At 44.0% G+C, this 247,189-nt stretch overlaps 6 protein-coding genes and 2 pseudogenes across 10 annotated transcripts; 7 read left to right on the top strand and 1 right to left on the bottom strand.

Moving 5' to 3' along the window:
- Window positions 1–65,353: 65,353 nt before the first annotated feature.
- Window positions 65,354–83,556, top strand: GCM1 (glial cells missing transcription factor 1; the record flags this gene model as incomplete). The annotated part of the gene is made up of 5 exons (XM_082639544.1): window positions 65,354–65,428; window positions 78,209–78,461; window positions 79,484–79,596; window positions 81,197–81,325; window positions 82,735–83,556. 5 exons carry the CDS (start codon window positions 65,354–65,356, stop codon window positions 83,467–83,469), a joined length of 1,305 nt encoding a protein of 434 aa, XP_082495670.1. The 3' UTR covers window positions 83,470–83,556.
- A 14,160-nt stretch (window positions 83,557–97,716) lies between these two features.
- On the bottom strand, window positions 97,717–119,235 carry FBXO9 (F-box protein 9). Of its 2 annotated transcripts, none has more exons than XM_082639900.1 (13): window positions 118,880–119,235; window positions 115,590–115,676; window positions 113,280–113,433; window positions 111,001–111,060; window positions 109,504–109,603; window positions 107,353–107,483; window positions 106,447–106,573; window positions 103,590–103,708; window positions 103,302–103,392; window positions 102,622–102,717; window positions 102,083–102,176; window positions 100,142–100,293; window positions 97,717–98,304 (listed from the first exon to the last, which is right to left on the bottom strand). In XM_082639900.1, exons 1-13 carry the CDS (start codon window positions 118,880–118,882, stop codon window positions 98,196–98,198), a joined length of 1,323 nt encoding a protein of 440 aa, XP_082496026.1. In that variant the 5' UTR covers window positions 118,883–119,235; the 3' UTR covers window positions 97,717–98,195. The 2 variants fall into 2 exon arrangements, with proteins under 2 accessions (XP_082496026.1, XP_082496027.1); XM_082639901.1 differs by having other exon boundaries at window positions 106,447–106,561; window positions 118,880–119,232.
- Window positions 119,236–122,098: 2,863 nt separating this feature from the next.
- LOC309813635 (uncharacterized protein) lies at window positions 122,099–140,384 on the top strand (the record flags this gene model as incomplete). The annotated part of the gene is made up of 2 exons (XM_082638697.1): window positions 122,099–122,473; window positions 140,242–140,384. Exon 2 carries the CDS (start codon window positions 140,265–140,267, stop codon window positions 140,382–140,384), a length of 120 nt encoding a protein of 39 aa, XP_082494823.1. The 5' UTR covers window positions 122,099–122,473; window positions 140,242–140,264.
- A 29-nt stretch (window positions 140,385–140,413) lies between these two features.
- Window positions 140,414–175,009, top strand: CILK1 (ciliogenesis associated kinase 1; the record flags this gene model as incomplete). Its single annotated transcript, XM_082638696.1, has 13 exons — window positions 140,414–140,514; window positions 143,850–143,904; window positions 148,323–148,444; window positions 149,448–149,527; window positions 156,433–156,565; window positions 157,834–158,005; window positions 160,345–160,512; window positions 162,776–163,087; window positions 164,460–164,650; window positions 164,764–164,912; window positions 166,988–167,116; window positions 170,375–170,497; window positions 171,465–175,009. 13 exons carry the CDS (start codon window positions 140,414–140,416, stop codon window positions 171,617–171,619), a joined length of 1,890 nt encoding a protein of 629 aa, XP_082494822.1. The 3' UTR covers window positions 171,620–175,009.
- A 3,491-nt stretch (window positions 175,010–178,500) lies between these two features.
- GSTA4 (glutathione S-transferase alpha 4) lies at window positions 178,501–193,463 on the top strand. 2 transcript variants are annotated; one of them, XM_082639659.1, is made up of 7 exons: window positions 178,501–178,594; window positions 179,551–179,655; window positions 186,372–186,423; window positions 187,908–188,040; window positions 188,910–189,051; window positions 190,835–190,966; window positions 192,859–193,463. In XM_082639659.1, exons 2-7 carry the CDS (start codon window positions 179,566–179,568, stop codon window positions 192,979–192,981), a joined length of 672 nt encoding a protein of 223 aa, XP_082495785.1. In that variant the 5' UTR covers window positions 178,501–178,594; window positions 179,551–179,565; the 3' UTR covers window positions 192,982–193,463. The 2 variants fall into 2 exon arrangements, with proteins under 2 accessions (XP_082495785.1, XP_082495786.1); XM_082639660.1 differs by lacking the exon at window positions 178,501–178,594 and adding an exon at window positions 179,235–179,326.
- A 15,550-nt stretch (window positions 193,464–209,013) lies between these two features.
- On the top strand, window positions 209,014–215,718 carry LOC309813151 (glutathione S-transferase A2-like; annotated as a pseudogene). Its single transcript, XR_014296200.1, has 4 exons — window positions 209,014–209,094; window positions 211,771–211,822; window positions 213,032–213,164; window positions 215,575–215,718. The product of XR_014296200.1 is annotated as a glutathione S-transferase A2-like (transcript).
- Window positions 215,719–216,125: 407 nt separating this feature from the next.
- Window positions 216,126–224,589, top strand: LOC309813150 (max dimerization protein 1-like; annotated as a pseudogene). The gene is made up of 2 exons: window positions 216,126–216,155; window positions 223,228–224,589. The product of its transcript is annotated as a max dimerization protein 1-like (transcript).
- On the top strand, window positions 219,308–237,020 carry LOC309814176 (glutathione S-transferase A2). Its single transcript, XM_082639658.1, has 7 exons — window positions 219,308–219,408; window positions 228,460–228,573; window positions 230,639–230,690; window positions 231,917–232,049; window positions 233,712–233,853; window positions 235,652–235,783; window positions 236,642–237,020. Exons 2-7 carry the CDS (start codon window positions 228,487–228,489, stop codon window positions 236,765–236,767), a joined length of 672 nt encoding a protein of 223 aa, XP_082495784.1. The 5' UTR covers window positions 219,308–219,408; window positions 228,460–228,486; the 3' UTR covers window positions 236,768–237,020.
- Window positions 237,021–247,189: the final 10,169 nt, after the last annotated feature.

Raw genomic sequence — 247,189 nt, 5'->3', positions numbered from 1 at the left:
TTTTCCTTCCTCCCTCCCTGCCCCAGGCTATTAGAGTTACTTTCCTAGATCTAGACCAGAGGTCTGCACATTCTTTCTGTAAAGAGCCAGATAGTACATGTTTTAGGCTTTGCAGTCCACACTGTCTCTGTCTACACTGTTCAGCTGCCTTTCGTATAGAGCTCCAAAGCAGTCACAGGTAATATGTTAAGTGGGTGGGCGTGGCTGTGTTCCAGTAGAACTTTATTTGCAAAACTGAAGGCCTGTGGCCATAGTTCCCTGACCCCTACTGTAGAGTAATGAGGGCCCACCTGTGTCACATTCTTTGCCAAAGACCATTTCACGTCCCAGGCCCTGGCCCCCAAGCCTCCCCCATTCTGACTTACCAGGTCAGTCCACATCCACGATGGAAATGAGGACACGGACAGCCCCTCTTCCTTTTCCTCCACTTCATACCACAGAGTCCCCAGTGCAGGCATGACCCTGGCTTTGAGTGTGTTCTGGTTTGTCAATATCACCTTAAAAATATCAGAAACTGAATTTAGTATTAGGGATATCATCTGAAACATGCAGAGGACTTTGGGGTTTGATGGTGATGATTACTTATATCTTTGTCCTTCCCCTCTGGGTCCAGAACGAATTGAAAAGACGTCAAAAAAACCAGACTGGTGGAAATCAGAACAGCTCATCTGTCACTGAGAAGACTGGTTGGTGATACGAAGACCACAGTAGGGCTCTGTGAATACCCTGGTTGCTGACCCTGTTGACGTACCACGGTCGGCACTGGCACACCAGTGGTTTGTGGCTGCCCCCGGTCTGTTGGTCTGGTGATGAACTGATTATTAAAATATTTTGAATATCAGTCCTGGAATTTACCCACCTTCGACTACAAGCTCCCTTGCAGTGTCAGGTTCTGCCCTGATGACCTTACCTGCTCAGCAGTATCTCCCAGTCCTGGCAACCAAAAAGACACCCTCCTCCCCTCAGAGAAGTGAGTGGGTAAGAGGGCTGAGCAAGGCCCGACGTGTTCCCACCCTTTGCTCTCTCCTGTACGGAAGTGGAAGGGCAAGTTCACACACCCGTATGGAAAAGGGAGGATTCCCACTTCCCCTCTTGAGCAGCCTTGCCATTTATAGGAAAGGCAGTGTAGCCTAATGTGGGAAGTGCAGCTTGGGGGCCACACTGCCTGGTTAGAATCCTATCTGTATGATCTTTAGGCAAATTGCTTTAACTTCGCCTCAGTGTTCCCATCTGTCAACTTGCAATAATGTTAGTACCTACATTACAGGGTCATTATGAGGATTAAATAGATTAATGTATACAAAGCTCTTGGAACCACATCCAGCACAGAGTGAACTCGGTGTTACCTGCTACCTCAGTCCGCCTAGCTGGTCTCTTTAAAGGAGCAGCTGTTGTTTTACTGTTACTTCCTTGATTAGTTGCTCTAACAATCCTATCAAAAAGGAGAGGAAGTTACTTGGGTTAAATCAAGAGTTGAAAAGAAGGGGCTTCCCTGGTGGCGCAGTGGTTAGGAATCCGCCTGCCAATGCAGGGGACACAGGTTCGAGCCCCGGTCTGGGAAGATCCCACATGCTGCGGAGCAACTAACCCCGTGCGCCACAACTACTGAAGCCCGCGCGCCTAGAGCCCGTGCTCCGCAACGAGAGAAGCCACCGCAATGAGAAGCCCCCGCTCGCCGCAACTAGAGAAAGCCCGCACGCAGCAACGAAGACCCAACGCATACTAAATAAATGAATGCATGAGTTGAAAAGAAACCAGCAATTGTTGGGAGTCAAAACGTGTATAGCTATGTTATTCCAGATTTTGTCAGAATTCCTGGAATCTGCTTTATTTCCTCTTGGGAAAACAGGACAGGTTCATCAGTCTCTGGTCTGGTGCATTATTCCTCCAGATCCCTGACAGCAGTTCTGCGATCCCATCCGCAGACACAGTGTATTTCATGTGAACTGATTTTAAACAGGTGTCTCCCACTATCCCCACGTCAGTCGGAGATTTCAATACTAAGCAGCTTCTCCTCTTCAATATTAATTTGGAGAATCTTGTCTTCTATGGAGAAGGAAGATGGCAGCAAAAGAGTGGTTGCCTTAGTTTGCTTTCTGCTTTCATAGCATTGCATCACCAGCCTCTACATCTCATTCCAGACATAGATTTAAAACTCATCTTTGTCGTCCTTGACATTTTTGTAAGCTTCATTTTCTCTCCTTTCCAACATATTTATGGCACTCACCCAAAGCGAGAAAGTTCCCAGGCTGACGTTTGCTATAGTTTGCACCCAGCTTGTGGAAGACAGCTTGGGCTCCGGGGCAGAAGTTGTAGGAACAGGCAGAGTAGGACCCAGTAACTGGTGATGTAGTGGTGGCAGAGAGCCAGCCAATCATGGTGGTCAGTGGCTGTCCCCTTTCTCAGATCATTCAGACTCTCCTGAAGGGTGCTCACCATCCCATCTGTTGCCCGTGTATGTTTTTTGTGTTGACCGTCTGGTTCACTGGGAGAGCGCCTGGTGCAGAGGACTGAGTGAGGTGTATTGGGCAGACAGGGATCCATGAGAAAAGACTTCAGTCCCCAAAGGAGCCTTTGTTAGACTGGGATCAAACATACGCACAGGGGCTTCCCTGGTGGCGCAGTGGTTGAGAGTCCGCCTGCCAATGCAGGGGACACGGGTTCGTGCCCCAGTCCAGGAAGATCCCACATGCCGCAGAGCGGCTGGGCCCGTGAGCCATGGCCGCTGAGCCTGCGCGTCCGGAGCCTGTGCTCCGCAACGGGAGAGGCCACAACAGTGAGAGGCCTGCGTACCGCAAAAAAAAAAAACCATACACACAGATGACTCCCACACAGGGTGGTTTGTGGTGAGAGCATGAGATTGACACAAATCATAAAGAGGCCAGGGAGAGAGAATTCTTCTAGCAAGGTGATTAAGGAGAGCTCCTGCAATCTGAGCCTTCAAAGATGACTTGGATTTCTATAGGTGGTGGCTGAAGGTTGCCGGGGAGACAGCATTCCAAGTTCAGAAAACAAATACAGCAAACGAGTAGAAGGCTGGGACAGTGAGACACAACACATTTCACTGAACTATTGGATGTGTGGGAGAAACTGCTTATTTTTAAAATAAGAGGTAAAGTGGAAAGAGGATGTAATTTGGGTGTTCCTATTGATCAAGTGTGTAGAATGTTGCTCCGAGTTCCCAGGGCTCTTTCTCTGGAATTACGCCTGCCTTCCTTCCTTGCTTCCTAGTAATTAGCCTTGAAAGAATCATCTGTAGCTATGCCTCCTGCCCAGATGACCTCCTCCGCTTCTCCAAGGGTGACTGCAGCAAGAATTGGCACTCGTGTCTTAGTTATAAACTGGTGGGAGTCATTTATCAGATGGGGCAGACTCAAAGGGGCCTCAGCCCTTCTGAAAATTCCTCCGAACCCAACTTGGGGCACCCAAGGGTATGGATCGGGGGTAGGAGTCCATGTTGGCGTGTAAACAAAAAATTCTTAAGTGATTATATCAATACCTATTACTACTGGCATTCTTTATTCAAATAATGGGTGTAGATGTGGATTTCCCTTGATGGTTGAATTTCACAAAGTTTCAACCAAGCTAGCACTTTTTAGCAAGTTGTGTGCCTTCCCCTTGACCATCTTCCCGATGAAACAGCTACCTATTTGTAGCAAACCATCAACACCAGGCTCCAGCAACCTCGTGTCTCCTGTGCCCCCTCGTGAAGTGCCGAGGTGGTCCGTCCTTTGTAAGGCCACGTGACTTGGGGTGACCAAACCCCGCCTGCCTGCTCACCCTGCAGTGCCGCTCACGCAGAGCCAGCCCCCTGGTAAAATATATTTTAAGACCAAGGCCCAAAGTCGGGCCATGCCCACACAAGGGAGCAGAGAGGATCCAAGTCTAGCTTTCCTCAGGACTCCAGAAGAGGAAAGTGACGGCCCCAAGCTAGGTCCTGAACCCCATCCTTATTTTAGAACTGGGTGTGATGGGATACGGGCACAGTGTCTTAGGCCACAAGCAGTGCCCCTGTCTGCTGGAAGTGGTCCAGCACCGAGTACATGTTAGAATACAGGCTTTGCTGTTGACTGTGGGACCGCAAACAAGTCACCTCACTTTCCGGAACCTCAGTTTCCTCAACTGTGAAGAGCGCTGTGGGTGTGTGACAGATGGCTGAGGTTAAAGGCAGAGATGTGATTCGGAGTGTTTGGCACAGGGCTTTACAGTAACAGCCACCTATTTATTATCAAGGATGAAAGACCAAATAGGTAAGGAAATGTTGCACATTCATCAATTTTTCATCAGATTTTAAATGCTGTTGCTCAACACAAATCATTGCCACTAGGTTATCCTTGGTTGAAGCTCAGTTAATACTAGCTTTTGGTAAGGGAACTCAAATTTCTTTTTTTGATTTTTTATACAATTTTTAAAGGTAAATTTCCATTTACAGTTTTTACAGAATACTGGCTATATTCCCCGTGTTGTAGCTTATTTTATACCTAATAGTTTGTACCTCTTAGTCCCCCTACTCCTATATTGCCCCCCCCGCACTGAGAACAACTAGTTCTCTGTATCTGTGAATCTGCTTCTTTTTTCATTATATTCACTAGTTTGTTGTATTTTTTCCACTTTTTTTCCACTTTTTAAATCAAAGTATAGTTGATTTACTGTATTTTTTAATCAGATTTCAAAAGAAGTAAATTGGATGTCTTAAATTTAGTTGTCTCACCAAATGATTTTAAGTAGGAGAATTTGTCTAATCATAAGTGGTCACTCAAAAACAAAAATTATCCTTTATAGCACTAACTGCATGTAATTCTGGTAGGACACATAAGTCTCTGGGTCTCATCTATAAATGAGAGGGTTGTAGGAGTGTTCTAGGCCCTTCCATGGAACATTCTGTGATTCCAAAACAGAACTCAGACAGAGCCCCTTGCCTCTCCAGGACACTGACATGCTTCCTATGCATCTCTAAGGCGAGACTTTGAACACAGTGTACAATGCAGAGAATCCTGCACACAGTCAACTGCTCTGGCTCTGTGGGACCCTGGGCTGCTTGGAAAATACAGCCCTGAAGAGGAATAGTCAGTGTGAAATTGAGACCTTCTTGTCTGGATTTAATGTAGCATAATTTTATTTGGCCTGTTTTAGATTCATCCCTAATGTTTGGGGAATATATTTGAGAAAGAACTTTATGTTTTTTACAGTATGTTTTAAATGTATCTCAATACAGAAAAGAATAGGTGGGAGGTGATTGAAATAAGGCCCTTTATGAAAGGAGGTCAAGGGATTCAAGAACCTCTCAAGTGTCCACACTGGACCAAGATCCAAGCACACACGGCCTGTGTCCCAGGACCTGTGGTGGGATTTGTGATGAAGTTTCTGAAGAAGCAGGGGCAGGAAAAGAGGGAAGTACCACGTCCAGATAAAAGGAAGAAGACAGGAACACTGATGGAATAAAAGCACCAGAGAAGGAGCACTGTTCTAGAGGCTTCTCTTTTCCTTTCTATTTTACTGGAGTCTAGTTGATCTACAGTGTTGTGTTAGTTTCTGCTGTACAGCAAAGTGACTCAGTTATACAATTACATACATTTTTAAAGTATTCTTTTCCGTTATGGTTTAGAATAGGCTATTGAATATAGTTCTCTGTGCTATACAGCAGGATGTTGTTTATCCTTTCTATATATAATAGCTTACATCTGGCAGCAGCTTCTCTTATGATCTGAGCTGAACAGCTGCGGTGCCCTCACCAGCCTTACAAATCGCTAAAAGGACTCAGCTTGGTTCAGGTGTTCCAGAAGGGAGTCAGGTGTGGAGCGCTGCCGTGGTCTGCATGTTTGTGTCCCTGTTAAGTTCATCTGTTGATACGTAATGCCCAAGGCGATGGGATTTGGAGGTGGGGCCTTTGGGAGGTGATGAGATCATGAGGGTGGAGCCCTTGTGATTGAGATTAGCGCCTTTAATAAAGGAAAGAGGCCCCAGAGAGCTAGCCCATACCTTCTGCCAGGTGAGGTTATAGGGCGAAGATGACCGTCTGTGAGGAAGCCAGGACTCACCAGTCACCGAATCTGCACCTTGATTTTGGACCTGCCAGCTTCCAGAACTGTGAGCAATAAATGTTTGTTGTTTATAAGCCTCCTGGTCTGTGGTGTTCTATCACAGTAGCCCCAACTGACTGAGACGTGTGCCTTGTACCAAGCGCCCACTGAGCACAAGACACAGGTGCTTTCCTCCCCGTGTCAGGTGTTAGCGTCTGTCATCTCCACATTACAGATGAGGAAGCTGAGACCCAGAGAGCATCCGAGACCTGCCCAGGTGAGTGTGACACCACAGTTCAAATGGGCCCACCTGTTCCAATCTGATGAGCTCACCCTGCAGGGAGCTGCCCAGAAGGTGGTCCCTCAGACCAGCTCCTAAAGCACAGGATTACAGCTCCATTATTCCCATGCTGGCTGCTTCCCTTCCAACCAGGGTGATAATTTACCTCCACGCTTACATCAGTGTGATTTTAAATTATTTGGAAAGTACACATTATCTAATGAGGGGTTTCAGTTAATGGATTAGAGATGCTGGGAGAATTGTACAGAGATCCCCAAATATTAAATTATCTGATTTAATGCTTTGTCATATTTAAAGGACTTTCACACTTATGTACATATCTCTTCCTTCTGTGATGCCACTGAGTAAAAGAAACTGCCAAGTCATACAAGGTAACGCCAAATCATATCTGTAAATTTAATAAAAATTTTTGTCAGGGGACTTCCCTGGTGGTCCAGTGGTTAAGACTCCTCCCTTCCAATGCAGGAGGTACAGGTATGATCCCTGGTCAGGGAACTAAGTTCCCACATGCCGTGCGATGCAGCCAAAAAAAAAAAAAAATTGGTCAGAAAAATAATCACATTTTGCATTCATTATTCTGTTTTTAAGGAACTGACAATAGCATATATTTACTTAGATATCAATATAGCACTTACTGCATCTGCATTACAATAAAACTTTTGAGTCAGTTTCTCTCAGACACTGAAGACAGTTCCAAATTGCTTTGGTCACTGGTAAGTATACGGCGTCTCAGAAACGTGCTGTTTCCCCAACTCCTGATGATGCTCCTGCTCTGCTCTGGGCATTTTGCCAGTTGCTGGGGAAACAGCAATGAAAAGATAACCTCATTCTGGAAGAAAGACAAAAACAAGCAAACCAAATAATTACAAATTATGATAACTGTTCTGAAGGACATAAGCAGGATACTGACATTGAGAATAATCTCAGGCACTGTTATACTTGAGAGGGTTTTGAGGCATATGGAAGGATATTGGAGTGTCTGTGTATGTGTTTAAATCGGTACTTATTTTCTTGAGCCGAATAAGATATCACTGGAAGTTTCCCACCTTCTCTAGGAAGCCGTCAGGAAGGTCTTGATAGAGTTGTCTGTTCTCCACCTGAATGGTCGCCCTTCACCAAGCATGAGTGAGCCCCATGCTGGGCTCTGACAGTTCTGTGAGTATCTGGGATTCCTGCTGCTCTCCACGTGACGGGCAGGCTTGTACACTGATATCTTGTCATTTCAGCCCTGCACCATAGGGTGATCTCTTTGAAGATTTTTTTAAGCAACAATTAAGGATTCAAATATAAGCAAAATCCAACTGTGAACGGTAGTACCAATGTCATCCAAGGACACAATGGGTCAACCACTGCTTTTCATGCCTGGCCGTGGCTCATCCTGCCTGGCAGTTGCCAAGGTCCTTTAATGAGAAGAATAAGACAGATCTCCATTTCAGAAAGACTAAAACTGTGTGGGTGTGTGGGTGGTGGAGGCTGTGTGTTATAATGTCACTCCATTCTGGAAGATGCCAGTATGGATTATAAACAGCCCATTCGAATCTAAGACACTTGAGGGCAGGAACTGTCACTTATTTGTGTCTAATCCCTAGTGTGTGCCCAGCACAGAACCTGACACAGCAGATGTTCAGTAAATGTTTTGATGAATGAATGGAGTGATCAGGAAGGGCTGGACAACACGATGTACAGTAAGAAAAACAGGCTTTCCAGCCAATCAGAACCAAGTTTAAATCTCACCATGTGTCATGGACTGAATGTTTGTGCACCCGCAAAATTCATATACTGAAACCCTACCCCTCAGTGTCATGGTGTTAGGAGATGGGCTTTGGGAGGTGATTAGGATTAGATGAGGTCATGAGGGTGGAGTCCTCGTGAATGGGATTAGCGCCCTTCTAAGAGTGGCAGGAGAGCTTGCTTCTCTCTCTCCATCATATGAGGATGCAAGAAGTCGGCAGTCTGCAGCCCGAAGGAGGGTCTCACCAGAACCTGACCATGCTGGCATCTAATCTCAGACTTCCAGCTTCCAGAACTGTGAGAAATACATTTGTTTATAAGCCACCTAGTCTATGGTGCTGTTATAGCAGCCTGAACTAAGACACAATGTGACCTTGTCAAATTTCCCAACTTCCTATAACTCAGTGTGGCTGTCCAGGATTGGAGAAGACACACATAGATCACAGGGTCTGCAGGGGGGACTCTGATACAAATGCACTTCTTTACAAAACAGAAACAGACTCATAGACCTAGAAAACAAACTTATGGTTACCAGGGGGAAAGCGGGTAGGGGAAAGATAAATTAGGAGTTTGGGATTAGCAGATACACACTACTATATATAAAGGGGAACACCCACAAGGACCTACTGTATAGCACAGGGAACTACATTCAATACCTTGTAATAACCTATAATGGAAAAGAATCTGAAAAAGAATAGATATATACATGTATAACTGGATCACTTTGCTGTACACCAGAAACCAACACAACATTGTAAATCAACTATACCTCAACTGAAAAAAAAAAATCCCTAAATGTTCCCAGCTTGTTGGGACCCCCTAAGGTGGGAACCCCTGTGTTCAGGGACTCGAGACTCAGCTGTGAATTGGCATTTAGAATAGCGCATGGTAGAGCTGACCCAAGGTCCCCTCGGGGTCACCAGCTTCCCCCACCTCAGGGCCACCTCCAGACAATTGCTCAGCAGCAAATAAAATCCTAGATCTGTCCATGGCCTGCAGGCTCTTCCGGAGCTGTCCCAGCCCCCTCAGACCTCCCCGCCCACCCCCAGCTCATGGCTTCAGCCACAATCCTCTTCGCTGGTTCCCTGTAGCCGAGCCCTGCCCATCTTGAGGCCTCATCCGTGCGGCTCCTCCCCAGATAAGTTATTTCCGTGACTTGTTCTGCACTTAAATGCCACCTCCCTAAATTTAGAGGCCTCCCTAAGTAGCAGGTCTAAAATACCTCCCTACACCCTCCTCACACACTCCTTTCTCTTACTTGGCTTTATTTTCCTGTGTAACATTCTCTTATGTATTTATTTGTTTGTCTCCCGCCTAGAAGACAAGGGCCTTTTCTCTTGCCTGGCACATAGGAGAGTCTCAAATGTTTTTTTTGTTTTTGTTTTTTTTTTGCGGTACGCGGGCTTCTCACTGTTGTGGCCTCTCCCGTTGCGGAGCACAGGCTCCGGATGCGCAGGCTCAGTGGCCATGGCTCACGGGCCCAGCCGCTCCACGGCATGTGGGATCTTCCCGGACCGGGGCACGAACCCATGTCCCCTGCATCGGCAGAAGGACTCTCAACCACTGCGCCACCAGGGAAGCCCTCAAATGTTTGAAAAAATGAATTTGTGAATGAATGGACAGGAGATGATTATCGTGGAGGTCGCTCACACCCCCTGGTGGGGGGGGTGGGGGGGAGGAGAGCTGTGACCTTGTCTCTCATAAGAAGGGCACCCTGGTAGAAGAGAATGTAAAAAAAGAATGTGTATATTTATATTGATATGTATATGTATAACTGAATCACTTTACTGTATACCTGAAAGTAACACAACATTTTAAATCAACTATATTTCAATAAAAATTTTTTTAAAAAAGGAGGGCACCATGGTTATCAATAAGATATCTTAGTCATGTCAGCAAAGCGGGCCCAGATATATTTCGGAATCGAGCATATGATGGTGAAGAGTCATATCCCACCAATGTTAAGAATTAACGAGCTGTCTGTTCTCTTATGAACTTAATGTATAAATTCTGCTGCTCTGTGCCCTTCAGATTTAGAAATGAAGATGAAAATAATTGTGAAGGTGAGGGATGGGGCTGGGAACTATTTTTAGAAGCCTGCAACCAACGAGATTTTATTTAAAGGCGCCTCAGTTGGGCCTTATTTGATTTTACGACCTCTCTTCATCTGTTTTCTTGAATTACAGCTTGGAAATAATGATCATCCCAATTGTTCTACTTGTTATTAGAACTAACAAACTCATGGTGCCTGATGAGAAGACAATGGAAGGATGTTAGCCGGGTCCAGTGAGGGAACGAGAGAAACCCAGAGGTGGCCCCGTTGTTAATTACTCCTGAGCTTCCCGCCACTTGCCGGGGCAGCTCTAGCTGGCCGTGGGCTGCAACCACAGGAGAACCGTTCAGTGATTTGCCAAAGAGCTTTGTGGGCATGACTTGTGACAAGGATCCCTCAAGGACGTGCTGCCCTTAGAAATAACTTTTTGGGCACTGAGTCGAGACATAGAAAACATTCATCAACAGCCAGGGAGACCAGAGGGGCTGTGGGTGTGAGAGCACACCCACAAGGCGGGGACAGGAGGGGAGCAGAGGGTGACAGCTGAAAGCAGTGGCAGCTGCAGCGGAGGCCGAGATGATACATAGTGTGAAAGCCACGTTAGAGGAGCAGAATTGAGAGCACAGGGGAAGGAGGGGACCTTTATAGAGGAGACACCTTTATAGAGGAGAACCGGTGGCCTCACTTCTCTCCCTTCTCCAACTGACAAAAATCATAGCCTATTAACTATCTCTATGTCTGCCCTCATTTTAAATTTTTTGCAAGCCAACGCCCAGACAAGATCACTGGGTGACTTTACATCAGTAAATTTTTAAAAGACCAAAGATGCCCATTGTGGTGGTGTTTATAATTTAAAAAAAAAAAAAAAAAAAAAGTTTGTGGGGCTTCCCTGGCAGTCCAGTGGTTAAGACTCCATGTTTCCAATGCAGGGGGCAAGGGTTCAATCCTTGGTTGGGGAACTAAGATCCCACATGCCTTGCAGTGAGGCCAAAAAAAAAAAAGGTAACAACCTAAAAGTCCGCATGGGTTAAGTAAATTAGGTACATCATTCATAGGATAGTATGCAATGGATCAAACATGCTTTGAAGGGCATCCCTGGTGGCACAGTGGTTAAGAATCCACCTGTTAATTCAGGGGACACGGGTTCGAGCCCTGGTCTGGGAAAATCCCACATGCCGCGCAGCAACTAAGCCCGTGCACCACAACTACTGAGCCTGCGCTCTTGAGCCCACGTGCCACACTACTGAAGCCCGCGTGCCTAGAGCCTGTGCTCCGCAACAAGAGAAGCCACTGCAATGAGAAGCCCGCACACCACAACAAAGAGTAGCCCCGCTCTCAGCAGCTAGAGAAAACCTGTGTGCAGCAGCGAAGACCCAAAGCAGCCAAAAATTAAATAAATGAATAAATAAATAAATTTATATTTTAAAAAAACATGCTTTGAAAAACTTGAATCATGTGAGAAAAATGGTCATGGAAATATTAAATGAAAAAGTGAGTTATTAATCAGTTTATACCACATTTTTTCCAATTTGTTAAAATATGGTTCTATGTGTATGTAAAAAGACAGGAAGGATACATATCAAAATGTCAACAGTGATTGTATCTGAGTGGGAAGATTACAGGTGATTTTTATTTTCTCCTTTGTGTTTTTCTAAAATTTCCAAAGTTTCTGCAATAAATACTTATTATTTGTATAATGGGAGAGTCATTAAATTTTTTTTGAGAGAATCAGTCAGTCCATCACCCAGAGATTCAACCTATCTGAAATGAGTGCTTTGCAAAAAATTGAAGACACCCTCTTTCCCCTTTAGGATACTGCTCTTGATGTCTAAATCGTCGTTTAATAGAAAAATAACATTTTGTTTTAGAGGCAGCAAGAAGCTATGTGATCTTTTTTTTTTTTTTTTTGCAGTACACGGGCCTCTCACTGTTGTGGCCTCTCCCGCTCCGGATGCGCAGGCTCAGCGGCCACGGCTCACGGGCCCAGCCGCTCCACGGCACGTGGGATCCTCCCAGACCGGGACACGAACCCGTGTCCCCTGCATCGGCAGGTGGACTCTCAACCACTGCACCACCAGGGAAGCCCGAAGCTATGCGATCTTGCATGAGTCTTTAGATAATTTCCAGGTGAATTGACAGCCCCTACTGTGTTAGAAAAGACCCAAGTCCAAGGTCCAAGTTCCTGCTCGTCCCCTTGAAACCTGGGGCAAGACGGTCCGTTTGTAGTCAATTTCCCCATGTATAAATGGAGAGAACGCTTGCTTTTCTGTTCACCTCACAAGATTATTTTTGAGTCCTAAACCCCTACATTACATGGAAAGTAAGGCAGAGCCATTCTCACAGAAATGCTGTCAGGACTCCTTTCAACACAGGGCATCTTTTACTGGAAGGCCAGAGGGGAGGCTGGTTCAGATCGATAAATCCCTGCGGAGATGAGCCATGATTCACTCGGTGAGTCACGGAAGCCAATGGCAGAGGAGGCAGGAGACCGCCAAGGTCTGTGGCAGGAATGCAAGTTCAGCCTTTTCCCAAATAGTGTGGGCTTCACAGTAAATATTTTGACTGCTCTGCCATCTGGCAGTATCAGTTCATAGCCAGCCTCGTTCTTCCAAGAGATTCTTGGGCACCATAACAGAGATGGTGGGGGGCGAATTGCTTTCTGGTTCTACTCGGCTTCAGGGTCACAGCTAGGCGAACTTGTCAAGCCGCCGGTGCTTGACATCAGCACCCTCAAATTTCCCTTCTTTATTCTTTCCCCATCTTCCCTTGACCTACATGCTCTCTCCGTCCACACTTTCAAAACACTTTCTAGTAGTCATTTACACACTAGTAAGAATTTGAATCCCCAAATCTCTTCTCCCAATAACATTTTAAGCTCATTTCTTATGGTATAATAAAAGACTATCCAGTGCTAGGAAAACTGAAGACAGTAGTGAATGGGTGGAAGGAGATGGGGGAGGTCAAGTGAATTTAGGGGAGATATTGCTCACTTTCCCTCAGGCCAGGGTCACCTACATTACTGAACCCAACTTAAGTCCTCTTGCCTGATGTGCAGTAAAGCCAATCTACTGACACCGGGTTGTGATGAAGGAAAGTACCGCGTTTATTGCAAGGCACCCAATGTGGGACCAAGAAAGGAGGACTGGCAGCTCATGCTAAAAAGACCTGAACACCCACGTGGCTTTTGGAGGACTGGCAGCTCATGCTAAAAAGACCTGAACACCCACATGGCTTTTGGAGGACTGGCAACTCATGCTAGAAAGACCTGAACACCCACATGGCTTTTGGAGAAGGGTTTTTTTTTGGTTGTTGTTTTTTTAATTTTTTTATTTTTGGCCACACCACATGGCATGTGGGATCTTAGTTCTCTGACCAGGGATCGAACCCATGCCCCCTGCAGAAGAAGAGTGGAGTCCTAACCACTGGACTGCCAGGGAATTCCCTGAGGAAGAGTTTTTAAAGGTAACATTGGGGGTAAAGGTTGCCGGATCCCTATCAGCTCGTGGGCATCCTTCTGACTGGTTGGTGGTCAGGTAACAGTGGTATTTCAGGAGTTAACATTATCAACCTTCTGGTTCCAACTGGTCTGGGGTCTACATGCTGGTGGTCAGCAATTGATTTCTTCCACCTGGTGAGGGTTTTAGTATCTGTAAAACAACTCAAGGATATGGCTCAAGATATTATCTATAACCCTTGAGGAAGAACTAAATGTCCTTGACTTTATTTTATGACTCAACTATTTTTTTTTTATCTTGCTTCATCGTTTTCTTTTGTTTCTGTGTTTTCTCATTTCTCTGATTAAATTTGCTCTTTGGAACTCAGGGAAGGACAAGGAGGCTAAAGCTTTTCTACAAACAAGAGGCAGGGGACATGGCGGGGGTCTGTCCCCAAGAAGGCCCTGCAGAATCCTGCTCAGTTTCAACTACTCTCCAGTCCTAAAATCTGGTCTTAGAGCGAAGTGAGTGGCACCTGTTTTGGAAAACACAATACTAAATTGGAGTATTCATGAAAATGCATAATTGCAGTGCTGAGAGCTCTCCTCAAACTTCCACAGATCAGAATAAAATGCAAACTTTTCACACTGGCCTGGGGCCCACGTGATCTGGCCCCTGCTCCCCTGCGTGAGGTCATCTCTACCACTGTCCTCCCTGCTCCCTCAAATCTGACCACGGAGGGCTTCCTGAGCAAGCCAAGCTCATTCCTGCCTGGGAATCTTTGCACTCCTTGTTTTCTAACCTGGAACACTCCTCTATGGGGGTCCCAGAAGGGGAGAGGTATTACAGGATAAAATGCAGGATGCTCAGTTACAACTGAATTTCAGAATAATGACAAATACTTTTGTAGTACATGTATGCCCCCAAATATTGCATGGGACATACTTATACTGGAAAAGTTTTCATCATCTATCTGAAACTCAGACTTAGCTGTCTGTCTTGTATTTTTATTCGCTAAATCCGGCCACCCTAAATAGAAGTCTCTCCTTATCCCTCATCTAGATACCCCTCCCCCGGGCAACTACCCTTCAGCTCCAACACCCTTGCATCTCGTTACCTGTTTTATTTTGTTCAAAGCACTTACAACCACATGAAATTATGTTTATTGTTAACCTCACCCACTAGTCAGAGAGAATGTTCCTTGGTTCCATGTGTAGAGAGACCTCAAGTATCTTGTTTCTGGCTGACTCTGATACATGGAACATAGTAAATACAATTGCATTTGGATGAGTGAATGGATGAAAGAGTAAATGAGCTGAGTTTTACATACACACTTGCTTTTCTTGAATGTTTTATTTGAAGGGAAAAGCAGATAACTTCCAACATGAGTTTTCAGTTCAAGGTGTTTGAGGCTCACATCTCAGCTCCCATCACCTCTTTTATCTGCTGCTAGACCCCTTCTCCTGACTTCACCTTCCTTTCTGAAAATGATGTCCTGCTTTCCCACTCATTTTCCTGCCCACCTTCCCCTGCTGCACTGCCTGCCCCTAAGCAGGTCCCTCCCCTCTTACCTAATTTCTTTGACTCTGACATTGCACAGAGACCCATCACTTTTGCTTTAAGTCTTCACAATGCAAATGCACCCCAGAAGATAACATTTGTCCATTCTTCTTGATGCAAATGAATTTATCAAGTTGTTTTCCTGGAAGCAGGTTTTGGTTTAGAGAAATGAAAGAGGAGGGAAGCTCCCGGAGCCGGTGATTGTGTACAGGAGGCTCGAACAGAAAAAAGTGGTTCAGAAAGGTGAGATCAGGGGTAAGTTTTCATTTTATTAAACCAGAGCCCTCTGTCTGCACTAACGCTTCTCAGCTCCCGGCTGCCTTAAGGATTGTGGGCAGTCCCAGCTCTGTCCTTCCCTTTCCCTATCAGCCCCCCGAAGGGGTTAAGAGGACATTTTGGTACTGGTTTCAAACCTCTATCAGCTGCTGTTGGTAGACACAGGAGAGGTTAGAGGAGCATCTCTTTATGGCTCTGGGTATCTGGCAGAGATAATGACCCAGGGTCAGTCCCGGGGCCTGGCACTGGACTGGGGTCTCCTCTGCCCTGTCCCCCAGGCAGTACCCTAACTGGACGCCACGTGAATCCCAAGGGATGGAGCCTTGCAGAGGCTGAGACACAAGGCTCGCATTCCTGTAATCAACCAAACTGCTCCTGTGGGGCCTCCAGACTGATTGTAGTTTCCTTTGTGTGCAACTTAGAATCCGTGCTTCATATTTGGGTCAGAGCAACGGGAGGGGCACATGACTTGCTTTAAAATTAGCCTCAAAACTCATTGTATAACAGCTCCCGTTGTCACTAAATGGAAGGCTTCCTGGGAGGATAAGCCAGCATTTGTAATTAAGTCTGTCTGGAGGAGTTATCTCGGAGAAAACTCTTTCAGTGTACCAGGACTCAACGTTTCCACCTGTAAAATGGGGTAGCTTTGTGTGAAAGAAAAGAAAGGGCAACAAGAGTAACCACTTCATCCAGACCCCCTTCCCCCAACCACCACCACCACATACACACACACACATATATATACACACACACTCACACACAAACTCACACACATACACACTCACACACAAACTCACACTTACACACACTCACACACAAACTCACACTCACATACACACACATACCCTCACACACAAACTCACATATACACACACACACTCACACACACAAATTCACACATACACACTCACACATATACACACACATTCACACTCACACATACACTTACACACACATACACATATACACATACTCACACACAAACTCACATATACACTCACACACATACACACACACAAACTCACACATACATATACACTCACACAAACTCACACATATACACACACACACACACTCACATATACACTCACACACACATACACATATACACACATGGTTATTAGGGTCATCAGCAGATAGAGAAAAACATCCCATCTAGTCCCCAAAAGATAGGACAAAAGCAGAGCAGGAAAGAAATGCTTACTTCCTAGATCATGCCATCAGCAGAGTCCAGTGATGATGTTCTGATAGTTTAGTGAGCTTGGAGAATATAGTTTAAGTCCTAAGAAAATAAACTTTTCTAACTATTTCTCCCGGGACACAGAGATAGTCTTCACACAAATTCAAAATCAGCAAAAAGAAACTAACAAAAAAACATCCTGACGGCTCTCTTTCTCCAAGGACAGATAGTTTCCCCAGATCTCTGATTCATCTTGGCAACATCTGCAAATAAACCCCAATGACCTAGAGGCTAAAGAGGTACAAAGAACTGTGTGTGATTGTGTGTGCCTAAAATGTTTCTTTAAACAGGAAAGGGTGTTCCCATGATCCACTGAGTTAGAAGAATAGGCAGTTGTAATTTACACCTCACTTCTGAGGTGGTGATGAGGAGGGCTGGGGGAGAGGGCGCTGAAAGAATTGGGCCTCTTTTTAAGTATGAGGGCAAAGAGCACGTGACCCTCAGCCAGAAGCCACCCAGCTGGATGAATCAGGCAGGGAGGCTTCCATGAGTGCTTAAAGGAGGTCTTTGTAGTCAGAAAGACCTGGGTCCAACCCCAGCTTACAGGACATGCAAGCTACTTTGCCTGTTTTAACCTCACTTTGCTCATCTGTAATATGGGGATAATAAAAGCACATATCTTATGAGGCTGTTGTGAGGCTTAAATGAGATAATGCTGGAAAAAAAAGTGGGGGGAGCTTAGCAGAGTGCCTGGCACATAATCAGGCCTAATAAATGCTCAACATATTAGTAATCATTGTAATGAGCCCTAATTTCCTAGGGCTGCCATAACCAATTACCACAAATGTGGTGACTAAAGACAATGGAAATTATTCTCTCACAGTTCTGGGGGCCAGAAGTCTGAAATCAGATGTTGGCAGGGCAGTGCTGCCTCCGAAGGCTCCAGGGGAGACTCCTTTCTTTCTCCTCCAGCTCCGGATGGCTGCCAGCATTCCTTGGTTTGGGGCTGCATCACTCCAAACTCTGTCCCCTGGTCACATGGCCTCCCGCTCTCCTCCCTCTGTCTCTCCTCTGTTTGTCTTATAAAGACACTTATCCTCTCTCACCCCAGGCCCTGCAAGTGTCAGCAGCTTGCCTGACTGTGCTTCTGGGTCTCCATCTATAACACAGGGAGACCTCTGCACTTAATGAGAGTTTTCTTGATTTAGAATGTCTTTCTTGGGACCTCCTTGTTAGTGCAGTGGTTAAGACTCTGAGCTCACAAAGGAGGGAGTCTGGGTTCAATCCCTGGTCAGGGAACTAGGTCCCACGTGCATGCCACAACTAAGAGTTCGCATGCCACAACTAAGGAGCTCGCCTGCCGCAGCTAAGACCCAGCGCAAGCAAATAAATAAATCAAAATTTTTTTTAAGTTTATAGAATGTCTTTCTCTGTCCCTTTGGCAGGATGACACCTTGCCCATCCAGGAAGAGGATTAGCATGGTTGGTCTTCCAGGGTCATCGAAGGAAGTTCACAGAAATGCATGCAGCAGACCATGGGTAGCTTTGGGGAACAGTATCTCCTAAACTAGCAGCCTTGGGCCATGGGTGCTTGAAACTCAGGAGAGCCCTCAGAGGTCCGCCCTCACTCGTAAAAGCGCACAGCTTTTGTTCACCTCTGCGGCCCCCTCATCATCTAGGTCCTAAAGTTATAAAGAAACAGGCTCGTCCAGCAAGATGCACAGAGGCAGCTGGTACAGCCTCTTCTAACTGCCCATTTGACTCTTTCCTTTCCTCACTTAGAATATTTCTAAACTACCTTTCACTCATTCCTACAGAATCATTGCCTTTGTTTTAGACCATGTGTTGTATGAAATTCTGATTCTGCTGGTATACAGTTTAGGATCTCTTGGGACTCCCCTGGTGGTCCAGTGGCTAAGACTCCACGCTTCCAATGCAGGGGGCCCGGGTTTGATCCCTGGTCAGGGAACTAGATCCCACATGCCGCAATGAAGACCCTGCACACAGCAGCGAAGATCCTGCGTGCCTCAACTAAGACCTGGTGCAGTCAAATAAATAAATAAATATTTTTTTAAAAAATAAGAAAGTTTAGGATCTCTCATAGTTAGGGACTCCCCAGTGCCGCATCTGAGTCCCAGGGTTTTCACATGTGAACGTCTGTCTCCTGGAATACGTGGGATGCAGAGTGGGAGGTGGAGATTGGCCTCCCTGGGCTGGGCAGCTGCTTGCTGGGCTCCCTACTGAATGGGCCCAGGGCTGCAGATCACATGCCATCTGCTCTCCCAGCCCTGCCCCTGACCCGCCCAGAGGGACTCGCTATTCTAATTCACCCACCAAAGATGCACTCTTTCCGCTCTAAACAAACTAATCTGTGTCGGCTTGACGTGGCCCTGCTTGGGTCCCAGAATCTCCACCGTCCTCCTTTTCTCCCTCCTTTACAAACCAGGGGTCAGAAGAGCTGGCAGTTAACTTAGATGAAGTGAAATAAGATAATAGATCCTAAGCTGTTTATAATGCAAACAAGCCTGTCACCTGCCCAGGTGAATTGCCTTTTGAAGCCTGTGCTTGCAACCCCTGAACAAATGGACAATAGCCAGAGTACAACCCCTGAACAAATGTTCCTGAGCTCTCCTGACCTGGAGGCCAAGTTAGAGACCAACATGCAAACCAGCTGGACTCTCCTGGTGGCTCCTTGATAGCCCGAAAGCTCCAGCCAAAGGACCTGGCAAAGGCTCCCTCACTGAGGGTCCTGGCAGGCTGAGAAACTCTGCAGGTTCTTGGGCTTCACCTACTGGCTCGCTGCTTCTCCTCGCTGGTTTCCAGTCTACACCAGTGGTTCTCAAGTAGGGATGTTGCTCCTCAAGGGACATTTGGCAATGCCTGGGGACATTTTTGGTTGTGACAACTTGAGGAAGGGTGCTCCCAGCATCAGATGGGTAGAATGCAGGGATGCAGCTAATCTTCCTACAACACAAAGGACAGCCGCAGGATAACAAAGGGTTATCTGGTCCCAAACGCCAACAGTGCTGAGGCTGAGAGAGACTCCGTGTATACCTGCACTTGGATCTGTTTACTGGAATTTGGTGCTTCCTGTCTTATTGAAACCGAGCAGGACCCTGCTGGGCTCCTGGGCGAGGAAGCTTTTCTGTTCTCCATTTTCTTGTTTGCAGGGAACAGAATCCAGCCTCCACGACCTTCCCTGAGTTCCAAAGGGCAGATTCGAACAGTTGCTAATCAAGGCGGGGAGCAGCCAAGAAACCACCTGAGGCCAGGAACCAGAGAAGCTCATCAAGAAGATGACCTGTGACCAGATTAGAGGAGTGCAGGCCCTGCACACACCCTAATCTTGTCAGCAATCCCACCCTTGAACTATTGCTATAAAACTCATCAAATCTTCCCACAGGAGCCCGCTGTGGCCCCCTTTGCCTGGAAAAGCAGTAAAGCTATTCTTTTCTACTTCACCCAAAACTCTGTCTCTGAGATTCCATTCGGCACTGGCGCACAGAGGTCGAGTTTTCGGCATCATTACTGACCCTTGGACTTATACTTCGGCCACCCTTGGTCCCAAGTCCACTCTCACCTTGGATGTAAATACCAAGTACCTTTCCATTCCACAGCCCGAAACCACTAAACAAAGGCAAGGCTGCCCTCACCTCACCAGGTTCCTGTAAATTCTTCCAAACGCTGTCTGGGGCTCTGTGATGATTTCAGACCATCCTTGGGGCTCCGCCTACAGCCTTCCACCCCGGAAAGCCAAGCAAGGCCCTGCAGCACTGATGTAGTTCATGCTAATAGAGTCTTGCTTTTTAAATGATGTGAGTTTTAGATGTTTAGTTCTGTTTTGTGAAGGGATGATACATAACAGAAAAAAGCAATCCCACACTAAGCCTCCATTCTGCTCAGTGCTTCTAACACGGTTAACTAGTGTTGTCCTATTTTTGTTCATGTTGTCACTTATCTCCTTTCTTGGATTTTTTTTCATATCAACTCTCCCTACCTCTTTGTACCCCGCAAATTATTAAGCCTAATTTCAACTTTTCATAACATCCTTTAGTTTCTCAACCCCTGCACTTCTTTAAACAATAGATTTCATCCATATGGTAGGCAGATTACTGCCCACCCCGACTCCCAAAGATGTCCACACCCTAATCCCCAGAACTTGTGATGTGTTACCTTACATGGCAAAGCAGCAGATGTGGTTAAGTTAGGGACCTTGAGGGGGGCTAATCCTGGATTATCTGGGTGGGCCCAACCCAATCACATGGTTCCTTAAACAGGGAGACCTTCTCCCAGTTGTGATCAGAGAGGCAGATGTGACAGGGGAGGGTGGTCACTGAGATGCAGTGTTGCTGGTTTTGAAGATGGGCCGGTGGAGGGTGGGGGGAGCCATGAGCCAAGGAATGTGGGCAGCCCTTTAGAAACTGGAAGATGCATGGAAGTGGACTCTCTCCCAGGGCCTCCAGAAAGGGATACAGCCTTGCTGACAACTTGGTTGAGCCCAGTAAGACCCAAGTCGGAGCTCTGATCTCCAGGACTCAATCTGTTATTGTTTTAAGCCACCAAGTTTGTGGCAATTGTTAGGCAGCCATAGGAAACTAAGGCAATCCCACATTTTCCATCCTTCATATTCATTAAGGTATTCCTTTCCTCTTAAAACTATTCTTGACTTCTAAAAGACTTTTCTATCTTAAGCTTTTTTATTTCTTGTCTCCCATTAGCAAAGAGTTATCCAGACATTTCTTCCTGATGTTTCTAAGAGCTGTGAAGTTGCAGATTTTTAGTTTGTTGGGATGCAGCCTGGTGATAGCCTACAGATTTCATTTTGCAAATAAGAGCAGGAACTTCAGAGAGGGCAAGCCCTTGTCAAGTTCATTCTGTTATCAGACAGCAGATCAGAACCACACCCCATGTCCTGACTCACCAACTGCTCCTCTTGTCCTTTCCTTCCCCATAGAAAAAATTGGACTATCTCATTGATTCGAGAAGAGCATACTTACTTTTTCTGACTCTGGGGGCTCTGAAAATATACTCCTAATTGATACTGTATGGATCAGGGTTTCCTGGCAAAAGTCCCATGGAAATTAGTTCAGGGAGATACTCCAGGAAAATTGTTTTAAAGTTTCTGCTGTCAAATAACTTGGGAAACACAGCATGTTTAAACTTGTCTTGGAAAGTCATTATATACGTAAGCATAATAAAACTTCACAGAAGTCCCATAAAAAGAAACAAGTTCTGGGCCTTTCCTGGTGGCACAGTGGTTGAGAGTCCGCCTGCCGATGCAGGGGACACGGGTTTGTGCCCCGGTCCGGGAAGATCCCACATGCCATGGAGCGGCTGGGCCCGTGAACCATGGCCACTGAGCCTGCACGTCTGGAGCCTGTGCTCTGCAACGGGAGAGGCCCGTGTACCGCAAAAAAAAAAAGAAACAAGTTCTAACCCAGAGTTTACCCTTTTCATATCATACCCGTTTGCCTGCAACAAGAAACGCTGTTGTAGAAAGTCTCTCCATGTGCTTCCTTTGGCCCTTCAGCTATTGTGTAGTTGGTTTCGTTCAGGATGTGGACTTGGCCTGAGTACACAGTGTGGGATCTTTGGGAGTTGAGCAGGTGAATGCTGAGACAGACTGCTGGTTACCACCCATTCTTCCATTTTCCTTATTAACTGAACCCCATTTTATTTGGGTCAACAAGCGTTGAGCTAAAACTATGATTTCTCTCAGACTCCTTTGAAGTTAAGTGTGGCCATAGACATAGTTCTGGCCAATGAGATGGGAACAGAAGTCTATAGAGGAACTGCCAGAAAAGCTCCCACATGCATATCTTCTTCATCTTTCATCTTCTTCCTGCCTAGAGTACAGAGGCAATACCTGGAGGTGCAGCAACCATCTTGTGACTGTGAGGTCAATAGCCATTTACATAGGGTGGCAGAGAAGAAAGCTAGCAAGAGCCTGAGCCCCTGGTCGTGTGGAATCATCTCACCAGCTTTGGGCAGCTTCTGGTCTACTGGAGAATGTATGAAAATAATAAACTGCTATCGGGTTAAGCTTCTGTGGTCAAGTTTCTGTTCCGTGCAATCAAACATCTTTCTAACTGAATTGTGGTTCAATATTTACTTCTGAGTCTCATAGAATTTTGCTCTATGAATATAGTCTTGGCTTTCTTTTTTTTTTTTTTTTTTTTTTTGCAGTACGCGGGCCTCTCACTGTTGTGGCCTCTCCCGTTACGGAGCACAGGCTCCGGACGCGCAGGCTCAGCGGCCATGGCTCACGGGCCTAGCCGCTCCGCGGCCTGTGGGATCTTCCCAGACCTGGGCACGAGCCCGTGTCTCCTGCATCCGCAGGCGGACTCTCAACCACTGTGCCACCAGGGAAGCCCTTGGCTTTCTTTATGAAAGGCAATTACTGGGGAGAGTATAAGACGTTTGCAGAGCAGTCCAGCACCAGTGTCAAGTCACCCAAGTCAGTGGTTCTCTAAGTTTGGCCCCAGACTAGCAGCATCAGCCCAACTTGGCATCTTCCTAGAAATGCATATTCTTGGGACTTCCCTGGTGGTCCAGTGGTTAGGACTCCATGCTCCCAGTGCAGGGGGCTCGGGTTCAATCCCTGGTCAGGGAACTAGATCCCACGTACTGCAACTAGAGCCCACAAGTCTCAGCTAAATATCCCGCACGTGGCAACAAAGATCCCGTGTGCCACAACTAAGACCCAGTGCAGCCAAATAAATAAATAAATAATAAAAAGAAAAGAAAAGAAAGAAATTCACATTCTCAGGCCCCACCCCAGATCTGCTGAATCTGAGACTCTGGGGGTGGAGTCCCACAATCTGTGTTTTAACAAGCCATCTTGGTGATTCTCAGGTACACTGAAGTCTGAGAGTCACTGACAAGTTAAATATGTTACCTTCAGTGAGTTCAAACCCAAGGCAGGAAACACTTTGAACAAAACAATTGCGTCTGAACAGTAAGACCCATGCCAACAGCTAACAAATCACAGGCTCTCTGGGAAGAGGTGTCCTGCCGTGCCCTGACAGCTCAAACTGAGATAGAAGTAAAGGTAACGACACAAAGAAGCACCACCATTTGACAGCAACGTTAATCGTGGCTCATGTCAGGGTACAAAGGGGCCACGGTTGCAATTTTTTTTTTTCACGGTTGCAATTTTGACAGGAAACCTTCACTTTTCTTTTTTCTTAAATTTTTATTGGAGTATAGTTGATTTACAATGTTGTGTTAGTTTCAGGTGTACAGCAAAGTGATTCAGTTATACATATATATCTCCACTCTTTTTTTCTGTTTTAGGTTCTTTTCCTATATAGGTCATTACAGAGTATTGAGTAGAGTTCCCTGTGCTATACAGTAGGTTCTTATTAGTTATCTGTTTTATATACAGTAGTGTGTATATGTCAGTCCCAATCTCCCAATTTATCCCTCCCCCGTTCACTCTACTTTTCTTTGGTTACAGATTATTCTCTTACCTCCAACTCTGATTGCAACCAGATCAGAGTGGAGATAGGATTTACATAAAGCTCAGCAATTAAAAAAAAATTTTTTTTTTGGCCACACTGTGCTGCATGTGGGATCCTAGTTCCCCGACCAAGGATGGAACCCTCACGCCCTGCCGTGGAAGCATGGAGTCTTAACCACTGGACTGCCCGGGAGTTCCCTAAAATGTGTATATGCATTTAAGAGCAGTGTTGGGATGAGTGGGTGATTGGAAATGATCAGTGTGTCTGGAAATGTTATGAGGATGCTTCAGGGTCTAAGTGAGATCACTTTCAACTTGAGATCTCTAAACCCACTCTGTGCCATCCCAAGGTGCCTCATTTCCTCCCTCAGTTAAACAACCAACAATACTGATCACTCTCAGTTTTCCAAAGACTTATACTCTTGTTTAACAAGAGTCCCAGGAGGCTGGTCTTTGTAGTGGACATTTGTTGAATTCTTGGAAGCAGAAGGGACAGGAGGTCCCTGTGCTATGGAACTTTCAGGGCACAGAAGCAGTTGAGAGTTACTCAGAGCAACAGTGCGGTGCTGAGAATTCAGCTCTGGCAACAATACCCAGTGTCCAGTGGACGTGATGTCAATACCAGTCTCCCAAACAAACCCATCCTGAGGCTTCAACCTTGAGTGACCTTTCTTGCTCCCAGGCCTCCCTTGATTGCTGTGCATCTTATGAGCCTCAGTATATGGCCCTCCTTTCTATTATGTGAGTTGCCCCAAATTCATCCAATAAGTTCCCCTTTTGCCTAAGTAAGCCAGAGTCATTTTCTATTGCTTGCAACCAAGAAGTGTGACTAACGCAGTATTATTACCATCTTTTTCAGATGAAGAAACCAAGACCTGGAGGTAAAGCAACTTCTGAAACATGTGGTAACCAGCCTCCAAGATGGTCCCCGATGATCCTCTCCTCCTGGGTGTTCACGCCTTTGTGTAGTCTCCTCCCACACTGAATCAAGACTGGTGTGTAGAGTATGACACAGGTAAGCCTGCTCACCCCTCCTTCCTGTTCCTTCCTGTGGAAACCACAATAAAGGCTCTTGCCCACATGTTTCCCTTATAACCTCTGCCTCCTGACTGACCCAGTGCTTTCCCATGTAGTGGAAGTACCCCTCCTCAGAATCTGTAAGTATAACAAGCTATATTTTCATTGGCAGTCATCTCCTGATCTGTTGGCCTTGCCATACCTAAGTAATAATAAAACCTTTATTTAAAACCAAGGCCACTCAAGCAGCCCCGGGAAGTAGCTGAGGTGAGAGGGGCTGAGGGTTCCCTCCAGCCCCAGGTGATCCTTCAGATGAACAGCAGCCCTGGTCAATGCCTGTTTACAGTCTCATGAGAGGAAGAAATCTAAGCCAGAGCTGCCCATCCAAGCCAATCACAAATTTGCAGCCCACAGAAACTGAGAGATAATACATGCTTGGTGTTTTTAAGTCACTAAGTTTTTGGGCTTTGTTTTCTTAAATATCTTTATTTATTTATTTATTTTTGGCTGCATTGGGTCTTCACTGCTGCACGGCTTTCTCTAGTTGCAGTGAGCAGGGTCTACACTTCGTTGCAGTGCTTGGGCTTCTCATTGCAGTGGCTTCTCTTGTTGTAGAGCACAGTCTCTAGACGCATGGGCTTCAGTAGTTGTGGCACACAGGCTCAGTAGTTGTGGCTCACGGGCTCTAGAGCGCAAGCTCAGTGGTTGTGGTGCACGGGCTTAGTTGCTCCACAGCATGTGGGATCTTCCTGGATCAGGGCTCGAACCCGTGTTCCCTGCATTGGCAGGCAGATTCTTAACCACTGCTCCACCAGGGAAGCCCTAAGAAGCCACTAAGTTTTTTTTGTTTGTTGTTTTGTTTTGTTTTGTTTGTTTGTTTTTGCGGTGCACGGGCCTCTCACTGTTGTGGCCTCTCCCGTTGTGGAGCGCAGGCTCCGGACGCGCGGGCTCAGCGGCCATGGTTCACGGGCCCAGCCACTCCACGGCATGTGGGATCTTCCCGGACCGGGGCCCGAACCCGTGTCCCCTGCATTGGCAGGTGGACTCTCAACCACTGCGCCACCAGGGAAGCCCCCAGTCTCGAGGTAATTTATTCCTCAGCAACAACTTACAGATAAAGGAAGTAAGACTGGAAACCAGGTCCATGTGACTCTAAAGCCCTGGCTTTCCTCCTTGCCTCTCCAGTGGCCCGGCATGAGCTACAGTAAGATGCTTTTGGTTTCTGATTCAAACCATAAGGAAAAAGTTACTACTTCACACAGCAAGAATTCGAGAGGTAGAGGGGCTCCGAGGTTGATTAAGCAACTCAGCTATTAATACATCACCAAGGACCCAAGTGACTCTCTCTAGTTATCTACACAGCCACTCCACCCGTCAGTTTATCTTTCTCATCTTCGAAAGATGTCACGGTGGGACTTCCCTGGCAGTCCAGCGGTTGAGACTGCATGCTTCCACTGTAGAGGGCACAGTTTCGATCCCTGATCAGGGAACTAAGATCCCGCATGCCACGTTGTTCAGACAAAACAAACAAACAGTAAGCTGTGACAAAGCAAGAGAGAGGCATGGACATATATACAGTACCAAACATAAGGTAGATATATAGTGGGAAGCAGCCGCAGAGCACAGGGAGATCAGCTCGGTGCTTTGTGACCGCCTGGAGGGGTGGGATGGGGAGGATGGGAGGGAGGGAGATGCATGAGGGAAGGGATGTGGGAACAGATGTATATGTATGACTGATTCACTTTGTTATAAAGCAGAAACTAATAAAAAAAAGAAAGAAAGAAAATGGACTTGAGGACATGGGGAGGGGGAAGGGTAAGCTGAGACGAAGTGAGAGTGGCATGGACATATATACACTACCAAACGTAAAATAGTTAGCTAGTGGGAAGCAGCTGCATAGCACAGGGAGATCAGCTCTGTGCTTTGTGACCATCTAGAGGGGTGGGATAGGGAGGGTGGGAGGGAGATGCAAGACAGAGGGGATATGGGGGTATATGTATACGTATAGATGATTCACTTTGTTATACAGTAGCAAATAACACAACAATGTAAAGCAATTATACTCCAATAAAGATGTTAAAAACAAACAAACAAACAAACAAAAAACAGACCCAAAACAACAACAACAAAAAAGATACCACAGCATCCAGGGCACTGCATGCAGACATGACAGCACGTGCCTTCCCAGAAGTCCTTGGCAGACCACGTCCACTGGTCAGAGCTGCAGTACCTGCCTGCACCTGAACCAATCACCAGTGAGGATAGTAGCAGATGGGAGAAATGATTGGCTGTCACCAGTCAGCGTTTCCCCCTGGGGCTGAGGCTTTGGAGACCTGGGGCAGGGGACACCCTTGAACAAAATCAGGGTCCTGTCAACAAGAAAGACGTTGTAGAAAGGTTGAGGTGGTGGTGAATGACTTGGGGACATTATCTTCTATAACGAGCCAACGAGGAGCCAGCTGCACAGAGAGAGGGGAAATAAAGACCCCGAGAAGGTGTGTGGGAAGCAGAGGGAAGAGGTAGCTGGGCCGAGGCTAGTTGAAGGGCCCTGGGCTCTACACACAGAACAGACAACCTGAACGGAGGTTGCCCTGGAACCACGTGCACGTGCCCCGTTGTCCCTCCTGAAGATGGGTTACCTGACTGCTGGCACGTCTGACTGCTCTCCCACTTTGCCAGTTTGGCAAAGCTGGTGGCTGCTAACTGGGATTCGTCTGCATTCCTCAGGGTGAAAGGCAGCAAGGCATGTATATAACCTCCTCCTCCATTAAGATGAGAGAGGGTCATTTGTTTAAATGGTAGTTGGTATGACCAGAAACATTTGGCCTCCTCTATCCGTATGTGGACTATCCAACACAGATCGTCAGAGATGTAAGGAGACTAAAAGCCCAAGTTGAAGTGACTTGGCCAGGCAAAACTAAAACTAAAACTGAGTCTTAAGTCTCTTGGTTTAATGCTCTTTCTTATTATACCTTGTGGAAAAATTTTCTATGCCGAATTCTATGCCATATCTATAACCTCATTTTCTGAAACACAGAATTGTTGGCTAAAATGTTCTAATAGTCCTTTATGTCCATTTGGAAATATGAACTATACTTGATATTGAGACATTAATTAATTAATTAATTTATTTATTTATTTTTGCAGTACGCAGGCCTCTCACTGTTGTGGCCTCTCCCGTTGCGGAGCACAGGCTCCGGACACACAGGCTCAGCGGCCATGGCTCACGGGCCCAGCTGCTCCGCGACATGTGGGATCTTCCCGGACCGGGACGCGAACCCGTGTCCCCTGCATCGGCAGGCAGACTCTCAACCACTGCGCCACCAGGGAAGCCTGAGACATTTATTTTTAATGTTGTTTAATTAGGCTTTCAAGCTCTATCCTTAAAACGTTTTATCTGGTATTTAACCAAATAGGCCAAAAGTCCAGCTAATAAAATTGTCAGCCACTTTTGTTGCTCTCCAATAAATTACATAGAAAATTATGGAGAGTAATTCTCAATTTTCAAGTGACCAGAACTATTAGGGACTTCAAGTCTCCAGTTCAAGGGTTCATTGGACTCATTACTTCAAAGAGAGTAGAAATAAACTTCCTGGGATTATCTTTCTAAAATAACTCTTCTAACAGCTGACTTGCAGAACTGACTTTGTACTCAGATCCACATGACTGGGTGCTATGGACTTAATGGTCCTGGGAGAATATTCCAAGTTTTGCCTTCTTAGAGGATTTTTCATTCTTGGTTTCTCGGTTTGTTTGAAGGGGTCAAAGGGGAGCCTCATATGCCAACTGAATGGGTCTCTTTATCATCATTTTCTGTAGTTTTCCTTTACAAGATTCATTATGACTTTGGAAATGTGCTAACATCTGTCTTAAGGGACTCTATTTAATAAAGATGAAATCTGGTAAGGTGGCTCTAGGGGACTCTGTGTGTGTGTGTGTGTGTGTGTGTGTGTGTGTGTGTGGTGTGTTGGGGGTGGACAGGGTGGGGGAAGAAGATAAATTTTGGAGTTGCAATTGTAGCCCTTGGAACAATAAAGGATGTTTAGCATATACCCGTAATAAATGTGGTCTTCATTATTTTAAGTTATTATTATCCCAAGAAAAATAATTTAAAGCATTCAATTCACAGGTTAAATAAATGATCTACAGAAGATAAACAAAGGCAGTCTGTTCGGTAACTATCATTACTTCCCCCACTAATTTTCAGGTTGCCAAATGACTATCAGGAAAATATTTTTAAGGACTTCCCTGGCAGTCCAGTGGTTAAGACTCCGTGCTTCCACTGCAGGGGGCACGGGTTCAATCCCTGGTCAGGGAACTAAGATCTCACATGCCACGCAGAGTGAACAAAAAACATATATATATATATATATATATATATATATATATATATTTTTTAGTCAAGCAAACTATTTAAGATTTATTTGTCCTCACATTTAGGCACACGAGTAAGCTAAAGTGGGCTAGAAACAAGATGAACAACAAACTCTGATTAAACAATTCATTCATCAAATGCAGATACTTGCTATGGGACAGGAACTTGTGCTACTATAAAAGAAACAGGAAAAGGAAGAGTCTTGATTCAGTGTCACACTGTAGTAGAGCGTGCATGGGAAAACACCTGTGAGGTACCAATCCTGATTTGAGCAAGGAGATAGTCCAGGAATGTTCTCAGGAGGAGGTGACATTGAGCTAAAAGTGGAGGGACTGGTCAGTGTTAGGCAGACATGAAGGTGAAGGGAGCAGGAAGAATAAAGGTTTGGAGGTGCAGGGGTGGGGCAGGTTCCAGGACCTCAGAGTCAATATGAGGCATCAGGAGGGAGGGAGGAGATGGATGGATACAGGGGTCCAAGGGCCGGCTCCTGCGGGGCTGCACCTGCCTCGCCAGACCAGACTAAATCCCGAGAGAAGTGGGAGCTATTGAAGAAAGCATTTCAAGCAGATAAGATTTATTTTGGGTTTACTGGCAGAGTGGGGAGGTTGACGTTTGTGTGTGTGTGTGTGTGTATGAGAGAGATTAACCTTGCACAATCTTCTTAAGCTTAGTGAATACAAATACAATACAAGGTACTTAAGATGGAAAGCACCAACACACTGTGTCATACACTATTGCAACATTCTCTTCATTTACATAGCACATGAGGATGAATGTATTCTCACCAAGTATTTCCTTCTCTAACATGTGAGCAGAGTCATTGTTTGGTGGGAGAGAGAGAAAATAAAAGTGACGCCAAGCTTCAATGACCTTCTTTTTTTAAATTTCATTTTATTTTATATTTTAAGGTTTCACATTTTGCTTTTTTATTTTTTTAATTGAAGTCTAGTCAACATACAATATTATATTAGTTTCAGATGTACAACATAGTTTTTCGACATCTATATGCATTAGGAATTGGTCACCAGGATAAGTTTAGTAATCATCTGTCACCACACAAAGTTATTGCAATGTTACTATGTTCCGCATGCTGTGCATTACACCCCCGTGACTTATTTCTTTATTTTCCAAATGGAGGTTTGTACCTCTTCATCCTAGTTTGCTCCTCCCCCACCCACCTCCCCTCTGGCAACCACTAGTTTGTTCTCTGTATCTGAGTCTGTTTCTGTTTTGTTATGTTTGTTCTTTTGATTTTTCAGATTCCACATATAAGGGAAATCATACAGTATTTATCTTTCTCTGTTCAGTGACCTTTATTTGTCTCAAATGTGGTTTCAGCGCTGATGTTTCATCCCAGCATTTCACACTGGCCTCCTCAAACTTTTTTTTTATCAAAGTCTTAACAACCATCATGTCGAAGTGACCTTAAAAACTGTACAGAAGGCGCCTTTTAGGGACAATATATTCATGGGAAAAAAAATCTCTTTGTCCCCCTTCTCCCCACCCATCTGTGCTTCTGCCTAAAGGCATTTGTATTTCAGAGCTTAACACTCTGTTCTTTAGAGCTTAGGTGCCAATTTTCATTTTCAGAAGCCATACCAGAGAAACTGAGAAATCCCTTTTTTGACTTGACTCCTTGGAACTTTGTAAAGAATGAATGTCAGATTCGGGCTTTATTTAAACCCTGCTTTAGTTCATTAAAGGACAAATTCTGTCTATTAAAATTTTAATCATTACATGTCAAGAGCCACCATAACCAGACTCAGTACAACTTTAAAACACATCAGCTGATTTGGGCAGGGTCACCAAATGCATCCATTTTTCATTGCATTTAATCTCAAATATCTTTTAGATTTTGCATTTAATCTCAAACATCATTTTTGGCTCTCTTTTTTAAAAAATTTATTTATTTTATTTATTTATTTTTGGCTGCATTGGGTCTTCATTGTTGCACGCGAGCTTCCTCTGGTTGCAGCAGGCGGGGGCTACTCTTCGTTGCGGTGCGCGGGCTTCTCATTGCGGTGGCTTCTCTTGTTGCAGAGCACGGATTCCAGGCGCGTGGGCTTCAGTAGTTGTGGCACCTGGGCTCAGTAGTTGTGGCTCGCGGGCTCTAGAGTGCAGGCTCAGTAGTTGTGGCGCACGGGCTTAGTTGTTCCTCAGCATATGGGATCTTCCTGGACCAGGGCTCGAACCCATGTCCCCTGCATTGGCAGGCGGATTCTTAACCACTGCGCCACAAGGGAAGCCCCATTTCTGGCTTTCTTACTGGTCACCACAGTCGCATCTTTAAAAAAAAAAAGAGACAATACATTTAATCAGATAAGTCAATATTAGGAACTATTTACTACTCACATAGAGCATGTTTTTATGTTGTAGGCACAAATATTCCCCAAATGTAATTATCTGTGTGTAGTTTTCTCTTAAGAAAATTTACCTGAAAGATGATCATAGATTTTGAACTCCATGTAAGAAAATTCTAATTTTCCCTCTGAGATTTTTTTTTAAGATTAATAAAGAATGTTTAACAAAAATGAACCACAGAATGAAGTTAGATTTTTAAAGTATTGTTAAGATCTGTAAGTAAACAGTGGCTTCACCTGCCTACTCTATGAAAGACCGTGGAAGTTTTAAATGAACCCCCCAATGCTGAGCTGTGTGTCTCTTTATCCCTTTACCCCAGCCTCTGCATTTTAATGACATACATCAGGTAATGCTATCCTCTGTTTGAAGATCCAATGAAGTCACTTTTTCTAAACAAAGGACGAGTTAGACTGGACTTTAAACATTACTAAAGGTTTATCTCACAAGCTTCTCCCAACCTAATGGTTCTGGAGACCTAATGGAGCTGATTTTAATAGGAGGGGTGGAGGTGAGGGCAGAAGATGGAGAGTTGGGGTTTGGGGAAGGAGGCAGATTGAAAAGGATAAAAAAAAACACAAAGACATCTGGCCTCTGTCTGGGTTGAAAGTGCACTCGCTTCTTGCCTCCCCAGAAACAATTGGAGAGGAAACATGGGTTAATGTTAGGGAGACACTAGGAGTTAACCATTCGGGGTACAGAGGAAAGCAAGAAGGAATTCTAAAAATTGTGCCCTCCCTTTCAAAACTGAAGCCGTTTGCAAGAAGCAGAATGGGAGAGCTTATTAGCTTGACTCCTTTGCCCTCGGCAGCAGGTGCTCCCAGGTGAAATCCTGGCACTTCGTAAAATGAGAGTTCGCTCTGCAAAATCAGAATTGAGGGCACCAAAGAACAGCCATCAGGTGAGTTCGGCACAAAACTAAGTCGAAATTCCACGTTTGTGTCGGGGGCTCCTCGACCTCCCCACCCCCCCATTGCCTTCCACAGAGGTAACTGAAAAGAAGTCAGACAGACAGAGCAGCCACTGACGGAGCTGCCATCCTTATGGGCCACTGCTCTGTCATCCTGCAGCATCAGTAGCTTTGGGAGGAGCAAGGGAGGGTTGCCAAGGCATTCGACTGTATGTCCACTTCCATTCTATTTTCAGTGCCCTTTATGCAAAAGAGGCCCTGCTGCAGCCCCACTTCCTCTTAAGAAGCTTGCCACCCGGATCCACCCCGTGCCTTTCCACAAATCCTGAGAATTGTTTTACTCCCCATGGCCGACCGACCCCATGGCTGGTGCTATGAGGTGGATCCCTTCCTCCTTTCTTCTCCTCCTTCCTATGTCTTCCTGCCCTCAAACAATTTCAGCCCTGTACTTGATGCTAGAGATACAAGGAAGACCAGAATGTTCCCTGCCCTCGAATCCTTCTCAGTCCAGTGAAGGAGACATAAACTGAGGTCTGAAAACTCTGGCTAATAAAGCAGCATGTCGCAGAGTTCCAGCTCATATGGAAAGTAGAACTGACGTCTTCTGACTCATAGCAAAAGCTCCGTCACAGCGCCACATACGAAACAAGCTACTTATACATGGATGAGTTCCATTAACAAATAGATTTATCATTTCAGGAAAGGCCATTGGTGCCAGGATAGCAGCATTTCAACTACTACCTTATCTTCCTCCCACTCGCTACAGGAAGACTTTATCTGAAAGAATATGTTCCCCCACGGCTAAAGAGGATGCCCAAAGGACACAGGCTTTTCTTACCGACAGGTGTGCAGCACATGTGGGTAAGGCCCTTCCCTCAGCATAGGGACCACACCCCACACTGTCACTCATGAGCTCCTGAGGCAGATGGAGAGGCAAGGCCTGGCCAGCCAGTGCCGCCTTCTGGAGGGACGAGGGCCTTGCAGGTGTTGTGGTTGGTGGCGCAGTAGAGGCAGATGTCAGGCCTTCCAGGAAATTCTTACCTTTGTATACAACAGAGTGTCCTAATGCAGCTGGGCTTTTAGCGGTTGGGCACATTAGCAGCATCAGGAAATTCAAATCGGGGATGGATGCCAGAGACCAGGAGAGGTACCAGAAAGACTGAGAAGCTTACAAGTTTACAGATAGCCTGGTGACACAAAATCAGAGAAAACATTAGGGACCTTTATTTAGTCCCTTATGAGCAACTCTCAAATCTTTCTGATTTCAGATGTTACAAATTCATCCCACCAACATTGGACCTGTGAGTCTCAGAGAAAACAAGTCTCCATTGCTTGAGGAACGACTACTTCATTTACTGTCTTTCAACCCTACCCTGCTGCAAACTGTCAGGTCCCTACCCCTTTCTCTTCCTTACAGATCCAAAAATGGTTCTATAAAGCACAGTTTGAAAACCACTACCATGGTACATTACTGGGAAACTTGTTCATGTGTTAAAACTCAAACATCACTTCTATTTCAAAGATCACCTCCTCAATGTTTTGGTTAGCTATAGCTGTGTAACAAACTACCCAAAACATAGTGGTTCAAAACAACATGGATTTTATTTGCTCCCAGCACTGTCACTTATTAGCAATGTCAATGTGTATGATTCCATGAGGCAGGAATTCAGGACAGCTCAGTGGAATAGTTCTCCTCTATGTGGGGTCAGCTGGGGTCATCAGGTGGCTGGGCTGGGCTGGTTGGGCTGGGCTGGAAGGTCCAAGAAGTCTTCACTCTCATGGCTGGTGCCTGGGTGCTCCTCCAAGTGGCCTCTCTCTATCCGCATGCCTAATGAGCTTCCTTACAACATAGTGGTCTTTGGGTAGTCAGTCCTAAGTCCATGATGGCTGGCTTTCAGGGGAAACCATTCCAAGCAACAAAGGCAGGAACAGCAGATCCCCTGCCTCGGAAGTTACATGGGCTCACGTCTGCTGCACTCTGTTAGTCAAAACTAGTCACAAGGACTTCCCTGGTGGCGCAGTGGTTGAGAGTCCGCCTGCCGATGCAGGGGACATGGGTTCGTGCCCCGGTCCGGGAAGATCCCACATGCTGCGGAGCGGCTGGGCCCGTGAGCCATGGCCGCTGAGCCTGCGCGTCCGGAGCCTGTGCTCTGCAACGGGAGAGGCCACAGCAGTGAGAGGCCCCGCGTACCGCAAAAAAAAAAAAAAAAAAAAAAAACTAGTCGCAAGACCAGCCTAGATTCAGAGGGAAGGTAGGTAAACCTGCCTCTCCGTGGGGGAAGGGCAAAAGAATTTGCAGCGACCTTTAATCTACCACAGTGAGGGCAGCTTTTCCAGAACTCCAGTTGAAGCCTCAGACTCTATTATGGTCTCTCCTTGCCTCTTGAATTTCTGTTTCATGACATTTATCATAAGTTAGCTATGTGATGAACTGTCTTCCTCATCAGGAACCTTATGGCCAATAAGGGCAGGGAATGAGGTGACTCTGTTAGACTCACTATCACATACCCACTGCCTGGGGCAGTGCCGATGCATCGTAGGCTTTTGGAAAATGTTTGTTTAGAGAATAGGATAAACTGTTACCAGGAAAATAGAAAAACACACTTAGGGAAAGTCAGAACAACATAATGTAGTTCATGTGGTATAGTTATATTGGAGGAAAAAAGATAAAATAGTGCTCTGAGTCTTTGAAATCCATCTTTTTGGGTAACGAACTTCTCATTAACCACTAGAAATCTCATACTCCCTATCTTTTCCACCACGGAGGAAAAATCTGATATGTTCCATTTAAGCACATCTGTATATGAATTTTCCAGAGTATCTATATATTTAAAAAAATTTTTTTAATTGTGGAAAATTACACACACAGAAAGTTTACCATCTTAACCATTTCTAAGTGTATATTTCAGTGGTGTTAAGTATCTTCACATTGTTGTGTAACCATCACCACCATCCATCTCCAGAACGCTTTTAATCTTGCAAAACTGAAACTCTACCTATTAAACAACTCCCCATTTCCCCACCTCCCCAGCCCCCATTTTATTTTCTGTCCCTATACCTCTACTCTATAGATACTCCATGTAAGTGAACTCATACAGTATTTGTCTTTTTGTGTCTGGCTTATTTCACTGAGCATAATGTCCTCAAGTTTCATCCATTTTGCAGCACGTGTTAGAATTTCCTCCTTTTTGAAGGCTGAATAATATTCAGAATCACCTATATTTTTAAACCAGGTTTTTTCTTGTAATTGTGAAATTAATTATATCTATTCTGAGAAGGTGTAAGAGAACGGCAGTGCCTTGAAACACTAAGCTTACCTACCCATGCACACCGTATAGCCTTATTCTTTTTTTTTAGAGTTGCTTTACAATATTGTGTTAGTTTCTGGTGTACAGCAAAGTGATTCGGTTACATATATGTATTCTTTTTCGGATTCTTTTCCACTATAGGTTATTGCAAGATACTGAGTATATCAATAGATCCTATGCATTTTAGTTATTCCTCATCTTCTCCGGAAGATGTCGCTAGTCCTTGAAAGTGGAAGGTCACATCTGGCCATTAGGCAATTAGGTGATAGATTTTCCTTCAAATAAATTCTACTTGGCCACCCAGACAAAGCTGTGCTGAGCATACCCAGGGAATCGTGCCCCTGACATCCTCCCGTCTGCCTTTTCAATCTCTTTTCTTCTTGTTACAACCTCCCTACCCCATGCCCTCCCCCTCCTCCCATCTTTTAATACTGACCTTTTCCAGGAGTCTCTCTCCTGGGCAGTCACCTTGGAGTTTAGTAATCCCCTTCTCATCCTGCCAGACTCACCTGCCATGTCTCTTGTATCCCAGAGACCCTTCCCAGTAAACACCCAAGTGTGAATAAGATCACAGATGATATTTCTGAGTGAAAGGTTCATAGCTGGGTTTTTTTTTCCTTTATTTCCCAAGCTTTCTTTGAATTGGTTACACATTTTATAATTTAAAATTGATCTTAGGGACTTCCCTGGTGGCACAGTGGTTAAGAATCCGCCTGCCAATGCAGGGGACACAGGTTTGCGCCCCGGTCCAGGAAGATCCCACAGGCCATGGAGCAACTAAGCCCGTGCGCCACAACTACTGAGCCTGCGCTCTAGAGCCCGCGAGCCACAACTACTGAGCACACGCGCCACAACTACTGAAGCACACACGCCCTAGAGCCCTTGCTTCACAAAAAGAGAAGCCACCACACTGAGAAGTCGGTGCACCACAATGAAGAGTAGCCCCCGCTCGCAAGAGTAGCCCCCGCTTGCCACAGCTGGAGAAAGCCCACACACAGCAACAAAGACCCAACACAGCCATAAATAAATTAATTAATTAAATTAATTTTTAAAAGTTAAGTCAAGTTTTTACTAGGTCAGCAGTGGCATAATTCTACTCTGTCTTTTACACCCAATCTTCCCGATTTTTGCCATTACTGAGCACCATCTGTGTTATTATTTGCTTAATAACTTTAAAAAATTATTTTTATTTATTTTTTTGTTTTTCATTGACGTACAGTTGATTTACAATCTTGTGTTAGTTTCTGGTGTACAGCAAAATGACTATATATGTATATATGTATTCTTTTTCACATCCTTTTCCATTATAGATGTTATTACAACATATTGAATATAGTTCCTTGTGCTATACAATAGGACCTCTTGTTTATATATTTTATATATAGTGGTTTGTATCTGTTAATCCCAAACTCCTACTTTATCCCTCCCACACCCCCATCCCCTTTGGTAACCATAAAGTTTGTTTTCTGTGTCTGTTTCTGTTTTATAAATAAGTTCACTTGTGTCATATTTTAGATTCCACATATAAGTGATATCATATATTTGCCTTTGTCTGACTTACTTCACTCAGTATGATAATCTCTAAGTCCACCCATGTTGCTGTAAATGGCATTATTTCATTCTTTTTTATGGCTGAGTAATATTCCATTGTATATTTATAACACATCTCTTTATTCATTCATCTGTTAATACACACTTAGATTGTTTCCATGTCTTGGCTATCGTGAATAGTGCTGCTATGAACATAGGGGTGAGTGTATCTTTTCGAATTATAGTTTTGTCCGGATATATGCCCAGGAGTGGAATTGCTGGATCATGTGGCAACTCTATTTTTAGTTTTTTTAAGGAAACTCCATACTGTTTTCCATAGTTATTTGCCTAATAACTTTTATTAAACTTATTCACTTTTCTACAAAGTTAAATAAGTATATCTTAAAAGATAATTTTATGTGACATTTTAAAATGGAAAACGCATTTGCCACAAATATAAAGTAACCATAAAAATAAATACAACAGAAATAAAACAATATTCTCAAATCAACTTTAAACCATTGCCTGCAGGAAGCTGGGATCCTTCGTTAAAAGGGTGATTAGCAAGTGTTCGGGGTCTTCTCCCAGGGGTCATCAGATTGATTGCAGGAGCACTGAGTCATTGTTAATTAGTACAATGGGCCTCATATCTCTTTAGGGTTCATTTGCACTTTAATGAAGTAATCTTGAAGACTACACCTTGGCTGGAGGGAAAGACTTTCTCAAAGTTGTATTTCAGATGTAGGGGCTGGTGGGCGTGGAAGAGGTGTGTGTGCACCCATTAGGGTTAGGTGGCCTTGTCCCAAAGGTGATACCCCCTGGGGTGCACTAAATTGTTGGGCCTGCACCCAGGCCCCACAAGCAGGGATTAAGGTACGAAGATGATAGAGTCATCTACCAGGGCCTGACCATAGCTCCTGTACTCATACAGATATTCAAGCAGGCGAAAACATGCTTTTCTTGTTTTTTCGACCATGAGCATTAATCACAGACCGGCAGAAGGAAAAAAATGCAGCAAAGCTGAGAGCAAAGTGCTGCAGGAATAGACTTCCTGCAAAATTGTCTTTGCAGCTTTTTCCCTCTTCAATTTAGTCTTTGCTCATTGCTACAGTTATTGTCAAGTCACTAATTACAAGTGAAGTCCCAAACACTAGATAAACCTATGAATATTAGGCTGTAGTAGAAAGAGCTCTAGAGCTGGAAGTAGGAAACCTGAAATCCAGTCCTCTTCCAGCACTTCTTCGCTGTATCATCACCAAGACCCACTCATCCCATCGCTCATCACGTCTCATCTGCCATTAAATCTTCAATTCCCTCCCCCTTATTTGAATGAATTAGGATCTGAGGGCTCCAACAAGAACCTCTGTAAGATGAGAGCGACATCTTATCCACACCCTGGAAGGCTGGGGACTGGACCAGATAATCTCTTGTACCCACCAGTTTGGAGGTCATAGAATCCTATGAACTAGCAAAAATCAACTGTACACCTGTGCCTAATTCTTGAGCATGAAGCAAATACAAGATATACCAGTGTCTGAGATATCAACAGAGACAGTTATGTATAGATAACCAACGATGCACAGTAAGGATGATGAACATATGTAATTTTTATTGAATCCTCACAACAGCCCCATGAATTAGTTTCTATTACTATCCCCATGTTAAAGGGGTAGAAACCAAGGCACAGAGAGTCCAAGTCATTTGTCCATAGTGCACAGTCAATACGCAGGAGAGAGGCTTTCGAACAGAGGTGGTCTCCCTCGGGGCGGGAGTTGTGCTCTAAGTGCTAACATCACACCACTTAGGCAAATAGGAGGAAAAAGATATACAAACCACTGCCTCGCCCTCAAAGCCTTGCACCTTAAAGGGGGTGGGCACAAATGCAAGCACTAAGCCAGGTAGAATGCAGTCAGGGGCAAATACAGCTGTTAGGAGAAAGTGTTCCTTCTGGATGGGCGTGTAGGCAAGAGTGAGGGGCAGTGGGCCTGGTGATTCCCTGGGAGGGAACACAGAGGATCATGCAAATAGAATAGCACAATTTTCAAAAGATGGCCTGATGGTCCCCTTCACGCCTGGCCTGCCACCTGTGTTCTGACATCAATCAAACTTAACATCACTAATAGGGACAGCAGGCAAGGGTCCCTGATGGGATGGACAGGAAGCCCACTGCCCCTCTGAGGAAGGAGTCTTACTCCTGTTAAATCAGTTAAACAAGGAGGCTATAGACCCGAGGTGGCTTTAATGCCATGGCGACCTGAATAAGCAAAGCAAAACCTAAGCCTGTAAATGCCTCAAGGTTACGAAATTGAAACCTAAGGACAACCAATCACAAACAGACAACTAGGCTTTAAGCTACAGCCAATCAATAATTTCCATGCTCTGTTTCTGCCTTTTCTCTCTAAAAGTCTCTCCCAGTCCTGCTAGTGGAGGACTCCTAACCAGCCCTGGTTTGATGCTGCCCAATGTGGAATCAATTTTTGCTCAGATAGACTTAAAAATTTTAATATGCCTCAGTTTATCTTTTAATACTCCCAACAACCTAATGATGTCCTCAGAGCTAACTTACATGAAATGCAGGAAATAGAGGAGAAAGTTAAATGATACCACAAGGAAGCAAGGCAAAAAGTCCAGAATATGGAAACATTCTGTAGGAAAACAGACCTGTTTTCTGTAAGTCAATGACATGGGAGGTCGAAGGAGAGGGGACTAGTGTGGATGAAAACACTAAAGAGCAATAACAACGTCATGTAATATGGACCCTAACTCCAAGAAGCCAACTGTAAAAAGACATTTTTGAGATAATCAAGGAAGTCTGATTATGGGTGATGTAGTGGATAATACCAAGAAAAAGTCATTTAGTTAGGAGTAAATGTAGCATTGTGGTTGCATAAGAAAATGTCATGCTTTAGAGATCTGTCATGCTTTTAGGGATCTGATATAATTTCCAGCATCTCCTTTAAAATATTTTAGCAAGAAAGAAAAAAAGGGAGAGATATAGAAGACACGGCACAATTTTTATACTATTGAGTTTCACCAATGGGGGGGGTGGTCACTCCACTGATCTCTCTCCAATTTTATGTATGTTTGAATATTTGTAACAAACTACGAGTACACAGCCCCAAGCTGGAAACAAACCAACTGTCTGTCCATCAACAGGTGAATGGATAAACCAATAGCCATACAATGGAATACTACTCAGCAGTGAAAAGGAATAGACAGCTGATACACAAAACAACATGGATGAATCACGAAAGCCTTGTGCTGAGTGGAAGAAGCCAGATTCGAAAGGCTGTATGCTCTATGATTCCATTTATAAGACATTCTGAAAAAGACTAAAGGGACAGAAAATTGATCAGTGGTTGACAGGGCCTAAGGTAGGAGGATGGGATTGAGTTCAAAGAGGCAAGGGGAATTTGGGGGGTGGGGATGGAAATGTTCCATATCCTGGTAGAAATGGTCTATATCTTGGTGGTTATGTAACTGTATACATTTGTCAAAATTTATAGAACTATGCACCAAAAAAAGGTGAATTTTACTCTAAGTAATTATACTTTAATTACTTTAATATACTACTCTAAGTAGTATACTTTAATTAACCTGAGTTTAAAAACAAATAGAATGAGACCAAGAGCTAAGGAAGAAAGGGAGGGAGGAAGGGAGGAAAAGAGAGGACGGGGGATCCTCTGCATAGCAGGCTTGGAGCCTGGAGACGGAGCAAAACTCTTTGCAAACACTGCCCAGTGCAAGGTCAGAGACATCTTGAGAACCACTGCTTCCCTGTGACTGTTTCCACAGTCTCAGGGAGAAAAACAAAAATATATAAATTCTGCTTCTCTTTTCCCTTCGTGTTTGTTGGGCTGTGCTTCTTTTCCTCTGCTGTGGCCCCTGCTCCTTACCTTATTCATACTCTCTTAGGAAGACAGTCTCCGCATAGACTCAAGTGCTGGCTGATGAAAGCAGGACTGAAACATTTGATCTCACCTTGATTTAACTAGAACAGCCTGTTCCGGGGTTGGAACAAGCAGTGACCCAGAGGTTTTTGTTAAAGAATCTGACTGTATTGATCCAAGTAAATGAAAGATAAGTATTTTTACTGCAGCGTCTGGCTAAGAATTGATGGGAAAATATTCATGAAGAGTTAAATAGAAAACAATGGTGTTCTCTTGCCAGCATCCTTTTCAGGTAGTGGAGAATTCATTTCATTTTTTTAAATTTAAGTAATGAATTTATTTATTTATTTTTGGCTGTGCTGGGTCTTCAGTGCTGCACGCGGGCTTTCTCTGGTTGCAGCAAGTGGGGGCTACTCTTCGTTGGGGTGTGCAGGCTTCTCATTGTGGTGGCTTCTCTTGCTGTGGAGCACGGGCTCTAGGCACACGGGCTTCAGTAGTTGTGGCGCGTGTGCTCAGTAGTTGTGGCTCGCGGGCTCTAGAGCACAGGCTCAGTAGTTGTGCACAGGCTTAGTTGCTCCGCAGCAGGCATGTGGGATCTTCCTGGACCAGGGCTTGAACCCATGTCCCATGCATTGGCAGGCGGATTCTTAACCACTGCGCCACCAGGGAAGCCCTGAGAACTCATTTCAGATTTCCATTTTTAGCAAATATGTCCCATATCTCCCTAGGCTGGAGCCCCTGACCCTCCTCGGGACACCTCTCAGACAGAAGAGTTGCCTAATCACAACCTGTTTATTTCACCCTAAATTTTACAGTCCTAAGTCCTTTGCCGAGCTGTCATTTTCATGAGATCAAAGTACATTTGCTTTAAGAGGTACAAACTACTATGTAGAAAATAAATTAGCTACAAGGATAGGGAATATGGCCAACATTTTATAATAACTATAAATGGAGTATAACCCTTTTTTTTTTTTGCCTCTCCACACTGCTTGTGGGATCTTAGTTCCCCAACCAGGGATCGAACCCAGGGCCTTGGCAGTAAGAGCAAGGAGCCCTAACCACCGGACTGCCAGGGGAGTATAAGATTTAAAAATTGTGAATCACTATGTTGTACACCTGAAACTTATATAATATTGTAAATCAACTATACCTCAAGAAAAAATAATAAAAATAAATTCTACTGCTAAAAAAAAGTATGTTTTCGAAAGACTGAAAGTTGATTGATTAGCAAAATAATAAACTTGTTGATGAAGTATTGTCTATTGTAACAAGAATTTTGGTGACCATCAAGAAATCAAACTATTAGAATTTTTAAAAAGTGTTATTTTCATTTCATATCTTAACCTTTTATTTTTATTTTAAAGTTTATACTGTAAGTGTTAGAATGGGTAATCCATTCCAATGGTTGAAAAAATAAGGAAAAAGTAGAGTGGAATGTTTCCTTCCCTCAGTTGCCCCCATTTGCCCACTACTCCCCTCCCTAAAAGTTTCTTTTGTATTCTTCTAGGGATTTTAATGCATATGAATGTGAATATTTACTTACTTTTAAAACCTAAACTTTCTATTAAAGTATATATGTCTGGAGGAAAAAGTACACAAATCATAAGTGATCAGCTCAATATTTTTTCTCAAAGTGAACATACTCACGTCCTCCTAGATCAAGAAAGAAAACTTTCTCAGACTCTCATGGGCCATGATACCTAAAGAGCTTCCCTATTTTATTTCTTGAAAGCAGAATAGTATTCTAAAGAAGAATAAGCCATAAGTTATTTTATCAGCCCCTACTGATGGACAATTAGGTTGATTCCAATCTTTTTTTTATCATTCATATGTCTAATGAAGACATTAAGACTTTACACAAATTGTTTTCTTTGGGAGTCATAAGTAGAAGTTGTAAGACATTCGTAAGTTGTTCTTATTGTTCATATACTGGGAATATATAAAATATAACAATATAGCATATGATCAAAAAGTCATATAGAGGGATTAGGGAGACCTCTATATGGCTTTTGGCCAATATTGGCCATTTTAGCAATTATAGTAGCTGATACCAAAAATAACTAACATTTTTGCAGAGCTCTCGTATCATAGAGTCACTCAATAGTTATCGCACACACATTCATCTCACCAGTGAGGCAAGGATGTATTATCATTTTCACTTTACAGATGAAATGCCAAGAGGTTAAATGACTTGTCCAAGGTCTGTAAGGAGAAATGAGGTGGAGTAGCCAGTTGCCTGACTTGATGTCTAGCATAAAGGCAGCCAAGCAATTATTTCATTTAGCCCTAGGGTGAATTAGAGCTCACTCCACCGTGCAAGCTCCATGCCATAATCGTTTAGATTAATTGCTCAAAACTAAAGCCAAGCTTTCCAGTGGTAATGACTTAACTTGTTAAATATAACCATGACCCTCGGGAAAGTAATATTTTAGATCTAAATATCTTCTTAACTTGGATTAGGTAAGAAACTTTAAACAGGTTTGAAGCAAAAATATTCTATTGATCCACTGTGGGTCAATAAAAAGACATTTGCTAAGGATCTGATTCAACTGATTTCTTCCACATCAGGTACAGGATGGGCCAGAACCTAGTTCTTAGATTACCACCCACTCATTTTACTAAGTGAATGCTTAATTACATCTTTGAATATTTTGCTTAACTGTGTTTACTAGGTGGAGCCATTGGGGATGTGGCTCTAGCATCTGGAGATTTGTATTTAAAAAACAGATCAGGGACTTCCCTGGTGGTCCAGTGGTTAAGACTCTGCACTCCCAATGCAGGGGACCCAGGTTCAATCCCTGGTCAGGGAACTAGATCTCACATGCTGCAACTAAAGATCCCACATGTCTCAGCGAAGATCCCGCAAGCGGCCACGAAGATCCCACATGCCGCAACTAAGACCCGGTGCAGCCAAATAAATAAATATTAAAAAAAAAAAAAAAAAAAGATCGAACAGACCAGGACCCCAGCTCTTGGTGTTATGATGGAGCTTCACATTGGTAGAAAGAGTTGCACAGGCTTCTCCTCCACAGCCGATTCATGAGCTGGGACTAGTTTTGAGTTAAGGGTCGTCAGGAGTCGTCCCAGGCTCATTCCCTTGGATAAGGGAGCATGGAAAGCCAACCTGGGACCCACACTGGAAACCGGTTAACTTCTTTTTCAAAAATTGGAGCCCTTGAAGCGCAATCCTCTTGGGCAAGAAGGGTAGTTTAGGCTAAATGGCTCTGACCCCACATCCTCTGATTCCATTCAGTTTTGTGGCCGTCTGCCTATTGTTGTTTCTGTCTAAAACAAGTAAGCTTGGGAAGAAAGAGGAAGAAAGATGGCTAGGAAGAAAGATGGTTAGGGCTCTCCACTAAAGGGTCCTATCTCTTCTTTTTACATCGCATTATTAATGCAATGACAAGGCTTACTTAGTTATGGGCAGCATAAGGTTTTTTAAAATGAATAATACTAACATGGCTAGATGGACGCTTTTTGCGTTTAATTATTAACTGGTAGAGATTCTGCAGTTTTAATACTTATCTTAAGTGAGACTTCACGGTGACATAGAAAACTGTCTCCCTCCCGACTCCCTACAAATCTTAGGGCCAATTCCAGCCCTATCCACACGTTGGAGTGATGAGTGTACTCTTAGGCACAGCTGGTTGCCAGTTTCCCAGGTTTCCCAGCCTCCTCCTCCAAAACTTCTAATGCAAATCTGAGGGCTTCCCAGGGCGGAAGTGGGAGGAGCTTAAGTTTGGGGATGAGAAGGTAGTAGGTAGTAGCTTTTCTACTGGTTTTATCTTGGTTTTCTCTTCTAGGTAAAATAATCTTGATCTGGACTATAGCGGTTGGTTCTTCTGAGTACAAAAGACAGTGCATTCTAAATAGTCTTTAGATTTTTTAAAACAAAGACAAGTTCTCTGAGATCCTCATCCTCTAAAGGTCTAGGAAACATCACCTGTCCAAATTATTTAGGTAACATTTTTTTCTCTATTTTTTCCATCTTCCTTCACTCTTCTCATTCTCCATCACTTCCTCTTGTCCAAAACCTCCAGGCAGACGTCAGGTCAACTTGATTCTCTTCAACTGCAACTTCATCAAGGAAACCTTTAAATCCCATAAAAGTAAGTGATTTGTTACATGTTTACTTCTTCGCGTATTTTTAAAATATTCCTACCTATTTAAATAATTTAAGTTTATGTTATTTAAGTGTGTGAATTATTTTAGGAACAAATGGAATTATAATCACAAGCAAGTGTCCACTCCTAACTTTTCCTTTGCTGTTATTTTGGGAAGTTCTGCTTTGATTTACTGAAATTTGCTTTCCTTATGGTCTCCAAGACTGCATACATGACGCGAGTGCCCTTGTCATGCCTTGGATCCTCATGACAGGAACACAAGGTAGCCTTTAGCAAGCTGGAAACAACACTATTTGTGGAGTGAAAAAAGACTGAGGTCCTCAATTTCACTTTTCAAGCTAATAACTGTAATCTGTGCAAGTGACTTAAACTTTTTAAACATTGCTATCCTTATAGGTTACTAAAATAGAAACTGAGGCATATTAAAAATTTGAAGAGTTTATTTGAGCAAAAACTCATTCAAATCAGGTGGCACCAAACTGGACATGGTTAGGAGAGCTCTGCTGACAGAAAAGACATACAGAGGGAAAAGACATACAGAGAAGGTGCAAAGCACAGAAAGGAAATTGTGGGATTGGCTATAGCTTAAAGCCCCATTGGCTGTTTGTGATGGATTGCCTTTAGGTTTTGATTTTTCTACTTAGACATTTCAGCCTTAAGTTTTGGTTTGCTTATGTAGCCGCCAAAGCTTTCGGGCCACTTCACTCCACTGTCCTCCTTGTTTAATGAATTTTATGGGTAAAATGGAGATAACACATAACTCACAATGTCGTTGAAAAATTAAGTACAAAACAAAGGCAAAATCATCTAGCAAGTAGACATTCAGTTCATTCATTTGACAAATATTCATCAAGAGGATTTATTGTCAAGCACCTGGAACTAAATAATTGAAGTGGACAAAACAGACAAAAATATATTGCCTTGTGGAGTTAACATTGTAGGCATAATAAGTACGTGGTATAATATGTTAGACGTTACAGGGCAAGGTCCTACTGGAGAGCAGGGCTGAAGGATCAGGAGGTCAGGTAGGTCACACAGCAAAGGTGACATTCAAGCAGATTTGAAGGTGACAGAAGTTCCCCATGCTGCTGTCTAAGGAAGAGCATTCAAGGTAGAGGGAACAGCCAGTGCAAAGGCCCCAAGCCAGGAGCAGCCCTGTCTTGTTGCAGAAGCAGCAAGCAGATCATGCGTTGTGCTGAGTGGGTGAGCGGGGAGATGAACGGAGGTGGAGTCAGAGAGGTGAGGGATAAGGAGGCAAGGTCAATTGAGTTTTGTAGGCCGTTCAGGGACTCTGGCTTTTCCCTCTCTTTCTTCCTTCTGAAGTATACTTGATGGGTGATACTATGTGTTACAGGTGTACAATATGGTGATTCACAGTTCCTGAAGGTTATACTGCATCAATAGTTATTATAGGGCCTTCCCTGGTGGTGCAGTGGTTGAGAGTCCGCCTGCCGATGCAGGGGACACGGGTTCGTGCCCCGGTCTGGGAAGATCCCACATGACGCAGAGCGGCTGGGCCCGTGAGCCATGGCCGCTGAGCCTGCGCATCCGGAGCCTGTGCTCCGCAATGGGAGAGGCCACAGCAGTGAGAGTCCCGCGTACCACAAAAAAAAAAAATGTTTTTATAAAATCTCTGGTTTTTGCTCTGAGTGAAACGGGGAGTCAATGCAGGGGTTTGATATGACTTCCATTTAATAGGATTTTTCTGGAGACTGGGTGGAGACAATATCAGACAATAGTGGAAGCAGGGAGAACTGTTAGGAGGGTATTGCCATAATCTAGGTGAGATGATGAGGTGGTGATATCCGTGAGATGTGGTCAGAGATGCTGGATAAATTGTAAGTGGAGAGCCAGCAGAATCTCCTGACCGATTCTAGGTGGAGAGAAAGAGGGTGATCAAAAAGACGTCAGGGATTTGGGCCTGAAAGGAAGGATGGGGTGCCAGTAACTGAGGGAGGGTTGGGATGCTGGGGAAGGTGAGGGACCTGGAGTTCACTCTGGACTGATGCTTGGACTGGGATGTCGACTCTGTGGGGTCTCTTAGATGTTCCTGTGGCGATGCCAGGCCGGCAGTGGGTGACGAAGCACGGCAGGGGAGAGGCCTGGGTGGGGGTATTTATTTGGGAGTCATAAGCCTGAGAGATGGGCTTTAAAACTGTGAGTCAGGAGCAGCCTAGAAAGGTAAGGGCAGGCAGAGAGCGAGGAGGTCCTGGGGCCCCAGCGATAAGAAGGGAAAAGAGGAACCAGGGGAGGAGGCTATGAGGAAGCATCCAGTAGGCGGGAGAAAAATCCAGAGGGTGTGGTGTCTTGGAAGCCAAGTGAAAGGAGAGCTTTGAGGCCGAGAGCAATCCCGGTGTCACAGCTGCGCAGCGACCAGGTAAGATAAGCTGGGAACGGCCGCTGGCTTTAGCCTCACAGGGGCCGTTGGTTACTAATGCGAGCAGTTTCGGTGGAGTGATGGGGATGGTTTAAGAGAGATTTGGGGGGCTTCCCTGGTGGCGCAGTGGTTGAGAATCCGCCTGCCGATGCAGGGGACACAGGTTCGTGCCCCGGTCCGGGAAGATCCCACATGCTGCGGAGCGGCTGGGCCTGTGAGTCGTGGCCTCTGGGCCTGCGTGTCTGGAGCCTGTGCTCCGCATCGGGAGAGGCCAAAACAGTGAGAGACCCGCGTACCGCAAAAAAAATAAATAAATAAAATAAAATAAAAAAGAGAGATTTGGGGAAGAATCGTGGCCTTCAAGTGCAGATAATTCTTTGGGGATTTTGGCTGCGGAGGAGAGCGGTAGCTGGTGGGAGCAGAAGGAAGGCCGGGAAGAGGTTTTCTTTCTTTCTTTTTATTTTTTTAAGATTGGAAAAATTACAGCTTTTTGGTGTGCAAATAGGAGTGATTTAGTAGACAGAAAACCTGATAATGCAGAACTGGGTAAAATTAATGGGGCAAGCATCTTGAGTACAGGAGAAAGGATGGGATTAAGTGGCTTTGGATTGGAGCACAGAAGGTGGGGGGTCAGCAAACGTTTTCTAGAAAGGACAAGATAGTAAATATTTTAGTATTTGCAGGTCCCACGGTCTCTGTCACAACTGTTCTGCTGCGGCTCTAAAGCCGCCGTGGACGATACATAAATGAATGGGCATGGCCACGTTCCAATAAAACTTCGTTTCAGTTCATCGAAATTTTAATTTCATATAATTTTCACATGTTGCAACCTATATTCTTCTTTTGATTTCCCCTCCTTCGACCATTCCAAAAGTCAACAGCAGGCTGTACAGAAACGGGCAGTGAGCTGGATTTGGCCCCCAGGCCAAAGTCTGCCAACATCCAATCTATGTACCTGAAAAGAGTAACTCAGACAGGTACAAAGAAATTGGATAGAAGTGGTGAGGGGAATCTGAATTCTCCGGAGTGCTTCAATTTTCTCAGTGAAGTAGGACCCTGAGAATGAGGATGAGTGAGAAAGTATAGAAGATTTGAGGAGAGAAGCAAAGACATAAAATACAGAGCATGGATTGACCGGGAACATCTAAGTAGAACGAGTCTCCCTGCAGCCTTAAGTCCCCTTTTGAGGTCTGCGGTCTTGAGTTTGAAGTCAGATCTCTTTGGGGGAGGCTGTGTTTTTCTGCAGCCGCGATACAGAGTTGTCACAAAGTTGGGCTTGAGAAGCTGTGGTTCTGCCAAAGGAGTTTCAAGTAGGAGGAAGCGAAGTTAAGAGTTTTCATCTAAGAGATTATAGATGATTGTAGGCTTATGAGAGATTTAACAAAAAATAATACAGGACGCCCAGTTAGATCTGAATTTCAGATAAACAACAAATATGTTTTTAGTGTAAGCCTGTCCATGATTAGGAGGAAGAGAGAAGATAAAGCAGTCCGGGGAGATGTGCAAATTGGGACATCAATGGATTGGAGGTCTTGTCTGGGAACGGGTGTTGGGGAGGATCACCAGCAAGGACAAGGTAGAGTCGAACGCCTGACCTTGAGATGCTGAGCAGTGGCAGCTACCGGTCATGACAAATGTTAGGGTTCAGCCACTGGAGGAATGAGTGGCATTGGGTGGGGGAGGAGATCATTGGAGGTAAGGAATTCAAGGAACGGTTCGGGGGGATCCTATACATTGATAGGGTATGGATAGCGCCACGGATGACTAACAGTTCACACTCACCACCGTGTGTCCAGCTCTATGTGGGGACATGAAATAAAGATTAATCAGGATCCCAGTCCAGCGTGACCTAGAAAGGGCATTTAGAGCTAGATCTTGGGCCCTTGGATGTGATGCTAAGAACTTCAGACCACTGGTTTAACATCCCTCCCCTCCTGTGTGAAGGAAAGTAACAAATCAACGAAATCAGTACACCTCACCCGGTTTGACATACCTGAATATGAAAGTATTTAAAATACTTGCAACACACTATGTTATGATAAATATATATATGGGGGTTGGGTTAGCTGCAGTTAGGTTTTTGGTAAGCTTTCATAATCTTCTGATTACTTTTAAATGAAAGTGATTTAGAAAATACTTGAAGGACATTCTTTTTAATTTGCCCGGAACAAGTGAGTAAAATTAGACTGAATAAAAAGAGGAAGGTTGAACCCTAAAATATGCCTGTGGTTGATGCTGCAGGGTGGGCTTAAGGAGGACTTAGGGAGGAGCCAGCAAGGGTGTGTGTGACCCGAACCAGGTGTAAGTTCTGACCTTCCAGAAGAGGGAAGAGGCAGGCAAACATTTTCTGCTAACTCATGTCCCTGGTCCACTTCAGCGTGAGCTCACCACTCCCCTTCCCCTTCGCACACCCAGGCGGTCACTGGGATTTGGAAACAAAAGCTCCAAGGAGACACACGGGGGCTTTAGAGTTTTCAAAGTACAGTCCACTCGGCAAGATGTTGGCTAAGATGTGTGGCCACCTTTCCAGAAGGTGAGCTCTTGTTATCCAGTCAGAAATGAAAAATGATTTGGTTATTATGATTATGATAGAATAAGCTCAGGAAGAAAATACAAACTCAGTAGAGAAGTGGCAAACCCACAGCAGCTACAGAGATCCTCACTCGGCTCTGGAAGGGATGGAAGAACGGTACGGGAGAGGGACTGGGTGATGGTTAAAACCCCTCTAACCTACCTCTGGAGACTAAGTTTCCAGGGAGCAGAGAAGGGGTTTGTGCACAGCTGTGCCCTCAATTCCTAGAGCAGCTCCTTGACAGAGAGGAGTCGGATAATACTTGTCGAGTGAATAAATGAGTACAGAACAGTGAAAGAAAACCTGGGGAATCTCCTCGGCTACCTTTGGCCACTTAACCAGATGTGTGGCCTTGGGCGAGTTAATTAGCATCTCTGAGCCTCAGTTTCCTACACCTCCACACCTTTGCAAAGCAGAAATGAGATAGCGCTTAACTTTTAAGAATAGTGGTTGCTGTGGGTTACTGATAGGAAAAGAGATGGGGCGTGATCTTTGCGTGGTGGGAGCGTTTTTTTTAGAACTAGCTTGAGAATTTTAAAAGGGGGCGGTACTTTAAAATTTTGGGAAATCCTGGAACTTAGAAGAAAATTTTTCAAGTAAAGTTAAAAAATTATGTACTTTCTATTATATGTCAACTCATATGGAAGACAGTTATATACATTATCTGCAGAAAATCCTTGGGGATAGGCAACATCCTAGGAAAAAACATAACAAGTATGTAAATGGCTAAACAGCAGCATGTAAACAGGGGGGATAGGGCTTCAAACCAAAATTCAGGTTTAAGTATCTTGGAATGTTAAAAGAAAATTTAGAGGGTTAGTCCCATCTCCCACACAGAGCCCAAATCTTCTCTGCAATAGTGAAATCTAGATTTGGAGCCAGAGTTAGACCTCTTAAGACAGTCCGATTCATTTTGAATTAGTTGAAGGTTTTTCCTTCCAAAAAATTAAAGTTAGTCTCGAGCAATTTCCCCTCTCTGGCCCTGGCTCTGACCTCTGGAGCTGCCCGGAGGAAATACAGACCAGCCAGAAGGACAGGGGGTTGAGTCCTTCTCACCATCGTTACTGCTTCCCACAGCCGTGCACGCAGGGGACACTCAGGAAATGCTTGCTGCATCGAACCGGGCCTTGCCTTTTCTCGCAATGACGCCTAAGAGACGAAATAGCCCCAGTCTCCAGCCCTCCAAGAACAGTGCTGCTGTTGCCCTCCGAGATCCTGGCTCCAAGCCTTTACCTGAAAACCCCCTGGGAAGATAGGTTTATGCTCTCATTAACTCAGTCGGTCAAGAAGCATCCACTGAGTGCCTACTACGTACCAGGCGCTGTTGTACGTGCTGGGAACCTATCTTCTAACAAAACAGACAGATTACCCTTGTATCTTCTGTGTGAGAAAGTAGAGAATACACAACGAATATAAGATCTTCCAGAAAGTGATAAGTAGTAGGGGGGAAAAAATGGAAGCAGGTAAGAGGAATTGAGAGTGTCAGTCGTGCTTTCAATGTAGTGGGATGGCTGTGTCAGCCAAGAAGAGGAGGTGATGAAAAGGTATCCATGAGATCATTGTGAGGGGGAGTGGCAAGGGAACAGGCTGTGTAAAGTGCTGAAGTGCCAGCCTGCATGGTGGTGGGGAGCAGAGTGAGCTCGGGGCAGCAGGGGACCCATCACAGAGATGCTGTCAGGCAGACACGTGGGCTCGGGCTGCACTGTCCCCAGCAGGAGCCTCCAGCCACGTGGGGCTACCCAGCTCTTGAAATGTGGCTATGACCTACTACATTTCAAAGACTTTGAATGAAAACAAGCATGTGACATTTCTCAATTTTTACGTGGATTCCATGTTGAAACGGTAACAACTTAGAGATACTGTGTTAAATAAAATATACTATTACAATCATGTCACTCGTTTCTTTTTACTTTTTTATTATGGTTACCAGGAAATTTAAAACGCCACATGTGGCTCCTAATCTGTTTCTATTGGATGGTATTGGTCTAGGGTCTTGCACACCCTTCTGAGGACTTTGGCTTTTATTCCAATTGAAATGGGGATCCCTTGGAGAGCTTAGAGCAGAGGAGTGACAGGTCTGGCTTTTTACAAAAAGATCACTCTGGTTGCTGTACTGAGATTAAATTGCAGGAGGTCACTCATGGAAGCGGGAGCCCCTTCAGGAGGCCATGGCAGTGATGCAGGGGAGATAATGGTGGCTTAGTCTAGGGGGGTAGCGGTGGAGGCGGTGAGATGTTGTTGGAGTGAGATGTTGTTGGAATCGGATGTATTTTGAAGGTAGTGCCTACAGGAGCGCCTGCAGGATTAGACGTGGGATGTGAGAGAATGGAAGGAACCAAAGGTGCATGCAGTGATTTGGGCCTGAGGAGCTGGCCATTGCCTGAGGGAGGAAGACCGTGGGCAGAGCAGTGGACTGTCAGGATGTCAATTTGGGTGTCAATTACAGTCATGTGGAGATGCTGAGCCAACAGCTGGGTGTTAGAGGACAGTGCCCAGGGGAGAAATTTGGGAACTGTAATATCTGAGTGGTCTTTAAAGTCAGGAGACTGGAGGAGCTCACCACGGGAGTGAAATAATATTGAGAAGAAGGCTAAGGACTGAATTTAAGAATATGAGGTTGGGGAGAAAAGGTGGAATCAGCAAAGGACTATGAACGGAGGAGGCAGATGGTGGTGACCTGGAACCAAGGAAGAATGTGTTTCCAGGAGAAGCAAGAAGTCAGCATGTCCAGTGCTTCTATAGACAGAGTTAGGATGAGGATGGAGAGCTGACCATTGGGTTTAGATGATGTGGAGGTCAGGAGTTTTTTGGAATAGTCTGAGCAAAAGCCTGATAGCAGTGGGTTTGCCCGAGAATGGCAGGAAAGACTTTGAAGACAGCGAGCATGGAAAATTCCAGGAATTTTACTGGGAAAGGGAGGAGAGAGATGAGGCCATAGCTGACAGGTACTTGGGGCCAGAGAGGGATTCTAATTAATGATGGGGTAGATAACAGCAGGTTTGGGTGCTCGTGAGAATAACACAATAGAGAGAGGAAAACTGATGACGTGGGGTAAAGGTGGACCATTGCTGGAGTCAGGTTCCCATGGAGATGAGAGGGGATTCCATCCAGGGCACGGGCAGCCTTGCCTGTAGGAGCCACGGCAGTTCCCCTTCACTAACAAGTAGGAAAGCCAACTGTAAGGGTGTGGATGCAGGTGGGGACGTCACGGAGGGTTTCTTCCAGCTGCTTCATTTGCTCAGAGAAGTGGGAGGCAAACCCACCAGCTGGGAGAGGCTTTGGAGGTCTTGCAGAGTGAATTCAAAGTGTAAAATAGGTGTCCAGGAGAGAGAGAGAAAGCACTGGGGAAATAGGGGCTGATTAACGTCCCCCCCCCACCCCGACACCTTGGTACTTTTCGGAAGTGGGTTTAAAGTGAGAGCAGTGGGCATGGTGGTGTGTTTTCTCTAGCCACTTTTCACAGCAAAGGGCCAGGAGTACAGTAAGCCCGGGGCTGTGGCACCTGCCAAGGTGTGAGCGTGCCCTCAAGGGAGCGAGCCTAATGACTGACCACAGACTTGACTCGTTCAAACAAATATTTGCCGAATGGCCGCTGTCATCACATCAGTAAGGTAATAAAACTGCTTTTGCGCTCAGCTTACGTTGTGGTCCTGTTGCCATATCAACCGCCTCTCTGGTGACGCTGCGTGCTCTTGCACTGCGTCCCCGTGGCCGTGGCAGGAACTGCGGCTACTGAGGCACCAGATGAGACAGGGCTGCCGCCTCCTGGCCAGTTTCTGCTACTGCAGATACGCCAGGACCACATCTACAGCTAGCTTCTCACTGCCCTGGGCTGGTGAGCGGTAAAAACAAGGACCCGACCAAAGGCTGGGCACCCAGGACCTCTGCTTTTCCCCACCCCTCCGTCTTCCATTCTCATTCTCAGTAAGGAGCAACGAAATCCCTACTAAAGGACGCTCCTTTCCTGGGAAGGTTTCCACCTTAGCAGACAACTTTAAGTATCCCAAAGCCCTCAAGAACTATGGAAATGAAACAGTCATTGAATTTCAAGCATCTGTGGAAAATCAATGCAGGAAATATATGAGATGCAAAAGTCTGCCTTGTGGCTACTCGTCCACATACTACCATATAGATGGTATATTAGCATTTTTGTTCTCTTTGACTTTGGTTTCACTCTCTGGTTAGTAGGTTTTGCTGATTTCACTTTCCTACTTGTTATTAATTTTTCATTTCACTGTTATAGTTACAATTTCTCAACTATACTTCAATAAGAAATAAAATAAAAGAAAGATAAAAAAGAGTTCACTGTCATGGAAAACCATCACATAAAATATTAAGATTAGAAGGACCTTAAGATGTTGTCTAGCTTATATTTCGGTGCCTCACAGTGAAATTGTACTCAGGAAGTGACTTCTAATGCTCATCACAGCTATGGACAGGCAGTGTGGACAAAGGGACAGGGTTGAAGCTGGTGTTGTTAGACCGCTGGTGGGGTCCCTGGTACCCCACCTGATGATGAGCTAATGGCTGAAGTTCTCACCTTCTTCATCTATAAAATTGCACAAATAATCACCCTGCCCATCTTGTAAGATGGTTGTAAAATCACATGTTGTAATTCAGATCGAAATAGTTCATTAATGGCGTACTGCATTTGTATTCAAAGATAAGTTTATGGAATTTGCCAGGAATTTTGCTACACGTTATGTGGAATGTGCAGTACCTTCAGTCCTTCTCTAAATTCAGAACATTCCCTGATCTTATGAAACTTACAATTCAGTAATATCTCTTTAGAGAAGAGGGGAAAACAACAAAGACAAAAATCTTACTTTTTTTTTTTGAACACTGGAATTTGCTTCTCGAATTTGAAATAACTCAGTGCATACTTCTCTGATCCACGTCTACTGCCATTAGCTCTATTTTGCTTTTTTCTTGGCTGATGCATTTTCTCTACCCTTTAAATGAAGGCTTGAAAAGCTTAAATGCGGTGGAAACGTCCCAAATGTCCATCAGCGGATGGATAAGCAAAATGCGGTATTTACATACAATAGACTATTATTCAGCTTTAAAAAGAAATAAAATTCTGAAACATGCTACAACATAGATGAACCTTGAGGATTTTATTCTAAGTGAAATAAGCCAGAGAGAAAAAGACAAATACTGTATGATTTCACTCATATGAGGTACCCAGTCAAATTCATAGAGATGGAAGGTAGAATGGTGTTTGCCAGGACCTGGAGGGAAAGGGAAGTTATTATTTAATTGGTATAGACTGTCAGTTTTGCAAAATGAAAAGAGGTTTGGAGATGGATGGTGGCGATGGATGCGCAACAGTGTGAATGTACTTAATGCCACTGAACTGCACATTTAAAAATGGTTAAAATGGTAAATGTTATGCTGTGTATATTTTACAACAATTTTTTAATGGGAAAAATAAAGCAGCCTAAGTGCATTGTAACTGTGTAAATCCAGTAGCATGCCCAGAATTAAAAACAGCTGTGTATACTTTTCTAGTCTTACACGTCTGTCACAAACAATAAGCATTCCATACACCTGTGGGGCTTGTTGAATTGCCCTGGATTTCTGCATATCAACTTTCAAGTGACTTCAATGAATTTTTCTCAAGGTTGAGCTTTCTGGATGAAGTTCGAAGGCATTTTAAGAAAGATGACTGAAATAGCTTTCAATAAATACTAAGTTTCAAGTATTACATTAGAGAAAAAGGAAGAATTACAGGGAGTCACTTTCAAAATGAGTCCATTTCAGCCGAATAGTGTTTCCAGCCCTCTAAATGACTGGGATTGCTGGTAAATGTCAGCCCTTCCATTAGCAGGGACCTTGGGCAATCATCTGGTCCAGCCCGTGCCTTCCGGCAGGTAAGATATCATCATCCCATTTTGCAGATGTGGCAATCCTTGTGCCCAGAGAGGCAAAGAAACTTGTGTCAAGTCACACAGAAAGCGGAGGAGTGGTGTCCAGAACTCGGGGCTCTCACCTCCCAGAACCTGTGCTTATTTCTGCTGCATCATGCTCTGGTTTACGTAACTTCTCTGAGTCTCTGTTTTCCCACCACATTCTAGAGTGAAAATGTATCCGTTCTAATTATTGTGTAAAAATTCTTTGGGTGTCCCAGGCTGTTGCTTATCTGGGAAAAGGTGGGTGGTTATCTGGAATCAAGTTCTGGATTCAGAGTCTAAAGACAAGAATCTGAGCCTGTGATCTTGGTTGAATTGGTTAACCTCTATGAATCTGACTATCTGTTTAAAAATATGTCAATTCAAAGTGTTTTTGAAAGAGTCAAGTGAGGCTTGTTAGTGCATGTATTCTGTATAGTATAAAGAAAAGTTTTCAAAGAGTAGTCCATGAAGACTTGGGGGTTCCCCAGACCCTTTCAGAAGGGTTCCAAGAGCAAAACTATTTTCATGATAATACTAAGCTGTTACTTGCCTATCTTCACGGCAAATTTCTCACAGGTATGCAGTGGGGTTCCCAGAGGTTACATGGCAGGTGGTTTTGTAACAGATTGAATGCAGGAGCAGAAATGAGGTGTCCAGTGGTCTTCTATTAGGTTAGATAGTAAAAAAAATAGGCAGAAATGTTAAACAATGTGACTTCTCAATTTTTTGTTTTGAATATAGTTATTTTCATTAAAATGTTATTTATGTTAAAATGTAATGGGTTATTACTATTATTTTAGATGAATTAATAAACATTTCAAAATTTTTTCAGTTCTAATTTCTAATATGGTAATATTGACAGATATAACCACATACACAAAAGCTCTTTTAGGGTCTCAATTTTTCAGAGTGAAAACTGTCCTGAGAGCCAAAAGTCTGAGAACTCCTGCTAAAAAGTACTCTACAAATAGTAGATATTTTTACTTTATATCATTGACCTTTAAAGAAAAAAAGTATCACATGATTAAAAAAAAAAAAGGATGCATGCCTCTTATGGAAAAGTTAGAGAATTATAGATAAATAGAAAGAAGGAAATAAACAGTATCAATAATCCTATAACACAAAGAACAACTGTTACCATTTTTGTTGCACTTTTCTCACTATTCTCTCATTGTAAATATCTAGCCTGTGATCTTTACAGGCTTCGTCAGTCTTCAGAGTTTAAATTGGGGTGGCACGGGGAGTTTGGGGCGGTTATTCGCTGGCCCTCGGACCACCAGCAGGATCTCGGCTCCGCCCCAGTCATCTCTGGTTGTTTCATCGGGTGGTGTCTCGTGTTTGCTCATCACTGAGTCTTTGGTTACAACACGTCCATCTTTTCCTTCCTCTTCTGCTTTGCCGCTTCGGAGCTGGGACTGCTAAGGTCTGCACAGCCCGCCGCCTCCTGCGGGTCAAGCATCTCCATCTCCGCGGGGCGTATCCCCACTCCCCCATCCCCCCCATCCCCCCACCACCCCAGTGCAATGGGCGGGAGCTCCGGGGCTACGGAAGTGGTGGGTGCTGGGTCTGCTGGGATCGGTCCTGGGTGCCGAAAAGCCTGGCTGTGGGCAGGGCCTCCCTCCTTGAGCGGTATTTTGCCCGACGGGCGCTGATGTTGTGCAGTTTTACCGAAAGCATCTTCTTCCTCATCATCTCCCTTCGATTCTTGCCCACTTTCTAGTCCTGAGCTAGGAGCCCCGTGGAGGGCTAGACACGGGGCAGTTTGCACACTGAGCTCAGAAGAATATCGCCAGAAAGAGCCTCCCCCTGACGGCCAAGTTGCAGAACTTTAGGACTTGGTACTTTACAGCGGCAGTTCTCAAACTTTTGGGTCTCAGGACCAATTTTCACTCTTAAAAATTGAGACCCTCAAAGAGTTTATGTGTATGTGGTTATATTTGTCAATATTTACCATATTAGAAATTGGAGTTGAAAAATATTTTTAATATTTATTAATTAATCTAAAATAACAGTAACAACTTATTACATTTTAACAAATAATATTATTATGAAAAATAACCATAACACCATATTTTTATGAACTATAAAAAATTTTTATGAAAAAAATTGGGTACCTCCCTCTTTCATAGAAATGGTGGGATCATATTCCTGCTCCATTTGATCTGTGGTTCTTAAGTTTTTCTTTTAAAATGTTGGTGTTGATTTTCTAATTTGCAAAAATGTTTACGAAACAGCATAGTTTTCTCAGTCCTGCCAGTGCCCACATTGTTATCAACCTGTAGGACATCCCATTTCTTGCCTTTGAGCACAAAATAAAAGGACAGCAAAATATTTGCTAGAAATTGGAGACAATCTACCACTATGAATTTGAGAACTTGTTTTTGATTTTTTTCCATTTTTGGGGGGTTGACACTTGGGTTTGTGCTTGTGATTTTGATATTACATACACGTATGTTAGTCATCATTTCTATTGGCAAAACAGTTCTCAAGTTTTAATATTTTAAAATTTCACAATATTTTCCAAAAAGCACCATGACAGCCAGGGGCTTTCCCACCTGAACCACTGACAATGGATCTCAACAGCAGACCATGTTTGTCTTGTCTGCCCAGAGATTTGGAAAGAGAATGCTAAGTCAGCCTCTTCTTTCTCAGAACAGATACAGCTCAGAATCCACTTTAAAATGATGCAGGTTCTCTATAGAACTGAGATATTTAGACAAAACTTGGAGACGCTCCATGTGAGAATCACAAATGGCTTAAAATTTGAGAAACCCTAAAGGAAAAATCCAAAGTTCTCTTTTACATAGCACAGCAAAGCGATCTCTGAGAGGTCCCTTGGTTACTTGTTTTAAAGCTGCCTGTGCTACCTAAATGTCTCATTAGGTGAACGGTGGCTGTTCCCTGGGTCCTGCACATTGACTCAGGTGAGACATTAACAAGTATTTTCTGATTTTAAGGGGTATCAGACAAGTGCCTTAGGGTGCCCACCTTTAGAAGCATAAATAAAAGGGACAGTGCTTTATTTTGAAGTCTGGGCTAATTTCAGGCTTACTTAGACGGGAGATGTGTTAGTATATCTCTAACAGGTGCAAGCTGAAGCTGCTCACCTTTAAGGGGTGAGAGTGTAGATGGTCTTTGGGGATCACGTGATTGGGAAGGAGAGGTTAGGGCTGGCCTCGGGCTTGCCTGCATCCAGGTTTCTTTCCTTCCTCTCCCTTTGTCTGTCTCTCCCCTCTGCTTTTCGCTCCCTTGTTGGTTTCATCTCTCAGATCTGTCATGTGGCCGCAGAGGTGACCACAGCAGCTCTGAGGTCAGGCTTACAATTTGGCATCTGAAATGAAAGAGCAATACCTCCACCTCTGATTTGGAAAATTCCAGGGAAGAACTGTGTAGGTCAGACTGGGTCCCATGCCAGAAGGGACAAAAAATTCTGATAAACAGCCTTGGGGGAGGAAAGAAATATTCTGGAAAATGGTGAGGTAAGGAAGCAAGAGAATCTTGATGCCAGAAGGGACTGGTATGTCAGACAGACTTACTCTATCAGGAAGGGAATGCCTTTTAACGTCATTCTTCTCTCGTTGATATTTCTTCTTTGACCAAGGTCAGTTTGCTGATGCCAAGAGATTGGTTACTTCACAATCTTCTAAAGATCAAGTTACTTAACCTTCCTGTGCCTGTTTCCTCATACTAATATGGCTTAATAATACTATATCTCATGAGGTAGTTGTGAGGATTAGAGAATAGCATCTACCTCACAGGGATGCTCTAAGGACCAAGTGCTTAGCGTGGCACCTGACACATAGTAAGTGTTTGGTCAAGGAAAGCTTTCGTAATTACCATTGTTATTAATAACAATGGCAGAGATCCAATTAGGAGAATTTGGGCAAGAATGTAGGGCGTGGCCTTAAGAGAGCAGAAGTGCCATCACCTGTCTGGGACGTACGGTCAGAGCTCAACCAGAGTGTGAAGACGGAGCACCTTAGATCCCCCCGTGTCAGAGTGGGGTTTGTTCTTGGGACAAGGATGGATCTGCTGCTGAGGCTGGGATTCCAGCAGATTCTTCTGTAAAGAGAAGAAGAGTGGAAGATACCAACCTCACCTTGAAGGAAATAGCAGCTTAGCAGGGAACTAGGACTAACAGGCAGGCACAGTTAAAGCAACAGTACGTACAGTCGTATTACAATCATGCAAAGTAAGACCTGCATTTGGTGAGGTATATAGGAAAACAAGAGCCTGAAAGGAGTGACCGAAATGTTACCTGTGGGAATCTCTAGGAGATGGAAACATGCGTTCTTGTTGTTGTTGCTGTTGTTTAAGATTATGAACTTAGGGCTTCCCTGGTGGCGCAGTGGTTGAGAGTCCGCCTGCCGATGCAGGGGACACGGGTTCATGCCCCGGTCCGGGAAGATCCCACATGCCATGGAGCGGCTGGGCCCGTAAGCCATGGCCGCTGAGCCTGCGCGTCCGGAGCCTGTGCTCCGCAATGGGAGAGGCCACAACAGTGAGAGGTCCGCGTACTGCAAAAAAAAAAAAAAAAAAAAAAAAAAGTTATGAATTTATTTTGTAATTAAGAAAAAAAGTGCTAGTTTTAAGTGATGTAAGACAGCTTATAACTCAGAGTTCTGGAACACCACTGAAGTGAGAAATCCTGTGCTCTAGACTAACATGGGAAGACGTCATAAGGGGTGACATTTTGGGGACTCCTGAAGGATGGAGGGGGTATAAATGTATGGAGGGGAGAAGACAACTCTGGCGAGGAGCCCTGAGCAAGTGGATAATCATGGCAGGTTCAATTATCACCTTATTTCCTCACAGCTCCACGTCCACTCTTTGCCCTGCTTCCTGATTCTGGAGCTGGACCCTATGGACATTTCTCTTTGGCCAGCTGGCACAACGTCAGGCTCTGTCCTGCTACCATTGTTCAGGGTGTGGAGAAAGATCTGACCAAGGAGGGCCTACAAAGAGCAGACCGAGATTAGCCAGAAAAAGCACAAGAAAATCATTCAGGGTCTTCACCTCCAGATGGTGGAGTTCACTCGTGAACTGAAAGCCTAGTGGGACATCTTCCCAACATTGCCAAGGTCTCCCAGGGCCTAACACAGCCGGTGAGGCTTCCCCAGCATCTTGTCTCCCGGTGTGCTCATTCCTCCTTCTGATGGTCTGGACCTTCCTACAGGTACCGACTTCTCATCAGGCTGAGCACACACTTGTCATACCACTTTACCTTTGCCCATGGTGTTGCCACTACCTAGAGCAACCTCTTTTACTCCTTGATGCCTTGACTATTTGTCCTTCAAAAGGCTGATCAGGCATCCTATTGGTGTAAAAAGTTTCCCCTGAGTCTCTTCCCTCCAGCTTAAAACCTTCCCCCTGTACATCCTTCTAGACTACCTCTATGCCATGCATCATGTTATCTTAGGCTGATTCAGTGTCTGCTCATCTTTTCCACCACTGAACTTCTTCATGGCTTTAATGATCCCCTGTATCTCCAGAGACTAGCAGACTGCCTGGAACATGGCAGGTGAACTGTGCCCCGACTGCTGAGAATGTCTTTTGAAGGCAGGATTATATTATTCTGGGAGATTAGAACACTCAGAATTAGTGGGGCATCATTGTTAGGGGCAGGACAGCATTTTAGTGCTTCTGGTTTGGGAGATCTTGGTTAACCAATATCTATTCCAATAAATTCCATCACTGTCACGTTTCTCTCTGTCTGTCTTCTCTCTCTAGTACACATGCAGAGGTAGATGGTGGAGGAATTAGAATCTACCGTTAATCAGTCTGCCTTGGGCTCAAACTTTGAAATTACAAGAAGGAAAACATCTGGATTTCCTCATGAGAATCTTTGAAATGTCCATTTCTGTTAAAATGCCTTTTGACATAAACAAGGGGAAAGTTCATAGGCGTACTATAGAATATTCATCACATTGCTGGCATTCTGCAAAGAATTGGGCTGGTTAAGTGGCTCCCAGGTCACTCTTACCTATCCCAAGCTGAGAGCATCTAGATTTTGATTGGATTATTGCCAGAGCTCATTAGCATAGTGTACCTTGACCTGGATTAGGGAACAGCAGCTTCTGCATAGAAAATGACCAGAGCTTGCTGGGACCTGAACCAGAGATGAGATTTTTATGACACAGTTTTGTCTACATCTCCATAAGAAGTCAGAGGTAAGGAAACCATTACAAAGTTTCAGTTGTAAGATTAAAAAAAAAAATGGGGAAGTAATATACAGCATAGGGAATATAGTCAATAATATTGTAATAACTTCATATGGTGACAGATGGTAACTTATGATGATCACTTTGGGATGTCTACAAATATCGAATCACTACGTTGTACACCTGAAAGTAATATTGTAAATCAATTATACATCAATTAAAAAAAAAGGTAAAGAAGCCAGAAATCCTGAGGAGAGACAAATGTAAGGGATGTGATAATGGCCACCTCATTTCTACAGGGTTTCATTTGTTCTGGTCGGTTTTCTGTAGAGATAATGAAACTTGAACCAGTTTCAAGCTTGGCCCAAGTTGCTTTGAAAAAAGAAAGTCTTGACAAATGGAGTTTTTTAATCCTAGAGGAAAACTGAATTGGCTTGTTTATGTTTTAAAGGCTGCAAACCATCTTTCCTTCTCTCCTGTGTTTTGGTCTTAACTTTCAGAGAAATATTAAGTTCATGTTCATTCATTTGTCAAGAATTTATATCAGAAAAAATCGAAAAAGCAATGTAGTTTTTCTGCAGCAGGATTTTTGATTCCCCTTCCCTTAATTTAAAAACAAAAGAATTATATCTATTTACATTGCCTAGGCTTAAAACAACGTCTTTGATTTTTTGAAATGTGAATCTTGTTATTCAAGGTTTTGTAAAAATGTCAGCCTGTTCCAGTTAGCTGTAACAAAGTTTAGACCATCCAAGTTACTGTTGTTAATGTTAAAAAGTACATAAAACCATTGCTATCACATTTATCCTTGATATTTGTGTCTAATATACTTGTTTAAGTCTGAATTAAAGTCAGTCTATGGCATCATTTCTTCAGTAACTTGGTGTTTATTTGCCAAACATAGAATTTGATTTAAAACTCAATGGGGATTTAATCTTGCACATCAGTGTTTGAACTGGGGGGCAGGGGTTTCATCTTTTTGAGTCTTGGACCACTAAGTTGTAGGTGAGTGTGGGTAGGTGCATTAGGGAAGGAAGAGACTCCTATTAGATTGTTATTTAGTGGCCAAGAACTTCATTTACATGTTCAGGTCAACGGTCTTCTATATCCATACACTTGCCCTCAGTACATCTCAGTGAGTGACAAGTATTAATTAGGGTTACATAAAGCTAAGTAACTGAGGAACAGAGTGCATGGGACTTCCTAAGGTTGAGACTATTAAACTAACTTGTGGTTTGAGTGACTGTTAAGTAGTTCTATGTAACATCATTATGGCCCTTGTTTTTTACTACTTTATTTATTTATTTATTTATTTTTGCGGTACACGGGCCTCTCACTGTTGTGGCCTCTCCCGTTGTGGAGCGCAGGCTCTGGATGCACAGGCTCAGCGGCCATGGCTCACGGGCCCAGCCACTCCGCGGCATGTGGGATCTTCCCGGACCGGGGCACGAACCCGTGTCCCCTGCATCAGCAGGCGGACTCTCAACCACTGAGCCACCAGGGAAGCCCATGGCCCTTGTTTTTACTAGCGCACCAGCGAATGGAAATGTCACACATGTAAACGCGTTTTATTCATATTCTGCTAACAAGCACATTTCATCTCAAAATGATTGTCTTATTTTTCCTCAGAGTTGAACACTTTAAATTTCTTTCCTTCTTTTTTTCTTTTCTTTTCTTTTTTTTCTTTTTCTTTTCTTTCTTTCTTTCTTTCTTTCTTTCTTTTTCTTTTTTTTTTTGGTTGGGGGTATATCCCCTTTAACCAATTATAACTAGAAACTAATATTTCTCATGGGGGAAAAAAACACAGTTTGCACAAACATTTTTGAACATCTATTGTTTATACAATACAATTTAATCAGAGTAAAGTCAGACAGAATTTTCTTGTAGGGGGCAGGGAAGAGTGAGATTGCTAAAGATAAAGCCAGAAAGTCTTGAAGGGTGCTTTGTATTAAACAAAGTTGAGAAACACTATTTTAGAGCAATAGTTCTCAAACAGTTTTGACCCCCAGGGGACATTTGGCAATGTCTGGAGATATTTTTTAACAAGGAGGGGTGGGTTGCTACTGACACCTAATGGGCAGAGACCAAGGATGCTGCTGAATATCCTACAATGCACAAGGTAACCTCCACAACAGAGCGTTACCAGGTTTGAAATGTCAATATCACCAAGGTTTTAGAGGAGTCTAATTATCATTTGATAATATTTGAAGATATAAAATACATACTGGATTGTTCATCTCTATGGAAATTTAGATTTAAAAAAAGACTTCTAGACACATCTGGTTGTGATGTGCCCCTCTTGTAACACACCCCAGGTTAGCTAATTTATGAAGGTGTATCCATGGAAACAACTCTAAGCCAGCTATCCCTCCTGCCCCAACAAAGGTACATGGAGGATAAGGTTTTAACCATTGGCTACAGGTGACAACGGTCCTTACTAAGGCCTTCCTGCTTGGGGCTAGCAATGAGGAAGGAAGCCTAAATCTGAGAGTGAATGTGATGATCTTCTTTTGATCTCCCATGGTCAAGCTTTATTTCAGCAAGGTCACTAATGGCTCCTACATTTTGTTTTTGTTTGTATGTTGGTGCTTGCCAAAATATCAATGAAACAGGCTTTTCTGGCAGACGAGCACTGATTTTTGTCAATTTAATGGTCAGTGTTACTGTCATTTATTTTTTAGTGTCAGAAGACAGTCTACTAGTCTAAAAACTGCCTGGGTGGACTAATCCAACTGTGTTAAGAGCCTTTGAGAACAAAATTCTCAAGCACTCCTGAGGGCAGTTGGATAGACGGAAACCTGTGGGCGACCCGACTTTATCATGGAACTTGAGAACGTTGATTCTGAGGACAAAGAGACATTAAGCTGGGATATTAATGATATGAAACTGCCACAGGTATGTACTTGCTTTAACACCGCCTTCAGCATTTGGCTGTGAAGTCTTGACCGGTAACTTGCTAAGACCTGAAAGGAACTTGATGAGGGTCCCAGCTGGGTAAACACCTCTCCTCCAGAGCTTCAGCTGGACATCTGACTGAGGACTTTTAAGAGGAGGTGCTAAGATCTATGAATTGAGCAACACCTTACCAACCAGACTCACCCGGTTACAGACTGAAGCAAAGAAAATGTTACTTCCCTTCTCTTTCAAAGTTGGCTTGGGGGCTTCCCTGGTGGCGCGGTGGTTGAGAGTCCTCCTGCCAATGCAGGACACACGGGTTCAAGCCCTAGTCTGGGAGGATCCCACATGCCACGGAGCAGCTGGCCCCATGAGCCACAATTACTGAGCCTGTGCGTCTGGAGCCTGTGCTCTGCAACAAGAGAGGCCGCGATAGTGAGAGGCCCGCGTACCGCGATGAGGAGTGGCCCCCACTTGCCACAACTAGAGAAAGCCCTCGCACAGAAACAAAGACCCAACACAGCCATAATAAATAAAATTTTTTTTAAAAAGTTGGCTTGGCTCAGATGGCACCCGCCTGCCAGCTAGTAAAATAAAATCCACGCTAACGTGTTTGTCCATAGATCGACTCTCTGTAATGCACAAGCTCCCATACTACCTTATTTGCTATAGTCATGGGTTTAACCTAAATCTGTCACTGGAATGTCCCAGTGAGAGTGCTCTTCTAGAACTTTTGTAACTAGTACACAGTCCACAGACATGGGGCTCCTCTCCAACTACAGAGTGACTTTCATTTCATGTTTTCTTCGCTTTATCTTTGGCAATTGACTTTTTTTTTTTTGGCTGCCTCGGATCTTAGGTGCGGCGCATGGGCTTTTCGTTGTGGTGCGAGGGCTTCTCTCTAGTTGTGGCATGTGGGTTTTCTCTAAGTTGTGGTGTGAGGGCTCCAGAGCATGTGGGCTCTGTAGTTTGCGGTACGCAGGCTCTCTAGTTGAGGCTCGCGAGCTCAGTAGTTGTGGTGCGTGGGCTTAGTTGCCCCAAGACATGTGGGATCTTAGTTCCCTGACCAAGGATTGAACCCACAACCCCTGCATTGGAAGGCGGATTCCTTACCACTGGACCACCTGGGAAGTCCCAGCAATTGACATTTTAAACTCTTAATTTGGTGGAAAACATTAGTTGTTTTAATTTTTTTTTTTTTGCCACGCCACATGGTATGTGGGGTCTTAGTTCTCTGACCAGGGATTGAACCTGTGCCCCCTGCCATGGAAGCTCAGTCTTAACTGCTGGACCACCAGGGAAGTCCCCGAAGTGTTTCTTTTGTTTCTTTTTATGTTTACCCTTAAATCTCCTCCCGTATTATCTCTGGGTAGGTCTTAGAAAAGCTGGGAAGCACCAAGTATGCCCTACTTTCCATCCATTTAAGGATGGTTCAATACACCACAGCTAAATCATGCAAATATCTATTTTAAGGATTTATCTTTGTAGTTGCTTGTAATTGGTTTACAATAGTTGTAGCTGTTTTAGAGGAAACTTTAAGGTTAATTTTAATTACTCCTGGCTCAGGGACCCATATTCCTAATTCATGATTGCAGCTCTCAAATAGAGAAGATTGGCATCCTCAAAAACAAGAGTTGAAGGAAGCAGGTACATAGATGATTTTGCAAAGTCACATCGTAGAGCAGGAGCTTTAATGGGGTCTACGAATCCTCTGAACTGGCGGGCAACACTGTACTAACGTTTATTTTTTCTGGGACAGAGGATTCATATCATTCATCAAATCTGTAGACAAAAGGAAGAAACACTTCCCTGGAGGGGATCTCAGGGCTCATAAAAGTTCATGTTCCAACATGAATTTTCCAAAACTCAAGCATTCTCAGCTATCCAAGACATTAAAATGAGACATTTACAGTAAAAATACACATTCAATTTTGGAAGTGTATCATTTTTAGTTCGTAGAAAAAGTTTGATTGTTCGTGGAAATAGGTAAGTGCCCTTCAATTTGTTAAATATGCCCAGGAAATGATTAAAAGAGCAAAATAGGGGGCTGCCCTGGTGGCGCAGTGGTTGAGAGTCCGCCTACCGATGCAGGGGAGGCGGGTTCGTGCCCCGGTCCGGGAGGATCCCACATGCTGTGGAGCGGCTGGGCCCGTGAGCCATGGCCGCTGGGCCGGCGTGTCCGGAGCCTGTGCTCCGCAACGGGAGGGGCCACAGCAGTGGGAGGCCCGCGTAGTGCAAAAAAAAAAAAAAAAAAAGAGCAAAATATTCCTTAGTATTTTCTGAGCAGAGTCAACACCATCCTCGTCTGGGTTTATGCTGGCTTTGGAATCGTATCAAGACCTAGTTGAGGTGAAAAATAAAAGGTCTTGGAAGGATTTCCAAGCACAGTAGATTTTATACTTCAAGAGTGTTTCTGAAGGCAGAGTGGTGTATGGTGAGAAGAACAGGGCTAGGAGACCAAGTCCTGGCTTTGAATTCCAGTCTTGCCTCTTTTTATTTGTAGAATTTCACAGGGTGGTTTAGCTTTTCTGAGGCTCCCTTTCCTCGTCTGATGATGAAGTGCTTGCACTATATAGTCTCTTACGGACCCTTTTAGTTCTAAGAGTCTAGGATTCGGTGAACTGAGATTTGGACGACGGCCTGCACCCTAGAATGGGGGCCGGGTGCCAACCACAGGCCCTGGCACGTGTTAAACACAAACGACAAATACGAAATTCACGAATGATTGGCTCTATGGCTTATCTGTGTGACTCTAAACAAATCTATTTTCTTAAGTCTTCATTACTTCCTCTGTAAAATGAAAATAGTAATTCCTTAGATACCCTTCTTAAATGTCTAAGCTGTTTAGAACAAATGTGTTCCCAAAATGTGTTCTGTAGTGTGTAAGTTACAAGGAATTTTAATGGATGCTGTGAAGGAAGAAAAGGACTAAGTTCAATGAAGTTAAGCCAATTTTTTTTTTTTTTTTTTTGGCCACACCGTGCATCACGCAGGATCTTAGTTCTGACCAGGGATCGAACCCGTGCCCCCTGCAGTGGAAGCGCGGAGTCCTAATCACTGGACCGCCAGGGAAGTCCCTAAGCCAATTTCTCTACTGCAGGCATGGTGCCTGTCTTACTGCACTGGCGGCTCTCTCAAGAGGAAGCTGTTGGCATTGTTGCCCTAACACAGTCTTGACTACAGAGCCCTTTTTTCATGGAGCCCCTTGGGTGATGAGTGTGCCTCAGACCATCTGTTTGAGCATTAAAACATATGTTTTAAAGGATTACATCTATAATAACATGCACTGGCTTATTACTATTATACATTTCCCCAATTTCATTCTCTTTCCCACCCATACAAAGAATTTGCAGTTTATTGCTCATATTTTTATATTCTTGCCAGGATTCCTGCGAATTCCTGTAGCTTGTAGACAAATTCCTTTCTTACTAATCCACCCACCTGCTTCAAGTTTTGAGATGGTTACCCGAGTGCTCACTGCATCTTTTGGTCCTGGGAACTCCATAGCCCTTTATACATCCCAGATAGATCAAGATCTATGGGTTAATTTTTGGCAACAGTGAACAATGACATCCTTATCAGGATAGCAGGGGTTTTTGAGTGACAGGGATGTGCAAGACACCATAGCAGGCTCAGGGATACAGGGGCCGTTAAGCTATGTTAACTTTCACAGAAGGGCTCATGATCTTCTGGACCAGTGGAGCAAGATCAGTGTCCAAACAGAGAATCGATGCCGTGTAGAAAAATGCCAGAGGCGCTGAAAGAGGACGTACGTAATTCAGCATGACTCAGGCATGGGGAGCAAGGCAGAACATCTGGCCAAAGGCTCTCTGGACAAGTACATTGTAAAAGGTGAGAGGATTAGGGCAGGTGAAGATAAGAAAATCCAGGCAGAGTAGAGCATTTTGAAGACTGTTCAAAGGCTACATATGGGGAAGCTGTGCACAGGCATTCAGCAAGGGGATCTGGGAGGCTACCGGCGTGAAAGGTGGTTTGGACGCAGGCTATCCTAAGATGATTCAGTTATTTTATTTTTTTATTTTTATTTTTTTAATTTTTTTTTTTTTTTTTTGCTGTACGCAGGCCTCTCACTGCTGTGGCCTCTCCCGTTGAGGAGCACAGGCTCCGGACGCGCAGGCTCAGCGGCCATGGCTCACAGGCCCAGCCGCTCCGCGGCATGTGGGATCTTCCCGGACCGGGGCACGAACCCGTGTCCCCTGCATCGGCAGGCGGACTCTCAACCACTGCGCCACCAGGGAAGCCCTAAAGTAGTACATTTTTTTAAACTTAGCTATTGTTTTTTTTGTTTGTTTGTTTGTTTGTTTGTTTTTGCTGTACGTGGGCCTCTCACTGTTGTGGCCTCTCCCGTTGCGGAGCACGGGCTCCGGACGTGCAGGCTCAGCAGCCATGGCTCACGGGCCCAGCCGCTCCGCGGCATGTGGGATCTTCCCGGACCGGGGCACGAACCTGTGTCCCCCGCATCGGCAGGCAGACTCTCAACCACTGTGCCACCAGGGAAGCCCTATTTTATTTTTAAAAAAAATTTTTAAAGCGTTCTTTTAAAAAAAATTTTTTTTAATTTATTTAATTATTTGGCTGTCCCAGGTCTTAGTTGTGGTGCACAGGATCTTCAATCTTTCTTTGTTGCGGCATACAAACTCTTAGATGCCACATGTGGGATATAGTTCCCTGATCAGGGATCGAACCTGGGCCCCCTGCATTGGGAGCACGGAGCCTTAGCCACTGAACCACCGGGGAAGTCCCGATTCAGTTTTTTTGTTTGTTTGTTTGTTTGTTTTCGGTACACGGGCCTCTCACTGTTGTGGCCTCTCCCATTGCGGAGCACAGGCTCCGGACACGCAGGCTCAGCGGCCATGGCTCACGGGCCCAGCCGCTCCGCGGCATGTGGGATCTTCCCGGACTGGGGCACGAACCCGTGTCCCCTGCATCGGCAGGCGGACTCTCAACCACTGCGCCACCAGGGAAGCCCCAGTTATTTTTTTAAAGGCAGTGGGAAGCCGTTAGGCTTGTTGAGCTGGAAAGCATCATGATCAGATCGAGGGCTTGGACGGTCTCTTGCCCTCACTACATCATCCCTCCCTGGATTTGTTTCATGTGCTCTTCTCCCTTCTTTAAGCTGCATGTATGTCTTCATAAATCTTCATCCGCTCATTTCTGATCCCTTGTCTAGCTTCTGGTTATTTTGATACCACTTCTCCTTTATCCAGCCTCCACGGAGTCAGCCCAGAACTGCAGGCACTTAACTTACTCAAAACCATCATTGAGGGCTTCCCTGGTGGCGCAGTGGTTGAGAGTCCGCCTACCGATGCAGGGGACACAGGTTCGTGCCCCAGTCTGGGAAGATCCCACATGCTGCGGAGCGGCTGGGCCCGTGAGCCATGGCCGCTGAGCCTGCGCGTCCAGAGCCTGTGCTCCGCGACGGGAGAGGCCACAACAGTGAGAGGCCCGCGTACAGCCAAAAAAAAAAACCATCATTGATAAAAGCCTCTTTATTCCAGACCAATGTAATACACCAATTTTGCTTTCCCTTCCTATTCCATTAAACTACATTTGCATATTAAAAGTTCAAATATAATTGCTTTAGGGTTTGCTTGGTCCAAGCAGCAAATGTCTGGGGTTGGGTTAGTCTTACCTTTATTAAAAATGTTCACTACATGGTTCATTACACGGATACTTCTTACTAATACTGATTATTAATACTTGGGAGCCATGAACCCCTAAGAAATTTATTTTTTTTTTCCTGGTTGAAAATCAGGAAGAAAACCAATTCCTTTTTCTCCTAAATAGTACCCACTGAGCAGGGAGATGGAAGCAGCCACTCTTCTCCCAGCATCTGCCAGGTTCTCTGAGCAGAAGCACAAGGTGTTCCAATAGCCCCATAGCAGACAAACACCCCGAATCATTCTGTTCATGAACATGAGCAGTTTCCAGATGAAACCCATGACCAAAGCCACACCAAGCCATTAACTCACACAATTCCAAAGTTTAAGTGTACTTTTTGCAGAGAAAACCTAAAACTATACATAGGCTAAACATAAATACAGGGCCACCTGCAGCTTGGAGAATGAACCCCAAAGAGGCCACGTCTCTGATGAGTTCATTCCTGGACCGTGATTTTAACCAGTACAATTTCCTTTGCCTCAATCTTAGGAGCAAAGGTGAATCTTTGAGCTTGTACTGTGAACTTGTGTGGATAAATGTAATCAGAACAAGCTAGGTGTAATCAGATGTGTCTTGACACTAGGGAGCTAAGGGGTAAACCAGATTCTGGATTTCTGGTCAATTATTATCTGACTGCATGATTAGGTCACTTTGTTGTTGGTCTGACGGGGACACTCGTGACTTTGTCCTCTTTGTCCAGCATTGTTCTTGATCTCAAGGTCATTTGAACTCTCTGGGACAGTTCCATGTATATGGACCCCGTGGTCATTGGGTCCCCCCACTTTTGGGACCAGAATTCTTCTGCTACCCTGTGCTTCTGGGGTCATGAGGTTGGTAACAGAGACTCTCCCTGGGTGCCCAGGAGGTCTCTTGCTTAGCTGGGTGGAGTTGGAAAGGAAAGGGAGAAAAGAAAAGAGGAGGTAACAGAGTTTGAAAGCTGGGGCACTCTGTTCCACCTTAGTGTTGTCTGAACAAATAAGGAACTTTTTCTCCTGCATCTTGACCATTTAACAAAGGTAGGAAATTGTAAGATTAGTCAAAGGAGTAATGCTTAACTCAAAAGCATTTTGTTGATGAATTTCTCCCTTTGAAAACACTTAGAGTTGGGTTTCCAGTTGACTCGGAGAGATAAGTTCCTGAAAAGTTGAAGGTAAATCAAAATGCTGGAGGAATTTTTTTTTCTGTATTCCATAAGTAACGTCTAATTTTTTCCTCTCTCTGGTTTGCTTAAACGTGTATCTGTTTGCTAGCCCGGTTTTATTTGGAAACATTTATTTACAAGGAATTAATAAGCTATTCTTTTTTTTTTTTTTTTTTTTGCGGTACGCAGGCCTCTCACTGTTGTGGCCTCTCCCGTTGCGGAGCACAGGCTCCGGACGCGCAGGCTCAGCGGCCATGGCTCACGGGCCCAGCCGCTCCGCAGCATGTGGGATCTTCCCAGACTGGGGCACGAACCCGTGTTCCCTGCATTGGCAGGCGGACTCTCAACCACTGCGCCACCAGGGAAGCCCAATAAGCTATTCTTATTAAAGAAAACCTGGCAGATCATTGCTTTACATTAGAATAGATTATATTCCAAGGGAAAAATCAAATTTAATATAATAACATGATAATGTAAATATTTTTGATACCTTATTTCAGAATTTTGATTTTAATTCATTAGTTTTATGTAATAGTGTATATTTAATTCTTAAGTTACCCTATTAAAACTTCAAGTAGTTAAATAAATTAGAATGAAGGGAGGATGAAGGGTGCTCTGATTGCACAGGGCAGCGGTCCCCAACCCTTTTGGCACCAGGGGCCGGTTTTGTGGAAGACAATTTTTCCATGGACAGGGGTGGGGGATGGGGGGCAGGTGGGAGTGTGGGCATATGGTTCAGTTAGTAATGTAAGTGCTGGCGAGTGATGGGGAGTGGCAGATGAAGCTTTGCTCACTCGCCGGCCTCTCACCTCATCCTGTGCGGCCCGGTTCCTAACAGGCCAAGGACCAGTACCGGTTCACGGCCTGGGTGTTGGGGACCCCTAGCATCGAGTTTCAAAGATTTTGAGTGAGTTAGAGGATTAAGTCTCTTAGGGAAAGAAACTACATACATAAGGCCCAGAAATATTCATTAAACCCCCAATGACATTACCCATGAGATTATAAAATATAAATTTGTTATATTTACACGTTGGAGACCTTAAGAATATTCCCTTTAAATTATAAACTTCTTAACCAAGAGGAAAAACAAAGAGTTACTCATGAAAAGTTAGAAATTAAAATAAACAGAAGATCTGAAAAGAAAAAAATGTTTTGTGGGGATTTGCTAAACAAGATTAAGAAATAATTATTCTTCCTTTGAAAATTTTACTCTCTAGTGCCTTAAATTTGGGAGCTTTTCAGAGTTCCTTATCATTCATTGACACCTGGGTTCCTTTGCATCACTGGAATCTGGGTTTTCTCATAACTGCAATGTCAAAAAATGTCAAAAATCTCACTAAGCATCCAGGTCAAAAGACTGGTCATAAATAAATAGCCAAGAGAATATCTTGATGTAAATACACTTACTCCTAAGTAATTTTCTTGAGGTCATACTTTGTCAATCTTTACTGCATTATTTTTTTTTTTTTTTTTTTTTTTTTTTTTTTTTTTTTTTGCAGTACGCGGGCCTCTCACTGTTGTGGCCTCTCCCGTTGCGGAGCACAGGCTCCGGACGCGCAGGCTCAGCGGCCATGGCTCACGGGCCCAGCCGCTCCGCGGCATGTGGGATCTTCCCAGACCGGGGCACGAACCCGTGTCCCCTGCATCGGCAGGCAGACTCTCAACCACTGCGCCACCAGGGAAGCCCATTACTGCATTATTAATGGAACTGGAAAACTAAGGTACCAGTGGAGGAGCTGTTGAAAAAAAAAAAACTTAACAGACCTTGGAATGTAGAATGTTTTGTGGGCTTTAAAACAAACCTCAACAATGCTAAAATAATCAAAAACACAGAATGTGTTCTCCCACTACAATGGATGCAAACTAGAAATTAATAGCAAAAGGCAACAGGAAAATCTGTAGATACATGGAAACTAAACAATATATTTCTAAATAATCCATCAAAGAGGAAACCTCAGAGGGAGATCAAAATATACATTAACCTGAGAGAGAGAAAAAAGACAGTAGAGCTCATTTCTTCCTCCACAGGCAGGGAGTGCTTGCTTTAACTGGAGTGTTTGAGCCGCTCTCACAGACACTGTCGTTCCTCCTGGTTGGTGGAATTTATGCCACTGACCAGCCTGAAGGGACCCCTCACCTTTAAAACATGAAAATCTCAGCTTTCCTTCAAGTCCATCTCACCCTTTTCTCTGCTGCCCTGACAACTGTGCTTTGTATTTGAAGAATTCAAATCCTCAGTCCAAATTGCTAAAGGTCCATATTTTAACATTTTAACCGACATTTTTATTCTTTCAGAAGATAAAATATTATGTTTTCTGTGGCATTTCTGTGGCAGAAGACAAGAGAGCACTATTTAGAGCTTTAGGCCAGAAGGAAGAGAAGAGAAGGGGGTGGAGGAAGGAGACAGGGCTGCCTGCGGGGTTGCCTGAGGTCTTCTCCTCACCCCGGGCATTGAGTCTTGTCCAGCTCAGAATTACCAGGGAAGTCGGGGAGAGAGGGAAAGAACTGGAAAAAACAGCTCATTCAGCATCTTGGCCTGGCCAGGCCTCTTTCCTAGACACTCGACTGTAATTGCCCAATGGACCAGAGGGGACTCCTCCGGACGCCATCTCCCTTCTTCCTGCCCTTTTCGAGCAGCATTCCCTTCCCAAGCCACAGGGCAGCACCAGAGGGGCATTGTCACTGCTCTGAGAAAGAAGGTCACTAACAAGATCTGCACCAATTAAGCTTTTGTTTTATAGGGGCTTGGACTCCTGTCTTGCATTTGGCTTAACAAGGTTTAGAGCATGAAGTGACCTCTCTGGGGGTCATCTCTGTCCTAAAAGCTGGTGGCCCTCACAATCATACTGGCTGGTGTGTGTGGCCCCAGATCTGACAGAGTAACAGCTAACACTGATGTGGAACTTGCTGTGTGCCAGGCACTGGTTTTATTTTGTTTTTAAAAATTGAAGTATAGGGCTTCCCTGGTGGCGCAGTGGTTGAGAGTCCACCTGCCGATGCAGGGGACACGGGTTCGTGCCCCGATCCCGGAAGATCCCACATGCCGCGGAGCGGCTGGGCCCGCGAGCCATGGCCGCGGAGCCTGTGTGTCCGGAGCCTGTGCTCCGCAACGGGAGAGGCCACAACAGTGAGAGGCCCGCGTACAGCAAAAAAAAAAAAAAAAAATTGAAGTATAGTTGATTTACAATGTTGTGTCTGGTATGCAGCAAAGTGATTCATATATATACATATATATGTGTATATATATTCTTTTTCATGTTCTTTTCCATTATGGTTTATTACAGGATATTGAATACAGTTCCCTATGCCAGACACTGTTTTTTTTTAAATATTTATTTATTTTATTTATTTATTTTATTTATTTTTTTGGCTGTGTCGGGTCTTAGTTGTGGCACGTGGGATCTTCGTTGAGGCACGTGGGATCTTTCGTTACAGCGCGCGGGCTTCTCTCTAGTTGTAGCATGTGGGTTTTCTCTCTCTAGTTGTGGCATGCAGGCTCCAGGGTATGTGGGCTCTGTACTGCAGCACATGGGCTCTCTCACTGAGGCACACGAGCTCAGTAGTTGTGGCGCGTGGGCTTAGTTGCCCCGCGGCATGTGAGATCGTAATTCCCCGACCAGGGATCTAACCCACGTCCCCTACATTGGAAGATGGATTCTTTACCACTGGACCACCAGGGAAGTCCCTGTTTTTGTTTTTGTTTTCTTTTCCACTATAGTTTATTACAAGATATTGAATATAGTCCCCTGTGATATACAGTAGGATCTTGCTGTTTATTATATATATGGTAGTTTATACCTGCTAATCCCAAACTCCTAGTTTATCCACCCATCCCCCCTTTGGTAACCATAAGTTTGTTTTCTATGTCTGTAAGTCTATTTCTGTTTTGTAAATAAGTTCATTTGTATCTTTTTTTTTTTTTAGATTCCACATATAGGTGATATCATATGGTATTTGCCTTTCTCTCACTTTCTTCACTTAGTATGATAATCTCTAGGTCCATCCATCTTGCTGCAAATGACATTATTTCATTCCTTTTTATGGCTGAGTAATATTCCATTGTATAGATATACTACATCTTCTTCATCCATTCATCTGTCGATGGACACTTAGGTTGCTTCCACGTCTTGGCAGTTGTGAATAGCAGGCACTGTTTTGAATGCTCTGTGTGTGCTAACTCGTTCAGTCTTTCTTCACAACATCCCTGTCAGGCAGGTAATCCTGTGACCTCCATCTCACAGAGCAGGAAGTGGAGCCCTGAGAGGGAAGGAACTATTGTAAGGCCCTCACCCAAGGCCTTCACAGGCTGTGCTCTTACCAGGGGCTGGTAAGCTCTCTGTGAAGGGCCAGATAGGAAATATTTTAGGCTTTGTGGACCATACAGTCTTGGCTGCGACTACTGGACTCTGCCATGGTGTGTAAATGTATCCACAGACAACACTTGAATGAACATGGCTGGGTTCCAATAAAACTTGATTTATGAAAACAGGCATTGGGCTGGATTAGGCCCATGGCCCTAGTTTTCAGACCACAACTCTTTGCTATTAACTAGAACTACCTCTCGTGTACATAAAACCTCTCATTTTTATTTCCTCAGACCCACCTCAGTTCCCATGGAGTTCTGTACAAATGACAACTATCATTAATTATATAAAATTTACAGTTCACAACACATCTGCTCTCCACAGTACTTTTGTGAAGCATGTTTTATCAATGTCCCCATTTTAGAGAAGAGCAAAATTCGGCTTCAGAGACAGTCACCTGCCCTGAGTCTCATGTTACAAAGTTCTTTGGCATGTTCTAAACTTGAAATCTAACTGAAGAGACACCTGAGTTGCTTTTCCATCCTAATGATGTTTGCTTTTTTTCCTTCTCAAACGTCTTGTCTTTCCTTTCTCATATCCTATGCTGTGTCTTCTTGTTGGGGAAGCAAAGCAGAGGCACCCTGATCTCTCTTCCTGGAGCTTCTAGAATCTTCTACCATAACCTTCTATAATCTTCTTGCTGAAAATGTTCTTATACCAAGGCTCTGGAAGCTACGGGGGTGGGCACGGCCTAAGTTTGACTACTGAGACCCCTTAATGATTCTCACCCTAAGAATCTGTCAAACGCCACATCCTTTTGAGCCACAACTTCAGTGACTAACATTTATTCTGAGCTCCCTCCAGGCTAGGTGCTGTGCTAAGTAATTTTTATATATTATCCTATTTAATTCTCAGACCCACTTGAGGTAGGCAGGTCTAGTTAGTTAGCCCTATTATGCAGGTAAAGAAACTGAGACACAGAAAGCTAAATAACTTATGCTGTAAGGACTGACTATCCTGTGTCTCTGCCCACTCAAAGGAGAGTTTAGTTAGGTATTCATGGGCAGGGAATTGTGCCCGTCCTGGCAAGAACACAGACGTTTCCAGTCAAAGTAAACTCTTCCTCACCCCTCTGCCCTGTTTGAGGCGCATGAACATGAGTGCAGAGCAAAGGGGAGAAAATCTCCACGGGGGAGAAAGCGGCTCTCCAGCCTTCCACCGCGTATCTCAGGTGGCTTCGTATAAACCCTCTGCTTTCCCAACAAGGTAACCACCGCCCCGCGAGAGACATTATCTCACTGCCCCACCCCAGTGCCGTCCACTGTCATTGTGCAAGAACACAATCATGTTACTTCACCTCCAACATTCTCAGTGAGACGGTCCTCACTCTTATCACCAAAGGCTAGAGAAACATCAATCGGGGTAGAGGGGCGGCATCACAACTCACTCTGGTCCAGGGAGCAGCTGTTGGGTGGACCCAGGAATCACGTGCTCGCGGCTGCGCTGTGCGTGCTCAGACCCTCACGGCGGAGTGAAATCCAGCTTGGTCTTTGCTAGAGGTCTCGCGCCCAGCTCTCAAGCGCCAAAAGCAGCTTTAAGCACAGTGGTGTTTTCCAGCTGAAACTATAATAATAGTCTTTGTGTTTTCATCAGAATGTGAAAAAGACGGACTGGTTCCAGGAATGGCCAGATGCCTACGAGAAGCACATCTACAGCTCGGAGGACAGGAATGCGCAGCGGCACATGAGCAGCTGGGCCATGCGCAACACCAACAATCACAACTCCCGCATCCTCAAGAAGTCCTGCCTGGGCGTGGTGGTCTGCAGCCGCGACTGCCTCGTCGCTGAGGGCCGCAAGGTCTACCTGAGGCCTGCCATCTGCGACAAGGCCCGGCAGAAGCAGCAGAGTGAGTGGGGCTCCTGCCCCGAGGGGCCACGACATCCCCGCACCCCCCAAGGGCCCATCCTTCGCCCTGGAGGGTGGCGGAGACCAAGGCCGGTCCTTTAGGTTATCTTAAGAAGAGCCAGCCAGCTCCCTGGGCTCCGGTATCCGTCCCAAAGACCTGCCACGCCCAGGGCACCCAGCATTAACCTCCCTCGGGTTAAGACGCCTGACTCGGGCCTCTGTTAAAAGGAAGACACATCACTTAGGGAACTAACAGTAATTCACCAACACACCCACCTAACGTTTAAGAGAAAGTTGTGTATCACGCTTGCCACCTCACATCTTGGGGAATGGGGTCCCCAAAATGATCTCAGTGAGTGCTTTGATCTGGAGTGGGAGCCGGGACTGACTCTGAGGTTAGACTCAATTCCATGCCATTTAGGGTCATGCCATAATCACATGCTGAGATAATTCTTCATTTTGTTTTTTTATCATATTCATCAGATTGTGAAATAGATGCGTTTGGCATTCCCTGTGCCTTGCCCACTTCAGACCTCAAGTTACTTCATGTTCTTTCCTTGTAATTTGTTTTCAAAACTTGCTCTCAGGGCAGGATCTGGTATCAGTCATTTACACTTTAGTGAAACTTTAGTAGCTGCGTTCTCTCCGTCATGTGGCTTTGGTCCTTGACCCTTAGTTCTAATTGTGAAGTGAAAGAATTTTTTTCTGCTTCTCTACGAAGAATTTCAAGTATCAGTAAATAAGGAGGGAGGGATTTTTTTTTTTTTTTTTTTTTGCTCAAAGGAGCTCTCCCCTGTCCTGTAATATATCCCACCCTGTAGGCAACTGCTTCCTCTACCACGTGTGAGAGTGACCTGTGCTGCTTTGGTGGTCTGGCCTCCTAGGCTCAGGGGTCATGCCCAGTGTATGAAAGCCTATAAAACTGTGCCCAGGTGGAATATTTGCCACCCAGGAACCTGAAATCAGCAGGGCTGCACAGACGCAGGTCACCTTCCTGAGTCACCTTCCTCTGCTCCTTTGTAGGGAAACACTGTCCCAACTGCGATGGGCCCCTGAAGCTCATTCCCTGCCGAGGCCACGGGGGCTTTCCTGTCACTAACTTCTGGAGGCACGACGGACGCTTCATATTTTTCCAGGTTGGATTTGAGTTAGAGATTCCATTTCTCTTTAATTCAGGAACTCTTCACAGAGGCACAGAGGACCAGCAGGAGTTTCCTCCAGGAAATGCACAGGTGGAGGGGAGCCTGCACCCTCCCTGGGGGACCCTCTGGGCGAGCAAACGTCTATACCCCAAACCTTGAGAGAGAAGTCAGGGGCTGGAGCCCAGGACAGGGGCGGCTGCCCCTGCCTCAGGCTCCGAAGGGGATGCTGCGGTCAATAATCTGCTTAGGCAAGCACTGGCCTTCCACAGACCCAGCTCTGTAAACATGGACACATTGCTTTACTCCCCTAAGCCCCAGTTTTCTGTAAAACGTGGTGTTAAGAAGTCCTCATGGGGGAGGTGGTAGAAACAGTGGCCTCTGACAGTTGGACTGCCTGGGTTTGAGTCCGTGCTAAACCTGTCTCTGAAAAGAAAATGTTCTGATGTGTAGGGTTTTCCAGTTTCTGGGATATAACTATTCCCATCATGGCTGATATCAAGCCATTTTTTTTGTTTGTTTGTTTGAAAAAGCTAATTATTTTACTATATATTCTTTCTTACTACTTATACGATCATAAGATTGAACATGGAGTTTCATGGCAAAGCACATGGCAAAGCTTGAAAGAGGTTCTCTGGAAAGCTGTCTTTGGTAGAAGTGTGCAAGATGAGCTGAAGTTTTCTCTCCCTTCTTTCCTCTGTTAATTCGGTTTCTTCACCAAATATATTTTTTAATTTTAATTTTATTGGAGTATAGTTGATTTACAATGTTGCGTTAGTTTCAGGTGTACAGCAAAGTGTCAAGCTGTTTTTACAACCAGCTCACAAATTCCTGAATGGCCAACAGTTGGCTTTTGGCCTGGCTGGCTCTGGCACACTTTGAATCCTAGCTCCCGCACGGACTAGGGGAGGTTTCCCAGGTGGTATAACCCCTCCATGCCTCCTGGGAAGGATGATAATGGTATAGCCCTTACAGCCTTGTGCTGAAGGTTCAGGGAGAATTATGTAATCAGCATTACTTGTCATCACTGTGAATGTGACTTGGCCAGGCTGGGGAGAGACAGCACGCAAGGAAGGAGCATCGTCAGCAAAAGCAGATGGGCAAGCGGGAGAGTGCATGGGGGCCTTGGGAGGATCTTAAAAGGATGCTCCACCAAGGGGGAAAGGGTGGGGGGTGGGATGAATTGGGAGATATATATATCTCCATATACATATCTCCCATATATATTGACATATATACACTATTTTTTATACTATTGATACTATGTATAAAGTAGATAACTAATAAGAACCTATTGTATAGCACAGGGAACTCCACTCAATGCACTGTGGTGACCTAAATGGGAAGGAAATCCAGAAAAGTGGGGATATATATATACATATAGCTGATTCACTTTGCTGTACAGTAGAAACTAACACAACATTGTAAAGTTGCTATACTCCAATAAAAATTAATTAAAACCAAAAAAAAGGTTGCTCCAATCTTGTCTTAGTAGTGAACTGCAGTAATACCCAGTCCGATGGCAGGGCACAGGATAAAGCTTTACACACCGTGAAGTGCATCTAGTTATTTATTTCACTGCTTCATCTCCTCTAAGTCAAAGGGAGAGCATGACCATCCAAAGCCAGAAACCAAATTGGAAGCCGAGGCCAGAAGAGCAATGAAGAAAACGCACTCTGCATCTTCCTCTGTCTCCTCGAAGATGAAACAGGGCCCACAGATAAAGGTAACCTTGCCCCATGAAGCTTCAAAACGTACGACGACTTGCCATCCCTGTGGTGGCGGCAGTAGATTTCCCTGTCCCTTACCTACAAATGAAGCCGAAAATTACATACCTTCAGGCTCACCCGTGAGTCAGCCTCTGCCAAAGAAGCTGAATCTGTGGGTTTCCTCTTAATTTCTACCATCTTTGTAGCATGCCCTCAACTGTAAAGTCCATAGAATTTCAGAACCGTCTTCCCTACTACAATTAAAAAGAGACTCGAATCAGCACTTAACCTATGTCTGGCACTCTGTATTTCTGATAGAACCAAAATGAAATGATCTGCACAAAATATGAGCCTCGTGCTTTTTCATTCTTCCCTAAAGCAGATGATTTCCTTAGCGCACTCCACCAAGATGAAATAACCAGGCAGTTTCTGAGAACAGTGCTCATCCAGGGATGTGGGGATGGAGGCTTCTTCCCGCAGTCAAACTGTGATGTGAAGTTCATGGCTTTATGGGTGTCATACTGTAGGTTTGTGGGTTTGTCTGCTTAATAGTGTTACTAATTCCTCTACTTTTTCTACTGTCCAATGTTCCACATTTCAGGAGTACAGAAATGAAGCCAGTCCATCCCTGGAGGCTCTAAAGTACCTTAAGAAGAAAAATTGTAATTTGAGTCTCTTGTAGGGAAATAGGAACCCCTGAATCCCAATGACCAGTCTTATCCCATCTCCCAGCCCTGGGAGAAGTTGAAGGGTATTTCCTCCCACTCACCCTACCTGGTCACAGTCTCTCCAACCCCATCGGTCGATAGTTTTACCTAAATAAGAGGATAACTTAATTCTCAACCAGATTCTTTTCTTGCGATTAACTGGAGGGCAATATACTTTCTCCACTGATAAAAATAAATTGACCACCTCGTATTCCAGAGATCTACAATTTAACAAAATGAGTTCAAAGTCTCTTGAGAAAAAAAATAAGCCCTGGTCTCATGGAATCCACACAGCACTAAAAAATAGAAAAAAGTCAAGGAGGGAAATGAGGTTCCCCTGAGAGTTATACTGAGGATAAAGTAAAACTTTGAAGATAAAGTTTGATTTTTCTCAAATAGCCCCTTACAAGTTTCTCACAGAGTCAGTTAGGATATCAGACTTGGGTTTAAGGAGAAACATTTTAAACACACTCCTGTCTGAGTAAAGGGCAATTCGGCCCTTCCTGGTTGGTCAGATTTCAAACGGAAATGGCAGCAGCCTTTATTTAGTTCTTCCAGGCCTTGGGTGCTTGTGCAAAGTCCTGTGTGTGTTTGTGCTTCAGGTATGCAAGGAATGAAGAAAATCTGAAGAGCACTTATTTGTGCAGGGTCACTCGTGAGTGTCTGGGGTAGTTAGGTCAGTTTAACTTATTAACATGAGTTTTCTGTTTCCTTTCCAGCCTCTTCCAGGTGCAACACAAAGTTGGGAAAGTTTAACTTGGTCTTTCCAGGAAGGTGTCCAATTGCCTAGTAGTTACAGTGGACATTTAATAGGTAACGCTCCCCAGCAGAAGGCCCTGAATGATGGCTCATCCTTCTCTGAGAGTTATGCTTTGGGGAGAACCTCTGACCCCAGAGACTCCACTCCCACCTTGGGCCCCACTCAGCTCTACGAGAAACGCGATTTGTCCAATAGTCGGGTCTCCAGCAGCCAGGACCTGCTTCAGCCTCCTGTCTCTGGAGTCTTCTCTGATTACAGTGATCTGCAAACATGGAATAAGAATGTTGCTTTGGGGAGAAATCCTTCCAATGACAACAGTTGTCCCAGTTACCCTTTTCCTCTGACCAGCTGGCCTTACGACTTCTCCCCTTCCCAGAGCTCTTCAGAACCCTTTCTCCAGCAGATTCCTATGGAATCACCAGCAGCCAAAACTAGCTGTCACTCCTTCTGGCCAAATCAAGGGGGTGAACTTTATGAAGAGAAGGTGCATGTGGATTTTAACAGCTACCACCCTTCCACCACTTGCCTTTCACCTCAGGAAGACCCCTTACTCCTCACCTACACCTCTCAGCCCCATCATCAATATTCTCTGACTGGCAAGAGCAGCAAATGGGATTTTGATGAAGAAATGAGGTACATGGGTTTGGATCACTGCAACAACGAAATGCTTCTAAACCTCTGTCCTTTAAGATGATCCAAATCGGGAGACTTGTGCACTGCCGGTGGAAATGTCATTTCGTGCAGCCTCTGTGGAAAACAGTATGGAGGTTCCTCAAAAAATTAAAAGTAGAACTACCATATGATCCAGCAATCCCACTTCTAGGTATATATCTGAAGGAAATGAAATCACTATCCCGAAGAGTTATCTGCACCACCATGTTCATTGCAGCATTATTTACAATAGCCAAGACATGGAAACAACCTAAGACAGATGAATGGATAAAGACAATGTGGTGTGTATATATATATATACACAATGAAATACTATTGAGCCATAAAAAAACAGGAATCACATCATTTACAACAACACAGATAGACCTTGAGGGCATTATGCTAAGTGAAATAAATCAGAGAAGGAAAGACAAATACTGTATGAACTCGCTTACATGTGGATAATTTAAAAACCCGAACTCATAGAAATAGAGATCAGATTTGTGGTTGCCAGAGGCAGAGGGTGATGGGTGGGAGAACTAGGTGAAAGTGATCAAAAGGTAGAAACATCCAGTTTTAGATAAATAAGTTCTGGAGATGTAATGTACACCATGGTGACTATGGTTAACAACGCCATATTGTATATTTGAAAGTTAAGAAGAGAATGGATCTTAAAAGTTCTCATTACAAGGAAAAAAAATATAACTGTGTGGCGATGGATATTAACCACTCTTATTGTGGTAAACATTTTGCACTATATACATATATCAGGGCATTATGTTGTACACCTTAAACTTATACAAGGTTATATGTCAGTGATATCTCAATAAAATTATATCTCAGTAAAACTGGGGGAGAAAAAATGACTGAAATCTTTTATAGCCACTTAAAAAGCTGCTTTGGGAAATGGCTGAAAGAATTTCTTTAGGAAATGGTTTTCAGAAGGTAACCACAGATAAATCAGAATCATGACGACGAGCAGAAGGCAAGACTTCTCTCTTCACACAAGTGATCTGTTGGCCTGTCCTCCTCCTCTCTAGTACTATAGGGGTACTGGAAGTACTAGAGTACTCCTCAGGAGTACTAAAATATTGGAATACTCCTCAGGAGTACTAGAGTACTCCTCAGGAGTGCTAGAGTACTAGGACCGTTTTCAGGAGTGATAGAGTACTCCTCAGGGAGAATTGAAAACTTGTCCCATCTGTGGCAGGAAATGTCCTCTGCTATTTTTTTTCTCCACAATATTTGGGGTTCTCAGCACCTCAACTGCATTATCTGTTGCATTTTCCATGTCCTTGGAATCATCTCAAACAGAGCAGACATGAAAGGCCCAGGATCTCACCTACGCCTTCTTGGAAACAGAATGAAGGAAGGGAGAGAGTGAAAGAGTTTCAGAGGAGCAGAAAGACGAAGATGCTACCACTGAAGTAATAGTACTTTGTCTAGTATGAAACTTGTGGGGTTGGTTTATAAAACATGTGTCCTCTAGTTGATTTCTAAGACTCGTCAAGACAAGGGCTATGACCCAACCGCATTTCCTGAACACAAAGAGCAGCAGAATTGAAGAACTGCATGAAGAGACTTTTCAGTGGCACCAAATGGTCTCCTTTCCTTCTTCTTCCTCCTCACCGTCTTCCATGAGAGCTCCAGTTTTGTCCCATTTACCTTTATTTTTCAGTGCCTAACAGCACCAGGTTCAAAATATGTGCTTGAGAAATGTTTGCTTAGAAGAGTCCTTGTGTAATGAACATGGCCACGGTCAGGCAGCTGTATTTGAATGCCAGTACCTCTTTTTTGCTGAAGTACTTTACAAAAAGGTGAGCCTAGACACAAAATCTGGAAAGAACCATACAATCAGCAAACATTTTCAAAATAAATGCTCTTTTCTATTTGAATGGTGACAAATGCACATGATAAAAAATTGCTTCCTAGTCTCCTTCTTAAGGCATCATTGACTAGTTTCTTGTCTGTTTTCCAAAGATTAGAGATATTTTCTGCATACAGTAGTCCCCCACTTATCCGTTGGGGGGTTGCGTTCCAAGACCAGTGGATGCCTGAAACCATGGATAGTTTCAGGCTATGCTATGCTATGTTTTTTCCTATATGTACATACATACTGATGGCAAAGTTTAATTTGTAAATTACGTTCAGTAAGAATATCTGAATTGCCAGCATCATTACTCTTGAACTTTGGGACCATTATCAAGTAAAATAAGGGTTACTTGAACACAGGACTGTGATACTGCAACAGTTGATCTGATAACTGAGATGGCCATCAAGTGACTAACTGTTGGGGAGCATATACAGCGTTGAGGCCTTGGACAGAGGGATGATTCTTGTACTGGGTGGGAAGGAGCCAGACAGAGTGAGAGTTCATCTCACGACTCAGTGAGCAATTTAAAACTTATGAATTGCTTATTTCTGGAATTTTCCATTTAATATTTCAGACTGCAGTTGACCACAGGTAATTGAAAGCACAGAAAGCAAAACCATGGATAAGAGGGGGACTGCTATATATGTAAGTGGTATCATACTAGATTCATTTCTAACATGACTTTTGTCATTTTTGGACACAATTTGGACATCAGATCCTTATAAGGATAAAGGACCACAGCTACCTCATTTATAATGGTTCGTAATATATAAAATGACTATATTGTAATTAATTTAGTCCCCTACTCATAAAAATTTAGATTGGTTTGAATCTAGTAAATTATTTTGTCTCAGTATATAAATTTATATATTCAGTTTAGCAGAGTTATAAAGCAAATGCTTGTATAAGCACCATCCAGGCCAAGATATAGAACTTACTGGCATTTCAGAAGGTCCCCAGTATCACCTCACATGGGTCAGAATGTCCATCATGAAAAAGTCTACAAACAATAAATGCTGGAGAGGTTGTGGAGAAAAGGGAACCCTCCTACACTGTTGGTGGGAATGTAAACTGGTACAGTCACTGTGGAAAACAGTATGGAGGTTCCTCAGAAAACTAAAAATAGAATTACCATATGATCCAGCAATGCCACTCCTGGGAATATACCAGGACAAAACTGTAATTCAAAAAGATACATTCACCCCTATGTTCATTGCAGCACTGTTCACAATAGCCGAAACATGGAAACAACCTGAATGTCCATCAACAGATGAATGGATACAGAAGATGTGGTAAAGAAGGTCCCCTAACTGCAGCCCTCAATCCCACCCACTCCTGATCACAAGCCCCTTCCTGCATCCCGAAGGTGATTGCTAAGGTGGCTCTTTATATTTTTACTACCTTTATATGTATTACTCAACAATAGTTTGATTTTGGCTTTTTGGGGAGAACCTAACAAATAGAGTCACATGGTGTACTGTTAAAAACGTATTGAACTATAATGTACACACAAAAGAGTGCACGGTCATAGCCTAAGCTCAATAAATTGTCACAAGAACACAGCAGTCTGGCCACCACCAAGTGCAAATTCTCTCATATCTGCTTTTTCTGCTCAACATTGTGTCCAGAAGAATCATCATATTGTTGTGTATAGCTGTATTTGTTATTTTCATTGCTGCATTAAATTTATTTATTTGCACCTAAAATGCCTTTCCTCCATGCTCTAAGACAGGTGTCTCTGCTTGCTAAACATTTTGGCTTAAAATTCTAGGAATTTTGTCTGATAAAAAGTGTCTGATGTAATTCACCTCCCCTCAGAGAGCCCCAGGAGTTTGCATCTCCCCACCCTGCATGGTCCTTGAGTATAAACAACCAATCAGGGAGCTATAACCATTGGATCCAAGGGTTTGAACAAAGTTTAAAGGTCACTTGTGCAAATATCTGAACAGACATGAATCTCCTTTACAGCTTCCCAAACAAAAGCTTATCCAGCATGTGTTTGTATCTTTGCAGAGAAGAGAAATTCTTTCCTTCAGAACATAATCAGCATAGTAATTTCATCAAGTGCTTTGAATTCAGGTCATTTCAAGGATGCCTTACTGTTCCCTGAGGACAAGGAAAAAATATTAGGTCTTCAGTTGAAAAATATTAAAAGCCTTATATACACCCAGGCATCCAAGTCTGTGTGAGTCAGAAAGCCAAGCAAAGGACCCTGAAAATGCTAGTCCTTACTCTTAAGATGCAGTTGTCAAAACAACCTAACATTTGCACTGACCACAATACATGGAATTTCAAACTTTTGGACAGAACCCAAAGTACTTTTTAGATTAGGGACCGGCTGGCAGCCACAGCATTACAAAGAAAGGCCTTTAAATTAGGCTCTGTTGAATATTCAAAAGGCCAGAAAAGGAAAGGACAGGCTTAGGGTGGAGCAGGCTGTGGGATGAAGCCATGGGCGTGGAGCAGTCTCCTGGGTCTGGGAGGCTCCCCCTGCACCTCAAGAAAGTGTCAAGGAACAGCCACTGCGTGGGTGGGAACTTTAGTTTCTATTTGGTCCAAGGCTTTCTGGATATTTCAAACATTTCACATCTACTAAACTAGGCACTCTGCCCTCCCAAAGCTTTTTTCTAGAAAATGACAGTCATGATATTTTTCAAAGCAAGAACATTGTACATAGCTTGAAACATCAGATGGCACCACCAAACTTTTGACGAATAACAGCCATCTCTACCCATCCCTTCCCACTCCCAAGTCCTTTCCCCACAATCCACTTTTTAATTCTTTTAGCTGATGGCATTTTGTTTAGGTGTTGCCAGCCTCTAAGTGGCCTTGACTCCAGATGGTGCCTTAACAGCCATCGCTGTCTCTGGTCAACCAGCCCTACCAGTTAGGGGTCAAAGTTAAACTGGACCTGGACATTAGGGCTTGGTTGGAAGCTGACTGTCTTGGTGGCCAGCTGGGTGCCTCCAAGCTCACAGCATGAGTGAGATGGGGAGACTTCAGGAGTGGGTGAGGGAGACGTAGAGATGAGACTGGTGGTTGTCAAGGGGGATGGGGGCAGGGAGAGGAATTTGGGTGTGGTAGATGCAAACGATTACATTTAGAATGGATAAACAACAAGGTCTTACTGTATAGCACAGGGAACTACATCTAATCTCCTGGAATGAACCATAATGGAAAAGAATGTTTAAAAAAGAATATATATGTGTGTGTGGCTGTCACTTTGCTGTACAGCAGCGACTGATACAACATTGTAAGCCAACTATACTTCAATTTAAAAAAAAAAGAGTGAGTGAGGGGAGGGTTGGGGGAGATGGAATGGAGGATAAATAATTGCACATGGTGACTGAGGAAAAGAAGATGAAATGAATTTTAAAACCAGAACCAACTCCCAAATTCTCATTCTGTTGTTCAAAATAGAAAGAATCATTGTCCATTTTCTGACCAGAATCCCTCCCTTAAAATGGAAGTATTGTCCTATGAGAACAGGAGGCTTTTGGCCCAAGGTGATTTCAGTAATTTATCCTCTCATCCTGCAAATATCTGGAGGATTCCTCCAGAGCAGTTTTTTTTTTTTTTTTTTTTTTTTTTTTTTTTTTTCTTTTTGCGGTATGCGGGCCTCTCACTGTTGTGGCCTCCCCCGCTGCGGAGCACAGGCTCCCGATGCGCAGGCCCAGCGGCCATGGCTCACGGGCCCAGCCGCTCCGCGGCATATGGGATCCTCCCAGACCGGGGCACGAACCCGTATCCCCTGCATCGGCAGGCGGACTCTCAACCACTTGCGCCACCAGGGAGGCCCCAGAGCAGTTTTTTGTTTCTTCATCAGGAGAGAAGAAACATACCTGACTTGTTTCTTTTTCTAGCTTCCTTTGCCTTGCTAAGAAAAAAATTATTTGGGAAATCTAAGCATCCTCTGCTAAGCCTTGGGGTTGTTTATCTAACTGTCACAGAGAATTTGTGTTCCTTTTGGTACAAAATAAAATACAAGAATCGGCAGTAACCAGGAGACATAGGGTTCTTTGGGCTGATGCAGGCTGAGATGTACAGCCTGGGAATTGTCATTCCTTCAAGTTCCTTTTGTGTGACCTCATACCAGCAATTTTCTCCTTGTGCAAACAATGGAACAGATCACTGTCCTCTTTACCCTGAGAGAGTAAAGAGCTCGTGTCTAATTCCCTGTCTGTTCAGGCTCTTCATATGTCCTCAACAGACTTTCCATGGACTGGCCTTTTCCCACCTCTTGGAACCATTTGGTTTTGCTCTGGTTATAAGGCAAATGGAAAACATCCTTTGAGGAACTCAAGTCTATGAGCTGTTGAGACTCCATCCTGAGATGCTGAAAGCTTTCATGAAGGCTGGGACAGAAGGTTAAATAGTCTGAGACTTTAAAAAATAATTTTTATTTTTTTATACAATTTTAAATGTTACACTCCATTCATAGTTATTACAAAATATCGGCTGCATTCTCCATGTTGATACATCCTTCAGTCTGTCTTACACCCAATAGTTTGCACCTCCCACTCCCTCACCCCTGTGGTTCCCCTCCCCCTCCACTGGTAGCTACTAGTTTGTTCTCTAGATCTATGAGGCTGCTTCTTTTTTGTTGTATTCACTGGTTTGTTGTATTTTTTAGAGTCCACGTATAAGTGATGTCATACAGTATTTGTCTTCCTCTGACTTATTTCACTTAGCATAATGCCCTCCAACTCTATCCAGGTTGCTGCCAATGGCAAAATTTCCTTCTTTTTTATGGCTGAGTAGTATTCCATTGTGTGTGTGTGTGTGCGTGTGTGTGTGTGTGTGTTATCTCTCACATCATCTTTATCCATTCTTCTGTTGATGGAACTACCCTGAGACTTTCTATTGAGAGCATAGAATGTGCCAGAAGTTGTGCCAATCTATACACTACCTTATTTACTCCTCAAAACAATGATGTAGAAAGCGTGATTGTCTGCGTTCCACAAACAAGAAAACTGAACTCCGAGATGTTAAGTAACCCAGAAGGACACCCAGGAGACAGTGCACAGTAAGGGTTAGTTAAGAGAATGAGCCTTCAAGGGGGTGGGGAACTGGGAGATGTTGGTCAAAGTGTACAAATAAGTTCTGGGGATGTGGCACACAGCAGGCAAGGTAGACTTCAGGGCAAACTGCTAGTATGATTGACCGTCCCTGACACCCAAGCAGGTGAGCTTAAGTCACATCTGGGTTACACCTGTCACTCGGTGCTGAGAGGACTCAGGGCTGCAGCTGGGCACCCACAACGTCCAGTGACATTCACTGAGGTGCCACCATGAGGGCCTGGCAAAGCCACGCCACCTCCACAGTACTCCATGGCGTCCCCAAGGTTCCCACACAAACACACGCGCCTTTGTGCATCAGTTGCCACGCTATCTCCAGCAGCCCGCTTCATCAGAGTCACCGTGGCTTCTCCTGCTGCATTTTATTGGTGCTGTGGTAGCAAAAGCTGCCAGGGCTTAACCATAGGATGGAGACACAGCACTCTGGGCTAATGTGAAGAATTCTTGGCGGGGATGTGGAAACTTGCTTTGGATGAATAGAGATCAAAAGGCTGACTTTAATGATAGCTTCCTTAGAAATGCTCGGCATTTTGCAGAAGCCATCAAAGCCTGGCATAGTCTGCATGGCTAAGTAATTGTCCTATAAGCAAAAACCTGAAGCTGTCTCTCTCTTTGGCTTCCGGTTTCTTGGGCCAAGCCCATCATCAGGACATAGATAAGATGTGGGCTGGGCAGCTTGCTTTGGGCTTTTAGTGACCCTGCAAGATGCTGCTGAGAAACCCACGAAGCGCTGGCCATGGAGATCGAGATCTCCATCTTCCCTTATGGGAAGTATGTTTTAGGGAAGCAGTGGGGGTGATGACAAGATCAGATTTGGGCGAAAGCAGCCGATAAAAATTGAGGATTAAGTAACCAACCTGGGCAATCCCGTTCACCCGACTCAGGAGTGTGGTGTCAGTACCTTGGAGAAGTAGAAGGTGCTTGGGACTGGGTGTCAGAAGATTTTGTAGGGGAGGGAAACTTTCCTGTACCCTCTCAGGTCTTTGGCTGGGACCCTGGAGATTAAACTGCTGAAGACAGATTAACCGGATAAAGAGATTTATTTCAAATGCGTATTGAGGGCCTTACAGAATTCAAGGAAAACCCCAAAGAGGTGGTCAGAACCAGAGACTAATACAAAGGACAATACATTTGTGGAGAAGTGTCACAACAGAGGAGAAGGGCTCTGAGCATCTAGGGGCAGTGCACTGTGGGATGGTAGATGTACAGGGAAACTAACAGAAGATGAGGTTTGTTTTAGGAAGCTTTGGGATGTGGATTCCTCTCCCTGCCGTCTCTGGACTGATGAGAGTCTATGGTCCTCTCCAGTGAACAAGAGTCATTCTGCCCTTCCTGGTACTAGAGGGGAGGGAGGCACCTTCTCATGGGAAATTTATGCCCAGCTTTTAGGCAAACAGGGGGAAAGGCAGAGAGCTTTGCTTGCAGTCTACTGTTTCTCAGCTGCATTCAGCTCAAAGCAATCCTTATGCCAAAGTGGCATTATTTGGAGAGGCACAGTCTGCTTCCTTTCAGCTTCATATAACTTACCGACAATCTCTTTCCTGCGAGACTGGAAGCAATTTGAGGGCAGGACCTCGTCTGTTTGTTCACCATTGTATCTCCACCATTGTATCTCCAGAATGTAGCACAGTGCCTGGCCCATTTGTTTGACTGCAAATTAATGGGTTTTGAGCTGCTCTGAGCCTCTGTTTCCTTGTCTGTAAAGTGAAGATAATGGTCTTGTCTTAGCATCTGAAGATCCCTTTCTACATTGACTTACTCTGCAGTGGAGGTTGCCAGGTTGGTCATAAGAAGGAAACAGTCTAATCTTCCTTCTTGATTTAAATGGAAGCTCCTCCTTATTTGAATGTTCCCAGAGAAACATGGCAAGATGTGACGGAGAGCACAACAAGACTCGTTGCTGCAGATTACCTGTGAGCGTGTTCTTATTTTGTCCACTCCCGTGATGAAGGTTTGGCTCAGAGTTTGAAATATGTGGATGCAGACACGACCCACACATCTCCCTTCTGCCAAGGAAATGGCACCGAGGTGGGGATGGCTAGAGCAGCCAATGTTACCCTCCAAATGCTACATTCATAAAGGCTGAAAGGACAAGACCAATCAAGGCCCGTTCTTGCAGTTGCAAAATGGAGTCTTTGGAAAATGCAGCCTTGTGATAGCTCACTTGTGTTTTTATCAGAACATTTCAAACATTGGTGGCAAATCTCTGGCTTAATGGAAAACAGTCCTCAAAGTTAGAGTTAGCTGTCCTGGATCCTACCGAAGGCATTCTCTGCCTTGTCCTTGGGTGAGCCATATTTCTCGGGGCCTCAGTTTCCTCCGTTGATTTTAGCGTCTAAAAGGGACCCCTAGAGTCTAACGTTTTTTTTTGGGGGGGTTGTTTTTTGTTTCTGCGGTACGCGGGCCTCTCACTGTTGCGATCTCTCCCATTGCGGAGCACAGGCTCCGGACGCGCAGGCTCAGCGGCCATGGCTCACGGGCCCAGCCGCTCCGCGGCATGTGGGATCTTCCCGGACTGGGGCACGAACCCATGTCCCCTGCATCGGCAGGCGGACTCTCAACCACTGCGCCACCAGGGAAGCCCTGTGTGTGTCTTTTTAATTTGATCCAAATTTTAAAAATATGGACATTTCACACACAAACCAGCTTCTCTTTAAACATGGGAAGATCTGGCTTCAAGGAGACAGTCAACAGGAGACTAGTAGCTGATTCCCTTTCAGGCAAGCCACACAGGGACCCGCTAGCAACTGTCTACCTGCCTGGCCCACTGTGACTCATTCGTGGCCCCCCGCGGACCCTACCACAGAGAGGAGGGCCGTGCAGCGTTGCGTGATGCCAGCTGGTATAGTCATGGGCGCTAAACTTGTAATTTTCTCTTGACTCTCTCAGGTAATTTCTCAGGCTCTTCTGGCTACCCCTTTTGGGCTGCTCCTGGTTAGAATTAGGAAATCATTGAAATTTGTCCAACATACTATCAAGGATTTCCCATGATCTTCCACACCTTTCCTTTTGTATCAGCCTTTGGAGCATCACTGCCTTCCATTTATTTCCCCTGAGCTACCCAAAGCCTGACCGCTGCTCTTGACGTCCAGACCCTTGCCTGTGTTAAGAGCAGTCTTATGCATTGGTCAGTGAGGAACAGAGGGTAATTATGTGCCACCCCAGTCCTGCACCCAGGGCAGGCATCATTAATCAATCAATTCTGGCATGCTTCCCTGAGTTCAGACTCAGCATCAGAATCTTTCTCAACTGCACTTCAGGCAATCCCTACCAATCGATCAAGTCCAGTCATAGATTTGACATAATCTGACTTGCCCCAGGATTAGAGGATTTCTGATATAAACTGCCCAGTTGAGATAGGTCACAATGCATCAGGCTCTGTGTATAGTCTTAGGGCTTTTTTCTCTTTCAAGATTTATGATTTTAGGATCTTCTTTCTGGGGGCTCCCAGTCATAGAGCTATTTCCCCCACCTACCTGAGTGTTACTGTTCTTTTAGATAATCCTAGGCGATAATAGTTCCCATTTATAAAAGCCTATTTTGTGCCAGGGCTTAAGATGTGTAGTATTTTGCTGTCATGGCAACCCTGCAGCTAGTTACCATTATGCCTAGTTTACAAATAAGGCTCCAGGTGTTTAAGTGAATTGGACTACGATAATAAGTGCTGGTAAGGGTGGATGTTCAAACCCACAGCTATCCAGCTCCAAACTCCAGCGTGTTTCTACCATTTTACACAATTTCCTTACTTCTCCCTTCAAGTTCTGAGTTAGGGGAAAACCTTACCCCTTCACATCTGGAGGAATAAGATCGTTTCCTTCCTACTCAGATTCCAGGGACTCAAAGGAATCATGCTTAGGTCTGAAGGACGCTTAGCCAAAAGAGCCTTAATCTAGAGAAGCCCCAATGTTTGTAGCTACCACTTGCTCCGAACGGTACAAGCATCTATTACTGGAGGCTTGACTTGGGAGCCCCAGGCAAGGATTTCCTCCTCTGACACGTTGCTGGTCGAGAAGGCCACAGAGGCTGCCCCTCCACTGCTCCCCCGCCCTGCATTGATGAGGATGGTCTGACTGGGAGTTGGCTCACATTTACTGAGCACCTACGATGCATCAGGCTCTGTGCTAGGCGTTCTGAGTGCAGGTCCTTTGATCCAGTTGGTGGTCTTTGAACCACACCATGTCACAGTGCTCCAAATAAACCCGCTCCTCCAGATGATCACACAGAGTAGGTGTCCACAGATGAGAACAAAGAAGGAACAAGGCAGGAAACTTGGCTTCTAGCCAGACACTTGGAGGGAATGAAAGTCATAAGGCAAAAAGAAGACGTCTCTCGGCAACTGTCCTCAGTTACCTGGGATTCTGAACAGAACCCCAGCACAGATGTGAGAACGAATCAAGAACAGACATGAGAAAAGTAGAACCTAACAAAGAGTAGAAATCAGCACTTTTTCATGCTGTCGGTGATGCCTCACACCCAAGTCTCCATCAGCCAAGTGCAGACTTGGTGAAATTCTGAGGGAAATTAGCAGGGCCCAAAGCAGTCACTTCACACACTAGGAAACCAAAAGCATTTTTTTCTTTTCTGTCAAGAGGAAGAAAAATAGATCAGAACAAATAACCTCATTCAAGTGAAATCTGATGAAAAGCAGGTTGTAGGGCCTTGGCAATGCCTGGTATGTAGAGTGGCCATCCATCCCCACTTGCCCAGGACAGTCCCGTGTTATACTGGTTGTCTCAGTGTAATTACAAAACACACTCCTCTTTCCCCTAAAAAGTGTCCTGATTTTGACAATAACCTGACTATACAGTCACTTTGCTTCCACAGCAGGTTTCAACTTACTGCCCCTTTGGCCTGCGCACAGTATATCGGGTTGAATGTATTTCCAGTGTTCAAGGAAAAGTTAGTCTGCACAGAAATCCATGTTGTCAGAAAGAAGCCTGTGCTGCTGATGGAATTTCCACACTCTTCCCCCTCAATCTGCTGCACGCGCACACACACGCAGCATCTGCTGTCAGTCAAATCTTGGATCAGTCTTGCAAGCTTTTATGAATCTCAATTCCACGACTAAATGTCTATTGGAGTCACAGGCAGAAGGTGCAGATATAGAAGCTTCGAGTGGATTTAGGGGTGATGCAGCAAATATCTGCACTGGGCAGAAGACTGGGAAGTAGGGCTCGGGGCCTCCCAAAGTATGCAATAGTTATAATAAATCAGGCCGCGTGTGTGTCAAAAGGGGAAAGGCCGGTCTCTCTTGTGCCCCTTTCCATCTTGTCTACCTCCTAACCCGACCCCAGATGCCTCATCCCAGGAGCCCTTTTCTGTTCATTCCAAACAGGATATTCAGTTTCCTCCTGCAGCCAAGATAAGCCGGCCAGATAAACACTGGCCAAGAAGACCGGGCTTCCTTGGCAGGCTATTGAGGAGTTCAGCAGGCGGGTGTCAGGGCTCTGTGGTCAGGGTGGCATCTCATTTTGGATACACACCTTGTCTTAGTTCCTATCACGTGCAGCTTTGAAGGCCAATCGGAAGGCCGTGGGACGCCCCATTTTCCTGTGTGAAAACCAGCTCCCTCCCTCACACTGACGAGAAAAAGAAGCAAACTTTAAAGGAGTGGGACAAGAGCGTCACCTAGTGGCAAAAGCATAGTTCATTCATTTGAAAGAAGAAACGTAGTGTTGACTACTATATATAAAAGATAACTAATGAGAACCTACTGCATAGCACAGGAGCACTATTCCAGGAGCACTATTCGGTGCTCTGTGATGACCTATATGGGAATGGAGTCTAGAAGAGAGTGCATATATGTATATATATGGCCGATTCACTTTGCTGTATGGCAGAAACGAACAACATTGTAAATCAACTATACTCTAATTTTAAAAATAAAAAATAAATAAAAAATGAAAAAAGGCAGTGTTGAAAGCCCCGTGGAATGTCTGCTGCTTCCTAGGGGTTAATGTTCACAGCACAGAGGTGCTTTGGGATCAGTAATTTAAGAGAAAGAGCCCCTGTCCTAAAAGAACCCAGACTTTTATCAAGGGACACTGACATGTACAAAAATTAGAATAGTGTGATACCTGCTGGGATAGAGGGAATGTGGGGTATTTTGAAAACGCAGAACAGGGACACTTGCTGGTGGAATCAAGGAGTGTGTCACAGAGGCGCTGAGCCTAAGATGAAGTGGGAGTTAACTAGCTCCGGTCTCGGCTCACCCATCCCAGCGAGGTTGAGCATGGCACACAGCATCCACCAGCTTACACTTTCCTGTGACGTGCCCACATTTCTCACTTCTCAGACTGCTGCAAAAAGCCAAACTAAATGGAACTTTGTTTCCTAAACACACCGGATGGGGGGTTTTCATCTTTTTTGGCTGCACCACACATCATGTAGGATCTTAGTTCCCTGACCAGGGTTTGAACCTGCACCCCCTGCATTAGAAGCGTGAAGTCTTAACCACTGGACCGCCAGGGAAGTCCGGTTTTCATCTTTAACATAACATATATTAGCTTTTTAAAAGGCCTGACCCACATTGAATTGTGGGAAATTACAAAGCATCTTTTTTTTCTCGGCTGCGTCGGGTCTTCGGTGCTGCACGCGGGCTTTCTCTAGTTGTGGTGAGCGGGGGCTACTCTTCGTTGCAGTGTGTGTGCTTCTCACCACGGTGGCTTCTCGTTGCAGAGCACGGGCTCTAGGCACGCCAACTTCAGTAGTTGTGGCGCACGGGCTTAGTTGCTCCGGGGCATGTGGGAATCTTCCCGGACCAGGGATCAAACCTGTGTCCCCCGCACTGGCAGGCGGATTTTTAACCGCTGTGCCACCAGCTGAGTCCCCAAAGCATCTTTTAATGTCACTATGAACTTGAAAGCAATCCTGGCTGCAGCTGTTGACTTCTGAAAGTACACAGGTACTCGACTCTAGCTGTATTTGAATCACCAAAACCAAACCTGAATCTGGTAGAGATGTGCCAAACGCAAACTCTTAAATTACTCATAGCGTCGTTCCCAGGGCAGTAACGTACAGTTCACTTGGTGGCTGGTTCTCTCCCAACTTTAGTTCTGGAGAGAGTTAGGCCTGGGTTTATATGATCCGCTCCCGCTCTTTTAGGAACAAAGATGATTGGCTGAGCTTGTTGAAGAGTTCTGGCCCCGAGGGAGTCACCCTTTCTCACCTAATGTCACGTATCTGTAGGGGGCCTGGGTGGGGTCAGAGTACAGATACTATAGTCTGTGGCTGTGTATGAAGACCAAGACGAAAGAGGCGCTCATTCATTTGTAAGCCTTCACTGGCTACCTGAGGATTGTTTATCATTCTGACATTTTAAAAAGGCTGTCCAGATACATTTTCTTGAAAGAAACATTTATTTATGATCTTTATTGGTCAAAGTTTCAAACAAATCCAGAACAGGTGTTCACATTTTGAGCCTTTAGTGAAAGACACTATGTCACGGGTGAAATAAATGCTGATCCCGTGGGGTGCTCCCCTGATGCATTTAAATACTGGGTTGATCAGTCAGAAGACGACCTATGTGACAGAATCTGCTCAGAAATCTGCTCGAAAAAGGGCATGATTTAAATCTCATGTGGTTTTTCACAACATAAATGTACTGTAACTTATAATAATTTCAAAACAAACTCCCCAAGAATCAACTCTCTCTTTACATAAAAAAAATAATCAATTTATACTCTTCTTGAAAGAATGCCAACAATGTAAAATAAGTTCCAATTCCATATATATATAATATATGTACATTTATAACTTAGATGCTCTGTTTCTCTATATACTTTTACTCATGCATCATGGCAGGGGTGGACGTGAGGGCTACAGGGGCCTCTCGGAGAAGGCAGTGTAGCTCCTCACCCTGGCAAACAGCAGGGGCGTGTACATCTTGTCGATCTCGAAAGCTGTGACCGCAGTCTCCCCAGTTGATCTGGAAAGAAAGCACAGAATCCCTCGTTACCAGGAGATATCAACTCATTTGAAATCCTTGCCTATTTGGCGGGGGGGAGGAGTTTATTTTAGGCTTTAGCCTTTTTTAAATTTAATTCATCTCAGTCAATTCTAAATAATATAGTGTATTATAGAAAATTTGAAAAATTTAGAAAAATGTGAAGAAAAATCACTCATCATCCCATCACCTAGATACGGCCTCATGAAGCATTTCTTCCAGGCACTTCAACCTTGCTATCAAACTTTACTGCTGAGATCATACTCTACTTGTCATCCTGCTTTTTTAAACATTATGACATAAGCATTTCCTCATGTCATTAAATACTCTTCAGAAGCCATTTTTGTGGCTGCATAATATTTCACTGTCTGCTTATACCACATTTACTTAATTCTCCTTTTGCTGGAGATATAGGCTGTTTCAATGTTTGGCAATTAAAAATGATGTTGTGATATTTTTGAATATGAACAAAACAAAACAGATCCCTAAGAGTAGAACTTCTAAGTCAAAGACTATAGACTTTGTAAAGCTCTTGTTAAAATGTATTTTAGAAAGAATTATAATCCTAGAAGAGAATTTAATGAGTTCATATTTGCATGATCAACAGCACAATTTCAGGTTGGAGGGGAAGCAGGTGACGAGTTATACTACCACAGCTTTTAATTTTCTCCTAAAAACAAAAAAGGAGAAATAAACAAAAACATAAAATTCAAGTGACTTTATAGATATTATTATAAGGAAGTCAACATGATCATTAGCAGTTACAAATGACATCACTTTTTTCTCTTAAGATGTGATGCTTTTCATTTGCTTGGCCCTACTTCTGGGTTTGGTTTCTTTCTTTGAAAAGAAAAAAAAAAAAAAAAGATTCCACTTCACAAATTACTCAGAGAAGCAAAAAGAAGATAGGAGGACCAGTAGGTAAGGATGAGAAGAGAGAAAAATGCTCTTTCTCAGCTGTCAGGACCTCCCAGATGAGTGGGAAGAGTTATTCGTAAGATGGAAACGTGACAGAGGAAGTTTTCAACAACGTGGTCGAGGCTGTGAAGGAGGCTAATGGAAGCTGACCTCACAACCTGCCTCTCAGAATTCTGATTTCAACTGGCGTGGAGACCCTCAGGCACACACCGGTGTTCTTTCAAACCTAACATCAGCTAAGATCTGTATCCACACGAACTGACATTTCACTTTCCTAATTCCTTTTTTTTTACTTTACTCATTTCTGCACTGTTCCTTTCTCACACATTCTCATCTGCTCATTAATTATTTCATACAAGTATATCCTAACTCATAGGACAAAGAGCTTTAAATAGGAACCAGTAATAGATTTGGCTTTGGAACACACGGGATATTTCCAGCAGACTTACTTTCCTAACTACAACTTATTTTAAATTTGGGTATAATCCCTGGAGATAAACCAAATGGAAATAAGGTGAAAAATGATAAGACTGAAACATGGAAGAAGAAAAAAGGTCTTGGTGCTTTACAACTGCCTTGAGTAAGCCAATGAATGAAGTCACGCACAGACAGCTTAGTGACCAGGCACCATCCATGCACGGAAGCTGCTCTCAACCCCACAGGGTAGGTGCCCACTCGCATTACCATGGGCAATGGGCAGGAGCTCTGAATGCTCCACTTCCTGGTCCACTTTTAGGTTTTTCCGGTTGGCCGTTTCCTTGGTTTGAAGGATTATTATGCTGTGGTTTTGCTTTGTAATCGAACATTAACTCTGAGGACTCAAACCCTATCTGAGTCCCTCAGCTGAACAGGAAGGACACATCTAGTCTGTAACCTTGGGATTTTTACTGCATTTGCCTACTTGTAAGTAATATGACAAGAATGATGTATCCAGATGAGTTTGTTGAACCTCTGGTGGCCACTGGAACACAGCTGAAGCCCCACGTGAAAATTCTGATCGGCTTCTTGTACAGGGACACGGCGAAAATATCTGTATTTATAGTCAAGTGGTTTCTGCAAAAGAAGAGGTGCATGAGCAACAGTGAGGCCTCACTTCACTGACAGAGAGACAGAGAGATGGATGGTGCTACATCTATACATAAATACCTCAGAAACATGTTAAGTTACATACTATCTGCACATAGTAAACAGCTATTTTGGTTATCAACTGAGAATGTGTGTGAGTGCCTGGAAATACACAAAGGACTCTAAACGCAGAAGGCTCTTCCCTCCAACATCACCATCTCAGTCAGCCATCACAACAACCCCAGGTGTGACGTGCGACCGCATCGTTGCCGTGTGATGGCCAACAGGATGAGGACCCAGGGCGGGCAGCCCAGGGCCAGTGTCAGAGGTGCGAACTAAAGCTCCTGTCTCCCATCTCTAAGCCTAGTATTTCCTTCTACTCGAAAACACTTGGGAATTTTTTTTTTTTTTTTTTTTTTTGCGGTACACGGGCCTCTCACTGCTGTGGCCTCTCCCGTTGCGGAGCACAGGCTCCGGATGCGCAGGCCCAGAGGCCATGGCTCACGGGCCCAGCCGCTCCACAGCATGTGGGATCTTCCCGGACCAGGGCACGAACCTGTGTCCCCTGCATCGGCAGGCGGACTCTCAAGCACTGCGCCACCAGGGAAGCCCCACTTGGGAATTTTTAAAGAGGGCAAGTGATAAACTGGTGAAGGCTGCAGAAAAAGCAGAGTATAGCTGATCCTTTGCAAAAACAGTAAAATAGCCAACAGAGAAATAGATGTGACAAGGTCCACTGGAATCACACTTCTGTAAATACTGCTAAAAACACAAGAATGTCGCCACTACGCACGGCTTCACTGAGTCATATTCTGCAGAGAAAGCTGGCCATCAGCATGGGAGTCCCTAAACTCTCTTATTAGATAAAATCTAAACAACTAGGGCCTCACGACTCCCCACCTCTGACCTCAGGAAACTCACGGCCAAGGTCACAGTGATAGCAAGCAACTCTGCCCCTCAGACTGTTGCCCCCGATTCCAGGAGCCAGAGGGAGCTGGAGAAGCCACAGCCGAGGGCCACAGGACTCACAGATGAAACCCGCCCTAACTATTCCCATACATGGTGCTGGGGGTGGGAGGGAGGTGTTTAACACAAGAGAAACTTCATTCAAGAACTATATTAATTATAAAAGCACCAGGCAAGTATTTATTCTAACAACCTCACAACTGACTTCTTGAGCACACATTAGTGTTTTCAACCAGGACTGAAAAAAGGCACATGGAGAAAAGGTGTGGGAAAAATTAGCCCCTTAATCTGTTAAGAGAATTTAAAATACTCTGGAATGTAATAATTCAGCCACCGTATTTGCTCGGCATTTTTTTTTTCCTTTTGCAAGAAAAGGAAGAAGGAAATTATCTCACTTCAGCTTATTTCCAGTACAAACTGAAATTCTAAAAATATCCTTGTGAAAGAATTATCTCTATGAGTCCGTTTAGGAAGAAAATCTCCTAGGATTCAAAATGAGAAAAGCAAAAACATAGTCATATATAACTCTACTAGTCATTTCACAGGAATAACTAATAGTTACTTTGGCTTTACGTTTTCAGGCGTAAAAAACCTGGACCAGAAAAGGAAACTTGGAGAAGAATAAGTTGATCCAATAAAAAATAACTGTATTTTAGAAACCCTCCAGCTCTCCTCAGAGATATGCTATAAGTCAACACCCATTTTGTATAAATTATGAAACAGTATTTTTCAACATTTCTAATCAAGAATGCTTGAATGAGCAGGGTAAGGAAATTAAAAGGAAACTGCCAATTCCACCTTGCATACTCACTTCTTCTTTTTTCTTAGTTATCACAGCAAATACTTTCGTCTGATTGTCTATATCTTGTGACAAGCGATAATGACCCAGTAGAATTGCATCAGTTCTAAAAATTAAAAAAAACCAACACTTTAAATCTATTAATCAGTAATGTGTATTTATTTAAGTAATCGAGAAAGTAATGGGTTAGTTAGAAGTGTTTATTCAATTTGCCCGAGGACAATCAGCTAGGATGTGAGTAAACCTAGTTTCCAAGGCCCCAGACCTACTGAGGGACATCTCTGGGGAGAGGCCCAGGGATCAGTTTTTTTTTTCTTTTGGCCGTGCTGCACATAGCTTGTGGGATCCTAGTTCCCCAACCAGGGATTGAACCTGGGCCCTCAGCAGTGAAACTGCCAAGTCCTAACCAATGGACTGCCAGGGAATTCCCGGGATTGGTATTTTTCACAAGTGCCCCAGATGACTGCTTCTTTAATCCAGTATTAAGTTACATAATCTGCAAGTTACCACCTAAGATGTGGACTGGATAGAAAACTACAGAAAGACACTACCTGGTATTCCTGGTTCTCAAACGCGGAACAATGGACTGGGGCTCCTCAGGGGTGGTCAGCATCATCACATGGCCATCTGGGAAGAACCTTATGTACCTGTGGAAAAAGGAAAACACCGAAACACCACATGCAAATATAAAACACATCCTTATTTACTGGTACCGAAACCTATTTATTCATAGCTGTGAAACCAAAATGGAAATACCATGGACCAAAGAACTGGCAAAACATCATTGACACAAACATGACCTGTGAGGCCAGCAGAAGAGAACCAAAGTATTTGTGTGTTTTTCCCTAAAGCACTAACTAATGTCAAAAAAAAGTGAGGCCCAATGCTATTACAGAGCAGTTACCATAGCTTACGCGTTTCTCAGTGACACTAGTATCTGGTGAACAATAAGCCTGAGTAACAGCACAAGCTATCTGACAAGGCAGAAGACACGGAGGAGCTCTAAAATGACTTTATAGTAATTCTTAGGTTTAGAGCCCAGGAGGAATTAACTGATTTATCTTAACCTACTGGTTCTTTGAGTGCAGTTCCTGTTATAACACTGGATGAAAATACTGAGGGCCATTTTGTGTATAAATGCAAAAGCCACAAAGAACAGATGTCCAATAACTAACGAACCAATACTTGGAGAGAGAGAATTTTTCACTCACTCAGTTTACTACAGTTGTACCTGTAATATTCCACTTGGTGCCAGGCTCTATAGAAACCATCAAGAGACTGTTCCCCTTGACGAATATATGTGGTTTTACTGATATACACTCCTATAAAAAGAAACAGATGTTTTAAAAAGAAAATAATAAAAAACTTTTACAACCATGTAACATGTTTCCAGCTTTGTTTTTATTGTGGTTTCCTTTAAATATACTTAGAGTACTCAGCTCTGTTATAGAAAATTAAGACTGTGTATTTCTCAAAATCAGCACAACAGGTCACCATTGCTCTAAAGAGTTCAACTTACCATCAAACCGAACACGCGGCCTTTCTAAAAACATCTCTCTCCAGGATGTATATGCAACAAGTTTAATACAGCTTCTGCCCCAAACTTTCAAGCAGGCCAAACGCCATATTTCAGGATCTCTAGGTAATAAAAGCACAACATCAATACATATAACAGGTGAGTCCCTATCCGCACTCAGACATGAGAAGCATTCCTGCCACCAGCCATCTTCCATTCGGCAATATTGGTTGAGTGCCGGCCAGGCACTGTCCTGGGCACTGGGGACAGACTGATGGACAGGGCAAAGGCCCTGCTCTTTTACAGGGAAAGCTAACAAAAAAAGAAGAAAACGAGAGAAAAGTTTCAGGTAGTGTGCTCAGTACGAAAAGAAACAAAGCGGACTAAAAGGACAAGGACGATGGTGGTGGGGAAACAGAGACTATTTTTTTCTGGGCAGGTGTCTACGGTGACGAGGAAGGGTATCCTGGCAGAAGCCACAGCATGCAAGGCCCAAGGGCTGGAGCGTGGCCAGCATGTTCAACAAGGAGCGAGAAGGATCATGTGGCTGCAGCAAAGTGACTGGGTGAAGTGCAGTCTACGTGTGTGAAGAGGCGGTCAGGGCAGGTGACGTAGTGGTCTACAGGCGGGAGTGGCCCTTTGAGTGAAGTGGAGGCCACTGGAGGGTTCTGAGCATGACTGATGCTTTTAAAAGATGACTGGTGGCCTATGGAGAACGTGCTCCCGGTGTGTAAGAGCGGAAGCCCAGAGACCACACAGGATGCCAATGCCATAATCCAGACCAGGCCTAATGGTGGCTGAGCCAGAATGGTACTCGGAGAAACAGTGAAACGGTCAGACTGGAGATCAGTTTTGAAGACAGCACCAACCCTAACCCTAACAAGACTTTGTCATGGGATTACTGCAAAAAACGAAGCAACTGACATGGTTCTAATACAACTAAAAATAATTTTAACGCCATCTTTAACGCTATCTTTAACTGAAAACATTCAGTTTTAAAGACGTAGGAATTACTTATATTGAAGCCAGATTGCAAAAAGTGATAAACCCCCCAAATTTACATTGCAACGTATTTAAATTTTTTTCTTTTAACGAATACTTTTATAACCAAATTTTATCCTACCCCTGAAAATTTATTTTCTTAATTCCCTTTTTGTTTTCTCATATGTAATTAAAAGGAAAGTTAATGGAATAACAGTGCTAGAGACTGCAATTTCAAAAGGCTGGGTCAATCCACTAGGTGCTTGATAGGTACTTGTTAACCAGAAATGCACATAGAATCACCAAAAAAAACCCAAAGGCTTTAAAGTAATTCAAATGTTTTACCCAAAACACAAGACTCCAAATGAAATTAGGTTATTTAAAAACAGTGCATCTGGGGGCTTCCCTGGTGGCGCAGTGGTTGAGAGTCCGCCTGCCGATGCAGGAGACACGGGTTCGTGCCCCAGTCCGGGAGGATCCCACATGCCGTGGAGCGGCTGGGCCCGTGAGCCATGGCCGCTGAGCCTGCGCGTCCGGAGCCTGTTCTCCGCAACGGGAGAGGCCACAACAGTGAGAGGCCCGCGTACCGCAAAAAAAAAAAAAAAACCAGTGCATCTGAATTTTAAGAACTACATAGAGTTATTTAAAAAGTTCTAGATGCTAAGGATAAAGTATTTATTTTTATTTAAGACATTCATAAAGGACTACCTATCTTAAATAAAGTTACACTAAACTATGATTATTCTTCACATAACCAGATTTTAAAAGTATAACTCTTTTCCCAATTTTACTGAAAAATATTTGACACACATCACTGTAAAAATTTAAGGTGTACAGCACAATGGTCTGATTTACATCTATTGTGAAATAAGCCACAATAGGTTTAGTGAACATCCATCATCTCATACAGATACAATAAAAAGAAAAGGTCTCCTGTGATGAGAACTCCTAGGGTCTACTCTTAACAACTCTCTATCATATGGCGATGGTAACCATAGTCGTCATGGTGTACGTTACATCCCTAGTACTTATTTGTACCTTTTGACCACCTTCCTCCCTCCCCCACCTCTGGTAACCACAAGTCTATTCTCCTTTTCTATGTAGACGCCACATGTAAGTAAGATCATACAGCATTTGTCTTTCTCTGACTTATTTCACCTAACATAATGCCTTTAGAGTCCATCCATATTGTCAGAAATGGTAGGATTTCTGCATTTTTCATGGCTCAATAATATTCCATTGTTTATATATACCACATGTTCTTTATCCATTCATCCATCCACACTTAGGTTGCTTCCATGTCTTGGCTTTTGTAAATAATGCTTCTATGAACATGGGGTGCAGATATGTTTCAGAGTTAGTGTTTTTGTTTCCTTTGGATATATATTCAGAAGTGGAACTGCTGGATCATATGGTAGATCTATTTTTAATTTTTTGAAGAACCTCCATACTGTTTTCCATAGTAGCTGTACCAATTCATAATCCCACCAACGGTGCGAAAGGGTTCCCTTTTCTCTACATCCACATTTATCTCGTCTTTTTGATGATGGCCATTCAAACAGGCATGAGCTAATATCTCACTGTGGTTTTGATTTGCATTTCCCTAATGACTAATGATGTTGAGCAACTTTTCATGTACCTGTTAGCCATTTGTATATCTTCTTTGGGAAAACATCTATTCAGATCCTTTGCCCATTTTTTAATTACATTTGGGGTTTTTTGCAATTGAGTGGTATGAGTTCTTTATACATTTTGGATATCAACCTGCTATCAGATATATGGCTTGCAAATATATTTTCCCAGTCCATTGGTTGTCTTTTCACTTTGTTGATATGTTTTTCACCACTGCCAGAGTTGCTTAAAAAGAAACAGTAAGTACCTGGCACAGATATAGAATCCTCTGCACACCTGTGACAACTGCTCTAACGATCTGAGGTCCAGGTCGCTCGACACCACCCATCGGAAGATGTACATCAGGACCTCCATCGGCAGCGCTGCAAAGGAAACTGTCCTCTCAGTGACTCTCCTTCCTATACATCGCTCTGCTGTCACATTCTCCATGCAGATATCTTTATGTATTCCTTAAATTTTATAAACCACACCTTCAGTACTGCTCAGAGCTACAGCACAAGTATATTTAACTACCCAGAAGTAATAATGGTTCCTAACATCAAGACACAAAATATCTTTGTTTCTTCAGTATTGAACAGATCCGAAGGTATTTTTATAAAGTACCCCTTTCCCTTGGAAGATCATTTCATCATCAAGATACATAAAACTAGGTATGTTAGAAAAATAGTCTAGTATGTATGTGTGTGTATGCATTTATTAACATTAAAAAATTATTTCCATCTCCTTGGAAATTTTCAATTGTCCTCCTCTGGAAAGTCCCATAGCTAATTAAACAACATTTAACATATGAAAAGCAAAAAAACCCATCAATTTTTAAACATTCAGCCCATCTCAGGACTACCGTCCAACTTGGCTGAAGTGCCCGATGATGCCAGTGTCCCTCCAGTTTTCTGAGGGCTGCCCCAACTCACACATTCACCCTCACAGAGCGTCACTGAAAAAAGAATGGCACCCTTTCACAATTGTGCTACAAACTCCACTCTACTTCGGATCTTGAAAAGCTTATCAGTGCACAAATTAATTACAATTAGATCTCCCACCATACTTTGAACTACAGCAACTGTCTGACAAGCTATCTGACCTTGTAAGTTTGGAAAACGTAAATCTAAGGAAAAGTATTTCTCACTGAGTTATAACGACCATGAAGTCACACCTGATATGTGAGTCTGACTGCTCTCAAGTTCGGGCTGACACAGTTTGAGCACAGACTCCTGAAACGTGAGCTGCTGCTGGAAGTAGGACAGGAGGTCTGCCATCTTGCTGTCATCATCAGTATCTTCGATGCTGAGAAAAGAAGGGAGGTGAGTGAACGCAGTGCCACAGTCTACACAACACAGCTTAGAAAATGATTTTCCACAGTACTTTCAAAATCTGCTTTAGAAAAAGTCATCTAAAAGCAAACTTCTTACTACTTTTTTTTTTATATGATAAATGGTTACCCTGCCTTGCAAAGGAGTACCATACCAACTTTTTGAAGAAAAAAGCTTCAGCAATTTTAATTCCCACAAAGAATTAGAATTTTTGGATACAGGTGTTGAGATTTAATTAATTAGTTTTATGGTAAATAGAGATTTCATGAATTAGTAAAAAGATACTTTCAAATGATTTTTTAAAATCTTATGTAAATATATCCTATTAAGTAACCATAATCCATTGTAACTGGATAAAAATAAAATATACAAATGTTATCTGAGGTGCTTACTTACCAAGGATTTTCTAACGTATGTGCCTTATCACCCTACCTTTAGAGAGGAAAATACGTAATTTTAAAAAGCAGGGTCCACAAATAATTTAGCAGTATAAACAAATACATAGTTAGAGTTCTAGAAAAATATATAGCTTTCCATTTTTGCTAACAGTAACCTTAAAAGTGATCAAACTTACAAGAAGGTTGGGTGAGGATGAAGTTAGAAAACCAGGATGGGCTTAATTATAAGACAACAAAGGGCACACGCGGCTGAGGCGAGATGGACTGCAGGGCTATGCTACCAGCTTTTTACAGAAGGCAAAAAAAACCAGCAGAGGCTTTTAGGGCCTGTTAAGTCTGATAAGAAAATAAACTGTACCCTTAAAGAACTTTCATAGCATCTGGGTTTGTGTAACAGGACGGGAGAGAAAGAAATGTTTCTTTAATGTTTTCATACAACCTTTCTTAACAGCACTTGGTGTCTATTTATAAAACTGGCTAAGAGCTGGGTCTAAAGGACTCTACCCAAATTTAAAGAAGGTTTAGAAAAAGCCCAAATGAGTCCTTTTGAGTATGAACTACCTCACGTGATTAAATCTAATTTAGTGAACAATATTATTAGCCCCAAACAGACAACAAATGCTGACTTCATCAGGATTTTTTTAATGTGGCTTAGCCAAAGCTTAAGTGTTAATACTATAAGCAGTTAAATAGCACTGGCGATCAGCGTTAAGTTATCGATAAAGGTAACCTCTTAATTGTTTCACGGCAGAAGTAATATAATATCTCATCACCAAAATTCTATTTTTCTATGTACTGCTCATTTTAAACTTGACATCCTCTTGTGGGGACAGACTCCCTTCCCTTCTAATATGAGCTTTGGGAGAGAGAGGGGTTAAGCCAATACAATTTTATAATTGTTTTACACACAGCTTCAAAAGTATTGGCTGAAAAATATGTTCTCTTGGTCTCTGTCCATATAAACAGTCAATGCTTGACCAGTCACTCCATGACCATGATGCCAATGGCATCTGTATGATGAAACACGGTTTCTTTGGTTTCTTTTAGGAGCGCTTATGTCCGGCCTGTGTTTTTAAACAAATGTTACAGTCTTAACAGTGTTCTATCTACAACAAAGTCTGGTTAGAGTCCAGCATTTTCCTAATAAAAAGCCTTTTAAAAATTGTATTATTTCAAACGGATACAAAAGGAGAAAGACTAGTGTAATAAAACACTATGTACCCAATTTCAACCATTAACATTTTTCAGGCTTGTCCTGATCCCATTTTAATAGTTTTGACTTTATAGGTTTCAGAAAGTTGAAATGCGTCCTTTAATTTACTCCTTTCAGTAATCACTGCTTTTATTAAAAAAAAACAACTTTCATCACCTAATTTTTGTTACACCTGTTTAAAATATGCATTTCTATACTTTACTCTTAAAATTTCCCTAATTAAAAATTTTCTACAACTTTATAAACAAGTCTTTATACTAAAGACTATATAACAACAGAATTAGCACCGTCTTCTTATCATTATCATGTTAAGAGTCGACAGGGCAAAGATACTTAACTTTAACAAACTCTATATATTACTGTCTATCAAATTATGTACGCACTAGCTGTTTCCAACGCCATCACCATCTGGAGACCGGGTATAAGTAATCTTGAACTCTATATCAGGTACAAGTTGCATAGCCCTACGATAAAACTTGATGGCTAAAAGAAAAAATAAAGCTAAATTAGCTATGACCATACATTTTTGTCATTTCCTTTGATTACCCTAACTGTGGTTTAATTTGGTAACTTTCTTTATAAACAGCCAAATTCCCTTTTTCTACATGCAACAGTAGCAGTGAGCAAACTTATTTCCAAACCCTACTAGTCAGAAATAATCTCTTTCTAAAGCTCTCTCGTTACAGAAACTTAAGATGTTGCATTTTACTCTTATCTTTTAGCCCATCTTTTCCCTCTGCCTCTCACATATTGTCAGAAATGATCTTATATATGGCTGTCTTCCTCTGTGCTTTGAAAATGCCACTGCTGCAGCCCCAACAAAAACACCTTTAAGCAAACTTCTTCCTAGGATGCAGAGTTGAGGAAAATCAAATGTTTCCTCCTGAGTAGAATAAGGAGAAGGGTTTTTTGGAATTTATTGGAATTTATTCTTCAAATCCAACTTCCTTTAGTCTAGCTGCCTCTTATTTAGCTAAGTAACCTATACAACCTGTTTTTAAATCAATCTGCTGGCCAGGTGGTCTAGAACTAGAACACTGAGCAGTCTCTCCCACAGAGACGTCCCACAGAACTTGGGGCTGCAGAAGCCGACTAGTTCTTTCCCCACAGATGAAGTCCACTCTGCCATGTTCTGCTGCTCTGGGTGAGTGACTGTGAACTACGTGGAGACAGGAATCTCACAGGCTAATAAAGACTGGCGGGATATCACCATTTGGGCCCTTTTCATACCTCAGAGTGAAAAAACCCCTAGAAGAAACTTGCAAATAAATGCAGTAATTTTGAAAATGTTATTTGGGGGGCATTTTCAAACCACTGAAGTGTTAGCATTTCTTTCCATGTCCCAATTAACAGCTTTTCTATCAGGAAATGAAAGCCTAATTACAAACCTAATCTGGTAAACAGCCCCACCACTTGGTTTACTTACACATTTCTACTGGCCTAAGAAAAGAGACAATTAAGGCTGAAGAGTATTCCTTCTCTAAAATGTACATTAGCATTTAGAAAGCACGTACATGTTCCTCTGAAATAACGTTCACCTATAAAAGGAGTAGATCCTATTTTTTCAATAGCATATCCCACTATTTTTCGATAAGCAACAGTATTTTTAAGACTTTAATAATGAAGGATAAATACTAAACCCTAAATGTAGAAAAAGGTTATTTTACTAATCCTACCAATATGATGATGTTTCTCAGCAATATTTTTTGGAAAGAGACAGGTTATATAAAAATACAGTTTTTATTTTTAAAATATCAATATCAAATATAGAGACTGATGTTCTGTATAAATATATTCTATTTTTTAAAAACTTGGTGAATAGCAAAGAGTTCTTATTCAAAACTGTCAAGACAAGATGATCCTGGGACCTGAGTTTTTACCTTCATAGAGAGCTCCATTTTGTTCTTCTTCTACCGCTTTTAGGAAGAGTTCTCGAGCCTATAAAAATAAACAGTGAAAAACAATTTCTGAAAATCTGTACTAAAAATGAGTGTGGGTGGTAGACGGACAGCCTTTTCAACAAATGGTGCTACAACAGTTAGACATCCACAGGCAAAACAATGAATGTCAACCTCAACTTCACAGCTTACATAAAAAATGACTCGAAAATGGATCAAGGACTTAAAAGTGAAACTTTAAAAACTTTTAGAAAAAAAAGAAAGAAAGAAAATCTGGGAGACTTGGGCGAGGAGTTCTTATACTTGACACCAAAAGCACAATCTATAAAAGGAAAAACTGATAAATTAAACCTCATCAAAATTAAAACTTTTGCTCTGTGACATTCCCTGTTAAGAGGATGAAAAGACAAGCTACAGAGTGAAAGAATTTACAAGCCACATGTTCAACAAAGGACTTGTATTTGGAATACATAAAGAACTCTCAAAACTCAACAGTAAAAACATGAGCAATCCAATCAGAAAAGACAAGCAGGTATTTCACAGAGGGGCGTATAAAGATGGGAAACAGCACATGGAAAGATATTCAACATCATTAGCCATTAGGGAGATACAAATTAAAATCACAGGGAGGTATCACTACACACCTATCAGAATGGCTAAAATTAAAAAGTAGTGACAACTCTAAATGGTGACGGGGATGTGGAGACACTGGATCACTCATACACTGCTGGAGGGAAAATGGTGCAGACGCTCTGGAAAACAGTTTGCAGTTTCTTTTAATCAAACATGCACTTACCACACGACTTAGCAATTGCACTCTTAGGCCAGAGGGATGAAAACTCATGTTCATGCAAAAACCTGCATGTGAATATTCATAGCAGTTCTGGTAATAATAGCCCCAAACTAAATAATAGCCCCAAATGTTCCTCAACAGGTGAGTGGTCAAACAAAGTGGGGTGCGTGAACACCATGCAACACGACTGAGTGGTAAAAAGCAACAAACTACTGACACACACAACAACTGGGACGGACCTCAAAGGAATTAAACAACACTTTTTGAATATCCAAATTATAGAAATGCAGGCCAGAGTAGGGGCTGCCAGTGGTTAGGAATGGCTGGGGAGGAGGTGGAGAAGAGAGCGTATAACTATCAAGGTAGCAAGAGGGAGCCCTGTGGTGACAAAACAGTTCTGTATCTTGATTGTGGTGATGGTTACATGAAGCTACACGGCTAATTGCACAGAACTATTTATACACATACACACAGTGAAGTGCTTGGAAACCTGAATAAGCTCTGTGGACTGTACCAAGGTCTACTTCCTAGAAGTCTAGCTACGGGAGGTGTCACCATCAAGGGAGGACGGGAGGGGTGCACAGGACTCCCCTGTGCTATGAACCTGTGACTATTTCAAAATTAAAATGAAACAAAACAAATATGGAAGTTTTTAGTTATCATGGTAATGTCGATTATTAAATGGCCAATTTTTGTAAAGAAAAACTTGGGTCTGATGGTATGAAGATGACAACCCCTGTGGAGTAACAGGATACAGTCAGCCCTCCACATCCCTGCTCTCTGCATCCTCGGATTCAACCAACTGCAGATCAAAAATATTTGAAAAGAATTCCACAAAGTTCTGAAAAGCAAGACTTGAATTTGCTGCACACTGCTAACTATTTACTTAGCATTTACACTGTACTTACAACTACTTACAGAGCATTTATATTGTACTAGGTATTACAAGTAATCTAGAGATGATTTAAAGTATGCTGGAGGATGTGCGTGGTTATACGCAAATGCTACACCATTTCATACAAGGAAGGTGAGCATCCCCGGACACCGAGAGACAAATGTTGTGAAAACTGAAATGGTGGGCTGTGTGTACTTTGTGTGAACAGGCACTAGGAAAGAGGTGAACCATTAGAAAGCATTCAAAATTTTCCAGGATAAGGAAGTAATTACTGCATCACTATAAATCTGTTCAATTCAAAATATAACAAAATATTGCATTATGACCTTTGGGAAGGTGTTAACATTTGAACCAATGTTTTCCCCTTTCAGGCTTCTGTTAACAGATTCAGAGGCATCTGTCTTTTAGACCAGGTGAATCTCAGGGGTGTATATTACCAAAGAGTTCCGGCAAGACTATACCTGTAGGAAAGGAGTAATGTGTCATCCAAAGGCCTACAAAAAGTGGTGAGGGATGGACACCCTGGCACACTTGTCACCATCTTGCCAAGTACAACGCCCCTAACACTTAACTTTTCTTCTTTTGCCAGCTCCTGCTTTCCTCTGGCGTCCACCGCTCTCAGTGAAGAGCCTCTCGTTGCTCTCCAAGGTCGAGATTCTAAATTGCTCGAGCCTCCACCTGGGGCAAGTTCAAACATCCACTGAGCTCGGAACCTCTGGAGTTGTGCCTGAGGGGAGAAGAATGTTTCAGGACCCACCGAGGAAGAGGAGCTCAACTCTGGAACATTCTGTCAATAGGTCCAACTCTGATGTCCACACATATACATATGCTAAGATGAGAAAACACTGTCTTTAAATTATGAAATGACTGAATACTACCATTAAATACCTGTTATCTTCCACGATAATTTTTTGCTTACGACTTTGAAGAAATCGTGAAATTTTGCCTAAAATAAGATTCTCCATACAGGAGAAATCTAATAGTATGAGAAAATCAAGTTTTAATTGGAATCGAAAGTGTAAGCCATCACTTAGGGACTGAACTTAGATGCTTTCAAACATTTCTTCCCTTGGAATACATCACCTCAAAATCCTGTATGCGAGCCCCAAATCTTTCTTTTAATAACCTTTCTCGTTTTTAAAAGAAATTATTTTTTCTAATACATATCATTAAAAAGAATCTAAACATAGAAAAAGTGAAACCCCCTCTGTGGTGGGCTCTGCTGTGCTGCCCAGACACCCCCATTAGGAACAGCTGGGAGTGCCACAGAAGAACAGCCCTCAGCCCTCGCCCTGCGGTAGGGCCTCAGGGAGACCACACCCCTTCCCAGGTGCTCCCCACCCAACTGACTGATCAAAGGTCACTCTCTGAAAGGTCATTCTTCCCCCGCTCTGAGGAAGTCCTCAGAACTTCCGCAGGATTAACTGAGCTGGTCCACCGAGACTGCAGAGCAGTCCAGCTCCCCCAACCCACTCCGGCTTCCCTCCCTGCCTCCCTGGCACAGACTCCAACAGCATTGCTTAATAAACCTCTTACATCCACCTCAGAGTCTGCTTTCTGGGAACCCAACCTGGGATGCCCTTCCCCCCAAAGAAGGACATTGGTAATTGGATTGTATATATTAGTGCTGGCTTTTTTAAAAAAGAGTACAGATTTAAAACATGAAAGCTTTTAATAATTTTTCTCTACATTCTGCACACTGCTTTGACTCCCACCTTCCTATTACGAATGTAACACATATACCTCTGACTTAAACATGTGGGATCTTAGTTCCCTGACCAGGGATCGAACCCAAGCCCCCTGCATTGGAAGCGTGGAGTCTTAACCACTAGACCGCCAGGGAAGCCCTAGCAGCACTCTTAATGCCTACTAGATGGTGCACTCCAAATGCACAAGTATTATAAAGATTACAAATTCAGTAAGAAGCACTTAACTAACTACAATGAACATTTTTCTATTTCGATGCACAAAGCTTTACCCTATCCTTTCAAACGGCTGCAGAATATTTCACTGCATGGATGCATCATTACTTAACACAAGTGATGGATATTTAGGTTGTACTCCATTTTTCCATATAAACAATGCTACAGTAAACATTTTTGTATGTGTATATTTACTCACTTCCCCTATTATTTCCTTAGGATTAACTTCCTAGAAGTAGGATTGCTGGTTCAAACGGAATGTATGTTTTTCATTTTGATCCATATTGCTAATCTTCCCTCCAAAAAAGCTGTAGCAACTTACGCTTTCATGTATACTGCATGAGTGTTCTCAGAGCCTGGACAGCAATAGGCATTATTCACTAATTTGATCTTTTTTTAAAAAAAAATTCTTTGCTGATTTAATTTGTATTTTTAAAAAATTATTAGTGAGGCTGATTATCTCTTCTAATGTTTCATAAATATTTATATTAATTTTTTCCATTAGTTATCCATTCCTATCTTTCTATCCTCTGTTGTTACTACTTTTATAAGGATGTTACATCTGTATCAGAGATATTAATCCTCTTCCCCTAGATGGTAAATAGTTTTTCCAGTTAATTATTTCTCTTGATTTAGGAGGTCTTTTGCTATATATAGGTTTTAAACTTTTAGGTGGTCAAATCTGTCAATCTTTTTCTTTAAGGTGATGGGTTTTAGTCAGGCTTATGCCTTGGTTTGAACACTTTAAACCCACATATTGAATTACACAGCAGCAATTATTGATATTCCTTTTTACAGAAAAAGAAATCTGTAACATAGTTATAACTTAAGTATTCTAAAAACCGGTATGAAGATACAGCTACATTCAATGCAAATAAGAACCTATGAATCTTCATAATTATGACCAACTCCTGCTTATGTATGGAAAGCAACAGAGTAAGAAATAAATGAAGAAACATGCCTGCAAATCTGTCTCAGCAGGGCGTTCGTTTTCATCATCATCTCCTGCCCTGACAGCGTTGGAATGACAATCTTCCTCAGCTTCTGCCTGAGTGGGGGAAAGCAAACAATGCTCAGGAATAAGCAAACACGGGTTTCCCTCGGTAACCTACATCTCCTATTCAGCTACCTGCCCAGTGAAGCACATAGCTGCCTCTCTCTAAGTATCTTCTTCACAGGTAAGTTAAATGATTCCAGTCATAAAAGTCTGATACTTTAATTTTTTAATACTGTAGAATAAACAACTTCACTGGGCTCCAGCTTAAAATGTTTTGGTAGGTGGTTAAAAAGAACGACTTTGCTTCAGAAAGTAACAGTTGGTGGTATAGAGTTCAAATAGTTTTTGTTTCATGGATCTCTTAAGACCATATATAGTCCATATATGGTTGTCCCTTCTTTACACAAACTGGAATGTTATTAATGTGTGAATGACTTTAGTCTAATAATATTTTAAATGTACTAGAAAAGCTCATTCAAATCAAAGACATGTAAGAGTGAAGGTTTTTGTAAAGAAGCTCCTTCCATTTTATTTTTTTTATAAATCCAGATTTTCATATATTGGATTGACTTAAAGTGGAATAAAGCTGGGCTGGAACTACTGTGCACGGCTTGGGACTTAATAGAAGCCTCAGGTCAGTTTCCTTCCATTTTATCCTTTTATTCTCCATAAATGTTTGCTAAATAAAACTGGATCTTATGTTCCAGTGAAAACGAAATGTTGCCTAGGTGCGATCTATTACCTAACACACTTATTAGCAAATAAGACTTGCTCAACGCTTCAAGTGTTCAGTCCTATAAAGAAATGTGGCAATCAGGGAAGTGACTTTGAAGGTTAGTTAGAAATAAAAATAATAAAACCTATTTAACTTCACTCATTCCAAACATGGTAAGTTTTACAATTGCCAATTTGGGTTGTACTTTGTTCCCAGGACTGAAATGTCTGTATTAACACCTGTCTTTGAGCACAGCACCCAGATATACTTGCACTACTTCATAGCACAACATAAACAAGCCTGGCTCCCTATCTTATCTCTGGCAACCAGACTTACAACAGAGGTGCCTGTAAGACGTGAACTAGTTAGTACGTGGTAAAGTGCTTGGCACCCTGGAAAGGCTAAATCAGTGAAGAAATAAATGAGAAAGGCTGAGCTTCGGATGAATTTCCAGAAAACTGGAAAATCTGAGCATTAACGCACTGTCAAAGACATTTTTTTTTTTTTTGCGGTATGCGGGCCTCTCACTGTTGTGGCCTCCCCCGTTGCGGAGCACAGGCTCCGGATGCGCAGGCCCAGCGGCCATGGCTCACGGGCCCAGCCGCTCCGCGGCATATGGGATCCTCCCAGACCGGGGCACGAACCCGTATCCCCTGCATCGGCAGGCGGACTCTCAACCACTGCGCCACCAGGGAGGCCCCAAAGACATTTTTTTAAGTCTCTTTAAGCTGAGAGCTTTTCCCACTCAGATCATCAGTAATGGGAAATTACACAATAAAAGGGTTTGACTTTATAGATCTAACAAGTGTATTTCTCTCTCTTCTCAAATAAGGGTCTGCTTTATTACTATAAACTCTAAGGACAGCCAATGGAAGGGGACCTTGGCCCCTGGGGTATCTCAGTAATTCAGCCTCTACCTCTAGCCCAGCAGCCCCACCAAACTGACTTCAAGAGCTCCCCCTGACCTCTCCAGCCCCGCGCTTTGGCACATGCTGCTTGCTCTCTGCATCTGGAATGCCTGCATCCTCTTCCTCCTCACTTGGCTACTGCTACTCATCCTTCAAGATTCAGCTCAGGGATTATCCCAGTAGGAAACAAATTCTGATCCTTTCACTTGCCTCTTTGGTTTTCCCATTACAATTGTGCTGGTATCACAGCACTTAAGACTTGTATTGAGATTTCGTCTCTTTCGCTAGAAATTAGTGCATTGGCATCAAGATCTGAGGTCTGGCACTATGCCAGGCTGATAATAAGTGCTCAAAAAATGAATTAACAAATAAAATGCCATGAGGATATATAATGCGTATCTCAAGGATGAGGTAAGGAGACAGGAAGCCTATAATACAGACAGCATTTTCTCCCCTGAGCTGTGTTAACAGAGCTCTCATCCACTAAGACTTTGATTGTGACAGTATGATGACAATAACACGAACCATCAAATTTGGGGTTTTACTATGCTCTTCAACTCAAATACTACTTGAAATAAGTAGGTCTTTGGCTGTCATCCAGAAATTTTCATTTTGTTTTTCATAACTGAGTTTGACCTAACATCACCTTTCACTAGAGTAGCTCGTGTGTTCATCCTTTTACTGTTTTACACATGGGACTAATGAAATACAGAAAGTTAAGTGCTTAATCCTGGTCAGAGAACTATTTCTGAAAGTTTAAAAGCATAGTCAATTAGTGTTTTTCTATTCACCAAATTGACTTCACAAAATAAGTTCATTCAACCATTCGTGTGTTCAATAAACACTTCGGTGTCTACTATAAGCTAATGAGTTTGGTATCGTTTCACTCTCGAATCACTCAACTTTAGCCAGAGATTAGTTTCTCGGATGCACAATTTATTTGAAGCCAAAGCAAAGCAGCATGGGGCAGAGACTACATATGCCAGCACGCAATAGCCCCATGGAATCTACTTTGTCAATTTCTGGAGCTTTGCTCAGTTCCTCCATTTGGACCGCACTGACGCTGCTTGGGCCCTCACTGCCGTGAAATGAGACAAAATCCTTCCTACCCTAAGCCGCCAGGACCGCCAGCCAAAACCCTGCCCCAGGAACTGCCGCGTCCTGGGGCAGGTGCCTCCTAAATCCAGGACTCCTTAAGGGGTCAGAACGGCGGCTCCATGGGCAGGCTTTTTTGGGGGGGGCGGGGGCGGCGATCAACAAGTGTCTCCACTTGCCAAGGCTCCCTCCCGCTTTCAGATGTTGCGACGGCTCACCTCAATCTACGCTCGCTTTTATTAAAATTAAAGGGACGAGATTGGTTCAATGCCCTCAGCAGGCCGAGAGGCATTATTCTCGGCCGTCCAGCAAACCCGCTCTGCTCACCTGGAGACCCAGCTGGGGGGCTCGGCAGGAAGGAACCCCGGGAAGCGGGCAGGGCTAGCACTGTCCGCCACCCTCAGGCCAGGGCCCCAGGATGGTGGTAGCCGTGCAGCCCTCAACCCTCGCAGGTTTCCCCTCTCCACTTCCCCCGGGGCTCCCCGCAGGCCCGGGCCGTCCCGCCCGCCGCCCGCCCGAGCTCCTCGGCGCTTTACCATGCTGGCGGGCCAGCCGGCTGCGGCCGAGAGGCTCTGATCGCCCCCTCGGCACCGCCCCCGCGAGGAGGTGCCCCGGGAGTCCGGTGTTTACTCCTGCCGTCTGGTGCAGCGGGACTTAGCAGAGTTCTCGGTCGGAGAAGCGCACCAGGCAGCGGCAGTAACTGCGGGCCCGGCGTACGGCAGCCATCTTCGCAGGGTAGAGGGCCAGATCGCGGCGCGCTGGGGTGGCGGCCGGGGACTCGCGGAGCGCAGGGACGCCTGGGGCCCGCCGAAGCCGAGGACTGTGCGCGCACCGGAGCGTCGACCCTGCTGGAGACCCCGGACGCCGCAGCGCAGATGCACCCCTGCCGTGGAAACCTGCGCCGGCGCAGCGAGCATGCGCAGTGCTGACCCGCCGCCGCCCGCGTGGGCCGCCCTGCTCCGCTGCCCGCGCACTTCCCTGTGGAGGGCTAGGGGCGTGCGTTTGCTGTGTTCGCGACGGACAGCCCGGGTGAGGTCAGCCCGGGGTGCCGAAGGCCAAACTCAGCCTAGTATTCGGCTCAGTGAACTTATGCAAACTTGAACAGGACTTAACTCAAATTTAGAGTTGAGACCCTAAGGCAAGCGGCCCGAAGGCATCGAATTGGGTGCCCGGGACGGTCACTACACGATCCTCGGCGACTGTGGTTAGAGTCCCACTCCGGGATTGCAGGGAGACAGTTAAATTCCACTATCGTCACAGGCTGTTATAACGACTAAACTTTTTAAAGACACGGTCCTGGAGGTTGAGAAAAAGAGGCGCTCAGAAGAGTAGCGGTAGGAGAGAAAACAGCCCCCCGCAACGCCCGTCTCACTACAGATCCCATCATGCAACCCGGGAGGACGTTGCGGCTCTACGGCTCCGAACCTCGGAGTCCTGCGGAGACGGCTCCCGCGGCGCACTGGGATTTGTAGTCCGCCGTTCCCGGTAGAGCGCCAGCCCTCACTTGCCGTCCACGGGACACCGCTTCTTACAGCCCAAACACCTGATTTCATTTCCGCAGAAGACACTCTTGTTTGTCAGGTGGTGTATTATTTTCCCACACTTTACATTGTTTTAAATACTGAATTTTGCATGCTCTCTGCTCTGTGTAAACCTAGTCTTGGGGCTTCTTACCTTCATTCAGCAAACATTTATGTAGTTTCTAAAGTTTCTACTAGGTGTGGGGTACCAATAGTCATCAGGTTTCCAAGATCCTACTCGTGGTTCCACGGGTTCACAAGAGTTTAAATCTCTTATCCATTATTTTCTTTTATTCTATTTATTTAGATCTTAGTAATGCAGTACATTTTTCTTCAGAAAATAGAGGCAAAAAAAAAAAAAAAAAAGGGAGGGGTGCAGAATGGTGAGCTACAATAAGGAAGCCCCAACTGCTGTCTTTTAATATTAGAATCCACCCTTCCGATGGGTGTGTTTTCATTTGCATCCTAAGTTAGCTACCTATAAAAAGTACATTCTTGTTTAACAGGGACTAAAAATTTACTAGTTTTCAGTTTTTATAAGAGACTAGGGCTTAGGTCTTTTAAGGATGATTTTCCTCCCAATGACATCTTTCAAATTGTATTTTGAAATTTAAATCAGGGGAGAAAGATTAGATGTATGGATTTATAATAGAAGAAAATGTTATATGTGGCTCATGAATACAAAAGATCAGTTTTGCAAATGAGGAATGGGGTATTGAAATATTTTCAGAACGAGTCTATTTCATTAAACTTGTTGAATGCTTAGTCAGTTAGCACAGATGATTTCTATTATTCTAGTAAATAAACAAAATGGTTTAATAAAATAATAATTCATACTTTTAACAATAAATTGAGCACCTATTTTATTAAAACGCTATTATGTTTCATAGCTACTAATTTTCAATTTTAGGTCAGTATCCACTGTATCCACTAGGCTTCTTTACAGGGTTGTATTATCTCATCATATTATATAATACTTACATGGTTATAATTTTCCCGAGGCTAGGACTACTGACCTAAGCCACTTACTAGCCCAGTGGACCCTTGTTAAAGGTAGATCAAGACAGTCCATTTGCCAGTTGCTTGGACAACTGAATTTGACTAAAACTGATCATTTAAAATACTTTAAAAATCACTTTTTCTGGGAGTAGTATATGATTTTTTAGGCTGCCTCCTGTCTCCCTATCTTTTCATTGACAATGACGTTCAATTTTCATTTGCCATATGGTTTGGGTGTTATATATGTAAACATGAAGGTAGATAAATGTTATACGTTTGCCAAGTGGCCAGATGACCCTTTCCCATTTGAGACAGGAAGTCTAAGGAAGTTTGTCCTGTATCTTGTAGGTTTCTTCAACAGAAGCAAGAAGAAAGAGGGATTCGGGCCTTTTGCATAGATTCGTCTTAGAAAAAACAATCTTTTCGGTTCTTAGAATTCAAAAACAAAGATAGTGAGAGAAAATTGATATGAGCTGGGGAATTTAAACTCAGAGAAAGATCCACAATGTGTGAAAGGATTACTGCTTTATTAATTAAAACTGTTGCTTAGGGCCGTGTGGTTTCCCTGACCAGTAGCATCAGCACCAAAATTCTGGGGAGAGGGCCCAGTAGTATGTTTTCACAAGCTATCCCGGTGATTCTGATGCCTCCAACTAAAGCCCCCTTGGCTTGGGGCAGTTATGTGAATTTAAATTGAGGACCTCGAAGCAATTTCTTTTTTCAAAGCGGTTCAGGGCCAATCCTTATAGGATGATTTACCTCCGCAATATAACTAACGACACAAGTGACAGTGTTTAAAAAGTGTTAAGTGTTAGACTTCACATAACTAGTCAACACACAGAGGACGATTCTGTAGACCATTATCTAGTCTGTTCCCCACCTAACAATCCAGTTTTCCAAACTAAAGTTGCTCACAGTATAAAAACTCTTGAAGTTCAAATGGATGCTAACAGGCAGTCTGGTTTTTATTTTAAATATTTTTTTATTATGGTAAAATATATATGACGCAGTTTGCCATCTTCAACCACTTTCGGTGGCACTGCAGTTACGTTTTTTAAAGCCAGAAAAGTGTGTTCACCTCGATCACCTGTAATGAGATGTCCTCCGGACATGCATCCTCAGCCTTCTCCATCCTGATGCCCGAGGCAGCCGATCTGCAGTAAGGCGAGCGTGTGGAGCTGGAGGGCGCGTTGGCGGTCGGCGGGCCTCAGGGACCCTGGGCTCCAGCGGGCCCCGGGTGGAGAGCGGAGCGCGCGGCTCGGCGCCCCCGGCGGCCCGGCCGCGGTGCAGGGACGCGCGGGGCCAGCGAGGGGGAGCTGCAGGGTAACTTTTCCCAGGGAAAGAGGCCGGTCGTCCCCACCAGAAGCCTCCCTGCCTTTTGTTTGTTTTCCTGCCGGAGGCTGGAGAGCGGCCGGGTGCCCAGCCGCTCACCATGCGCGGCGCGGCCCGCGCCCCTCGGCGGCGCCCCCGGGCGTCCCTACGCGGACCCCTCGGCCCGTCCTAGCGGGGGTCGCCCTGCTCCCGCTCCCGCTCCCGGGCCGGTTCGGCGCCCGCCCTCCGAGAAGCCGCGCTCCCCTCAGGCGCGGGCCCCCGCCTGTGCTCGCGGCGCCGGTAAGTGGGGTGGGGATTAGGGGCTTCTGCCGGGTGACCTGTCACTCGGGGTGATGGACCGGAGCTGCGAGGGCCCCCAGTGCAGTGGCCCCGCGAAGGATCGGAGGGCGAGGGAGAGGCTCTAGGGCTGTAGTTTCTCTCCGCGGTCCTGTGGGTCTCTCCCTCTTGGCAGAAAAACTCCCGCTTCCTCGGAGTCTGGAAGATTTTGGTGGGTGTTTATCTTTTGGCGTTAAAGAAGGGAAAGATCCCGGCCCGATTTGAAGCCCCTTTGGTAGGATATGGAGGACCTGCTTTCGGAATTTTCCTGACTAGGCCTTTGGCTGTCCCGCAAGAGGTCTGAGCAAGAAATCCTCACACATTTATGTGCAACCATTTTTCACTGGGTTTCTTTCTGCTCTGATTTCTTTCTTACTAATCTGAGTAGATGTTATGAGAGGGATGCTGAAGGACTTTACAGAACCACCGTTTCTTTTATAATGCACCTTTTGAAGTTTGACTTTGACACTAGCATTGAGGGCTTTTACTTTTAAATAAAAAAGTAGTTGAATGCCTTATTCTGCAGAAAAGAGTATTCGTTTCCACTTATAACTAAATAAAGAGCTGCTTTGGCTAAAGCTGAATTATACTGAGAAAATATCACCCTGAATTTTGCATCCAGAGCTAGACTTCTCTAAGGTATTGGCACTTGCTTTCTATTTTTGCCTGGAGCACTCTTTGTAGCAGTTTGATAAGTACAGTTTTCGTTTCTCACATTTTCCAGTGAGTGGGCTTTCAGGATGTGCCCCCAAAGTGAATTGTACTATTGCTGAATATAAAATTAAAATGAACTTTAAATTTGTGTAGCTAACATATAAATTATTAAGAAGAATTTGTGCCTCAACCATATGTTAGCTGTGCTAAGAGTTAATGTATTCATAAATATGCACATTTGAAATAGTTTCTGAACAAAGCACTGCAATTTGGTAAAGAATTTGGCCTTCCTGTCTATTTGAGGACCAGTAATTGTGGGTGTAGAAATAAGAGCAGTGGTGTGATTCTTTATTTAAAATGATACCCTGTACCACTGCTTGCTTCCCTAAGGTCCAGCCCTTATAGTGACCCTGCCTGTCCACTTTACCTTGTCCCCTTCTCCAGAGTCAAAACTGGTGGCAGGGCAAGAGCGGGCAACCACATTTCTAAGTGAGACCAGTTTAGTTTCAGATGATGGAAGGATGGTTGGAGGGTTGATGGAGCTTGTTTGAGTGGGCAGAGGTCTGTCCTAGCCAAGGGAACTCAGCATTTAGTCACAAAGAAATGCTTTTTTCTCACTGAAGTTTCTTACCTACAGACTGTGTGTAAACAGGCTACCAGGATAAAGAAACCAGGCTTTGGGGGTTTTATGTGTTGACTGTTTCACATCATCAAAGCTCTTTTTCTACTTTCATTGTTTTCTTCTCATTGTTTTTTGAGGTTCCCAGTAATGGTGGAAATCCTGTCAGTCTTGAACCTTTTGGAATTCTCTTTAACAGTCTTTTCCTTCATTTCCTTCATCCTTGCTATCAATGAGTCATGAAGACCTTTGACATGTGATTTATACAGCACCCTCCCTCCATATTCTAATCCAGAGGCTCACCCTTCCGCTCCTGCAGACTGGGGCAGCCTCTGAGCTAGCCCCCCAAGCTGGCTCTTCTTAGTAAGTCTTCACTGAATGTTTGCTGAATGAGTGGATGGATGGATGGAATGGATGAATGAATGAATGAGACACACACCTTCTGGTTTCTTCATCTTCTTGTCCATCTAGTCTTTTAAAACTATCAGTTCCTCACGTCTCTCCTTGCCTTGCAGCTCTCAGGTCCTCTCCCTTCTCAACTATCTCAAGTCTAAAATAATTTGCCTGATTTTTAAGGCCTTTCATAATCAGGCCTCACGCCTCCTATCTAAATTCTATTTTCAGTTCAGCATACATCTTTGCACTCTATGGGTGTGGTCTTCTTTCGAGCCTGGTCTACTAAGGGGGCCAGGATGGTTCCTGCTCAGATCGCTGTCCTAGAAACCCTCACCCCTCTCCCCCAACTCCTGTGCACATCTTACCCTTCCTCAGAGGAGGAAGCTAAGTCCTCACTTCTTCTATAACATCTTCTGTAACTATTCATTTCTCTTCTCTCTCTTGCAAGTCTCCAGATACTTGTTTCTTTTGTAATACACCTTTTAAAGTTTGACTTTGACACTAGCATTGAGGGCTTGTATTTTTATTTATTTATTTATTTATTTTGGCTGCGTTGGGTCTTTGTTGCTGCGTGCGGCTTTCTCTAGTTGCGGACAAGCCGGGGCTACTCTTCGTTGTGGTGCGCGGGCTTCTCACTGCGGTGGCTTCTCTTGTTGTGGAGCACGGGCTCTAGGCGCACGGGCTTCAGTAGTTGTGGCTCGCGGGCTCTAGAGCACAGGCTCAGTAGTTGTGGCGCACAGACTTAGCTGTGCCACCACGGAAGCCCGAGGGCTTATATTGATCTCTCATTGGTTTAGGTTATTTTAAGCCTCTTTAGGGCAGGAGCCATATTTTCTACATGGTAATGTGGGGTTGTGGGCTTTGAAGTCAGGCAGAATTGAGGTCGGGACCTCACTCCTCAGTACTCATGTGGCCTTATGGATTCTCCAAGCATTAGTCCTTGCGTGTAAAATAGGGGAAATGCCTCCCCACCTGGCTGCAGTGTGGAGATGGTCTTGGTGCCTGAACAGCACCTGGAACACACCTGACAAAAATCTGCTCAACCCTCCAGTGACTGGGAGAGCCCTGAACATGTAGCAAATATTTGGTAGATGTTTGTCAGCTAACTTGGAGTCAAGTCATGGCTGGGTCTGGAGGCCCAGGGGATGGCAACCATGCAGAATCCTTAGTAAGTGTTATCCTGCCCTTACTTAAAACAGCTTGAGCTTAGGTTATTCCTGGTGACAGCTCTGCTTCTGGGATCTGTTGCTGTTTTTCCGTCTGAACCTTGCCAGGAACACGACTGCCTTTAAATTTTTTTTTCTCTGCTTCTTTGCGGCAAGCTCCTCCATTTCATTTTGCAGGATCTTGCTGAGTTGGAGTTGTACGTAGCACTTCTGTTTTTCTGCTTGTGAGGGTATGTGTGAGTGTATGTATTTATGGTAGGACGTGTTGCCTAGCGATTTCTTGGCAGAATTCTGGGTACAGTGACCTTTCTGTGTATGTTGATCTGTCAGCCTGTGAATAGTGTCTTAACTGTAAATTGTCTCATCAGCTCTCTTGCTTGACCATGGCCTTCTGAGAAAGGCCTGTAACTAGAGCATCAGAAACCTCCTATCTGTGGGCCTCAGTGTTTGTGGTTGCTGTAGGTGACCCGGAGAACGTGCAGAGGTGTGCGCCAGATGACTTACACACGTATCTGCAGTGTAACCATGTCCTAGGTTGTGGCTGTGCTTTCCTTGAAACAGTTTTAACTTCCTTATTGGTACACCTGTGTGTTCAAGAAAATTACCTGGTAAAAGCAATTTGCTGAAGTAAATCAATACCTGGGGCAGATTGCATTAAAATGCTAAGTTATGGAAGGAAGAAATCAGAGGCATCTTTACTTGTAGCCAAAGAAGTAGAAGCAGTGGAGGGTCCCCTCGAGATGGTAACCAAGGTTGATGTAGAATTCACACTCACTCTCTCTGCTTCTCGTGAGGTGCTGTCTGATGCTCGGAAAATTCTACTGCTCAACAGATCCTAGGGAAATACTCAATCCAAGCGGAGAGCTTCCTTTCTTGATTCCTTCCAAGGAAACGGAAGCATCCTTGCACTTTAAGTGCCTGGCTCACTGTGCTTTGAAAGTCGAAACCTTCGTAGAAAGAAGTGCCTGGGTTTGGACTCACCTGTGCAGCTGGCTTCAAATCCTGGGAGCGCTGACTTTTGAAGCTGTCTCAGAGTTTGAAGAAAGGACGTCTCTGGAGAGCTGCCACTTTTTTTTTCTATGTAGTTTCAGGATTAGCAATACCTTCATGTACTTTTTGCAGAAGGGGAAGTGGGAGCATTTGTTACCTCTTTCATCGACTATGAAAACATTTCTTATATTCACACATTTAAAACTCTGCTGCCCTGAAGGTAACAAGAATTCTGTCCGTTGGGTTGCAGCATCTCCGCTGTAAAGTGAGGGTGTGTAGGGCAGTGATCATTCAGGTCCCTTATAGGGAAAAAAGGTCTGATTCTATAGTCAGGTTTCCTCAATATTATACTATGCCTGTGTTCAACTTAGGTCCTATTAAACTGAGCATTCAATCTATGCTAATTAGCATTAAGTTATATATTACCTTACTTTCAAGTTTTCCTAGATTTTGTTTGTCATCCTCAGTTTTTTTTATTTAAAAAATACTGTTTTTAAAATAAAATAACACAACAGTGTTATTTCCACCATGCTCTTAGTAGCCACTTGATAAGTGTACAGTGATGGCTGAGGGCTTGTGAGAGCCACATATTTGTGAGGATAGATCAATGTGAGTCATTTTTTATCTTTCTGTAGGTGTAGTGTGGTCTGTGATAAAGTGCTGATAACATGTGACTGCTCTCAAGGTTAATATAAAAGATAATGGCCCAGAACCAAGAAGATAAAGGAGTAGCGGTGTAATGTCCAACTACATATTTCACAATACCATGAAAGTTAATCTGCATGAGTTTGTAGTTCCAAGAAGACAATAGTTAATGGTTCTGTCCTCTTGGACACTGCCTGTGCTTTGAAAATGAATGTACTGATGATTGATTTAACTCAGATGGAACCGAGTGAGAAAAAAGTAGGTTATATATGCCTGCCTGTCATCTTAGCTGTTAAAAAGCAAATGTTTTCCTAAATTGTTAGAAAAGCTTTTAGAAGGATTCATAATTTTTGTGCCCTAGTCTCCATAGAGCTGTTCAGTTTTGCAAAGAATCTATGAGGGATGGCAGTAGGAGTGGGGTTGATGGTATAGGAAAATTAACAAAGTGACCCTTTATAAACCCATAAGTTACTCATTCATTACTTTATTCATTCAACACATCTTTATTTTGAGCACCTATTTGGGCCACCCGGGTGCCAGGTACTTGTCTGGTTGCTGAGAATACAGTTGTGAACGTAACAAAATTTCTGCCCGCAGGAAGCTTATATTCTCGGGATACACACAGTCTGTATAGGTAACCCTGTGACCCACGGGTAAAGGAGGATTATGTGGAAAGGGCTAAAGTACTCTGCCTCCATGCAGGGTTTCCTGTGTTTCAGGGGTCCACACATCATGCCCTGCAGGCATGTCCTGCCGGCTGCCTGTGTTTGTAAATAGACTTGTACCGGGATGCAGCCGTGCCCATTTGTTTCCGTGTCATCTGTGGCTGCTTTTGTGCTACAGCAGAGGATTTGAATAGTTGTGCCAGAACCCTGCCACCCTCACAGCCTAACGTATTTACCGGCCCTTCACAGAAAACATTTGCTGACACCTGCTCTATTTTATTTTTATGTTAAGCCTTTACGTCCTCGATATGTTTTATTGATTTGTTTGTTGTTACACATGGTGGTGAAGCATCTTACGCTGCGTGAGATCAGCCCTGAGTTAAACGTGCTGTGATATTTGAGGAGCGCTTGAATGTGTCACATGTTCTGATTCACTCCCTCATCTTCACCTCGCCCTCCCTTGCCCACCCTTAGAACAGAGGGTGGCAACCAGGTGAGCAACTGGGGCTGGGACCACGGCCACCGCCTGCGTGAAGCTGGGGGACTGTCACCCCAACTCATCCACAGTCTCCCACAAGTCAGAGGAAAGTTATTCTTCCCCTGGGTCTTCAACATTTCCTTTCCCTTCGGTTCTTCACAGCCCACAGACCACAGAGAATGATGGGTCCTAGTTTAGAACTAATCTACAAGCAATGGAAGACTTTACTTTAGGTTCGGGGCACAGCGCCCATTGTGGGAGAAGTGACGGGAAGCGGTAGACCCTTCTCCTGGGATTTAGGACTTGGTGCATGAATTCTCCTTTCAGAAGCTGGAGTTGAAGGATGTGAGGGAGGTCAGGGCATGAAACAGTCTCTGGGGAATAGAAGAGGGCAGCCCAGGTAATGGATCTTCTTCTCCCATCCTTCCAGTTAAGTCAGGAGCCAGAAGCATCTTTAATGTGCTCCTTGTCACAGGAAAGGCAAAGCACGTTCCACAATAAAGGAGGCTCTTTTGGCATTGTAGCTGCTGTCCCCAGTGCAGAAAAAAGCACTGGTCCAAGAGGCAAAATATTTAAAGGACATTCTTGCTAAAATGAATGTGGGCAGAAGAATTAGGTCCCAGAGAGAAAAATTAGAAATACAGATGTACTATTTTTAGTACCTTTTTAAAAGAAATGTAACAATATTAACTTTACTCTTGTAAAGTTATGAAATGTTCAAACCTAGAATTCATGCCAGTTAAGGTAAAATGGAACTCAGAAGTGCCAGGAGAAGGGCCATTGAGTGATTTTGCACATGATCTAGTTTTCCGATGAGGACAGGTGGAAGCAATGGCATCTTTTCAGTGGAAAACGATCAAGGCTCAGGGAGAAAAGCTCTTCACACAGGTCTGAATGGTGGAAGTGGAGCTGGTAAACCACGACTCCCAGAGATGCCCACTTTTGCGTACAATTTTCTGTCTCCTATCTTAAAATATGAGTAATTGTGGCATTTATTCAATGACTCTTAAGTTTTCAAACTAAAGAGCGGACCACCCTGTGCCTGGTTGGTTTCCCAGGCTGGGAATGAGCAGGGCACCCGGTGTGAGATCCTGGCTGTGAGCAGACGATCTGCCCTACTGAAGACTGAGCCGAGGGGAGGGAACTGGGACAGACCGCAGGAAGGTTTCCCCAATGTCACCTAGCCAGAAGAACCATAGCATTCATTTCAAAGTTTGTCTGGAACCCTTTGAAAGCGAAATACAGCTGTGCTGCTCTGTGAGTTGGGTACAGCCTAACCCAGAAGCTGAAGGCCTGATCTGACGACACTGTGGGGACCTTTCTGTGATTCTTTGAGACCCAGTAATTCCAGCACCATGGCGGGAGGGCCCAGGCAGCCTGCCTGCTTTAGCCTTTCTGCAGTATTTACTATTCTCCCATTTCAGAACTTCAGAACATTTCTGCTCAGGGCAAACAATCTGAGTACCATGACTTTGCACATGAAGAAATAGAAGCGTTCTGTTTTGAGATACTTACCAAGGGTGGTACAGAAGATACATAGCAAAGACTAAAATTCATGTTTTGACCATTCAAACCATGAGTTCCTGCTAGTGTAGGCGGAGCATGAGGTATGAGAGCAGAGTTGAAAGAAGCATGGTGACTGTCCGGGACAGGCCTGCGTGTCATTGACCACTGGGGAGGTGGGGACAGGGCACTGTGGCCTCTTGGGGAGAGAGCCGTTGGCTGTGTCTGTGCAGGTTGGGGCAGGAGGCCCTGGAAAGGTGATGTTTGAGCTGGACTCGGAGGTAGGAAAAGGAGTAGATTCTGAGCTTTGGTGTCTGGCTGAGACAGTGAGACACTTATCCTGCTCTGGACGGGAGACGATGTATAGCACACAGGGTCCCTCTGGGGCACCGTCTGCTCTTTGCTAGCTTTTGTGCATGTGATGGGAAAGGTGGAAACGTTGATCTGTTTTTCTTCCTTAGACAAGTGCCAGCTTGATTCCTGACCCAGAGAGTCACAGAACCACAGAATAACGGAGCAGGAAACCACCTTGCTTCATTAAGTCCCGTGCCCTCACCTCACAGAAATTAACCCGAGGACCAAGAGATGCTCCGAGTCACAGGTGGTCTGTGCCAAGTGGAAACTGGGACTCAGTTCCTCTTTGTCTGCAATCACTTGCCTCCCCTGTAGGCAGTGACTGCTGGCAAGGTCCCCGCTCGGTCCACTGAAGTTCAGTTGTAGAATGAGGCCAACTAGAGCATGGCCACATCACCGGTTTCCATATTTGGACTTTGAGCTACAAAGTACTTCTTTTAATTCCTCTCGTTCTCAGATCCTCAAAAGATTTCATAACCTTTGGATCTTTTGCAATCTCTCCCTTAAGTTTGGTGCAGTCGGCCCAGGTTCCTATCTCACTGCCAACACTTATTAGTTACATAACCTTGAACAAGTAGCTGGTGTCTCAGATTTCTTATCTGTAAAATAGGGGTAATAATAATAGTACCTACCTGGTGCCGTTGTGAGGACTGAATGGATTAATATGCAAAGCACTTATAACAGTACGGTATACATAGTAACTTCTGAAATTATTATTACCTTTTTGGCTTATTTGATATATTAGTAAGCTACGTGTGGATTGGTTATCGTGAGTGATTATCCAAGTTCATTCCTGGAGTCTGAGTGGTATTTAGAAGTACTGCCCATTAACATGTTAGCTGATTCCCCAAGTTAATGGATGGGCTGTTACACCCCATTCCCTTCACAGGCAGTAGTGACCGTCTATACCAGGAACTGTGAATTCAGATGCTCTCAGGGGCAGAGGAGGAAATGTCAAAGGATCAAGGAAGCTGGATATGTGCTTGTTAAACAGTAAGGAGTTGTTCTTCTCTTTTAAAAAGAGAACAACAATTTTTCTTTCCCTCCAGTTTTTCTTCAAATGAGGTTTTTTCCAGACTTTTTCCTTTGTTACTTTTTTTTTTTTTTTTTTTGCGGTACGCGGACCTCTCACTGCTGTGGCCTCTCCCGTTGCGGAGCACAGGCTCCGGACGCGCAGGCTCAGCGGCCATGGCTCATGGGCCCAGCCGCTCCACGGCATTTGGGATCTTCCCGGACCGGGGCACGGACCCGTGTCCCCTGCATCGGCAGGCGGACTCTCAACCACTGCACCACCAGGGAAGCCCCTTTGTTACTTTTGATATAGGCAGAGGAATAGAGAAATATTTTTCTTCTTGTAAAACAAGTGGCCGTGAAGGTGCAAAAATAAATGGCAACTAAAAAAAAAAAAAATTAGCAACTGACACGACATTCATTTTAGGGACACAGGGAGGTTGGGGACAGTGGCGGGATAGAGGGCTCACGCTTGGCCTAAAAGGCCAGTGACCACCCTTGTCTAGCTTTTATTCCTACGGAGGACAAAGGACCTTGTGTTATCAGCTCTTCAGTTTTTCTAGAGCTACCCCAAATCTCGCTATTTATATGAAAGTTCCCATTTTAAAATATAAACTCAAAGCATATCTGTGAATTCCATCCTCAGGCTGCCTGTTTGCAACCCCTGGTCCACACAGGGTAGAATCTCCATATGCTAATGTCATCTACTGAGATTTCAGCCAGAATTGTGAAGTCTTGTCTGCTTTGTAGAGTTAAAGAGAAATACTCTCTATCGTTCAAAAAGGACTGCCTTTGTACAGTGGGTAACTAAGCATTAGATTCTTGATTTCATTCCTAAGACATTCAACTTTGTATGACTAGAAACCACGGCTGCCATAGCTCAGATGACTGTGGGAGTCTTTGGGAGGTTTCATTGGATGGTGGTATCTCTCCCCTGAAGATATCAGGTCCTAGTCCCTGGAACCTGTGAGTTTTTCCTTAGTTGGCAAAATAGACTTTGTAGATGTGATTAAATTAAGAAATCTGAGATGGGGAGATAAACCTACCAATCTCTAAATGGAGATAGGTTTAGTGGGCCCTAAATGGAAACACTAGTCCTCATAAGAGAGAAGCAGAGGGAGATTTGATACAGAGAGGAGTCAGTGTGACCACAGAGACAGAGACTGGAGTGATGTGGCCACAAGCCAAGGAACACCAGCAGCCACCAGACGCTGGAAGAGACAAGGAGGAAGTGAGCCAGTACCTCTGGAGGAGGTGCCAATACCTTGATCTCGACCTAGTGATACTGGTTCTGGACTCTGGCCTCCAGAAACGTGAGAGAATACATTTCTGCTGTTTTAAGCTACCAAGTTTATGGTAATTCGTGAACAGCAGCTGTGGAAAACTAATACTGTTAGTAAGGAAAAATTTTTTAAATTGGTTTTTGCCAGTGATGCATGCATGGATCAGTAAATGACATGTCCCTGACCAGAGAAATTAGCCATTATTTAGGGATCAGTGGCCCTAAGCCTTCCTTGAGATTTTTGGCTAGTGGTCCACATGGTGACTTCTTGCTTGTACAACTGTAGCACTCGGGTCATCTCTACCCTGCCAGAAACTTACCCCAAGGGCCATTCCCTGGTCACTGTGTGTGTTCCAGAGGAATGCTTTCAGTTGTCCTTGACAGAATATCTGATGGTGGCTTCAGCAACAAAGACTTTTGATTAGGTCATATAACAAGAAATCTAAAGCAGATATTTTCAGGGATCGTGCAGCAGCCCAGTGATGTCATCCAGGATTCAGCTTCTTTCTTTTAATCCATCCTCAGCAGTTGGGATTCTCATCTTTAGAGCTGATGTCTCATAATCACCAGAAGACTGTCTCAGCTCTGAATATTACAGCTTTATACAACCATGTTCAAGGCAGAAACACAGGGCAAACTCTTTGTCAGCTGTCTCTATCAAAGAGTAGATTCCCTCCCAGAAGGCCTTCTCTTCCCTCACCAGCTCACTTTCCTTTCCGTCTCGTTAAGTCAGAGCCATAGTCCCACTCCTAAACAGTATTCAGTGGGAAGGAAGTACAATAGAATTGTTTGGCTTGGCTTCAACTGATCATTGTTTGTGCCCTGGGGCTGTAGTAGGTGGCTGCCATCCCTGATTGTACTGAATCGTGAATAAAATCAGAGCTCTATAAGCTAAGCAGCAAGAGGAACGTTGCTATTGGGTAGATCAGCAATGGCATCAGTCATATCGCCCTTCTTTTTCCTAGTGCGTTGTCCGTCACCCTGCTGTTTACCCAGAGCAGCAGTGAGTTTTTGTCCTTTCCTTTCAGAGTATAACATGAGTCATCATATTCAAGCCACCACAAAAATGATGAACAACTGGACAATACTGATCTCAAAAGTCAGTAACCACTTCCTGCTAGGATATGCTCAGAGTTCACTATGGGTTGAATGCTACTTTTTGTCTAATGCTAATTTGAATAATACCACTTCATTGTTTTTAGTTTATGAAATAATTCAGTAGAGAACAGAAAGCTCAGATAGTTGTCATGGTTCTGTTCTCTGTATCTGTATATAGTGTAACTAATTCTCCTCTCTGATGATACTCCTTTGTACCCTTAAAACAATCACCACAGCTTCCTAAGTCCCTTTTTCTTCATGTATTCTCTGTTTCTTCAACTACTCTTCTCGTGCTTTCATTTAGGCCCCTTATTATGTTCTTGAATATCTTTCTGGAAGCTTGTCATCCAAAGTTGAACAGTAATTCAGGTGTATGTTGAGATTGTCATGTCCCTTGTTCTGGATCCGCAGCTGCCATGTTGGAGAACTCCAGTGGACACCATTCATGTAGTGTTCTATGAGTACCCCAGAGTTGTGCAAGGTATTAGCATTGTCTGAATGTTGTCCTCCTAATAAGAACTCCAATAATGCACTATCTTTGGGGGAAAAAAAATAAAGCAACCTTAGAGCATCTCCAGTGAGAGGTTTTGTACATATCTCAAATTCAACACCTTAGAAAACAGAACCCATTGTGTCTCCTACTCTCTATAACATTCATCCTGTCTGGTGCCTTTGTTCAGGCCTTCCACATATTTCACCTGACTATTGCAGTACCCTCCATCTAGTCTCTCTGCCTCTAGTCTCTCTATTCTAACATCAGTTTGAATAGTCCAGGGGGGTCTCCCTCATGTCATTTCCCTGCTTAAAAGCCCCAGAGAGCTCCCGTGTGGCAGGGTAAAGACCAAACTCCTGCGTGACAGATGTACGCCCTCACAGCTGGGTCCCACCCTAAGTTTCTAGCCATTCCCTGCATTTCCTTACTGCCTTCCGTGGCCTTTATGTCCTAGCCCCGTACTTCACAGTGGGGTTGCACATTACAGTCCCCTGGAGGGCTTTCTAAATTATCAAAACTCAGTCCCCAACCTCAACCTGACTCTTAGAGGTGGGGCCTGGGCATCAGTATTTGTTAAAAGTTCCCCAGGTGATTCTGTTGTTCACCCAGCGTAGGAACCGTAAGCTCTCGTGAACATGCCAAGCTCTTACACCCACCAACCTTTTGCAGAGTTTCCTCCATCTGTAATTCCTTTCTCTCCCTTTTCTGTGTAATAAAGCTTTGCTCATTCTTCAAACCTCAATATTACCTCTTCTCTGAAGGGGTGTCTGATCCCTCCCTCCTCCCAAGAGTTTGTTGCTCTCTCTACCATGGGCTTATAGCGTTTCCTACATTTTCCATGTACGTGTTGATCAGGAGTTAAAGGAAGGACCCTTCTCTTATCCATAATATGCCCCAGAAGCCTTGCATAGTGCTTGGCATCTTGGTAAAGTTTGAATAAAATTGTCACCCTGACTTCAGTGCCTGAAGAGACTCTAGTCTGATCCATTTTACAGTCGGTATGTAATTACCTGAAATAGAATTAAAAAGCAACCGCCACGTGTTGGTGAGGGTCAAATCTTGCCAGAGAAATGGAATTTTGTTCTATGATAATGTGACAGACAGTAACCAGGAGGAATCATAGGGTGACTGTATACTGAATGAATGACCCACTCTATCATGATTTCAGTAAAGTTCTTAATTTTTTCAAGATAACTTTTTCTCAGTGATAATCTAGGAGGACATTGTCCCAATTATGCAGTTTTAGTAGATGAGGAACTAACTATCAAAGAAAGGCTTCTATGATTAATAATTGATAGATATGAATTATTATTATTATATATAATGCCATTGCAAAAAAAAGTGGGGGAGAGCCCACAGGCTACTGGAATGTAGATCGTTATTAAGTTTTGGGTGCCACAGTTCATCAAAGACATGGAGAAATGTGTGAGGATTCAGAGATGAATGCCAAAGATAATTAAAGGAGTGGAAAACAGGTCCTATGAGGAAAGGTTGTATAATTACAGCAAGAGGAGGTTGAGAGATACACATTTGATTACTAATTTGATGTACATCACATTTTCGTGAGATAGTTTCTTTATATTCACACACAAAAAAACAAAGCGTGAGGAAATTAGCTTAAATTAGAATAGGCCGGTTTCGGTTGGACATTAAGAAAAATACTCTAGGGCCTCCCTGGTGGCGCAGTGGTTGAGAGTCCGCCTGCCGATGCAGGGGATACGGGTTCGTGCCCCGGTCTGGGAGGATCCCATATGCCGCGGAGCGGCTGGGCCCGTGAGCCATGGCCGCTGAGCCTGCGCATCCGGAGCCTGTGCTCCGCAACGGGAGAGGCCACAACAGTGAGAGGCCCGCGTACGGAAAAAAAAAAAAAAAAAAAAAAAAAAAAAGAAAAATACTCTAACTGGATTACAAAATGCAAATCTGATCATGTTATTTTCTTGTTAAAAAAAACCCCTGGTGACGCAGTGGTTGAGAATCTGCCTGCCAATGCAGGGGACACAGGTTCGAGCCCTGGTCTGGGAAGATCCCACATGCCGCGGAGCAACTGGGCCCGTGAGCCACACCTATTGAGCCTGTGCATCTGGAGCCTGTGCTCTGCAACAAGAGAGGCCACAACAGTGAGAGGCCTGTGCACCGCGATGAAGAGTGGCCCCCGCTCGCCACAACTAGAGAAAGCCCTCCCACAGAAATGAAGACCCAACACAGCCAAATAAATAAATAAATAAATTTATTAAAAAAAAAAACTTAATTGACTTCCCATTGTCTCTAGGTCAAAGCCTACTTTAAAAAAATAAATAAATAAAGCATGTAATTTATGAGTTAGCTGATTTTTGACAGATCAAAGTTCCAGTGATTTTTTTTTTAAGGAAGATGACATACAACAATGATTTGGGAATTTTAATTTGTTGGAAAATGAAATTATGAATGATGCAGAAATCATATGTCATATCAAAAATAGATGGAGATAGATATGAAAAGGAAAAAGAGAGGAAAACAAACACAGAGCCCAAAATTGCTTATGTTGTGGCCCAAATGCTCTTTCTATGTTATGCTGAGACACACCTTGAATCCAAAAGAGTCCACAATGCATAAATCGTGAAGTGGAGGAGCCATGATGTATGATGTGTTCTGTCTTATGAGCAAGTTCATATTAGGTTTTATTAGGTAAATCTACATTAAAATGTTTTAGGCTGAAAAAAATGCTTAAGATATGTATCATCTTTTTAAAGATTTCCTTCCTCTACCATTTTGAGAATTTTTTTAAACTTTTAGTCTAGAATAATTCAAACATACAGAGTTGCAAGAACAGTACAAAGAAGACCCATACACCTTTTCCCCAATTTACCTTGTGTTAACATTTTACCCCATTGTGTGTTTGTTCTCTCTCTCTCTCTCTCTCTCTCTCTCTCTCTCTCTCTCTCTCTCTCTCCCTCTCCACACACACACACACACAGAATTTTTGTTTTACCACTTGAGAATAAATTGCATATATTATGGCCCTTTGCTTACAAATCCTTCAGGGTGTATTTTCTTAGAATAAGACTATGCTGTTTCACAACCACAGGACAGACATCAACTTTAGTAAATTTAATACAGATACAATACTTTAATCTAGCATCCATATCCTAATTGTTTCCATTAATGACCTTTATAATGTTTTCTTCTCCTTTAGTATAGGATCCAGTCAAAGCCTTATGTTTTTTGAAATGTCATTTGAGGCTCTCAGCAAGCAAACTTCTGGGGTTAACTCTTTCCAGTTCCAAGCTCCCACCTTCCCCTCCACCCCAGATTCAAGCCTTCTTTTCTGCTCCTTGGAATGCTAGAATCCCCTACATTACAAAACACCTACTTTTCTTTTTCCTTCAAGACTCAGTCTTTTTTTTTTTTTTTTTTTTTTTTTTTTTTTTTTTTTGCGGTATGCGGGCCTCTCACTGTTGTGGCCTCCCCCGTTGCGGAGCACAGGCTCCGGATGCGCAGGCCCAGCGGCCATGGCTCACGGGCCCAGCCGCTCCGCGGCATATGGGATCCTCCCAGACCGGGGCACGAACCCGTATCCCCTGCATCGGCAGGCGGACTCTCAACCACTGCGCCACCAGGGAGGCCCAAGACTCAGTCTTTTATGAAGACTCTTCTTACTGCCCTCCTGAGCCCAAGTGGAATCAACCAAGTTAGAAGCCAGGGGGCTGTCTTCTTAACCCCTCCCCACATCCTGTACCCTCAGTGTACATGAAATATCTTAGTGCATATTCATGAGTATGCATCCACCCACTCTCATCCTCTGCCATGAGACTCTAAGATCTTTAAAAAAAAAAAAAAGGACCATATTTTATTGGTCTTTGTATCCCCAGATATTAACATAAGGTCTGTCACACAGGAAGTGCTTTATAAATATTTATTAATCAGCAATAGAATCTATCACTGTAAAGAGCTGCTGAAGGAAGTTGTAAATTGTCTGATCCTGTAGAGCTTCAAAAGAAGGAAAATGCTCTTCAAACCAGGGGCCTTAAAATGGTTCTATGGGGAAATGGGAATGAGTGGGAGAGGGGCAGGTAGGCTTGATCTCTAAAAGGTTTTCCAGTTATGTGGTAGAATATGGTGAAATCAGGAATAACCTTTACAGTTCTTAAGGTTTCTCAAGGTCATGCAAAGCCTTCACAAAAACATAGACTAGAATTACTTTTTAATTTTTAATTTTGAACTAATTTTAGACTTTCAGAAATGTTACAAAAATAGCACAGTCAGTTCTTAGCGATTCTTCACCCAGTTTACCCTAATATTAACATCTTCTATAACCATAGGACAATGATCAAACTCAGGAAGTTAGCATTGGCACAGTGCTGTTAACTAAACTATGACCTTATTCAAATTTCACCAACTTTTCCGCTAATGTCTTTTATCTGTTCTGGGATCTTATTCAGGTTCTCACATTGTGTTTAGTTGTCATGTCTCCTTCTTTGCCTCCAATCTGTGACAGTTCCTCAGTCTGTCCTTGCCTTTTATGATCTTGACACTTTTGAAGAGTATCGGTCAGTTTTTTGTAGCATGTCCCTCATTTTGAGTTTGACGTTTTCTCATGAGTGGATTGAGGTTCTGCATTTTTGACAGAACACCACAGAGGTGATGGTGTGCCCTCCTCAGAGCATCATATCCAGGGTACATGGTGTCGTATGTCTGAGTAATGTTGATGTTGAACTTGATCACTTGGGTAAGGAGGTTTCTGTTAGATTTCTGCCTGTGGAGTTACCATCTTTCCCTTTGACATTAATGAATGTCTTAAAGATATTTTGTTTTTTTGGCTGCTCCATTTGGCTTGTATCTTTGTTCCCCAACGAGAGATCGAAGAAACTGGGCCTGGTAAGTGAAAGGGTGGCCAGGGAATTCCCAAAGATACTTTGAAACTATGCGAATAGCCTGTTTCTCCTCAAACCTTCATCGACCAATATTTGCATCCATCGGCAAATCTTGTCTGCAACAAATTATGACGTTTGCCTAATAGCGAATTTCTTATTTCCCTCTTTCCTTCTACATTTATTGACTGGAATTCTTCTGGAAGGAGAAGCTGCATTGACTGGATTTAGATGCAGAATGTCACTTATTCTATCATTCTTTTCTGATCTTTTGATTTTTCAGATTATTAGTTTGACAGATGTATTTTTTTATGTCTTTAGTGTTCTTATTTAAGCATTTACATTTTATTAATGTTTGCCTAAAGGCATTGCAATCACTTAAGTTATGTACTGCATTTTCTTCATTATAGGCAGACTGAATGACACTCAATTTTATAAATGAGAAATCAATGACTTATCTTTTTCTTTATAAATTTATTTATTTTTGGCTGCATTGGGTCTTCGTTGGTGCGTGTGGGCTTTCTCTGGTTGCAGCAAGCAGGGGCTACTTTTCCTCACATATGTGGGCTTCTCATTGTGGTGACTTTTCTTGTTATGGAGCACAGGCTCTAGGCGCGTGGGCTTCAGCAGTTGTGGCACGTGGGCTTCAGTAGTTGTGACATATGGACTCTAGAGCACAGGCTCAGTAGTTGTGGCTCACGGGCTTAGTTGCTCCGCGGCATGTGGGATCTTCCCGGACCGGGGCTCGAATCTGTGTTCCCTGCATTGGCAGGCAGATTCTTAACCACTTCTCCACCAGGGAAGTCCCATGACTTATCTTTTTAAAGAACACAACTGAAGGACTTTAAAAGAGACACATCCTACATGCAGGCCTTAAAAAATTACTAGTTCTTTGTTTAGCTTCTGAATATATAGTAATAAAAATAATATTAATATAAAATACTGTTGTTGCCTAGCCACAAACAGTTCATGGAGCACATGTAAGTTCTATATCAGGAGAACCTTAATTTAAGCATTTCTTGGCCTTTGTATGTTTACATTGTTAATTGTAGCTGAATTACACAGAACACAGTATATTTAGCATGGATTCTTGTAGCTCAGCAATTTCCATCGACCATAGTTATCATGTCATGTTTGCCTACAGTGGTTAGTCAGCAGAAAGGCATCAAATTGCAGCTGATTCATTTCTGAGTCAGTGATAAAATTACTTTCCAAGAACGCTGTGTCTCATTTTATAAAAAATTGGAAAAGAGCATTATTTAGACCAGAGGTTAACAAACTTTTTTCTTGTAAAGGGTACAATAATAAATCCCTTAGGCTTTGTGGGCCATACAGTCTGTGTCACTCCTACTCTGCTGTGTAGTGTGAAAGCAGCTGCAGACAATATGCAAGTGAGTGGGCATGACTGTGTTCCAGTAAAACTTTATTTACAAAAAACAGGTGGCAGGCTGGGGGTTACAGCTGGCCCCTGATTTAGACAGACATAGAATGTACATTAACATTTATCCTTGTCTTTCATTTTTTTCTATAGGCAGAAGACTCATCTTTGAAAATATGTATTTGGGAGATAGTCACGTTCTATTGAATACCTTGTGCTGGTGCTGCCATAGAAAAATCTGGTTACACTCCGGGGAGGTCTGCTGCGGCTGCAGGACTGATCCGCCTCGGCCCTGAGATGAGTGTCCGGCCTGTGCGGGCACACCATGAATAGATACACAACCATCAAGCAACTCGGGGATGGAACCTATGGTTCCGTCCTGCTGGGAAGAAGCATCGAGTCTGGGGAACTGATTGCTATTAAAAAGTAAGTTTTATCCTTCATGCTCATGAATCCATCCTCAATAACACATTGTCAACATAGTTTTAACTCTATGCTCTCCATTCCTCATCTGTGAAAAGTTTCTACAGGGGAGGCATGGAAAAGAATCTCAGACATTGATTGCTGTGGGTTAGATGACTGTGAACTCTGGGATGCTCATGTTAGAGTCTTAAACACATCCCCATGTTAGATGCACTACTTTGCATACAGCTCTAGTACTTGTTCCAAGGATCTTCTCATATGGGGAGTTAGTAACAAGCAGATTAAGAAATATTTTATAGGAAAGGAAACTGAAACTGAGAAATGAAATGACTTATTTTGGATCCTTTACACGTGTGATAGTCTGGTGACTACGGTTTTGCTCCCCCCATCCCACTCGCCCTTTGCAATCTGAGTCCAGACCCATTGTATTAGTTATCTGTTGCTGCATAACAGTTTACCCCCCAAAATTGTGGTTTAAGACAACTATCTCACAGTTTCTGTGGGTCAGGAGTCTGGGCCTGGCTTAGCTGAGTTCTCTGCTTTGGGATCTCTCATGAGGTGGCAGTCAAGCTGCTAGCTGGTGCTGGGATCTCATCTGAAGGCTGGACTGGGGAAGGATCCACTTCCAAGCTCACTCACATGACTGTGGGCCGCATTCAGTGCCTTGGGGGTTGTTGGACTGAGGGCCTTAGTCCTCTGCTGGCTCTTGGCTGGAGGCTGCCCTCAGTCCCTTGCCATGTGGGCCTCTCCAAAGAGCAGCTCACAACATGGCAACTTGCTCCATCAAGACATGGAAATCAAGAAGGCAATGAGAGTCTTCAACCAAGATGGAGGTGACATCTTATTGCATTTGTAAACTAATCACAGAAGGGGTATCCTCTCAAACTGCTGTATTCTATTGGTTAGAAGCAAGTCATTAAAAGAAGGGGGGTTATGCCAGTTTGTGAATACCAGGAGGTGGGGGGCTTTGGGGACCATTTTACAGTCTGCCTGCCACACCCATCTATATCCAGTTGCCTTCTCAACATCTCCATTTGGATGCCCTAAAGACATTTCACACTCATCATACCCAAAACTGAACTTACATACAGCATATAATGCCTGTCTTGATAAATGACACATTTCCATCCCTGCAAAGTCGGGGAGTCCCCCGACACCCCTCCCTGTGCCCCAGCATTGGTCGTCTGGTCCTATAGACTCTAACTACCAGATATTTTCTGATCCACCTACTTCTCCAATTCCCCACTGCTAACCTCCCATTCAACTCATTATCATTTACCACCTCTGCCTCTAGAATACTTTCCTCTCTAGGGTTCCTGGCTTCCATTCTTACCCGTGTCCATTCCAGCCTGAAGGGATTATATTAAACACGGGAGTCTAATTGTCTAAAATCAATTGTACCAAACCTTCTTTGCTGCCCCATCATGTCCCCTGTCCCACCTGACTTCAGCATGCTGGGGTATGCAGTGATGTGCCCGCCACCAGTATCCCACCTCAGGTGCACGTGCTTGGTCCACAGAAGGTCCCCAGCAGGACTGTGCCCCCATTGCCCACTGCAGTGTCAGCTCTGTAATGTGTCCTTTCATGGGTTTCCCCCATCTCTGTTCTTAGGTTCCCTGCTCCTTGCCCTGGGTTCCTGGAACCACCTCCCAAATCAACTCCCTGCACCCAAGTCCTTGCCTCAGGCTCTACTTTCAAGGATCCCAAACGAAGGGCTTTTAATGTTTTCCTATCAGTTTTAGGGTCAAGCCCCCAATTTTACAACTTGCTGCTTCACTTGGCCCCTGCCTGTTTTCTTTGGCTGCATTTCCTCCCACTACTCCCTTGCCTGCTTTGTCCTGGCCACACTGGCCTTTCGGCTTCTTGAACTCACCAGATACCTTTCTGCCCTCTGTCTTCCCATGCTACTCACTACCCTGTGCCTCCGACCAGGCCAAATTCTCCTGGTCCTTCAGGTCTTGGTTGAAATACCACTTCACTGGAAGGCTGTTTCCTGATACTCTAGACAAAATTAGGTCACGTTGGGGTCCACTTTCATGGTGCCCTGTCCCTTCCCTTCATGGCACTCAGCACAGAAGTCGATTGATGACCTGCCTTCCTGCTCCGAGGTTGGTTCCATGAGCAACGTCTTGCCCATCATTGTGTCTCCAGTGCCTGGGCCTCTGCCATGTGTAGCAGGGGCTAAAATATATCTGGGGCATGAATAAAGGAAATGGTCACTCAGCTGGGAGACAGTGTGGGACAGACTCTCAGAGTGAGGGGGAGAGATGAGACTTGATCTGTTATTAGCCAGCAATGAGACCCTGGTGAAATGGCATAACTTCTCTGTTTCTTAGTTTTCACCCATCCCATCTGTCTCATGGGGCTGCTGTAAGATTCAAATGAGATGATGTGGTTGAAGGGCCATGAAAGAGAGAACCCTTAGATTTCTGGCCAGCTCACCAGACTGTCTGTCTCTCCCCTCAGGCTCTGGACCAGGGATTGGCACACTTTTCCTGCAAAGGGCCAGACAGTAAATGTTTTAGGCTTTGCAGGTCATGTGGTCTCTGTCATAACCCATCTCTGCTGTTGTAGTGGGAAAGCAGCCATGTATCATATGGAAGCAAATGAGTGTGATTGTGTTCCAACAAAACTTCATTTATGGAAACTGAAACTGGAATTTCAGATCATTTTCACATGTCACAAATCATTATTTTTCTTTTGCTTTGTTTTTCCCAACCATTTAAAAGTATAAATGCCATTCTTGTCTCATGGGCTGTATAAAATCAGATGGTCGGGTGGAATTGGCCCATGGGCCATAGTTTGCCAACCCCTGTACCGGAGTGTCCATCCCTGTGCCGTCCAACATGGTGGCAAGTAATCATATATCATTTAAATTTAAATTTTAAATTTAAATTAACAATTCAGTTTCTGTGTTGCCCTAGCCTCACGCCAGGTGCTCAGTAGTCACCTGTGTCTAGTGGCTACCATACTGGACAGTACAGAACATTTCCACCAATACAGAAAGTTCGATTGGACAGCTCTGGTCCAGATAAAATAAGCCTGGGAGTTTTTCCTCCAGGGCAGGGTTAGCTAATTAGTGACAGAGAAAGATAGCAGTCCAGGCCTCTTTGAAATGCCCTCATGCTAACTCTGCTGGGAAATTTTGTGCTGGAGGATTGATTGCACTGCCAGGTTTTTAAATAAAATGCTGTTTTGGATAGTACAGTATCTGGTAGAAATTGGAACCCACTTTAAGCACTGCTCTTTAAGTTCAGAACGAAAACATTTGTTTTTAAGATAAAGCATAGCCAGTTACTGGGAATAAACGTGCTATTTGTTTCTTTCTTCTCTTTTAGAATGAAAAGAAAGTTTTATTCCTGGGAGGAATGCATGAACCTTCGGGAGGTCAAGGTATTTATTAATACACAAAGGGATAATTTATGGTATGGTTGATTAAAATAGCTTTATACATGCATAGATTTATAGTTGATACAGTTTGAATTGTTTCACTGATGTTGAAAAAGGAGGCAGATGATAACGTAATGCAGCTGACAGCTGAGAGGAGAAGATTGCTGTGCTATTTATATGTGTGTACTTTTTTTTTTAGTTTTTTGATGTGTGTGCATGTACTTCTTTTTAAACCTTGGTAATAGTGCTGTTAACTAAACCACAGATTTATTCAACTTTCACTAGTTTCTCACTAGTGTCTCTTTTCTTTCAAATGGTGATGAAATATACATAGTACTTACCTTTTGACCATTTTTTTAAAGCTTTGCACAATTTTGTTTACATAGCAAACTGGACAACATTAGAAAATCTGTCATACCATCCAGAAGTTGAACATATGTATTAATCACATTTTGTAGCCATCTCTGGAGAAGGCTTCTTTGCACATTTTCTGCAAACAATGCCTATGCATTAAGGTTAACAACAACTCAAAGGAAAGTGGCAGGTTGCCAGGTAGATAATCAGAGAAATAGTCCATATTGTTAGAATAGCGATAAAGGTGTCCCGTGCTAGAACCCAAAGGACTCAAAATAGATACAGAATTGCATATTTGACCTAAAAATGGTACAGTTCAGTGGTATTAAGTACTTACATAACGTTGTACACCCATCAGAATGGCCCATCTCCAGGACTCTTTTCATCTTGCAAAACTGAAACTCTATGTCCATTAAACAATAACTCCCCATGAATCCCTCCTGCCAGCCCCTGGCCAGCACCATTCTACATTCTATCTGTCGACTACACTAGGTACCTCATATAAGTGCAATCATACAGTATTTGTCATTTTTGTGACTGGCTTATTTCACTTAGCAGAATGTCTTCTAAATTCATCCATGTGTCAGGATTTCCTTCCCTTTTAAGGCTGATTCACATTCCATTGTATGGATCTACTATATATTGTTTATCTATTCATCCATCGATGGACACTGGGACACCTTTGGCTATCATCAACCTCCCCATATCTTTAAACTCCTTTCCACTGGCTCCTTGTCTTCAGTCTATCAACGTGCCCACCGTTCTGTCTAACCAGGCTCAGCCCTCCCTCCCGTGGAGCTCCCACCCCTTCCCCTTCCTGACCTTACCTTCCAGAGCACCCCCTCCGCTGTCACTTCCCCCCACCACTGACTTCCCACTTAACTGAATCAGGCATTCACCTCTGCAACTCTACGGAAGTTGCTCTCCTAAAAGCCACCAGCTGTCAAGTCCAGGATCATTGGGACTTCCCTGGTGGTCCAGTGGTTAAGACTCTGCGCTGCCAACACAGGGGGCGCGGGTTCGATCCCTAGTTGGAGAAATAAGATCCCACATGCTGTGCGGCGTGGCCAAAAGATTAAAAGAAAAAGTCCAGGATCATTTTCTCAGACATTTTCTTGTCTGTGGACCACTTCCTCCTCTCCTCTCCCAGGTCTCTGTGACTCTGCTTTGACTCACCTCTTCTACCTCTTCTTGCCTTTCACCAGTGGTTCTATGATTTCAGCCTTTAAGTATGGATAATTCCTCACATTCTCTTCTCAGCAATTTTCTCCTTTGCTCTGGCTTCTCCTCCTGGGTGATTTTATTCATTTCCTCTTGCTTCAGCAGCCCCATCACATCTTTTTTCTTTCTTATGCATTTAGACCAGGGGTCAGTAAATAGCCCACTGCCTGTTTTTGTAAATTAAAAAAAAATTTTTTAAACAGTTGGAACGCAGCCATGTCCATTTGTTTATATATTATCTGTGGCTGATTTCACACTACACTGGCAAAGCTAAGTAGTTGCAGCAGGGACCATATGACCTAGAAAGCCCAAAATATTTACTCTCTGTCCCTTGACAGAAAAGTTTGCTGACCCCTGCTTCAGTCCCATATATCCAACTGCTTAGTGGACATCAGCGTCTGAATTTTCTAGAACGTCTGCCTCCCTTAGTGCTCATATTTTCTCCCTCTTGTGTTAATTATCATTTACCCCTGCACTCAGAAACCATAGCTCATAGCAGGGGCCTGTGCTCCCCTCTCTCCACACCTCTCATCTCCCCAGCACTCAGCTGTTCACTCACCCACCATCTACCATTTATTGAGCAGCTGTTATGGGCCAGGCAGCACCTTACGTGCTCTGTCTTATTTCATCCCCACAACCACCTGATGAGCAAAGTCTTAGTATCTTGAATTTCCCGATGAGCACAGCTGAGGCCCAGAGATTCCGTAATTTGCTGGAGGGAAACACAGCTCTAGGCAGCGAAGCTTGGTCTCAAGCCCAGGGTCTGTCAGAAGACTTCAGTGGGCATCCACCTGGCATCCAGGCAGTTCTCATCCCTCCGACGCTGGGTGGCCACTCGCTCCCACGCCCAATCTCTGAGCAGCTCCCTCCTGACGTGCCCTCCCACCGAGTTTGTCCAAGCCTGATTCTTCCTTCAAGTCTCGTGTATGAGACTCTCAGCGACCACTCAGAGCTTGCAGATTACTCCTCCTTGAAGCATCCCCCTGATGTGCTCCTTCTCTGCCTGATACGACTGTCCCGCCTCTGCATCTTTTTGGAAGCCTTTCCCAAGCCAAAACAAGATGCCTTCTTTCTGGAAATATACCTCTTGAAAATGAATCACATGAAGTCCTCCACAAAATTAATTCATGTTTTAAATGAATTCTTTTTCTATTAAACTGATATAGACTTTAACTTGCCCCTGAGCCTCACTGAGAAACAAGAGCTGGAGCCACTCTTAGACTTGGGCCAGTAATTCATGCTCAAAACACACTTGCGGCAGACGGTATCCTACTCCTTGCCTAGAATTCTCTTCTTGCAAAGCTTTGAAACCGACTTCATTTTCCTCTGAATGAATCTGCCCTGTTCATTCTGCTGCTCATCCACTGGACACCTCAGCCATTGCTGGTGGTGCATTTTAAGCAAACAAGCAGGAAAGATGCCTGCAGTCCACGAGAGTCTGGTGAATCCTTACAAGTTAGGCAATGCTTGCTACTCATGGAGAACCAGAAATCCAACCCAACTAGAAAAAGTCATCAGCCTGTTGGGTCATTCTGGAAGGATCTGGCCATTTGGCCAAAACAGCTGAGTATTTCCTGCCAGAGAGGCACTTGGCAAAAGCTTGTCTTTCAGGGAAGAGGTTCCAGAAGAGTCTTATTTTGTTCTCATTCACTGGCCGTATTTCCTCCCTCTTCCCAGCTGCTTGAAGTAACTCGGTCATATTGCACATTCCCCAGCTCTGATCCCTTGGGTGCGTTGTTACTGAGTGTCCTTCCAGATTTGGCCACTCATGTTAGCACTTTCATCTTCAGACATTCTGTTTGTTTTATAGAAGGAATGTTCCTTTGAAGGAAATTCAGAGATAAAGAGGGCTTTACAATTTATTATTATCGGACTCACGTCTCTATGAGGAAGAGGCTTTTTGAATGAAAGGGCTCAACCCCCTGCCACGGTGACCCCTTGAGGCATTCTTGAAGGAGACGGTCTATCAAATTCTGATCACCTGGTGAGCAAACCCACAGCTGGGTGTCCGGCTGTCACACATGAACTGGATTACTGCTCACCAATATGAAAGTGTATTTGTTCACTGTGGACAGAGCTAGTGATGCAAATGGAAAATAGCTTGCGCATGGCTGCACTCACGTGTATGTTCCAGGAATAGGAAAACCACACATGCGCATGGGGAATAATCACAAGGTCACTTACCATTTTCTGAGCCACCCTCTGTTCCTCATCCCCCGCTTGACTTTTTTGCCTTTGCTGTTCTTGGAAGCAGAGATGTCTCCCCCATCTCACCTCAGGGTCTTTCCAATGAGATTTCTCCTCCTTCTCCCCTCCTTCTTCTCCTTTAACACTCACCTTGTAAGGAGCACTATACGTCCCATGGACACACATGTGTCCGAAGAAAGTTGGGAAAATCAGGCCGCCAGCCTCTGTCTGAGCAATTTCCTGTTCAGAGTGTCTGCAGACTGCTGGCTGGTGATCTCAGCTCCCAGCAGCTGCCTCTTCAGTATCAGATCAATCAAAGCCTCAGTGGATTCCCCTCTGGCCACTTTCATGGCGTGAATTCCATCACCTGGAAGGAGTGCACCTAAAATAGCCCTGGCCCACTGCCTGGTCCTGGGGGCAGCCAGAAGTTCCAGTTATGGTCAAGTTCTTACCTCCTGGTCAGTTAATTGAAATAGTTTTTCTACATAAAGTTAATACCAACTTCAGAGAAATACCATTTATTAACATATTGTCAATAAAACATGAATTGTGGCACTCTGTGTTTCTAGAATTAGGTGTTTCTCCCTAAGTATATGTGGATTTACTTTTTTCAACAGCAGACTTGCTCTAATTTTTTGTTTTTCTTCTTCGCCTTTCAGTCTTTAAAGAAGCTCAACCATGCCAATGTAGTAAAATTGAAAGAAGTTATCAGGGAAAATGATCATCTTTATTTTATCTTTGAGTACATGAAGGAAAATCTTTACCAACTCATTAAAGAAAGGTACAGTGTGGTCATCATGATCTTAGAAATAAATGTTGCAAAGTGGATGTGTTTTCTTTCTGCTTTTGTTTATTGTGGTCATGCTGCTTGTCCTTGGCTGTTTAAAGCTGCCCATGAGATGAAGGGCCCCACCTGCATTCCTGCTTCGGAGGCCCTGTGATAACGGCAGAGAAGCTGCTTTCAGTGCAGCCGTCTTGAATGTCTTAATGGGTTATTCACCCTAACAGGCTCAGAGATTTAACAGGTACTCTGCAGCTCTCCTTCCCACAGGACTGTATGGGCAGAGTGACCACAAGTGAGGAGTGTAGCAGCTTCATTCATTCTGAGCCATCCATCGGAACTTCCAGGTTCCTTTCAGTGCCTTTCTTACTACAGTGCACAGGGCTCGCATGCTGGGAAGACAAAGAAACTAATAAAAAAACTTACCTGTGATGGTCATTTTGGACTTGAAAAGTAAACCATGTAGAACCTCTTGGGCACATTTTCCTGGTGGCAGGTGAATGCCATTCAGAGCATCCTTCTGAGTGATTTCAGTGAACAAATATCGTTTCCATTGTCAATAACAGCAGAGAAGCTGTGTGGTTTGCCCAACCAGAGGAAAATGTCACTATCCACTGCATCTCATAAGCCCTTCATCTGAAGGACCTCAGATTTCCCCCATCAAAAATTTTTAAGCTTTAATTATATTATGGAGAGAGGAGATTTTTATATGATACACTGGAGGGAATTTTTTTTTTTTGGTTTGTTATTAAATGTTTGATGGTTTCTTTTTTGTAACGTAACTGGATATATTTGGTGCTTATAAGGTACGCTTTCTTACATGGATAAGCAGTTGTTTTTCTTTGATCTTTATTATCAGAGGATCTAGTCAAATTAGCATGTCAGCAAGTGTTTTCTTAAATTCTTACTGTATAACCAAAAGAACATGAAAACAGGGGCTTTGTTTTCATTAACAAATTTCATAAATCTAGATTTATAACTTTTTTTCTTCTGCCCTATACAGAAATAAGTTGTTTCCTGAATCTGCTATAAGAAATATCATGTATCAGATATTGCAAGGACTTGCATTTATTCACAAACATGGTAGGTGATTTGGAGTATTGTGCTTTGGAATAGCAGTGAAATGCTGTCATCAGGTAGAAGATGTAGGAAGCATCAGTGTCTTTTGTAATTGACTCCCAGAAACAATTGAAGAGTTGAGAGGCTGACAATGGATTTTGGAATATATTATCTTCTGTAGCTTGATTTCTGAATTTCCCTCATTATTTATCATGTCTGTGTGTTCTTATTCTTTAGGCTTTAACATTAAGCTTGTTAGTTACAGGTCTAAGTGTTATTCCTGACCATTAACTGGTGTATTAATCAGGAACCTACGATTAGAATTCATAGAAGCTTCACATATGATGTTTAACCTACTAACTAACACTGCTTTGCTGTGACTTTTCATTTTTTTAACGTATTTCAATTTCAGCTTGTTCAGAAGGATGCAAAGTGGTCTAACAAGATCTATGCAACCCAGGAAAATAAAATACACTTAAAATAAGCAAAGAAAAAGGCAAAACAAGGCATGGACATAGCCAGGGTGAGGCTAATCGACAAAATACACGTCAGCAAGTTTTACTTAAGTAGGAGAAGCAGGCCACAGATGTGAGCCTGAGATTGCTGTCAGACAATGCAGAATGTGAAACACGACCAATTACAACCTACATGGTTCCTCTGAGGTAAAAACAGTTCAGTTGCCCAAGAGAAGCAGAACTATTCTTGGTACTGATACCAGAGAGGTTTCTGTCATGGATCCTTATGTAACATGACTTTATAGTAAACACAGTGACAAGTTACATGGGACAGTTTCAGGTCATATTCCTCAATATAGGCCAATTACATCACCTGATCAGAGAAAATGGTCCTACTGGGGCCCAGTATGATTCACTCTGGGGATGGTCTGGTGAGTCCAGGGAGAGATTTTTTTTTCTTTTTAAGATGTTGGGGATAGGAGTTTATTAATTTATTTATTTATTTTTGCTGTGTTGGGTCTTCGTTTCCGTGCGAGGGCTTTCTCTAGTTGTGGCAAGCAGGGGCCACTTTTCATCGCAGTGCGCGGGCCTCTCACTATCGTGGCCTCTCTTGTTGCAGAGCATGGGCTCCCGACGCGCAAGCTCAGTAGTTGTGGCTCACGGGCCCAGTTACTCCGCGACATGTGGGATCTTCCCGGACCGGGGCTCGAACCCGTGTCCCGTGCATCGGCAGGCAGATTATCAACCACTGCGCCACCAGGGAAGCCCCCAGGGAGACATTTAAGGCATCCAGAAGAATGGATGGTCATATATCCTTCAGGAAATCCTCCATCACTATTGTTCTTAGCTGAGCTTTTGAACAGTATTGAGTAGCAATGCATTTGAGGTTATATTTCCAGCAAGTCCTGAGGCATGACTAGTCTGAGTTACTAACTGGCCACAGACCCAACTTGTGTTGGGTCAATACATTCTCATGAACGCAGAGCCTCGGGATGGACGTGTCCACCAGGGGAGCCAGCAGTCCCTCAGAAGGCCATTTGAGGTTGCTTTGACATACAGACAGATGGCAAGCTGATCTTGCACAGGCAGAAATCTGTTCCCTCCCAGTCTAAGGGTATCATTGCCATTGCAAATATTGCACCAACAAATGAGTTTCATTACCCAATAAGAAAATTGGGCGGAGTCAGTTCAGATTTGCCGCAAATTGGCAGTGAGGGGAAAAGACACTGTGCTGCATGGTACGTCTGGGACCCTTCCCAGCCTGCTCTGTGACCCCTAAGCAGCCATCGCATTTAGAGGCCAAACGAAACACACACAGACAAACAGAGGCTGTCTGTACAAGTTCTTGGAAGCTGCGGGCATGTGCTGAATAATTGGAGAGTGATATGCAAGCCCGTGAACCAATTCTAGTAAAAAGTTTTCAGTAAAAGGTATCTCTGATTCCACTGACACAGGTAGAAGGGTCACTTTTGCCACAAGAATTTCCCAAGGGATGGTATGAGTTTGCAAAACGCTGAAAACTTCTGGTATGGTGTCTTTAGGGACAAATAGGAGGAGAAGGGGCACTTACTAGATTTGAGAGCCCAGGAAAAACAAATGATGAGAAATCAAAGGGATTCTCCAAAGAGAAAGGTCAACCAGAAGTTTTCACGTAGGGACCCGTCATAGTGTCTCAGTTACTGGGGCTTTTTGCTCAGTACTGGGAACTGCATGGTGGATCTATAAGAAAGTTGATACGTGTTGGCTTTCTCTTCCTTTCCTTTTTGTTGCTTTTTGTGAGACTCAGATAGCTGTTGCCAGAAACAACTTGTATCCTTTTATCCAGGTCTCTACCAAATCCCATCAAATCAACACAGATGCGCACACACACACACGCACCCATACTTGTGCATACACACGCACACATCTGCGTGTACACATGCACATGTGCACCTACACATACACTCTCCCCCCAATACCCACAAATGCACACGTATGCACACACACACGGTACATATTCGTATCCAGTAATTTAGCATCCCTAAGTTATTGTGTCAAAACACCTCTTTGAAACTCTGCACTGTCAGTCTTCTTTGCACACCTTACATACTCTGATTGTGTTCAGAAAGGGTGGAAGGGAAAGCTCAGTTAAGGACGGTCAGACCTCCTTTGCTTTTCTAACCCCAGCACCATGCTTCTCCCTAAGATTCTTGTGGAGACTGTCCCCCAGCTAAGTGCCAGTTCTAGTTTGAGCTTAATATCATTTCATCTGTTACCTTATTTGTTTCCTTGCCAGTTTCTCAGGTAGAGAGGACAGGTGGTATCTATTCCTTTCAAAGAAGAGGAAACTGGGCTTCCCTCGTGGCGCAGTGGTTGAGAGTCCACCTGCCGATGCAGGGGACATGGGTTCGTGCCCCAGTCCGGGAAGATCCCACATGCCATGGAGCGGCTGGGCCCGTGAGCCATGGCCGCTGAGCCTGCGCGTCCGGAGCCTGTGCTCCGCAGCGGGAGAGGCTACAGCAGTTAGAGGCCCGTGTACCGCAAAAAAAAAAAGAGGAAACTGAGGTTCAGAGAGGTTTAAAGACCTGCCAAAGGCCCCCCTGCATTAGAGCAGTAGAGCGGAGATTAGCTCCGATATCTGTGCCCATTTGCTACACTTCTCTAGAAAAACCTGTCTCTTCTCACAGAGAACAAGAAGTGAAGAAAGTGGTGGCAGTAATTGGAGGTGGGATGGATATTCATTTTGTAGGTTTTATCTCGTTTTCATTGATAAATGATTTTTGAAAACTTTTGAATGGTTTTCATGCGGTGTTGACTTAACTTTGGAGCTTTATGTTGTTCTTTTCCTCCAGTCGCAGAAAAAAAATAATCAAAAGCGCTTTGCAGATTTGTCTTGTGAGTTTCAGGCTCCTCCCTGTTGTCTGGTTCTCACTGTGAGAAGGTGCGTTCTGTCCCTGGGAGTGGACTCCTTTGGGAGCAGAGAACAGAGCTGCAGGTGGTTGCCATGGCCATGGCTCATGTCAGTGACTACTTCCCCTCACAGGGAATGAAAACTCAGCTCAACTGGGTGCTGATCGAGCAATGCCAAAGCATATATACTTTGCAGGAATTAAATAATTAATGCAAACCATGTTTCATCCTTGTCCTGCCCTTGCAGATATCCGTGCAGGAAAGCCAGAACGCCTTAGGTGGCTTAAAGGACAATGTTTGGCCCCAAGAGGTGGTTCTCTGCTACCATGTTTCACCAATGTCTTGCTGTGCATGACCTTGAGTCAGCCCTTCGCCTTTCTGTGTGTTGCTGTCCTCCTGGCCTTCTTGATAAAAGCACTGTGGGTTTAAATTCAGTAATATCTGTGAAATTACAACTTCCCTAGCAGGAAGGTGTGCTACAGAAATTCATAATGTTTAAGTATTCTCTGGTTATTTCCATATATTCCTATCAGATTCCTCATGAACAGAATGTGGAGTGGAGAAAGCCTTCTTTGTGGCTTGATGTTTTTCTTGCCCAAGGGTTGTTAATAAAAAAAGGAAGCTCAACGCATTTTCTGCCAGGATGAAAGAGAAAATCCCTCTGTTATTCGACTGGCATGGGGTACCCTGAAATTAAATTGGAGGCCTGTTCCTGTGTTCTGAAAGCCAAACAATTTCGAACAGGAAGATTCTGTGTTAACAGCACTTTGCTGTTGCATGATCTCTGAATAACCCAGCAATAAGGGTTTCCACTGTGAATCAGAAGCTCAGAGGGAGACGTGGGCTCATTGTTACAAGCCTGAGTGCACACATCAGCAGAACACGTACCCAGCCAGGAGTCAGATCAGAACTTAGTGCCACCTCCTCACAAGAGGGGTGGGGGGCACGTCACCGGCCTCGCGAGCCTTAATTCTTATCTGCAGCAAATGGAGCCATGTCTGCCTGTCCCCCTTGCCAGGTTGTGGGGAAGATAAAATGAGAGGATTCGTACTACTGACAGTGACAGGCTCTTGCAAGGTGCAGATGTGCCAAGCACTGCACTAAAAGGTCTACAAATATTGACACGTTGAATCCTACAAAACAACCCCATGAGGTAGATGCTGTTATTTCCCCATTTTGCAGAGGAGGAAAGTGAAGCACAGGGAGGTTAAGTGATTTTCCAGCCAGATTTGAAATCAGGCAACCTGATTGGTCTACACACTTAACCACTATGCAGCGTTCCCTCTCATAGTGATAAAATCGTGATGCTTTGTTAAAATAGAGATGAAAAGTAAACGCACATGACAGGAGAGTCTTATACCTTAAATTACCAAGGAATAGAACTCATGGGTATAAGGCTGATAATAGTTATTGCTATTATTCAGTAATGAAAAGAACAGAGGGCCAGATATTCTACAGACATATTCACAAATGCTTCCTAGTTATAAAGGCTTATCCTCGAATACAGTATAACAGATGACATATGTCAGCTGACAAATACAGTTTTCATCAGGCATTTTTAAAGAGTCTGTTTGCAGTTAAACTTTTTTCCTAGCCATTTTCCCTCTGATAGTTTATTTTGGGCCTGAAGTATGATCCATAGAAAGGAAAGCTGCTTAGAGGGATAAATGGGGAACCAGAATCTTCTCTCTCCTCATTTCATTAGTGCCCACGTTCTCTGTGGAAGTAGGATTAAAGATGAGTTAGCAGGGAAAGGATAAAGCTTGACCGATGGGAGGAGGTGGTCAGTGTGTACTGGAGCATGACCTGGGTGGAAGCAAGGTCCAAGGTCTGGAGTCCAAGAATGATGCTTGTATCTGAGTATAGTTGATGTGATAGGATGAACTGAACAGGGAGAAGATGCAGGTTTGCTGAGTGGGTGTTATATAGGTGGTGGCAGGGGCAGTTGCAGTGGGGCCTGGGGGTGGAGGACATTGCATTATCAGAGAAATGGCACTTAAGGTTTGGAAACAACAGTTTAGCCCAACTAGAGGAGAAAAAGGGAGTCTAAGAGGAGAGACAGGGTGAATCTGGACTTGAGAGGACCAGCACCACAAATCAAGATTGGCTGTCTGGATCGACAGGACAGAGCAGAGCCGGATAGTACAAGAGCTCTGACACATTTCTTGGTAGGATTGTGACTAATTCATCCCCCGCCACCCCCATGACTCACTTTTCCCATCTGTTCGGTAAGAAAATGATGTCTGCCGTCTCTTTTTTTTCATGCTTTTGATGCTCTGAGTGTTTAGGAAGAGAGACCATCGGTCTCACAGGTCATATGTTTTAGGGGCCACAGGAGGCTTGCTGGATGCACTGGCAAAAGATCCCTTTCTCATAACTGCTTGCGTATTTACACATTTTTAAGTCAGAGAAAGGGCAGAAAGGACAGATAGGAGGTATTTTGATGGAAAATGTGACACAGCTCCATGACTGTCTGGGGACAGATGGATCCAGCATAGCTACAAGCTACCTGGATATCATATCAAACGTTCAAGAAGGGGAGATAATTTGGGAGAGGAGAAGAGTGGTTTGGGACAGGTCAATGCAAGGGTGGCAGGGACATCAGCTGCTGTCCCATCAGAGACACAGGTCTGGAGAGGATTTAGCAAGCACGTTAGAGATGCAGACTTGAGCACATCAGCACAGAGGTGGTTGAGGAATAGCTGACATCTTCAGTGATAGCTCTTCCTTCCTCCCGTAAATGTGCTCCTTAGAATCCAACTTCACAACATTGGTAATGGTGGCAGGTAACCAATAACCCCATCAGCAGCATTGACACAGTTGTATTTCCGGTTTTGATGACCCATTGAGATTTAGACTCAGGTAGAATGATGTCTGTCAGTGATTCTCTCTGCAAGAGGAAGGTTTGGGGTCTTCAGAGGCATGTAATGCTGATCTGTGGGTGTTTGAGTCTCTCCTACATGTACCCCTAAAGCCCTGCGGTAGCTGAAACAGGCTTCCCATTCAATGAGTTATCTCTGCCTTTCACAATGTGAATTACAGATGTACCCCTGTGCTTCTTTACTGGGCAAAGTAATCAGTATTTGACATTTAAACATTTGTTTCAACACACACCAGAATCTCAGATACGAGTAGGTCATATTCATAAATCCCTTATTTCTTAAACAAAAAATGTGATTGTGTTTTTGCTGTGATGTAAACTCTCAGTAACCGTAAGACTTGTCTTTTGAAATGGTTTTAATCTCAAATTCTTTCTGGCTGACTGGGGCAAGGTAGGCATATTTTTTTCTTGGAGTGACAATTTCTTTTTGCCAAGTTATCTCAGCCCATAATGGAGTTTTGATATTTTAAAAGAAGTTTGCTCTCTTGGAAAAAAATTAGGAAGATCAACTTTTGAATGATTTGACATTTTTGAATTTGTCAGGGGGAAATGAATGGTCCAAAGGGCTCTGCATTAACATTGAGATGAATGTAGAGCCTTCAGTGTCATACCAGACTATCACTGTCATGAAAAGAGCAATACAGCTGCAAAGAGTAATGCAGACACGATCTTGCCTCTGAATTCCTTCTCCACCACCTCTGCAGGCTTCTTCCATCGGGACTTAAAGCCAGAGAACCTCCTCTGTATGGGACCCGAACTCGTGAAAATTGCAGACTTTGGATTGGCCCGAGAAATCCGATCAAGACCTCCATACACAGACTATGTATCTACCAGATGGTGAGTACCATCTTCCTCAAAGGATTTAATTGCACTTCTTAAAAAATATACCATTATACTGAGGATAATATTAATGTTTGCATTTCTTATTTTTAAAGACCATTTAAAGACCATGCGATTATACTGAGGATAATATTATTGTCACAAATACTAATTTTCCACTAAGAACACCATTTGAAACATATGTGTAGGAATGTTGGCATTGTACAAGCTTAAAAGCTTGTATTATAGGGGCTTCCCTGGTGGCGCAGCGGTTAAGAATCTGCCTGACAATGCAGGGGACACGGGTTTGAGCCCTGATCTGGGAAGATTCCACATGCTGTGGAGCAACTAAGCCCGTGTGCCACAACTACTGAGCCTGTGCTCTAGAGCCCTGAGCCACAACTACAGAAGCCCGCACGCCTAGAGCCCATGCTCCCCAACAAGAGAAGCCACCACAGTGAGAAGCCCACGCACCACAACAAAGAGTAGCCCCTGCTCACCGCAACTAGAGAAAACCCGTGCGTGGTAACAAAGACCCAACGCAACCAAAAATAAATAAAATAAAAATAAATAAATTTATTTTTTTTAAAAAAGCTTGTGTTGTAAACAATTTTAGAAGGAAGTCCAACAGAGAGCAGGGAACTATATTCAATATCTTGTAATAAACTATAATGGAAAAGAATCTGAAAAAGAATATATGTATCTGAATCACTTTGCTGTACAACAGAAACTAACACAACACTGTAAATCAACTATACTTCAATAAAAAAAAATTTTTTAATGGAAGTCCCTTGTGCTTTTCCATAATCTAAATAATATTCTGTATATAGAGCTTCCAGAAGACCTTTTCCTAAAAGAGTTGTGTAAAAGATTCTCCAAAGACCTGTCCGAAAATCAGCCAGTTGGTGTTATTAAAACTTTCAGGCCCTAAAAATTTGATTTAAGCAGTTGGCCATAACCAAGAAGAGCCTACAGACCACTAGTTCTATATTTTCTCGCGCTCCTTTTCCCTCCTCTCTCACTCATTCTTTTCCTGTTCTCTCTCACTGTCTGTATTTCTCGAAAATGCTATAGAGCAGAGGCCCATCAAGAAATGCTCCATAGAAAACCCTGTGTAGCAGAGCAGTCCGGCTTTACACTGCAGCTATGGCTGTTGCATGATGAGTCCATGCACCGCCCTGAGCTAGACAGAAAACAGAAATACAGAAACGCTCGGAGGAGCTGATTGTGTATTTAGTTTGCTTCTGACCGGCAGGTGTGGAACTAGCTTCTCCTTGGTCTTGCAGGTACCGGGCCCCAGAGGTGCTCCTGCGGTCCACAAACTACAGCTCCCCCATCGACATCTGGGCCGTGGGCTGCATCATGGCAGAGGTGTACACCCTCCGGCCACTCTTCCCCGGGGCCAGTGAGATCGACACAATCTTCAAAATCTGCCAAGTGCTGGGGACACCCAAAAAGGTAATGATGTGGGACAAAGGCCTGTGGAACAAAGCTGCAGCTTCCTGTGTTCCCTGCCCCCCGCCCTGGGCAGCCCCGGCTCGTTCTGGATCTTCCTCGCCCTGGGTAGTCCTCCACGCCCTCCTCCTCCCCTGCAGTGGAAGACTTCCTGGCTTCCTCTGCTTTTCTGCCCACGTCCTCTCCGCTCCCTTGCAGAGCTTCTGCGTTCTCGTGGCTACAACTCTTATCCGTGCAGAAGTCTCCTAATGTGATCTGTAGCCCTCCCCCTTTCCTTTATAACTCTGGTCACAGATTTACATCTTTCTCTGGGATTTTTCCGGGACACCCTCACCCTCACCTCCAACTCAGCACGTCTGACCCAGACTGCTTTTTGTTTCGCCCCCAACCAGCCTCCTTTGCTCATTCCCCACTTCTGCCTGTGGTCCCATCACATCCAGCCTTGAGGCTGAGTTTCAGTTTTACCTTGAGGCTGAGGCTGAGTTTCAGTTTTACCTTCTTCCTCTCTCCCTTGCTCCCCTTTTCCTTTATCCCAGCAGTTGGCCCATAGATCCTGCTATCTCCAGCCAGTATCTCAGACTGAAGCCCTGCCTGTGTCTGGGGAGGGGGGCACCTCCCCAGTCTTTCTGCCTTCAAGTCTTTTCCCTCCAGCGTTTCTTCCAGTCTGTGGCCAGATTTATTCCCCTAAAGAACAGCTCTGGTACTGTCCTCCCCTCCTAAAAATATCTACTGCCCAGCCCCCTAACTCTCATTCCTTATCTGCCACTTACACCCCTCCTGGCTCTGTGCTCTAGAATCTCCCGCTTCTGCCAAGTGCATGTCTTACGTGCCCCAATCCCACTCTTCTTCCAGGACCCTCGTAACCTTTCTCTCCCTATTCCTCTAATCTCTGCATGTTCAACTGTGTTCTGTGTTATTAATATATTATCTGTGTACATAATCTGTTTCCTGGACCATAAGCTCACTCAGGGAATGGATTTGTCTTGTGTTTCTTTGCATTTATTTTACACATCCTAGCACCGTTGCTGGTACAAACCAGACCCTCAAAAAATTTTTAAAAATTATCTGAAGGAATCATTAATGCCACCTCTTCAAGATTTCCAGGGCTTCCCTGGTGGCGCAGTGGTTGAGAGTCCACCTGCCAATGCAGGGGACACGGGTTCGTGCCCCGGTCCGGGAAGATCCCACATGCCGCGGAGCGGCTGGGCCCATGAGCCATGGTCACTGGGCCTGCGCGTTCCGAGCCTGTGCTCCGCAACGGGAGAGGCCACAACAGTGAGAGGCCCGTGTACCGCAAAAAAAAAAAAAAAAAAAAAAAAAGATTTCCAGACTCTCCTGCTGGAATCTCTCCCTCCTCTGGATGACTGTATCTCTACCTCTGTTGTGACCTTTGTAACTTTTTATTTTGTGTTACTGTGTTTTTAAAATAAATGTCTTATTTTCTCTTTCGGACCATAATATCTTTAAGGACAGGATTTATATTGGATTATTTTTTGGATACCCGACAACATTAAGTATATAGGAGGCCCTCAGTAACTATCTAAGTGAATGAATGATACAAGCTATATATTCTGCCACTTCACTTTAAAAAAATAAAAAGCAATTACATCAGAATGTGTCTTATAAAACAGGAGTTTGTTGGAACTAACAGGGATCTTAAACACTGATTGCTCAGCATCTTCCGTCATTCCCTCCAGCGCTGAGTGCCCCGTAGGTCTGATGCTTGAAAAAGTGGAGGACTTGAGACTAATAGCTCTCCTGACTGCTGGGTTTCTAAGCGTTTGTACTTTGACTCATCAAGATGGGGATATAGTAGTATGTAGCCTTTCACAAGTTTATTTGACCAAGAACAAGGTGTTTTGTTTTATTTTTTCCCAAAAAAAATCTCATTAGCAGTTTCTAAAACCTATGTCTCATGGAACGCAATTGGGAAAATACTAATTTGGTTCAACCCCCGAATCTCAAGAGGTGAACTGTCTTGTGTTAAAATTATAAAATAAGTTGGTGTGGGGCGTTCCCTGGTGGTCCAGTGGTTAGGACTTGGCGCTTTCACTGCCGTGACCCAAGTTCAATCCCTGGTCAGGGAACTAAGATCCTGCAAGCCGCACGATTCAGCCAAAAAAAAAAAAAAGTTGGTGGCAAATCCAGCGTCTTTCCCACTGTCCCCCAGCCTTCCTGTTCTTTGTGTCTCTCTGTTAGCATCCTCCTGCATTTCAGTACCCACAGTGCCACCGCCACCATAGTGAGTATGGACGTGGCAGTGACACGTCATACATGCCAGAATATAAAGTCCGATCACAGCGATTGGCTGAGCAAGATTTTCCACCTTTTCCTTCTTTCAGACTGACTGGCCTGAAGGCTACCAACTGTCCAGTGCTATGAACTTCCGCTGGCCCCACTGTGTGCCCAATAACTTGAAGACCCTGATTCCAAATGCCAGCAGCGAAGCAGTTCACCTCTTGAGAGACATGCTGCAGTGGGATCCCAAGAAACGGCCAACAGCTAGTCAGGTTTCCTTCCATTTTCTTCTGATGCGTTTCTCTCGAAGTTCATGTCTAACTGAATAATTCCTATAAATCTCATGGGAAGTATTTTATTAGGCATTATGTATGAAAACTAGTATTGAATACCAGTAATGGTGAACTATATAAGGTAGAAGAACTTAAACTAGTTTGAAACTGTCTGTGTCTAAAGTAGTTAAGGTTTAAACAATATAGTTGCTTTGCAAATTGCCATACAATTCACGTCATATATCACCGTATACGTGGAAATGAAAATAAACATATATCCACCTGTCTTTGGCAGATGTTTTCCAATATATTCTCTGTGAGTTAAGATGATGTAGCAGTTTGTTTATAAGGCAGTACTGATTGTTGAAAGGCAATTTCAAAGTGAAGATATCTTGTAAGATCCAGATCACTCATTTTACAGATGACAGAGAGAGAGAGCTAGGATAATAATTGTAATTAGCATTTTATAGCATTTTATAGTTTGCACATGCTTTAGTATGTTTTTATGTGATTTTAACGCCGTGAAGCCTCCATGAGATAGGTGTTAACTGTTTTTATTCTATACATGAGAAAACTGAATCTCAGGAAGTTTAAGTGATTTGCCAAAAAAAAAGAAAGAAAAGAAAGCTTAAGTGATTTGCCTTAATAACTCCACCAGTAACTAGTACAGATAGTGTACTCTCAATGGCAGTTCTGTCACGTAGATGACACACCTTCTGTTTTCCCAATTCCATACCTCCTGTTTTCCCAATCCGCCCTCCCCCAAAGCCACTTTGACTTAGATTATAAAGTGCACCCAAGAGACTTGTAGTGCCGTGGGCTTCAAACACCGCCAGGCCTCCTGCCAGCTTCTTTCTGTGGTAGTTGTACCTGGCCCCTTCTCAGCTTGTCTCATTGATAATCCCACTGCTCAGAGAATCAAAAAGGTGACCAGTTCTAATCAGAGTCAGTGATTTGGCTGAACGAAAGTGACAGAGGCACTTGAAGACAGGGCCGACATGACGTTAGAATTTGTGAGTGCTGAGAGCTGACGGCTGGGGGGATTAAGGAATGGGAGAAAAGCAGCTGTCCAGTGGCTCAAAGAAGAAACAGCCAAGACCCTGGATGGCTCAGGAAGGTTGGAGAGCGCTCAGAAATGCGCTTCTGGTGATGAAATTCACAAATGGTTTCAGGGCAGGAAGGAAGCTTTCTGATGAACCCAGTTTTTTACAGATGAAAAGTTTTTTAGAGATGAAAAGAAAAAGATTCTGTAAGGAACCCAGGAACCAAGAGAGGAATGTGTACTTTTAAGAATAGTATCAGAAAAGCTAAAAATACCCCCAAGTCAGTTGAGACTTGCAAAAATACCTGGGACTACAGAGAAGACTTTCCGAGTTAGATATCAGGGTCCAGGATCACTATGGGAGTATCCACGTTATTTGCCTCTGTATCTACACTTATTATCATTACAGGTGTTTATAGCTATGTCCCAGATTCATTGAGAAAGGTTATGTTGTATTCAATGACTTCCACTCAAAAAGACTAGGGGATATTTCAGAAAGAATTGCAAACCCAGCACTTTAAGATTTATCCCTCGGCGATCCAGAGAGCGTGATTATTTTGATGGGCAAGGTTTAACTGTAGCGTGCATTACACTCTTGGCGTTTCTGGTGTTAAAGCAGACGCACCTGCTTATTTTATTTTTTTTTAATTGAAGTATAGTTGATTCACAATATTGTGTTAATTTCAGGTGCACAGCAAAGTGATAGTTTTATATACATTTCTTTTCCATTACAGATTATTACAAGATCTTGGAGATAGTTCCCTGTGCTATACAGTAAATCCTTGTTGTTTATCTGTACCTGCTTATTTTATATTTGATTTTTCAGAGTCCTCCTGGATCGTTACACTTGGCTCTCTCCATTTTATTTTTTTTCTTTCTATGGACTGAAGAAATGGGCTTAGAATGATGAAATATCATATTTAAGACACACAGCAAATAAGTTACAAAGCCAGGATACTGGCAGAAGTAGCAAAGGGCATAGCAGTGAACCTGGGCGCTTTACCCAAGTAATTTAAGTGTGGCAACCAGTCCGTACATTTTACACTAGTTTAGATAAGGAAATTCACAAAGGGTGTTACAGATTCAGGGTGCTGTTTTATCATTGGTTTGGGCTAAGCAGCTGTAGTAAACCGGTTTCGTGAAATCTAGCCAGCAACCCTGAATGGTGTCAACCTTCCTGGCCAGATTCTTCTCCTAAAACAGCCTTATGTGTCATTCCAGGCGCTTCGATATCCTTACTTCCAGGTTGGGCACCCCCTGGGCGGCACCACACAGAGCCTTCACGATTCAGGAAAACCACAGAAGGACGGTCTGGAAAAGGCAGCCCCACCGCCTCACATAAAGCCGGTCCCTCCTGCCCAGCCCCCAGCCAAGCCACACACGCGCATTTCTTTGAGGCAGCGTCAAGCCAGCCAGCCCCCTCAGCATCTCATGTACCCCTACAAAGCCGAGGCTTCCAGGACGCATCACCTTCCAGAGGACAAGCCGAGCCCTTTGCTCTTGCCAGCCCTCCACACCAAGCATCCCCAGGCAGTAAGCAGGAAGATTCGCTTGAGAGCCCTGTGTCTGGCCTGTTCCTCTTCTGACCCTACTTACTGAGTGAAATATTTTCTTTTTTCAGCAGATAAGGTCTAATTATCATAGATCTGTCTTTGCCATATCATGGAATTGTGAAAAGAGCCTTGGCTTTGGAGTTAAAGGTCTAAATTCAAGTTCTGGCTCTGCCCGTGAATTACAATGCCATGCCTGGGGGGCCTGGCCGTGGGGTGGTGGCCGAAGGCTGCACGTGGCCCCAGATCACTAGGGTCTCACATCTCGGCTCTGCTGTTTCACAGCTTCGTGACCCTGTGCAGGGTACCTGGCCTCTCTGCTCCTCACTCCCTCATCTGTGAAATAGGGGTGGATGATGAGAGCGCTAGTCATTGTTATTATCAATCCCTGTGGACTCAGTGTCCTCACCTGGAAAAGGAGGATCCGAATGCCTGTCTTGCCCACCAGACAGGGCTGTTCATGGGGATCAAAGGTCCTGCTGCTTGTGAAGATGTTTTGAAAATCATCACATGCCCCGCTAATATTTGTAGATCATTATTCCTGTCAGTGCTATCAGTCGATGCTGGTAATGCCAGGCTGTTGATGGAGCCCAGCTCTTTCTTTTCCTCTTGCTGTTCAAAAGGAAACAGTGAGTGTTAGTCAATAAGATAATAATCTGACACGGGACTCTGGTTTCCATTAGCCTTACAGTGCTGTCTGAGAGTCTGATCTTCTAACACCTTTATGCAAAAGTAATACTTTATCTGTCGACGAGCATTCACTCAGTGAGTGCTGGCTCCCGACTAGGGCAGCGTGAGGTGACAGGGATGGTGTCTCCAGACTGTCCACTTTACCCCCGCCCCCCTGCAGCGGCAGTGGGTGTTTGGAAATTTCTTATTGTAGCTAATCCTGTAGTTAAATAGGATCCAGGTCTACTGAGAAGGCAAAGAAGGCATTAATTGCATTGTTTTCTATAAAAGAGCAGGTGACTGACACTTTAGCTATATTCTCTTACTTTCTATTTAGGACCGTGTCAATCACACTAACTCTTTCAGAGATGAGCCCTGTTTGAGCATCCAGCCACTTTCCTCATATGTTGAGAAGTACCTTAAATTTCTTTTTTTTAATCCTTATCTTACACAGCTTAGCGTCCCCATTGAATGAAAACTGATGTAATCTGTGCAGGATGAGTGACACAGGTCTGGGACTGTGTTTGCCACCGTTGTCCTTTCCAATAAACTGTGCATATTGGGGAAGGAAACGCCCCAGAACCCTCCTTTACATAACCGAGAAAGTTCAGAATGGGGATGACTTGTGGGTGAGCTCCGTTAATACCAAGTATTGCTTTTCCCCCCACCTCTCCTTGTATCCACAGAAAATTCTCACTGGCCTGGAGCACAAAAATGGTGAGATCAAGCCAAAGAGTAGGAGAAGGTGGGGTCTCGTTTCCAGGTCGGCAAAGGATTCTGATGGCTGGGCTGACTTAGATGACTCGGATTTCGGCCCATCGTTCACCAGGATTGACCTGAAAAACAAGAAGAGACAGAGTGATGAGACTCTGTGCAGGCAAGTGTGGGCTCCTGTCTGTGCACGGACCGCACCTGGGGTCTGTGAGGTCATCTTTACGTCAGAGGAGCGGCCCAGCTCGTGCTGACCGAAACCATCTTCTCCCCACTCAGATTTGAGAGTGTTCTGGACCTGAAGCCCTCAGAGCCCGTGGGCACCGGAAATAGCGCCCCAACCCAGACATCCTATCCCCGGTGCGACACGCCCACCTTGAGGTCAGCAGCCAAGCAGCACTACCTGAAGCATTCCCGGTACCTGCCTGGTAAGAAACATTCCCGCCTTTGCTCTGATCACTGATAAGAAATCGTGTCCCTGGAATCACGTGCTCACAAAGATCCTGTTTTGGATGGCAAGTGCTTGGGGCTTCTCTTCCGAACTGGTGGGACCACCATAGAAATATTAGCTGAAGCCCAGGCTTCACATTCTTTCTTTCTTTTCTTTTTTTTTTTTTTTTTTGGCCACATGGCATGCGGGATCTTAGTTCCCTGACCAGTGGAAGTGCAGAGTCCTAACCACTGGACCGTCAGGGAATTCCCAGGCTTCACATTCTTATCTTCTGTAGTTGCCTAAGATAAGAAATTTGGTAGAGGAAACCGGGTCCAGTCCCCAGGGAAGGAGTAACCAGGAAGAACCAGGCAGCTTGCCCGAGGTCTCTCCAGAAACTGCCAGCCCTGTGTGTTTTCTCAGGAAAGCAGATGGGAGCTTAGTCACCCCATGTGGCTGTACCACAGGGGTTAAGTGAAAACATTGTAGTTGGAGGGTGCCCAGACCTCTCTCCGCATTCTCTGTATTCTAAGCGTACAGTGTTAGCCAACCGTTCATTCACAAATTCATTCCATCAGTAAATCCGTATCGCACAGCATTCCATGCTGGGCACTGAGAATCTGGTGGACACAATAGCCGAGAGGGACCACTAGGCTGCCCACCTCTAGGGCCTCCATTCACATCACAGGCTATGTGGTGACTTTAGCCAGCAGCATGTAGACAGTATCCTCCCCCTCATATTTTCTAGTGGTGGGAGACAGACCGTAAATAAATGGACACACCATAGCCACAGACGGTGACAACTGGCGTTAAGGGTGATGAAATGGGGGCAGAGGCAGTACTTTAGACAGAGTGGTCGGGGAAGGCATCTCTGAGCAAGTGACTCCGAGCTGGGCCCCAGCGATTGGGAAGGAACTCCACGTGCACAGAGACATGCTGAGCAGAGGGAACAGCTGGTACAGAGGCCTGCAGGCAGGAAAGAGCTTGGCTTGTGAGAGGCCAACACATGGCCCGAGCCCCGTCAGAGAGGATGAGGTGTTAGACGCATGAGGCATCTTTGGGGGTCTTATAAGAAATTTGGATTTTATTTCATGAGCCACTGGAAGCTCTTGAAGGGTCGTAGCTGGTGGAGTGACATTCTTTTATTGACATCTATGTGCTGCATGGGTGAGGGGCCCACAAGCTGTCGCTGTTGTCCAGGTGGGGACAGTGGTGCTCAGACCCAGGGTGGAGACCTAGGGCGGGGAATGGAGGCCCTGCTGATGCACTGATTCCCCACTCTTGATTGGGAACAGGCCTCCTAAACACTACCAGACCTCATCAGTCTTGGCACTGTGGCCTTAGGAGATTGGCCTGACACTTCCCAGATGACAGGGTATGGGGCGGGGGGCAAAGACTCCAGCTGCAGTGAGCACAGGCAGAGAGAGTTATTTCTTTTGGGCTCTAAGGGTTGAAGAAGGGTAAAGGATGAATTGAGTTTTTCTGTTCTGAAAGCTACCTTCAAGGCCTGATAGGAGTGGGAAGTGGGTGGTCCGGGGGGCAGTGGTTTGTCTTGCCGTTGAGGTCAAGGCAGCCTTGGGCGTGAGGGAGTCAGTGAGGGTCATTGGTACAGACCAGAGTCACCTCTGATAGTCCGTGTCAGGTTGAGAGGATGGAACCTCAGAATTCAGAGAAAGGAGAGCAGAGGGCTGCAGAGCTGGGCTTGGGGGTGTGGAGGGACGAGAGAAGAACTCGGGCAGCTAAGGCAGTGGTCTGCAAAGGCGGACGAGTAGGAAGGCCAAGGGGCACAGAAGCCCAGGACTGCACCAGGTGGTCAGGACGTCAGACGTGGACAGATGTGTTGGTAGACGTTGAAGTCTGCCAGGCCGCCCACCAGGAGACAGCACACTCGCCCCGAAGATGGCATCTTCCCTCTGCCACCCATCTGCTGACAGCATCCTGGTCAGTTTCTGCTTTGATGGTTGAAACACAGGAAGTCTTTGACAAATTGGATTCTGCGTTCGTTTCATCTCTGACATGGGATGCAAGATTAAATATAAATTTTGCCTTTGAAAAACATTTCTTCCCTATTAGGAATAAATATAAGAAACGGCATACTCCCGAATCCAGGAAAGGATTTTATTCCATCTAATCCATGGTCTAGTTCTGGTTTGTCTGGAAAATCTTCAGGGATGGTATCGGTGATCAGCAAAATAAATTCAGGTGAGTAATGCTGATTAACCCCTAAATGATAAGAAACATGGATGTGGCAGGGTGACAAGCCGTGGAACCACAAGGGCCTCTGGCGTGAAAACCCTGGGCCTCTTTTCCAGGCCCGTGCTGCTCTCTCTCACCTGGCAGCAAGCCTTGGGGACTCCGCCAGTTCCCTCGGGCTCTGCCGTCAAGAGTAGCAGGGGACGAGAGCGGTCTTCCCTGGTGCAAGGGAAAAACAGTCTTACGAGTCTGGATTCTGAGGCCCTGCTCTGTGGTGGGCGACCTCCCGTGTCACACTTCACTGGGTCTGCCTTGCTCTGGCTTCTCCCTTCTGTCTGATGGCCCAGCCTTAGCCCGGGGCATCCGAACCCCTTCTGGTTGGAAGATGGACGGTTTGGAAGCCCCTGCCTACTCTTTAGATAATAGACGGATGTATTTCAGAAGTCCTCCAGGCAGACACACCCCGTGCCCAGTAGACAGCTTCCCCTGCTGTGGGCTGCTTCCCCTTCCACATGCCAAGTAAACATCTGGGCTTCTCTTCTCCCTGCCTTTGTCCATTGCGTGTTCATGTATTTTAAGGAATAGAAAAAGGAAAGAGAATATATCCACACCCACGTACCCACCACCCAGCTTATAAAAGACTCTGCAAACACACACGAAGCCCAGAGCCTTGCCTTTCCTCCCTTCCTCTTTTCCTCTCCCCCGCGAGCCCCACTCTGCCTGAGTTGGGTGTTTATTATTTCCATGCTTTGTTTTTAGTATACAAGAAATACCTAGTATGGTTTTGCATGTTTTAAAATTTATATGCATATAATCCTGGATCTCCACTCATTTTAATAATTATATTACGTATGCAGCAATTATACATCCATAGAATATATATCACATTTTGTATAGTATTACATATACAATATATATAAGTGTATGATACACGATTTATTATTTATACTAGAATATAACTTTTTAAGTTCAAGTATAGCTGCTGTTCAATATTATATAAGCTACAGGTGTGCTCTATAGTGATTCACAGTCTTGAAAGGTTATGCTCCACTTATAGTTATTATAAAATATTGGCTCTGTTACCCGTGCTGTGCAATATATCCTTTGTAGCTTATTTTATACCTAATAGCTTGTACCTCTTAATCTCCTACCCCTATACTGCCTCTCCTCCCTTCCCTCCCTCACTGGCAACCACTAGTTCTCTATATCTGTCTGCTTTTTTGTTGTTACATTCATTAGTTTGTTAATATTTTTTTAACATCTTTATTGGAGTATAATTGCTTTACAGTGGTGTGTTACTTTCTGCTTTATAACAAAGGGAATCAGCTATACATATACATATGTCCCTATATCCCCTCCCTCTTGCATCTCCCTCCCACCCTCCCTATCCCACCCCTCTAGGTGGTCACAAAGCGCGGAGCTGATCTCCCTGCGCTGTGCAGCTGCTTCCCACTAGCTAGCTATTTTACGTTTGGTAGTGTATATATGTCCATGCCACTCTCTCACTTCATCCCAGCTTACCCTTCCCCCTCCGCATGTCCTCAAGTCCATTCTCTAGTAGGTGTGCGTCTTTACTCCTGTCCTGCCCCAGGTTCTTCATAACCAGTTTTTTTTTTTAATTCCATATATATGTATTAGCATACGGTATTTGTTTTTCTCTTTCTGACTTACTTCACTCTGTATGACAGACTCTAAGTCCACCCACCTCACTACAAATAACTCAATTTTGTTTCTTTGTTAATGTTTTTTAGATTCCACATATAAGTTATATCATACAGTATTTGTCTTTATCTGACTTATTTCACTTAGTATAATGACCTCCAAGTCCATCCGTATTGCTGCAAATGGCAAAATTTTGTTCTTTCTTATGGCTGAGTAGTATTCCATTGTATATCTATACCACGTCTTCTTTATCCATTCATCTGTTGATGGACACTTAGAACATAATTTATTCATTCCTTCTCTTCTTGACCAACATGTAAGTTGTTGACAGTTTTCACAGTTAGAGCACCGGAGTCAACATTGATGCCCCCTATAGGTGGTGTGCACGTGTGAGGTTTCTGGGTATGACATAAACGCGTTAGCTTAAAGGCTGTGCTCATCTTGGACTTCACAGATTTTGCCCAGCTGCTGTCCAGCAGGGTGTGGGAGTTGTACCCTGCCCTTGATGCCTCTTGGTACTGTTGAGATCGTAAACGGGTGCTCATCTGAGGGTGTGCAATGGCATCTTACTGTGGCTTCAACCCGCATGCCCCATTGACTAATGAGGGTTGATCATCTTCTCTTGTGTTTACTGACTACGTTTTTTTCCTTCTGTGCTTTCCTTGTTCAAATTCTCTTCCCATTTTTCTTCTTATCTATCTAGTCACCAAAATTGCAAAATGTGTTCCAGCTGACCAACACGGCTCCTCACACAGGAGCTCCAGACCCTTTCTCCCACTCTGCCCTGAGTAGTTGCCAAGAATGCTCTGTGTTGTGAAGACAGAGAGCAACTCTCCCCCTCATGAACTCTTCCAAATTGATATAACTTCCTTTTGTATAACATTCTTCGTTATTCCGTGTGCACCTTGAAGCCTTAATAATAAGGCTCATTATAAATCCGCATTCACCCATCCGATACATATCGATTACTTGCTATATGTAAGGCTTTCCATGAACTGCCTGGAACACTAAGATGAATAGCACCCAGTTCCTGCCCTTAAAACTGTCTCAAGACAGAAATGACATAAAAAGTGAACGTATTTAATATATTTTAATAAGGATTAATTTTCTGGTTCTGGACAAGAATACTTAGCATAGAATTACTTATAATAGCTAAATAATTAACATAACCTGTATGCTGATCAATAAGAGAATGGTTAAATGAGTTATGGTTTAACCATATTCTGGAATTTGTATATACTGACATGGAAGGCTAACTGTTGTATATTATGGAGCAGAAAAAGAAAATTCCAGAACAGCTTTAACTTATTATTACAAACAGAAAATTCCAAATTTCCCCTTTTTTTAAGCAAACCAACCTACCAGCCTCCTTGTGGGTACAAGCTACAGGGTCAGCACTGTCTTTGCACACCCTCGCCCCATCCCCCAGTGTTTCCAGCAGTGTGGTGTGGTGGAATGCTCTGCTTGGAATTCACTGTATTTATCCTAATTCTTTTCCCCTGAAAGTCAAACCTGGTTCTCTATTGTCCTGCCCCACTGTCCTTTACCCCCATTGATGTCCTGTGCATGTCTTTGCAGTAACAAGCTTTTCCTTTTGCATATCAGTTGGTTCCACCTCAACAAGTTCTAGTGGACTGGCTGGAAACTATATCCCTTCCTTTCTGAAAAAAGAAATCGGTTCTACTGTGCAGAGGGTCCACGTGGCACCTATACCTGACCCTTCCCCTGGTGAGTTCTATTTCAGATTATTATTATTCATGAATTGATTCAACACACAGTTATCATACAACTGCTTTGTGCTGGCCCTTGTAGGCCTAGGGTCCACGAGTGAAGGAGACACAAAGCTCCCTGTCCTCCTGGGACTTGTACTCTACAGACAATAAGTAGACCAAATAAGATGCTCCAGAAGTGCTAAGGGGAAACTAAAGCAGGGAGTAGGGAGTGTGGGGTGCGGATGCATTTTACATAGGGCGGCCGAAGAAGACCTCACTGCAAAGGAGCCATCAGGTAAAGATCTACAGGAGGTGAGCGAGCAAGCCCTATAATGCAGGCTCTTGGTGCCTGGGCCTCCAGGTAGGATGGGCCTGGTAGATGCAAGGAACATCAGGGAGGCGGAGTGCAGGAATGGTGTGAACAAGGGGAGGGTAGCAGGAAGAGGAGGTCAGAGAGGTGATGGGGGGATGCCCCCCACAGGTCACTGTAAGCACGTCGTCATGACTCTGAGCCACATGGAAGCCCCCAGAGGGTTCTGAGCTGGGCACTGAGGGGATCTGACTTCTACCTCCAGGCTCACTCAAGCCCTGTTGTCACTAGACTGAAAGGGCGAGCAGGGTGGAAGTAGGGAAACCAACCAGGAGGCTGTCACGATTATCCAGGCGAGGAATGAGGCTGGTCTGGGCCAGTGGTGATGGTTGACCTGGGCCAGGTTTGGGGTAGGTTTGGAAGGTAGAGCCAATAGGATTTGCTGGAAATTACAAGTGGGATCTGAGAAAAAGAGAAGGGTCAGGGATGACACCAGTAATTCTGGCCTGACCACTATAGAATGGGGTTGTCCTTAGCTGGGAGGGAGGACTCTGAAGAGGCGGCTGCTCTGGAACTCTCCTTTGCTAATATTTTTGCCACCAAGATGCTCTTTGCTGCATTTTGTTTGCATGGGTCCCGTATCAGTCAGACCCACCTTTCTCTTTCATTGCAGGTTATTCTTCCCTGAAGGCTGTGAGACCTCATCCTGGGCGACCTTTTTTCCATACGCAACCTAGAAGCACTCCCGGGTCGCTGCCTCGGCCTCCGGCCGCCCAGCCCGTGCACGGCCGGACAGACTGGGCTGCTAAGTATGCATCTCGGCGATGACTGTCACGAAGCCCTTTGTAGGGGACGGCAGGACACTCTCCCTCAGCCAGCTGGTGTTCTACCTGCAAGAGACTTTCGGATGGTGGAAAAGCAAACACTTTATAGTTATTCTTCTGAACTGAGACATTTCAATATTCATTTTTAAAGTTTTTTTTTTAAATATTGATTTGAATGCAGTACCTTTTTTTGTACAAAGTTATTTTATTCTAAAACTGGGTCCCATTATTTTCTTAAACAGCAGCATTTTGTATATATGGATTATGTTTTAGCATTTTATACAGTCAACTTTGTAAGGAAGTTTTTAAAGATTAATTGATTTTCCTTTGGGGTTCCAGATAATATTTTATACAGATTTTTAAAAATAGAATAATAATGATGCAGTATTGCAACAGGGGTGCAATTTAAGGCTACACGATAAAGGGTTTTTTCCTCAATGTGTGCAGATATTTGTGAAGTGGTTAGATTTTAAATGTGGCATATTCGGTACTTTAGGCTTTTTTGGACTGACCCCAGCACCAGAAAACTGACCATCTGCCGTTCTCAATACCATGTTATTGGTTTGACTTTTTGATACCGCTGTGCTGTTCTAAAAGTACTATTACATAATTCACTTTGTTTTCTTTTTACTCCCCAGATGAAAGAACTCTAAGTAAATATTTTTAGAAATGTTTATAACACCCTTTTTGGTGGTTGGAGATATCCAGCTGAAACCAAGCTATGCCATGATATTCTATTTTCTTCCATTTTTGAAATCAACTTGTATAAGTACCCACAAAAAAGGAAGCTTTTCAAGCCAAAATGTTCTCCATGTAAAGGTTAACACGGTCACTTAAACTGTATCCCTGCCAAGATGCATGATCCAAAAGCTAAGTTTCAAATCAGCAGCAGATTTTTTATTATCCTAACCCTCAGAATGTTGCATTTAGCTCAGTTTTCATGGCAACTTGGGGAGCAGGAAAGATAGATGGCAGAGGTCCCACTGGTCTGGGAAGTCACAGCCACCATGATGTCAGTGTCTGTCACGTGCCACATTCAAAGAACTCTTAACCCTTGTGTAGTTTCTTTCAACAGTGAGAACTCTATATGGTGGGCAGAGGCTGTTCCATTGAGAGGAATGTTTACAGCAATTTTGAAAATGACAAAGCTAGTTTGGAGACAGAAAAAGACAAAAAGTCCACTCTGATCCACCTCTGTGGGCACACTCGCCTCCACTCATGGTCACCTGAAAGGCAAGAGAGAAGGTCACCGTCTGTAAACGCGACATAATCTCCTGAGTATATTGACTCACCTTCTCGCAGGGCTCAAGGCACTCTCATTTGGTTCCAGGATATAGCAAGTTGAGCCAATGAAATTGTCATTTTTGTAGGTTAAAATGAATATCGGCACTTTGATATGGTTCAACCTAATAAGTTGGTAAATTTTTGCTTTGACGTATTCATAATACGTTGCAGCTTGAACAAATCAGGATGGTTCCCAAGGGGCCCTCACCTAAAATCAGGGAGTAATTTGTGCTTTGGAGAGTCTGGCTCAAAAATATACTTGACCAAGCACCATGATCGCTGGGGGCATGAGAAAAGCACATGATGGATGTGGATTTGAGAGGTAATATTTTCCTGTTAACAAACTGGCAGCAAAGCTTCAGGAAATAAAGATGTATATGTAAGCACAACTTGAAGCTGAATTCATTTCTGTATTATATTCTCATTATCTCAAGCAACAGAAAATGTGTTTCCAGAGATGAGTCCTTTACCATGAGGTTAATATTTATTTCCCCTTTCTGTATTATGTATAAAAAGTAAGTTAATCTGAAAGCTTACCCAGCTTGCTGGAAAGCTGGTTTTAAATTGTAAATACCCCCTAGAGAACCAGATGGATTGTGAATACCATATTCTTGGCCCTCTAGCTTATGTTAAGGTCATTACATTTTTTTTTAATTGAAAAACCCAGTTACCTGGTTATTACACATTATAAAATTGTTTTTCTATTACTTGTGTAGGGCCCAAATTCAGAAAATATTTCACTTTTCTTCTTCTTCCTCTTTCATTTGTTTATCAGCAAACAACTTCCCTTGGGAAGCAAAACATGTTTATTCATTTGCAAGTCAAGTAGCTGACGCTGCATTGAGCAAACTAGAAGGCTGAAAAAACTATGTCAATTCTAAAGAACTAGCAAAATCCTATAAAGTTCTCTTTTCCCCCCGCCCTGAAATGGGTAAAGGATAAATTGAGCATACAAGCTGTTTACTATAGAAGCAAATAGTCACCATTATTTTGTTAAGTGAAAATGAAATGCTACCTGTTGCCTATTTTTTTAGTTACTATAGACTTACAAAATCTACTGCAAGACACCAAGAAGAATGATGAGTTTAACTGTACTTATCCACGTCTGTACCTCATTTCCAGGCAGAAAGCTTTCTGGGACGTCAGGAAATGGTACAGTGCCCAAAGGTTCAGTGACAGTGGTATGCCAAAGGGTATGTGTGTGAACTGCAGGGAAAGTTGCATGGGCATAAAAGCTACTCTTGGTGTGATTGTTAATTTGACAATAAGCTGCCATTAATTACTAAGCCCTCACCCAGCTCATGTATGATTTAAATAGGAAGAAAACTGATTTTTAAGCAATATTTTAGACATATCTCTTGCCTAAAGGACTATATACGTCTAATAAACTGACGCTATGTCATCATCTGGAGTTATCAAAAATTGAATACAGTCAAGGCAACCCATGTAACGCAAGAATCGTTTTGTTTTTAAGTACAAATTACCAGTACTGTTGGAGTTCATGGGCACCATGTTTTTTCATGAGGCGGCATCAAGCCATTGTTTTGTGCCATTTAGGAGAGAAAAAGAATGCAGGCTGTATGTTTCAGCTCAATGTATGATCCAAAGCAATATGTTTATAAGAAAATGTTTGACATACTAATTATTTTATATCATTTAAAGCATACTGTAGCAACTTGTTTGTTTAATATATGTGGTTAATTTTTAGAATTATTTTTTACAATTTCCAACCAAAGTACTGTATTTTATATAATTTATTGTGAGGACCTTCTCATGGAAACCCATAGAAGACAAACTGGGGGCATATATCACGTTAATCTGTATTATCAGTTTCTTATAGTCACTGTGCAAATGTGAATTTAAAATGACCTGAACAGTCTTCTGATGTGGATATTTCAGTGCTGACAGCAATTTAGTCTCCTGGTTTGATTACAGGGGAGTAACTACGAATATATTTAATTATAAAGCAAATAGTCATATGATGGGAAGGTAGGAGGACAGAAAACCACTTACTCAAGCCCCTTCTGAAATAAAATGTTCCTTTTTTGAATAGTTTGTCCTAAGGTGTTTAAAAACATTAACTTTACTTAAGGAAAATTCTACTCCAAATAAAGTTACAGCTTAAGAAAAATTGATTTGAGTGTTCTGTTTTTGTTTTTATGTTCTTCCATCAAACAATAACATTACTATTTCCTAATTTGGAATTTTGATATTTTATAACTTCTCCTTAACGCTTAATATAGTGTTACTGCCGTGAAATTGAAAGCATACACTTAGACTAGCAGTAGGAAGCGTTGTCTTGCAATGTGGAGGCTTTTTAAATCTAGCTTTTAGCAAGTTAGGTGACTAGGAATATTTGAAAAAAAAAAAAGCAGGTCAAAACAATTTCTTGTTGCTGATTTCATCACGATTAATATCTACCTTGCGTTTTTCTAGCTTTCATAGTACACTCATATGTACCATATAAACCTTCAAAAGAAGCTCCTAACTTCATGAATTCCATACAAAATTCCACAGGAAATTCTTCTCCCAAACATTCTTTGAAACCTTAAAAGAATTTTGAGGGAACATGATTTACCAATTAACCTTGTATTGGTGAATCCGTAGGTGATGTGCCCTTCCCCATCAGAACATCCCTGGACCTGGATGGGGGAAGGGTCAAAGACTGAGATGAGTTCCCAGGGCCTCTGAATATATTGATATATATCAGGTAGGTAGAAAGACACCATGAGTAAGACTGTCCGAGGCTGGGAGCAACTCCAAGGGTCTCCAAGAATAGAATGATTTCAGGCGCTTCCAAGGAGCAGAATGACCTAAGCATACCTGTTGTAGAGTAGCAGAATTATTATAACCGGAGTTTTTAATTTCTCCACAAGCTTGTTTAATGAGAGTCTTATGACACTGCCTTAGTTTCTCTTTCAGGTAAACAAGATCACTAGGATGATATGACCCCTAATTTATTAGGTTGGATGTATGAGGTGTCCATTTTTGTAAGTTAGAAAGAATTAGTAAAATACCAACAATTTGATATGGTTCAACCAATTAGAAATAAGAAAATGGAGATAAAGGTTTGGCTGATCAACAACGTTTATAATAATGCCTGTGCTACCTAGTTCAATGAAAGCGAATCTTTGTAGAAAGGTGGGTTGGAAAATATTGATAAAGTATGACCACCTTCAGCAGGTTTGGAAAATATGGCTTCTGCCTCTCTCACCTTCCAAGATGGCCCACACTGTCTGTGGAGTGTGTATTTCTATGAATAAACCTCCTTTCACTTAAAAAAAATATATATATATATATGGCTTCCTACCTATGTCAACTTGAGTAATCTCTGTGTTAGGTCAGAGTTAGAAAAATGAAATTGAACACATGTTGCTTTTCGTATTTGAAAGTGACTTTCCTGACTCTTGGTGTGCCCAGCTGTTCTTGTTTTTTCTTCTTACTTTACATATTTTCTCTGTCTGGATAAACTCACCCTTTTGCTGCCAAGTTAATCCATCTCAGTCCTCTCTTCTGAGTTGTCACTGGCCTCTTTTTAAATTTTATTTTTATTTTTTTATTGAAATATAGTTGATTCATAATGTGTTAATTTCTGCTATACAGCAAAGTTCTTCAGTTATACATATATATATAATTCTTTTTTTAGTATTCTTTTCCATTATGGTTTATCACATAACATTGAATATAGTTCTCTGTGCTACACAGTAGGACCTTGTTGTTTATCCATTATGAATATAACAGCTTACATCTGCTCACCCCAACCTCCCACCAGCCTCTTCAACTGTCTAGTGGACATTTCCAGTTGTACGGCTCACAGGAATGAAAGACAAACCTACTCATGATTATTTCCCCCAAACCTTTATGGAGCTAGAACCAAGGTATCGTCCTTTCAGTCATTCATTCATTCATTCTTTCAACAAGTGTTCTCTGAACGCCTTCTTTGTGCGAAGCATTATTCTAAGAGCAGGATATACAAAAGTATATTGTAAAAAATATGAAAATCCCTAACCTCTTGGAATATACATTCTATCAAAATTTCAGACAGATAACAAAATAAATAAAATATATAGTATGTTAGATGACAATAAATGTTATGAAAAATAAACAAGGAAGGTGGAAAAGGAACTGTGTGTCTGTGTATATGTGTGTGTGTTTGGAGGGGGGGCATCATTCTAGACGTTTTCTCTTTCTCCTTTCCACCTCATTAATATTTCACCTTTTCTTACCCATCTTCTTCAAATTTATGATGCTACTATAATTCACACGGACATTTAACAGGTCTCTCTTTCCCCACCCCACACAGTCCCAATTCATCCTCCATGTTTCTGCCAGAGAAATCTATGGAAAATAAAATCTGATCTTGTTAGTTGCTGTAATTGATCAGCAGCACAGGCTTCTCAAGCCAGGTACTCTCAAAAACCCCTCCTGGATGAAAACAATAATCAACAACATCTATAGCATGAGAAATAGCAGAAGCTGCCTCTAGAAGCAAGAGATAGTTCTGAAGGCCTTTTGGAGGCATATATTTTTAACTTTAAAATTCATGAGAATTTTTGTATACTAACCTTGACGGTTTTAAAATATTTTAAAGTTCTAACTTATTTACCAGCCAAGTTACTTTTTTAACCCCATTGATACCTCTATCCCAAGGCCCCCACTTCCTTCCATCCAAGAAGGTGCTATGTTTAACCTGTGGCTTAAAGCAGTTTTGTCGAACATGTACAAAACGAAGGAGAAGCTCAAGACGATTCACTGGATCAAGGAAGAAAGAAGGAGGGAGAGGAGAAAAAAGTATAGTATATATAAATATATATATATAATATATAAAATATATATTATATATTATATAGAAATATATAGATATATGTGTATATATTATATATAAATGAATATATATTATATATATATAAATTATATAATCACACATTTAATAATGAGTTGTGCTACATATTTATGAAATTACTTGATTTTTTTTTTTTTTTTTAAGGACATTGTCAAAAGAAAGGCAGACTGCCACATGCAGCGCCTCATTTGGATGTGTCTGGAGTCTTGGAAGCTTGACTACCCTACGTTCTCCTACAAATGGACCTTGAGAGCTTGTTTGGAGGTTCTAGCAGGGGAGCGCAGCTACTCGTATACCCTTGACCGAAGAACGGTCCTCCTCTATCGGGGAAGGTCGTCCTCTTCGACCGAGCGCGCAGCTTCGGGAGGGACGCACATGGAGCGGTGAGGGAGGAAGGGGACACCCGCCTAGCCAGCCAGATCAGCCGAATCAACCCTGGCGATCAATGGGGTGACAGATGTCGCAGCCAGATCGCCCTCACATCCGAACTTACACTGCAGAGCAGGTAGTATATAAACCTGAAGAGATTTTTAACTTTTTGCATAGGTTGACTTGTTTTGTAGTCGGATCTCTAAAAGTCACTTTAAAGTCTTAAACCAACTAACACTTAAATGATCATTTAATCCCTAAAATTGCTAAAATTGGTGCTAAAACGGGCTCAATTTGGGGTTGTTTTCATATTACCCAGCATACCGTGCAGGTGGGAGGGACATGCTAAATAGTGCCGTGTCTGTTGGTGAAATCCTCCGGAGCCTCGCCCACCGAGAGCGCCTCGGGCCGCCCACGGGTCCCCAGGCTGCAGACCGCTTGCTGGGCGCTTTGTGCGGTTCTGGTCACTGCGAGCGGACCCAGGTCTGTCTCCCTTCTGCCGCCCCCACCTGCCCTTTCCCCTCGTCTTGTTTCTCCTGGCTCCGAGCTTCTCAGTCTCCCTCCATCCCGGAACCACCCCCGCATTCATCCTATTCCTGTCTTCCTGCCCCGGTCCTTTGCGCCCCCGCCCCCATCGGGGCAGACGGGGGCCCCTAGGCTGGGGTGGGGGTCTTGTTTGGCTGCTCGGTGTGCGTATCATGATTAACCCGCTCTGTGGAGTCGGCAACCCTGGGTGGAAGGCAGGGTCGGATTGTCCCCGGGGCGGGCCGCGCGGGCTGAGCGGCCACGCGGAGCGCCGGGAGCCTATCTCGGACGCCGATCGGTGGCCTGGGCGCACCCGGGGCTGGGGGCCCGTGTCCGGGCGGGGCGGGGCCGTGCAGGATCCGGGGCCGCCACCGCGGGCCTGCCCACCGACGCAAGCCTTGCGGACAGTAGTAATCCTCGGCCTCCCCACCTCCCTGTTGCTGTGAGGCTCAAATCTGATGCGTGTGAAAGTGAATTTTTGCAGAGGTTCCATGGGTGTGTATGTCTCCTCCGCGGCCCTTGGCGTCTGGACTGTAAAGGCCGAATTTGGGAAATCTCAGATTTTCAAGGTCAAAGTATATGATGTTCTGATTCTGTAAGTCCCGTGCTGCTAGTACAGATAGATGTCTTTACAGCAAATGGCCCCAGCTTCCCAAGATCCAGAGTAATAAATCGTAACGATATGAAACGGTATGAAAGCCAAGTGTTTTGTTTTGTTTGTTTTTTAAGTTTTAAAATGGTGGTCTGTTTTTACTGAGTGAGGGAAAACGCAGTTAAAAAAACGAAAACAAAATCCCTTCCCTACCAACCACCACAAAACCCCCCAAACAGTTTTCTGTGCCAAAATCCTGAATATTCATTTAGCGCCTGAGCTCTGGGTTCTTTTGCGAGGAGCTGCTGCGTTTGTTTTTCAGAAAACCTGAAAGGCCATGATGGCTACGAAGCCCAAACTCCACTATCCAAATGGACGAGGCCGGATGGAATCCGTGCGATGGGTTTTAGCTGCTGCTGGAGTCGAGGTACTCTACCTATATGCTGTTTCTACACAGATTTGTCCTACAAGGTTGAGACTTGAGGGAAACGTCAATGGCGGAGCCCTGTCCTCTCCCACTAATATTACAGACCTGCTTCACTGAGTCAGAAGAGTCCTTCCCCTCAAGACTTTTTCTTTTTGTAAATGGAATGTAGTTGATGAAATTGTATTTAACTTTCAGCTTTAATCATTGTCTTCTGATCTACCACCAGTAAATATTTATTAATGCGGAGAAAAGGAACGAACCTGCAATTTGCCAGTTAACAGCCAGAACTTTGAATATAGAATCTCTAGGTGAATTTCATATTTATTTCAGTGGCTTCAGACTGGCAGCCTTCCTATCTTGTCTGCATTCCTTCCTGTATGCTTTGGCCCACAATGGTTTTGGCCTTGTTTTTGTTCTGTTCTTGTAGCTTCTTCTTTATGGAAATTTTCAAGTATGAGCAAAGATAGGACATTGCCATGAGTTCCATGTACCTGTCACTCAGCTTCAACAACCATCAGCTTTATGCTAATCTTGTTTCATCTATCTCCTCCCCTCTGCTTGCTTTGTTGGGAATATTTTACGTTTCATCTGTGAGTACTTCAGTTTTGCTCTCTAAAAGATGAGCATTTAAAAACATAACCACAATACCATTATCACACCCGACAAAATTAACAGCTGTTCCTTATTATCACCTAACAATCTGATTGTCTCAAACAGGCCTTGTTTCAGTCTGGATCTAAATCAGGTCTACACATTGCATTTGATTACGTTTCTTTCAGTATTTAAAAAAATCTGTAACATTTCCTCTGCATTTAAAAAATAAATAAACTTTGCATTTGGAAATAATTTCAGATTAATAGAAAAGTTCTAAAGACAGTGCAGGGTGTTCCCATGTAACTTGCCTCTGTCTCCCTTAATGAAAACATCTTACCTAACCACATCAAAACCAAGAAATTAACATTGGTGCATAACTAAACTACAGATTTTATTCAAATCTGATTAGTTTTTCCACTAATGTCCTTTTACTGTTCCGGGATCCAACATTGTATTTAGTCATTATGTTTCCTTAGCTTTCCTCCATCTGTGACAGTTTCTTTTTGTTTGTTTTTGTTTTTGTTTTTTTGCGGTATGCGGGCCCCTCACTGCTGTGGCCTCCCCCGCCGCGGAGCACAGGCTCCGGATGCGCAGGCCCAGCGGCCACGGCTCACGGGCCCAGCCGCTCCGCGGCATATGGGACCCTCCCAGACCGGGGCACGAACCCGCATCCCCTGCATCGGCAGGCGGACTCTCAACCACTGCGCCACCAGGGAGGCCCTGTGACAGTTTCTTAGTCTTTCCTTTATTTCACCACCTTGACAGCCTTGAAAAGTATTGGTCAGGTTTTTTGTAGAACCCTCCACATTTGGGGCTTGTCTGATGTTTTTCTCATGATTAGACCGGGTTTGAGGGAAGAAGACCACGGAGTGAAGTGTCCTTCTTATTACATCATATGAGGGGTTACGGGACATCATGAGTCGTCACTGGTGCAGTTAAGCCGGGTCACTTGGCTCCTTCGTTCATCAACTAATTTTCCCTCTGTTCTTTGGAAGAGAATCATTAAATTCAGCCCACACTCCCCAAGGATGGGAATTAAGCTCTACCTCCTGGTATCTGCATTTAGAATTCTTACGTAAGGAAGATTTGTCTCCCCCCCCCCCATTTATTTATTTATTCCATCATTTATTTATATCAGCATGAATTTAAGTATATTTATTTTATCCTTTCGATTAAAATTCAATAATACTTTCTTTTGTTGCTCAAATAGCTCCAGCTTTGGCCACTGGGGCTCTTTCAGGTTGGCTCTTGTGTCCTTTCCATGTAGCCCTTTTTACTTTTTTTTTTTTTTTTTTTTTTTTTTTTTTTTTCCTTCGGCATTTTCTCACTTTCTGACACTCCAAGATGCTCCAGGCTCATCTTGTATTTTCCTTGCCCTAGCCCTAATACTTCTCCAAAGAGCCCTGGTCCATTTTATTAGAAAATGGTATTAGCAACCAAGATCTGGGTGCTAAGTGTCTGCATTTGTTTCTAGTGCCATTTGTGGAAGAAACTGCGTTTAGAATGCCCCCCATTCTGGATTTGGTGGCTTTACTCTCATTTTAACATGTTCTATTCTCTATATTTCCTGTAAACTACTAGTTGGATCCAGAAGTCTGATCAACTCCAGGCTCCTTTTTTTCTTTCTATCTCTATTTTTTTTTTCCTGCCAGACTGCGGCAGAGATGATACTGCGATCATATTTCTCTTGTGCGACATCCGGGGTACATGATGTCTGCCTGTCTCATTTTCAGCGTTGCTGAGTTTGATCAGTGTGTTCCTGTGACCTTAGCCCGTTCCACACAGTATGAAGTTTCCTCCATCACCCTTTCAAGTGTCGTTTGCAGCCTTGATCATCACCATTGTTAGAGGTTACAAAATGGTGATTTTTCTATTTCTATCATTTCACCTAAATTTATTAACTGTGATAATGTCATAAAGAGTAATTGTTCTCTGATGAACTACTTAATTACCTTGAAGTACAGTTCAAATAAGAAAAGCAGGATAAATGCTTGATTCTGCCACTTTATCAATTTTCAGAATAATGAATCGTTACCCTAGCAACCGCCAGAGGTGACAGATGAGGGTGGATGGGTTTGGGGTTTTGTTTCTTATTGTTGGTTTGCTTATTGTTGGTTTGCTTTCATTATAACTCACCACACAGTGTTTTTACAGTTTTCTAAATTAGTCGATATCATTTTTATATACAAATTCTGATTTCTGACTTCTCTTGAGAAGTTGGAAGATCTGATGATCCTTGGCATCTGATGATTCCATAGGGCAACAATTGCTGCTTCTGAGTAGGGACGGTCCCTAGACATGGACCTTTCTAGTCTGCACAGTCCCCATCATTCCCTATTGTCTCAGGATATATTTTCTAATTTTGTTAAGAGGAAAGCGAAACAATTCTTGATCCTTTGACTTGAACCTAGTCAGCTTATTTATGTCACCTGTCTAACCCCTGTATGCTTCTGAGTTTGCAATTATTTAATAGGTTTTGGAGAGGGTGTCTTATATGTGTATGTACTAGAATCCCTTGTCAAAGCTCCTCTTCCCTAGCTTCATTCTGCCCCTCCTACTCTGCTGTGAGTCAGCATTCTTGGTCAACCATAGAAACCCAACCCTAAGTAAGAAAAACAAAAAGGAACATGGGTCATGTGATCTACCTGCCCTCAACCAGAGGCAGGCAGGTGGGGTACAGTAATTAGCCCAGCGTGGGTCTCAAGCCCACTCCTCTGACCAGGGTGGAGGGAGCTAGACTGGCCTCCCTCACGAGGGCTGACCACGTGGTTTGCAGGAACAATTCCCAAAAGGTGGTACCAGAGGTCCCTCTCCTTTCTGTGCCCAGTGACATTTTCAGCTACATTTGTGCTCATACAGATCTGAAACAGGAGGGCCAGGCTGGCAGCCGCTGGGTGAGTTCATGATTCCCAGGGTCACGGTGTCGGTTAGAGCCTGATGTGTAAAGTATACGCATCCCAGTAACTAGGTACCTCACACCTGCTGAGAGACAGCCTGGCCTAATTCAGGGAGTCCTCCATCTCACGCTTGGTTTGAGCCCTCAGACCTTGCTCTGTGCTGGATGCTGCTTCTTGGCTGCTTGGAGCTTCATGTGCCCAAAGACCACCCCCACCCCAAACCTGGTCAGATCCTCCTTGTGGAGAGGGGGATGAACAGTGTAAAAGAGAAGATGTGAAGGCCACAAACTCCTCATTCAGGACTTCTGGGCAGTTCACTTAGAAGAAGGGGGCGTGTGAAGAGGGAGCGCGTGGTGTGGACGCAGGGGCACTTCTCCAAGGATCCCAGCGGGAACAGCACCCCATCAGGGCACAGAGACGGCTGATTGTGTGGATGGAAGCCGCATGCTGTCTGTCCTTACAGCCCGGAGCAGCAGCCAGACAGTCGCCAGCTTCTCCAAGCTCTGCCTGGTGACTTTTTCCCTTCCTCCCTCTCCTACCCTCTAATCTCCTGTTCTGGTGCTAGATTCTTCTTACAGACCAAGTTTTATAAAGTTTGACTGAAGAGAGTTTCTCTAGTGAGAGAGAGCATGCATTTTGCTACGTGTTCCCAGAAGTCAAAAACCAGAATCGGAACAATTTGGAAGGAATTAAAAAAACGTTTTTTTAAATTAAAGTATAGTTGATTTTGGGTGTACAGCAAGGTGCTCCAGTTATATATATCTTGCACATTATTTTCCATTATAGCTTATAACAAGATATTGAATATAGTTCCCTGTGCTGTACAGTAGGTCCTTTTGTTTATGTATTTTATATATAGTAGTGTGTATCTGCTAATCCCAAACTCCTAATTTATCCCTCCCCCACCCCCTTTCCCCCCTGGTAACCATAAGTTTGTTTTCTATGTGTATGAGTCCGTTTCTGTTTTGTAAATAAGTTCATTGGTGTCATTTTTTTTTAGATTCCACATATAAGTGAAATCATATGATACTTGTCTTTCTCTGTCTGACTGACTTCGCTTAGTGTTTTAATCTCTAGGTCCATCCACGTTGCTTGGAAGGACTCATTTTTAAAACATGTCCATTTCTGGTCTCTCCCAACTACTGGATGTGAATCTCTGAGGGATGAGCCTAGACACACACACACACACACACACTTCCCCATGTGCTTTATAAATGATCGTGGTCATAAAAGTGTGAGAGCCGTGGTGCAGAGGTGCACCAACATCACACCTGACCAGCTGGGCATTTGGACAAATGCCCAGAACATTCTTGCCCTGAAGTTACTGCTTCCTGGGCCACAGATGGAGTGCCTCTAGGGGCACTGAGGCCCCCTCCTCACACGGGAGGACCCTGGGAGTAGGAGAAGCCATGCCTACACATCCTGATGCCCGCTGAGGCGGAAGAGAGAAAGGCCATGTCTATGCTGTCAGCTCTGCCCCTCCTGGGATGATGGGGCAGCGCAGGGAGAGATGCTGGTGGGGAACCATCTGGGGACTCCGTGGGCATGTGAAGGGCCTCAGTACATTAGCACGAGTTTTATGTATCACAAGGAAAGAAACTTTTCAGTGTTTTTCCCTGCCCCACCCAGCCTTTTAGTTTGAAAACTTGAAAACCTACAGAAAAGTTGTAATAGTACAATGGACACCTTCTAACTAAACTGACCAGTTGTTTAACATTTTGCCACGTTTGCTTCCTTCCCTCTTCTCTCTCTGCTTTCTTTATTCTTTGTCACTTGAAAGTAAGTTACAGACATCAGCGTGTATCTCCCTGTTAAGAAAGAAAGAAAGAATTGTTCTAATAACCGCAATATCATTGTCACAACTAAGAAAGTTAACACTAACTTTACAACATCTAATATACAATTCAGATTCAGAAGTTCCCTCTCGTCCCCCAAAAGTCTATGAAACTGTTATTTAACTATTTAGCAGTTATAACTGCCCCTCCCCCCCATCCAGGATCTAATCAAGATTCAGATATTTGGTGGTTATTTCTCTAGTCTTTTCATCTATCAATAGAACAGAGCCTGCATTTTGTTCGTTTCTTCCCTACCCTTCACTTAACAGAAAAGGAATGTGTGAAGGAGGAATTGACTCTCTTGCATGAATTTCTGCCAACAGAAGTAAGGAATCAGTTATGTGACTTGGAGGCCAGATGACATAAAGAATTATCAGAAGAGGGCTACCAGGCTAAAGTCGATTCCCTTTTAAATAAAGATTTGCCCCTGAGAGCAGAATTCATGCTTTTGGTCGGGAAGAGGATAGATGGCTAGGAAATGGGAGCCAGACAAGTGGTGAGGACCACAGAGTGCGAACAACAGAGGCAAAAAGTCCCCCAGACCATTTTCCAAACCTTGCACATCCTGGAGGAGCTTAAAAACAAAACAGGCCATTTATGTTACAGAGTGTCCCACATCCTGGATATGCCCCATTTTCACCTTGCAGTTTGATCCAAGGTAAATCGGTTGGCGAGCTCTTTCTGCAGTGGTGCAGCGTCCTCACTGTGTCACAGCAGGGAGCACGTGATGTCTCAGGGTGTCCCCCAGTGGGGAGCTGAGTTTGACCACTTGGTTAGGTGGATGGTGGGATCTCCAGATCTGCAGAGATGTTTTTTCTTTGTCATAATAAGGAACTCGTGGGGTGACACTTTGAGATTGTGTGAATATTCTGTGTCCCATGACCCAATGATTTCAGCATCCATTATGATCCTTATCAGAATCAGTTATTACATTATAGGGTGAAAATTGGTGATTTTCTAATTTTATCATTAATTAGGAATAATTCTACATTAAGTAGTGCTAATTCTGTAAAAGAGAGCTTTTCTTCTCCTTTTTTTTTTAGAATCATCATTTATGGACACAGGGATTTTTTTGTTGTGTTCTAATCCATAACTGATATCACTCTTTTCGATATTTAAATTGTCCCAGATGTGGCTAGAGAATCCCTCGGGTAGGGTCCTGCATGCCTTTGCTTTTGACATATCCATTAGTCTTTGAGTACGTCCTCACTTTCTGACATAACAGAGTCAACTTTTTCTTCTGGGAGTCCAGTTACATTTAGAAACAAGATGTGGGTACTGAGTATGCTCTTTCTCTCGCTTTTGAGGCAGTTTAACTTGGTATTTTCAGTCCTGAACCTGTAATGACATTTCGCTTCTTTTTGGGGGGGGGCTGTCTTTTTTAATTTAGTTTGATGAAGAATTTTTAGAAACAAAAGAACAGCTGCAGAAGTTGCAGGATGGTGAGTATCAAAATGTATTCCTGTCGGTAATGCTCATTTTCTTTTCTAAGAACCCATATTTACATGGAAGGGCAAAGATACTGCTGACACTAAGCATCCAGACCAGGATCCTAAAACCAGACAAGCAAGAGGAAACAGTAGCCGAAATTGCCAGGAAGTCTCTTCGTATTCAGTAGTTCTATAAAAGCTGGCGAAAGGGAAGGAGCCGTTCCTCCCTCCGTCCCAGTGGGCCGCCCTTCTCCATCTCTCTCTCCTCCCCCGCCCTCCTCTACCTTTCCCCCCTTTCTTCCTCTCCCTCATCCCTTGCCTCCTCATTTTCCACCTCCTCCGAATTACCTGAGGCATCTGCACCTGCTTGAAGTACGCAGGTAAAAGTCACCATTTACACTGGGCTGCTTTCTGAAATAAGTACCAAACAGGTGTGACATCAGTGAAAGGCCCCCTTTTAACTCCTGGTCAAACCCTCCCTCCACACCCAGGCCCCTGTAAGCATCCTCCCTCCCGGCCATCAGCAGGGTCCTGAGGCCCAACTCAAGGCTCCTCGGAGAGGGACCAGCTCTGCAGGGCTGTGATGCCCCTGTCATGAGTGACACTGCCTGGCGTCACTAGGCCTGTGCTGAGTACACATCTCCCCTCGACCCGCATGTGCCCCCAAGCCTTGAGCCCCCCCAGGGCTGGGCTGTATGCTATACTTGCAACTTTCCCTGACGTTTGGTGTGGGGAAAGTGTTTGAGACAGGCTTCTTGAAGAAAGTAGTGGGTTACTTTTTGACCAGTGACAGCGTACTTGGTGGTAGGTGGACTGTGGCAGTGGACGCCTGTACGTGAGTATCAGCTGGTGACTTAGGTTTCATGATCAGATTGTCAAAGCAGTGCAGTCATAGAACATTCTAGAATGATGGGAATGTTCTGTTCTACAATGGCCAGCGCAGGAGCCACCAGCCACCTGTGGCTTTTGAGCACTTGTAATGTGTCCAGGGCGACTAACGAAGTGAGTTTTAAATTTTTCAAAAGTTTGATTAATTTAGAGTTCCCTGGTGGCCTAGTGGTTAGGATTCTGGGCTTTCACCGTTGTGGGCCCAGGTTCAATCCCTGGTCAGGGAACTAAGATCCTGTAAGCTGTGCATTGCAGCCACACACAAAAAAAATTGATTAACTTAAATTTAGGTTTAACTATACACACGCCGTTTGCTGGCTACTGTATTGGACAGCGCACCTCTAAAACAAGGTCTTCACTATGTCTCCCCTACCCTTTGTCACTGAAGCTAGGTGTTTTTCCTGGGGTGAAAATCAAAAGGGAAGATTTGGATCAATGCTAGTTTTCAGGCTTGCTTTATGGCTAAATCTGCACCCCTCAATGTAGCTGGGGGAGCTTTACACTGTTTCCTAAGGCTGTGATCCCACTGTCCCTTTTCATTCAGCAGAGCATGTTTTGATGGGGGTGCAGGGAAGAGATCACTTCTAACTCTGGGCTTCCATTCCCAGGTAACCACCTGCTGTTCCAACAAGTGCCAATGGTTGAAATTGATGGGATGAAGCTAGTGCAGACCCGGAGCATCCTCCACTATATAGCGGACAAGCACCATCTCTTCGGCAAAGATCTCAAGGAGAGAACCCTGTACTGTGGCCCCTCGCGTGTTCTCACTTACCAATGCTTAACTGATTAGTTGTCCTCTACAGCACACCCGTCCACTTCATGTCCTGTATTGTTAGTGGGAACAGGGAGCAAACCCCCAGAAAGGTCAAGACCAGTTGGAAAATCAGTACAGAGAGTCTGAGTAAAACAAGAGAAAGGAATTGAATTCAGATATTAGAGCCTGTGTCTGGGGTGTGGTGCAGGTTTCAACATGTTTAAATGCTTTGATACAGTTTTTTTTTACCTTTCTTGCAAATGTATTATCGCTGAGTATTAGGAATAGGAAGCTGCTGTGATATTCAAGGCCCAGGATACTGTGCACTGGATTATAATTTGAACTCAGAGCCTGGTCCTTGTACCTCCTGGATCATGACCCAGGGCAAAGTGTTATGCTCCAGTGTCCTGATGAGTTTCCAGTATCATGGGGCTAATAACAGCACATTCCTCATAATGCCATAGGATTCAATGAAATACCGGATATAGAGTGTTTAACACCATGCCTGGTACACACCAAGCATCCTATAAATGATACCCACTATTTTTACAAATGTGAAGCTCCACCCGCACCAAGCCTGGGTGCTGGAGTAAGGGTGGCGGAGTAGGGGCCAGGAGAAAGGACATTCGTGGCTCTTGTGCTTTGAGATGTGTGACAGGTGTTTCTGAAAGATTTTTCTGAATCACAGCTAGAATTGACTTTGCATCTTTGCTCTAAAGGCACAGGTGGAGATGAATGCTTCTTGGTGCTTAAGTTGCCAGAGCCTTAAGAGAAAAACACTCTGGATACTTAGTTGTGGAAGCCAATGAGTTCAAAGAGAGGGGTGACTGAGAAAACACTTGTTTGTGTTTTGAAGGATTGACATGTATGTGGAGGGGACCCTGGATCTTCTGGAACTAATTATCATGCATCCTTTCCTCAAACCAGACGATCAGCAAAAGGAAGTGGTGAACATGGCCCAGAAGGCTATAATTAGATACTTCCCTGTGTTCGAAAAGGTAGGTGGCAGTGAAGCCTGTGAACACGGCATCACCAGACCACAAACGCCCCTTTCTGCTCAGGCAGAGTAAAGCTGAGCCCTGCTAGACCAACCTCCTGGACTCCTGAGGGCTCACACGTGCCATCAGCACAAAGCCAGGATGTCTTGGAACCTCCCAGACTCTTCCAGAGTCTTCCATGTTTTCTGGGAAAAATATGGGCTCACCCATGTGTGCATTGTCATTGCTGACATTCGCCAGGTGCCACCTTGTGCAGGATACAGAAGAGAAGAAACCACCTACTTCATTCATTCTTTCATCATCCTACCTGATAGTTTGGTATAAAGAGAAGAACCATTGCTGTTTTATTTCTCTTCCCTGTGCTCTTTTTGTTTTCTCTTTTGTTATTTCTTGTCTCATTACCGTATCTGTTTTTCTGAGCTTCAAACTCCTCCTCTCTTTTCCTCAACTGAGAGGGACTATTTTAAATGCTTCACTTAAAAAACAAGAGAATGTGAAAATCTGGAATTGGCAGACTTCCTCTGGCCATTGATGTGGAATTAGATGTAAGAAGGAAGAGAGATATTTTCTGAGTGTTTCTGTCCTTGGTTTCGTGGCCTCTTTTTTTTTTGCGGTATGCGGGCCTCTCACTGCTGTGGCCTCTCCCGTTGCGGAGCACAGGCTCCGGACACGCAGCCTCAGCGGCCATGGCTCACGGGCCCAGCCGCTCTGCCGCACGTGGGATCTTCCTGGACCGGGGCACAAACCAGCTTCCCCTGCATCGGCAGGCGGACTCTCAACCACCGCGCCATCAGGGAAGCCCGGTTTCTTGGCCTCTTGCCCACAGGCAGTTTGTGAATGTGAAATACGATGATGCAGAAATGTGCTGGGACGAGGGAGGAACAGGTGCCTTGGAGAAGGGTCACTGCCGGTTCCTCTGTCCCTGTGGCCCAGACTGTGTCAGGGCTCCACCGAACATATGAGCTAAATAATTGTCACCTTCTTTTTACCCGTAATGAAATAGAATCACAGAGAGACTGGGTGACATGCCTAAGTCAGGAGCCAGGACTGCAACTCTGGACCCTTCGTCCTCTCCCTGTCCGGCTCCAGTAGCTCTGTTTGATTTGGAGTCATATTAGAGTCCTTGCCACACACACGTAAACACACACTCACACTCATGGGCATCCACAAAGGGCATCTTCCCTGTTCTACCACTGTTCCTTGCCCCTTCCCGATCACCATCTATTCCTATGAATCTCTGCACCTGTGTTACTCTCAAAATGGGAGTCAGGATGAACTCTCATTCTTTTAATTTTCCCTGTCTTAGAAGATGTGAAAGGAAGCCTGCTTTTTTACTGTCATGTCTAGTTTATGACTGTGAGTCCTGACACACAGAAACACAGAACAGGCAAATGATATTAGACTCCTTGGACAGGACCAGTGGCTTACGTCTTACATCACTTCCCCTGAATGCATCAGGGCTAGTTCTCTTCTGTAGATACATTTATGGAACAGAGGTATCCTTTTAAAGCCCTGGATGCTAAATCTAGAATTAATATTTCCTTCCCCTTTTTAGGGTCTCATTCTGATGTAAAGCAGATACTTAAGGATGCTTTCATTTCTACACCTTTTTCGCTCTCTCCCTCTCATATAGGGAACTTCTTCTTAGCTGATGTTATTCGTAAAAGGATAAAAGGACAAGGTTGTAGTTTCAGCCCTTCTCAGGTACTGCACTGATTCCACAGCTTCATCATTTTCTCCATCTCAAGTATTATAACCAACGTAAAATGTTTATACCCTGCAGGTTTTACGGAGTCATGGACAAAGGTTTCTTGTTGGTAATCAGCTGAGCCTTGCAGACATCATTCTACTCCAGACCATTTTGGCTCTAGAAGAGAAAATTCCTAATATCCTGTCTGCCTTTCCTCACCTCCAGGTACATAAAACAACGTTTGAGAAGATTGGCCCAGAACTCTTAGGCCTTCCTTCGATATCTGTTGTTTGGTAGGCTGTGTATGTGTGCGTGTGCACGTGTGTGTGTGTAATTCTTTTAGGTTCTAGTTAGTAAAATGAAATGAAGATGCAGACTTGAAACTGGTTTTCTGGTTCCCAGACCCTTAGAGCTGAAAGATCGTTTACATGTGAAAGAAGTTGTCCCTCGGTATTGTTGCATGACTACACTCTTGCAACAAACTCCTTACACAGTTTGCCAGTAGGGACCTGCTGTAGACGTAGTTGTAGGAACCAGGGGCTGCTCATCTGCTTGTGCTGTGTGTGTGCTGACGGGAGGACCCGAGAGTCACCCTCAAAAACAGCCTCGTCATCAGGGTGTGGCTCCCTTTCTCAGAAATAACATGGTCTCAAATTGGAAATTTTGGAGCCTGAATTCTGAGAGCTAAGAAGAGGCACCCGAAACATCACCCCAGAGAATTCTCACCATTCTTCTTCCTCAGATTCCAAGGACAGACTTTTGTGTGTGACTCAGTTTATGTTTCAGTGTTATTCTTGCAGGATCGATCATAGAATTTAGAAGCAGAAAAGGGCTTAAAAAGCAAGTTTCATCCAGTGCCTTCAATATATTGAATACATATGAAGAAATAAGAGACCCAGGGTAAAGACGTCAGCAGCCTGATGGCCTCGTTAGTGGGTATCTCAACTTTGTCTAGATTCTTAGCCGAAGATTGTCGTATTTACATAGAATTAATTGACATAATTATTAGAGTTTTTGTTAATGTTAGTGATATATGTATGAATGTTTCTGTATGTTTGTATGCCTGCTTAATTAAGGCTGTGCTTTGTACATAGTAGACATTTAATAAATAGTAGCTTTTTAAATAAATGACCTCTTTATTTTGAAAGATTTTGTTAGAATAATTATATATGATGCATATACAGTTCTTCGTATAGTTCAGAATTTTCACCAGATCAAATGGATTTTTCTTCTTAATTACTGAAAATTGGTAAGATTTGACTCTATGAATGAAAAATAAGATTTTTTTTCTTCCATTACAGTTTACGTGAATATCTGGTATCTGATAACTTAGCCCTAGGCTACAAAAAATGCAACTGGCCATCTTTCACACATAGCCAGAAAGAGGATTTATTTGTTAATAGGAGTAAAAATGTCAAGGCAGCTGAATCTTAAAATGTAACTTGTACTGTCTGATGAATTTTTAAAACAATTTTATTTAAGTGATTTTTATTTAAATGCATTTTTTCTGAGATCAGTACATTTGAGGTACTTCCTATGTCTTTTTCGTCCTTCCTTTTTTCATTTAAGCAAGTATACTCCTATCCTAAGTATCTTTTTTATTTTTCTGTCTCTGAAAAGAGTTCACATCTCAGTATGAACCGTGAGATTTGTTTAGAGCCTGCCCTAGATTCCAGCCACTGTTGGCAGAGATTATAAATGATCATACCAAGAGATCAGACCCTAAACAGGTGCTGGATGACAGTTCTATTTGGATCTCTATAGCAAATATTTATTGAACGTATTCTGATGGACCATTTTGGGGGTTTTTTTTAAATTTTTTTATTGAAGCATAGTTGATTTACAGTGTTGTGTTAATTTCTGCTGTACAGCAAAGTGACTCAGTTATACACATATTTATATACATTCTTTTTTATATTCTTTTCTATTGTGGTTTATCCCAGGGTATTGAATATAGTTCCCTGTGCTGTACAGTTGGAACTTGTCGTTTATCCATTCTATACGTAATAGTTTGCATCTACTAACCCCAAACTGATGGGCCATTTTGCACCGCCCTATTTTCTTAGAAATGAATACCTTTGCTTTTAGCCTTGAACTTCTGCATTTTCCCTTTTCAGGAGTTCACAGTGAAAATAAGTAATATCCCTACAATTAAGAAATTCCTTGAACCTGGCAGCAAGAGGAAGCCTCCCCCGGATGACATCTACGTGAGAACCGTGTACAACATCTTCATGCCGTAGGACAGCAGCATGGCTGTGAGTGAGCGCTGTCCCCCAGAAATCGCTGTGTCCACAGTTGTGTCTTAATTGAAGCCAGGCTGCCGTGATCCAGCTCTGTCATGGTGCTGTGTATATTGTTCCTAAGTTGGTCTTTCATGTCAAGGAGATCTCTTCTAGAAACATCAACCTTTTTTGTCCAGTGAGTGATCGTTACGGGACCTCTTCTGAACACCTTTTTGGAGGGGCCGGCATTTAAGTTAGATCTGTTCTGTCTACTCATTTCCTGGTAACGAGGATGGGTAGGACTTCATGTTGTCCCCTGAGCTTCTTTTCTCCTCTCCTTATCCCATTCTCAACCCCTCCAGTCTCTTCCTGTTTTTAGTGTCTAATAACAATGGAATTCACTAGATAGTGAGTAACTCTCCTCTGAGCTATAATAATAATTGATCCATGGTAGTAACGAATGCCATTGATATTTGCCAAAATAAAGGATTTACAATTCATTGCCCTGCTGCTAGAATTTTTAAATTAAATCGTTTGGAATACATTCACATGGTTCAAATATCAAAAAAGTATAAAAGGCTATACAGTTGAAAGTGTTCTTTTCAGCCCTGTCCCCCCAGTTTTCTTTGGTTCTGCTCCCTACAGGCAAACATCATTATCATTTGTATAATCCTTCCAGTTATATTTGACACAAGTATAAGAAAATATAAATATATTTAACTTTTGTCCTCTTACTACCCAAGTGGTTATTTGGAGGCTTCTAATTTTTTGCATTTCAGAACTAAAAGTATGGCTTATTAATACTGCTTTCAACATGCGTTGACTTACATCTCGAATATTAATTGAGCACCTGTTATGTGCCAAGCATGGTGCCAGAAGACAAAACCCTAGATCAGAGGTCTAGATCAGAATTTTTTGCTTTAGAAAAAATTCACCACGCAGTAGGCAAGATAGATGTGTCAACAGCAGAAGTAATTTTAGAAAAGAAAGAATTGCCGCTTTGAGAGTATCTAATAATTAGGAATTTAAAAACTGGAAAAAGGCAAGTGTTTGATCCGCATCTCATAAAGTGGACACACTCATTCCTACCTACAGGAGGGATTTTTGCCCAGATGTGAAAAACAGACAGTTGTGAGGTGATCCTTAACGCCTGTCACAGTCAATGCAAGCCCCTCAGGGTTTTATTAGAGGAAAACGCAACGCAGACATGAAGATTGTTCTCTGTCTTCACATTTTCACAATGCAAGCACTGTGTCGTCGCTCTAATATTTAGAACTACTGAAGGAGCAAAGGCAGGGCAGCAGGTGCACCACCGGGCAGGCCCGAGGAGCATTGGTGGTCCCGGCTAATGTTTCCGCCAGCCTCCTGGGAGCAAGAGAACAAAAAGAAGAAAATGGGGATGGGGATGCAGTAAAGAGTCTCACCTTCCCCAGAGATCACCTTGGCTTCTGGGAGGTGATCTCTAAGCCTTGGAATCTCTCCTACCATTTTGGTGGGATTTTACTATCCAGAGACATGCCTGATAGGAGTATCTGTTTGCCGGGGACCCTGGTCCAGCCAGATAACAACTGTATGATTTCCGGCGTAGGCTTTGAGCCGCACCACCAATGTGATGTTGGGCAGGGGCTCCGGGTCATGTGGTGTCAGCTCCACTCTGGGGGGGGGGGCTGGAGACAGATCAGCCACGTGGGCGGTCAGTCATGCCCACGCGATGGCACTCCTGTAAAATTCTGGACTCAGACGCGGGTGGGCTTCCCCAGTGACAGAATTCTGTTGTCACACGTGCTTGTCAGGAGGAGTTAGCGCTGTCCGTGGCTCTGCAGGATGAAGACCTCTGGGAGCTCCGAGCCTGGAACACTCCTGGACTCTGCCCCGTGCATCTCTTCCCTGGGCCGATTTGTGTGTGTGTGTGTGGTACGCGGGCCTCTCACTGTTGTGGCCTCTCCCGTTGCGGAGCACAGGCTCTGGACGCGCAGGCTCAGCGGCCATGGCTCACGTGCCCAGCCGCTCCGCGGCACGTGGGATCTTCCCAGACCGGGGCACGAACCTGTGTCCCCTGCATCGGCAGGCGGACTCTCAACACTGTGCCACCAGGGAAGCCCCCTGGGCCGATTTTTATCTGTATCCTCTCCATGTAATGAACCGAAGCCGTGAGTATGACCGTTTTCTGTGAGTTCTTTGAGTACTTCCAGCAGATTATCAGACCTGAGGGTGTTTGGGGGACACTCCCTGAACCTGCAGTTGGTTTCTGAGCGAGGGTGGTCTTTTGGATTACTCCTTCCAACTCTTCACGGAGGGGAAATGCTTTACACTCATTTGGAGATTAATTTACACGTGGGAACCAGACATTGGCTTGATAACACCGAGGGGTCTCTATCATTGAATTTTATGGGATGGCAGGAAATTTGAGCTGTTATAAGACCATTTGGCTGGGATTTTACTACCCAGGGCCACTGCCTGATACTATTACTCAAGGACCTGCTGTGTAGACTGTAAGCCATAGCGCAAACAGTGCTTTGGGAGTTTTAATTCTCTTAGACACAAGAGGGCCCTCAAGGCTGGCTCTTTGAGAAAACAACCAGGGAGGAAGTTGGCTTCTGCACTGAATTGGAGGATTAGAGAAAATAAATATGACAGGCCAAGCTGCTTCCTCTGAAGACAGGTTCCCACGTCTTTCTGCTCACGGTCACGTGACCTTCAATTGTGCAGTTCACTTCCCACGTTGGAAACAAGCTCCCCTTCCCCATCCTGCACAGGTGTAGTCCCCCAGCTTTTGGGTCCAGACCCAACACCCTCCACCCTCCCATCTTCACGAGCCACTGGACTCCGGTAAAAGAGCAGGCGGTCAGGCAGCGGATCGTTGTCCTCAAAGACGTCGGTGTTTTGAGCGTTCAGGAATGAACTAGGTAGGACCCGTGAGGCCAGGAGCCGGAGCAGAGGGGACCCACAAGGCTCACCGGCTTACAGCAGCTGAGCCAACGGGGTAAAAGTGCACACCTTCGTGGGTCCTCCAGTGTCTGGGACAAAAGGGGGAGCTGGACGGGTGTGGGGCTCTGGTGTCTGACAGAGGAGGAGCTGCAGCGCCTAATGAGCCTGGGACCCAGCCTAAGCCACTCAGAGGGGCTTTGGCAGACTGGGTGCCCGAAGGAACACCTGACACTCTGGACCAGCTGCCTGGGGGGCGGGGCGATGCATGGAGGTGCCAGGCTCCTGGGGACGGGTCAGCAGAAGGTGAATTCTAGGGGGCAGGGTCTGGTTTTATATTGCATTTAATTGGCATTTGCTGCAGATGGCAATATGGTTTTGTTCTTTTCAGACACTTTACTCCTAGAATCTACACTTTACTCCTAGAATATACGCTTTACTCCTAGAATCTACAGTTGCTTGGCGACATAAGCCGATGCTGCAATTGGTTTATTAATTTGCCATTGTAAGCCTGCTGCCTTTAGAACTGCAAAATGTTCCTGACAACTTCAACATAGTGGCTATCCGGGGGGCAGCTTCCTCTGGCTCCCAGGCTGCAGGAACTTCTTAATTGTAGGGATGTTGCTGACTCTTGTTTTAAATGCCTGAAATGTGAAACAGTAAAATCAGGGTCTCAAGAGTAGTCACAACCTTTAAGAAAAACTGAAACTTTGTCATGAGAGGGAGAAGCTGAGATTGTCAGCTTGTGAGGCCCAGAGTGTTGACTCCAAGTTAATCCTCAATACACATTTCCTGGGTATTCCTGAGAAGGGTAATACAATTGCTGACCTGTTTCTCATTAGTGAAATTTTCTTATTGAAGAATCATTGAGGTGCAGTGGTGGTGCAGTGGTTAAGAATCCGCCTGCCAGCACAGGGGACATGGGTTCGATCCCTGGCCCGGGAAGATCCCACGTGCCGCGGAGCAGCTAAGCCTGTGCGCCACAACTCCTGAGCCTGCGCTCTAGAGCCCGTGAGCCTAGAGCCCGGGCTCTGCAACAAGAGAAGCCACTGCAGTGAGAAGCCCGTGCACCGCAACCAAGGGTAGACCCTGCTCAGCACAACTAGAGAAAGCCCGCACGCAGCAACAAAGACCCAATGCAGCCAAATATAAATAAATAAATTTATTAAAGAAAAATATTCTGATGTATGAAAATTTTTTTAAGCTCGTCAACTGTGGTTGATGGTTTCAGTGATTACGAAATCACTGTTCTGTGTAAATAGAGGAGGCTGATGTATTTCCAGCAGTGGCCTGCAGAGGGCACTGTTCTTGCTGTCTGCATCAAGACCAGGACCATCGAGGGAAGAGTGAGGAGAGATTTCAGGCCGCAGGATCTCTCCGACACCCACAGGGATGCTGAGTATTTGGGATAGAAAAAAAGTGGCAATGACAAATCAGGAGTAAGATAATGGCTGACACCAGTAAATCCTAAGAGGAAGCAGGGGAGATAGAGAGCGTCCGGGAAACATCATTTTGCAGCCCTGAAAAAAACTTGGACAATTAAGACAACCCTATTCCACTTAACAGAGACACCTGAGGCTAGGTTTTGCTTTGGTCGAACAATTCCAAGTAACACTGTGATTAGATATAACTGAAGAATATTTACACAAATTGACCCAAAGATTCCCTAGCCTTTGATATACACTCTTTAAGGGTAAATATTATGTTCTAAAGCTGTGAAATTTGGAACTCGGCCCCCGTCAGGGGTCTGTTTGGTGAGGGATGGAGAGCTATTCAGGGTGATGTTCCAGACCCAGCTGTGGCTCCTCCTGGAGGGGGGTTCTCTGGTCTGGAGCAGGGCCCCTGCCAATGGCTTGGGGTCCACAACTTTACCACTCTAAGCTGCTGCTGGTACGTCCCGCCCAGGCTACGCACTGGATCAGTTTCTGAGCATATATCCAGGTTCATGGCCTTACTTGTGAAATGACTTAATGACCCACCAGACTTCATGCTGCTTCTTCAGGACCACCGTGGGGCATGGCCTTCCTTATGCTATACCCTGTCCCATCAATTCCTCCTCCCCATTCAGAGGACGGATGGACTGATCATCAGTTATGACAACCCAGGCCAGTCAGCACCCCTTGCCCAGTAAGGCCTGAGCTCCAGTCAGTCAAAGCCCAGCCTGGGGATTGCATTTAGCAAACAGCCCCATCTCATCCCCCACCTGCACAGCCATGGGGATGGTGTCTCAGAGGAAACCCGGCCCACTCGGTGTGGGATGACTTTTTCCTCTGACTTTCACCAAAGCCAAGAATCTGACCTGATAGAAATTAAGTCGAAAAAGAAAAAAATTGTTTGGAGATGATTCAAAACTATAAACCAGTTTCTTTTCAGTATCATTGCATAGTCTTGATAAACAATTCAAACAGTTTGGAAGGCTTTTACAGTGAAAGATAAAATCCTTTCCTCCTTGGATTGTTTTCAAAACCAACCACTTCCTGAGTCCTCCCTCACTCCTTGCCCCAGCGCCTCCCTTGAGAAGCCGAGCACCTCGTGGTTGAGTTCCCAAAGCTCTAAGCCATATTTGCCTTGTTCTGCTTCATGGGTTTTGAACACAAGCCCTAGGTCTGACCCCAGCCTGGCACGCACCCCAAAGGCACTGGCAAAGGCACAGCTCCCTAAAGCCCCAGCAGTTTTCTTTGCCCGATAATCCCATTAAGTGCAACTTGCTGTCTTTACTATAAGAGTCCTAATTGCTTCGTCCTTCCCTATAGGGTTCTCTTTGGGCCCAGGACCTGCTACACAAGCTAGTAGGGTAACTCTGGGTGCCCAAGGAAGTGAGCCTCAGAGATCCCAATGGCCCCCAGCAACATTCAAGGTCCCACTTTTCCTCTTCCAACACCGGGGAGTCAGCTTTGGACAGAAAGAGAAGGGCAAGTGAAGGCTGTCAGCTCAAACTGCCCACTGAGATGGAGGGCGGGGCCTTGTGGGTCCTGGTCCTCTCTTCCAGGAGATGCTGGGATGGAGCTCCTGGTACCAGCCTTGCTCTCCCATTTCGGGAGTTTGGAACTCTTGACAAATGAGAATTTTTCTTCCAGGTGACTATGAATCTCCCCTATTTCAGTTAAAGCCTATTTTTGTTTGTTTGTTTTGGGCCTCAGCATACAAAGAATTAAAACCTAGGCAGGGGCCCCGTAATGGCCCCTCCTAACCTGATGTTGATATTTAATCATCCCTTTGAACTCTACCCTGGACATCAAATCACGTGTTTGCTGTATGAGCTTCTCAACACAGGGCCAGAGAGAGGAAAGTTAAGAACAGGTCAGAGATGGTCGCTCCCACTTGGTCACCAGCCTGAAGCAAAATTGGGAGAGAGGGGTTGGCTTTTGGTTTCCGTTTTTTATTTTTTGGGTGGGGGAGTGGAGGGTGGTTTGCAAGTTGTGGTTATTGCTTTTAAAGAAGGAAGGGGTTTGTTTGCACATATGTTTGAAAGAGCAAGTGTGAATTCAGGGACTTCAAGTCATCGGGACCGCCCACATCTCATTGCATGTTGGCCTCAGTCTCTTCCTTGTTCTGTGGTTGGCTTATCCTTCACCAGGGTGGTCCTGGGGCACAGCTACAGCCACAGCGGAACCAGGTGGAGGGGGCAAGAGAGTTTCCTCAGAGGAGTGGAGCTGGTGTTACCCAGAGAAAAAGGAGAGGTGCTGGGCAGACAGAACCCCACAGGCCCACAGCTCCCCAGTTTACAGAGAGGGAAAGTGAGGCTCAGCAGGCCCCTTACCCCACAGGCTAAGCTCCCACTGTGGTGTGCGGCCAGCATGGATTACATTCTGGTTTTAGGGATGGGACAAACTAGAGAGAGGAGCCACATTTGTCTAAGATCACAGGCTAACGAGTGGCCCAACCAGAACTTGGATCCCGAAGTTGGGACCCATGGTCTTCTCAATATATTTGTCAGGGGCCTGGTGTTCAGTTTGGGAGACTGAAGATAGGTAAGAAATAGTGTTACTGAATCAAGTCCGCTGCTCGCCACTCAAAAATCATTACTTGAGAGAGGCAAATGTTGGTAGAAAGGAAAGTTGCTTTAATCAGAATGCCAGGGACTTTCCTGGTGGTCCAGTGGGTAAGACTCTGTGCTCCCAATGCAGGGGGCCCGGGTTCCACCCCTGGTCAGGGATCTGGATCCCACATGCATGCCACAACTAGGAGTTCACGTGCTGCAACTAAGAAGCCTGTGTGCTGCAACTGAAAGACCCCGCATGCCACAACTGAGACCTGGCGCAGCCTAGATAAATAAATAAATAAATAAATATATGTTTAAACAAAAAATCAGAATGCCAGCAACCTGGGGAGATGGTAGACTCAATGTCCCCCCAAAACCACCTCCAAATATTCTGCTTGGCCATGAAAGTCTTTAAAGGGAAAAAGGGAAGTAATCTCAGTTAATCACTGAGATGGGGGGTCGGAGTCGTCGCCATCCCCCACTGTGTGGAGGCTTGTGTGCAGCCTTGTCGACTTCTCAAGATTTTTCTTTAGATGTTTTCTTGTTCACACAGTTTGTTCAAAAGACTACTGAAGAGGAAGCTAGGGAAGAGATCTGGTCATCTGTTAATTACTCTTTCTTCATTTCTACTTCCTTAATCTATGGAAAGAACCAACAGGTTAGGCAAGGTATTGTGTGATCAAAAATTTGAAAGGTGTGCAAGGGCAGGAGATGAGTAAAACATGAGGGTGCCTAGGGTAAGGTTACTGTCAGGACAAAAGGGGCCTACTGCAAAGAGCTTTTTCCCGCAAAGAGCTCTTTCCTGCCAAAAGCTGCTTACAATAGATCTTTCGCAGCGAACTTGGACCTGGTGTTTCTATTCATAGCCCTCAGCAGCCATTATAATGCTGTGATTAGTGTATTTCATTTTTTGCCCCAAGCCCATTCCCATCCAATATCTATTGGATCCTCCCCAAATCTTGTAAGGGTGGACTTTTTTCTTTCGGATTATTACACTATTGGAACTTGATGCATTGTTTTTTGGATAAAACTATTTACTGAAGTAAAACAATAATAAAGGGGACAAATCTTACCTTTACAACTCAATATTTTTTTGGTTTTGTTTATACAAATGCCACGTTGCTATGCTTGAAGCAGCATCACTGAGGGATAATTGATATATTATAAAGTGTTCAATAATGTTTAGTAAATTTAGATAGTTGTGCAAGCAGCATCTCACTCAAGCTTTAGAACACTACCTTCACCCCCCAATTTTCCCTGTTCAGGTTGATTGCTGTTCCTGCTGGGGAAATCTCAGAAGACCCTAAATCAGTTAAGGACTTTGAGGTATGAGCTCAAGAAAATAGGATTTCATGCAAAAGTAAGCTGTAATTCAACTGGCAGTTTTCCCAAAGGGCAGGAATTTGCAGACTGTTCTAGTACTTGAACATGAATATTCCGGGCCCCCTAACGCAGAGCTTTCCCACCTGTGTGTCCTGGAGGGGTTGCAGCTGGAGCAGTCTGGTAGATTGCCCCTGGGGCTTACAAGTATTACCAATTCTTCTCTCTGCCAGTTTGTGAAAGGTTGGGAAGTTGCCCTGGGGGCACTGATGGTGGATCCTGAGTTAATAGTCTCATGAGTCAAGTCAGCTTTCAACATCACCTCACTTTCCTAGCAACGGTTCTGTGTTCATCACAGCCTCTCTCTTTTTTTTTTTTTTACTTTTTAAATTTTATATTGGAGTATAGCCAATTAACAATGCTGTGCACTTGCAAAGCGACTCAGCCATACATATACACGTATCCATTCTCCCCATAACTCCCCTCCCATCCGGGCTGCCAACATAGCATTGAGCAGAGTTCCTACAGCAGGTCCTTGCTGGTTATCCGTTTTTAATAGCAGTGTGTACATGTCAATCCCAAACTCCCTAACTATCCCTTCCCTCCACCCTTCCCCTCCTGGTAACCATAAGTTCATTCTCTAAGTCCATCACAGCTTCCCCTGTAGATTTTTCTCCAGGATTAAGGGTGTGTTGGCAGGTTAAGGGTGTGTTGGTGTGTCAGGAGCATTCTGGTCCTCCTGGAAATTATTTTCTTCTTGTAAAATAACAGATATCTCTGGTTTGTATATATGTCTCTTATGTGTGTTTTATTGTGGTAAAATATGCATGACTTAAAATGTACTGTTTTAACCATTTTTAAGTGTACATTTCAGTGGCACAAAACACATTTACACTGTAGTGCAACCATCACCATTATCCATCTCCAGAAATTTTTAATCATCCCAAACTGAAACTGTGTACCCATTAAATAATAACTCCCCATCTCCCTTACCCCAGCCCCTCGTGACCTCTATTCTGTTTTCTATCTCCATGAATTTGCCTATTCTAGGTACATCATTGTAGTGTGTAACTGCGCGGAACTCTATGGGGACTTCCAGGGACAGGCCCCTTCCCCCAGGTCCTCTGCTTTAGTTCCTCTCTGAAATACCTAGCTAACAGTTTCTGATGCATTTTTCCTGAGTTGTTTTACAGATGCTAAAGCCCCCACCAAATGGAAGAAGTTAACTCCCTGATGACCATGAGCACTTAACACCCAGACCTACTGGAGCCTCAGGATTGATAATGTTAATTAACCCCTGTGACACCATTACCTTGCCATCAACCAATCAGAGAATTGTACACGAGTTGATCACATACCTTGGGACACCCCTCCCTCATCTGGCCTTTAAAAATGCCTCCCTGGGGCTTCCCTGGTGGCGCAGTGGTTGAGAGTCCGCCTGCTGATGCAGGGGACATGGGTTCGTGTCCCTGTCCGGGAAGATCCCACATGCCACGGAGCAGCTGGGCCCGTGAGCCATGGCCGCTGAGCCTGAACATCCGGAGCCTGTGCTCCGCTATGGGAGGGGCCACAACAGTGAGAGGCCCGCATACCGGGGGGAAAAAAAAAAAGCCTCCCTGAAACCCATCACGGAGTAGGGCTCCTTGTCTGGCGCCTTATAATAAACGCTGCACTTTCCTTCACCACAACCCAGCATCAGTAGGTTGGCTTTGCCGCGAGCAGGCAAGTGGACCCAAGTTTGGTTTGGTAAAAATTGGAATCATACAATGTTTGTCCTTTTGCATCTGGTGTATTTCACTTAGCATAATGTTCCCTAGGTTCATCCACGTTGCAACATGTGACACAATTTCACACGCTGTCTCGTTTGTTTTTAACGAAGTAAGCTCCCTCCTGTTGTGTTACCTCCAAAGGCACTTTACACAGAGGTGTTTCAGGACCTGCAGAGCTGACAGACCCTGGGCTGGAGGACCCTGTACATACCGTCCTTGCCCAAGAAGCCGACTGGGATCCTGTTCTTTCCGGATTCTCTAACCACAGCCCTCTTCCCCTTCACAATTAGTTCTCGGATTTATGCAACCTCTCTCTACGGTTTGTCCTTTATGTCTCATATTTAACTGTAGGGAAAGCTTTGTCCCTTCAAAAAGGAATTTCAGGTATCAGGAAATAGGTATGGATATATCAGGGATCAAGGGTCCCTCATGCTGTAACTACACAACATTGAGATTAGAGATTGCTTTAGACAAAGGTCATGAGAAAAAAGTGACATTTACCAGGCATATTCTATGGACCAGGCTCTCTTCCAGGTACTCTATATCTATTATATGATTTAATCCTTTCAACAACATTCCAAGAGACATATGATCATTTGAGTTTGCACAGGTGAGGAAATTGAGGCCCTGAGAAGCCTGAGGACTGAGATTCCCAGAGCCAGGACCCAGATGAGGGGAAGAAGTTAGGCTTGCCTGCCAGGGCCAAGGCACCTTCTTCTTCCAAAGTTAATAAAAAATGATTATAAAACACAAGGCTTTAAAAAGATCCAGAAATGGTTGGGGAGAGAGTATTCCATCTCATTTCCCAGCATGACCTCTGATGGCATTGAGTCCAGCCCTGCAGGGACCTCCTTGCTTGGCCTAGCCTCTGGTGAGGGCCTTCTAATAAGCAGGTCCTCTAGACCGGTGGCCCAGGGTGGGAAGAGAGGGGTGGGTGATTCACTTTCACTTCCCTGGAAGTGGTGGTGGTGTTACCGTTACTGAGTCCAAGCTCATATTGCTCACTACACAACAGGCCAATAAATCGAGAGATGAGGTGTTGGGACAAGGAATAGAGACTTTATTCAGAAAGCCAGCAGACCAGAAGATGGTGGACTAGTGTCCCAAAGAACCATCTTACCTGAGTTAGAATTCAGGCTTCTTTTATACCGAAAGGGGAGAGGTGTGGCTGGTGGCTGCAGACTTCTTGGTGCTGGCCAGTCCCCAGCAGGGATGCAAAGCCTTTGTTCTTGCAGCTGTCCATGTAGGTCTGTTCACAGTGTTCTTATACATCTCCAACAAGACAAATATTGTTCTCTGTTCTGTAACTTTTTATCTCTGTATGTATGGAAAAGTGCCATACTTTCAAAGGTCAGAGTCTTGAGAACGGGCTCTTCTGTGTATTTCAGCCTACAGGCAACAGTCTTTTACAAAAGGTGCAGAGCCAGCATGACTAAGCACAGGAAAAGGACCAGATCTAATATGGAGTCAGATTTGTTCTTCCTTATTACAAGACAGTACTGCCTCTTTCCTGCTGTGTTGCCCATCTTCAGACCTCTCTCTATGATCCGCCAAAAGGGAGGGGCAGCCCTAGTCTCTCGTGGGGAATGGAATTACAAAGCCTTTTTCATGTGAAGGATTATCCCCTACCTGAACAATTTCCAAAATCATCTTCTGTTTAATCAGGGAATCCACATCAAGAAAAGCAAAATATACCCTTGCAGTGTCCAGTTTGTCTATAAACACTAAAGACAGATGTGTATTCACACACATGAAATGAATTGAACAAAAATTAAAAATCAGGCGAGTTTGTGAATCCAGTGGTGGATTTAGGCTCAATGCTTGGTGCATAGCAGACCCTCCTCCGTAAATCTCAGTTTTTCTCTCCTTCCAAACCTGCAACGGGGAGTAGAGGTTTGTGCTGATGACCCTGAAGATGACATCTGCCTCCAAGTCAGCCAAATATGAGCTAGGAGGCCTAGAAATCCACAACAGAGATACATCTGGTGGCAGCATGGTGGCTGGTCCAGGGCAGGGATGCCTGTCTCCTCTCAAATGCCTGCCTGGCCCTCCTGCAGTTGGGGTTTGCCCCTTAGGAGTCTCTCTAGGTCTGGGCCCACAGTTCAGTCCTGCTCTCTGTAATTCAACAAGAATTAAGCATTGAAAAGTGGGATTGTGGGGAAGGGGGTACTTTACTCTAGTGACAGAAAGATGAAATGAGATCTCTGCATCCTTTAACACGGGTATCCGCTGGAAAATAAATGTTCTGCCCCATGTGTCAGAACACTGCAGACATCGCTGATAGAAAAGAGATAACACCACCAGGTCAACAATTCTGGCTGAACAGTGCCTTGTGTGTCTTTTGCCCAAAGCAAAAGATTAAGACCAACAGCCTGGGCTTCCCTGGTGGCGCAGTGGTTGAGAGTCCGCCTGCCGATGCAGGGGACACGGGTTCGTGCCCTGGTCCGCGAAGATCCCACATGCCGTGGAGTGGCTGGGCCCATGAGCCATGGCCGCTGAGCTGGCGTGTCCGGAGCCTGTGCTCTGCCATGGGAGAGGCCACAACAGTGAGAGGCCCACGTATCACAAAAAAAAAAAAAAAAAAAAAAAAGACCAACAGCCTGACTGTAATCAAGGCAGAACGCTGTGTCTGAAACCCCGATTCTTGAGACTTCAGCTGCGGGCCCCAGTGTCTCCTACCCATCGTGGCGTGGATGGTTCCATCTGGAGACCACTCAGGTCTGAACTACTCACATGGTACACGCTTATCCCTCAAGTGCGGCCCCAGACCAGCAGCGTGGGGAGCCCCTAGGAGCTGAAAGGCAGAGTCTCAGGCCTGGCCCCAGACCTGCTGAATCAGAATCTGCATCTTAACAAGATCTCATGTATCTACGTGCCCACTGACGTTTTAGACACGGCCTTGTATTCTTACTCATCTTTCCAAACAAACACAGTCTTGGCACCCCACGTAGAATATGACCCTCACCAGGTGTGAGAATGTTCTATCTTCTTTCATCCCCTGTTTGCTGTCTATACCATAGGCATCATCAAGCATTTGCGTATTAAGGACAATTCCAAGACCCTGCCTCCGACTCAAACTAACCAGACACAAAAGGTACCCAGGAGTAGGGTTGTAGATTTAGCCAATAAAAGTCCAAGATGCCAGTTAAATTTGCATTTCAGTTAAGCAACCAATAGTTTTTTGGTACAAGTATGTCCGAAATGTTGCCTGTGTCCTGTATTTTATCTACTCAGGAGTCAAAGTCCTGGGCTGCCCTGTCCACCTCCCGGCTCTATCTCTGCCTGCTTTATATTTGAGACCCTCACATGGTCCTGGTGGCGGTGGCTTTGGTACATGTTTCAAACCCCAGTTCATGGTTTGCTTCCTTTCTTCCACTGAGGGTGAGAGGCATATGGTGAAACTGGCATCAGAAAGACCTGGCGTCTGGCTCTGGCAGCTCGGTGACGAAGCAAGTTTTATCTTTCTGAGCCTCTGTCTCCTTCCCTGTAGAATGAGGGTATTGGTCCTCGCAACGCCATATAGATAGTGCCTGGAACAAAATGCATCACCACTCCACCTCCCTGGCGGCCTTGATTACCTCTTCATAACTGTTGTCCTTGGATCCATACCCTTATCCAGTAACAACTCCAGAGAACGGGATGTGAACCGCACTTACGATATAAACCAGGGCTGCTTCCATGTAACATCTGTTACTGGTCTGCCCTGAATTCAGCTCTGATTTAGGCAGTTCCTGGGTTGCAAATTTAGGTTGAGATTCTTTACTCTAGTTGCTTTCCAGGTAAAATGTGGTAATGACATGGTTGTTATTTTTGCACCTATGGCAACTTTTTGTTTGAGAGGAAACGGTATTTAACCACCAGCAATCAATGAGTTTACATGTCAGTGGTCTAAATTGCAGTTCTAACTAAAACGTGTTTGGGATTTCCATGCATTCCACAAGGAGCGTGTCCTTTTTTTCCCCTTCCATTTCCACCTGCATTTTCTGTTCTTTTTAACCACAATTGCTGACACCACTAGAGGTTAGCAGAGGCAAGAAGACCCATTCTATCCCTGTTGGCAATTCAGTGAGAAAGGAAATTGAATTTTTCAGCGGTATTTTTTCCCAAATGGGAAAAAAAGCTGAAATTGATGTATATATTTAATCTTTATTTTTATTAAGTATTTATACAAGCCATATATATATATATATTTGATAATATCTGAATAATCAAAAAGTTAAAGAAGTACCAGTTTTATGAAGTGTGTTGCTTCTACAGTTTAATTTGATTTTAAGGTAAAATCAGTAGAGAGTCCCAGCACCAGCCCTTAACGTTGCAGATGAAGATTAGGGGTCTGGGTTACAGTTAAGGAAACAATATTTCAAAATAATGAGAGGAGCTTGGATTAAAATATTACGTCTGCTTGCTTTCCTCAGTCAAGACTTTGTTTTGTTTCTTTTTTAAATATATTTTTTTAATGTGGACCATTTTTAAAGCCTTTATTGAATTTGTTACAATATTGCTTCTGTTTTATGTTTTGGTTTTTTGGCCGGCAGGCATGTGGGATCTTAGCTCCCCAACCAGGGATAGAACCTGCACCCCCTGCATTGGAAGGTGAAGCCTTAACCACTGGACAGCCAGGGAAGTCCCTGGTTTGGGGTTTTGGTTTCTGTAAACCCATCTAACATTGTTCACAATAGAGTAGTGCCCGTCAAGGGCCACTATAAATCTCTTCCAGACACCCAAGAACTGGGAAATTACTGAAGACTGCAAGTCTATTCTCCAAAAAACCACATCCTGTAGAGACTCAGCCAGCCTGGGTACTGCTGTGGGCCAGAATAGACATAAACCCACCCCCTTTTCCAGCACCTTGCCCTCTGAAGCCCAATAAAAGACTCAAACTCCCACCCTTCGGTGCCGATGCCACTCTATGTGTCTGGCCCCTTTCCTCCCTTGGAAAGTAAATAAAAACTCTCTTTTCTCTCGTTGCTAATATTTCTGTGAATTCTTTCACAATCTATGTTGGCTCACCAAACAGTTTCCAGCTTGCCCAATTTTTGTTAACACGGATATTTTGACCCATGGGTTTGCATTCCGAGCCTGGGCCAGGCTTGGTCTTCTCTGTTACAGACACTCACACACAACATAACTATAACTGAAATGAAAGTTTTAGCAAAAAGTACTTAGCCTTACTATGTATGATACACCCTGGTATTTACTATTATATTGCAATTGAAAAATGGTAATTAGAACCCGCTGTGTTGATTTCACAGTCCACAATGGGCCAGAACCCATAGTTGGCAAACACTGGTATGGAGAAGTTCCAAGACATTGGTGTCAAATAAAAGTGCATTTGAATAGGTTCCCCACTTGTTTTAGGCTAGTCGCTTAATCTCTAGAGACATCAAAATCCTCAACTGTAAACTTAGAATAATAACAGAATTTACCTCAAGTAATTTTTATGAACATGAAATGAGGATAAAAATGAGAAATGCCCGCTATGTGGTAGACACTAAACATATGTTAGTTCCTTTCCATATACTATAAAGGTAATGTACTAACATCTCTTTCTCTAGATGGTAAAATAAAATTCACCCAGCAGTGAAAAAATACAGAATTCCAATAGAAAAAAAGGAATGAGCTGCCTCTTCTGTGGAGAGAATTTAGAAAGGTTTGGAGACAGTCAAACCAGGATTCAGCCCCAGTTAATGTTTTTGAACAAGTGTATAATGGCAGCCAAAGACTGACACTGCTCCCTGCCCCTCTCTGTAAGTGAAGTTTTCTGGTTTCAAAGCCCCTCACAGGCCCAAGGTGACAGCTATGTAAGAACAAAGCTGCTCTGTTTATGTCCTCAGAGTGAGGACAGATGCAATCTGAGGCTTGGTTTGGTGCAATTTCACAATGATGCCCACTGATAGGTGAGAATTTGGTCCAAGGAAGGACCACATGGGACCCCTCCAATGCCGCCATGAAGAAGGCAGACACTAACCCTTCCATTCGAACATACATTATAAAGTGCAGTTTGCTTCTGTGGTCTGATTCATCCAGCTTCACGGTAACTGAGGGACTGCTATCATGGCAGGAAAGCCCAAGGTTCACTATGTCAACGCATGAGGCAGGATGGTGGCCATCCGGTGGCTCCTGGCTGCAGCTGGAGTGGAGATAGGTCCTCTTAACTTGGATCTAAATTGACTCTCAAAGTGCTTTTCTCGTATAAGGTAGGAGGCTTCCACACTTGAGGAGCTGGGGATGATTTTTCATTACATAAAAGTAGCTGCACATTAAAAAAGAAATGGACTGATTTGACCAAATGAATATGTAAATGATCCTGCCCATGGAAGAGCAGGAAAACAATTTTTTTTTTCAATTTTAAAGGAAACAAAATGGGGAGGGTGGGAGGGAGGGAGATGCATGAGGGAAGGGATGTGGGAACAGATGTATATGTATGACTGATTCACTTTGTTATAAAGCAGAAACTAATAAAAAAAATAAAATAAAATAAAAAAAGGAAACAAAAGAAACATCAACTAATCCAGTTGCGTGAAGCTTATTTGGATTTCATTTCAACAAACTGTAAATATTATTTGTGACACATACAACAAGTGGAAACTTGATTGTTGATTGAGCATAAGTTATTAAAGAACTATTGTTAATATTTTAGGTGTGATTTTAGGTTTATTATTGTGTTTATGTTCAAAATAGTTCTTACGTTTTAGAAATATGCATCAAGTATATAAGGATGAAATGATATGCTATCTAGGATCTTCTTCCATTTTTACAAGAAGGGGAGGGTGGATGGTCATATAGATGACACAAGATTGGCTTGAGCTGATAATTATTAAAGAGGTATGAAGGGTATGAGAACCACTGTACTTTTATTTTTGTACCTGCTAGAAATTTCCACAATAAAAGGATAAATGTATATAATATTAGAAAATAAATGTAGTTAAAGTTGATATAATCACAAATATGGGAATGAGCCAACTGTAACAAACCATCTGTTAAAGATTTAATATATTGGGCTTCCCTGGTGGCACAGTGGTTGAGAGTCCGCCTGCTGATGCAGGGGACACTGGTTTGTGCCCCGGTCCGGGAAGATCCCACATGCCGTGGAGCGGCTGGGCCTGTGAGCCATGGCAGCTGGGCCTGTGCGTCCGGAGCCTGTGCTCCGCAATGGGAGAGGCCGCAACAGTGAGAGGCCCGTGTACCGCAAAAAAAAAAAAAAAAAAAAAGATTTAATATATTCACTCAGCAATGACTTGGGTGGGGGGACACCTTTAGTACCTGGCTCTGTACTAAGTTCTGGGGATACAGAAATGAATGAGACAGACACAGTCCCTGCCCTCAGGCAGCTTACACTCTAGTGAGGATGCAGACAAGTAAGTGGGTGATTAAAAGAGGGGTGGGAGCATCTAGGAGGACACCCAAGCATTTTACAGTGTTAAAATGCCATATTCCCAGGAGCACATGTGGGACTCTGTTGAGTGCTTCTCTCTAGAGGTGTCACTGAGAAAAGCACATCTTAACTCAGGTCAGAAGGACACAGCAACTCTGTGCGGGTTTCCTGGGGAGGGGGTCATGGACAGACTCCAGAGATCTGGTCCCTCAGGGGAGAGCAAGCAGTAAAGGAGGGTTTCAGGTGAGGTGTTGTCCTGCAAAGGGAACCTCTAGTGTGCTCTCTTAGCCTCCTAATAGCATGTTTACCTAAGCCTCGGGATTGCACTTTCTCGATTGCTTCATGAATGCACAGGACGTTAGCCTTGTCCGTTATCAAGTTCATGAAGAAACAAGTACATAAAAATTCAAACAGTGCCAGTTTAGGTTGTTTAGTTTCTATAAATCAGCAACCCACAGTTTTCGCTGTGGTCCAGCTTTGGGGCTCAAGGATGTGTTCAGAGCCCCCAGGCAGGATGAGTTCAGCACAGGAGGCTGAAGTAGGGGGGAGATCTTGAGAGGATCCCAGGCCTCCTCTTCTTCAGCTCAGCTTGACTGAGGAGGGTGTGGGGCAAGGCTTACCAGAGGCTCTTGGTCAGGACTTCTGGGTTCTCTGGGCCCAGAGGCTGATCCTCACAACCCCATCTCCATCAGTCTCACAAGCAACATCACACCAGCAAGTCCTATCCTACCTCGGCCACCCTCCCACACTGACCACCCACCATCCCTTATGTTGTTTTGAACTGGGTGCTTTATAAATTGTTTCCCACACACCTCACTGTCTGTATAGTCTGACCCTATAGGATCATGTAGAGGCACAATAAACTGTTCCACTGAGCAAGTTAGAAACCCCCAATTCTCAAACTTTTCACCATCAAGACCCCTTTTCAAAATATAAAATTGAATGGAGGGAGGTAATATACAGCAGAGGTCCCTGGTGGCAGCATCTTGGGGGTCAGTGGCCCCATGGATACCCCATGCTGGGGGACACCCAATACCCTGTCCTGATTCCACAAGGAGAGAAGGGCTTTCCAGAGATATTAAAACTCCATAACTAAGGAACTTCCCAGTCTCTTCCCACCAGTGATATCCCCCTCCCAAATCACTACCTAATCACTGACAGAGGTGGAGACGGTGTGGAGGTGAATTGAAGCTGCCAAATAAGCAGTTATGTGCTGCAACCCATGCTTTTATCTTGGTGGCTCTAATCTAAATTTCCAGGTGGCCATGATCACTGTCCTCTGTGTACCCTGCCAAACTCAGAAATCCTAGTCTCCATAGTCTGCACCAGACAGAGGCCATGCTGTGGAATGAAATAACAAAAATGCTGTGGAATGCATGCTCAGTAATGCTGTGGAATGAAATAATAAAAATTCACTGACTATTTCTGCTTTCCAGTTTGAAGAGATATTTATGGAAACTTCAGAAGACTTGGATAAGTTAAGAAATGGTAAGACCAAGAAATTAAATTCCTCTGATGGGAGGATCTAGTAGAAGTCATAAGTTGAGGTTTGAACCCCAGCAATGCCATGTGTGTGCACGGTGGGAGTGGGGTCAGTGGAGAGGGAGAAGCATGGTTAAAGGTAAGGGGTGGGGCTTCTTGAGCAGGTCTTGCAGCTCACTCAGGACTAGGAAGGGCTGGAACTCTGAGTATTTGCTAAAGGAACCAGCCCTGGTGCCCTGTGAATGCCCTCTCTGTGCACTCCCTGCCTTTCTGCACCGTGAGTGACTGTATCAGTTCAGGATGCCACACAGCCCTCCCGCCCAAGGAAAACAAATGCATTAGAAAGAAGAGGGGAGAAACAGGCCCAGCAGTTGCCTTGAATTCTTTTCTCTGGCAAGTTTGACAAGGTAACATCCTAGCAATATTGCAGACTTGGTGAGCAGGGAAAGGGACCTCCACATACAAATCTCTCAAAACCTGCCTTATATGATGTGAGACTTACTTGAGAACTTCCCACTTGAAATGGCAACCTATTGCAGCTTCTTCCAACTTCTTTCTAAAATATCCGTGAAGATAAATTGACACAGAATTAAAAGGGACCTCCCATGTATCTGAATGGGAAATAAAAAGAGAAATGAAATAATAAGTTCAAAAGTAAAAGGCAGATTGATAGGAAAAAGAAGGACTATAGGAAGCTAAAACCAAAATGCCACCCTGCTTAAATGTACCAGATCATTTTAGCCTTTCATTTTATATCTGCAGTTATTTCAACATTTTTTCATCCTAGAAGGGTGTAATTCATCGAATACTTCACTCTATTTCTTTTCTTCTTTCAAAAGAAGGGAGTTTGGGCTTCCCTGGTGGCGCAGTGGTTAAGAATCCGCCTGCCAATGCAGGAGACACGGGTTCGAGCCCTGGTCCGGGAAGATCCCGCATGCCGCGGAGCAACTAAGCCCGTGAACCACAACTACTGAGCCTGTCCTCTAGAGCCTGTGAGCCACAACTACTGAACCTATGCGCCGCAACTACTGAAGCCCACACGCCCTAGAGCCTGTGCTCCTCAACAAGAGAAGCCACCACAATGAGAAGCCCATGCACTGCAACGAAGAGTAGCCCCCGCTGCCCACAGCTAGGGGAAGCCCACGTGCGGCAACGAAGACCCTACGCAGCCATAAATAAAAATAAATAAATAAATAAATAAAAATAAATCAAAAGAAGGGAGTTTGATGTTCCAGCAAGTGCCCATGGTTGAAATTGATGGGATGAAGCTGGTGCAGACCAGAGCCATCCTCAACTACATTGCCACCAAATACAACCTCTATGGGAAAGACATGAAAGAGAGAGACCTGTACAGTATTTTTTCTCCTCTTTCATTAATGATTAATAGGAACGATCTAGGTCCTTCCCTGAGTGAGCAGGATGTGCTCACAGGGGTCATGACCGACAGCAGTATAGACCTTAGTGGGTATAACTGAGTAGAGTAGAGACCTATGAGGATGAGGGAAGAGTGGAACTTGGAGTGGAATCAAGAGCTTATGAAAGAGGATGTGGTCCATGGATATAGTACAGTGACAGAGGTTTCCAAACACGGATGAACTATAAAGCCAGGAGGATGCTGGAACCATGACTCCAGGAGCTCAGGCTGGACACCCACCAACAGCTAGAGACAAGGGACAAAGTGTCTGAGTGTCTAGAGGATAAAGACTGGAAAGGGAAGGATCTAAAGGAATTGATTCTTACGTTTCAGAAATTTTAGAATGATGACCAGGAACCTAATTTATCAGTCCTTTATATGGACTGGCCACTTGACAGAGTAAACAAAGGCTGGTCCTCAAGATGCCAGGATTATCTGGAACATTTTACTGTAAGTCTGAAGCAACCAGATTTTTTTTTTTTACAACTTTATTGGAGTATAATTGTTTCACAATGGTGTGTTAGTTTCTGCTTTATAACAAAGTGAATGAGTTATACATATACATCTGTTCCCATACCCCTTCCCTCTTGCGTCTCCCTCCCTCCCACCCTCCCTATCCCACCCCTCCAGGCTGTCACAAAGCACTGATTTGATCTTCCTGTGCTATGCGGCGAAGCAGCCAGATTTATTCAATACAAGCGTGTTTGAGGGAAATTTGTTCTCTGTTGTGATGGGGCCACATGACTGATATTAAAATCATGTAATGAACTGTGAGCAGTTACTCAAAAAGTTAAACATATAGTTACCATATGACTCAGCAATTCCACTTCTAAGTATATACCCAGGAGAGTCAAAAATACATCCATACTAAAACTTGTACACAAAAGTGCATAGCAATGTTGTTCATAATATTCAAAAACTGGAAGCAAACAAAATGTCCAGCAACTGATGAATTGATGAACAAAGGGTGGTACATCCATACAATGGAAGATTTTTAGCCATGAACAAGAGTCAAGTACTGATGCATGTGACAACATGAATGAACTTTGAAAAATACTAAATGAAAAACTCCAGACACAAAAGGCCACATACTCTATGATTCCAAATGTATGAAATGTCCAGATGTTCAAATCCATAGAAATAGAAAGTAGTTGAGTGGTTACCTGGGGCTGGAATGTGGAAGAATTGGAGAGTGACTGTCAAGGGTACTGGATTTCCTTTTGGATAAAATGATAAAAATAATGTTCTGGAATTAGAATGTGGGGATGGTTTCAGAATGATAGTATAATTTAAAGGATGAAAATGATGCCATGTGAAAATATTTCAATAAAGGTTTACTTTAAAAAACTCCTGTAGGAAGCCCTGTTTGGAACAAAAACAAAAAATCACCCAGAATATACATTGTTGAAACTGTGTGAAGAATTGAACTATTTCACGATATATTTGGGGTTTTTTTTAAGATTTATTTATTACTTATTTATTTATTTTATTTTATTTTTGGCTGCATCAGGTCTTAGTTGTGGCACACAGAATCTTTCGTTGTGACATGCAGGTTTTCTCTCTCTAGTTGTGGTGCACAGGTTCCAGAGCGGTGAGCTCTGTAGTTTGCGGCATGCAGGCTCTCTAGTTGTGGCGCTCGGGCTTAGTTGCCCCTCCACATGTGGGATCTTAGTGCCCTGACCACGGATCAAACCGCACCCTCTGCATTGTAAGGCGGATTCTTTACCACTGAACCACCAGGGAAGTCCCCTCACGATATATTTTGGGTGGAGTCTTGAGAAATGCAAACAAGGCCAGAGCCAGGCAACCGTATGTGGAGAGGGTTGTGGAGCCACGTTCTGTGGGAAATAGTTGGAGGAACTACTGATATTGGGCATCTAAATGGTCCTGGTGGTGTAACAGGATGGGACAGGGAGAGGGATGTGACTGGGACCGTAGTGCCAGGACTCTCTCTGGACGTGACTGAGGTGGTACTAATGCATCACACTGTACACAGAACACACCACAACAGACATGGCAAACCCTATGTGTGGTTTCAGTGGTTACCTGTAGTGATTCACCCATTTCTCTCTTGCCTCTGACTCTGGATGAGTCACCGGTGTGCTTTGTCCCTATATTTGATTTGTGTATAACCAAAATATTAGACATATATCTACCTTAATGGCTTGTTCTAGAATGAAATGTTACAATTAATAAAACTCATAACTGAATGACTGGCATAGAAAAATGCACCCAGTGGAGGAGAATTACTTTCATCACCTCCTGATGCCCCACTCTTATCCATTCTTAAACTATAAAATCTAAGGCAGGAGACATTTGACAATTTGGTCATTTTGTCTTTCAGGATTGATATGTATTCAGAAGGTGTGACAGATTTGGGTGAGATGATCATGCTTTTACCAGTGAACCCACCTGATCAAAAGGATGTCAAGGTGACCCTGATCTGAGAAAGAACAACAAACCGTTACCTCCCTGCATTTGAAAAAGTAAGTGGACTGTTTAGTATTTTTGGCACTGAGATCAGAGGACCAAGAAAAATAGTGCCTGGCATTGCAGGGGCATTGACCTTCACCTCTGTGAGTATTCCTGAATACTAATGTAACATCCTGATTCTCAAGGTATTTTATAAAAATCGACTATGAAGAAGAATTGTACCAGTTTTACCCAAGTTGTAATGTTTCAGCAAAATTTTGATTTACTTAGACCCAGTCTGGAATTCTCTACTTGATTACATTTCGTGGTTGTACTTAGAGCTTGGGCTGTAGAAGCTCTGAGAGCCACACTGGAGCCTGGAGTAGATGGATCCTGCAGAACACAGGGCAGGGGCTTTGATCCAAGAGGAGCACGATGACAGCAATGCATCAGAAAACATTCTGGTAGCATGTGTAGGGGGACATGAGACCAGATGCCCTTCGGGAGAATGTGGTACTGTTTCGGGGATGAATGAGATGTTTCTAAACAGAGATGGGGGCAGTGGGGTGGGGAGGAAGAGACAGAGGAAAAGCTGTTCAGGAAAAAATAATCTACAAATTTTGAGGACATGGCTCTCAGAATTTTGAAGAAAGTCATACAAAACCAGGGAAATGATGTTCCATCATTATACCTAGTATATATCTCAGTTAATGTTTCTCTTTGAAGGTAAGAGGAGAACATTTCAAGGTCAAAACTACGTGAAATCATGGGAAACAAAAATCATGAACCAAAAAAAAAAAAAGACTTAAAGAGATTCAGGAGGCTTACATATAAATAAAAAGATTAACACCAACACCCACATTTTTATAAAGCATAGGGTCATTCTTTCATTTATTCAGCAAATGCTAATTCATTGCTTGCATGTCCAGCCATGATATTTAAGGAGTGAAGAATTTAACAGTAATCACAAAGCACACCCTCCTGGCCCTTGTGGTGCTGAGTGTTTATGGAACTTTCACATGATGATAAGCTCTTCAGTGATTGCAGTTTGAGTACAACTATACTTTGAAAACAAAGGGCCCCATGACAACATAAGTAAAAATTATATATTACAAAATACATTTATTGTTTGTTTGTTTGGCTGTACTGCGCAGCTTGCAGGATCTTAGTTCCCCAACCAGGGATCAAACCCGTGCCCCCTGCAGTGGAAGCATGGAGTCCTAACCACTGAACTACCAGGGAATTCCCTATTACAGAATACGTTTTGATGTTATTATATTCTTTTCCAAATAGTTATCCGTCTGCCCATACGTCTATATGTATACATCAGCTGAAAGTGTATTTGCTAAAATGTTATTATCTTTAGTTGGTGGTGCTGGGGGTGTTTTTTCTCTTTGTACTTTATGATTTCCAGATTGGTGGAATATTTTAATAAATATCACATATTTCCCTAACATATTATTATAAAACGTTTCATACATTCAGAAAAGTTTAAAGATGTATAAAATGAACTCATATGAACCCACCACGTGGATACCAAAAAGCTTTGTTTTCCATTATCATATGTCATTACCTCTCCATTCTTGTTCTGTCAATCAAACGTATTATTTTGGATAGATTACAAAGTGACCTTAAGTCATCAGGGAAGGTCATTCCCAGACATTACAGCATGTGGATCGTACATGCTGCAAATTAGGAGTGCAAGCGTGGAGTGCAAGTTAGAGGAGTCAGGGAGATGGGAGTTCAAGTTGATCCAGGTTTATTTCAGGTCCCAGAGAGAGAGACCGGGAAATCAGGAAGCAGAAAAGAGGAGAAATGTAGACTCTGAAATGGTTTTCTCAGGGTTGAAGAAGACTGTCAAGAAGTTGGAGTCACCGCCCAAGGGAGAAAGATGAGAGAGATATGAAGGCCATGTCATGAAGCCCAGGGCTGCACACTTTAGGGTGTGGGGCAACAGAAACACGGTGCAGACAGTGCTAAGCCCTCGGCCCAGGGGAAGAAGCAAGTAAGGTAGCCAGAGTGAGGTGGGCCCAGGACAAGGAAATGGTGGCCGGGCTTCCACTGAGGATGAGGAGGGAACACCAGGGACCCACTTGGCCCATCTTACTGATTCAGGGGGAGCAGAAGTCTTCTTTATTGAGAAGCCTCCTCAATGAAAAGCCCAAGTAGCCCCCACTCACCACAACTAGAGAAAGCCCACCCGCAGCAACGAAGACCCAACACAGAAAAAAAAAAAAAAGTCATGTTTATGGCAACACTATTTAAAATAGCGAAGACATGGTAGCAACCTAAATGTCCATCAACAGATGAATGGATAAAGAAGATGTGGTACATATACGCAACAGAATATTACTCAGCCATAAAAATGAACAAGATGGGGCCATTTGTAGAGACATGGATGGACCTATAGACTGTCATACAGAGTGAAGTAGGTCAGAAAGAGAAAAACAAACATCATGTATTAACACATATATGTGGAATCTAGAAAAATGGTATAGATGAACCTGTTTGCAAGGCAGAAATAGAGAGACACAGATGTAGAGAACAAACTTATGGACACCAAAGCGGGGAAAGGGAGGGTGGGATGAATTGGGAGATTGGAACTGACATATATACACTAATATGTATAAAATAGGTAACTAATGAGAACCTGCTGCAGAGTACAGGGAACTCCACTTCGCTGCACAGTAGAAACTAACACAATATTGTAAAACATCTATACTCCAATAAAAAAAAAATAATAAAATAAAATAAAATTTATTATGTAAAAAAAAATGAAATAATGCCATTTGCAGCAACATGGGTGGACCCAGAGATTATCGTATTAAGTGAAGTAAGTCAGACAAAGACAAATGTCATATGATAATATATTGCTTATATGTGGAATCTAAAAAAAAAAATGATACAAATGAACTTATTTACAAAACAGAAATAGACCCACAGACCTAGGGAAAAAAAAAAACTTATGGTTACCAAAGGGGAAATGTTGGGGAGGGATAAATTAGGAGTTTGGGAGTAACATATACACACTACTATATATAAAATAGATAACCAACAAGGATGTACTGTACAGCACAGGGAACTCTTCTCAATATTTTGTAGTAACTTATAAGGGAAAAGAATCTGAGAAAGAATATATATATGTATATATATGTAAATGTGTATAACTGAATCACTTTGCTGTACACCTGAAACCAATACAACATTGTAAATTAACTTCAATTTAAAAAGATGGGCCTCCCTGGTGGCGCAGTGGTTGAGAATCCGCCTGCCGATGCAGGGGATACGGGTTCGTGCCCCGGTCTGGGAGGATCCCATATGCCGCGGAGCGGCTGGGCCCGTGAGCCATGGCCGCTGGGCCTGCGCATCCGGAGCCCGTGAGAGGCCCGCGTACCGCAAAAAAAAAAAAAAAAAAAAAGAAAAAAAAGGTTTAAAAAAAAAACTGAAGGAAAAAAAGCCATACTTCAATACTTCACTCACTGGCAGAAAGGGTCCAATCAACCTGAAATTTTGTATTTAATTTTTAATTGCCGACCTTGAAAAGACATTAACCAGTTGTATCACGATAAGGGAATGACTCATCATTTTTCTTTTTTTAAATCTAGCATGGAACCAGCGGCCCTGAATGCTGTGGGAGGGGCTTTTCCCTAACCCGACTCTCCCTGCTTCAGAGAGGAGGAGTTCAGTCGACTGCAACAACAGCTTATAAACACATGTGGACTTGGCATTGAGGTGCTGAGCCAAGTGGGAGACAGACTTTCATAAGGTACGTACTGATTTTATACATCTGTATAGTGTGCTCATAGCACAAGAAAAACTGTTTTATACTCACATTGTGCCTTCTTGCTGTGCTTAGGGGACAATTTTAGTCCATTGTTGTTGGATACCTCATTACAGAAATGTAAAAATGAAGAATTTAGAAACCTAGGCATGAGAATTTAGATCTGAGAAAAATTAATGATATGAGGAGAAAAAAGAATGGTAGCATTTTAGACAGTTGGAGAATATGACCAGTGTGTGAGGGAGTGTAGGCGTTTATGCTGGGGTAACTTTCTCTGTAGAAGTCGTCAGTTCACAACAAGTGCAAATTGTGATACTGTAATACTGTGTGGGCTGGGAAAAATCAAAATTAAGATTCATTAAAATGGGAATAAGTCTGAATGTCAACAGAAAATCAGAGTGGGCTGTGGCAATTCCCCTTCTCTCTCTGGGATTCAAGCAACGCATGGCAAACCTCCAAAGGAAGTCTTGATGGGAAAACTACATAACACGGGAGCAGAGAATTAGCTTTTAAAAAGTATAGAAATCCACCTGGCTAGAAGGTACAAGTCATTCAGATTGGAATGTAGGCGTGAACAATGCACTGTTATAAGTATTAATGTTGGGGGGGGAAAACAAAGGCCTTAGACAGGAGAGGTTCAGTGAGATCCCTTGAAAGTCCTAGAGCTGTCCGGGGCAGGATGAATTCACGGGAGAATTATAGCACCTGAGACTGAAAAGAGAAGATATGGATACAGCAACGAGGAGAAGCACTTTGCAAGATGCTACAGACAGCAGCATTTGGATCCCATAACACGTTGGGGAGAGTCATTAACTTGGAGGTTGAGATGCAGTGGAGCTGGGGCCACCTGGGCAGGTGGGCAGCAAGCTCTGCTTTCTCAGCCTGCAGCCATTCCCCTTGCTTTGCCCTCCTTGGCTAAGAGAATCATGGTTCTTGGGTAGAACCAATAAAGTGAAGTCACTGATGGGCCCTTTATGCACCGTCAGCTGTCTACAAACCTGTTTTTCTGACTAGATTTAAACCCCTTTAGGGCAGCCACCACATCAGGCTCTTATCATGTTCCCCAGCAGCCATCATTTCTTAGCATAGGAAACTGCCCAATGAGTCTTAGTTGAGGAAGTTTGAAGGAAACTTGTTAAGAGAAGGAAATACATTTACACGTCAACCAGAAACAAGGTGCTCAAGAAGGATCAGTGAAACGTCTGCATTTCCAGGGAAGAAACAGGAGGTAGGAGACAAGGGATCTTTTCCATCAAGTGTTGACAGTGAGACCCTGAGCTCCTGCTCTAAAAAGCAGTGGGTGGAACCCACTGCCATGGCTGGAACCCATGCAAAGGGGCTGGGGGACCAGAAGATTCCGGAGTTGTCCAGATCAGGGAGTGAGTGGGGCTGGGGCCAGGCCTGAGGGGAAAGGCAGGTAAGGTGCATGGTTCAGGGGCAGAACCAGGGGTTAGCTGCCGTCCTGGGGTTTCGAAAGGCTGTGTTCAGTGCTGTGCCAGACTGCACTGAATCTTCGCCAAAAACTTCCTGCATTCCAGGTTAACTAATCAGTGAACATCACTCATCTTTCACACAAGTCAAATAAAAAGGGAGCCATTATATGACTTGGCTGAAAAAAAGTCTGGATATGTATAAAATCTCATTCCTACTGGAGCTATAGGTCAAGAGGTAGATAGGTAGATAGATAGATAGATGTAGATAGACAGACAGATACAGACATAAGAAAGAAGACATGTGGGCTATCCTGTGTGCTCAGAGACTTGCCTGTCTCTCAGGAACTGAGAGCAGGAGGGAAATTGGATTGCCTGGTCCCTATTATGAATTTTTTATACCTTATCTAGTTTTCTCAACCATCCTCACTAATAGATATAACTATAACTATGTATATATGTATATATGTATATATATATATATATATATATATTTTTTTTTTTTTTTTTTTTTTTTTTGCAGTACGCGGGCCTCTCACTGTTGTGGCCTCTCCTGTTGCGGAGCACAGGCTCCGGACGCGCAGGCTCAGCGGCCATGGTTCACCGGCCCAGCTGCTCTGTGGCATGTGGGATCTTCCCGGACCGGGGCACGAACCCGTGTCCCCTGCATCGGCAGGCGGACTCTCAACCACTGCGCCACCAGGGAAGCCTGATATAACTATATTTTAAAAGAGAACATTGAGGTACAGAGATAAGACAACCCCCCCGGGTTTATGTACCTTATAAAGGAAAGGAGTTGGGCTTTGTCTCTAAGCCTCCCTTCTTTCTGCTAAGAAACGCTGTCCTTAGGAGCACCCCCAGAGACACAGATCCTTTAGTTCACAATGGAATTATCCCAGGATACATTCCTTTTAGGGAATATAAGCCTACTTCTTTATGAAGGTCAAATATAGTTTTCCTAGTGCTCAATTTACTCACAGTAAATTTTTAGGATGTCAGAGTAAAACAAGGCACACTTTTGTCCATTTTTCCTCATATCAAGCCCTTAAGAATCAGCTAACAAAAAGGAACTCGTGAATTTGATGTTTCCTTCTCTTCTTCCCATTTAACTGTTAGTTGGCTAACGGATTCCGAATGGGGAAAAAATTAATAAACGAGGGTCTCAGAGAGCAGCAGAGAGACTGCCTAAGCATTACTTGGTTGGGCGGTGGCAGCCCGGGACCAGAAGTCAGAAGATGCCTTCAAACGACCCTAATGCTCACAAAACGTGTGAGCTAGGAAAGTAGCTTTATCTCTTTGAATTTCAGTTTCCTTCTCTTGATAATAGGATATTAGAAGCTGTTTCCCAGGGTTGTCCTGAGGGTGGACACAGTTGCTAGATATTGAGTGTGAATCAGGAACACACGTGTGTGACTGATGGCAAATCATCGAATCTCTCTCGTTCCTCATTTTCTGGGGACCAGGAAGTTTACGTCACCTTTGCCCCAGCCTTGAACAGGCCTTTGGAAACCTCTTATTTGAAAGGTGAAGAAAGTTGCTTACAAGGAACATACGATAAAATATTACATAAGTGAAAAATTCATTTCCTTTTGTAAGGTGATCCTCAGTCACTGGATAAGGGAGCTTAGTGTGAAGGGGACCTGTGACCTCTGGTTCACAGCAGCACCCTTCAAAGAATTCTGCTGAATCACAGCACCTCCGTTTCCCATGACAAGAAAGTACACAATCTCCAATTACAAGACAGATGAGTTAAGTACGTTTCCAAAGGATTCTTTACTTTCTAAAGGTTAGACCATTGAGTCCTTACTTTAAAAAGGTGGATGTTGGGACTTCCCTGGTGGCGCAGTGGTTAAGAATCTGCCTGCCAACGCAGAGGACATGGGTTTGAGCCCTAGTCCCGGAAGATCCCACATGCTGTGGAGCAACTAAGCCCGTGTGCTCTAGAGCCTGCGAGCCACAACTGCTGAGCCCACGTGCCACAACAACTGAAGTCCGGGCGACTAGAGCCCGTGCTCCACAACAAGAGAAGCAATAAGAAGGCAGCGCACCACAACGAAGAGCAGCTCCTGCTCGCCGCAACTAGAGAAAGCCCGTGTGCAATAACGAAGACCCAATGCAGCCAAAAATAAATAAAATAAATTTATTTTTTTAAATGTGGATATTGAAAACTTTTATATCTAAAATCAAGTCATAACGTACTTTTCAGGGAGATCTTTATTGGGTAAAGAGAAGTCTATTTTTGTCCCAAACGCCACAATCACGAAATTTTGCAAGAGAATCTTAATGTTTTTCAAACGGAGCTTGAGAAACTGTCCGCGGCCGTGGCAGCGGCTGCTCTTCTCTGGGTTCTGTCACGGTGGCCGGTGGTGCCCAGCTCTCCGGTCCCCTCCCCCTTCCGGCGCGAGGGGTCGCCAGGGAGGCTCTCTCAGCCCTGCTCTGTGGGGTCCACAGGGGGGCGTGGGTGCTGGGCGGCGGCGAGCCGGTGGGCTGTGGGGCTTGTTCCCGGGGCCCCGGCGCCCGGTGCAGAACGGTGGCGGCGGTTCGCGTGAGCATCCAGGTGCTGCTGGAGGCGGCCGACCGCCTGGAGCGGCGGGAGAGAGAAGCTGAACGCCGTATGCCTCCATGTTACCGTGCAGTAACAAGGACAGAGATGCCTTAAAACGGAGGAACAAATCCCACAAGAATAACAGCAGTAGCAGATCTGCTCACAGTGAAATGGAGACGAATAGACGGGCCCACCCTGGCTTGTGCCTGGAAAAGTTGAAGGGCCTGGTGCCCCTTGGTCCGGAATCAGATGGACACACTACGCTGAGTTTATTAACAAAAGCCAAAGTGCACATAAAGACACTTGAAGGTTGTGACAGAAAAGCCGTTCACCAAATACACCAGCTTCAGCGAGAGCGCGATACCGGAAGAGGCAGCTGGAGAAGGTGGGAATCGAGAGGATACGGGTGGACAGCACAGGCTCCACCGTCTCCTCGGAGCCTGCGACTCCGGCAGGGAAGAGATCGATGTGGATGCCGAAAGCACAGACTGCCTCACCGGCGACCTGGCCTGGGGCAGCAGCAGCGTGAGCGACTCGGAGGAGCGGGGAAGCATGCAGCGCCTGGGCAGTGTGGAGGGCTGCTCCAGGTCCAGCATCAAGAGAAGAAAGCTCCAGGACGGTCACAAGACGCGTCTGGGTCTCTAGGAGAGCGTGGTCGCTTCGGCTGCTTCCTACCCGTCGGTTCTGATTAGGTAGCTTATCGGACCTGCTCACAATTCCCTCGCATGTCGGCTTCCGTGTACCACCGTCACCAAAAGCAGCTGTGTGAAAGTTGTCAAGGAAGTGCTTAGGATTGTGGGTTTCTTTTCTTTTCTTTTCTTTTTCTTTTTTTTATTTAAGTCCCCATCCCCATCTTGAATGGGGTTGAGCGGGCCCCCGCACCTGCTGGCGTAGGGTAGGCACAGCCGAGCCAGTCAGTGCAGCCAGGGCACCTAAGGGCATCACAGACCCGTTATTGCTCAGTCTGGGGTGGCTGAATGCCACTCGTCCCTCTAAGAAGTTGGAGGACGCAGACCAGGATTGTGGGTTTCTGATTGCATCCTCTAGCTTCTCTCTTTCTCTCCGTAAAAATTCGTCTCTGAGAGACTGTACATTCCAATCAATTTGAAGCACCCAAGAATTCTTAGACCGAATAAGCACTTCTCACGTCTCGGCCATTTCCCCCCTCTTATTTACTGTCCCGGTGTAGTCTACCAGACCTTCCTTAAAGTTTTCTGGCTTCCTATGTGACTTGCTTAGCAGAAATGTCCGAATGTGTCTTGTGCTTAGGAAACTGAAGGAAACAGACTTTTAAAGTTGAGATCCTGATCTCAGAACTTCAAAGTAAGCTTTGAAAGTGGGATTTAAGAGCGCTTAACCATGGCCCTCACCGCCCGTGAGCAGGCAGGAATACCTCCAGAAAACACCCTTCACACACACCCCGCGCCAACGCCCCCGACCCGCGTGTGGATGGGAGCAGTATTTCTCACTCTCAAATGGACCCCTTGCGAGCACGTCTTTGGGGTAGCACAGCTAATAAAAGTTCCAACGTCGTTTGTTCTCCCGAACAGAACGGTACAATCCATTTTTGTGTGCTGTTCTTGGGATCGTGCTGTGTCCCGCTCTCCCAAGACACATTTCCCCTCCAAGGTGGTTTTATTCTCCTTGTCTCTGGAACATTTTTTTTTTCCTACCTCAGAGATAAATGAGATCTCCATTTCCCACTTAACACAAACTGATTATGCCTCTTTTTTTTGTTTTTTTTTTCTGAATAAGTGACATTTTGTCCAATTCTAATCTATTTTCCTATTTAACTTTCAGCAATAACTGAGCTTTGGCGCTAGCTGAGCTAGTGTGCAACATCAGTGAAAGGAAAAGTCCACATTTCTACTCTCTGTTGCAGGTGAACAGGAGGGGATGGTACAGTGTTACTAGAATTCCTCTCCTTATTGATTATTTTTGGACACACCCAGAAACTTCTTTAAGGAGGCTTTTGGATTAATAGTTTAAAAGGCTGATTTTTCTTTTTGGTTATGATTTCTCCCTTAAGTGGTCTCCCACTTTGTAGCATTTTTGTTTAAGCTGAAACAGAGCACATGTATATGTACATGACACATTAAATCTATAAATACTATTTATTCATTTTATATAAACTAATGTAATGGAAAATAAATTCTTATGACTGTGCTTTTATAGATGTTCTAGAAACTTTGTATGTAGGTATCTACAGACTTGGTTCACTTCCCCTTACTATTTTTGCATTCATATTTTTGAGGTCTCGATGTTTTCAGCCTCTGGTGAATCTTTTTCATTGAATTTGAACCATTTGTAAAACCTGTGACGCTGAAACAGAGCGTGCGTCACAAAGTGATGAGAACATTCTTAATCCACAGCCGCACTGCAACTTCAGGGCTCCCTGGCTGAACCAGTAGTGGCGGTGCCTGTGTCCCCGGCTGGCCTGTGGTCTCCCCGGCCCCAGCCTCACGTCCTGCCCCAGCCTCACGTCCTCAGCGCCTCTTCCTTGCCCACGACTAAAAGTTCAAGCACGCTCCTCACGGAAGCTCATTCTAGATGTGAAGAGCAGTCGAAACAAAGATTACTTTCGTGCTTATTTTGTCTTTTTATTGATTTCTTAATGTATTAAATTTTTTAAATTGGAAGTAATGATTCCTAAATGATTCCAAAGTCATCTGTAATTCTTCTATTTTTGTTTTGTTCTCTTTTTCTCTTCCTTTCATCTCTGGGTGCGGGGAGGGGCAGGTGACACAAAGGACTTTTTCTTTTTTATTGTTGGAATCTTTTCCAGTTACCAGCTGAAGATTTGCACTGAAATACAACTTATATGCCTTTTGCATTTTTAAAGCCTGCTTCCTGAATTTAAGCAGTGTGATAGTGTTCAAAGAGCCAGTTCAGCCTGTAACATGTTTGAAAAAGATAGATCTGCACTTTGAGGTCCCTTTCAAATGCCATTCACTAGACCTCACAAGCATTTTAATTGCTACATTCAAGCGCCTCACAAGTCCACGATGCTGGGTGCTGTACAGCATCGAAAACTCAAGACTTTGGGAAAAGCTTGTGGGCTTGCGCTGGGGGAGTGAAGGGAACAAAACTTGTGTATTTGTTTGTTTAATTTAGAAATAAGGCACCTGCGAGATGCCATTATTTTCTGTATTTTAATTGTTGTGCCTTTGAGTTGAACTGCATTTTTGTCTTTTGGTTGAAATATGAAGTGTACTGTCCCAATATTAAATAGTAATTATTTGAAAGAAAAAACAGATTTGGATAGAAAATGCAACTGTTTCTCCCTAAGTCCTGGCTTTGGGACTCCTGCTTTTAATAAGTCCTGTGTGTTTCCCATTCACACCCATGATGGAACTAGTTCTATCTATTGTCGAAGCCTTTGAGTTTCATTCTCTGGTTCCCTGCTATGTCCACTCCTCATGCAGGCTGCTGTAGACCAAGGGCTTTCAAACTGCACTCACCCGACAAGACCCAAGTATCTCTTACCATTACAGTGAACAAATGAGTGTGTACACGTGCTTTCTTTCGCCCATACACGCAACAAAACTAAAAACTCATAGAACGATGCTTACCTCTTCAACATGTAAGGCACTCTGGTATTTTCTATTTTCTTCTACTTTATTTTAAAAATTGGTGGATTTCACAATCCACTGAAGGATTGTCATGCATATTTTGAAAAACATGAATATGGAAAAATGAAGCCTAGACTTGGGTTCATATAGAAGTAGATTTGAATCCCAGGTCCGCCACCTACTTTGAGCAAGTTACCCTAGACACCTCAGTACCCCCAACTGTAAAATGAGAGCAATGACAAACTTCACTGCAGTTGATTTTTGTAGGGATAAATGAAAATAAATTTGTGAGAATGCCCAGTGTATGACAGACATTGAACAAATCTTAGTTCCATCCCATGCTGTAAAATTAATGCAGCAACATCCCTTGTTCTAGGTATAAGATGTACCAAGAGAGGTAATGTAGAATTCCAAAAAAAAAAAAAAGGAAGGAATTAGCATCCTGTGTTTGTAGAAAGAACTAGGAACTTCTGAGCGACAGTTAAGCAAATCTGAGCCCCGTCTCAGCTTTTGAACAAATGCAGCATAACAGCCAAGGAGCTGAAGACAGACTCTGCAGCTTCCTTCTCACTGTCAGCGAAGTCCTCTGGCTCCAAGGCCCCTCCCTCCCAGGCTCCCAGGGCCTGCATCTGTGTGGGTTCCAGCCCTGCCCTCTTTTTAATCCTGGGCGTGGATTTCCATGAATGTCATTTAAGCTCTGAGTGTCTGCTTCATTAATGAAAAAATGGAGATAATAACTATTTCATGAGACTGTTGTGAGGATTAAAGATATAATGCATCCAAAGGGGTTAGTGTTGGGTCAGGACCATTAGGAGGTTTTTTTTTTTTTTTTTTTTTTTTTTTTATGTTGGCGGTAGGAGTTTATTAATTTATTTATTTATTTTTGCTGTGTTGGGTCTTCGTTTCTGTGTGAGGGCTTTCTCTAGTTGTGGCAAGTGGGGGCCACTCTTCATCACGGTGCACAGGCCTCTCACTGTCATGGCCTCTCTTGTTGCAGAGCACAGGCTCCAGACGCGCAGGCTCAGTAGTTGTGGCTCACGGGCCTAGTTGCTCCGCGGCATGTGGGATCCTCCCAGACCAGGGCTTGAACCCGTGTCCCCTGCATTAGCAGGCAGATTCTCAACCACTGCACCACCAGGGAAGCCCCATTAGGAGGTTTTTAATAAATACTAGTTCTCTAGTCGTTCTGCTCCCTAACCCCCAGTCATGCATCCTCACCACAGACTCACCTCTTAGCCTGCCAAGACAATCAGATTTTACCCAATGGAGACTGGACAATGGTTTGGTGCAATTTCCCATGGTTGGCTGTTGGGGATGGGAATTTGGGCCAAGGCAGATATTCCAGGGACTCTTCCAACTCTGCGACAAAGGAGGCCAATACTTCTTCAGCATTGTTGGTGCTGTTCAGTCATATATCATAAAGTACATTTTGCTTCTGTGGTTTATTCTTTGTTCATTCATTTACTCATTCATTCATTCATCCATTAAGGTTTAGAGAAACCAGGAGACTGCCATCATGGCAGGGAAACCCAAGCTTCACTACTTCAATGGACGGGGCAGAATGGAGGCCATCCGGTGGCTCCTGGCTGCAGCTGGAGTAGAGGTAGGTCCTGAGTTTGTTCATCTGAAGTTGAATCTAAATTAACTGTATCAAAGTACTTTTCTCACATAAGCTAGGGGACTTTTCTTACTAAATGACCTGTTAAGAGTTTTGCATTAAAACAAAGTTGTCAGTTATTTAAGAGATAAACAGATTTGTCCTAATATGTTATTAAAATGTCCTCTTATTAGAGAGAATAAACAGAGTAAATTTAAGAAACTAATCACATCGTGTGGGCCTAATTTGGATTTTGATTTTTAGAATTATAAAATATTATTTATGACATTTATACAGTTGTTAAAAACATGAACATTAAATATCAGTTTATATTTAGTAAACTTTGTTAATGTGTTAGGTGTTATAATGTATTGTGGTTATTTTTAATAGTTTTAATGTTTTAGAAATATACACTGAACTATTTAAAGATGAAATACAAGATATCTGGGATTTCTTTCAAATTATTACGAAGGGGAGAGGGGGTAGGCATATAGATAACTCACAGCTGGGTTGAGCTGATAATTATTGAAGCTGGTTGATGGATACAAGGAGGATTATCATAATTGCTGTTCACTTTTCTGTACGCTACAAATGTCCATAATAAAAAGACAAAAATATACATATTAGAAAATAAATGTAATTAAAGTTAAAACATAAACCAGAAATACAGAGAGGGGCGGATTGTAACAAACTGCCTGTTAGCTTTAATGCATTCACTCAGCAATGAACTTGTTGGGCACCTTGAAGTGCTAGGTTCCCTGCCACGTCCTGGAGATACAGGGGTGAACTAGACAGACACAGTCCCTGCCCTCAGGCAGCTTACACTCTAGTGAGGATGCAGACACGTAAATATGCGATTAAAAGAGGAGTGGGAGCCCCTAGGAGGACACCCAAGCACTTTAAAGTGTTAAAATGACATATTCTCAGGAGCAAGTGTGGGACTCTGTTGAGTGCTTCCCTCTAGAGGTGTCTCTGAGAAAAGCACTTCTCAGCCCAGGTCAGAGGGACACAGCAGCTCTGTGCGGGTTTCCTGGGGAGGGAGTCATGGACAGACTCTGGAGACTTGGTCCCCCAAGGGAGAGCAAGCAGTAAAGGAGGGTTTCAGGTGAGGTGGCATCCTGCAAAGGGAACCTCTAGTGTGCTCTCTTATCCTCCTAACGGCATGTTTACCTAGCCCCTGGGCAGGATGAGTTCACCTCCAGAAGGTAAAGTAGGGGGAGATGCTGAGAGCATCCCAGGCCTCCTCTTGTCCAGCCCAGCCTGACTGAGGAAGGTGTGGGACAAGGCTTACCAGAGGCTCTTGGTCAGGACTTCTGGGTTCTCTGGGTCCAAAGGCCGATCCTCACAACCCCACCTCCGTCAGCCTCACAAGCAACAGCCCACCAGCAAGTCCCATCCTACCTCGGCCACCCTCACACCCTGACCACCCACCACCCCCTATGTTGTCTAGAACTGGGTGCTTTATAAATTGTTTCCCACACACCTCACTATCTGTATAGTCTGACCCTATGGGATCATGTAGAGCCACAATAAACTGTTTAGCAAGTTAGAAACCCCCAATTCCCAAACTTTTCACCATCAAGACCCCTTTTTAAAATATAAAGTTGAATGGAGGGAGGTAATATACAGCAGAGGCCCCCGGTGGCAGCATCTTGGGGGTCAGTGGCCCCATGGGTACCCCATGCTGGGGGACACCCAATACCCTGTCCTGATTCCACAAGGAGAGAAGGGCTTTCCAGAGATATTAAAACCCCGTAACTAGAAGAACTTCCCAGTCCCTTTCCACCAGTGATATCCCCCTCCCAAATCACTACCTAATGACTGACAGAGGTGGAGACGGTGTGGAGGTGAATTGAAGCTGCCAAATAAGCAGTTATGTGCTGCAACCCATGCTTTTATCTTGGTGGCTCTAATCTAAATTTCCAAATGACCGTGATCATTGTCCTCTGTGTAGCCTGCCAAACTCGGAAATCTTAGTTTCTCCATAGTATGCACCAGACATTGGTCATTCAAGTTCAATAAAGTTATAGAATGAAATAACAAAAACTCATTGACTGTTTCTGCTTTCCAGTTTGAAGAGATATTTATAAAAACTCCAGAAGACCTGGATAAGTTAAGAAATGGTAAGTCCAAGAAACTAAATTCCTCTGATGAGAGGATCTAGTACAAATCTTAAGTTGAGACCTCAACCTCAGCAATGCCATGTGTGTGCATGGTGGGAGTGGGGTCAGTGGAGAGGGAGAAACATGGTTAAAGGTAAGGGATGGGGCTTCTTGAGCAGGTCTTGCAGCTCACTCAGGACTAGGAAGGGCTGGAACTCTGAGTATTTGCTAAAGGAACCAGCCCCGGTGCCCTGTGAATGCCCTCTCTGTGCACTCCCTGCCTTTCTGCACCGTGAGTGACTGTATCAGTTCAGGATGCCACACAGCCCTCCCGCCCAAGGAAAACAAATGCATTAGAAAGAAGAGGGGAGAAACAGGCCCAGCAGTTGCCTTGAATTCTTTTCTCTGACAGGTTTGACGTGGTAATATCATAGCAATATTGCAGACTCAAATAACCAGGTGGTGTTGAATTAGTTCGAAGTCCAGGTGAGCGTGTGAGGAGGGAGATAAAGAGCAAGGGGCAGCATCAGTGGAGTTGGGAAAACAGGCCTGCCCTGCACACCATCCAGTGGTGGGATTTGAAGAGCATACAAAACACTCTATGGGGCTTCCCTGGTGGTGCAGTGGTTGAGAGTCCGCCTGCCGATGCAGGGGACACAGGTTCGTGCCCCGGTCCGGGAAGATCCCACATGCCGCGGAGCGGCTAGGCCCGTGAGCCATGGCCGCTGAGCCTGCGCGTCTGGAGCCTGTGCTCCGCAACGGGAGAAGCCACAACAGTGAGAGGCCTGCGTACCGCAAAAAACAAACAAACAAACAAACAAAAAAACACTCTATGTAGGAGTCTCTCTTAGAACTGACCTTAATGCCATGAACCCCATGAGACTTACTCTGAGAATTTCCCTTTTGACTTGGCAACTGCCTGGTGGAACTTCTCCTATATTCTTCTTAAAAATCCATGAAGACAAATCAAACACATAAAATAAAGGGACATACCATGCTCTGAATGGGAAATAAAAAGTTAACTGAAATAATAGACTGAAAAGTAAAAGGCAAATTGATAAGCAAAAGGATTACAGGAAGCTAAAAGCAAAATGGCATTTCCATTGAAATTTTACCAGGTAAAAGTTTTGTTTCCTTTTATGTCTTCAGTCATTTCAACAAAAATTGTGATACATAAAATGTTTCAGTTCACCTTAACAGTATGATTCATCCAACATTTCAATCTATTTATTTTCTTCTTTCAAAAGAAGGGAGTTTGATGTTCCAGCAAGTGCCCATGGTTGAAATTGATGGGATGAAGCTGGTGCAGACCAGAGCCATTCTCAACTACATTGCCACCAAATACAACCTCTATGGGAAAGACATGAAAGAGAGAGCCCTGTACGGTATTTTTTCTGTTCTTTCATTAATGATTAATAAGAACAGTCTAGGTCCTTCCCTGAGTGAGCAGGATGCGCTCACAGGGATCGAGACAAGGGACAAACTGTCTGAGTGTCTAGAGGATAAAACCTCAGAACGTAAGTATCTAGACAAGTTGATTCTCCAGTTTCAGAAATTATAAGAATGATAACCAGGAACCTAATTTAACAGCCCTTTATATGGACTGGCCACTTGACAAGGGTTTGCAGAGACTGAGCCCACGATGCCAGGCTTATCTGGAACATTTTAATATCGGTTTGTAGCAGGCAGATTTATTCAATACAGCCATATTTGGGGGATCTCCTCTGTGTTGTGATGGGACCACGTGATTGAATCATGGAATGTGGCAGTTACTCAAAAAGTTAAACATAGAGTTACCATACAACTCAGCAATCCACTACTAGGAATATACTCAAGAGAATTAAAAATATTAAAAATACAACCACACTAAAAGTTGTACACAAAAGTTCATAGCACTATTGTTCATAATATTCAAAAAGTGGAAACAACATGTCCATAAATGCATGAACAAAGGCAGGCACATCCATACAGTGGAATGCTGTTTGGCCATGAAAAGGAATGAAGTCCTGATCTGTGTTACAACATGGATGAACCTTGAAAACATTCTCTTACAGAAAGAAACCAGACACAAATGATGCATATTGTATGATTCCATTTGTTTGGCATGTGCAGAACATTGCTATCCGTAAAACCAAAAGTAGTTTAGTGTTTGCCAGAAGCTGGAGGGAGGGAAGAATATTGAATGCCTGAAAAAACACTCAGTATCTCTTTTGCAAGTGATGAAAATATTTTGGAATTAGAGTATGATGATGGTACAGGATTCTGTGATTTTACAAAGAAAAATCACACAATTTTACACTTGAAAAGGGTGACATTCTGGTATGTGAATTATATTTCAATAAAGCTTTTATTTAAAAAGACTATTGTAGGAAACCATGTTTGGAAGAAAAACAGCAAAATTACCTGGAATTTGCACTGTAGGAACGAAATGAAGAAACGCACTATTTCAGGGGATATTTTGGGTGGAGTCTTGAGAAATGCAAACAAGGCCAGAGTTGGGCAACAATATGTGGAGAGGGTTGTGGAACCATATTCTATGGGAAATAACTGGAGGAAGTGCTGGTTGGGCATCTAAAGGGTCCTGGTCGTGTAACAGGATGGGACAGGGAGAGGGACATGGCTAGGTCCGTGGTGCCAGGACTCTCTCTGGACATGACTGAGGTGTTACTAATTCATCACACTAACTGTGTACAGAACACACTACAGCAGAGATGGCAAACCCTAGGCGTGGTCTCAGTGGTTACCTGCAGTGATTCCAGCCGTTTCTCTCATGCCTGTGACTCTGGACAGGTCACTGATATGCTCTGTCCCTACATTTGGTCACGTATATAACAAAAACATTAGACATATATCTTCCTCGATGGCTTGCTCTAGAATGAAATGTTAAAATTAAGAAAAATCATAACTAAATGACTGACATAGAAAAATGCACCCAATGGGGGTGACTTACTCTGCCACCTCTTGATGCCCCATTCTTACCCGTTCTAAACTGTAAAACCTAACGCAGGAGACATTTGACAACTTGGTCATTTTGTCTTTCAGGATTGATATGTATGCAGAGGGTGTGGCAGATCTGGGTGAAATGATCATGCATTTACCACTGTGCCCACCTGATCAAAAAGATGCCAAGACGACCCAGATCAAAGAAAGTATAAAAAACCGTTATCTTCCTGCATTTGAAAAAGTGAGTGGACTGTTCAGTATTTTTGGCACTGAGATCAAAGAACAAAGAAAAATAGTGCTTGGCATTGACCTTCACCTCTGTGAGCCTTTCTGAATACTAATGTAGCACCCTGACTCTAGGACATTTTATAAAAATTGACTATGAGGAAGAATGGTACCCAAGTTTTACCCAAGTTATAATTTTTCAGCAATTTTTTTTTTTTTTTTTTTTTGTGGTACGTGGGCCTCTCACTGCTGTGGCCTCTCCCATTGCGGAGCACAGGCTCTGGACACGCAGGCTCAGCGGCCATGGCTCACGGGCCTGGCCGCTCTGCGGCATGTGGGATCTTCCCAGACCAGGGCACGAACCTGTGTCCCCTGCATTGGCAGGCGGACTCTCAACCACTGCACCACCAGGGAAGCCCCTGTAGTATATATCTTAGTTAATGTTTCTCTTTGAAGGTAAGAGGAGAACACCTCAAGATCCAAACTACCTGATATCATGCTAAACAAGAATCATGAACTGAAAAAAATAATGATCGTAAGAGATGCAGAAGGCTAACATAAAAATAAAAAGCTTAACCAACACCCTCATCTTTATAAAGTTTAAAACACTTTCATTTCACGAGTATTAATTCATTGCTTATGTGTCAGGTCCTAGTCAAGGAGTGAATAATAGTAACCAGAAACTACATCCTTCTGGCTTTATGGAGCTCATAGTTTAGGCACATTCACATGGTGGAAACCGCTATAGTCATTGCAGTTTAAGTACATCTGTGTTTTGAAATCAAAGACCCCCATGATAATATCAATGAAAAACGTATATTACAAAATAGCATTTGATGTCTTACTATGTTCTTTAATTTTTAGCTATACTTCTATGTTCATACATAGTCTGGTAGGATATTTGCCAAAATGTTATTATCTTTACTTGGTGGTGATATGTGTGTTTTTGCCTCTATGATTTTCATATTGTTGCAATATTTTAAGTAAGCATCATATATTTTTTCCAATATTTTATTATGAAAAATTCAACACATAGAAAAGTTGAAAGAGATGTACAATCAACTCATACATACCCACCACCTAGAATCAAAAATTAGTATTTTGTTATTATGTTTGCTTCATCTTGTATCTCCCCATCCTTTTCTCCTCTGATCAAGCATATTATTTTTGGGGGTGTTTCAAAGTAAGTTGCAAACATTAAGTGCAATCACCCCTAGACAGTTCAGCATGCAAATTATAACATATTCCACAGTGTTATTGACAGACACAGGTGGAATAGGAGTCAGAGTCAATGTTGTCAGGGAGATGGGAATTCAGGTTGACCCAGGTTTATTTCAGGTCCCAGAGGGAGAGACCAGGAAATGAGGAGAGCGGACAAGAGGAGAGAAGAAATACAGACTCTGCAATAATTTGCTTAGGGTGGTAGAAGGCTGTCACGAAGGTGGAATCACTGCCCAAGGTGGGGGAGGGGAGAGAGAGAGATGGATGAAGGGCCACATCATGAAGTTCAGAGCTGCACGCTTTAGGGTGTGAGGTCAACAGAAACACGGTGTATATAGTGGAAGCAAGTAAGGCAGCCACAGCGAGGTGGGAACAGGAAAAGAAAATGGTGGCCTGGCTTCCACTGAGGATGAGGAGGGAACAGCAGGGACCCACCTGGCCCGCCTCACTGATCCGGGGGCAGCAGAAGGTCTGAAGGTCCACACCCACCCAGTGAGACGCAGAGGGGGAAGTGGAGCAGGGGAGACAGAGGAAGAGCATTGGGCCCAGCCTGCCCGGGCCTGTGTTCCTGATCTGACCCCTCCATTCACCAGGTGTTGAAGGGCCATGGACAAGACTATCTTGTGGGCAACAAGCTGAGCAGGGCTGACATCCACCTGGTTGAACTTCTCTACTATGTGGAAGAGCTGGACCCCAGCCTTTTGGCCAACTTCCCTCTGCTGAAGGTGAGCTCTCTCACAGCCTTTGGGGGCCTCCCACATCTCCCACCTCGGCATCTGCTCTCTGGACCCTGGGACTGTGATGCTAGTGTCCCCGACACTGTCCAGGCCTCACTGCCCCCAGGTCTCCACAGTTCACTCCAAGGCCTTGGTCTGGGGCATGGAAAGAATCTGGTCACGCCAAAGACATTGGAGATGGTCGCTGCCCCAAGGAGAATGACTCGCCTTTTTCCAGGAGACCCAGGACTTAGCGCCTCTCTCTGCCCCTGTTCCATTTCAGTCTCTTTCCTCATTTCCTTTTTGCTTCCCTCTCTCCCAGGTGTGTCTTCCTCTTTCTTTACGTGAGTCTGTCTGCGCAGGTCTGCCACCATCTCATTTCTTCCCCTCAGCTCCTGTTCCTTCTCTTACAGGTTCATTTCTCTCTCCCCATTTCTCCCTCTCTCTGAGGGCAGATTGGTTCTGACTGGCCTCATTGTCTACCTTTCATGTTTTCTGTCTTCAGTTCCAGCCCAATTCCCCTATACCTTCCTGTCTTGATATCTTGGAGCCTTTATCTGTGTTGTCGTGTGAGACACATTACTCATCCTCGTATTGCACGACAGGGTGAATCTGCAGAATTTATGTGTAGGAAGAATATGAGGAAGACTTGAGCTGAGTGAAGTCTTAAACTAAGACATCTCTGGGTAAAACGTTATTATGCTTTTATCTTCCTGACTCATTAGGTGTCTGTGTCCAGCCTCATCCTGGTGCTGATGGAGGGGCCTTGGCTGGTCCTTTTCTGGGAGGGTCTCAGAGTCCCTGGTTTGTGCTCATGACAGGGCTGGTCTTTGGCTGCACTCTGAGCTGTGCTATTGTGCATTGCAGGCCCTGAAAACCAGAGTCAGCAATCTCCCTGCCGTGAAGAAGTTTTTGCAGCCTGGCAGCCAGAGGAAGCCTCCCATGGATGAGAAAAATTTGGAAGAAGCAAAGAAGATTTTCAGGATGCAATAATGCGGACATGGCTGCCCAGAACACAGGGAAAACTTCAGGAGATTGAAGTTTTCCAACAGTGAAGTGCTTTACCTATATGTAACAGATCCTGGCTACTGTGAAGCTAATAAATTTTCCAAAGTATAAGGGCTAATTTAATTAGAATGCTGATTTAGTTGCAGAACAATCCATTTTGTTTTGATCACATACGAAATCATGATCTCCTCCTAGAATGTGCCTGGGACTTAAACATAAATAAAGGGAGAGAAAGTGTCATGGACTCTGATCTGTTCAAAAAATTGTCATATACCAACTATCATAGTCAAAAAGGGTTAAGTAGAAATTGTCATCTGATATTCTTGGTGACACAAAGATAGTCTTTTTTGCATTTTGCTGCCTTTCTGACCCACAACCTAAAAACTTTTCTTCTCTTTTTTTTTTTCAGAGGACCTTTTTCCTTCAGGTAATCAAACTTTTTTCCTATTCAGTTATGGAACTAATATTTATTTTATATCTAATATGGAACATTCTGTGTTCCAGGAGCTCAGTAACTAAGGATAAACAAGCCAGATATAGTCCCTGTCCTCAAGGAGGTTACGCTAGTGAGAAAAACAACAAAATGGGTAATTCTAATCCAGAATCATGCTGGCCTTGTGTATCATGCTCCTACAGATGCTGTAACAAATGACAACAAGTATAGTGGTTAACACAATGGAAATGTATTCCCTCACAGTTCTGTAGGCTCTTCTAGGCTCTTCGTGTGAAATCAAGGTGTGACAGGGTCATACTCTCTCTGAAGGCTTTAGAGATGATCCTTCCTTGCCTCTTCCTAGCTTCTTTTTTTAAAATTTATTTATTTATTCATTTATTTAATTTTTGGCTGCACTGGGTCTTTGCTGATGCACGTGGACCTCTTCTAGTTGCTGAGAGCGGGGGCCACTCCTTGTTGTGGTCCACAGGCCTCTCATTGTGGTGGCTTCTCGCGCTGCAGAGCACGGGCTCCAGGTGCACAGGCTTCAGTAGTTGTGGCTCGCAGACTCCAGAGCGCAGGCCCAGTAGTTGTGGCACACGGGCTTAGTTGCTCCGCGGCATGTGGGATCTTCCCGGACCAGGGTTCGAACCCGTGTCCCCTGCATTGGCAGGCAGATTCTTAACCACTGCGCCACCAGGGAAGCCCTCTCCCTTTTTCTTAGTTTCGTGATTCACACGCCTTTCTTGCCAACATGCTGTCACACTAATCCCATCCAATCCTGCTTCATTACAAAAGGCCAGAATTTTCATGAAATAAATAATGTATTATCAGTGACAGCCCTCCCCGCTCTGGAGCTCAGGCTCGTGAAGAAGGCTCTGAAAAGGCTCCAGAGTCTGACGCTGAGCAGAAATGCAGCGTGTGGCAGGGCAACCTGGATGAGTCCCAAGAGCGGCATGGTAGGGATATGAAGAAAATTAAACAGGGTCTGTAACGGAGACTAACTCTGGGGGGAGGCGAGGGGAGAGCTCTGCTCTATTTTTTCCTGCTTTAATGCAGTATAACTGACAAATAGAATTGTACAATATTTAAAGTGTATCATGTGCTGTTTTTTTTTTTTTTTTTTTTTTTTTTTTTTTGCGGTACACGGGCCTCTCACCGCTGTGGCCTCTCCCGTTGCGGAGCACAGGCTCCGGATGCGCAGGCCCAGCGGCCATGGCTCACGGGCCCAGCCGCTCCGCGGCATATGGGATCCTCCCAGACCGGGGCACGAACCCGTATCCCCTGCATCGGCAGGCGGACTCTCAACCACTGCGCCACCAGGGAGGCCCTCATGTGCTGTTTGATATACACCATGAAAGGATTGCCCCCATCAAATTAATTAACACATCCATCATCGCCTTACATATTTACTGGGTTTTTTTACATCTTTATTGGAGTATAATTGCTTTACAATGGTGTGTTAGTTTCTGCTTTATAACAAAGTGAATCAGTTATACATATACATATGTTCCCATATCTCTTCCCTCTTGCATCTCCCTCCCTCCCACCCCTCTAGGTGGTCACAAAGCACCGAGCTGATCTCCCTGTGCTATGCGGCTGCTTCCCACTAGCTATCTACCTTACGTTTGGTAGTGTACATATGTCCATGCCTCTCTCTCGCTTTGTCACAGCTTACCCTTCTCCCTCCCCATATCCTCAAGTCCATTCTCTAGTAGGTCTGTGTCTTTATTCCTGTCTTACCCCTAGGTTCTTCATGACATTTTTTTTCTTAAATTCCATATATATGTGTTAGCATACGGTATTTGTCTTTCTCTTTCTGACTTACTTCACTCTGTATGACAGACTCTAGGTCCATCCACCTCATTACAAATAGCTCAACTTAGTTTCTTTTTATGGCTGAGTAATATTCCATTGTATATATGTGCCACATCTTCTTTTACTTTTTAAAAATACAATATAGTGTTATCAACTAGAGTCACCATGTTATACATTAGATCCTCAGACCTTATTTGTCCTATAACTGAAGGTTTGTACCCTTTTCCCAATGAGAGCAGTACTTTATTTTTTTTAATTTTTATTAGAGTATAGTTGCTTTACAATGTTGTGTTAGTTTCTGCTGTACAGCAAAGTGAATCAGCTATACATATACATATACCCCCTGAGAGCTCTACTTTAGATGGATGGTACGGGAAGGTCACTCTGGGGAGGTGACATATAGGGTGAGACACAAAAGTGAGAAAGAACCAGACATACAAGAAGATGGGCAAGAGGGCTCCACACGGAGGAACCAGAATTTTCAAAGCCTTAGCATGGAAAGCAGTGTCTTTGGTACACCAAGCCAAAGGAGACATTGCTGGAGAATGGGTGTGCCATGTGGCATGAGAAGGGGCAGCAGATGGCAGATGACACGCTCCTTCAGTCCTGTCAAGGAATTTGGATTTTATTCTAGGTGAAATGGGAATCCAATGTCTGGCTTTCTTCCATAAGATTTTGCCCAGATGATACAGTATTTTGGGAGGTATAGTTTCACACTATAGCTATTTGAAAGCATAGCTTGAACTAAAGAAGTAAAATTCATCTGCTTCTGCACCAAAAAAGGATGGAGAGAAAACTGAAAACCAGTCACAGAGTGTGGATTTGCCAAAGTAAACTAAATTAGCTTTCTGGAGTTTCATGGATAAGTATGCTGGTATAATTTGTAAAGCTTGTAAAATAAACGAATTGTAAATGACATTAAAAGGACAGGGGTCGAGAATTCCCTAGCAGTCCAGTGGTTAGGACTCTGCACTTTCACTGCCGAGGGCCTGGGTTCAGTCCCTGGTCGGGGAACTAAGATCCCACAAGCCGTGCGGCCAAAACATAAAATAAAATTCTTAAAAAAAAAAAAAAAAAGGACAGGGACCAACTAATAACCTTAATTAACACTACTATTTACTATTTGCTGGTATAACTCACTGAGAAGGTAAGTGTGGATCAAAACATTTTAATAGAATCATTTAAACATACTCAGGGAGCTACCTGCTTAACCTCACCAAATCATTTCAAAACCTAAAGCAGCCCTATAACAGTGGGAATAACTGCCTCTAATATTGTGGGGGGGTTTTTGTTTTGTTTTGTTTTTCTGCGGCACGCGGGCCTCTCACTGCTGTGGCCTCTCCCGTTGCGGAGCACAGGCTCCGGATGCGCAGGCTCAGCAGCCATGGCTCACGGGCCCAGCCGCTCCGCGGCATGTGGGATCTTCCCGGACCGGGGCACGAATCCGTGTCCCCTGCATCGGCAGGCGAACCCCCAACCACTGCGCCACCAGGGAAGCCCCTAATATTGTGTTTTATAAATGGATATTTTTTTAGGCCCGTTTGTGTCTACATTACTAAATTTCTGTAAATGTGTGTTTTGGAGCTGTAGTCTTCTGTTTGACCTGTAATATCTTAGCATGTGGAACAAGAATTATTAACCTGCTTTGTGCTATGGACCCTTTGGCAGTATAAGATAGACTCTTAAATCAGGAAAATATTAAAAACAGAATAAGATACATAGGATTACCAAGGAAACCAATCATATTAAAGTATTGCTATTAAAATATTAGAAAACACATCTGTAGTAGGTAATATACGTACATTTTTAAATACATATTTTAAATAACAAGATCTTGTGACAGGTCTAACAACTTCTGTGATTTTGAGGTAGAAAAGAGTACAAACAATAACAAATGGATATTTTTATGCTAAGCTTTCTTGAAACAAAGCTTCCAGTACAAGAATGTATTTGTGGACTTCCCTGGTGGCACAGTGGTTAAGAACCTGCCTGCCAATGCAGGGAACACGGGTTCGAGCCCTGGTCCGGGACAATCCCACATGTGGCAGAGCAACTAAGCCCGTGCGCCACAACTACTGAGCCTGCGCTATGGAGCCCGTGTGCCATAAATGCTGAAGCCTGCGCACCTAGAGCCCGTGCTCCACAGCAAGAGAAGCCACTGCAATGAGAAGCCCGCGCACTACAATGAAGTAGAGAAAGCCTGTGCACAGCAACAAAGACCCAATGCAACTAAAAATAAATAATAAATAAATTAATTTTTAAAAAAAGAATGTACTTGCGCATTCACACAGATGCTCCATGCACACATACATCCGTGAAGAAAGCATGTACTAAATGCTGATGGGCTGCATTGCACTTAATTGCAAAGTTCCATATTTTAAAATTCTTTGAGAATTTAAAAACATGAGATTAAGGATAGTTAGGGAGTTTGGGACTGACATCTACACACTGCTATATTTAAAATGGATAACCAGCAAGGACCTACTGTATAGATCAGGGAACTCTGCTCAATGTTATGTGGCAGCCTGGATGGGAGGGGAGTTTGGGGGAGAATGGATACATGTATATGCAGGGCTGAGTCACTTTGCTGTGCACCTGAAACTATCACAACATTGTTAATCGGCTACACTCCAATATAAAATAAAAAGTTTAAAAAAGTAAATAAAAAAACATTAGATTGATATATAATATGTCATTGGGATTTCTTAGAGAATTGATTTTGCCTGAATTTTTTCCAATATATTTTAAATAAATTAACTTGTTTGCTTATCTATTTATTATCTGATTGGTGGATTTTATATTTTTTTTACAAAGTCTCATTTTCCACTGTCAGAAACAATTTAGTTTCTGGTATCACTGATCCTTCTGCAAGAAGACTGAAGCACAGACCTTTCCAAATCAGAGCAGCGTGTTCTAGGCCAGCATCTTTTTATGGGAACAAAGCAAACCTCACTTTATGTCATAAGCGGGACATAAAGACTTTCCATACACCAGAAAATATATATTCAATATCCCTTAGATGGACACAGGAAAATGAACTGTGTACCAGGTTACTAGATTGACTTTCATAGAAAGGAATATCCTTAGTCTTTCTCTTAAATTACCCAAGAATTCACATTACTAAAACCCAATTTCCATGGACAACGCAGAAGGGAGGCATGATGCCAAGACAATTGGAGACAAAGTTCTAGAATGTAGGCTGAGGATAAAAAAAATAAAGGCAGGGGCTTCCCTGGTGGCGCAGTGGTTGAGAATCTGCCTGCTAATGCAGGGGACACGGGTTCGAGCCCTGGTCTGGGAAGATCCCACATGCCGCGGAGCAACTAGCCCCGTGAGCCACAAATACTGAGCCTGCGCGTCTGGAGCCTGTGCTCCGCAACGAGAGGCCGCGATAGTGAGAGGCCCGCGCACCGCGATGAGGAGTGGCCCCCGCTTGCCACAACTAGAGAAAGCCCTCGCACAGAAACGAAGAGCCAACACAGCCATAAATAAATGAATAAATAAATAAAAATTTAAAAAATAAATAAATAAATAAAGGCATGCAGTTACTGGTCTACTTAATTCCTTGTATTCTTACACACTTTAAACAATGGATTATGCCCTTTAATTTTTTGACTTCAAAGGCACATTTGAAAGCTGTGAAATTACCTACTGAGCAGGTTTGCCTACCTGCATAAATTCTTCTGGCTAGAATGAGATAAATGCACAATAATTGCTTTTAATCCCTCCTTAATACCAAATAGGTGAAGAGAATTGTGATCAGAGTTCTTAGAGTCTATTGAGGCTTCTTCTTATGATTTCCCTTGACTTCAGTAAAAAACAGATTCAAAAGTAAGTAGTTACAAAAGGAAAGAGAGAGCTGGAAAAAGCTGGTGGAGGACGATATCTATTAATACTTGTTGCTCAAAGCTCTGCTTGGTGTCATTGGTCTGAAGACGTCAGTACTTTCTCTTAAGCAAACAAGTTCAGTTGTTAAAATCCAGCAATTATTCTAGAATATTTTTACTGTATGCGTAACACTTAAGTCACAGATACTAAAAATATTTCTAATTTTTTATGTTTATAATAAAGTTATAAGTTTAATGAAAGACACAATTATGATTCAAATGGTTTAAAATGAATTAGCCATATTAATTCAGTCATATTTGCCAAATACTATTGTTACTCTCTCGCCTCATATTAATAATACGTAAAATTTGAACAAGTAGACTGGAGATTTACCATTATATGTTACATATATGGATATTTTATTTTAAATATACACATGTGAGCATGCAATATCAAGAATATATTTCTAAATAAATCATCAACCTGTTTTCCATGTTTGAAATTTTTATTTTGAGTTTATTTAAATTCTTTACATATCTTTTTTGGTTAGTCGTTTAATTGAAATCAAGTTTTATATAAATCATGGTACCTCAGTTTTGACCTGTACTTTCATATCATTGTAAGTTTTTCAAATTATTATAGAATGATGGTACATCTTTTCAGAGGTAACCCACCTTAATCTAATTTCGTTCTCTTTTAGGAGATAAACACCCCAGTAAAATATAAGGTCAAGACATTTATTCTTTTTTTTTTTTTTTTTTGCGGTATGCGGGCCTCTCACTGTTGTGGCCTCTCCCGTTGCGGAGCACAGGCTCTGGACACGCAGGCCCAGCGGCCATGGCTCACGGGCCCAGCCGCTCCGCGGCATATGGGATCCTCCCAGACCGGGGCACAAACCCGTTTCCCCTGCATCGGCAGGCGGACTCTCAACCACTGCGCCACCAGGGAGGCCCTAGACATTTATTCTTGAAATATTTAACCCAGCCAACTAATTTAGACCCTGGCATTCAGAATATGCTTTTGCTTTTAGGAAATATTAAAGCATTTCCAGTTTTGCTATTCAGAATAAATTCTACCCAGGTCATCTGTCCGGGATTCTAAAACTTCGAGACGTATTAGAGCCTCAGAAATTATTATGAAGAACTGACCTTTGAACACAAAACAAAGGTGTCAACAAAGGAAACATGTTGAATGTTCCCTCTATTCGGTGTAATGTAAATGTGTGTTTTATGGTTTATTTTCTTTTAATAATTAATATTTTACTGATTGTTAAAATTGATTCTAAGCAGTGTCCACTCTGAAAAGGGAACTTTATGTTATATGTGGAGATAGGGGTGAATCAGTTCAGAAATTCAAGAGTGAATTTCTTTCTATTTTTATAACTGAGTTTAATTTCTATTTTGAGCCCCATTCCACCAAGGGAACAAACTAACTACATCTCAGATAGTCTCCTCCCCAACATACACCCCCATGTTTTCCCCAGGGTTGTATCTAAGTCTCCAGGCACAGGGAGAGAACATCCTGTCCTCAACAGATAACCGTCCACCCAGGAGGCTGCCAAGACATCCTCATTCCCACCTAGTCTCAGGGGGACAGTCTTGCAGAAAACTGCTGCGCCCTTCATTTGAATTTCATGTGTCTTTTTTTTTTTTTTTTGCGGTACGCTGGCCTCTCACTGTTGTGGCCTCTCCCGTCGCGGAGCACAGGCTCCGGACGCGCAGGCTCAGCGGCCATGGCTCACGGGCCCAGCTGCTCCGCGGCACGTGGGGTCTTCCCGGACCGGGGCACGAACCCGTGTCCCCTGCATCGGCAGGCGGGCTCTCAACCACTGCGCCACCAGGGAAGCCCTTCATGTGTCTTTTGACTTTGGAACTGTGCATTGGAGACACCCACTCACCTCGTGCCTTGCTGGGATGAGGAGAACTCTGAGATGATCGCAAGCCCATCTGCCTAGACACAGCACCTAGACATTTCTACTCAATGCTTTTGAGTCATTCCGAGTTCGCAGGACGCAAGCAAACATTCCCCGGGTTCTCAGGTACCCTAAGCCACACTGGGATTCTGGCGTTTCTTAGCTTGCTTCCTCCAGCCTTTGACCGGGATGAAGTGAGGAAAGAGCAGTGTTTCCTCTTTGGGATACTTCCGTGTCTCACTTCCGTTCCTTCCCCTCCAACTCTCTCCCTCAACCTCAGTTCCAGAGGGTAACTGGGCTCCTTCCCAATTCTTCTAAGTCATTTGTTTGTGGCACATATTAGATCAAAAAAGGAGGCAGTTTCTTTGGCGTTTCTCCCCAGGAGAGGTGAGGTATAATTCCCCTCCCCTTGTGTCTGAGCTGGCCTCAGTGACTCACTTGGAACCTATAGAATATGGTGACAATGATACTGTGCTTAGATTAATCACCAGAAAATGCTCTATATGCCAGGGAACACCTCAAAGACATTCACTGGGCAAACATTTAAGAACTTCTTTCCTCCATGCCCCAGATTGACCACACGATCTTACACGGACCTGGGGTCTTTACTGAGAACATCATCAAAGCTGATTCATCTTCTGTAATGTTCAAAAACCACAATCAGCTGAGTCAGCATAATCATAAACAAAGAGAGATAATCACTCTCTTTGTTTGGTACGTAAATATCCCTGCAGAGGGAAGCCTTTGTCCCAAGTCATAACAATAGCTGCCAGTTATTGGATGCTTACTCTCTGCCTGTGACTTGATAAGCCCTTTGAGAGCATTACCCCATTTTAATGTTCACCTTAATACTACGGGATTAGTGTAATCATTCCTATTTCCCAGATGGAGAAGTGAAGTTCAAAGGTTAAGTAACTTCTTAGCAAATAAAGAGCAAGACTGGGATTCAAACCAGTTCTGTCTGTTGATTCTTTGTGGTGGTTGTTTGTTGGTTTGTTTTATTCTTTATACAATTTTTAAAGGTTACACTCCATTTTACACTTATTACACAATATTGGTGTCTGTTGATTCTTGACACACTTGCCTGGAAGCATGCGCCCTCGCCTCTCAGCCCTTCGTCCCCAGCTGACCCAGTGTGCACGTCAACCCACCCCACCCGTCCCCCACACCTCCCTGAAAAAGAAACAGCGGGGAACTTCCCTCTCCATCCTAGTAGCTCCCGCAGGAATTTCAATGTTCCTCCATAGCCCCATTCTCCCCCCTCTTCACAGGTGACGGGGCCCTAAGAAGTAGGCTCTAGACCCCAGCTGAGCTGATCAGATCCTTGTCCTGTATCTTTGGATTTGGGGTCAAGAACTTTCACCAGGTCTCTCTCCAGCTGCTGTAGCTCTGATACATAAAACGTAGGAGCTACCAGTGGTTATGTTTGCCACTGTGTGAAGGGAGTAGAGATGAGAAACAGAGACCGGTAGAGCTCTAGCCTCTGGTCCCCACTTTTATGATACAATGATGTGACCTCAGACGGACACACAGTAGGGCCATTAGACGGTCACCTTCATGAGAACCAGGGTCTGCCTGGTCTTGCTCACTATTGCACCTTCAGCACCCAGCAGGGTGCCTGGCACACAGCAGCACACAACGAACAGCTGTTGGATGATGAATGACATGTTCTGATGACATTCTATCTTTCCTTCCCTCCTTTACTACATATGAAGGGTCTTGACTCAGGAAGGTTAGGGAACTCTATTATTCAAACAGTCTGGTTATTAATGATGTTTTTCATTCTTCCACCCACCCACCCATCCTCTGCTCCATCATCAACCCATGAACCAGGCACTTCTAGGAACTGAGGATAAAAGACAGAAAGACCAGGGTCATCGAGGGCTTTCTGGTCTTGGTGAGGGGACAGGCCTCTCAGATGTAATCAGTGTTTTCCAGGCCATCCAGCCTGGAGGCACGATTGGTTGGCAACAACAATAACCCACAGTATTTCTCTGGCTCTAGCACCATCTCAGAGATTTCCCACAGATTTGCCCTGCCCTCTGAGAAGCTCCCCAGAGCTCACATTCTGGTCCTGTCATAGTTGCCCACAGTTCCATGCACCCCTTCCACAGAGGGGAAAGGCAGCTCCCAGCTCTGTGTACCATCACATGGTTTGGCTGCTCTGCCTGGCCCCGCCCAGAGACAGACGCCAACCCTAGGTGGTGTCTAGACCCTCTGTCAAGGCCATCTTCAGCCATATCTTCCTTGTTGCTTTGAACCTGGCAGTCTCTCCCCAGCCTGTTCCTTGGATCCCAGGAGAACCCCGAGAACTCACACTTCTTTGCTACGAACTCTCTCCCAATCTCCCTCCTGCCCCTACCACCATCTCTCTGGTGACCCCACTGCTAAGATGATTGTTCTTGCTCTTTCTAGT

This window comes from Mesoplodon mirus (genome assembly GCF_964341445.2).
Source record: "Mesoplodon mirus genome assembly, chromosome: 12".
Classification (NCBI taxonomy): domain Eukaryota; kingdom Metazoa; phylum Chordata; class Mammalia; order Artiodactyla; family Ziphiidae; genus Mesoplodon; species Mesoplodon mirus.
The sequence above is the reverse complement of the archived record's forward strand: the minus strand, read 5'-3'. Positions and strand labels throughout refer to the sequence as shown.

What these genes read in the sequence shown, in the direction of transcription:
- FBXO9 (XM_082639900.1), bottom strand. An exon ending in CACCAAGTGGAATATTACAG is followed by an intron (nt 102,718 to 103,301) that starts GTACAACTGTAG and finishes CTTTTTCCACAG; the next exon opens with GTACATAAGGTTCTTCCCAG. An exon ending in TAACTAAGAAAAAAGAAGAA is followed by an intron (nt 100,294 to 102,082) that starts GTGAGTATGCAA and finishes CTTCTTTTGCAG; the next exon opens with AAACCACTTGACTATAAATA.
- GSTA4 (XM_082639659.1), top strand. Translation starts at nt 179,566, where the DNA reads ATGATGGCTACGAAGCCCAAACTCCACTATCCAAATGGACGAGGCCGG. An exon ending in ACTTCCCTGTGTTCGAAAAG is followed by an intron (nt 189,052 to 190,834) that starts GTAGGTGGCAGT and finishes TATACCCTGCAG; the next exon opens with GTTTTACGGAGTCATGGACA. An exon ending in CTGCCTTTCCTCACCTCCAG is followed by an intron (nt 190,967 to 192,858) that starts GTACATAAAACA and finishes TTCCCTTTTCAG; the next exon opens with GAGTTCACAGTGAAAATAAG.
- LOC309814176 (XM_082639658.1), top strand. Translation starts at nt 228,487, where the DNA reads ATGGCAGGGAAACCCAAGCTTCACTACTTCAATGGACGGGGCAGAATG. An exon ending in TGGCTGCAGCTGGAGTAGAG is followed by an intron (nt 228,574 to 230,638) that starts GTAGGTCCTGAG and finishes TCTGCTTTCCAG; the next exon opens with TTTGAAGAGATATTTATAAA. An exon ending in CCTGGATAAGTTAAGAAATG is followed by an intron (nt 230,691 to 231,916) that starts GTAAGTCCAAGA and finishes TTCTTTCAAAAG; the next exon opens with AAGGGAGTTTGATGTTCCAG.